Source organism: Mixophyes fleayi, chromosome 2, assembly GCF_038048845.1.
Source record: "Mixophyes fleayi isolate aMixFle1 chromosome 2, aMixFle1.hap1, whole genome shotgun sequence".
NCBI lineage: Eukaryota > Metazoa > Chordata > Amphibia > Anura > Limnodynastidae > Mixophyes > Mixophyes fleayi.
This window is the reverse complement of record NC_134403.1, coordinates 337,173,805-337,462,162: the sequence shown is the minus strand read 5'-3', so window position 1 is coordinate 337,462,162 and position 288,358 is coordinate 337,173,805. Positions and strand designations below refer to the sequence as shown.

Here is a 288,358-nt window from a genome sequence, read left to right as displayed (position 1 = left end):
CTTTTGGTCAGATATTGCAAGAGTGTGTATGCTCCCACGATCATGTTTTATTGTACCAAATCACATCGCATCTCTTGACTTGGTTTTCTAAATTCCCTAAAAATCACAATCAACGATGGAACGATATCGGGCAAATGTGGAAGTGTGTATGCACTCACAGCCGTCTGTCCAAGACTTCTGTCGATCGTTCATCCAACATATTGCAGTCGTGTAGACAGATATCTGTAGAGTATGTAAGGAGCCACGATCTTTTCAGCTGATGGGCATGAGAGATAAAGAGCACAGATCTAAAGGTAAATTGTGTAGGTGTGTACGCATGAATCAGCATGCTCATCAGGACTTTAAGTCGTTGGTGAAATTGTTAGAGAAATTGCATAGGTGTGTACCCAGCTTTACGATCATGACATATACAGATTGTCAGGAGAAGATTAAGGCTGGGTACACACTAAGGTTTTTCAGCCAATTATCAGGCCAAACACCCGATAAATGACCGTTTAGCCCGATATCGCATGTGTGTGTTTTCGTACAGGATAAACGAGAGTTGTTCCAAAATACCGATAGTCGTTTTATTTAATTGCTCCTTCTATTTAAAGATCTCGTTCCAACTGCCTTCCGATCCTGCACTGTGTATGCACTTACATGACTGTCTGCCCAGAGAGAGAGAGCAGGAATCTGTCACTGTGTCTGTGTTGTTAAATGTAGACAGTGCTGTAGGTGGATTCATTCGTCCATTCATTGTGAGACTGAATATTTATTTTCAGAGTCACAGAACCTAACAAAATTTATAATGACATAGTAGAAGTCAAGGTTTACTTCATGTGTTATAATCAGTGTGACATGAATGACCGATGAAGAACACAGATCAGAAGGTAAATCGTGTACAGTGTGTACATATGAATTGGTAAACTGATTGTAACTTCAGTCGTTTGTAAGATCGTTATTGATAACAAATTGGTGAAACGTTTTTGCAGTGTGTACCCAGCTTCACAAATCATATCAGTAACATACTGGCAACTAAGAAATACACTCTTTATTCATTCAGTGAAATTGAAAATTACTCTGAAAATTATTGAAAATAAATAACTAATAAATGAGCGAAAGAATCAATAAATAATATTGCTTTATTAACTGTAATATTGGAGTAATAAACATAAATGTTTGGTATGTCTTGTGATTATACTGTCTAATCCGTATTTTAATGTAACCTTTTTTTCACTTCACTTTCACAAATTTATTATTTTTAATAAAATAAATAGAACTTATATTTAGGGATGGGTTCTGCTGGTGAAAAAATAATTTCCACTGATCATAAAGATTTGATAATTGTCTTGTGATTTAGTGGGTTGGAATTCTCTATATTTTGAACATTCTGATCTTCAAGTTATTTGTAAAATCTGCTAACCCAGAAGTCACATTGAATTATCAGTTGTTTGTTATAGCTTGTTATACTAATATGCTAATACTGACAAAACCTCTGCTGATATGTTATTGCAGAGTGGTTTCTCTTTTTTTGATTTTTTTAATTTTGATTTTTTTGTTTTTATCGATTATGTAGAATGTGCGGCCCTTTTGAAGCTTAGGGTAGAATTCAACTAACTGTGAAGTGTTTTCGGAACGTTCGTGAGACACTTCGTGGCAGAGATTTGACTGCTCATTTTTCCTCGCACCCTGTAGAGGTGTGAGGGAAAATGAGCAGAAAATTTCTACGGAAATTGCCCCCTTAGAGGACAGCACTTGGAAGTGTGTAAGTTCGCCCATCACTAGCCATGTGATTGTGCAACATTAATAAACATTATGCGTAAAACAAATAAATGATGCCTGTAATGTTCATCATTTCTATTGCACGGCACATTGGCATTTCTTCAGAAAGAATTCCCCCTACAATAACTCTATTTAGGGAATGAATGGCTTAAGGAATGTGTCACAATTACTTGAGACACTGGGAAAGCAAACAGTTCTTCCCTTACTTCTATTGACAAGTGTAAATCACTGCAGAGTTACTGTTATAATTACAAATGGCTTTGGAACTATTTTAGATGTGTGAATCTATGAGGTTCAAATTTCAAGCTTTGTACCGCTGAGCTGACATTTGGAGCAATAGTCCATCTCTCCGGTCATTTATTGTTCCTTTAAAACTCTGCAAATTCAGTATTTGCGGTGTCACAGAATCTTCAAATTAAAGAACAGAAATGATGTGTTTTTATAGTGACTCCCACAAAGCGATTTGTATCTGAAACTAACAACGTTTCTTGTGCTTTCCAGATAGGTCGACTCACGTCATACACTTGAAAAAAAAAGTAAAATGTCAATTTGTATTTCTGGTTCATTAGCAGTGTCCTATTGCACGGTGGCTTAGGGGTTAGCACTTCTGCCTCACAGCATGGCCTTATCTGTGTGGAGTTTGTATGTTCTCCCCGTGTTTGCGTGGGTTTCCTCCGGGTACTCCGGTTTCCTCCCACACTCCAAAAACATACTAGTAGGTTAATTGGCTGCTATCAAAATTGACCCTAGTCTCTGTCTGTCTGTGTATATGTATGTTAGGGAATTTAGACTGTAAGCTCCAATAGGCAGGGACTGATGTGAATCAGTTCTCTGTACAGCGCTGCGGAATCAGTGGCGCTATATAAATATATGATGATGATTGCACTAATATGCTGCTGTTCTTGTATCAATAATCTGCTCCCTCGCCACCAGCCAGCAGGGTGGATCAATTAGCTCAATAGTCGCTTGCCACAGTATATGTGCCCAAAACAATGTTGATCTGGACTGCCTTAGAATCTAATTGTCAGTGTTTTCAGTCAGCAATGAATTTATAAACTGTTCTTATCACACCCATATGTAGCTATATTAGACAGGTTATTCAGGTTGGTCAAGTTTGGCAACTTAACTTTCATTGGTTTTGGTTGGTTAAATAGTTGGGTGAAAGTTTTACCTTTAGCTCAATGTGGTCGTACACATCACAATCCCATCATTCAATATGATGATTTTTTAGCTAATTGTGTATGGTTCAATGTGTATGTGTGTGGAAATAGATCAAATGCAACAAATATAGACGGCCACATGAAATGACAATCCAATTTTATTATGTGGAAATTAATCCGAAAAGATGAGACTGAAGCCGTTTAGAGTGTGAACATTGTAAAGGTGTTATGCAATGTTTCTACAAATGTCCTATATTGTGCATGCACAGAAAATGTCTTTCTGCTCTGTTAGATCAAAATTGTAGCCTGTATGAAGCAATCGTTTGTGACGAGTGGAGCAGGGACTGATGCGAGTGCGTTCTCTGTACAGCGCTGCGGAATTAGTGGCGCTATATAAATAGCTGCTGATGATGATGATGACGAGTGAATAGACTAAAAGTGATTGGTGTCTCAGTTGTACACTGCTGTCATTGCTTAGGAATGCAATCATGTGTGGGGTAACAAAAAGGAATTGATATGTGTGTGGCCAGTTTACCTAGCCTCAGCCATTGTATGTGTATTAATGACGTTAAAAAAAGTTGTTAAGCTTTGGTTTTGTATTATTTTTTCTGTAAATCCTATTTAAAGCAATCAACGTTAGGAAGGTGTTTTTCTTTTCTTTATTTTGATAATAAGGAAGGTGTTTGTTTTTAAATACTTCATTACACGTTTTGATGACCAATATCCCTATATACTTCTCACTAGATTTTTGGAAGTTTGTACCACATATAAGTGTGCCACTTAAAAGTATGATATTAGCAGAGTTTACACGAAGTGAACCACCAGAAAATCTTCCAGACCAACAGCAACATTCAGCTGAAGAGGATTGTTCCATATACTACTTGTTATGGATCTCACCAGGGGGTAAATGTATGAACGTGCGGGTTCTTCACACCCGCGTGTTCGGCGATTAAATTTCAAGCGGCGCTGCATTGTAAAGGGAAACTTCCCTTTACAATGCAGCTCCGCTTGAAATTTAATCGCCGAACACGCTGAACACGCGGGTGTTGAAGAATCCGCACGTTCATACATTTACCCCCAGGAATCCATTCATTTCTGGACCGTCGTGGGTTTCTGGCTATCCTTTCTCGCAATTTGCCAATAATTGTCTCATGTTACTTTACCCCAATGCTTTAGAGCATCTTTTCCTTCTAACTCTGGGCAACGATCTGCTTGATGTATACTTTCCTTTACTCCTGATCTGTTCATCTCACCATCTCCCCACACTCCATGGGCCGGATCCATCAAGGAACGCATACTGCGCACAATATGTGTTTGTTTTAAAATGCACGTAAATCGGGTATACTTACACCCGAATTCAGCAAGGAATGGATGTGAAGATCCGTGCGGTGATGGAGACGGGTGTAGGTCTGATCAGCTCTACTAGACACTGCAGGAAACATCCAATATATATGTAGAATACAAAATCATAAAATACATTTATTAGTGTGTTATGAAGGTCTACTGTACATTAAATTAATTTTTATAGTTGCTCCTGATTGCAAACACATCTTGTAGCATGTATAAACAGCCGCCATCACTAGTAATCGGTACTTAGACTAGACCTGTAACTGGAGCAAGAGATACGGCTGAAAAACAAAATACCTGAGAGATGACCGGACTCTGCTGTGTGCACTCAAGATTGGCACATCCTTACTGTATAATGACTACGGGCATACCCACCATCCCCGTCACGTTCCCTCCCTGAAATCTAAGGCTGTAGTAAGTGTCCTTTGTACCCAAAGCTGAATTGAACGTGGCTGCGTTCTATGGCATATGGTCCGGTTCTGGGATGTGCAGAGTGATTCTGCAGATTGTAGGCACAAATGGACCTTTTACGTCCCTTGATGAATCAGGCCCCGTATGTGTAAGCTCTTGGGACCGCCGTGCCTCTTGTATCAGTGTTTCCTGTTTCTACTGCAATTTTCACATTCTGGAAACTCTGCGTAATATGTTGGCACATTATAAAATACTAGGTCTTGATAATAGGTCTAGACATGTCACCAAGTGATACCTGGCTGTTCTGCAATGTAGAGATATAGGTCCTGAGTCATTAAGGAAAGTAAGTTAAAAAAAAAAGTAGTAAATGTTCTCCGGGACAAACCATGTTACAATGAAAGGGGTGCAAATTAGTTTATTATTTTGCACATAAGTTAAATACTGGCTGTACTTTCATCTAGCACACAAATACTTAATAGGTTTATTTTTACACTGAAATTTAAAGTTGATCTAGGACATGCACTATCCCAACTATAAATCTATCCCCACATTTTAAATTTACCTCGCCATCCAAAGCAACATGGTTTTACCTAGGTGCAAAATTACTCAGTTTTTTATGCTTTACTCTCCTTAATGACTCAGGTCCATAGTGAAGTTGCACACTTAAGCTGGGTACACACTACACTGTTTTCGTCCAATAATTGGCTCAAACAGCCGACATACGACCGCTCGTTCAAAAGTCGGGTCAGTGTGTGCAGTGACACGAAGGTCGAAAGTCTGCCCAAATGGACGATTGTCGCCTCATTTGGTTGGTCGTACCGTTTAATATTTTCGTTTCAATCTTGTTTCCGCTGTGTAGTGTGTATAAACTTCCGACCGATCCACAACAGTGAGTATGAAATTACAGCCATTGCTCACGACAACATGGCTGTAAAAAGTCGCTAAAGGGACGTCTGCTCCTCCCTTTAGCGTCCTAAACAAGGCTAGTGTGTATGCAGTCCATGGACCGAGCGATCGGGCCATCGATCGCATGTAAAATCGCTCGGCATAAAAAGTTGGTCGGAATTTCTGTAGTGTGTACCCAGCTTTAGCAATACCAAATTAATAAAACAGAGGTAAATGTGAAATGACTTTAAATTCAGTACACTATTATTTATTTATTATATTCCCTTTTGGAATACTGGCCTATGAAATCCTTTCAGCTAATTTTACGGGGTATTTTTACAAACACAACACACAGTAACATGCTTGTTTAACTACAATTGTATAATTCACAATCTTTATACAGTAATCCCTAGAGAAAAGTAAGTTTACCAGGCACTACAGTTATTGCAAGGAATGTAACACAAATAAGTAAATAGTAGCACAAAGCAGACTAATTAGTCACAGTCGTAAATTGTAGCACAATAATGAATGACATTGGAGCACACATTATACCTGTTTGTGTATTTTTACCCATTATTAGTGTTTGAATAAGGGCAAAGGGTTATACCATTACTGGCTCATTACTGACATTACCGAAGGTCATTCAAATGTTATGATTTTCTCATGCCTCTATTATCCATGAGAACATATATAACAGACTTGGTTCTTTACTACATTTAAGCAATGAAACCATCCAATGCTGTAAATATTGTTTTTGTTTGCTTGCTGTTTTGTTTGCTTATTTAAACATACTTGTTAACATCGAGGTATTTTTTAGAAGTGGCAGAAGTCTCATGTTACTTAGACTTTAGACTTACTGTGGAATTAAGATCATCTTTCATTTTACCAGCTTCTCAGAAATCTCCTGGCATGTTTTAAGATGACCTCATTTTTAGCCAGGTCACAGATTCTACAAATAAATGAAATCAGTGTACAGCCACTTAGACAGCCTCAATTCCGAGCAGTGCAGCAGTTCCTGAAATCCCTACACTGTTAGATGTCTTTCCCGCGGCAATGTCATAGGCTATGAGAAAAAATGTTATGCTGAAGCCTGCACATTAGAGTGATAGCTTGAAGCGTATATTTATTTATTTAAAAACCTCCTTTAATGCAAAGAGGAATACACAGATTTTCGCCTTGGGTAAAGTGGTGATTAGGGACTTGAGGAAATAGCAATAATTCTGCTACATATTCTTTTTCATCAGCTAACAGTCTTCACCTTTATTCATAAGGACAATGTAAAGATTGTTTTCAGTACAATAAGCCTTTTATTTCACAGAATACAAAGTGGCATATACTTTGCCCTTAGTGTAACTTCCATAATGGGGAATTGATAGCAAAAAACATTTATATAGTGTTGTATATAATTAGAACCATAATTAAACCTTGCAATTTCACTGGGAATTTTTTCAAAGCTTTGATTTTATACCAGTGCCACATAGTTCTATGGTCCAACCTCTCTCCTGTCCACAGATCCATGTAAAAGTATGCAGTTATTTATACAGATAAAAGGGGAAAAGATAAGAAAAAGTTAAATTAAATCAGCTGCAGAAACTTAAAGTGGTGAAGCCCACTGCCATCTGTAAATGCAATCCATATGTTTGACAGAATTTTGAAAAGAGGAGGGGCCACAGTGAACAGTGAACCACACACAATCATATGCTTCAGGAATGAAGCATCTTCCACTTAGGAGCTGTCACTTCTGATAATATCATTTACATGGCAGTTCTTTAAGTTAATGTTTTACCCATTTGACAGGGGCAGAACAATACCCATCACAGGGGGTATGACAGCTATGAGGTCTGGAGGAGAGGGGTCTGGCCTAAAGGGGGCCTGTAGAATGGATGGACATGTATCGCTGGGTGCCCTCCCGGGCTTGATAACATGTATCCATCCTCTTGTAGGCCACAGAGGGAAGCTCTACCCACTCCAATATTTTTGCTATGGGGCAAACTGATTTCATGTTACATTGCTGCTATTTGGCATTAGAGATGCACGGGCTCAGTTTTCTGAAAACTGAACCCACCCGAACCTAGGTGATCCAAATAGTTTCGCAAGCCGGCTCGGTACTTTCACACGTCCTCGGACCGGAATCAATGCAAAACATCATTGTTGCATTGTCGGATCTTGCGTGTTTTGGATTCCTCCCTCCCCAGGAGATCCTGCTCCATTGCTCACACAGAAACAGTGGTAGCAGTGTTCTTGTCACTCTCCAGTCTACAGTGCCATTGCTCACACAGAAACAGGAGGGGTAGCAGTGTTCTTGTCAGTCTCCATTCTCCAGTGACATTGCTCAGTGCCATTGCTCACACAGAAACATGAGCAGCAGTGTTTTTGTCACTCTCCAGTATCCAGTGTCATTACTCAGTGCCTTTGCTCATACAGAAACAGGAGGGGTAGCAGTGTTCTCGTCACTTGAGAAAAATTAGACTGGAAATAACTGGAAATCAATGTTATTGAGGTTAATAATAATGTAGGAACAAAAAAAGGCCAAATTATTTGATTTTAGCAAAAAATAAATAAGGGATTTTAGAAAAAAATAGGGATCCAAAACCAAAACACAAAGTTAATCCAGATTCAAAACCAAAACCAACATTTCTATTTGGTACTCCGATTGCTGTGTTTGGGCTCATCAGGGTGTGATAGGTGTCATCTGAGACATCCTCACTATGAAAGCTAGAGGAATCAGTGAGACTTTCACACAGGTGCTTAGAGGTTGTGCTAGCAACCTGTACTATACCAAAGTCTAGACAATGTCTTATACCTTGTTCAGTTATACTGTGCTGTAATACCATACACCGCCCTATTTGTACACATATACCGTATTTCCCCATGTATAAGACGCACCTTTTTCCCAAAAATTTTGGGTCCAAAACCTGGGTGCGTCTTATACAGGGATAGCGATACAGGGGTAGCGTTACAGGGGCAGCGGAGGGGGGGGGTTGTGATCCAGTAGGGGGGGACAGGCAGCGTGTCAGCGCGATCCAGCAGGCGGGGTCAGGCAGCGGGGATGCAGAAGGCAGAGTGTCAGCGTGATCCAGCAGGCGGGGACAGGCAGCGGGAATGCAGAAGGCAGAGTGTCAGCGTGATCCAGCAGGCGGGGACAGGCAGCGGGGATGCAGAAGGCAGAGTGTCAGTGCGATCCAGCAGGCGGGGACAGGCAGCGGGGATGCAGAAGGCAGAGTGTCAGCGTGATCCAGCAGGCGGGGACAGGCAGCGGGGATGCAGAAGGCAGAGTGCCAGCGTGATCCAGCAGGCGGGGTCAGGCAGCGGGGATGCAGAAGGCAGAGTGTCAGCGCGATCCAGCAGGCGGGGACAGGCAGCGGGGATGCAGAAGGCAGAGTGTCAGCGTGATCCAGCAGGCGGGGACAGGCAGCGGGGATGCAGAAGGCAGAGTGTCAGCACGATCCAGCAGGTGGGGACAGTCAATGGGGATGCAGAAGGCAGAGTATCAGCGCGATCCAGCAGGCGGGGGACAGGCAGCGGGGATGCAGAAGGCAGAGTGTCAGCGCGATCCAGCAGGCGGGGACAGGCAGCGTGTCAGTGGGGATGCAGAAGGCAGAGTGTCAGCGGGGATCCAGCAGGCAAGGACAGGCAGAGAGTGTCAGCGGGGATCCAGGAGGAGGGGGACAGAGGCACAGTGGCAGCGATTGCAGGGAGAGTGTGCTGCCCGGCTGCTCTGATCACTATCAGAGTAGCCGGCCATTACACTCTCCCTGCCTTTTTTGACAGCTACCGTAATATTTTTTTTCAAAATTTCGGGGCCAAAAGTAAGGTGCGTCTTATACATGGGAGCGCCTTATACATGGGGACATACGGTAACTCTGTGTAAAACAGGAACTGAGGTGGCCTCAATTCACTCTGTGGCATGCAAGACTATAGCTATACTACAGACTGAGAAATCTTATCTGGAATCTTATCATTCCAGTATTCACCCACAAATGAAAATGAACATGGTTCTAGCAATGATACATTTAGTTATTTGAGCTTTCAAGCACATGCCTTACAAAATTGCAAATACAAAAAATAGGGATAGATTAAAGCCAGGAAACTATAAACTTCATGAAAAGCATAAGAATGCTGCAGGACTATAGCACCTTAGTCTCGTAGAGGACCGTATAATATATCATATAATATTACAGAACTTTAATAATTACAAAGCCAGCATGTTTCACTTACCAAGTACATTCTTATGTATATATATATAAGTGTTTATCAAATATGTTCTTGCTTGTTGTCAATATTATCCAAGTAACCCTGAGTTTATTGTAAATGTTTACTAAGAATAATGTGATGTCTCTCAATGTTAAGTAAACAATCACTGATTTTAACATATATATATTATTTTTACTGGTATAGTAAACTGTTATTTGGAGTAAAATGGAACGGAATATTGTATCCCGTGGATCTATTAGAGGTTCAGCTGGTAGGCCATGGACAGCTTGTTGGGAAAAACCTGTGAAGTAGGGACAGGTCCACGGAGATACAATTCACTAAGAGCAAAGTATATGAGCTACAAAATGGCAGTAAAAGAAACAGAAAATGTGTATAGTGTCACGAGCCGCGGCTCCACTGCTGGCCGCCGCGGCTCGCTCCTGTCTGCCTCGGCATCCCGGTCGTCTAGGTGACGGCTGGGACGCATTTTTCTTTTTCTGGGGGGAAATTAATTAACAGCCTTATGGGCTGATCACTGCAGTTGTAGTCCCACTATTCTGATTGGCCCATATGTGTATAAAAGGCAGGGAGGGCTTAGCCTCCCTGCCGATTATAGTTCTTAGTCTCTGTTTGCTGACCTGCTCTTGATCCCTGTATCTGCTTTTGGATTGGATTGCTACTGTATGACCCTTGACCTTGTTTACTGGACTTTGAATCTTTGCCTGTTGCCCTGACCATTGCTTCGTTTATGGACCCTCCTTGTTTTGCTGCCAGCCCTGACATCTTGCCTGTTCCTTGACCACGCTTTATTTTCTATCTTACGCTACTCAGCGCTATGGTATGTTCATAAACTTGTATTACTCTGAGTGTAAGACCTGGGGACATCCGAGTACCTGTGAGCATAGCGAGCTCTACAGGAAAGGCGGCTGCTATAGGTGAAGACCTCTCCATCTTGTTCTACAAGTTTATGATAGGACTGATAGCCGTAACATATAATCAGGGCATTCATGACGAGATTTTTTTTTCGTTTATGAATTGTAAAATATGCATTTCTGCTTTATTGATATACCTTAAAATTGTAGATTTCCCAAACTATTACTCCACTAGCTAAACATTTAAAATGGGAAATTTGAAAACACTAAACATTGCATTAAGGAACCACTGTTAAAATGGAAGACTGTTACTGGCAAGCCACGTCACTACTCTCGTTGAAATATATCATAATTATTATTTTTTCACATTAATATGGGTTGTGGAATATGATACAATAAAGTTATTTTCAATCTTTTGTGTTTTTGTGATCTAAGACCCAGAGATTTCATCGGGAAGATATGTTTACATATTTCTTATATGCAATAACATCCACACAATTTGTTACTCAAGAGAGCCTTAATAAAATTATCCTTAGTGCTGACACTATTTTTTATATATTGTCAGAGGACAATGCTTCTCCAGCAATATTAGCATGTGTCCACAAAGGTGCAATTAACCCACCTAAACTAGAGATGCTCAAGCTCTGTTCCCCGAGAACTGAACACACCCGAACTTAGCAGATCCGAGTCGGCTCTGTACTTTTGCGCACCCTTGGAATTGAAAACGAGGCAAAATATCATTGTTACGTCGTCGGATCTCGCGAGTTTTGAATTCTATAAGTAGCGCTCTCCATGGCGATCCAACGCCATTTCACAAAGGGACACAGAAGGGGTAGCACAGTTCTTGGCAGTCTCTAGTGCAGTTTGACAGCGTCATAGGTAGAAAAGAAAGAGGAGGGGTAGCACTGTTTTTCAAAGTCTCCAGTGACATTCAGGAGAGCTCCATTGCTCTGTTGCTAATTGTCATAGCTGAAATAGAAATAATAGGTCCGGCAGGCTTGGTCTTCTAAATCTGCAGTCACATTGTACTGTGTTATATAGGTAACATACAAAGAGGAGAGCTCCATTGCTCCATTGCTAATTGTCATTGCTGAAATAGAAATAATAGATCTGGCAGGCTTGGTCTTCTAAATCTGCAGTCACATTGTACTGTGTTATCAAAATGGATTCCCAGCAGTACACAGAAGACCAGGAGCACCAAGCAGCTGCTGGCACCAGTCATGATGATAGTAATCCCTCTACGTCATCTGTTAAAGCCTATGTTAAAGTGCCTAGTATTTTTAAGTCAGGGAAACAAAAATGTAAAAAAACACCTTTCACCTTGGGTCAAGAAAAAAAGACCTGTAACTATCAACATCCAAAAAATGGTGGAGGATTATTTTTAATTTTTTTGTTTTTTGCTTGCAGAAATATTGTAAACCTGGATGTCTATATCTATTACCTTCCACTTTGCTGCTGTTTCATCAGTATTACACAAAGTGTTTGCAATCTGCACTTTACATCAAAGGTACCTAACTATATTATAATTTTTGGGGAATTGGGGCTAATTCGAAGCTCACTAATGAACTTGCTTTTGCTGTGAATTACAATGGCTCTTTTTAGTGAATTGTCTGGCACCCTGGATTGGTCTGGGTCTGATAGAAGCATGCATCCCGGGGGGGGGGGGGGGGTCAGCGCTCGTTGCCATGTATTGGCTGTAGAATTACCACAGTTATCCAAGGAACGGGAGTAGTGATCAAATGAATCATAACTGATTTCCTGATCCAAGGATATTTCCATCTTGCACCATTTCTTTTCTGCCACTGCTGTGTGGAAATGTTTCCTAGATGTGCTATGAACTGCTGTGTGTTTGTGTCATTGCTCTGTCGCTTAGCATCCAGCCAGGTCGCTGCAGTATTTGTTTGGAAGTGTATGAAAATAATATTGTGATCTGTGAGGTGGTCAAAATTGACTGCAAATTACTTGAAATTAGTGTTATTGAGGTTAATAATAATGTAGGTGAGAAAAAAAGCAAAAATATGTGATTTTAGCAAAAAATAGGGATTTTAGAAAAAAAAATCGGGATCCAAAAACAAGACACGCAAGGGCGGTTTTGACCAACTGATGGTTAGATCTGACAAGCCATTTATAGTGCCAAACCATACCCATTTAATTCGATATTCAATCTTCCTTGGAAACGCTTGTTAGCAACTGACTCTCTATTGGTTCTTTCAGTGTGGGCTGATATTCGCTCATTCATTGGAGTATTAGTTTGAAAGACTGCAATTCCAGCCTATAGCATTGATTGTCCTGACTGAAAGCCTCCTCTATTAATTCACGCTTGTGTTTACATTTAAGGTTACATATATTGGAACTAATACTAATTGGTTATAACTCCGATCAAGTTATATTAACCTTCCATAGACTCCATTTATAAATATGAATATCAATAAAACAGAAATGTATATTTTATAATTCATAAACTGAAAAAAAGCTAATCATGAGTGCCCTCACTATACACATTTTCTGTTTCTTCTACCATTTTTGTTAATTTTATTAATATGTGGGTGCACCTCCCCTCCCCCCTCACTACTAGGAGTTATACCTAACAATTACATACAGATTAGAGGGGGTTTATGACTTTTCTCAGTGCCTGTAAGTATGATTTATTTGTAATAATGTGAACCTATGATACTGAGATTTAGGAGAGCGATACAATCCGCCATATAAATTATAGTACAACTGTTCAGTAACCAATAGCATTTAGCTTTCAACTATTAATGCTAGTTGTACAGCAACATCCGTACATGTCTGGTTGCTCTTGGTTACTGTATATTCACTTGGCCTATGTTATTACATGACTCCTGGGGGTAAATTTATCAAGCTGAGAGATTCTGGCTGGTGTGGAAAGTGGAGACAATAATACTTTCCTCTATACATATGATAGGTAGGAACAATTATAATCGGTATATATAGGATCACTATAATACGATCCTCCAGAACCAATGGTGTACCTACAGATGACACGCTGATAAGCTATTGATTGTCTTCTACGATACCTATCTTTACAATAACAATAGATATATTAATTCAGTGCGTATGTGCTAGAGACCTTAGGGGATAAAACCAATCTACTCTCCCAGGTTCTTACAGTAGGCCCCTGATATCCTTACACCTTACCCCTATGTTTAGAAAAGCCTTCTCTTTACAGAGTCAGACCTAACTTTGAGACCTAAGTGGGAATTAAACCCTTCAGGATGGATACTCTCCCTTGTGTGTGTATCATTATTATATGATACTTCTTTTGCCATCTGTCGGATATGTGTGATTTTAATACACAACACTTTTCATTTTTATATTTCGCTGCTTTTTAATAAGACATTAATAAAAGTTTAAGTATTAATAATTGCTATTTTTGCAAACCTTATAACTACAATAATTTTTAGGGAACTAGACTGCCTCTTGTGTTCTCTCTCTCTTTGTCCCTATTTAATCAAGAAACACAAGAAGAAATCCGCATACACGTAGTTAAGAATTGTTTTTACTACTTCTGTTGATTTAACTAGACAACTTGACTCCTAATAATCATTCCAAAATATCATGAACATAACAAAAGGGAACATAACCATTATTTTAAGATTTATCTGCTGTGGTTTGATATAGCACCATTTGCAAGCACATTACACTAAAAGCGGAGATTTGCACTTCGACTGGCTTTAGATAATATTATGAATCCCAGATGCAGGCTGTCATTTAGCCATTCGTTTTCTGTTCAACTTCTGACCTGGTGAATTGTGCTTTGGATCCTTCTTCCAGACTTCTAGATTCCGACAGGTATTTGGAGCGTGTACAGCACCAGAACAAACACGGCTGTTCCAACAATACAAAACTGTGCAAACCTGAGACCAGGGACTTTCTTCATGGACGTCTTCCACTCTTACCACATCATTATGAAGCTAAAATAAACAATATTATTAGACACAAAACTTCTATGAATTGTTCTGAAAACAAAAGGCACATTACACCTCTGACATCTCCTAATTCAGGCACTCTGGGCAACCTTGGTGGAACAACACAGCTCCAGCAGTAATCTAGAATACTTAGTTGGTGCTGTAATCACTGATGATGCCTCTTATATGAGTGCCACATGCAATAATAAATATACCCATTGGAACATGTTGCATATTTGGTGTAAGCTTAATCTTTTAATTCAACTATAAATTGTATATCATTCAGATCCTATATTCCTTAAATACGATGCATAGTGGAAGCAGATATTTCCTGGTCTTAACCGATATGCATTAGACTACAGCCTATCATTCCACTATTGACAGACTGCATCGCGCCTCAGTGACATCACTGATTCCTAGTGAACTGATAGGCTGCAATATCCAGAAGAATGGGGCACACGTTTTCGGCGCGGAATATTCTGACACCGAGAAGTCCTCCAAATAAAAGTCGAATCTGTAAAAAAAAGGATGTCAAGAAAAGCAGACTTACCTGTATACCGAAGTTGCAGCTGTCCAATTGGCGCAGGATGCAACAGATTCGTCTTTTAATTGTAGGAGTTCTCTGTGTGGTTATGGTGTTGCCTATAGCAACCAATCAGATTCTAGCTGTCATTTTGTAGAAAAACGATTACCACCGGTCCAGAATACATGGTCGTATGCACTGGAGGTCATGTACACTCACTGCAGAGTAGAATACACCATGGTTTGTACCGGTGCGCCTAGATGTTCCGCCCAGCACTCATCAAGGAGTATGCCTAATCTCTGCTATAAAGAGACGCCTCCACAGACTGTTACTGCACTATATAGAGGGATGGCAATATCTGAAGATGAGCACTGTGCAAAAGTCTAAACTTTACATCAAAGTTTCAGTCTCCTGGTGCTTTAGAACCACCCCATTCATTAAGTAAAATTTTACAGTTTTTCTGCTAAATTACTGCTCCATTTAGCCTCTAAAATAATAATGAGAGTGAAGGGACATCACGGCTGTCTTTATTACGAGTGCTACTTTTGTGTGATTGAAGCTTAGCTTTACATTGGGCAAAGTGTTCCTAGAGATCTGCTTCTGTGACAAAGTGCAAGATTCAATCCATGAAAAGCAGAGGTCCAGACCCAATCTTCACCAGCTCAGAGCTTGATAAGTAGGCATCAAGTAGAAGGAGGTGTTTTACTGTACATTAATGTTCTCTCTTTGACATTGAGGGGTGCGGACTTGACAGTCTCCTATGATTTTGTGTTGAAAATCTCTGTGTATAAGGAAACAAGGGGTTAATATATTCTGATGTATGCTTTAGAGGCCTGCTTTATGTCACCGGGCTTTGACTATTCATTCTGAGATGCCGGATGTCACAGACACAACCATTTGTTTATTTCCCAGTCCACAGTCTCACCAGCTGCCTCACGAACAGACAGAGCATCTGCACTAACAGCGAAGGCTACCAATCTGTCAGGCAATCCCATAGGTGAGTCTGCCATAGCCAGACCATAGCCTGTAGAGGGTCCTGTGCAAGATGCTAGAAAAGGTAGAGAGAGCCTAGGTCCTGCCCAGGAAGAGAGAAGGAGAGCCAGATACCAACCCAGAGGAACTCAACCCCCAATGTATATTTAACTGCGTATCCATTAGTGCTGATCACTGAATGTCCCTCTGCAGTAGTACAATAGTATACAGCATTCTAGAACAGACAGTAAGTGTCAGTCAGTGATCTGTCCAGGTGGATATGCAGTCAAAGTGCCTATGGAGTCATGACGTAATCTGCACCCCCTCCACTCTTCTTTTCAGCCCATCCTAGGCATGGGGCCATAATATGGTGGCATGATCAGATGGAGATTTATGGTGACATGATGCAATAATGCTGCTATATATTGTACCACTGGGCTATGTATGCTGGCATAGGGATGTCTTTCTGGCATTGTAACTCTATGCGATGGACATTGGAACACTAAGGGCCTGAGTCATTAAGGCATACTGAGCGCAGCGTGCGCTTGTTTTAAACCACACGTAACTCGGTTCTGCATACTCTGGAAGTCAACAAGGAAAGGATCTAAAGATACGTGTGGTGATAACTACAGATGTAGGTTTACTCTGCTCTACTAGACCAGACCCTGCAGATACGTACAATACCTATGTGGAATATAAAATCTCAAAGAAACACACAAAGAAAAAAAATAGCAATTAATGTTACCTGCCAATAATATAGTTATTTATACCTTTGCATGGAAATCTTTAAAAAAATGTTTTCTTTTTGTTTGTTTTTTTCTTTGGAAAAACTTTTATTAGGGTGTCCTTAATGTCTCCTGTATATAAAATACATTTTTACAGTTGCTTCTGATTGCAAACCCATGTTCTAGCATGTATACTCGTCAGAATTAGTATTCCGAACTTTAACTAGCCCCAAGTTGGAGCAAGAGATACGGAAGAAAACCAGCATACTTCTGTGAGTTTGACTAGGACGTGGCTGCACAGGAACGCCCTTACTGCACATTGCCTACGTGAATCCACCCATTACCCACCCTGTTCACTCCCCTAAATCATGGGCTGTAGTGAGTGTCTGAGCTTGTTGGTGACTTGGACATGGCTGTGTTCTATTTCGTGCCACTAGTTCTGTGCATGAGCAGTGTATTTTGCGCTGACACACATTCGCCAGATACGCTCCTTAATGACTAAGGCCCTGTGTGTACACTCTTACCAGAAACCATATTGCTATGATCGCATTGTCGCTACCAATAAATATTGTCCGATGCGATTAATGTGGTTCCAACCCACAAAGAGATTTAATAGCAAAAGATATTAGAGTTACAGCAAACCATGATGATGCATAAGAAGGTGTAACAATATACAGGAAAGTATATCCGGATACATTACGCATGCGGCAGATGGCACCAACGCAAGCTTCAATCAGAACGCTATGAGAACCAAAGCCAGAGATCAACAATTTATACACTGTACAGTCCTAACAGTAGTGTCATCACAGAGATACAGTTACAGTTGTAAGGTCTTCATTCAAAGGTTCTTGCATTCTCAGGTACTCGATGTGTCATTGGTGGATTCCTCTGGTCATTGTTCTTCAATCTGCCAGGTGTCCTTTCCTCAGACTCGTGCCTCTAATCTTGTATAAATTGTTTTTTATTACCCCTGTCTACTGGTTATTTGGTGTATGAAAAACTGATATTATTTATAACTAGCATTTGCAGTGTGCAATCGCTTAGCCCCTGATACTGGATTTCTTCTGGTGAAATGAGGAATAATATAAGACCAAACACCAGACATTTCTCAGGACCTTAACCATAAACACCTGTAATGTAAATTTATCTTTGTATAAATAACCTTTAAGTTTTACTAATAAACTGATGGGAGTTGGACCTTCATTAAATGTGCACTATTTACAATAGTGTTGTATTCCCTTGTGATTGCGTCATTAACCGTAGCATACTAATGGCAATCGCACGGTAAACCAATATTAATTAATTTAGCTGACTTCATCCAATTATTTGACTTCCACAGTATGCATGGAAAAAATAAATATATGGTACATACCGTATGTGCTGGACAACTGGGCCTGATGTGCACATTACCCATTGCCAAGCTGCAAGCATTATTAAGTACAATAAGTAAGCGTAGTGTCATTCTAACATTGGCCAAAGAATCACACTGAAAACATCAGGCTGGCAGGTAGGTGGCGACTTGTGACGACCAGACAGCATTACTGCAAAATAATTATTCCCTTTCCATAACACAATCCTCTCTGTGACTCCTGGAATGGGCTAGTTAGACCCAGAAAACACAACATATGAAACCTTGGGGTAGCTGTGATCTGTGAAGAGAACGGTATAACTTGCTCATTTTGATTATGGTTCTCTTTAAACTGAGTAAAAGAGACATTATTGTATTGTTCCCGAGGCTTTGATAAATTTTAATGCATATTCCACATCATGACGCAACGTAAATAGAGTCACGGTAGTGAAATTCTGTGAATTATTTCAGACACATATGACATCTTAAAAGTCTACATTCATCTAATGATCCTATAAACATCCTTTTCCATTCAAGTGAAAATTCTTGGAATTGAATATAGTCACATGAATAAATGTTGCTTATGCGTTATATTATTATGCAGACTGCTCACCTGACTCATTAGCAAAAATTGTCGTTCAGCAAAGTGAATTTGGACGGAACACACTGTGACCTTCATTATGTTGCACAGACTTTCAGGACTGGGTTGGTTGATGTTTTCTCAAGAATATCACATTTCTGACAAACTGGGGAGTACAAAAAGGTGATGGATAGTGAATAGGGAAAGGTGACCTTTACCGACCAATCAGAAATGTGCACTAGAAAAATGAAAGAATATGATTGGTTGCTATGGGTTACAAGACATTTTCCTGTGTACCAGTTTTCAGACATGTATCTCTATAAGTGCCGTAAAATCTTTGAACTCAGTTAATATAGAAACAAGAATAATTATGCACAGCACAATTAGAGGACTATTACTTAACAAAAAAAACAAATGTGCAAGCAACCACTGCAATCAGAAATGTGTTTCCACTGTCTAAACTGCACTAGATTGATAAAAGCTCATTGCTGATTGGTTGGTATGGGTTGCTGCATATTTGGGGGCCTATCCGTGTGCCAGGGGTGTAATACATGATCATAGCGCAAAACTTTGGGGTGAACGCGAATTGTGTTCATCTGTTACGACTCTTGTCTGCTGTTCTGAGCATGTGAGGGGGCAGCAGTGAAGCAACACTTGGGGGTAAATGTATCAAGCTGAGAGTTTTCCGGTGGGTTTGAAAAACCAATCAGATTCTAGCTGTCATTCATTTATTTAGTACATTCTACAAAATGATAGCTAGAATCTGATGGTTGCTATAGGCAACATCTCCACTTTTCAAACCCGCCGGAAAAATCTCAGCTTGCTACATCTACCCCTTGGACTTTAGGTTCCTTTATCTAATAAAAAAAAAACAAGTTTAACAGTGCGTATTAAGCTGTATGCTAGGAACATGCATAATGTACATTTACTAATACTCAGTTCAGTTTATTGCTCCAACAGTTCAAATTTTCAAGTCTTTTCAGAAATCTTTTCTTAATGGTTCAAAAACAGCAATTTAAAAGACAATTTTTAGTCAAACTTTGAAATATTTTTCACATACATGCCAACTCTCCCGGAACGTCCGGGAGACTCCCGCATTTTGCGTGAGTCTCCTGGACTCCTAAGAGAGTGTGGCAATCTCCCTGATCTGCCCAGAAGTGGGCAGAATACGGTTCAAACACCGCGATTCACCGGGACTAAAATGACGCGATTTTTGGGGCCCCGCCCCCTACACGCCTACCTCCTACTAGCAGCTCCCGGAAAAAAATGAAATGTTGGCAAGTATGATTTTTCATAGTATTCAAAGAAATTACAATTTTCTCTTGCTTATCTATTAAATGTCTATTTACCGGTACTTTGATTATGAAAATGGACTTATTATGAAACAGCTATTTTATATAACCAATATTTCCATTTATTTATTAGCAGGGTAGGCCATTTTGCAGCCATATAAGTATAGAAATAAAATCGCCATGTTTGGATGTACACAAATACATTTTTAAATATCGCTTTAAGCTTTTGTTCATATTATCTGCACCCTATGTATTGAGGATATACTGGTCTGTATATAACTCTGATTACCCTGCACATTAAGCAAAACTTCAACCTAAAATCTCTAAGTGGAAAATGATTTTTGCACAGCGGGTAATGGTTACCACTGGTGGCTTATAGAGGTTTATCAAATTAACTCTGGTTACTGTAATAAAATATTTTTGTAATGTCATATATAAATATTTAAAGAAGTGTATGCTACCATACAAACCACACCAAATGTTTGGAAAAAATGCATATATACTTATATACAAACCTGTTATTCATTCTCCACAACCAAAATATACTCATTGTACCATAGCGTTTTGTATTTAGTCTCAAATTAGGCCTGTAGCATGCCATGTGTAGCCAGCAGTGCAGTCTAATCCAGCCATAACTTACGCACTTATGTTTTGAGTTAACTTGCTATTCTGCTCTGATTTTCCCATTGAATGCAGTGTGATATTTCATGTATACACAATTGCAGCAAAGCACCACAATCATATAACAAGACAAACAAACTATATAAACTCCTAAGCACGTTGTGTCAAACATTACATACCAGTAGTTCCAACATTTAGCTAGCTTTACTCAAGGTTGGTTTCTATATGTGAAACATCTGTTGTTTTCATAGATTTAGTTGTTAGGATTTGATATGTTTTTAATGTGTTGGATGGGACAGCACACAGGTGACTACTAGTTTGGCAACCTTATTCAGTCACATCCTGGCACAATTTCCCAGTTACTAAACCAAACAACAGAACTGGCCTCGTTAAAGAAGAGATCCACCCCCCGACATCCTGACACAGAGCATCATTTACCAAGCGCACTAGGGGGCTGATGTCTAGTGAGCGCTACACCAGTTTGCGTAGAGAATCTTGTGTGAAAACGCTGGGTGTATGCCCAGAAAAGTGACCATACGCATAAGTAATTCTGGAACATATTTCCACTTGTATCTGGAGAGGTGGACAGGGAGGGAAGCGGAGTTAAGTAAGGTCGTGTTTGCTCAATTGCGAACAGATGCAGACCAGGACCCAGAGTCATATATGTCTCTCCAAGTCGTATGACTTGTGGGCGGTCTAAGGCAAGATGCTACTAGCGGATGATAATGACACCAGCAATAGCGAAACCTACTTAGGAGAACTACAACTACAATTGGTAGTGTAGTCGTCAAGCGATCTACTATCTGTGCCATGAAGGTGAAGGAGAGAGGAGGCAGCTAATGGGGAGGTGGGAAGCATGGAGGAGGCAGTCATCAGGGGGGTGGGGGCCAACAAGACCCGAAGACCAAAAGCTTAGAGGAGGTGCAGAATTCAAGCAGAGTTGTAGAGCGAACCATGCCATATGTCCTCTCCACCTCTTTGGTCCCTTCACTGTTAAGGGTGAGTAAGACTTGCCCTCTAGACTGTGATTGGTCCAACTCTTCCACAACAGTATACAGGGGTCCTGGGGAAAAGGAAGAACTCAGTGATCCCGAAGCACCAACCAGTGAGTATTTCCTTTCTCCACACCAGATGAAGGATGGGAGCCAGTGACATAACTGAAATTGCAGGGGCCTCCTCTGAACATTCTTTATTTTGAGTATGCACCAGACTGGCACAAGCTCAGAAGAGGCCCCGCTTTGTACTTCACAGAGAATAGTGAAGACATTGGCAGGGAGCGCTGGCTTTGCTGGGCCCCCATTCCCTTCAGACCACATAAAGGATGCACCCCCTGCAGTGACGGTAGCTCCAACACTGCTCACTTCAAAGAGCAGTGTTCTCTTTGTTAAACAAGTGTACTCTTACCCGTTGTCCTTTATCATTTGTGAGTTACAGACAATAAACCCCTGTACTACAGTAAATAAGAGCCCACACATTATAGAGCAACTGGCTTGGGAGTACCCTTGTCTGAATGTGGGTAGTCACCTGTCTTAAACAGTGGTGTCTTTTAATAGACCCTGTCTGGTGTTTTCTTTTAATCACTAGACAATATACCCCACTACACTGCAAATAATAAAAAGCTAATATACAGTACATGCAAATTTCCATACAAAAATAAGGAGATGAAAAGTGTGGCAACATTTTTGACTGTGCATTCCAGTCTCGGGTTATAACTAAACCAATGATACTTTTAGAAAACACAAAAGACTTCTGATAAAGAAAGACATGTCCGTCCCCCCAACGTTATCGGTAACCAGCCCAGGCTATGAGCGCGTGGATCACGTTTGGGTGGGGGCATGCTGCTTTTAATTATTTATTTGATTTTGATTTTTACACATTAAAACATCATTTGTCATCATCATCAAGTTGATGATGATGAATCACATCTCCAGAAAGCTGCTGCTTCATGATATGCTTAAAGCATAACTTGATGCGCCTTAAACGTATCTTCAAGTGAAGGCTCCTTTCCTACGTGTATTATGTGTTGCACGTATCTTAAGGTGCAATTCAAAATAAACAAGTAAATGTACCAATTTTGTGGCTCTAAATGACCCCCTATGAGTTTAAGAATTATCTTGTTTTCCTATTAATTGATGCATTACCTTGAATAGACTGGGATTTTATCAGCTAATTCATGCCTAGCTCATTGAAACATTGTGGCCTTTAAAATATGTAAATGTAAATAGTGTAGGTAATAATATAAATAGAGTGCGATGTCTTATACCAGGGACATTCACAGTGTCTGTGTAGGTTACTATCATTCACCCACCAGTCTGCATAACACAGTTAGTAATGTACAGGTTTGGGACTAGCAATGCAGTTTATAGAGTTGTCTATGCAGGTATAATGCTTTCCATTTATACTGCTGGATATTTCTGTTCTGTATGCTACCCTTGTCTCAGACACACTGTTTGCATGTTATGCTTAGAAACAAAAAAAAATACCTCAGACAGGCAGAGACGAGTTCTGCACTAAAACATTGACTCACGCCATGCTTGTACTAGGCACATAAAGAGAAACAATCCGTGTTTTATGGAACGTACATGCTTCGTTAGAAATAATTGCTTGAGAGAAAAATATATCCTTGTTTGATTTACAAAACGCTGGCATTTCTATGATGGAAAGGTGTGTTTTTTAGCCAGACATTGTGGAAAGGATTACCATACTGTATTACAAAGGGTCAGGGGTTACTGCCTAACAATGCCAAGGTCCTTCCACTTATAGGATTGTTGTAAGACATGCGCAGACCTCTGTCAGCTTCATATTTTCTAATTATACCACTTTCATACTGCCGCCCCGGCAATATCCCGGGTTGTTAACCCGGGATATTGCCGGGGCACAGTGCAGTATAGATAACAAGTTCCCTTCACTGTGATTGGTGGGCCCTGCCCCCTCTTCGCTCTTAGCAGGGGCTGGCTGCCTGCGGCCGCACACTTTGTACACTATGTAAATGTGTCTGGCGGGTGAGAGACAGGCAGAGGATAGCTGGCCACTCCTAATGTGTTTAATCAGTGGGCCTAATTCGTTAAGATACGTAAATCCCAATATGTGCCATATTTTGCGTAAAAAAATGCTCAGAAATGGACTATATGCCAGGGAACGCAAGTGCATCCAAACCTTCAAAAGCAAAGGAAGCTTTCAGCACTTGGCAATGTACAGTAATGGCGTGCCAAGGTAGAGTTCATACACAGCTGCTCTGGGCATCACTCAGGTATGTGATTATTAGCCGTGTCACTTGTACCAGCTACAGGGCAGGTGTAAGTGCTGATTGATCGTGATGACTGGCACATATTCATGCTAAAACATTAAGAGCAACTGTAAAAATGCTTTTACGTACAGTACGCATTAAGAACATCCTGATGTATGTATTTCTTTTAAAACAATTTTTTTAATAAAAAAAACATATTTCTTACTGTATTTTTATTAAAGATACTTTTAAGAAATGTTAATGTATTTTTTTTAATCTGTGCATTCTGAAGGGACTTTATATATACAAATGCATTGTCCGTATCCTACAGTGTGTTGTGTCTGTATTCAGCTAGAAACGTTTCTTTAGATCCGCTTGTACTTGAACATGTGCAATTTCCGTCCAAATTACACTGTGCTTTCCTTAATGAATCAGGTCCAGTGCGGTCACAAGCAGCCGGTCCCTCCACTGCGATTGTCCCCTATATATTTTCTAGAGATGCTCACTGACCCCCGTGTTTTGGTTTTGGATCTGGATTAGCTTTGTGTTTTGGTTTTGTATTTTTTAGAAAAATTGCTAAAATATGCTAAAATCACATCATTTTGCTCTTTTTTTTATCCTACATTATTAGTAACCTCAATAACACTAATTTCAAGTCATTTGCAGTCAATTTTGACTACCTCACAGGTCACAATATTATTTTCATACACTTTCGGACAAATAATGCAGATTTATAAGACCAAGCCTGCCAGACCTATTATGAGCAATGACACAAACACACGGCAGTTCCTAGCACATCTAGGACACATTGGCACACAGCAGTGGCAGAAAAGAAAGTCAGAAGAAAAGTCTGCAAGGCCTAGTATTTGTATTTCAGCAATGACAATTAGCAATGGAGCTCTTCTCTTTGGGTGTATATAACACACAATACACTTTTAGTGCAAATTTAGAAGAAAAGCCTGCAAGGACTAGTAATTGTATTTCTGCAATGAGAATTACCAATGGAGCTCTCCTTTCTGTGTGTTACCTATATAACACAGTAGAATTGGACTGCAGAATTACAACAACCCTGCAAGCACTATTATTTGTATTTTTCTGCAATGAGATTTAACACTGGAGCTATGGAGCTCTCCTGAATGTCACTGATTACTTCCTTTAACACTGCTGTCACCCTCCTCTTTCAATTCTATATATTTGTCTGCCCAACTGCTCTATACTCTATGCTACCCCTTCTGTGTGCCTCTGTGAAATAGCGCTAGATTGCCGTGGAGGACGGTATTTATAAATTCCAAAACTCCCGAGATCTGACGACGTCACGATAACGTTTTGCCTCGTTTTGGAATCCGAATAGGCGCAAAAGTACCGAGCCGACTCGGCTCGGATCCCCTAAGTTCGGGTGGGTTTGGTTTCCGGGAAAACCGTGCCTGAGCATCTCTAATATTTACCACTGTCATGCCCACGCTCTTCTTCTTAGACTTCTGGCTCCTTTACCTTATACCTTCCTCCTCCTGTTTTGCCAAAGTTTATGATAGAGACTTTGTGAATGGCAATCAGAAGTGATGTGGACGGATAGAGGCACAAGCATGACCAATGCCACATAACTGAACCTGAGGATGGCATGTAACTATCTTCTAAATTGAATAATTTTTGCTGAGTGTCTAAATGGTAAATGTTTGATAAATTATAGGTCCTATTCATCAAGCTGAAAACCCCACTAACACACACTATCAGTCAAAGATTCCTCAATTAACATTTTGCATACACTAAGAGGTAGATTTATCAAAGGTGGAAAAGCCCTATTACCAGTGAAAAGATGAGTTTTCACCAGTAACCTGGCTTTGTTCTGCCCTATACATCAAAGAGTTACGACCGGCAATGAAGCTGCGATCACTGCTAGTAAGTGTTACAACAATACTTGTACCAACGCAATATCTGTTCTGTTATGACCATCTCAGGATGACAATAGCAGAATAAATTTGAATAAAGAATTGTAATGTATAAATGTTTTAAAATATATTTTGCATTTAAAATGTGATAATCTATCATGATTTATGTGTTGAATGTAAAAAAAATAGATTGAAGCTTTTTTCTATGAAAATCCATATATTTATATTATTAATGATTATACTATTAATAGAGGTTCCTTTATTTTACATAATAATATTTTTCTCATGCGTTCTGATATGACCGTATATTGCTCGTTCGCTTGTGTGTATACTGCAGTCTGCCCTGTCTGTCTACGTAAGACATAGAGGTTTAGGCAGAGGGTACTTACACCCAGATTCAAATTGAAATGCATTTGAGATCCACTTCGTTTTGTATCTGATTGGAACTACGCTCAAGTTCCGTGGTCTTTTTTAAACTGTATCTTCCATCCGAACATGAATCAGGCCCAATGTGTGTCCAGTTTACATCCTGGTTTAAACTGTTTAACAAAAACAAAAACCCACTGTGGTCATCTGTAAATTGCATTGAGTTTGTTTTCTTTTCCCTTTCTGTGAAGTTTGGGGTGTTAGACTTCCCTCTCATGTTACACTTACTGGTTCAAACAAATTAATTTAAAAAAAACATTTTAGGGTATAAAATGCAATTCGGCAACTTATTTCAAGTGCTGACCTGTGTTGAGTTATGTCCCTGCCCTCCGCTGATGTCACTGCTACGGTAACAGATTATTCCCCTTAGCGCTTGATGCTTCCCCACACTTGTTATAGGAGCAACGCATCTGCTTATTGTTCCACCATACCTGCTGTGATATCATGTCTAGGGGGAATCCCAAGAAAAATCCAAGGGCTACCATCAATCATACTGACTGCCCCCCACAGCCCCACACACCAATAGCACTGCTGATAAAACACCAAGCAGAAGCCCTTGATAATGCACTCATGTTTGGAGCCCCAAAACAATGGCAAACTGACATTTGGGGCACACTGAGATTTGGAGCCCCAGAACGATGACACACTAATATTTGAGTCCCCAGAACAATGGCAAACTGATATATGGGGCCCCAGAACGACGACACACTGATATTTGGGGCCCCAGAACGATGGCACACTGATATTTGGGGCCCCAGAACGACCGCACACTGATATTTGAGGTCTCATCTGAAAAAAAAACATTTGAGCCCAACACGCAGACTATGTTTCTTCTCGTCTAAGTGCTCAGGGCCGTCCTTGCAACTGGGCACGATGGGCAGGTATCCGGGGGCCCAGGCCTAAATCCTGTAGAAAAAAAACCTTTTGCGGTCACCTGACCTGACCGTTCAGGTCAAGTGGCGATCCTGCTCCCTCCCTGGTCCCCTCTTGCTCGCAGTGAATGTCGGTCGTGATGACGTCATCATGCCTGACATTCACTGCAGAAAAAAGAAGAGAAGAGGATTGGACTTGAAAGGTAAGTTTATATATATATATATATATATATATATATTTATATATCTACTATATAAATGCCTAGTGGCGTGTGTGAAAAAAAAAAAAAGCTGCAGCGCCACCTGCTGGGCAGAGTTATACACTGACCTATATATTTCTTGAAGGAGAAGTGACAGTTGGGAGTGGTTGGTGGTTGCCGGGGGGTGACAGTGGGGAGTTTTTAACACCTTAAGTAGCTTGATGAAGGATGTGGCGATGAAGATGAAGGATGAGGTGATGGAGAAAAATGATGAGGTGGTAACATGTGGACAAAACCACGTTAAAAAAGGGCGCTTGCATCGGGAAGTAACGCTCTTCCTCTGAGGAGGCCTGGGCAAGGCCCAAATGCATGACAAGAACCTTTTTAACCATTTAAGTAGCTTGATTTGACTAAAATGCATGAGTATCATGCACGGGTTAACTTATATATATATATATATATATATATATATATATATATACAGGGTGAGTCAAAAGTCGCAGTACACCCTTTTATTTCAAAAACTCTACAGGAATTGGGAAACCTGAATACTCCAGTAAGGTATGGGTGACATGGTCTATCTTTTACGGTATGTACCAAACATGGGTGCCATCTTGAAATTGGCCATCTTGAATCTCAGTCAATTTTTTTAAATGGAAAGGGGGTCGTGTGATATATCAAATAACATCAGCATTTTCTGACAAGTTCATTTCTGTAACCAGATTTGTAATAACAGTGGTTCAAAAGTTACAACGCTTTTTTTGTCGCAGGTAACTGAAGATGGCTTTGACCAAGGAGGAGAGAATTGAGGTCATTTTGATATGTTGAGCACAATCGCGCTGCACATGTCCAGAAGCAGACCAGACGCCACAGAATACAACAGCTTCCAATCCCTCTTTCAGTGAAAAGAACCCATACGACAGCTTACGATTCCAAGAGTGTACCGGGGTGGGGTGAGTGGTGTATGCATGTAGTTAATGTACAGTAAGGGCATGCCAGGCTCGAGCACACACAGCAGCATCCCGTTCAAGCCTGAAGCAGCTGAAAGCTACGTGGTTTTCAGTCGTATCACTTGCACCAGTTACAGGTCTGGTGTAAGAGCTGAGTGATAGTGATGACGGCTGTGTCTGCACTCAGGAGCAACTGTAATAATGTATTTAATGAACATGTATTTTATGGGAGGGGGGAAATAATATTTATAGCTTTTTAATGTTTTGTGCGTTCTTTTGTGACTTGATGTTCCACATATGTATTGGACGTATCCTGCAGTGTATTGTGTGTTAGAGCACAGCGGACCGAGTCCCGTATTAATCAACAGATTACGTTCATTTTGCTATTGGGTTTTTTTTTGTTTGTTTTTAAATCAGAAAATTTGTATTTAAATTGTGCAAAGTTTTTCATCTTAACTAGAGATGCTCACTGACCCCCGTGAATTGATTTTGCTTTTGGATCTGGATTAGCTTCGTGTTTTGGTTTTGGCAAAACCGCCCTCGTGTGTTTTGGTTTTGGTTTTGGATTGTTTAGAAAAAATCCTAACATATGCTAAAATCACATAATTTTGAACCTTTTTTGTTCCTACATTATTATTAACCTCAATAACACTAATTACAAGTCATTTCCAGTCAATTTTCACCACCTCACAGGTCACAATATGATTTGCAGACATTTTCGGCCCAAATACTGCAGCGACCTGGCTGGATGCTAAGTGACAGGGCAATGACACAAACACACGGCAGTTCCTAGCACATCTAGGATACATTGACACACAGCAGTGGCAGAAAAGAAAAATGGGGGTCCGCCCTCCCTCCCACCCATTGTTATTTTGGATCTTAAAAAGGAATCCAAAACTCACAAGATCCGAGATCCGATGACGTAAGGATGACATTTTGCCTCGTTTTTAATTCCGAGTGTGCGTGACAGTACCGAGCGGTACTCGGATCCCCTAAGCTCAGGTGTGTTCGGTTCCCGAGGAACCAAGCCTGAACATCTCTGATGTTAACTGAACATTCTAATTAGCCCACGCAGGGGCTTCTACAGTGTCATGAAAACATATTACGTGATTCAAACAAAACAAAAAAACTGGTTAATGAATCAGGTCCCAGGTGAGTAATAATCTGAAAATATGTTTAACATTGGAAAAACTACCCAAGTATGAATAGCACATGTATATCACTGGCAAAAAAAAGCTCTCTTGTATTGAGCAGCTGGTGTGGCTTAAATGGAAGTCTTTTACACTTTAATGGAAATGTGTAAAGGTAACAAACATCTATAGTCAGCTTTTAAGATCTGTGTAGTCAAAGCGAATTAATGCAAGACACGAAACAGACACACTTCAAATCCTTGTAATCCTGCTATTTATTATCTCTTTAGAGGCAACACATTGTAACTGTGGCTACTGCACACCACATGTGTGAGTCCTCGTACCATACAGATGTCTCACATATAGCATAACACAAAAAACAAACTATTACCATCTGCTCAATTTGTTTGTGTACATTTTCCCTGCCCTGAGGGTGGCACTGTGTAAAAGTGCCAACGAATTTCCAGGTAAACCTCAGACACACACAACATGCTTGAATTCTTGGCTGAGACTGTAAATGATCTAAAGGGGAACTTCAGCCAGGATTTGGTATATGGAATCCCAAGAAGGCAAAGAGGCATGTACTTTAATTTAGCCGGTGGTCCACCTTCTGATCTGCATAGAGATATGCATGAATTGACTTTACTTGAAGCTTGGCTTCCTCTGTTTGGGCCATGCAGAGAGACCTTATTGAACATGATGCAAAAACTTGAAGCATGAGATGAATACCGATCAACCCTGTGGTTTTTTTTATGGAGCATGAGGTAGCAATAATGGAAGTCAGCGTCACGCTAATAAATAAATGGTTGGCCTGTTTATTTTTTCTCACTGGGAAAATGAGGCCTCACATTCGTCATTCGCCATGAGAATACTGATGAAAGAACTGTGGACGTTATTCTGTGGTAAAAACACAGTGGGTTTAAACATTCTGACAACATGAGTACAATAAGGAATGTAATATGGAAATATGTCAAAACAAGCAGTCAGATCCACAGTGATATTGGACATTCAGCTGCCCTCATGGAGTAGATGATAAACATGGTGCTTATCAAACGCGCTTGTTCTGTTTATTTCATATGTAATTGAGCTTTCAACATGGCATTGATATTTTACATCAAATATAACTAGGCCTTGGTAGGCCTGACAAATATGAGGTACCATTCATTGACTTAGCCAGAGAATTACATTACAATCCCATAGCCTAAATTCATACATAAAACAAGAAAAACAAGAAATGACATTATATATATCTATATCTATCTATCTATCTATCTATCTATCTATCTATCTATCTATCTATCTATATATTTTAGAGATGCTCAGGCTCGGTTCCCTGACAACCGAACACACCCGAACTTAGCAGATCCGAGTACCGAGCCGAGCCGGTACTTTCGGGCGCCCTCGGAATTGAAAACGTGGCAAAACGTCATTGTTACATCATCGGATCTCGTGAGCTTTGGATTCTATAAGTACCGCCCTCCACGGAGATCCAGCACCATTTCACAGAGGGACACAGAAGGGGTAGCACAGTTCTTGTCAGTCTCTAGTGCAGTTGGACAGCGTCATAGGTAGAAAAGAAAGAGGAGGGGTAGCAGTGTTCTTCAAAGTCTACAGTGACATTCAGTAGAGCTCCCGGAAAATCCGTGAGACTCCCGAAATTCGGGTCAGGCTCCCGGGCTCCCGCGAGATCTGTCATTTCTTCCGCATCCTGGAATTCACAGAGAATCGCGTAATTTGTCGCGATTCTCGGCGAATCGCGCCCTTTTGGAGGGTGGGAGGGTGCGGGCAATAGTGTCATTTTGGCCCCGCCCCCTCGACGTAAATTATGGTTTTGTGGGGGCGTGGCCAAAATGACACAATTGTCCACGCCCCGTCCCCTCCCTTCCTCCAGTCATGCCCCTCTCCTGAAAACAAGTTTTCGGCAGTAGGTAAGTATGATCTTAACTTGTAGAATATTCCTGGTTAGAAGAGTTACTGAGAACTGCATCCATGAAACAGAACATGGGAAGTAATACTGTGCAGATGGCTAGTGTGAGGGTTCATACAAACAGGTGTTTTCCATGGGGCTATAGTCATTTCTGAGTTCCATTCACCACATGGTGCAGATCATTGGTCCTCGTGGAGGACGCACTCACAAAAGACACAGGTCTAGTAATACAGGATGTCTAATTATCTTGAGACATCCCAGTCAGGTTTTGTCCAGATAACAGATGGGTAAATCAATTCAGATGATTAGGAAATGTCAGCGATTTGTCATCAGCAAACTAATTCACAAGCCAATAATATTTCACAGGCCTTCAAAAGTCTGCCAAAGAAAAACTGCCCAATGACAGAGCACGAACATAAAATATAACCCAGCAAACACTAACAAGTATCACATGTCTACAGCTGTTCTGTCCTCACTATAAGTTCCCTTTGGCCTGAGTATAATCAGACAGACAGCATAACCACTCCTACTTTAATAATCCAGTCTAGATGTGATAATCTGAAGAATGGTGTTTATCCAAGTAGTAAAGGACATGTGAGTGCAATCACAATATGTAAACACATAATGCAATGCAAACATAAAAACATGGCATAAATGCATAACTTGACAGAATATCTTACTAGAGTTGCTCAGGCTCAGGTCCCTGAGAACCAAACACACCCGAATTTAGGAGATCCGAGTACTTTCGCACACCCTCGGAATTGAAAACGAGGCAAAACGTCATTGTTACATCGTCAGATTTCGGATCTCGCAAACTTTGGATTCTATAAGTACTGCCCCCCACAGCGATCCAGCACCATTTCACTGAGGGACACAGAAGGGGTAGCACAGTTCTTGGCAGTCTGTAGAGCAGTTGGGCAGCGTCATAGGTAGAATAGAAAGAGGAGGGGTAGCAGTGTTCTTCAAAGCCTCCAGTGACATTCAGGAGAGCTCCATTGCTCCATTGCTAATTGTCATTGCTGAAAAAGAAATAATAGGTCTGGCAGGTTTGGTCTTCTAAATATGCAGTCACATTGTACTGCTATATATTGGTAACATACCAAGAGGAGAGCTCCATTGCTCCATTGCTAATTGTCATTGCTGAAATAGAAAGAATAGGTCTGGCAGGCTTGGTCTTCTAATTCTACAGTCTTTGTTTGAATGTGTATGAAAATAATATTGTTGAATTACCTCACTTATCCAAGAAACAGGTGGAACGATCGATCGTTGCCATGTATTACCTGTAGAATTACCTCACTTATCCAAGAAACACATGAAGCGCTCATTGCAATGTTTCTTAGATGTGCTAGGAACTGTCGTGTGTTTGAGTCATTGCTCTGTCGCTTACCATCCAGCCAGATCGCTGCAGTATTTGGCTGAAAGCATACTGTGACCTGTGAGATGGTCAAAATTGACTGCAAATGAATTGAAATCAGTGTTATTGAGGTTAATAATAATGTAGGGGGAAAAAAAGCAAAAATGTGTTGTTGTTTTTGTGTTTTTAGCAAAAAAAAAATAGGGATTTTAGAAAAAATTGGGTTACAGAACCAAAACCAAAAAACGCAAGGGCGGTTTTGCCAAAACCAAAACCAAAAGTTAATCCAGGTGAGAACTAACTACAGAGACCCTGATAGTTCAGTTAAGCTGACACTAGGCTGACCACTAGGTGGAGTTTACACAGCAATAAATGCATATGTATTGTAAAACAACAATGCTTAAGGCTTAACAATAGCCTCATGAAATAAACCTACAGATCATTCTTCCTGAATTAGGGGAAAACGTCTGTGAATGCTGTCTGTGACTTGTGACTTGAGCTGTGATTATAAATGGCCTAGATTTTTCTACACTTGTGTGCAAACTGCATTTAGTAGATAGCTGCCTGACTAGTACGGCAACAGTGCCGGATTGGATATTTTTTACTCACATTTTACACCATAGTAATTAGTTGTCACACTGATTTGCTATACATTTGTAGGTTTTCTGTCCATTGCACCAATAACCCTTATTTTCACAACAGCCTCCCTTTTTCATTAAGCACTTTAATAAGTGTAAAACCTAGTTGTTTCTGCTGTTTGTTTTTTTAACAGCACTGACTATTAGAGATTAGCGGGCTCGGATTATCGCAATCCGAGCCCACCCGAACAGTGCGGATCCGACGGTGATCCGAGCCCTGTTCGGGTATTTCCGGCGGGGAGAAACACTGAAAGCGAGGCTGAGCTCCAAATCCCGCCGTCGGATCTCGCGAGACTCAGATTCTATAAATTCCCCGCTTTCCGCCGCCATCTTCAGTCGGGCTCAGATCAGGGAAGAGGGAGGTTGTTTTTTTTAGTGCTGCTGTGTCCTGTCACTCTGTCCTGCTGAGTCCAGTGGTGCTTTGTCCTGTGCTCTGTCCTGCTGAGTCCAGTGGTGCTTTGTCCTGTGCTCTGTCCTGCTGAGTCCAGTGGTGCTGTGTCCTGTGATCTGTCCTGCTGAGTCCAGTGGTGCTGTGTCCTGTGCTTTGTCATGCTGAGTCCAGTGGTGCTGTGTCCTGTGCTCTGTCCTGCTGAGTCCAGTGGTGCTGTGTCCTGTGCTCTGTCCTGCTGAGTCCAGTGGTGCTGTGTCCTGTGCTCTGACCTGCTGAGTCCAGTGGTGCTTTGTCCTGTGCTTTGTCCTGCTAAGTCCATTGTTATTAAAAATTTATAAAAAAAAAAAAAAAATTATAAAAAAATTATACAAAAATAATAAAAAAAAAATATAAAAAAATTATAAAAAAAACTCTAAAAAAAATTCTACTGCAATATATAAATACGTTCACTGTTCCTGCAGTCCAGAAATATTAGTACTGCAATATTAAACTACGGTCACTGTTCCTGCAGTCCATAAATATTATTACTGCAATATTTAACTACGTTCACTGTTCCTGCAGTCCAGCAATATTAGTACCAGAGATTAAACTACGTTCACTGTTCCTGCAGTCCAGAAATATTAGTACCAGAGATTAAACTCCGTTCACTGTTCCTGCAGTCCAGAAATATTAGTACCAGAGATTAAACTACGTTCACTGTTCCTGCAGTCCAGAAATATTAGTACCAGAGATTAAACTACGTTCACTGTTCCTGCAGTCCAGAAATATTAGTACCAGAGATTAAACTACGTTCACTGTTCCTGCAGTGCAGAAATATTAGTACCAGAGATTAAACTACGTTCACTGTTCCTGATTGGTTTGTTAAAGTGCGAATGTCCTATTTCAACAACATCAGGCTGGGTGGGAGGGCCCAAGGACAATTCCATCTTGCACCTCTAGCAAACTCTTGCAAACTGCCATCGTGTCTTCCACTGCAGTGCCACTCCTAGATGGGCCACGTGTTTGTGCCGCCCACTTGTGTCGCTCAGCTTAGACATCCAGCTACCTCGGTGCAACCTTTTGGAATAAAAACAATATTGTGAGGTGTGAGGTGTTCAGAATAGACTGGAAATTAGTGGAAATGAATGTTATTGAGGTTAATAATAGTGTAGGAGTGACAAAAATAAAATAAAATATGGATTTTTGCACTTTTTATGTTTTTTTAAAAAAAAATCAGAACCCAAAACCCAAAATCAGAACCAAAACCTTTAGTGGGGTGTTTTGGCAAAACCAATCAGAACCCAAAACCTCAAGCTAATCAGAACCAAAAAACCCAAAACCCAAAAAGTGGCCGGTGCACACCCCTACTGACTATTGCCTTAATTATTATTATCATTGATTTCTAAGGCACCATATTAATCCACACAGTGTGGAAACCAGGACATACATAAAACAGAGACATACAAGGTGGATAAAATAAATGTAGACATGAAAACAAAGGGTGGTGAGGCTCCAGCTCATGAGAGGTTACATTATTATTGGAAGAGGGCACTGCTGAAACAACATTAATTTGTGTGACTGTTGAAATTCTGCTTTTGTGTCATGCAAGAACTACTGCTTAAGCTCGGATGTGTCTTCCAGGGGTTGGCCAATCACAGGAGGGTAAAGGGGACGGTCTTGGTCACCAAGAATTTATATAAACTAAAGGCCAAGTGGTCTCTTTCTCTTTTCACTGGGAATTGTTTGTGATCAGTCCTTCTGTGGTGTCAAACTAGTTGTGACAGTGAGTTTGATGTTGTTTATTTCATTGCTGTGTGAATTTCATTTGCTTGCCTTCCTCTCTTTCTTATCTCTTGTTTCCTGTACCTCTTTCTTTTACTTGCCCTTTGTTTTCCATTTTCCCGCCTTATTCTTTGTTCCCCATTACTATTTTCTCTTCTCATCATCCAGCTCCTATACTATTGTCAGGTTTGTACATGAAAAATGAGTGAGATCCTGCTGTCTCAACTGGTATTGGCTAGACTTCCCTAGAGGCGTGGAATCTAACAGAATGGAAGGTATTCACCAGGGAATTTGAGCTTCAGCAGCTTCCACTCTGCAGGTCGCGGCCCTCCAGGGAAGTTCCCAGTGAGACAGATTTGAGAAATAGTTTAGGCAGCATTAAGAGAAAAACAGGTCTAATAGTAGATGATGATCATAGCAATTACCACTAAAGAGTGGAACAGAAATGCAAAGTTCAATGGAACACAGGGTATACAGCAGACGAAGGACCACAGCTGTTACCACATGGCTGTAGAAGGAATTAACGGAGGTCAGTGATGTAGGCAGAGTAGATAGTGGGACATAATCACAGCAGTTACGAGTAAAGAGTGGACAAGGTGAGAAGAGATCAGCGATATCCAAGTATGTAGCAGCTGGTGAGCTACAGCTTACCACAGGGATGTTGAACGGATCAGCGGAGGTCAGCGGTGCATGCAGAGTAAGTAGCGGGCTTTGATCACAGCGATTACCACTAATGAGTGGAACAGGTGAGCAGAGATCAGCGATATCCAGGTATGCAGCAGACGGTGAGCCACTGCTGACCACAAGGATTTGGAACAGATCAGCAGTAGTCAACGGTGCATGCAGAGTAGGTAGCGGCATTGATCATAACAGACAGGGGAAGCTGAACCAGGCCAGGTGCAGACTCAGCAACCAGCAATGAAAAGGTGAAGGGAGGAGCCTTGTAAAGGAGGACTGACCAATGGCTAAACAGGCCAAACACAGGTGAAGCAAACACAGGTGCACACCGTTGCTGACAGCCTGCACAATGAAGAGAGTTAAAGTGAGAGTCAGTGTATTGAGGCTCGGGTGGAGGTTACCCGGAGAGCGGTGTGTGACAACTATGTTGTGCCAGAAGTGCTCACATGTTACCCTCCCCCATGCCTCAATGAGGCTTCCTCCATTCCATCTCCATTTTTGACCCACACTCCCCCATTGCAGCTGCAGCATGCCTGCTGTATTAAGTCACCGGTTCCCATTCCTGACACTCCAACCTGCGAGAGTTAGCGTAGCAGCCCACCCCTCCTCTTTCAAGGCCACCTGCTTTATCGGGCTCCCTTGACCTCTTTTCACCTGTGTCTCCCTCAGAACAACAGACAGGTTGGTTGCTCCACATCACATCTCCCCCTGCTCCCCACTGTGTTATCTGTGTCCCAGATACCGCTTCTCAGGGTACAGTACTGACTTCCATAAGCTCTACCAGTCCTGTTATTTCCTTACAACACCCCTGGATCCCTCCATGTTGTAGTTCATAAGTTCTCCTGCCCCTTTGGTGTCTGCTCCGCAATCCTTGGTCTCCACCATACTGTAACTTATATAAGTTTTCTTGCTCCTGTGGTGTCTGACTCTCAATCCCTGGTCCCCTCCATGCTGCAACCCACCAGCCCATCAGTGGCCATAGATGACGCATCGTGTAGCAATGGAAGGCTCATTGTAAGTAACACTACACTTCTGGGGGGTAATGGGGCACAGTCTGTGCGGGCATGCCCAGCCACTGAGCCAAAAGTGGGAGGTGGATCTTCATAGTCTTGAATCATCTGGGGTGTTCAGTTGCCCCTTTTTGGTGATAGTAATAGCCAGTAGCTGATTGGACTATGCTTTCTTCACCACCACTAAATTTAGTTACTTCAATAAACTTGTGACCTTTCTCCACCAAGCAAGTCTCCTGTGATTTTATTTTTCTTGGTTATGGTTTGGGGAACGGTTGTCAGGGTGTATAATGCAAAGGGGTCTTTGGATCAACCACTAGGCAGCTTAAAGAGTATAGAGCGTACATATGTAAAACCATTTAGTACTATATGTATTACACTTTTCTTCTCACAATGCTTTAATTTATTTGCTGCATTGGCTTGGCATAGCTTGGCAGGCTGAATATAAAGCAGGACTTCAACTCAGATCTAGCATCATAGCAATAGTACAGTGGCTGACATTCTCTTAATAAATGTTCTGCTTGTTAAATATCTGCAAATTGATCTTTCTGCAAGATTCTACTTCACTGGGGCTAGTACAAAGTACACCGAACATAAGCAGAAAAGCAGCTTTTTCCAAACGCAGCGTATGTTTTGAATAATAAGACACTGTTTCAGTGCGCATTTTGTGTCAGTCTTTCTTCTCCCATCGTCATTCATATGTCAATGGGCACAAACATTGTATACAGTGCTCTCTATGGGGTGTAGCAAGACATTTTGTAAGGGCCCCTATGTACCACCCAAAGGTGAAAAAATACATATATACATAGGGTTTTGACTAGGGATGTGCACCGGCGACTTTTGAGGTCTCGTGTTTTGTGTTTTGGATCCGGATTTTCGTTATTTTTGGGGTTCGGATTTGTCTCGCAAAACACTTGACGAAAGGTCTCGGTTCGGATTTAAGGTTTTGGATTCGGATTTTTTTTGAAAAAAACATAAAAAGTTTAAAAATCAAGTTTTTGGGCTTATTTTCACTCCTAGGCTATTATTAACCTCAATAACATTCAATAACAAGCATTTCCACTAATTTACAGTGTATTCTGAACACCTCACAATATAGTTATTAGTCCAAAACGTTGCAACAAGGTATCTTTCTGGACTGCGTAGAGGAGTGGGTCACCACAATATCTATTAAAAACCCTGAACTTTTATGAATCGCACCAATAAATGTACCTGGACTGCGTAGAGGAGTGGGTCACCACAATATATATTAAAAACCCTGAACTTTTATGAATCGCACCAATAAATGTACCTGGACTGCGTAGAGGAGTGGGTCACCACAATATCTATTAAAAACCCTGAACTTTTATGATTCGCACCAATAAATGTACCTGGACTGCGTAGAGGAGTGGGTCACCACAATATATCTTAAAAACCCTGAACTTTTATGAATCGCACCAATAAATGTACCTGGACTGCGTAGAGGAGTGGGCACTGGGCACCACAATAAAATATATAAAAAACCTTCAACAGGTCTGCATTACACTACACATACGGCTGCTCCTCCATCCTCTCCATCATATACATGTTGGAGTTTTAGCGTGTGACAACCTCTTGTTTTTGATAATGTCAGTGCATTTTGAATATTTTTCAATTTGCCCCACACCACTGAATGTACTTTATCAGTTTATCTATGATACGCATCTATCTATCTTGACTGCGTAGTGTGGTGGCCCCGGTACACAATTTTGTACCGAGGCCACAATATAATTAAAAAACCCTCCACGTGTCAGAATTCCACCAAACAAGTATCTGGACTGCATAGTGGGGTGGCCCCGGTACCCAATTTGATACCGGGGCCACAATACCTCCTCCAAACATGGTACAGACAATTCGTCATTGAGAGACCCCAGACAGACAGGGTCGAAGTGTTATTGTTTGACTTTGTAAACCCAAAAAAATGTCCCTGTTGCACATAGTCGTGCAATGAAGACTGACTTTTTCATTTAAAGGCACGATCTTTAAAGTGTAGTGTTTGTAAGTCTAAGTCATATTATACTTTTGGTAAAATTTGTTTATTTTGTTCCTCTTTATGGTAATTAGTAATAGAATTAAAGTATGAAATAGAATTAAAGTATGAAATAGAATTAAAGTATGAAATAGAATTAAAGTATGAAATAGAGTGGTATATAGAGTTGTAGTGTGGTATAGATAGAGTGGTCCACACAATATAATAATAATAAAACCCTCAACTGGTCTGAATTCCACCAAACAAGTATCTGGACTGCATAGTGGGGTGGCCCCGGTACCCAATTTGATACCGGGGCCACAATACCTCCTCCAAACATGGTACAGACAATTCGTCATTGAGAGACCCCAGACAGACAGGGTCGAAGTGTTATTGTTTGACTTTGTAAACCCAAAAAAATGTCCCTGTTGCACATAGTCGTGCAATGAAGACTGACTTTTTCATTTAAAGGCACGATCTTTAAAGTGTAGTGTTTGTAAGTCTAAGTCATATTATACTTTTGGTAAAATTTGTTTATTTTGTTCCTCTTTATGGTAATTAGTAATAGAATTAAAGTATGAAATAGAATTAAAGTATGAAATAGAATTAAAGTATGAAATAGAATTAAAGTATGAAATAGAGTGGTATATAGAGTTGTAGTGTGGTATAGATAGAGTGGTCCACACAATATAATAATAATAAAACCCTCAACTGGTCTGAATTCCACCAAACAAGTATCTGGACTGCATAGTGGGGTGGCCCCGGTACCCAATTTGATACCGGGGCCACAATACCTCCTCCAAACATGGTACAGACAATTCGTCATTGAGAGACCCCAGACAGACAGGGTCGAAGTGTTATTGTTTGACTTTGTAAACCCAAAAAAATGTCCCTGTTGCACATAGTCGTGCAATGAAGACTGACTTTTTCATTTAAAGGCATGATCTTTAAAGTGTAGTGTTTGTAAGTCTAAGTCATATTATACTTTTGGTAAAATTTGTTTATTTTGTTCCTCTTTATGGTAATTAGTAATAGAATTAAAGTATGAAATAGAATTAAAGTATGAAATAGAATTAAAGTATGAAATAGAATTAAAGTATGAAATAGAGTGGTATATAGAGTTGTAGTGTGGTATAGATAGAGTGGTCCACACAATATAATAATAATAAAACCCTCAACTGGTCTGAATTCCACCAAACAAGTATCTGGACTGCATAGTGGGGTGGCCCCGGTACCCAATTTGATACCGGGGCCACAATACCTCCTCCAAACATGGTACAGACAATTCGTCATTGAGAGACCCCAGACAGACAGGGTCGAAGTGTTATTGTTTGACTTTGTAAACCCAAAAAAATGTCCCTGTTGCACATAGTCGTGCAATGGACAGTTACTTTTTTATTGAAAGACTCAAGCTTTCAAGTGTAGTGTTTATAAAATATAAACAACAATACAGTAGTTTTAGAGCACGTCAATACCTCTTGTTTTAAATTATGACACGGCATTTTACTTTTGGTTTAATTTCTTGTATTTTTTTAAATTTGGTTTTACTTTTTGAACATGGCAAACGACTGTTGATTGGTCATATAATGCAAAAAAAAAAGGTCCAAGATGGAATTGTCCTTGGGCCCTCACACCCACCCTTATGTTGTTGAAATAGGACATGCACACTTTAACAAACCAATCATTTCAGCGACAGGGCCTACCAAACAACTTTGGCTGAAATGATTGGTTTGTTTGGGCCCCCACACCAAAAAAGCTATTCATCTCTCCCTGTACAGACTAAACAGGCTCTACTGAGGCAAGATGTCGTCCTCATCCTCAACCTCTGATTCCTCTCCCCCTACAGTGTGTACTTCCTCCTCATCACACATTATCAATTCGTCCCCGCTGGACTCCACAACCACAGGTCCCTCTGTACTATCTGGAGGGCAGTGCTGTACTTCATTGAGGAATTGATTATTCATTTTTATAAACATCATTTTTTCAACGTTATGAGGAAGCAACCTCCTTCGCCGCTCACTGACCAGGTTCCCCGCTGCACTAAAAACTCTTTCCGAGTACACACTGGAGGGGGGACAACTCAGGTAAAATAGAGCCAGTTTGTACAGGGGCTTCCAAACTGCCTTTTTTTCCTGCCAGTAACAATATGGACTGTCTGACATGTCTACTTGGATGGTGTCAGCAAAGTAATCATCCACAATTTTTTCTATTGTGACAGCATCCAATGCAGCGACAGTAGACATGTCTGCAATGGTTGGCAGGTCCTTCAGTCCGGACCAGATGTTATCAGCATCCCCGCCAGTGCCTCTTTTGGGAAAACTGAGCTTTTTCCTCGCAGCCATAGATGTGGAAGAAAATGAGGGTGGAGCTGTTGGCATGTCACGGTCCTCTTCAGAGGACAATCTCCTGACCAGCAGGTCTTTGCACCGCTGTAGACTTGTGTCCGCCGGAAACAGAGACACAACATACGCTTTAAACCGAGGATCGAGCACGGTGGCCAGAATGTATTCCTCTGACTTTAAAAGAGTGACCACCCTCGGATCCTGGCAAAGCGTACGAAGGGCTACATCCACAAGAGCTACATGCTTGGTGTAATCGCAATGGCTTACCAGCTCCTCCCTCACTTTCTCCAGCTGCTTCTGCAACAGCCTGATCAGGGGAATGACCTGACTCAAGCTGGCAGTGTCGGAACTGACTTCTCGTGTGGCAAGTTCAAATGGCTGCAGAACCTTGCACAACACGGAAATCAGTCTCCACTGCGCTTGACTGAGGCGCATCCCCACTCCTTTGCCTATGTCGTAGGTGGCTGTGTAGGCCTGAATGGCCTTTTGCTGCTCCTCCATCCTCTGCAGCATATAGAGGGTGGAGTTCCAGCGCGTCACAACCTCTTGTTTGAGGTGATGGCAGGGCAGGTTCATGCTTTTTTGATGTGCCTCTAGTCTGCGGTAGGCACTGGCTGAATGCCGAAAGTGTCCAGCAATTTTGCGCGCCACCGCAAGCATCTCCTGCACACCCCTGTCACTCTTGAGGTAATGCTGCACCACCAAATTAATGGTGTGGGCAAAACATGGGACGTGCTGGAAATTGCCCATATTTAATGCCCGCACAATGTTACTGGCATTGTCTGACACCACAAATCCCCATGAGAGTCTAAGTGGGGTAAGCCACTGGGAGATAATTTCCCTCATTTTCTCTAATATGTTGTCAGCGTTGTGCCTCTTATTAAAGCCTGTAATGCACAATGTTGCCTGCCTTTGCACGAGCCGCCATTTTGTAGTTGCTGCTACTGATGCAGCTGTTGCTGTTGCTGCGGAAGGGGATGCATCTACCCAGTGGGCTGTCACAGTCATATAGTCCTTCGTTTGCCCAGAACCACTTGTCCACATGTCCGTGGTTAAGTGGACAGTGGGTACAACCGCATTTTTTAGAGCACTGAGGACACTTGATCGTACTTCTCTGTACATTTTTGGTATCGCCTGCCTAGTGAAGTGGAATCTCGAGGGGATTTGGTACCGGGGACACAATACCTCCATCAACCCTCTAAATCCCACTCCACTGATGGCGGACACCGGGCGCACGTCTAACACCAACATTGCAGTTACAGCCGCAGTTATACGCTTTGCAATAGGGTGACTACTATCGTATTTTGTGGTCATGGCAAACGACTGTTGGACGGTCAATTGTTTTGTGAAAGACTTAGCGGTCTTACGACTTCCCCTCTGGGAAGATGACCGACTAACAGCAGCAACAGCAGCAGTGGCAGTAGTAGGCGTACCGCTGCAGGATTCCTCGGATGAATCCCGTATTGAGGAGGACTCAGTCTGGCTGCTGACTTGGGCTGCAGGACTGAATCTGATGGAGATTGTGGAGGAAGTTGACGAGGAGGGTGTTGCTGGTGTGTATCCAACTGGACCACGGGATTTAGGTGTCCCTGTACCGATGAGGGTCCTAGCCCCAGTTCCTGAACTAACCACTGAACTATGAAGGTTATTCAGGTGACGTATAAGGGAGGATGTTCCTAGGTGGGCAAGATCCTTACCCCTGCTTATTTGAGCTTTACATAAGCTACATATGGCCATACATTGGTTGTCTGGATTTGGATAAAAATAACTCCAGACCGAAGAGGTGCATTTTTTGGTCTTCTGACCAGGCATGACGATGGGCTTTTTCATCCCATGGACATCAGCTGTTTCCCCCCCTGGTGCCTCATTTACAATAACCACATCACCATCCTCATCATCAAGTTCCTCCACAGCGCCAGCTACATCATCAATAGCCTCCTCCCGAGCCACCTCTTCCCGTACAGTGATGGGAAGGTCAGGCTTGACAACCACCAACACCCTTGGACTCGCCTTGTGGATTTGTGATAATTTCTCTTTAGAAGGCAGAGTTGTTTGCTGTTTTGTTGCTGACAGCATAACTCTCTTCAATTTTTTGTAGGGGGGGGGAGGAGGAGGAGGGCTAAGATCCGTGGGTGAAGCTGAACCACTAGTCATGAACACGGGCCAGGGCCTAAGCCGTTCCTTGCCACTCCGTGTCGTAAATGGCATATTGGCAACTTTACGTTTCTCCTCAGATGATTTTAAGTTTCTCTTTTTGCTACTTTTTCTTAACTTGGGCTTTTTGGATTTTACATGCCCGGTACTACGAGATTGGGCATCGGGCTTGGAAGACGACGTTGATGGCATTTCATCGTCTATGTCATGACTAGTGGCAGCAGCTTCAGCATTAGGAGGAAGTGGGTCTTGATCTTTCCCTACTTTATCCTCCAAATTTTTGGTCTCCATTATATGTAGCACAAAATACTGCAGAATGTGTGAACTTGGTAATATTGCAGTACCAATGGACTTATACTGCTGTATTGGTTTTGCAAATTTGGTTATAATAATTATTATATATTTATTTATTTTTTAATTTTTTATTTTTTTTTACTTTTTTTTATTTTTTAAAAACTTGGGAATAATGGGGAAATAACTATGCCCTTAGAAGCACAGAGCACAGGACACAGCACCACTGGACTGAACAGGACACGGCACAGGACCCAGCAGCACTACGGAACTCAGCAGGACAGAGCACAGGACACAGCACCACTGGACTGATACTGCAGAATGTGTGAACTTTGTAATATTGCAGTACCAATGGACTTATACTGCTGGATTGGTTTTGCAAATTTGGTTATAATTATTATATTTATTTTTTTTTTAAATTTTTTATTTTTTTTTACTTTTTTTTTATTTTTTAAAAACTTGGGAATAATGGGGAAATAACTATGCCCTTAGAAGCACAGAGCACAGGACACAGCACCACTGGACTGAACAGGACACGGCACAGGACCCAGCAGCACTACGGAACTCAGCAGGACAGAGCACAGGACACAGCACCACTGGACTGATACTGCAGAATGTGTAAACTTTGTAATATTGCAGTACCACTGGACTTTTACTGCTGAATGTGTGAACTTGGTAATATTGCAGTACCAATGGGCTTATACTGCAGGATTGGTTGTGCAAATTTTGTGGTAATTAAAAAAAATTAAATTAGTTTTTGGTATTTTTTTAAATAACTTTTTTTTATTTTTTTAAACACAGGGGAATATTGGGGAAATAACTATGCCCTTAGAAGCACAGAGCACAGGACACAGCACCACTGGACTGAACAGGACACAGCACTGGACCCAGCAGCACCACTGACCTCAGAAGGACAGAGCACAGCACACAGCACCACTGGACTGATACTGCAGAACACAGCACAGCACAGAACTAAACAGCACAGCACAGAACTAAACAGCACAGCACGAGATCTACCAGGACAGAGGACCACCTAACACACCCTCCCTCTACCCTGATCAATGCCCGAGTGAAGATGGCGGCGACTAGCGGGGAATTTATAGGATCCGAGTATCGCGAGATCCGACAACGGGATTATGAGTCAGAGCCTCAGTTTCATATTTGAATTTGGCGCCAATACCCGGATCTGTCTCGGATCCGACTCGGATCGGCAATGTTCGGGTGGGCTCGGATTTCAGATATCCGAGCCCGCTCATCTCTAGTTTTGACAGGCCACCCCAACTGCAGGCACGATAGCAGCGGCACATTTGGATAAATGTGTTTTATCAGTCACCCCCATAATGTTCTCTACTTTGAATAACTACAGATACTACTTCTAGTAACATAGGAATCCAATTTATTTTTAAAATCGAGGGGCATATTCAATTAGCTTTCGGATTCGCGGTAACGCGCCGGAACAGCCGCAAAACGTAATACACGTTACCGCAATAACGTGGATTTTCGTTCGCAGCCCATAGGGTTTGCGAACGAAAATCCGCGTTAATGCGGTACCGTAATACCCGCAAGAACGCGCACTTTTTGCGGTAACGTGCGTTACCGCGAATCCGAAAGCTAATTGAATATGCCCCAGAGAATTTGCCACAACCACCTCACATGGTAAAGAATTATACTGCACAGCCAATTGACATATGTATGATTCTTGGTACAAAAATATCATTAGATACTTTTTTTAAATTGACCATTAATAGATTTATGCATATTAGTAAGGTCACTTTTAGGGCACACTTGTTCTGAAGTAAAAAAAAACCAATTTTTTAAAAATATACCATTTAAACCCTTAATTCCCTTTAGGTTTTTTTCTTTTACTTTCTCATAAAGAAATAATAATCATATTTATAAGACATGACAGGTCCTTCCTTGAACTATCTGGACACTGTGGTATCAAATTATTTTCTACAATATACTTTTGAACAGCATAGTACAGGCATCTCAAACTCAAAACCCCAATTGGGCCAAATAAGTCTAAGATGGTGGGGGCTAAAAGAAAAAGCGTGGGCCATCACTTGTCTCCCCTGTATCACACTGTGCCCTCATGCTGCTTTTGCTCCCATTCACCTGTCGCCCTTGTTTCACACTGTTGTGCCCTCCACGCTGCTTTTACTCCCGTTCACCTGTTTCCCCTGTTTCACACTGTGCCCTCCATGCTGCTTTTACTCCCGTTCACCTGTTTCCCCTGTTTCACACTGTGTCCTCCACGCTGCTTTTACTCCCGTTCACCTGTTTCACACTGTGTCCTCCATGCTGCTTTTGCTCCCCTTCACTTACCTTTCTTTTGCCTTCTTTCTTATCTTCTGTTTTCTTTTCTTCTGTTTTCTTTTCTTCTTCACATGGTACGCTCCTCACTGCAAATGTCAGGCATGGTGACGTCACACGCAACATTCAGTGTGAAGGGAGGAGGATGTCGGACGCTGCTGCATCAGATATCGGGCCTGGACGCGTCAGATAAGTATCATTTTATTTATTTTTTTGGGCCCTGGTGGGGCCGCTATAACTATTAGTTTGGACAGCATGCGGCCTATGGCCTGTGAATTTGATACCCCTGGCATAGTAGCAAGGCTGTTTAGGAGACCTACTGGAATACCATCTTAGTGCAGCTCCTGGACCCAGTGAATTTAATTGTTATTGCTGTTCCCATCTCTATTCCTCCTTTGGTGAGCTCCACGTCCTCAATGGAGTCAACAGGCATTGAACATGGTGAACATCTGTCCTGGCTCTTTTTACCAGCAGCGAGCATGGTGCTAACGAAAAACACCAAGCTATGCACAGATACTCCAAACTGGCAGACAACCACTAGAGAGCTGTGTAGCATGAAGACAAAAGCCTCTTCTATAACCAGCAGAGGAAGAATGCTAAGTTGTAATGGATGGTGGTGGACAGTTGCCGTACTGTATTGGGATTTCTGCATTGCCTGCTTCATGGTTTTCTTGTCTCTGCCATCCCTCTCCGTTCCACGCATGCTGCACCACCACTAGCTGTATAGAAATGCCATTTCCCAATTGTCTGATAACAATAGCCACCCGCACCATTTGTTATCCTGCTACCTTCTGTATCATGAGTTCCCCTACACTTCTAAGATTATAAGCTCATTTGGGCAGGCCCATCTTTTTCCTGTTATTGTATGTATCATGTGTTTCATGTTATTGTATGTATTTTGTGTCATAATTTGAGATGCTCAGGCTCGTACTCCGAGAACTGAACACACCTGAACTTAGCAGATCCGAGTACTGAGCAGAGCCGGCCCGGTACTTTCATGCGCCCTTGGAATTGAAAATGAGGCAAAACGTCATTGTTACGTCATCGGATCTCGTGAGTTTTGGATTCTATAAGTACCGCCCTCCACGGCGATCAAGCACCATTTCACAGAGGGACACAGAAGGGGTAGCACAGTTTTTGGCAGTCTGTAGAGCAGTTGGGCAGCGTCATAGGTAGAATAGAAAGAGGAGGGGTAGCAGTGTTCTTCAAAGTCTACTCTACAGTGAAATTCAGGAGAGCTCCATTGCTAATTGTCATTGCTGAAATAGAAATAATAGGGCTAGCAGGCTTGGTCTTCTAAATCTGCAGTCTTTGTTTGAAAGTGTATGAAAATAATATTGTGAACTGTGAGCTGGTCAAAATTGACTGCAAATGACTTGAAATTAGTGTTATTGAGGTTAATAATAATGTAGGGGGGGAAAAAACAAAAATATGTGATTTTAGCACAAAAAATTATAGGGATTTTAGAAAAAATCGGGATCCAAAACAAAAACACAAAGTTAATCGAGATCCAAAACCAGAACACGGGGGTCAGTGACCATCTTTAGTCATAATCCCCTCTATGTCAGTTGATAATAACAAGAATGTCATCAGAAATCTTACATTTGTGATTTAATTAATCATTACATTTCATTCATTTTATTAAACTGTCCAGCTCCTGAAATGTAAATAATTTAAAGAAGAACTCCAACCAAAATGAAAAATCACATTTCAGGTGGAGTTCAATGAGTTAAGATAAAAAGCAAAGTTCTACGCATCTTGGATGTGCCCGTCACCGGGTGCTTGCAGTGGAGGCAGCAAGGAGCTTGTGTCTTATCTAAAACGCTTATATTCCACCCAAAACAAAAATGTTCATTTCGGATGGCGTTATACATTTGCATAATGTTTATTTATTTTACTTTCAAGTTTACGGTCATGACATTGGAAAAATAACATTATGAAGTTCTGTGTAGCTACCATTTTTTATAACATAAGTTGTGTTTTTGTTTCCATTGTAACGTTCTTTTTTCTCTACTTTAAAAATTCATTCCAGATCAGAACCTGAATGTAAATCCCTTTCCACCAATGATCTACGTACAATATAGCACAACACTGGTATGTATCTTATTCTAATCTCACCTACAGTACCGTCGTTGTGTATGATAAGAAATGTGCAGCCCATCTGTCACATGTGTATTTGTTTTGTACCAATCCGTAAACCTATTTTTAACTACCCTCCTTAGCATTTACACACTGTGCTATGTTTGGAAGACACAGACCACCAACACTTTCCAAGAGACCACATACAAGTAACACTGATATATTTATTATATGTGGCAGAAAGAAATGTTCCACGCTCGTTCCTCTTTAGTCTTTATTCTACGTTCTGGGTTTGTTTTAGTGTTATGATTATGTCTGTTCCTTTATCGCATATATTTATCTATGTGCAAATAGATGTAGTCTTAGTTTTTATTTGCCGTGCCCAACTTTAGTCTGTTACTATAACACCTTTCCTAAAAACACACAGTAGTGAGCAACTAAAACACCACAATTATCTATGCAAACGTCAGGAACTATGCTAATTATTGTTGAATTATTTTTTTTTATCTATTTCTACGAAACAAAAAAAGTTAAAAGTGCTTTTACTGGTAATAGCGCTGAGAAGGATCCTTTGTCAGAGTATTGGATCAATGTTTCAGTCATTATTAGAACCACTTGGCTGATTATTTCAGAATATTTTAAGGCAAGTAAAAAGTAGAACTAGCCAGTAAGGAAAGGAAAGGTTCCAAAATACCCAGCTGCATATGGAGATGGATTGGCAGCGAGAGTTAGAGATTTTAACCTTGTGTTCAGGAGATCCCTCAAATGCTATTGTTCAAGTGGAGAAGATCCAGAGAAGGACTACAAAAATGGATCTTAAACACAAAGCTTATGCACACAGTCCAGGCGTGCGAGGCTAACTTGCGCCCACGCCGATACTGTACCGCACTTGTACGTGAACGCCCCTGCTAGACCTCTCAAAGCACAAGGGGTTAGAAATGTAAGATACATGCAGCTCAAAATAGTGAAGCAAGACGTGAGCGTGTGCACTGCTTCAAATTTTATGTTAAGCAAATTACAATGTGCACATGCACTTGTGTTCAACTCTAAAATGTATTGATTGAGTATAATGTATGCAACCTTCAAGAGACAGGGGAAACGTGTGACACTGTCCTATAAAGCACAGGAAAGAGCTTAGCTGTTGCAGGCAGCTTCCCAGTATGCAGGGATAAGTGCTGTAATATAAATAGTTGTCAGGGTGTAGAAGGGCTGTTAGGCAGCAGCATTGTAGTCCGATGCTAATTATATAGCCTCCCCCATTTGACAGATATTCACAAATTTTCCAACTCCATTTTTCTTAATACCAATTTTAAGGCAATCTCCGTATTTGACTGCAACTAATAAAAGCAAGTACATCCTAAAAGCAGTGGATGTTCCAGGCCAGGCATTTGATTGGTTAGAGTCACAAATAACCAATAAAATGTCTTGCTCTAACTGGAATCCCCCCACAGTGATTGGATGATTAGTTACATTACTGAACAGGGTTTTTAAAATATCAATTGGTGCGTATTCCTAAATAGCAACATTTTTCATTTAAAAGGGGTGGGTTCTTGCAATTTTGGAATGCAGCATCGCAATTTTGATGTGTGGTTTGGCTCTATTGGGAATGTGGCCATGAGGGTAAGGATATTATCTCAAACTACCTCAAAATGTAGGGGCAAGACTCAACTCAGCAGCCTATTAGGACCATTTTAAAGGGAAAAAAATGCAAGTGGGCCAGCGACCCAGCCCAAGGTAGTCCACTTTGGGACCGGCCCGGAGGGCAAATGCCCCCTTGCCCCTCAGTCTAGCTTGTCCCTGGTGGGAAACCAGATTACGTTAGTTAGATTCTCACTGGCCAGCTCATCTGTCCAATACCTGGAAATAGTGCTAGGAATCTTTGCTTGGAAATGAGAAGTCTACAGCTTATATTGCCCCCGAAGACAAAAAAATATATAACTATTGCCCACTTCTTCCACCAGCATTCATCACATGACATAGCATTATGCCCTCTACCAATTCTTTTCTTATGTCTCTTAATAGCGTATTCTTACTGTACCCTCTCTGATGTTCATGTGTTTCTGCTAATAAGGCTCATATGAAAGCTTTGTCTCACGCATGCTGCCAGTGAACCTTGATCCAATCTGGTGCAGGTAACAGACAACAGATCCAATTCTGAAATATTATTTGGCCCCTTTTGCAAATGACTGCTGAAACCTTGCCTAGAGTATAGTTTTTTTTGTGGCTTTAATTGAGTACAGAACAGTTTAAAATGTATTCCTGAAAGGAAGATTATGGTTTTCATAAAAGTTGGAAATAGCTAAAATGCCACAGAAAAAAGCTCCAGAAATTAGACCTAATATAGTTTTACTTAAACCTTGTACTAAGGAAAATGGATTAAAATATCATAACTTTTTCAGATAGATAACTTCCATTGTTTTTTTTGTACTCGTGGGAGATGTGAGCTCACTACACCCTGCTTATAATAAATGAAAATCATAATTTTATTATTTTTATTGCTAAATTAGATATGTAAATCTATAGGCAGAAACAGATATAGTGTCACAGTTCAGGTTTTCTCTCGGTTCCTTGGGATCTGCTTGGTTTAACGCTACCCTAATGGGAGGCGCAGAGTCGAACGAGGCAAAGGTGTTCGCCAGGGAACCCCGCAAGGAGGTTTGGCCTTAGCTGCTTCTAACTCGCAGGTCACGGTCCTCAGAGTGGGTAGCAAGTGAGACCAGTTGGAGATAGCGAAGGAATCTAGAATCAAGCAGGTACAGGAGGTAAAGTTATGCTGGTGACAGCAATAATCTGCGGCAGATGTTGTCCAGATATCCAGGTAAAGCTGGGAAGCTTGGAGCTGGATTGCAAGGTGGTAGTGATAGTCTGCAGGCTGGGATAGCACAGAGGTCAAGGTAAGCTGTAAAGATTGGAGATGGATACCAGATAGTAGTGATAGTCTGCAGGCACAGATAGCACGAGGTCCAGGTAAGCTGGGAAGCTTAGGGCTGGATGCCAGATGGAGCGATAGTCTGCAGGCACAGGATATAGGGAGCCACAAGGAACCATTTCTGATCAGGCAGAGGGACTTGAAGATCTGGCACCATTAGAGGGGCTCAAATGCCTTAAATAGTCTGGAAGGCTTAATTAATTAGCCAAGGGCTGGAAGGCAAAACTAATAAAAGACAGGTCCAATATGGCCACCACCATATGCAACATGTGGCACTCAACGCCGGAGAGAAGGAGGACGGCGGGGACACATAGGTAAGTGCACCGGGCCCCGACCAAGTGGTCCACTGAGTGACATATACTATCACCCATCTTGAATTTTTTTTTTTATTATATATGAAACAATATAGATGGATACATTGCTTTGTACAGACTATAAGAAATTGTTTCATCAATAATTTAATATGATTAAGAGCTATTGTAGATTACTAATTGCTCTGAAGACGTAAAATTAATAATGGTGCCAATCTCTCTAACCGTTATAATAAATAATTGATCAAATTCTACCCTAAGAAGCCATGATATATGCCTATTAAAATAGTGTACAATCTTTATCACTGCACTGGTGATGGGGCCCTTATCCTCAATGCCCACTGATGCCCTATTCCTCTTAAAGCACCCTGTTCTTCTCTTAAACTGATCCCATTAAAAACCCAGCAGTCACCTTTTCCAACGGTTGATTGCTTGGTACCTTGAAAGCCCCCAGCATTTGTTTGGCGGGGAATCAGCATTTGCCCAACATTAATGACAGCCGAAGATACATTTCATTGCAGCCCCATGACGTAGTGGGATGTACCGTCTTTCTCTGCTGGAATGCTATGTCATAATATCACCACCTAAACCCCCATATCCTCCGCATGCTTCTGAAATCCAGGGCTACCACCAGGAGCTGTGGGGCTGAGTACACAGAAATAGGCAGCACGCTCCCCATCAATCTCTCCCTCCACGGTCCGCTGGATGCAGAGGTGTAGCATGGAAGCCTGCTGCCTGGGCAAGCACATATATACATCAGCTAAAAGAAAATAACATTTTCACTTACATGAAGATTAATGGCTGGGCTCTGGTCATTGCGCCTCGAGCTGATTATCACAGTCCTGAAAGTCTGTGGAGAGAGAGTAAGACTGGAGAGGATGAGAAGGAGCTGGGCCGGGCTGGGCCGGGGGGCAGCGGGGCGCATGCCCCCAGGGCCGGACAAAAAAACATTATTTTGGGCCGCCAGGTCCTACTCCCTATAGTTTGTACTTGGTGGTTGGCCCCTCCCATGGGACAAGCCCCCTTCTTCAATTGGCCACGGATCCTAATGATCCGTCCCACCTCCCTCCCATGTTTGTGTCACATGGGATGCACAACACATGACAGGTGCTGTCCCATGTGTGAAGAAACTGACAGCGTGCGTGGATTGCGGATTGAGACAGGTAAGTGCTGGGGGGGGGGGGTAGTATATTAATATAGTGTGTGTGTGTGTGTGTCAGTATGCTAAATGAATGTCTGTGTGAGAGGGTTCCAGTATATGAATGTATTGGGAGGGGCAGTATATGAATGTATTGTGTGTGGGGGCCAGTGTATGAATGTATTGTGTGTGGGGGCCAGTATATGAATGTATTGTGTGTGGGGGCGAGTATATGAATGTATTGTGTGTGGGGGCCAGTATATGAATATATTGTGTGGGGGGGGGGCCAGTATATGAATGTATTGTGTGTGTGGGAGGCCGTATATGAATGTATTGTGTGTGTGGGGGGCCAGTATATAAATGTATTGTGTGTTTGTGGAGGGGGGGGCAGTATATGAATGTATTGTGTGTGTGTGTGTGTGTGAGAGGAGCCAGTATAGGAGTGTAGTGTGTGTGAGGGAGGGAGGTCTTAATATAATGTGGGAGGTAGGCTATTAATTTAATCGAGGAGTGCAGGTGGGGGCTAATTATCGGGTGCTATTTTATTTGTGGGGTGATGGTGGGGCAATTTAATTTAATAGTGGATCCTATGAATTTAAGATGGAGTAATTGGACCTTTAATTTAATGCTGGGGTGGTGAGCTATTAATTGATTGTGAATCTGTTTGGGGAGAATGAGGTCTATTTATTAAATGTGATTATGAATTATTCAATGTCTGGGATTGCTGTGGGAAATGGTTATATTTTTTAAACGTAAATACTATTTAGATTATTGCTGGGGCTGTTTGGAGGGAGGGAAATAGGTTTATATATTAAATGTGTTTGCTATCTAAAGTCTGGGTTTGTTGGAGGAAAAGATATCTATTTAGCAAATGTGAATATTATTATTTTAATGTTGTGACTGAATGGAGGCCTAATTATAAAACATGGGTGCTATTGATTTAACACTGGGACTGGTTGGAGTTTTCTAAATTTTATGTACCCCTTTTTATTCCAAATAGGGCCTTCAATATTCCAGGATCCAGACAACCAGCAAATGAGCTAAAGTAACCAGCAGCCACAAGTGGTGACAGTGACAAGAACAGGTAGAAGAGAGCAGGACAGTCTGCCAACTATCCTGAGTCTGGTGGGACAGTCCCGAATTTGGGTGACTGTTTCGCTTAGTACAGTTAGGAGGTATGTCCCGCTTCACTGTGTACTACCTAACAGTAGTGCACACAGTATTACCTGTGTATTTGTCTAAAATAACCATGCTACATCATAGGGGGTTACTCTGTCTAAAGTGCCCAGGCCCCCCAGAGCCTTAATCCAGCTATGAGCCTGGGCATAAAAATATATATATGGATTAAGCAACACTAAAATAGCCTCTTTTATATAGATAAATATATACTGTACCAAAAACCACCATTTAAGGATGGGCCGCTACTTATGTCCAGTGCGCTGTGCTTGCCCCCCCGGGCTAAAGTCTGCCAGCCCTCCCCTGAGGAGGAGTGAAGGTGACAGGGAGGGGGTGAGTAAGATGGAAGGTAGACACACAGCAGGTGGATGAACAGGACATTGAGGAAAGTGAGAAACAGAAGACAGCAAGTGATATGAGGAGTAGAACAGAGAGAGCAAGAGACAAAATTAGAAGAGTTAAAGGACGAGGATGACGGTCTACTGTGTTGTACTCTCCTACCTGTTACTGCAGCATTCACAATGCTGGTTTCTTGTCTGGATACTGGCGTGTTGGGGCCTATTTGGAAAATATATAGGTACATGAAATATGGAATGTTGAGTAATAAGTAAAGAGAGTACATAACAAAGTGTATGATACATACATCCAACCTTCTAAAGGGCTGAACGTTACCCTTAATTTTGAGACTAAAAAATATAACCTAAAAAATGACTACATCACTCATTCGAAAATGCCTACACATGTCAGCTAGACCCCCGCATGTTCCAAATTGCACTCAGACTCCCATAGGTACTATAAAACTGCTCCTCATGCCACTCAGATCTCTTAGATGCTCACCAGACCTCCCCACCTGATCATTCTTTTCCTCACTCACAAACCCCTCTCTCTGTCCCTCTTTATCATACATTACCCTACCTGTCCCTCTCTACCACAAAGCCCCATCCCATTTCCTCTTCATCACATATCCGCCTCTCTGTCCCTCTTTATCAAATATCCCCCTCCCTGTCACTCTTCATCACAAACTACTACCCCTGTCCCTCGCCACCACAACCCTCACTCCCTGTCCCTCTCCACCACAAACCCCCCTCCCTGTCCCTCGCCACCACAACTCTCACTCCCTGTCCCTCGCCACCACAACTCTCACTCCCTGTCCCTCGCCACCACAACTCTCACTCCCTGTCCCTCTCCACCACAAACCCCTCTCACTGTCCCTCGCCACCACAACCCTCACTCCCTGTCCCTCTCCACCACAAACCCCTCTCCCTGTCCCTCTCCACCACAACCCTCACTCCCTGTCCCTCACCACCACAAACCCCTCTCCCTGTCCCTCGCCACCACAACCCTCACTCCCTGTCCCTCTCCACCTTAACCCTCCCTCCCTGTCTCTCGCCACCACAAACCCCCCCTCCCTGTCCCTCGCCACCACAACCCTCACTCCCTGTCCCTCGCCACCACAACTCTCACTCCCTGTCCCTCGCCACCACAACCCTCACTCCCTGTCCCTCACCACCACAACCCTCACTCCCTGTCCCTCACCACCACAAACCCCTCTCCCTGTCCCTCGCCACCACAACCCTCACTCCCTTTAATTTAATGCTGGGGTGGTGAGCTATTAATTGATTGTGAATCTGTTTGGGGAGAATGAGGTCTATTTATTAAATGTGATTATGAATTATTCAATGTCTGGGATTGCTGTGGGAAATGGTTATATTTTTTAAACGTAAATACTATTTAGATTATTGCTGGGGCTGTTTGGAGGGAGGGAAATAGGTTTATATATTAAATGTGTTTGCTATCTAAAGTCTGGGTTTGTTGGAGGAAAAGATATCTATTTAGCAAATGTGAATATTATTATTTTAATGTTGTGACTGAATGGAGGCCTAATTATAAAACATGGGTGCTATTGATTTAACACTGGGACTGGTTGGAGTTTTCTAAATTTTATGTACCCCTTTTTATTCCAAATAGGGCCTTCAATATTCCAGGATCCAGACAACCAGCAAATGAGCTAAAGTAACCAGCAGCCACAAGTGGTGACAGTGACAAGAACAGGTAGAAGAGAGCAGGACAGTCTGCCAACTATCCTGAGTCTGGTGGGACAGTCCCGAATTTGGGTGACTGTTTCGCTTAGTACAGTTAGGAGGTATGTCCCGCTTCACTGTGTACTACCTAACAGTAGTGCACACAGTATTACCTGTGTATTTGTCTAAAATAACCATGCTACATCATAGGGGGTTACTCTGTCTAAAGTGCCCAGGCCCCCCAGAGCCTTAATCCAGCTATGAGCCTGGGCATAAAAATATATATATGGATTAAGCAACACTAAAATAGCCTCTTTTATATAGATAAATATATACTGTACCAAAAACCACCATTTAAGGATGGGCCGCTACTTATGTCCAGTGCGCTGTGCTTGCCCCCCCGGGCTAAAGTCTGCCAGCCCTCCCCTGAGGAGGAGTGAAGGTGACAGGGAGGGGGTGAGTAAGATGGAAGGTAGACACACAGCAGGTGGATGAACAGGACATTGAGGAAAGTGAGAAACAGAAGACAGCAAGTGATATGAGGAGTAGAACAGAGAGAGCAAGAGACAAAATTAGAAGAGTTAAAGGACGAGGATGACGGTCTACTGTGTTGTACTCTCCTACCTGTTACTGCAGCATTCACAATGCTGGTTTCTTGTCTGGATACTGGCGTGTTGGGGCCTATTTGGAAAATATATAGGTACATGAAATATGGAATGTTGAGTAATAAGTAAAGAGAGTACATAACAAAGTGTATGATACATACATCCAACCTTCTAAAGGGCTGAACGTTACCCTTAATTTTGAGACTGAAAAATATAACCTAAAAAATGACTACATCACTCATTCGAAAATGCCTACACATGTCAGCTAGACCCCCGCATGTTCCAAATTGCACTCAGACTCCCATAGGTACTATAAAACTGCTCCTCATGCCACTCAGATCTCTTAGATGCTCACCAGACCTCCCCACCTGATCATTCTTTTCCTCACTCACAAACCCCTCTCTCTGTCCCTCTTTATCATACATTACCCTACCTGTCCCTCTCTACCACAAAGCCCCATCCCATTTCCTCTTCATCACATATCCGCCTCTCTGTCCCTCTTTATCAAATATCCCCCTCCCTGTCACTCTTCATCACAAACTACTACCCCTGTCCCTCGCCACCACAACCCTCACTCCCTGTCCCTCTCCACCACAAACCCCCCTCCCTGTCCCTCGCCACCACAACTCTCACTCCCTGTCCCTCGCCACCACAACTCTCACTCCCTGTCCCTCGCCACCACAACTCTCACTCCCTGTCCCTCTCCACCACAAACCCCTCTCACTGTCCCTCGCCACCACAACCCTCACTCCCTGTCCCTCTCCACCACAAACCCCTCTCCCTGTCCCTCTCCACCACAACCCTCACTCCCTGTCCCTCACCACCACAAACCCCTCTCCCTGTCCCTCGCCACCACAACCCTCACTCCCTGTCCCTCTCCACCTTAACCCTCCCTCCCTGTCTCTCGCCACCACAAACCCCCCCTCCCTGTCCCTCGCCACCACAACCCTCACTCCCTGTCCCTCGCCACCACAACTCTCACTCCCTGTCCCTCGCCACCACAACCCTCACTCCCTGTCCCTCACCACCACAACCCTCACTCCCTGTCCCTCACCACCACAAACCCCTCTCCCTGTCCCTCGCCACCACAACCCTCACTCCCTGTCCCTCTCCACCTTAACCCTCCCTCCCTGTCTCTCGCCACCACAAACCCCCCCTCCCTGTCCCTCGCCACCACAACCCTCACTCCCTGTCCCTCGCCACCACAACTCTCACTCCCTGTCCCTCGCCACCACAACCCTCACTCCCTGTCCCTCACCACCACAACCCTCACTCCCTGTCCCTCGCCACCACAACCCTCACTCCCTGTCCCTCACCACCACAACCCTCACTCCATGTCCCTCGCCACCACAACCCTCACTCCCTGTCCCTCTCCACCACAACTCTCACTCCCTGTCCCTCTCCACCACAAACCCCCCCTCCCTGTCCCTCTCCACCACAACCCTCACTCCCTGTCCCTCTCCACCACAAACCCCCCCTCCCTGTCTCTCGCCACCACAAACCCCCCCTCCCTGTCTCTCGCCACCACAACCCTCACTCCCTGTCCCTCGCCACCACAACCCTCACTCCCTGTCCCTCGCCACCACAACCCTCACTCCCTGTCCCTCGCCACCACAACCCTCACTCCCTGTCCCTCGCCACCACAACCCTCACTCCCTGTCCCTCTCCACCACAACCCTCACTCCCTGTCCCTCTCCACCACAAACCCCCCCTCCCTGTCTCTCGCCACGACAACCTTTACTCCCTGTCCCTCGCCACCACAACCCCTCCTCCCCAATTCACTTACCTAGACGTTGTTGATCGGATGTGGCAGCTCCCAGACACTGATAAACTGGGAGCGCGACGCACAGTGCAAGGGACAAATTTTAAATAGTTTTCAAAAAGCACAAACCCCCCTCCCCGTGCCTCTATAAACTCCTCTCCCCAATTAACTCCCCTAGATGTCCTTGGTGTGATGCAGTGGCTCACAGATACTGATAGACTGGGAGCAGGCCACTCCTAGCCCAACAGCTAACTAGTTAATGAAATGGAAGACTGCATTGAATAATAAAAATAACTGATTTCCACATCCAGGAATCTATGTGTCCCCCACATGGATCATATTTCTGTATGTAAATGTCCATGTTTCAAACAAATATTATATATATTTTTTATATATATATATTTTTATATATTATATATATATAATTTACCTTTTAAAATGCTTTGCTGTATGAAACCAGGCCCATTAAAATGTTCTCTACGCCACCGCATGTTCCAAATTGCACTCAGACTCCCATAGGTACTATAAAACTGCTCCTCATGCCACTCAGATCTCTTAGATGCTCACCAGACCTCCCCACCTGATCATTCTTTTCCTCACTCACAAACCCCTCTCTCTGTCCCTCTTTATCATACATTACCCTACCTGTCCCTCTCTACCACAAAGCCCCATCCCATTTCCTCTTCATCACATATCCGCCTCTCTGTCCCTCTTTATCAAATATCCCCCTCCCTGTCACTCTTCATCACAAACTACTACCCCTGTCCCTCGCCACCACAACCCTCACTCCCTGTCCCTCTCCACCACAAACCCCCCCTCCCTGTCCCTCGCCACCACAACTCTCACTCCCTGTCCCTCACCACCACAACTCTCACTCCCTGTCCCTCTCCACCACAAACCCCCCTCCCTGTCCCTCGCCACCACAACTCTCACTCCCTGTCCCTCGCCACCACAACTCTCACTCCCTGTCCCTCTCCACCACAAACCCCTCTCACTGTCCCTCGCCACCACAACCCTCACTCCCTGTCCCTCTCCACCACAAACCCCTCTCCCTGTCCCTCTCCACCACAACCCTCCCTCCCTGTCTCTCTCCACCACAAACCCCCCCTCCCTGTCCCTCGCCACCACAACCCTCACTCCCTGTCCCTCGCCACCACAACTCTCACTCCCTGTCCCTCGCCACCACAACCCTCACTCCCTGTCCCTCTCCACCACAAACCCCTCTCCCTGTCCCTCTCCACCACAACCCTCCCTCCCTGTCTCTCACCACCACAAACCCCCCCTCCCTGTCCCTCGCCACCACAACCCTCACTCCCTGTCCCTCGCCACCACAACTCTCACTCCCTGTCCCTCTCCACCACAAACCCCCCTCCCTGTCCCTCGCCACCACAACTCTCACTCCCTGTCCCTCGCCACCACAACTCTCACTCCCTGTCCCTCTCCACCACAAACCCCTCTCACTGTCCCTCGCCACCACAACCCTCACTCCCTGTCCCTCTCCACCACAAACCCCTCTCCCTGTCCCTCTCCACCTTAACCCTCCCTCCCTGTCTCTCACCACCACAAACCCCCCCTCCCTGTCCCTCGCCACCACAACCCTCACTCCCTGTCCCTCGCCACCACAACTCTCACTCCCTGTCCCTCGCCACCACAACCCTCACTCCCTGTCCCTCGCCACCACAACCCTCACTCCCTGTCCCTCACCACCACAACCCTCACTCCCTGTCCCTCACCACCACAACCCTCACTCCCTGTCCCTCGCCACCACAACCCTCACTCCCTGTCCCTCGCCACCACAACCCTCACTCCCTGTCCCTCACCACCACAACCCTCACTCCCTGTCCCTCTCCACCACAACCCTCACTCCCTGTCCCTCTCCACCACAAACCCCCCCTCCCTGTCCCTCTCCACCACAACCCTCACTCCCTGTCCCTCTCCACCACAAACCCACCCTCCCTGTCTCTCGCCACCACAAACCCCCCCTCCCTGTCTCTCGCCACCACAACCCTCACTCCCTGTCCCTCGCCACCACAACCCTCACTCCCTGTCCCTCGCCACCACAACCCTCACTCCCTGTCCCTCGCCACCACAACCCTCACTCCCTGTCCCTCGCCACCACAACCCTCACTCCCTGTCCCTCTCCACCACAACCCTCACTCCCTGTCCCTCTCCACCACAAACCCCCCCTCCCTGTCTCTCGCCACCACAACCTTTACTCCCTGTCCCTCGCCACCACAACCCCTCCTCCCCAATTAACTTACCTAGACGTTGTTGATCGGATGTGGCAGCTCCCAGACACTGATAAACTGGGAGCGCGACGCACAGTGCAAGGGACAAATTTTAAATAGTTTTCAAAAAGCACAAACCCCCCTCCCCGTGCCTCTATAAACTCCTCTCCCCAATTAACTCCCCTAGATGTCCTTGGTGTGATGCAGTGGCTCACAGATACTGATAGACTGGGAGCAGGCCACTCCTAGCCCAACAGCTAACTAGTTAATGAAATGGAAGACTGCATTGAATAATAAAAATAACTGATTTCCACATCCAGGAATCTATGTGTCCCCCACATGGATCATATTTCTGTATGTAAATGTCCATGTTTCAAACAAATATTATATATATTTTTTATATATATATATTTTTATATATTATATATATATAATTTACCTTTTAAAATGCTTTGCTGTATGAAACCAGGCCCATTAAAATGTTCTCTACGCCGTACACTGAAAGGCGTTATACAATTAACAGAGATAAACAGGTCATTATGAACGTGCAGGTTTAAGGATTTACTGCTGACAGTACATTCTGCCAGGAAATAACCTTTAAACTGAGAGTGTCAACAAATAGCTTGGTCTCTAACAGGATGTTCCCCTGTCATTTTTAGGTCACAGTTTTTTCGTATCTGGTCTCCAGCTACATCATTAATTAGCCTTTGTTAGCCTTGTTGGTGTTTACATCACTGCAAAAAAACATACTTCAAAGACACAAAACGTTACAACTTTGCTTACAGAAAACGACAGTCTCCTAAGGTCATCTGAGATCCTACACTACAACATTCTCATAGGACGTGGCTTCCCTCTGCAACGCCAGAGAAAATTCTTGGAGGCTGTGAACCTTTCTTTTTTCTGTAAAGGGATGTTAAGATGCTGCTTAATGCCAAAGCAGCCGCCTTGGATAGACTAAAAGAAAATATCAGTTGGTTTACATAGAAGATACCATAGCGTTTAATTCCAGCCAGATGACTTATTAGAATCCGAGGACTAGAACCCAGGTAAGTGACTAATAAGAGACAATCCCTATAATCTGGAAATGATACATTGTCTTTATACCTAATATATTATCTACTTTGAGGTTCCATATCTGTAAGATTTTTTTGTTCTCTACGCATTTTTCCCATTCCTGCACACAAGCAGATATATGCATGGTAATGTTTTCCATCCAGCCTACTAAAATTGTACTGTGACAATTACAGCACCTGCTGATTCATCAAAGTTGGGTTCGAGGGAAAATGGAAAAACTTATACTGGTGAGTTGATGATGAGGAGAGGAGCCCAAATTTCATGTAAAACAAGCACAAAATAACAAATGCTAGAGCTGGATAAAAAAATCTGCTGGATTACATGATGTGTCGCAAACATAGAATAATGCCTGTATAAAGCATGATAAGAGGCGCATCTGTTGCGTCTATAGAAGGCCAGATGTACAGATATGTGCTATGGCCTAGATTGGTTACCACTAAAGTAGGGAGACCACAAGCATGGGGTGCTTCTGCAAAACTGGCACCCGGCACAGGGCTGTGACATGCTGGTTGGTCACTCAACGAGGGGTCCCCCTGTCGATGTGAAGCCAGCTCCAGCCTGCTGCTCATGGGGGCCTCGTTCCCCAGTGGAAGCGACCCCACAGAAACTTGCAGAACTCCCTTAGGGAAACCCACTGAATACCACTGAGGTCAACCCTGACACCCTTGGCACAGTGTGTGCAAGGGTAATAGGGACAAGTCAGAAAATCATTTAGTACATTTGTGGAACTACAAGTCTGAGCAAGTCCTGGCAGCCATTGATTGACTTGTCATGCTGGTGCTTGTAGAACTATAGGCATCAGCATTCCCATGCCTGTCAGGGCATGTTAGAGCTTATAGAACAACAAGCACCAGCATGCTCTGGTAGTCAGGGTCCACTGAAACATATAGCTCCACTAAATTACCTAATAGCAAAAAGAAAGCACACAGAATGTTGTGTGCTTTTCCCCCTAAATCTATATCATGTGATGCCACCAGATGAGAGATTATATGAGTTCACGAACCGCTACTTTGTCTTATTCCACCTTAACAGAAGACATTGGATATTTGAACTATAATGATTTTAACAAGAGCAATACATATTTTATCCATGTTTAAGGAGCTTGAAATGTATAAAGTCCAGATAGCGGCTCCAAAGAAAACTTGTAAATTTTGTTAATATCTGTCATGGACTCTTTCAAATATTGACATTCGTCTGGCAGATCAAGATCCCTGCTGTTTACATTTTTCACAGATGTATTAAACTGTCTGTCTGCCAAGTGGAATGACTTCTCACAGTTTGAAGATCACGATGGAATTTTACTGAACTTTTTTTTTTTTTGGTATTTCTTAACCCCTTAACACAGCTTGACGTCATGTTTGCAAGTATCGCATTGCAACTTGATGTTTATAAATATCACTTAGATGGCTGTCACAAAAAATGTGACATTGCTAGGGATAGCGTTTTTCCTGTTTCAGCATGCCAATGCCCTCGTGCACAAAGTTTGGTGTAGAACTTGACTGGCCTGCACAGATCCCTGACCTCAACCTCATTGCCCAACATCAGAGCCCGACCTCACTAATGCTTCTGTGGCTTATCAGATACCAATCCCCACAGCCACGTTCCACAATCTAGTGGAAACCCCAGAAGAGATGAAGCTGTAATATCTAGCAGCAAAGTGGGACCAACTCCATATTTATGCCCGAGGTTTTTGATTGAGACGTTCAGCAAGCACATATGGATTTGATAATCGGATGTCCGCACATTTTTGGCAATGTGTGTATATATTTTGTTTTAATATATTGCCTTATCTTAACAACTGTTTATCAGGCAAATTTAAGGCCTTGTTGAGTGTGGTTCAAAAGCCAGCACTTACTAGATGTAAGCCTTTATATCTGGGAGGTGAGTGCATCTGATATGAACTGCATTTTAATGGTCTGAAGCATAGTCAGTGTAGGACCTGTATACAATGACGCTGGGATGCAGGCATAAATATTTTGATAAAAATATGAACCAATACCTCATACTTTGCTAGATACACACAAATATGCATAGTTAAGGTTAACTATATTTTTTGTTTTGTATACATAGAGAGCATTTATATTGCCAAACAGCTGGTGACATGTACAATATGGTATTAACTAAGCACTGGCTTATTTCTTCTCTGATTGAGATATATATATTTATGCTCATGGGGAGCGCAGACTTGCCTGGCTGGTCCAATCCCACAGAAGAGCTACTCTAGCATAAGTTGCTGATAAAGGTAATGCTGGCTATGATAGAGAGGTATCAGAACACACAGTGCATCGCAGCTTGCTGCATACGGGGCTGCATAGCCACAGACAGGTCAGAGTGCCCATACTGACCTTTGTCCACCGGCCAATAGCACTTACAATGGGTACGTGAGCACCAGAACAGGACCATGGAGCAATGGAAGAATGTGGCCTGGTCTGATGAATCCCGTTTTCCTTTACATCATACGGACGGCTGTGTGCGTCGTTTACCTGGGGAAGAGATGGCACCAGGATGCACTATGAGAAGAAGGCAAGCCGGCAGAGGCAGTGTGATGCTCTGGGCAATGATCTGCTGGGAGAAATGGTTCCAGGCATTCATGTGGATGTTACTTTGACACATACCACCTACCTAAACATTGTTGCAGACCAAGTATACCCCTTAATGGCAACAGTATTCTCTGATGGCAGTGGCTTCTTTCAGCAGGATAATGCGCCCTGCCACACTGCAAAACATTGTTCAGGAATGGTTTCAGGAACATGGGAAAGAGTTCAAGGTGTTGACTGGACCTCCAAATTCCCCATATCTCAATCCGATCGAGCATCTGTGGGATGTGCTGGAAAAACAAGTCTGAGTCATTGAGGTCCCACCTTGCAACTTACAGGACTTAAAAGATCTGCTGCCAACGTCTTAGTGCCAGATGCCACAGGACCCCTTTAGATTAGAGGTCTTGTGGAGTCCATGCCTCCATGGGTCAAAATATTAGGCAGGTGGATTTAATGTTGTGGCTGATCGGTATATATATATAAAAACACATGCAATGATCTCACAAGATTGAAAGTCACACAGCTATTTAACTTTACAAACTATAATGCAGATCAGCAATAAAATGCTTAGTAATGATCTACCAATCTTGCAAATTATTTATTTTTGTCTAAGCAGACACCATTAATGCTCCATGAACTTTAGAAAGTTTCTTCGTTCTTCGGCCGGAAGACTTGTTTATTTTCCACTTCAGCTTGGTTATGGAAAGAAAACACTGAATCCTTAGAATAAGCTTCTTTTTTTTTCTAACATGACTCTATCCATGGTCTGAGGTCCTCATGGGTTAAGAATGGGTATATGCAGTATATACAGTATATATTTATCACATGATTACACATCGCAGTCCAGACAGCCTGGCATTATTGAGTATATGGAAACATGAACCTTTCAACATTTCACACAAAGACTGTCAGTTTCATCTATACCTTATTTTGTTGGTCCTACAAGAAGTTGAGACAAGCGGGAGGTGATGTCATATTCCCGTCTGGATGTCTAGCGCACCCAGTAGCTTGGGGGAATTTCATAATATTGGCCTATTGAAGCAAAAATGCCTGAGAGATGTAGTCACTGGTCAAGAAAATAACCTACAAAACGGGAACAGATATGATTCTTATTCTTAGCAAAGGAAATATGTCTCGTAGGTGGTTTAACCCACATGGGAAATGTGACAAGGACAACACAAGCTGATTAATTATTATCAGCAAACTGACATGTAAGAATGTTATAATTGTATTAGACGAGAGTGCTGTATACCAGTTACTGGACATATATTGCTGACTAATTCTCGCTGTTCCCAGGGAGCACTGAACCAGCTGAAGACACAATACATATGTTCTAGTGACACAAAAATTTTAAATTAGATAAAATGTATAATAGTGACAATCATAAATAAAGGAAAAATGGCAACCTGCATTCCGTTCTGTTATGTGCCAATCTGCCGACCTTCCAGGTGTATAAATAGGTTCACAACCCAAAGGCGCAATCTTCCGGTTCACCAGTGCATACACTTAGTGAGGGCAATGCGCATTTTTTTTACTGCAATCCAAATGCCCACGGTTCCTAACAAGGAAGAATTTAAGTCAAAGCGCCACCTCCTATCACATGTCATAAACGTTTCTTTTATTACATAATTATGTACTGGTTCCTTGGCACCTATTGGCAGCCATTGTATACAGTAACAGGCACTAGGGGGTAAATGTATTAAACTGCGGGTTTGAAAAAGTGGAGATGTTGCCTATAGCAACCAATCAGATTCTAGCTGTCAATTTGTGGAATGTGCTAAATAAATGATAACTAGAATCTGATTGGTTGCTATAGGCAACATCTTCACTTTTTCATACCCGCAGCTTGATACATTTTCCCCCCCAGGACTGCCTATCATACATTTACATTTATAATTGAATTCCGTGCACCGCATTATTCTCATGCCTTATATAATGTGCTAGACATAGCTGAAATTAGTGCATAAGTAATGAATAACACAACCTCCCAATATCATGTTATATAAAATAAGCTTTTACTTACCTACATATAATTTAAAGAATTTAAAGTATGTGTTGGGTTCACATGAAATGTCAATTTACAGGCTATCTAATGGTTTACTATGATATGTGGAGGATACTATGATTACAGGGCAGTTTATTGCATATTATGATATATTTTTTAAATATTTAGATTTAGGACCTTTACATCTAATTGATTGAAGAATATATATTAAACAGAATTTATGTTTAATCATAGGTATTGTATGCATATATATATATATATATATATATATATATATATATATATATATATATATACATAAATATAATGTACAATATGTCATCAAAGTAATCACAGCATTTCTTAAGTATGTTTAAGTTATGTGTGTCTGTCTGTCTGTGTGTGTCTGTGTGTCTGTATGTTAGGGAATTTAGACTGTAAGCTCCAATGGGGCAGGGACTGATGTGAATGAGTTGTCTGTACAGCGCTGCGGAATTAGTGGCGCTATATAAATAAATGATGATGATGATGATGATGTGTCCCTTGTGATAAATTTTGTTTTACTGTATGTTGAATTGAGATGTTGAAGAGTCAAGACTAATCTTTCCTAAAATAGTAATCATTTTTCCATTATCTATTAGCTTGTGACATGAATAAAGCAGACATAATGGGCCTGATTCATATTCGGATGTAAGTCGGTTTGTGTGCAGTATCTTGCATGAAAACGATCCCGTGCTCATGTCTGATCGACTGACTGCAAATGACCTGACTGCCTACGACTTGAAGGTGGAACGGTGGTGAGAATAGGCGGACGTAGTAAGCAATGTATAGTATAGTGCCCACCCAGTTGTGGTCGATTCAAGTACTGGGTTTCTGTTGAGTACGCTTGTTTCAGCCGTATCATTTGTACCAACTGCTGGGCAGGTGTAAGTAACGACTGATAGTGAAGACTGGCACCGTATAATCTTTTTTCGAAAAAGTACATATATGCCCATGGCAAACGAACATCATATAAGCTTTGAATTGTTTAATGCAAGTTAGACTAATAAAAGTACATTTATGATTGGTTGCTAGAGATTAACGCACATTTGCAATCTTGCAATTTCTCAGGAAATTTTTCAGGAAATAACTCCCAAGCTGAGAGTTTTCCGGCGGGGTTTGAAAAGTGGAGATGTTGCCTACAGCAACCAATCAGATTCTAGCTGTCATTTTGTAGAATGTGCTAAATAAATGATAACTAGAATCTGATTGGTTCTTCAAACCAGCCGGAAAACTCTCAGCTTGATACATTTACCTCCTGGGGTTTGTTGTCTTTTTCCCCATCAAAATTCAGTAGACGACTAACAAGTCAACAGATGGTAGCACAACACTTGATCCTACATATTGCTACACTCTCTGTTATATTTGCTATCATCTGAAATTCTAGACACTGTATTCTACGTTAATATATACAGTATTTTGACTTGAGAATGTGGAAACACATATAGTGTTAAAAAAAAATGACCTCTTGAAATGTTGTTTTTAGAGTGATGAATGGAAATAATTTAAAGTCTGGACATTTATTGTAGCAATATCATTTCATCTCCTCATGCCTTGTTCTACTGAGAACATCTTACAGATGGAAATAAAAGTTTTATGTTGGCCAGATGGAAATTAATTTTATGCCTGGAAATAGTTTTCGTATAAACATCCAATGTTCTACTTGTTTCCTAAGATGTGTCTGGAATTTAATTGCACAAATGTTGTAGTTGTAGTGAAAATATGAGGAAGGAGCATGTTAGACTCTGGTATGGTAATTGTTCACATTAGCAATTATAAATATTTAAGCCCAGATTAAACTGAGGACATCTTAACAATGATGATTAGATTTTGACAAATAAATTAGATGATTTACTATGCAACAAAATAGATGGTGTTCTGCACAAAAACATTTCTGATAAACAATTGGCACCTTGTGAAATATGTAAGCAAGAGATCCTCACTATGGGCCTGATTCATTAAGGAAAGTTAGGTAAAAAAAATTGAGTAAGTAGTCTCCTGGACAACACCATGTCATCATGCAAGGGGTGCAAATTAGTTTTTTAGTTTTCTATTTTGCACATAAGTTAAATACTGACTTTTTTCATGTAGTACCTACTCAATTAGAAGAAACTAAGTATATCTACAACTTAAAGACTCTAGCACCTAACGGTCTAAATATTGACTTTGACCAAAATACATTCCTATGATCCACTTATCCATCTGATCTTTAAATCACTTTGCATCTGTCCTGTATACCTTTCATTAATTATGATTGTTACATGCCTTTGCACAAAGTCGTTTGTTTGCAAAGAATTATGTGGGCGTGGCTCACCCCTTCAATCAACATTTACCCTATCACTGAACAGATATGCTAATTGGAACACTATAACAAGGCCCTCTCTTTGACACATTACTCATTGCTGTTTATTTTTCCTTGAAGAAGCCCCCCTGTGGGGTGAAATGCGTAGGTTTACACCGCAAACAGTATTTGTATCGATATCTTCACCAGCATAACACTTTCTATACAGCGACGCTCGGTTACCGCTACCTAGCGCGCATGCGCCACCAGCCGGCTTGTTTCTCTCCCACAATCCAGTAAGCCCGTCTACTGCGAGACTTACAACAAGAGGAACCGGACGCCTGGAGGAAGCATCCTCGGTAAGGGTAAGTGCACTACCCCCATCGCGGACTGTATAGCCTCACATCAAGTGGAATACCGGTTTACGGGTTTGAGCTTTAATTGCCATTTGGTACACGGACGTTTGTCTGAAGATTAGCACTTATAGTATTCATTTACTAGTCCGGCTCACAGAGTTGTGATACAAAGGATTTACAGACTTTATTGGTTCATAACCTTAGAAGCGTATTTATGATCCCTTTTGTGCTCCAGCTGTTCAAGCTATAACGAGACTTTCTACATATATCTAAGGTACCGCTTGTTGGTATGATAAACTTGCTGCCGATTAGAAACACGAGCAGAAGCTGCATATATATATATCCAAGTTTTACTACAAAGTACCTATTGAATCGAGAAAGCCGTTCCCGATGGGCAAACTACAGTTTTGACTCCCTCTGTGATTACACTTACGTTAGTGGTTAAGTCGGCTGGCTTGAGCATCAGGAGTGAGTGACTGTTGTCATTACAATCTTGTACATATATCTTGTACATATACGTGTGATTCCTGTTATGTGTTCATATGTATCCACCGTAGCTGGAACTGATTTATCACTATCAGCCTTTCCACCTACAATAAACACAAGTACACCGGCTGGTTCACTTGTTTAACTATTCATTTGCTTTTTTCATCATTATTTTCCCTTTCCATATCCACTTTCCCTTATCTCCCCCCCCTCTATCCCCGTGCCGGGGAACCTGGCATATTCTACGTTAGGGGTTAGGACCAATCCCCTTCTAGCTATTCCCCTGGCTGCACCCATTCTCTTTTGGGAAGCGCAGATTATCCATTTCGGTCTACCTACTCAATTAGTATTATTATCATTATTTATAGTCACCTAACTGAAGGAGCACATACATATTGCTGTTTGGTAAAATGTGCACATTTTGTTTCATTATCTACTTATTCACCAACTATTCACCTGTAAAATACTCTCCTGCATTAGACAAAGCTACTTGTATCTTTCTTGTCACTGAGGTCTCTTAAACATTTACCGCAAAGGACACTTTACTATTTGGCCTGCAAGCCATAAACTGTTTTTTTAATTAGTATCTTTCCTCTTTCTAGGATCCTCAGAATAAAAGGAAACAATATGATGAGAGTGCACTGAGCGTGGGGTTTTGGTGGCCATAAAGAACTAAGTAGTGGTATTATGAGACTATAAGGCAGCATATCTGTAAATATTGTGATATGTGAGTGCCGTGAAGTAAGACACAGCCAGGAAAATCTAACACAAAATGTTTCATTGTTTCATGTCTACACAAAGGTAAATGTATACTCTTTTGACTGATGCACAATTATGGGATGTTCAAGCGGAAACTTATGGTCTGTATAAGAAGTTCTGGCTATTCCTGAATAGATTGTGATTCACAGGTCTCAATTTCCCACCAATTGCCATACACACTCCCTTTCTGAGTGACCTCACAGGGGATGAGTTGGAGTCAAAGGGGCATGCTTATAGCATCAAAAATTGTCATGTTCCAGGATGCCAACCATATTGTAGAAATGATCCATGTTTCTGCGTCCTGCTGCAACAGATGGGAAATTGCGTACATTTTCTTCTATATCTGGATTTTCTAATATTACTGGATGTCTGTATGTTTTCTTATTTTATATATATCTTAAGCACTGTGGCTATTCTGACATGTTAAATTCCACTTAATAACCTTCTTTCGCTGTGTTTTTAACAAGTTCATGTGCTCAATAAGCTTGGTCATTAATAACGCTACACATTTGAAATACAGGTTATTCTATGGTAAATGATAACTCTAATTAATTAAAGCTGTGATTGTAATTTGAGATAGGTCAGGGAGTAACCAAATGTTTCCTGTAAGAGGTTCGCTCTTGGACTTAAAAGTGAGTATGTGATATAAAAAGGGGGCTGTAATTATTGCTAGACAGACCAGGTGGGATTGCTGTGATTTGTTGCACACGTCACGCAGACTCAGGTGAGTGCGATTTGTGACAATGAAGTTAAATGGTAGTATTATGATGCTATACAGTGACATTATGTAACTATACAGTAGCATCTAAGGCTATATCATAACATACGAGTCTATATAGTGGCATTATGGGGGTGTATGGGGATATGATGGGGTTATATGAATAAGCATTGGGATTTCCTGTATGTGCTGGGCAGATGTGTGTACACCCAGAAACGGATTTTATGCCAATGAAATGCAACTGACACTTACAACTGTCTACGACTTGAGAGACAGGACGGGGGAGGGAAGGGGCAGACTAATATGTCCAAGTATAATAAGGACATTTTTACACAGATGCGGCCGATTCAAGTTCTGTGTTTGTCCTAAGTATGCTTGTTTTTTGTTCTTACCTGTATCTTTAGCACCCACTACAGGGCAAACATAAATGCTGGCAGATAGTGATGACTGACATGACATAACCTATGAATTAAAAAGTACATGTATGTGTGCCAGCAGCTATCACAGGATAACTGAATGCAACTAAGATATACCATTAAAATGCATAGTATAGTGCTCCAAATCTCAGAAAAAGCAGCTTTATCACACCAAGTAAGTGCCAACGCATTCAAATTATGACAATTGTAGAAATAAAACCAACAGATATATAGATGCAAAAACCTGAGTAACAAACAAAAGTGCAAGAAAGGGAAAACATGTTTGATAGGGGCACTCCGTGATTAATTAATTACTGTTAAAACATAAACTTTATCAATTTAAAATAATGACATAATATTGGGAATATTATTAGCACAAGCTTTTTGTTTATTTCACCAGGTCACTATATAGCAATAAATGGTACCTAGTGGACAGTGGTGAGCGGAGTTGGCGAACGTGCATTATACAGAAAGCAGAACAAAGCAATGAATGGCGATGATGGTATTTCCTGTTCCTGGATGTATAATTGTGGGTGTTGTGTGTGCTGAGATTCAGCCCTTTATTTAAATTATGTTTGTATATTGATGCAGGCACGGTAGATATCTGTACAGTGTGTACGAAGTCACGATCGTTGGAGCAAATGGTTATGACAGACAAAAATCACAGATCTGATAGTAAAACGTATGTACGATCGAATCGGAACTTTCAGTCGTTGGTAAAATTGTTACAGATATCATCATATCGGGAGAAACTTTTTGCAGTATGCACCCAACTTAACCCTGAAGAACTGCCTATATGGGAGTTAGGGGAACATTGCTTATATTGACGTATAACCTCTTCGTGTTAAGGAGACCTTAAAGATATTATCATCCTGTTAATGTCTCCTTAAATTCAATTAAAGAGTTTATAGCATCTGGACCTTTGGTAAAATTGTAGTAAACCTGCATGTGGAAGTCTTGCACAAGTTATACGTAACTTGCAAAGTTTCACCACTAGAGGGGAGTGTTGCACAAATCATGTAGTTATCCACTGCTCTGAAAACCACGTTACTACTGAGACCCATCTTTAGGTATGTGGTGTCCATGGCATCTCACAAAGCTCGCTCTTTTCCAAAGACAGTCCTGACTTTAACAAATCATTCTTCTTTTCTTAGATGTCATTGCTGAGGTATTTGAATGATCAAGTTAGTTATATGTATGGAACGAGGTCCTGATCTGCAGCAATGCAGGGGTGTGGAAAAAAATTATGTTTTTTTGTGAGGTAAAAATGGCCGCCCTCCTGGAAAAGAGGGGGATTGCCCCTACATGAAGACCGTCATTCCAACAAGATAAGGAGCGACACAAAAATTGCGAATACTTTAATCTTGACATGGAGAAACTAGTGACTTGAGAAAATGTGACAAGCAACAATTCCGCCATAAGAGCACAACGTAACTTCAAATGGCGACAGGTACATGCCTGCTATTAAGGGGGCAATTTGAGGACCCGCCGGTTGTGTAGTATTTTGGAGAACAGTTGCCCATTACAGAGGCGCCGAGTCCTCGCATTGCCCCCTTAATAGCAGGCATGTGCCTGTCACCATTTGAAGTGGCGTCAATCTCAGCGGCTGTGTGTTGTTTTGCTGGAATTGTTGTCTGTCAGTTTTTCCCCAAGTCACTATTTCCTTGTCAGCCCGTTGTCTGCCTATTTACTACAAGTTACAAAGCGAGCTGGGGAGCTCTAAATATCAAGAGATTAGGGGGTATATTTCCTAAACTGCGGGTTTGAAAAAAATCGAGATGTTGCCTATAGCAACCAATTAGATTCTAGCTGTCATTTTGTAGAATGTACTAAATAAATGACAGCTAGAATCTGATTGGTTTCTATAGGCAACATCTCCACTTTTTCAAACCCGCAGTTTAGTAAATATACCCCTAGGTCATTTCGCAGGACTAAAGCATACTTGCCAACTTTTAAAACCTGCCCTCCAGGAGATCCCAGAGGACAGGCCATGTACCAAGTGTAGGGGGGAGGGGCTTAATGGTGCGATCGCGTCATTAAGACCCTCCTCCAAAGTCTCCAACTTTAAAATCAAATGCACCATAGCACTCACATGTATGTGAGACATCCATATAAAAAGATTGAACACTCGTACCAGAAGGTCCATATGTTAGAGCCCCAAAGAAATGTCTGATGGTCTGCCCGGGATTCCTGTCAAGCAGCAATGACACGTCCTCCGGTGAATGAACAATATCAGCCTTTATCATGGCTTGTTTACATGGATGTCTCACATACATGCTTTTAGAATGTGAACGCTATGGTGCATTTGATTTTAAAGTTGTAATAATAAAGGGTAATACACAATACGCTCCCAATTTTTTAAAATGTATTCATGGTTCATGTACCTTATGCAAAATGGTATTGCGAAGAGATCCTGCGAGATATCCAAATGTTCATGACACAAGGCCCAGAGCAAGAACATTTCTTATAAACAGAATCATGTGTGGAGGAGACCTTCTGTTTACTTTCTGAGAGAAGAAACATTTCTGGTGGTGAGTTTATACCTCTTGTAGCGATATTATATCTCAAATCTAATTTATTTTTTGTTGTAATTCCATCTCATATAGGGCAGTAGCACTATTTAGTATAGGGTTTCATTGTGTTAAAAAATCCCCTCTCATTTAAAAAACTCCCTATATGATAAGTAATAAATCTGTGTTCACAATTTTGTCAGTACACTTAGATTGCAATATTATTTATTAAAACTGTTCCCTTCTAGCACCTCATCCTTTGTATACACATACAAATGTGTCCAGTGGTTCTCTCTTCCTCCGATTCATTCGGAGAATAAAGATTGTTACCTTGAGCACAGTGGTTACTTCTGCCACTTTGCATTGATCATTTGTAAACATGAATAAACCCTGTTTTGTAATCACTGCTGATATTATGGTCCTGGTTCATTAGGACACATAAGTGCGACCCGCGCTCTGTTGGTGTTTTCTGTTAAATAAACATAAGCATTATTCATTTAGACATTTGCCTGGGGATGATACTAAGTTCCTATGTCCACATTACTAGCAGTGATTGATATGCTGCAGGGTAGCTGTGTACTATTTCCCCCTGAAACAACTTTTGCTAACGTTTATAATGATTTTCTTTCTACAAAGTCTAAGGGTCATTATTGTCAATTCTTCTGGTTTTGCTGCTGCCTTCAATACTGTAGACCATTTCCTACTCATACCCCTAGAGTATTTGGCATAAAGGAACAGTGTGCTATCTCGATTCTCATACTATCTCTCTGACTGTTTATTTAAATTTCTCTTTTCAGCTTCTCCTTTGCAGATTCAATCCCCTCCTCACCTCATCTATCAGTTGGAATATTCCAGGGTTCTGTTCTGTCATTATACTTCTTCATCAACACAATCAGGAGGATTTGTTCTTTAGTAGGATCCCTATGTCTATATAGACGACAGTCATCAGCTCTTCCGTGAAATTTCTCATGCAACGGTCTCACAGCTGTCTCCTCCATCATTGTCTCTCTCTACTTGAAACATCATCTGTCCTAGACCATTCTTCTTTTGTTTCTCCTACACATGAAATCTCATTGAATGCGGAATGCTGCCATCACTTCCATACCACAAGCCCTTTGTCTTGGAGTTACATTTAATTGCTGTCCTTCACTCCCCACATTCAATCCCTTGAAAAAATCTTGTAAAAAAATATCTCCTGTATTTGCCTTACCTCACTAATGACTCTAACAAAACATTGACATTTACTGTTATCATTTCCTGTTCAGGCTGTTATAACGCCCCTATGAATTGGCCTTCTATTAACCAAACTGGTAACGCTTTAATCCAACTTGAATGTGGGTGCTGATTTTTCAGGATACAATTTAAAATTCTGGTTCACATTTAGAAATCCCTCTACAATGTTGTACGCTCCGACCTCTCTTCTCTTATCCCTGTTTATCACCCTTTTTATTTTCTCCAGTCCATTAATGACCTATGCCTATCATCCTCCCTTATCACTACTTCCTACTCCCATTTCCAAGACTTCATCTGTGGAAAACCTGTACTCTGAAATGCTTTAAAACACATCTTATAATGGAGACTTATAACATTTTCCAAATACCATGATTCTACATCCCTTAGTTTAGTAGATAATCTCTTCCCCTATCACATACATATACAATGTATTTAGTCTTCATCTCCTACAGTCACACTATATCTTCCTACATATTTTATTTTCTTTATTTATCACCATCTCACAATATTTTCATGCTGGACAGTTTATAGACAATTGTTTAATACAAAGTTCAGCTTTTCAATCAGATTTGTCTAATCCACTGAACAAAACAAACGTGACTAGACGTACAGTATTTTCTTATTGCCCTCCTCTATCTTACATTGAAAACTCTAGCAAGCAAGGCCAATAGTAGAACTAGTGCTTAAGGGGGACCTTATAATCTAAGTAAGAGGTATTGAAAAACATAGGTAATTAGCTATGCTCTATGCCAGGGTTGGCCATCCAGTCATAGAATAAGAGTCAAAAAATATCTTTAGATACCGCAAAGAGACAACTTTACCCTTTATATGTGTGTAAATACTGTGACACGAACACACTTTCAATGACGCACACACGAAATGTTCTCGCATTTACTTTGCACTTTCATTGTCAGAATGGCAAAGTACTGTAGTTCATAACACAATAATCCACACCACTTTCTTGGAACCCTGATGCTAAGTTTAACAGAGATCAACTCCCTAGTTACCATCCAACTTGTTCAGCATCAGTCTCCCTGCATAATGGACAACTCAGGCTTAAGAACGTAAGTTTGATGGACAGGTGACACTCCCACCTGGTCTTTATAGAGGAGGTCTCTTCAGGTGCTCTGTTTCATCAGTCTCACTGCAGACACACCCTGTCAGCTGTGGAAAAAATACCACAAAATATGTAAGTTAAATCCCACTCTGTTGTACAAATGTGTAATCCTGTCTACAGCCTTGCCCTGCAGACTGTCAGCTGAATACCTAACTTTTCTCTTAGAGGCCTGTGGAAATCCACCCTCTTTGTCACAATACATATACACAGTATAAACACACACATACATACCATACACATACACATACATTGAAAACGTAACATAATTTACAATATCTTGCTAAGCAAAAAAGAAATACGCAATATTCCCACATAATTATCAAATCAATGGGACTTTGATTAAACTGTAGTGAACCAGCAGGGGGAAGTGTTGCACAAGTTATAAAGTTATACATCAGTTGCAAGGTTTAACCACTAGAGGGAAGTGTTACATAAATCATGTAGTTATCCATTGCTCTGCAAATCTACTAAAGGACTAAGATACATTTTTGGTTATATGATGTCAATGACATAGCACATAGCTCGGTATTTTCCTCTGGACATACGGGTGTGCTTATTTTTATGTTGGTGTAACAAGACAGAATGTTATAAATACAAGATTTTCTGTGATAAGGCTCATTTTCTGCCTAATTGTCTGTCAAGCACATTTCAAGCTGCACCCCCACTTCTCTGTCCTTGGGACTGCTCCCATAAAAGGGTTTTTGGGTCCATCTGAAACTTCACATGGTTCTAAAAATAAAAATATCACTTCAAAGTCTAATTCACAAACACTTTATGATCTTCCCCTTCATTGTTTTCAATATTTATATTTTTCTCACACTGCTCAGTTAGCTTTATTTATGTCCAGGGCCATCTTTTCCATTGGGCACGATGGGCAGCTGCCCGGCGGCCCCACGGGCAAGTGGGCCCCATAGGCATGGCTCTTAATGAGAATAAATAATCCTGCAAAAGAAAAAAACCTGCATAAAAAACCTACAAGGGTCACTGAGCAAGAACATCTATCTATCTCTATCTCTATATATCTATATCTGTATCTGTATACATCTATATATCTATATCTATGGGCCCCGGTGCACTGCTTTGCCCGGGGGCCCATAATGTTGTTAAGATGGCCCTGTTTATGTCTTCAATTGCTGATGACAGTACAGGATATCAGGACTGTCTTTATCCCTTTAGGATGTAAGCTCTTATGAGCAGGGTCCTCTTCCCTCCTGTCTCTATACCTATTCTTCTGCTCTAACTCATACTTGCCAACATTTTTTTTTCTTTTTCCGGGAGATGCCGGCTGGGACGTGGGCGTGCAGGGGGCGGGGCTGCGAAATCGCGTCATTTTGGCCCCGCCCCCGTGACGGAATGACGCAAATCGCGTCATTTTACAGTGGGGGCGGGGCTAAACGCCGCGATTCCGGGTGAATCGCGGCGTTTAAACTAAATTTTTCCCCCTTCCTATCAGGGAGATTGCCACACTCGTCCGGGAGACTCTCGCAAAATGCGGGAGTCTCCCGGACAATCCGGGAGAGTTGGCAAGTATGCTCTAACTTCTATGTACTTAGCTATGCTTGGAGCTTTTGGAGTCTTGTGGGTATGTGAACTAAACTGCAGGTTTGAAAAAGTGGAGATGTTGCCTATAGCAACCAATCATATTCTAGTTATAAATTATTTAGTAAATTCTACAAAATGACAGCTAGAATCTGATTGGTTGCTATAGGCAACATATCCACTTTTTCAAACCTGCAGTTTAGTAAGTAATTATTTGTTTATTGTTCTGTACTGTTTTACCTTGTATGGTCTATTGTTTGTATGCTGTACGGCACTGTGGAAATCTTGTGGTGCCTTATAAATAAAGGATAATAATAATAATAATAATAATATATCACGTGGATAAATATCTGTCTTTTTATTTCATGTCTGTTTTTATTTCATGCCTGCGTTTATTTCATGTCTTGAAATGCGTGTGACAGTGCTCTTTCTGGTGTAAAGTTGTTCTGTACGGTGCATAATGCCATCCAGTATAAGTATGGAACGAGGTCCTGATCTGCAGCACCGCAGAGGATCTGAAATATCAAGTTCTTTTGTGGGGAATAAAAATGTTTCTACACCATTCCCATCCTTTTATTTCATATAAATCATCTTTTCCCACCAAATGAAATCTGGATTATAGACGTGAGCATCTGCACTCAGGAAGAAACAAGCAGACTCCTCACATAAGAAGATAGATAATGCTGCAGCTCCTCAGACACCATCATCTTAGCCTGCAAATCTCTGTGCTTTCCAGCAAAAACAAGGCAGCTTTGTAAGTCATCCTTATTGTCTGAAAAATGTATTGATCTTTAATGTAAACTACAATTTGTTCAGCTAACACATCCAATGTTTATTTATTACCTCAATAATTACTCGGTCCATTTATGTTGATTAAAGTTTTATACATACTTATACTCTTCCAGACTATCTGTGAGACTCTCGAGTTGTGGGGAGTTCTCCTGGACCAATGGGAGAGAAGGTCACCCTCCTGGATCCTACCCAATCGTCTTGCAAAGAGGGTGGGGCTGTGATGACGCCATTCGCTGTGAATTGCTCCATCATGGCCCCTCCCCTGCTGTACGATGATGCTGTACAGCGGGGAGCGGGGCCATGATGTGTGAATTTCATTGTAACGCCCCCTGCACTTGCTCTTTGTACCTCCCCTCCAGGCAAATATGGATTTATAGCCAAATACCTTTTACAGTATCTTCCGCATTTAATTTGTTAAATAGTCTCTTGTGAGTGACAGAGGAAGAGGAGACTGAGAACTGGACTTTCCTGTAAATAAAGCTTTAAATAAAACTGTAAACTCGCTCTAGTTTTTTTGCAGTGAATCAAATACATTATCTTGTATTTTTCTACAAACCATTTCTACTTACTCAGTTACACCTCATTCATCTCCCGCTGTTTACATCTCCCACTATGAAGTGTGTCTTAGTCATTTCCACTGAGTGGGATGGTATATCAGGGTGAGAAAAGGCCCCTTTGCCCATGGAATAAAACTAATAGTTTTCTGTGAATCATCATTTAAATGTGTTGTATGTGTTGTCTGACAGATCTACACCCGGGACAATATTCACAAGTTGTTCATCTAAAAATACACAGATTTAAACAGAGGTGTATGCACTGTAATCATAGAGATGCTGATCTCTCGGTATATCCGGCAGAGTACCATCTACCTTCAGTAATGTTATCATAAGCTTCTGCTCAACAATATTTTTATTTTTATTTGCCACACACACATTAATCTCAGTTGTCCTTGGCTGCCGTCTCCAATGTTGTCTTTTCACTTGGACACATTTCATTCATTTAAAGAAGCGCGCCTCCTTCTCTTTCACTAGTAGATAGTATATAACTTTATAATATTGAATCAATAATTGAATAAAGTTTTATTTTTTTCTTTTGTACTTTCATCATACGTTTGTCCCTGTAGCTCGCAAGTGCTGTGCTGCTACTTACACGTGAGCTGCTGCTTAGAAACCTTCCACGTGTGGGCTCATTCGCTGACTTTGGGCAGACAGAAAGCTGAGCAGCACAGAGGTGCTACAGTGGTGTCCGTATAATTAACCTGTACCAAAAGGAAGAAAGAAAATTGGTTGACCTGGACCCCTCTGGTGCCTGGTCACACCCCTGTGGGGGTGATCCCCCACAGGCGCACATGCAGGGGGGGTTTCCTAGTCTCTGGAAACCCCTGTCTGCCTGAGGTGCCTGACGGGTTTTTTTGTGGGGTTTTTTCCACCCAGAGCGGGTGGAGGAATGGGGGGGGGAAACTACGAGCGGGTGGGGTGCGGGGGTGGGGGTAACTATCAATGCATTGGTGGTCAGTGGCAGCAACAGGCAACCAATCACGAGGCTGCCTGTTGCTGATTGGCCTCAGACAGGAAGTGCTCACTTCACTTCTTGTCTAAATAGTGAGGAGCGACATGCTGCAGAAGAGCACTAAAGGTAAGTAAATAGGTTTATTTAATAAATGTGATTACCATTAATTTACTGTTGGGTTTGTTTGGGGGAAATAGGTCTTTTTATTAAAGGTGAGGTATATCCCGCTTCACACTGCTCTGCTCATGAAGGGGTAACTGCATGCACCTAACAGTAGTGCACACAGCATTGCTCATGTATTTAAAGGGGATTGGAAGAATTGGAAAGCTACCTAGCACTGTCTAAAATTATAGCGATGGCGCCATGCATGCTGGTCACTCCCACTGGTGGTGTGCCGTGGACCCCCCCCCCCCCCCTCAAATCCTGCATTTGCTCCTGCCCCACTTTGAGGGTGGCACACAGACAATATTTTATGGAGCCCTACCATTCCATTCCCCCTGTAGGCCCTTCATGCCACAGTCCAAACCTGCCAGCGCCACACTCTGTCTGAGTAGATGTTGCCCCTTACCTCACACCTTTGCTACCTGTGGTCCAAGTACTCAAGGTAAAAATATATAGGACTAAAGTAATAACTTTCCCTGAACACTGGGGACGCTTGGCTGCTGTGACAAATGGGACTTCGGTGCTAAAAGTTTTTAGAAAATAATAAATGGTAAAAAAAAATTAATTTCTAGTTTACAGCTAAAACTTATGAGCATTTTGGAAAAACAGATTTTGGTCTCTCAGTCCTGCCTGACACCCCTGGTGAATAAACCGTGTGGTGCAGGTTTAGGTTGTGAACATCGCCACCTACAGTTCAGTTTAGAATTTTTGTATTTACTTTTCATTAGGTTACAGGGGTCCAATAACATTTGCTTATTTTTATTTATAGCTTTTAAAAATTTAGCATCTGATGTTTTAATCAAATTGAACGCTCTTGTCCTCAAGTGTTTTCTGACTGTTTTCTAACAGGGACCATATTAATTATTTATTCATTAGTGTTTAGTAATTTACTTGTCAGTGTCTATTCATGTATTAATTAATGTTTTGGCAATGTTGTTTGTTATTGTTTTATCCTTTAAGAAAAATATGACATGCATTGGGGGTTAATAATTGGCCAGTCTCCAGAGAGTATCCTGTAAAAATGCAGAACTGTGAAAATGTTCTTTGAGTGATTTTCCCTTTAATTATCACAAGTAGAGTAAAACATGTTGTTTTTTCCTAAGAATTATTTTTGTTGTCTTGCTGTTTCCTGGTGCTCAGTCTTACAGAGCAAAGTACCTGCAGAAATCTCATTAATATGTAAATTGGACATCTGTGACCCAGCAAGAGTCTCAGGCAGAACTGTCTAGACTTGTACACATATACACTGAAACACTCAGCAGTGATGAGCAAGTCTAGTACCTATACTACGGTGACTGACATATTAACCTAACAAGGGGTCTTCTCCACAGATCTGCTAAAACTGACTGATAAAACCTCTCATTCCGTACAGAAAAAATGTATTGGGGATCCTATATCACAAAAAGTTAACTAATTATAGTGTACTCGTCACCTACACACAGTAGAGGCAGCCATTTTGAGAGCTGAACAAATATTCTTGTGCTTTAAGCTTCAGTGATGGCATTAGTCTCTGTATAATGGTACAGCCCAAAAAATGTCTGCCTTCAGATTTGTGGGTGCAGTAATCCATACTTGCCGACTTTTTCAAAATGGCATCCGGGAGCTGCCTGTGGGGAGGTGGGAGTTTTGTGGGCGGGGCTATGCAAATCACGCAATTTTGGCCCCGTCCCTCGACGTAATGACGCAATCGCATCATCGCAGGGCCAAATAGATCAAATTTTGACTTTGAAGTGGGCAGATACGGGAGTCCTACCTGGCATCTGGGAGTCTCCTGGATATTCCGGGAGAGTTGGCAAGTATGTAGTTATTACTGCTGATATGGCAGACATTTGCTGGGGTTAGGTGAAAGTCAATCAATTTACTAGGGACTGATGGTAACCATCACCCTGCCTCAGTAATGTCAATAGTTCCTAGTCAATAAATAAGCTGTACGTTCAAGAATGTTCGTTCAGCCCAGAAAAATGACTGCCTCCATTGTTTGTAGGAGATAGGTGTACTAAATAGCTAGTGCATAGTTGTCTACTCTCCCGGAATATCTGGGAGACTCCAGGATTTGTAGGAGTTCTCCCAGACTTCAGGGAGAACAGTGTTAATTCCTGCATCAGCTCAATTCTCCTGCGAAGTGGGTAGGGGCGGGACCTAATGACGCGATTCACAGCAAATCGCGGCACCCTTGCCCCACTCCCGGTTGTATTCTCCCACGAATCGTGGCATTTGTGCAGTGGAGGTGGGGCCTCCCGCACTTGGCAGCAGGATCTACCCTCTGAGATCTCCTGGAGGGGAGATCCTAAAGGTTGACCAGTATGAGCTAGTGCGCTTGTTACTTCTGATCTTACAGATGTTTGCTGTGGTGAGATAGAAGCCAAAGCTGTGGGAGAGTTGAGTTCTAGAACACTTGATCGTTTAAATATGTAGGAGTCTTAATGGTGGAATGTAGACCATAGACAAACACTGGCCTCCACTGCTCCAGGTATATTATGATGAAACAGTGCTCTTCAGAATGGACATATTTCAACCATCAAAACTCATGCTGAGACATCTAGATACACTTATAAACATCGTACTATTTTTCCCTTTTCTTCCTTTCTTATTTTTTGTTTCTTCAGTTTTTACCTCTTTAAGGCTAGTCACACATGCAGTTCTTGCATACATTTTGCTAAATTTGAATTTACAAACAAAGTGCACAATGGCATTCTGTAGAATGGCGAAGCAAAGGTGGAACAAGAAGATTGTATCACTGGAACTGTACACCCCTTCTCTGACAATCTAGTTGACATTTCACTGCAACTTTGTTGAACTCTACTCTCAAGGTGAGTGCACAACCAGATGCCAAGTTTAATATGTTGAGTGAAATCTGGTGTCAAGATAATGTACAGAGCCATATCTGGTGCAAGACAAGTATGCACGTCCATATCTTGTGCCGAACATGATGTGCAGAACCATTTCTGGTACAAAAACTGTACAGAGTCATACCTGGTACCAAGACTATTATGCAGAGTCATATCTACTACCAAATATATTTCCCTGCTACCCAGACCACACCCACTTTCTCCCTGTTTGCGCAGTGATTCCAATGGCTGCCAACTGGTCACAGTTCGAAAAACTTTAACATTCAATAGGCCAGTCTGACATCACCCTTACTTTGTTCATTGTAAAGTTGGAAAATTGATAAAAAAAATAATTTAAAATATATATATATAAACATGTGGTAAAAAAAAATGTTAACTATTTATTTGGCACTGAATGAAAGAAAGCAGGGCTGTTTTTATGGAAGGGCTGAAATGACATTTGATTTAAACCACCACCTTTACCTGTCTAGGCCACAAGGGGTGGAGAACTCCTTCATTGGGCAGCTTTGACAGACTCTTCTGCACATAGTTTTATACTAAAGCTGGATATTGTTGAAACACAGTTTGCAGAGCGCCAAAATGCTGAGGTAAAATTTCGAGACCTCACTTTTAAGAACGGCAGATGTTCAGGAAATATGGGGTCAAAATGGTCCTAGTTTGTAATACTTTTCTCCTTTCATCCTTTATTTATTGGCTTTCTTCTCACACATGTCCAGTCCCCAGGAACACGTCTTCCTTTCCATAATGCTTTCCTACATGTCCACAGTACACAATTTGCTATTAAATGTCAAGCTGGAAATTGGCAGCAACACAATGACATCATTATACCACATGACATCACAGCGCTAAGATGGATTAAAAGTCCAACGCATGACAAGGCAGCAAAGCTATAAATACTCTTTACCCTAAGTAAGAACAATATGTTATTGTTCCCCTATGTGTGCATTGCATAGCTGCCAACTGTCCCAATTTCCAGGAACAGTTCTTAAAGATGTCCTTGGAAATAACTGTGCAATAAACTGTCTTGTTAGTTACAATGTTTACCATCTGTTCTTAATTTTTGGCTTTTGGAAGTTGCTAATTATTGAAGAAGAGGAAGTGTGGAATGGTGAGGACTGCAAACCTCCCCCTGTCCCGATGTGCAGACCCCCACACAGACCGGGCATACGGAATATGAGTGGGTCTTTGATGGAAAGTGAGAGTGGTTGGGTGGATTAAAGCATGTTTGTGTGAAAGGGGCGTGCCGTTCACTGATCATCGGTGGGGTTTCTTTTGTCCCGATTTTGTATGTTGGGAAATATAGGATTAGATGGTCTCATTTTAGGGGTGCCCCTCGCTGTGCTTGAAAAGGACATGATTTTTGCACTAGCTCTGAGCTGGCAGACTTTGGGTCCCATTCTACACATGTAATAGGATGCATCTTGCACCTCCTTGTGTCGCTTTGTCAGTGAAGCGCACATAAAATGCCACAAGCAGCTCCGATGTCCTCTTACGTTAATGATTCATTCATACTTGTCTATTTGTATACATCCCCTCACAATGCTGCAATTCACATCACGACCAATGGGGTCAGCAAATCGTGTCATCAGGGCCCCACCCACCTTGCACCTTGCAAGAAGATCTGGGAGGCGGCCTACTCTTCCAGGTTGGCTCTCCAAAATTCACGAGTCTGCCAGACATTCCGGGAGAGTATGCGACTATGGATTGATTTAAATTATAGATGGGCCTAAACTGAACAATATTTTTTGGGAAACATTTTTACAATGTGGTGGGCAATACTAAAAGTGGATGGTGGTTGGACTTTTATGCAGGGAAGGGCTGGCAAATATAAGCCCGGGGGGGCGAGACTCTGCTCAGCAGCCTATTAAGAACATTTGAAAGGAAAAAAATGCAGACAGCCCAGCGACCGAGCCTAAGTTTGCCCACTACGGGACCAGCCCGGGGGTCAGATGCCCCCAGCCCAGCCAGCCCCTGCTTTTATGTGATGTTTACACTTTTGCGCAGTGCGCCTCTTCAGATATTTCTGCCTCTCTCCACAACTAGGAGCATTGCTAATTTGTGGAGGCATCTGAGAGCATAGAGTAGATGTGAGCAGGACAGACCATCTGGGCACACTGCTAGTGCACACCCGGGGCCTAACGTAAAGGATGTTCAGTATTTCATCACAGGTCAGTCAATAAACTGCAGGTTTTTTTTTATTTAACATACATTTAGGTGCATACAAGGGAATGCTTTAAAAAACACAAAAGTTTGAACAGTTCACAAACAATGCATAAAATGTGGGTTTTATTAGCTCTGGCCTTGTGACTCAATTGCATTTTATCATAAATGACCTCATCTCTATTGATTGGTGGAATCCGCTCACATGACAGGCACTGTATTCCTGGCGGTCAGCTGCGGGCTCTCAGAAGAGATTACCTCACCCGCAGCTGAGTATATGTGACCTTTGAACTGTTTCATAGGCAAAACCACAATAACAAGTTCAACTTTCCATGGTATGTAACACTGCTCGTTGTCTGCTCTTCAATATTGCAAAGAAATGCTCTTTTAAAAAAATAATTACAAAGTAAAACTGAAATACTCAGATCAGCAATAAGCATGTAACCAGGTGACATCACAATGTCCTGTTTATTCCAAAATTCAAATCATCATGTAAACACTGACAAAGTCCTGATTCTTAGTTATTATGATCATCTTTACTAATAGAGAACAAGGATTAATAGTTATTCAATAAAATAGGAAACATCCCCTATGTATAGATATGTGTGACTGGATCACTTATAAATAACTTATGGTATAAATTTATTTAAAGGAAATATCGTAGGACGCTTATTTATATAATTGCACATGCACTTATTTTTGACATTGTGTATATTTTGGTAAGGGAAATCTTTAATTTCTGAGACCAGGGGGAGAAAATTCTTTTTTTTCTGTTTTAACCTTTCTAGAGGAAATGCCTGATTTCTGATGTATATATCTGATACAATAAACCTTTGTTTTGAAACCCCTATTTAGACTTGCTGTCCACTGTAAGATGCAGGATATCACAGCAAGGATTTAAGATATCACAGATAAGCGTAAATATTGTTAGCTTTGCAATGCATGTAAATCCATGTTTGCGTAAACACATTGCATCCTGATTCTAAAAATAGCCTGTGTCCACTGAAATGTATCACTCTGATGTTCCATCTGACCTGACCACTGATGCCTTTAATCAGTGGAACTGTCCTTGTCAGGGCACCTGAGCGAAATAAAACATCACTCTTTGCTTCAAGACCCTGCTTGACAACTTCTTCAATATTGCTGTAATCCTGTGACCTGCAGATTAGACCCTAAATCTAATCCGTTCTCCGGCTGTTTCTGGGGTTGGACCCAGCTCTCCAGTACCACCGCTCTGCCGCTACCCAGCAGCTGGCCAGTGTGATAGGCCAGGGAATCCATCCACAGCACCCTGATCCATAGTAAGCGGTCAGGGGTACTAGCCCAAGTGTACCAGCACGGGAGTACACTAGCAGCGACAGTTACCCAGAAGGAATGTGGTTCTGGGCGCCATAAAGGAGCCCAGTGGTGGCAGCAGGCTCCTCCTACTGCGGCAGGAGGGGCGTATTCTGAATAACGAAAGGGGACGGTGGCAAAGTAGGTCCAACCGGTTTCCAGCAACAACAGACAGGGTGGCATAGGCGGTCCATTCTGTCACAATATGGAACTAGTTTCACTACATTTTTTATAATTCACTCAGTGTATGTTTATGTATTGTCAGCATAAAGGATAGTGGAAGGCAGGATTCTATATACCAGAGCATTTAATGTGTGGAAAATCACGTCATTGAGGCCCCACTAAGAAGTAGGCAGGAAACGGAGGGTGAGAGAACAACCTGACACAGGAGTCTCCCAGACTTTCCGGGAGAGTAGGCGAGTACGGTAGGGACTGTCTGGGGAGCATCTGCCCCTTGGGCCAGTACCATAGTGGGCTACCTTGGGCTGGGTCACTGGGCTACCTGCATCTGTTTTACTTTAAAATGTTCCTAATAGACTGCTGTGCCAAGTCTTGCCCCTCCCTCGCTGCCCCCCTTCCCCCGGGATAAAATTTGCCAGCCAGTCCCTGGGAGGAAGGAAGTGAATTTATAGCTGTAATAGCCTAATATGGGTCTATGTAAAAAGATTACATGCACCTAGCTTGTAGCTAAGCCAGCTTATTAGGTGAACAGTTTAGAGGATCATTACCAAGGGGTCTATGTATGACTAGGAAAGCCCTAGATCCAGTGACAAAGGTTGTTTTCACCGAATTTAGTTTTTTTTTATTTAGTTAAAAAACATCCTATCGGTGTGGGCTAAAGCCAGGAATCATCGCAAAACTTCCCCATGCAAAGCCTATTCATCATGAACCGATGTGGTACAAGTTCCTCTGTTGTCCTCGATTATTTAAATAAAGCATGTTTCCACTTTTTTTTTAATAACGTTATTTCTTCCTATTTGTTTTTAACTAAATTTATAATTCTATTGCATCTGGAACTGGAAGCCCAAGTCCATGCTTCCGGTTCCAGTGTGCATGTATGACAAAAGAAGGAGTAAAGGAAGCTTTAGGAAAAAACAGTGATAACAATATTCCTGCTATGTAAACAAATGCTCGTAATAACAACATTCCAGAAAGAAGGGAATGTCTAAATACTGGAGTCATGGTGCAATCAAAATCATGATAGGGGCTTAGTTGTACCAGGTTCTAATTTATTTAGAAAGGACTGAGTACAAAGGCAAGGTGGTGGCTCTCTACATAAAAATAACATCAGTGATAATGTAATACAAGGTATTGTAGATAAAACTGAGACACTTTTTGTAACCCTAGAAACAGAGGTAAATGTTGTCCTTCGTGTTGTGGGGATCTACAGACCTCCAGGACAGGCGGAGGAGCTGGACACTTCTAGTACGGGATATCAACAAGATGGCAACGAAAGGAGAGGTGACTATGAGAGATTTTAATCTGCCTGATGTGGCCTGAAGAAGGTCTGCTGCAGGTACAAGCAGAAGTAGGGCCATTCTGAGATCTTTCAAGAGGGCTTCTCTCAAGTAATTGGCAAGGAAACCCACAACATTTCATAACCACCATGTAATGCAAAACACAGTTTTAGAAATAGCAATATAGGGTTACTGTCAATAGGTGTGACCCCATAAATGAAAAGTTAATACTGTAGTAACATTTACAAAGCACAAACACTGGAAGTTTGATAAAGAAATTAAGTGATGCCAGAATAAAATAAATACTTTAATACTCCAGCTAAATAATAAACATATGGTTAGATGCACTGTGCCTGTTGTGGAAGGAATGAGTTAGAATTACTATTAGCACCGGCCTTCCCACACCATGAATATCAGTTCCAATGTACAGTAGCTCCTCATATGTCCACTGATATTGTATTCTATTAATTGTTCATATCTGGTGAATAACGTGCATATTCTCCAACATTACCGACATTGACATTGAGACTTTTTAGGCCACGCCTCCAATCTGCCCAAATTACACCCCAAAAACACGCTGTTCCTTCAGGAGGACCTTCTCTTTTCCAGCAGAGGGAACTGGAACTATGACACAAAATGCTCCCCTAAAATGGGACTTTGGGGGTATACATATTTATTGATTAGGATTGTAAGCTATTACCTATTAACTAATACCTCATGTTTTTTATTTTGCTAGACACACACAGATATGCAGTTTAAAGGATAAGCGCTGACAAATTTCTTTTAGTTTTGTATACATATATGGCCATTTATATTGCCATGCAGCTGGTACCACATACAATATGGGATATACCGAGCGCGGGCTTATTGCCAACCAGCTAGTACCATATATAATGTGGGGTATACTGAGCGCGGGCTTATTTTTCTCTGGTTTTGTTTCAAAATATTGCCTTTTTGTCATAGCAGCTGTCTATCAAGCCTATTTAAGGCACATTTGGGTGTGGCTCACAAGCCAGCCTTTGCTAGATGTAAACCCCTATACCTGGGATGTGAGTGCATATGATTTTAACTGCATTTTAATTGTGTTTAAAGCATATAGGTCAGTGTAGGACCTGCATATAATGAGGTACCCTTGACGTTGGGATGCAGGCTTAAGTCTTTTGATCAAAATATGAACTAATACCTCATGTTTTTTATTTTGCTAGACACACATAGATATTAAAGGATAAGCGCTGACAAATTTCTTTTTGTTTTGGACTTCACCCCGCTGTCTGCTGTTGCCCTCTGACCTCGGCCTGTTTACTGGACTCCGTTTCTAACTTCTATCTGGCCCTCGCCAGCGTGGCGGTGACATCATAAACTTGTACTACTCTGAGTGTAAGACCTGGGGGCATCTGAGTACCTGTGAGCACGTCCAGCTCTACGGGAAAGGCGGCTGCTATAGGTGAAGACCTCTCCTGCCTGTTCTACAAGTTCATGGTGTTCCCTGTCAGCCGTAACAGCAGTATCAGTTTATAATATCATAACTGTGAAATTCAGCTTTCTAAATTATCTTTTAGACCAAATATAGTGTATACTTTGTATGATTATATTATTGATTATTATATTTGGTTCTATAAATTTTGCACCATACTATTTATATGAATTTACTCCTAATAAGAGCCTTGTAAAGAGGATTACCTGAAATACATATATATATCTGTAGTTACTCATTTACACTACTACGTTTTAATATTTTGCTTTTAATATGTACAATTTCAACTTATACAAATTTTGTTTTTATGTGTGTTCTTTCATTCATCTCATGTCCATGAGCAATATACCTAACCTTGCTGTATTTCTAATAGTTATTTTTTTATGAAAATTAGCAATCAGCTCCTTAAGTGATAGTCAGCAAGATGACAAATGGGAGAAGAGTTATTAAACTTACCAAGACTTTTTTGAAGTGTCATTTATTAGATAGTCTCTCCCACAAGGTAATTAAAGACATTCCATAGTTTAAACATGCAGACCAAGGTCATTCTACTAACAGCAGGCAATGGAACCTAACTCGTTTCTGGAGATGATTCACAGTTACACCATAAGTTCAAGCAGTGCACACAGTATATAGTCAGCTTTAAAAGTAAATGTATTTAAAAGGTATTCACTGTGAAAAAAATAAATAGTTGAATAAAGAAGGAGATACTCATTAGTAGACAATTCAATGTAAAGTGATTATGAGCAGACTAATTAATCTGCAGATGTCACATCAATAAAAAAAAACATTGAGATCCCAGATATTTATGTCATGGTCTCACGTTTCAATAATTGTTCCTCCCCCTATATGTCATTAGCCTTTCTAGTGTACACTGGTGACAAGGAAGCATTTTGCTGCTGTTTTTGTTACAGCTCCTGGTATGGGACACTTACAGCCTTGAACATATACAATATATTATTAGATTAAGGGGATTATTTATTACGCTCCAATGAGGCAAAAATCCAGATGAAACAGCTTTTTTCTCCCGACGGTGGCCATTGTAGCTCTTCTTTCATTTTATCAAAGGGTTCTATCTTTTCAGTGGAGTCTATAGTTCTCCATCGTCACCAGAGAAACCAGTGTTGCTCCATCTCAGGGTGCCATCGCTGTGCGCATGCCCTACCCTTAGGTTTGCCGGTGAACTAGTTTTTAGTTAGTTTAGTAGGAAGGTTTCACCTATGAGCCATGGTGTGGTAAATAGCAGTGGCAGCACACAATGTCAAATAGACCTCTCTATGTTATTAGGCTCAATAAACTGCAGGGGCAGAGACAGAAACACACAGTATCTGCAAAGGGGATATATCAGGGGCAAACGCAGGATTTGCAGAGGGGGGTTTCCACACCACCAGTGGGCGTGACCAGCATGCATGGGGGTATGGCTATAATTTTAGAGAGTGCTTGGCTGCTCTCCAGCTCTCCCTATCCCCATAATATACATGGGCAATGCTGCCTGAACTCCTGTTAGGTGCATGTAGCACTGTCTTTTCAAGCAGAGCCGTGTGAAGCGGGGGCAGGGTCCAGCCACCTCAATTATACAGTGCCCCAGGCTTGGATGGGGGTTTCCAGGCACTAGTAACCCCCCCCCCCCCCCCGCTCGGTTTGCCTATGCATATAGGTCCATCTTTACCCAGACTGTCTGTGCTTGCAGCATATTTCAGTCCTAGAGGTACATATAGGCCTTTTTTACACAGAAACTTTTTTGGGGGGTTAATAAGATTATTATTTTATAAACTGCAGCTATGATATGCATGATAACTATGTAATACCTCCGGAGATGCTTCTGCCTCTGCTGCCACAATAAAGACCCCATTGCTTCAAAGTACAGATACAGATCCAGCTCCTTTTCTTGTCATGGGGTTACCATCTTCCTCCTGACATGTTGAAAAAGATGGGAAGGATAATCATGCTGGAAAAATAACTATATTTTGCACTCTTGTTATCACAGGTATTTGCAAAACCAATGCATCCACTTGTATCAAGCAGACAGTTGGGATGTGAAGAGGTGATTCTTGGTATTCACTCAACATGGTTCATAATACCTAGGAAATGTTAAGTACTTAGCTAAGTGGTTAGCACTTCTGCCTCACAGCGCTGGGGTCATGAGTTCAATTCCCGACCATGGTCTTATCTGTGAGGAATTTGTATGTTCTCCCCGTGTTTGCGTGGGTTTCCTCCGTCTGCTCCGGTTTCCTCCCACACCACAAAAACATACTGGTAGGTTAATTTGCTGCTAACAAATTGACTCTAGTCTGTGTGTGTATTTATGTGTGTGTGTGTGTGTATGTTAGGAAATTTAGACTGTAAGCCCCAATGGGGCAGGGACTTATGTGAGTGAGTTCTCTGTACAGCGCTGCGGAATCAGTGGCGCTATATAAATAAATGGTGATGATGAGTACAAGTGTGCTAGATAAACAAACAGACCAAATGAATTTTTAGCCATGTATGGCTCTCCTGGTGTGCCAAACACCCCACAGGGTGGTAGCGAACATTTAGATAACAAGTACACTACACCCCTAACGCTATAAAACATTTGTTATTTTGTAAGTTTGAGCAAGACAATAACCCAGCTTCTGGAATACACAACGTACATCTTAACTAGTCCTGACAGTGTCTCTCCTGTGCTACTAATTAAACAAACCCACCAAGTGAGACATGAGCAATTATTTCATCTGCATATAATCGACAGAATATTTTCTCTTAGGACAAAGATCATTACTGTAGACTGAAACAGCACGTCGCCAGCCAATTTCAACAGCATGTTGAAATTAGAGTGAAATGTTGCCAAAACAGCATTAAATGGGAATTTGTATGCAAACAGTTTCCCATTTCTGCAGAATATATATTTTAGAGAAGGTATAAAAAGTAATATAAGAGCCTCAAGAAAATAATATGCAATAAATGTCTTTCAAGACATAGCACATGTAAGGTTGTAAATGAGTTTATAATCTCTCTCTAGTGACTTTATTTTCATGATCATTTTCGAAGTATATATATTGCACCTGTCAAATCAGAAAATTAATCTACCGAGCTACCGAGGAAGCAAGATCATTAAAATCATATATATTTCATCATGCCTCTAAGAATGATGGATGGTTATTAGGCATTAATGCTGTCCTCTAATGCTGAGTTCTTACGATGTTTAGTTACATGACAAGTATAGAAGAAATATCATCAACAGAGTGTATAATCCTATTTATGTTTAAATACTATATTAAGTAAATATTTATCTCTCGTTATACAATGTTTTTGTAGACTTTTGACAAGTACACAATTTTTGTTGTTTTCACACAACTCCTCTGTGATTTCTAATATCTGAATAATTTACATTTGGCAATACACTCTCTGTATATGTCATGCAGAGTTGGATACGTTTGAGCCAGGAACGTTTTTAGGAAAAGACACACATAAAAAAGCATTTACATTAGGTTTACATCTGGAGCAACAAGTGTAATGTAGAGAAAGCATAGAGATGTGGCTTCATGTGTTCATAGTAAACGCATTATCCTACTTCTACACAATATAATAATGTAATTACATGTCATATACACAACAGAGCATAGCATCTGGACAGTGTCATTAATAAATGTGAAAGTTAAATGTACAATGTAAAATATAATTAAATACAAAATACTAATTAAATTAAGTGAAATTAAATATAAACATCTGTTTTTTCCCTTTAAAGATCCTTTCTTGCATCAGTCCAAATGGAAATGTCAATTAAGCAATTTGAATAGAAAACTGAGATCTGATATAATATAGCAGCCACATTAGTGAATCTGATGGTGAGGACAATCTGCAATCATCTAATCAAAAGAAGCTGCTTAGTGCTTCCAATTGTCATCATCATCATCAATGCTTTTATTTGTATCAGCCCTCTCGCACCCCCAAGAGATACTGCTGATGAGCATACGTGTCTGTGCCCGATATACTTCAGATGCAGCTTCCATTTATGTATATACGATTTTAATGTACTTGTTTGCCGAACCTTCCCTTCCTCGTTTCCTCTCTCCACTCATAAGGAGTCACACTAAATGGGCGTATGCGTATGCATTTAGGCTCTGTAGTGAAATGTGCATTCTATTCTAATAAAACAGACGTACGTCCAACCTTGCATCAGGCCCACAGCGTGTAGTTTACATCACTGTTTCTCTGCACAAAGGGGTAGATTTATTAGTGCAAAAAGCTCTATTGCCAGCAAAAATGTAAAGGGCTAACGCCGGCATTAATATCACTAGCTATTGCAGCTGAAGTCTTCCTGAAATTGTACTGTGTTATATACACTATTTGGTGCCACATGAATGAATAAATCAATAGAACCTTCAGTCAACTGCTAGATGCAAAAGTATGGATGGGCCCTGTGATTGGCGAACACGTACCTGCTCGTACTGAACTCAGGCCAACTCTTTGGCTCTATGTGAAATATTGACTCATGTGGCTGCAAAATTTGACACATTTCAACATCAGAATTTGGGAATAAGTGTTCCCACATCTACCTCAACCACATCCCACAGATGGATCAATTGACTGTCATCATCCCAGCTCTATCCATTGACTATAAGCACTGTTATTATTATTATTATCTGTTAGATAAGGCGCCCCAAGGCTTCCACAGAGCCCTACATAAAAGGTTACAGAGAGGACAGCATAGAGAGTACAGACATGAGACATAAGGTAGAGGAGCCTGCCTCTGAGAGCTTACATTCTAAAGGGAAGGGGAGAGAGACAACAGGAGGAAATGGGACAATAGATATAGTGGAGTTCACTATTGTGCAGAGGTCTGCCAGATACTGAGGCCATGGCATAGAAAGACCTAGATGGGGCCTAGGTCGTACAGATTCCTGGAGGGTCCAGATGGTGCAGGGCCTAGGTGGTACAGAGTCCTGCAGAGTCCAGATGGTGCAGGGCCTAGGTGGTACAGAGTCCTGGAGGGTCCAGATGGTGCAGGGCCTAGGAGCTACAGAGTGCTGGAGGGTCCAGATGGTGCAGGGCGTAGGTGGTACAGAGTCCTGGAGGGTCCAGATGGTGCAGGGCCTAGGTGGTACACAGTCCTGGAGGGTCCAGATGGTGCAGGGCCTAGGTGGTACAGAGTCCTGGAGGGTCCAGATGGTGCAGAGGCCTATTTGGGCAATGTCCAGGGTAGTTCAGGGGCCTAGAAGGTGTCTGGGCCTAGGTAGTGTAGAAGTCTGGGTGGTGACCAGGGAGGTATGGCAGTAACAATGCAATCAGCAATTCAATAAGTGGTAAAATAACAGCAAGGCAACGCTTTAGCAAAGCAATGCTATGGTAGAGGAGTACAAAGGCAAAGGTAATGCAGTACTATAATGATAGAGTTACGAACGAGAATAAAGGAGGGAAATAAAAGAAAACAGATATAATTTCCAAGTAGCTATGTCAAGAACAGTGAAATAAGATGTGGAGTGACAGCTGCAACAGGTATCAGAGGATGTTCCCTGTATGTTCAAATGTGTTGTTTAATTGTGCATTTCCTACCACTTGGTGAGAGATACCCCAACATGTCCACACCCCCAACACGTCCCCTCTTAGAGTGAATGCTAAGATATTGTAAGAATACAAACTGGCTACATCTGTACTAATTGGTCAGCTGAACAAAAAAACTTCTATTGGTCTTGGGCTAGATTAAAGCAATGCCAGAATGGTGTTAAATGCAAATTAACAATTTCAGTGCAGAATGGGAAGGCAAAATAGGAACTCAAAGATTGTATCACACTCCTCTCCAAAACGGATGCTTCCTAGTCTCTTCACTGGGAAATCAGCTGGGTTCTGTCTTTGGTCCACATTGACTTAAATATACATAAACACAGTCCCATGCCTGCCTGCAGCAGAGGTAACTGCACAGAAGGCTGGAGTGAAGGTGGTAAGATGTGGGAGGGGCTTCTGTCTTGGCGTGGGAGGTAACATTCTATTAAAATTTTACTATCTAACACTGCTGCAGTGGAATACCCGAGGTGGGAGCTGTAGTCTCATATGCCCAAAGTCTGTCCCTGGTATCAGATGATCCAGCAATATTTTAATAATGAATTTCGGTGATAACAGATTTGCTATTGCTGCGATAAGCAACCATAGACAATTTGTTTAATCGCTACAGATCAATGAATAGGAGAAACAGACTCTCTCCTTGTCTGATTTCTTCTCAGTGATGGATGCCACAACGCATGCAGGTGATCCAATGCCTTCCTAAATGGACTGGTCACATGATCTGGTTCATTCCTTTAATGGCTGGGAGAAAGGAAGATTTTTGTACTTACGTTAAATCTCTTTCTTTGATTCCATCTGGGGGACACTGCTACCATGGGGTTGTATGAGGGCGCATGAAGTTGGCACTTAAATAGTTAACAACTCAGTTTGCTGCTGACTCCTCCCCTCTGCAACCCCACAGACCTCAGTAATACTAAAGTCCATGAAAAGGGCTCAACAACACAACTAACCGTAGAAAAGCAAAAGGGAGGGAACGCAGTGTCCCCCAGATGGAATCGAAAAGGTAAAGGTATAAACTGAGGACCAGGTCGCCGCCCTACCCAGCTGGTCTGCAGATGCTCCATGGCGAGCATCCCAGGAAGCTCCCACCACACAGGTAGAGTGCACCATGAGAACCTGAGGCACAGGAAAAATTTCTACACACATAAGCAAGCTTAATCATAGATCTGATCTGACGAGCAATTTTCTGCTTGGTGGACGGCCAACCTCTACTATGAAATTCGTCAAGAACAAAAAGAAAGTCAGTCCTGCAACCAGCAGAAGTCCTGTCCACATAAACCCGTAAAGCCCAAACCACGTCCAGACTAACAGAGGAAGAAGGCGCAATACCTTCTCTAAAGGCCGGAACCACTATCTCATGATTTAAATAAAAAACATGAACCACTCTAGGCAAGAAAGTAGGTATGGTCCTATGAACCGTCCTATTCTCATGGAACAACAGATAATGAACCTTACGGGACAAGGCTCCAAGCTCCGACACACGTTGAGTAGATCCAGGTTCGAATGAAGGCCGCTGAAGAACCTCAATAATGAGGTTCAAATCCCACGGGGCCAACGGAGGAAAGTTGGGAGGCTGAACATGAATAACCCCCGAAGGAAAGTACAAATGTCAGGGAGGAAAGCCAACTGGCGCTGAAAGAAAATAGAAAGCGCAGAGACCTGAACCTTCAAATAACTCAGTCTTAGTCCCATCTCTAACCCATCCTGAAGAAAGGCCAGAAAACGGCTACTCTGAAAAAAGGTAGGGTTTTGACACTTCTTCTCTACAGTACATAGATCCTCCACGCCTTGTTATAGATCTTAGCTGATACTGGCTTCCGAGCCTTTATGAGAGTCTCCACTACCCTGGAAGAGAACCTCCTCAACCGCCAGAGGTTGGCTTCGACAGCCATGCCATTAAAGCCAGCTGAGGTAAGTCCGGATGGTGTAAATGGTTCTTGACTGAAAAGATCGGGCCTGAGAAGAAAAGCCCAGCCTGATCCTTCCACCAGAAGCAAGATGTTGGCGAATCAGAGCCAATCGAGCCAATTTGGTGCCACCAGAATGATCAGAAAACCTTCCAATAGTACTCGCCTTAGAACCCGCGGAATCATCAGAATTGGTGAAAAGTGATACGCTAAACAGGAGTCCCACCTCATGCACATTACCTCCACCACAGCCAGAGAAACTCTGGTTCTTGCGCAGAACCTTGGTACCTAGTGATTCTGTCTTAATAAACACTACCAAAATCGCTGGAACAAATTTATCCACCCAGAAGAAGACCTGTTCCACTACCTGCATAGCTCCTGCGGTTCTTGTACCTCCTTGGCGATTTACATATGCCACTGCAGGGACATTGAACGATTGGAGGTGGACTGGTATTACTCGAAGGAGAAACTGAGCTCCCTGGAGGGCTAACAGCATGGCTCTTAGTTCGAGAACATCTATGAGCTGAAGCGCCTCCCTGTCTGTCCAAAGACCCTGGAAACGAAGCTGGAGAACAACAGTCCACCTGCCCTTCATACTGGCATCTCTGGTCACCAGAATCCAAGACCGCAGGACAAAAGATCGGCCCATCATCAGAAGCTCTTGAACTAGCCACCATTTCAGAGGTTGACGAGTCTCCCTGGAGAGTCGGATTCGTTGGGTCTCCAGATGAAAAAGGGGAAAACGACCATTGTCTTAGTAGATTCCACGGGAACGTACGAGAGTGTAAAACACTGTATAGGAGGGTTTCGAACATCGATACCATCAACCTTAGAATCCCCGTGCCCAAGCGCATGGAAGGACCAGGGTGACTCAGGATTAACCGTACAGAAAGTTGTGGGGATCTGTAGAGAAGGTTCTGGAAAAAGATCTTCTGAAAAGTGGTGTCCATTATTAATCCCAGAAACCTCATCCTCTGTAAGGGCATCAATTGGGATCTGGAATAATTGATTATCCAACCGTGTTGCGCCAGAATTCAAATAGACAGGGTCAGATGCTAATATAGAAAAAGACATGATAAGTCTTTGAGGAGAAAATAGTCCAAATGCAGAATAATGTTCTCTCCCAAGCCACGTAAACGTTCTACCATTACGGCCATAAACTTTGTTAAAAAAATCTCTGGGCTGTGGAAAGCCAAAGGGGAAAACCCTGAATTGATAATGGGAGCTTCCAACTGTAAAAATAAAGGACTGATTCCATCCGAAACTTGTCTACTCGTAGATGTTGGTTTAGCCCCCTTGGGGTTTAGAATTGATCGAAATGAACCTGCCCCTGGTGTTTCTGCCATCCTGGACATGATCCCCAAGATCCAAATATCTTAGGTGGATGCTGCCCACAGATAATTGAATAATTGTAGGTCACCCCCTACCTCCGCAGTCGTGAGAAGAGGAAGGTTCCGTCATGCGGATTAGTATATTTTTTTAGATCTTGGGATTTGGATGCCTTCTGGAGTAAGCATCTCTACCCGTTTGCGACTGTCCTCGAGTTGCAAGGAGTCTACCTCTATTGGCAAGCTGAACTTAACTTGTGTTCACAAGAAAGGATTTCCAAAAAGATCCAAAACATGGAGTTCGTGATTTAGGGACATTCACCGACAGGTATGTACTTTTACCTCCGGTTGCTCGGCTAATCATACTGTCCAGTTCCGGATCAAACAGATAAAAAGTTTCAGTTAAGCGTGTATACATAGCATTTTGTGTTTATATAAATACACAAACATATCTTCTAACTCTACAGGGATAAACCCAGTGTTGTACCCAACGCAATTTTGTGTTAATATATATAACAGAATAATCCTCACAATAGAAGAATCTCAACAATAAGTTGATAACTATGTGAAGGAATTAGTAAATATTCTATTTGTACAGATATGTGTAAGCCAAAACTAATATTAGGTACTCATGCCTCCAGAACCATGTCTAGGGCAGAGTACCTGCAGATATAAAGCAACCTGTCAGGCAGACACAGTCTACTGCTGATAGAGAGCAGCCTGTCAGTTACACACAGTATATACTGCTGATCAGTGTCATGGGGTAAAACTGCTTCAGCTGTCTACTGTCCACTTTGGTGAATTGGCTTCAAGGAACAGACCAATTTGTGAAGGGGGAGCAGTCCTATAGGAAAATGACATGCACACACAACAGAGATAATAGATAGTATAATCACTTTTGTTTTGACCCTGGCTAATGCCTCAAAACAGTATGGAAATTAATCTCTGAATAATAAATTTAATATCTCAATCATTGAACACTCATGTAAAATACTGTCTCCATTAACTTTAGAGCCTTCTATAATAAAACTAAACAGTAGGTAGATATATATAAAGACAGTCTTCTCTAAATTACCACAAGGAGCCTCATTAACTAGTTATTCCCCAGTGGGGTACTTAGCTGCTGAGGACAGTGTCACACTGAGCACAAATGGCCCCTGGGGGTAAATGTATCAATGTCCGGATTCTTCAACTCCGGCGAGATCGGCGTCTCCAGTGCTTAAATTTAAAGCGGCGCTGCCTTGTAAAGGGAAACTTCCCTTTACAAGGCAGCGCCGCTTTAAATTTAAGCGCTGAAGACGCCGATCTCGCCGGAGTTGAAGAATCCGGACATTGATACATTTACCCCCTGGTCTCTTTACCCCACAGATAATTTGACAGAACATTCTGAACAGGTATAAAATTCGGCACAAGAATTCTTGTTTTTATCAGACATTATATTTCTTTTTTTACTTTCTTTTTACTTTTTTTTTTTTAAAGAAATACAGATTCGGTAACTTTCACATAGAAAAATACAGTAAAATAATTACTAGTTCTGGCTCTGGCTAATAGCCTCAAAACAGTAATATAATTATCTGTGGTAATAATAATGTAAAAGTGGAAGATATTGTGAAAATTCAACTAAGTGCAGTTAGAGTCTAGTTATAACCCTATATGCCTTTTGTAAACACATATATACATATATATACATAAACAAACATTTACATATATATATATAACTCTGCTGACTTATATCCAGGGCCGGATTAAGGGAATGGAGGCCCCTGGGCTAAGGGGGCCTCCATTCCCCCGTGAGGGCCCCCCCCCTGTGATCCAAGCCGCTCCCCCCCCCCCCCTTCCCCGGCACTTACCTCCTTCTCCTCCTTCCCCGGCGCGCTGTACACTCTTTACTGAGGAGATCTCATGAGAGTGAGACTCACGAGATCTCCTCAGTAAGGAGACTACAGCGCACCGGGGAAGTACTGCAGTGATAGTGCTCAGCAGCACTGATCGGGCCGCAGGCGCCCCCGCCCCCGACCGATCAATAATGCTGCTGAGCACTTTCAAGGGTCCCCTGGATGCCCGAGGCCCCTGGGCTGTAGCCCAGTTAGCCCTATGGTTAATCCGGCCCTGCTTATATCATAAACAACTGGGGTACTTAGTGCAATTGTCAAGGAAGAGAAGCCAGCAGCAGATGGATTCTCCATTATTTCAGTCAGGAGTCCTCTGAGGTAAACTCTAGGTGAATTTTCCCGCCTTTTGAGCGCACCAATCAGCAGAGGGCGGGGGGGTCTCCTTTACACTCCCAGCACTGGTGGGGTTTTTTTTTTTTAATATATATCCCCTATGGGGTACTTAGTTGACACAAGGAGGAATTGTGAGGAGAAGCCAGCAGCAGCAGAACTCTCTGAGGTGCCTCTGAAGTCCGATGACAGGAAAAGGTGCAAACATCTCCCGCCTCGGAGCATACCACTGACAGCCGGAGAATCTCTCACTCACTCCCCGCTGTCTGATGGTTCAAACGCCCATAGGAAGCCTCTATCAGCCCAGGGTGCCACACTGCGTTGTGCTCCTGTATCAATGCCCATTCGGAATCCTTCCTAGGGCTCTATAAGATCCAAATCCCCCCTCCGCCTCAGCGGGGGACTTGGCATACCCTTACATGGCGGATCCTCAACCGAGTGCAGCGCTCTCTGCCCGTGGCAGCGCCGAACCCGTTGGGACAGTGCAGTGACAGACGCATAGCGCTGTCACTGCCCGCAGTCTAAAGATTCTTCTGTTGGTCTTCTTTTTATTTGTTTTTAAATAAAAACGGAACATAGTTCCATTAGAAACCTAAGAGGAAAAAAATGTTAATCAACACTTATCCTCATCTAACATTACTAGAATAGAACAAGAAAAATAATAAAACCTAAAATAAACAGCAAGTACTACCAAGCAGTACTAAACACAGCCCAACTCCTTGGGCACTTAAACAAAACTGTGGTCTGTGGGGTTGCAGAGGGGAGGAGTCAGCAGCAAACTTAGTTGTTAACTATTTAAGTGCCAACTTCATGCGCCCTCATACAACCCCATGGTAGCCGTGTCCCCCAGAGTGGATGAAGGCAAAATGATTCTGCTTTCCCAGAAGTGAAAGTGATTTCAGATCAGATCACATGACTCATCAGATAGCCTGTGGATGGATATCACCCCCCCCCCATTCTCCCCCCCCTTCCCCGTCTGCCCAAAATCCCCCCTTCCTGTCCTATTAGCAGAGTTCACTTACTAGAATGATGGTGTAGCTAAGTTCAGGGAGCAGTGCTGGGGATGTGATTGCCCCCCACCACCACCTCCCCTGGATCTGTCACTGTGTCAGGGTAACACAGAACTATGTATCCTTATAAATTAAAGATAATAATAAAAGCTTCCTAGTTCATATAATAAAAAATACTTTGGGGATCTATTGGGGTGTATTTTCTATAAAAAAAAAACAATGTAACACGAGAAGTTGGATGAGGTAAACTAAAATGTCTTTAGTGTGAAGAAACGTGTACAGTAAGTATATGTCTCTCTATAGTAAAAAAGATCTGTTAAGCCTTGTTCTGTTTAAAATTTACACCAAAATGACTCACCAACCCAGTCACCCCTGACAATTAATGTAATGCATGACTGCACTATGTATGGTTAAAGTCAATCATTAGACATCAGAGTCATGACTTAGCAAGGGATAAATATAGATAACTAAATGAAAGGTGAATTACAGCCACATTGGAGATAACCGCTGAACGGCAATAGACTGAACAAGACAAAATCTTGTTAATCAGAAGCAGACAAATCTGTTCTTGTTATACATCTGTTGTTTCTTTCTCATGAAATGCAAGTCGAAGCCTTTGTCTGCCGGGTAATTTGAATTCTAGGCAATAAAGAAGACAGAATCTTTACAAACGCTTACTAGGAGTACATGATATATATATATATATATATATATATATATATATATATATATATCAGAGAGATCAGAGAGGACACTGCTAAGAGAAGCTTACAATCTAAAGGGAGCGGCAGACAAACCGAAGACACGAGGAAAGTGAAATGGGGACAAGGTCAAACGGACCAAGAAGGGGGAAGAAAGGGAGAGAGGGAGAGGTAGCCGACAGGTGGGTAGTTAGGCAGATGACTGGAAGGCTTTTAAGAAGAGGTGGGTTTTTAATGCCCGTTTAAATTGTTAATATTGGCAAGGTTCTGATAGAAAGAGTGATTTATTATTCGTGATTTACTACTGATTGACTGCCACAGATGCTAAGGCATACAATACTTGAAAACTATCTAGAAGCTCAACTTCTTCACAACCAGTTATCTGTACAGTTGTTGTAGTATTTTCTCAGCCATTTCATTAGCAACCAGAAGTGCCCCAAAAACCAGTTACTGTATACAGTGTTACATAAGTCATTATTTTAAGCTGTTTAAGAAGCTAGCTATATATCATCAGGCTTCCCGCCCTGTCCCTTATTTATCCTTCCCGTTAATGCTTTGTATTTTAATAAATAGCTGGTTTGTTTTGTAATACTACTAGAGATGCTCAGGCTCGGTTCCCCAAGAACCGAACACACCCGAACTTAGCAGATCCGAGTACTGAGCCGGCCCTCGGAATTGAAAACGAGGCAAAGCGTCATTGTTACGTCGTCGGATCTCGCAAGCTTTGGATTCTATAAGTACCGCCCTCCACGGCGATCCAGCGACACTTCACAGAGGGACACAGAAGGGGTAGCACAGTTCTTGGCAGTTTCTAGTGCAGTTAGGAAACGTCATAGGCAGAAAAGAAAGAGAGGGGTAGCAGTGTTATGCATTCTCATCAGAGATTTATTCAGATGCACAGGGTCAATGCTGATACGTACTGAACCATCCTTTTTAACTGCATCAACCATGGCAGACACCCACAGGGTGGCTTCTACCACCGGAGCAATGCACCCAATGAAGTCATACGAATTATTTCCGCTATCACCTTATCTTTCATGGCCAAAGACACCTATCTGGGTACACACACTGTAGGAGGAACAGTCTCATCAAGACGCATGTGACATGTGACAGGGAGTTTTCCAATGGTCTCGCAATCGAATATATCAGCAAAGTCTCTAAATTTTGGAATATCCTGTTGCAGCACGTGCACGTCAGCACTTAACGTTATTAATCCCAGTTTTATACTCTCCGCCAGACCTAGTAAAGGTTTGACATTACTATCCACAATATGAAACTGCAGTGGCACACCTGTGGACTGAAACGTGGCCATACCCACAGTCTTGATTATCTGACCACCGTAAACAATTAGATTTACTGTGTGAGAACAGTCAATAGGTGTCTTGAGGTTTGTGCGCTGGAGGAGATCACGTGACATGACATTGCATTTGGCGCCAGTGTCAATTTTCATTTTGATGACGTTATTTGTGTCCTTATATTTACCATTATGGTGGTAGATATTTCACCCTTTTCAGCCCTGAGGTCAACACTCTTACAGTGAAGACTGGTGTCAGGATTGTTTTCTGGCGGTGTATCTACCGTATGGACTCGGTGCGGCGGGCTGCTGGAACATGCACTGTGTTGTTGTCTGTCATCAGCTTTGGGCTTGGACCTGCATCAGCAAGTGAAGTCATTTGTTTACCAGAGGCGTTGCAGCGTTTACTGAAAGCAGAACATTTGTGATGTTCATAGGAATGGCGACCGTCGCAATTCACACAGTGTGTTTGTTGCTGCTCATCTTGCCGGAGGTCACATATATCAGACTCTTTTTTCAACTCGATTGCACTTTTGTAGGACTGCTCATGTAACCTGCATATGTGTATAGCAGTGTCCAGTGTCAGTGTCTTCTCCTGCAGGAGATGTGTATGAATGACATCATCATAAGTCCCACACACAATTCTGTGCCTGTTAAGCTCACTTGATAAGTCACCATATTCACATTTCTTTGCTAATAGTTTTAATCTGGCAGCATATGACTGGATGCTTTCAGAGGGGCTCTGCACAGCAGTGTTAAATGCAAGTCTGCCCATTATGACATTTTACACTGGTAAGCATATCTCATCCAATTCTTTTATTATTGTGTCTGGATCCTCCTGATCCTAATCCTCTGAATAGACAAATGTGTCAGCTTTATCTACAGCTTCAACACCAGCTAAATTGAGCAGGGTGTATGCCTGTAACTTTTTTGATTTGTCTGAGAGTCCAGCTCAGCAGTATACACACCATTCTATCTTGAATTTGAGCCATGCGTTCGCGATGGCATCGCCAAACACAAGTGGATCTATGCGTTGGAAACCTTGTGCCATCACAGCCAACCTTCTGACACCATGTAGAACTGTCTGAGTTCAAATCAAAAGCAGAGGCTGGAGAAATGTGAGAACATGTATTTACTGTGTGGTATATACTGAGCTTCCTGAATGGCAAATGGATGGCAGTCATGTCACTTCCACCAAACACACATAGCTTACATCTACAATACTGTCCCCACCTAGGCTCGAAGCCTTGTAAATAATGGACAGATTTCTAAGCCTGAATTAACAGTGACACCGAGCTCCTGCACCTTTTCCTTCTATTATTCACGCTTCTGCGCCTTTCTCTCGTGCTCTTTGTTGTCTCTGTTGCCACTTTTAGGGGCAGGGCTTAGAGACGCATCGAGACTCAGTTGGCTCACTGTGGCGCCTAATTCAAGCTGCCGATGGGGAGCCATGATTGGCTGGATGTCCTGGCCATTGATTGGCTGACAGCACTCCGGTAGCACTTCACAACATGTGTATTAAAGCTAGTATTGACCACAGCAAGAGCAAAATGAGAGCTAAAATCTTATTTATCTCTATGGGCATCCCTACTTTCTCTGCTAAGCTACTTGTAGTACAGTATTCATAAATGTTCCCCAGAGAGATAATGCAACAATCACTGTACATATAAACCAACTATCTGAAAACAATAATTTCATATAAAATTAACCACAACTAAAAAGTAATTGGCTAAAGTAGGTTATTATATCTTTTTCCCTAATTATAGAAACTAGATTTAGGCAAATGAATTAACCCAACAGATGCTTCTGTATAAAAAAAACTGCGCAGCCATTGTCAAGCGCCATGTGGCTGTCAATTATAGTCTGTCAGCTCTGCAAATCATAAGCTGAAATCAAATTATTCTCATATGCACATGTGTCTCTGTTTACAGAAAGTGGTGTATTTGAATGTGTGAGGCAATTAGCTAAATAAATGTCTATAAAAGTAAAGCCCATTATAGCTGCAATTTTTGTTATTTCATTTAAAAATATATATTGTAATAAGTTTATTTTCACCCACTCTTCACACATACAGAGAGGCATTGTTTTATTATCTATACTTAGTTTGGTGGCAAGCGCTAGACAAGCACTGAACCCACAGCAGTGGATTTTAAACACAGGGCCTAATTCATTAGGAACGTAAATGCCAATATGTGGCATATTTTGCTTGAAATCACACTGTGCATACCCAGAAAGGGACTATACGTCAATGTAATGGGGAGGGGAACGGGTGTATGCAGGTAGTCAATGCTCAGTAAGGGCAAGCCAAGCTTGAGCGCACACAACAGTGTCTGAATCAAGCTTCAGCCATTCTGCTGTTGGATCACTTGCATGACGAACAGGGTAAGTGTAAGTGCTGATTGAAAGTGATGATGGTGGGAACTCTAAAACATGTGTTTGCAATCAGGAACAACTGTAAAAATGCATTTTATATACAGTAGACATCAATAAAATCTTGATAGGTGTATTTCATTGAAGAAAATGGAAAAGAAAAACTTTTTTCTTATAATTTGTTCAATAATGACTATGGACCTGATTCATTAAGGAAAGTTAAGTAAAAAAATTGAGTAAGTAGTCTCCTGGACAAAACCATGTTACAATGCAAGGGGTGCAAATTAGTTTTCTATTTTGCACATAAGTTAAATACTGTCAGTTTTTTCATGCAGCATGCAAATACTTGATAGCTTATTTGTACACTGAAATTTAAAGTTGATATTTGTGTGCTACATGAAAAAAACAGACAGTATTTGAGGCTGGGCAATGAACCCAATTCCTTCCAAGATTATTTCCTGACTATTAGCTAAAGTCATTTTTTCAGTCTTACTTTGCTCAATGTGAGAGAGGAAGCTTCTATCTTTAGTTATAAGATTCCTGAGTAATACATCAGACATGATTTTATGATGTACCTACACTTGTTTTAAAGGCAGCCCCAATACATGTAGTGCTGTTATCCTCTTTTATAGCATTTCTGAATTTCTATTGGCTATTTTGCTTCTTTAGTTGATTCAATCTAGTTTTGCAAACTCTGCAGTTGACCTATAGGTGACCAGGTTTCTTGCATACAAAATAATCACATTTCGCTTGGTTGATTATTGTTCTCACCCCAATCTTGTGTCTCTTCAATGCGGATTCTGTCTAGGCACATCGTCAATGCTCGTGCTCCCTGTTTTCCACTTGTATTCCTCTACAAGTTTGTTATTAACATATTCTAAACTGGTTGAGTATCAAGTGGAATCACAAGCATTTCATAGCTGTCTGGGAGACCACCGAGTATCCATGGCGATACATGTAAATCTTTTACATCTTCTCCAATACAACACAGACCTGCATATGTTGGTCCTTAACAGGGGTTGGCTGGCAACTTTTAGCCCGGGGTATAGTCCAATAGAGAGGCCTAATGTATCCCCCAACAAGTGGGTGAATGACTAAGCTTCATAGGAGGTTTGCCTTGCACTAGAAAGCCCTCCACCCCTCCTTCTCCATTCATGCACCAGGAAAAATAATCTGCGCCCAACCGGAAACCAGGCCCCATGAGCCACACTCTACGTCTGTTAAATATTTAAAATAATTTTTTATATATCTGCATATACTGTCATTTTCATGTGCAAGCTTCATGCATGTCAAGCAAAATCAAGTACATTTTGTTTTTTTAGAAAAAGGATTCATAACAACACTAAACATACTTTGCACTTTAGGCCGGCTTTCAGAAATTATCATGAATACTCCTGTATCTGGGTGCTGGTCTATGACCACCATACAAATGAGACTAGTTGAGTGGTGAAGGGAGGGAGGAAAAATAAAATATATTTTTTATTATTCATATAATCATCATCACCACTTAGTGCCACTGATTCCGCAGCGCTGAACAGAGAACTCACTCACATCAGTCCCTGTCCCATTGGAGCTTACAGTCCCTAACACACACACACAGACACACACAGACACAGACAGAGAGAGAGACACTAGGGTCAATTTATTAGCAGCCAATTAACCTACCAGTGTGTTTTTGGAGTGTGGGAGGAAACCTGGAGCACCCGGAGGAAACCCACGCAAACACGGGGAGAACATACAAACTCCACACAGATAAGACCATGGTCGGGACGGGAATTGAACTCATGACCCCAGTGCTGTAAGGCAGAAGTGCTAACCACTGAGCTGCCGTGTTGCCCATAATATATTATAATTTATATAATCCAAAGATGATGGATGTCCCTTAGAGATACCAATGTCTTGAATGACACAAATGAATCTAAATAGTCCAAAAATGCCCACTTCGTATCCTAAAGTTTCAACAGTTTTCAACAATTTTATCAGTTTGCTATATTAAATAAATCATCCAGACTATAATTTATGTTGATATTTTGCAGCCTGAGGACTTTATTCAGCAGTATATTACCTCAAAGTAAGCCACAAAAAAATGAGGATAAATGTCTAACCAAATGTGTGTTGACTGTTAGCTGGAGGAAAATGGTAATATTCACGCTGAAATCGTAGTTCTGGACAACTTCTTCCCCACTGCAGAGTCTTCTGTATACTCGTGTGTGCAGGTGAGTGTGGAGTAATTGGGGAAAATCAATCTATTTATTATCTGGTGTTGGCAAACACACACAATTTAAAATAAAGCAAATTAAAATTGTCAAAAAGCAAGTTCATCTTCAGAGTGAACGCTCACACAGCAAAGCACTCATTAGTATAAATCTGTCTACGCGTTCCATTGTGGAACGCACAATGTCCGTAGAGCAACCGGGGTGTCTGTGTGTTGAATGGATCCAATGCAGTTGGGATTATCTATTGGGAATGTCTATCAGAATCAGGACTGTCTATCAGAACCGACATAGTTTTCAGTTACTGCTGCTCTCCACTACCTTGCCGTTTTCAATACCTGCTGCTCCTAGTCCTGGAAAGGAGATTCTTGGGGAGAAAAGAAAGGAGCAGAAACACACTGTGAGAGGCTAAGGGATGGTTGCTGGTTGCTGTGAGGTGTGCTGTGATTGCTTCCTGAGATAATAAAGACTCTTCCCACAAGGAGCCATTGAATGCTGTTGCTGGACCGTTGCCCTGAGGGATGTCTGTAGCTAAAGTTCCAGGTTGTATTTAAAGTTTATATTTAAAGTGCTAGGGACAAAGTCAGAAATAATTTATCACAAGAGTTTGTCTATATTGCAATCCATAACTGTCTAAAATGGTTGCTGACCAGAGAATTGCAAGTTGTTTAACACTACAGTTGCTTGGAGAGATCTGACTATTCCATAAGACGGATTACTAAGTGAAGATTGTGTTCCGTACACTGGAAAGCGTGCATTGTGCAAAATTACTGTTTCTCACACCGAGCTCAGGAGTCATTTATGCGTCAAGTTAAAAAGCTTCTTGTGTCCAGCTGAAACTTTGCTTTAACCTGCGGGTTATCCCTGGGGCTTCTGTGTATTGTAAAGTGACCATGGTCTACAGTCATTTCTGCTAAAGGATCAAACCTGATCAAGTTGGATTAATCCTTATTGCATCTCTACTGATTTCTGTGTGATAAGTGTAATATGTATAATTGCACTAAAAGTCTATTGTGATTGATTTGTCTAGATAGTCTGCTGCAGCAGCACTCAGTGTAATTGTCTAATTAACCTGTTAGCAACTGGTTGTCTCTCAAAAGTAACTATCCAGTGAAATGCATTTTACTGAAACACTGGTCCCTAATTTCAAAATCAGGTATATTTATTCAGAGACCTATGTGTTGTAGTGATTTATATTTGCATATTGCTGATATTGTTGAAACAAGATTCCTAACTTGTTATTTATTTTGTGACATGTTGAATCACATTGCACATTGAAGGTCTTGTGGCATTACTTCCCTACACTACTGCTGCTTATCTGCCACTGTGATAAAACCTTATACCACAAGCAGAGCGAATAAACCTACGAGTTTATGCAGTTTTAGCCCTGTGTCCATTATTTCATTCTAACACTTTTGGGAAGACCTTTGCCTCTCTATCATACTTTTGTCTCTCTATCTGGGGTGCCAAACATCCGCCTGTTACACCATCCTAACCCAGCCCACCCCTGGTCCTTAATCAGTTTAATTGTATATAGCTCTCTGGTCTAATATAATTTTTTTACTAAGATTTGCTCTTTTTGTAACACCTCACAGTTTATCTTCAATGACTGATAGCTCTGGTTTGTCAGATTGATCACTGTGCACTTTGTTGATTTGCTATTAACAGGTATTTTGCTTAAGCTTTTGATTTTCACTTTTGTCCTGGGTCTATAACATATTGCAGCAGGTAATGCAGGGCATTGTCCAGGCATGTTGAAGGTAAATAAGATGTTTTTATTATGTAGCACATCTTACAAGCTGCTTCTTAAACTGCAATAACACACACACACCAACCAACTGTCACTATCTAGTTTCCTGTATTTTTCTTTCTCAACAACTTAACAAAACTATTTAGAATGCAGTTGCTGCAATAAGTGTATGAAAAAAACATTATTCTAACATACTGGCTTGATAAATGGATGGCTGTCATCATGACTGCTGTAATATTTTAGCTGGCTCAGAACAAAAATGACATTAGTGCATACTTGCCAACTCTCAACTCTCCCGGAATGTCCGGGAGTCTCCCGAAATTCAGGTCGGTCTCACGGACTCCCGGGAGAGCAGGCAAGTCTCCCGCATCCCGAAGCTGCCTAGCCTAAATGACGCGATGCGCGTCATTTTGCCCCTGCCCCCCTCGCGACAAACCGACACTTTTGTTGCGGGGGCAGGACCAAAATTACGCCCCGCCCCCTCCCGCCCTCTTGTCACTCCCCTCTCCTGGAATGAACTTGCCGAAAGTTGGCAAGTATGCATTAGTGAGCCCCCCACACTCTTTGCAATACACAAGGGCACACTGCAATTGTATCACAGACAGAAGAATGCATAAAGTTTTCTTAAGAGAGCAGTACAAATCAACAAAAATATAATATTTTACATTTTAACTGGTACAAGTGATGAAGTTGGAGGTATATTACATTGTTTTGAATTTGACCAGGCTCTCTCAGAGCTCTATTAGGACTTGAATTTGAGCTCTTTTACATGTCCATCAAAAACACATATTTGGGCCAAATTCGGATTTAAAAACACAAATATTTAAAACTATATGCATATCTTTAAAAGTCCGGGATGATAAATGTCAAAATTTAACTTTTACAAGGACACGTGTTAACAAACATGCTTTCTGCATTGTATGGCATTGTCAGACGTGCATTAACCAAAACATGGGAATGTTTACTGGTTACAGCAAATGCAAAAATTATAGATGTGTTTAGCTTAGCTTTAAGGTTTGAGCCTATGTTAGGACTATATAAGGGATATGTTTAAGACTAAGATAATCTTGGACTAGAAAATGACTGAAAATAGAACATTCTACAGGTTATAACAATGGGTCTTTTGTATTCCTCGTTCTCCTGGGGGCTGAGGTAGACGTTAATTTCGATCCCATTATAACCAGGCTCCATAACTAGGAATATTATGGTGGGCCCCCTGTGCTGCTGGTCCCAGGGCAAATTTACCATTTTGCCCCTTTACGGAAGGTATTGTATAAATGTACCATGTCTTCAGAATGCATTATATTCTCAGCAGATAAAAGCCAGAAGACAGGGCCAAGAGGCTGTTGTGTGACGTCAGAAATGATATTCCCAGAACTGCTCTGCTGGCAGTATGTAATCACTGTGTCCTAATGGTGACTCCTGCAGCCCAATGTGGGAGGAAGAGAAATGCAGGGAACAGACTCGGCATCTTATTTTAAAAAAAGAATTCTAAACTAAAAGCCAAACATTTCTGAAGATATCAGACTTTGATTCACCAATTCCAACAAGATCAGTCATTGCTCATGTAATGACTGTGTTGTATTGTCCACAGTGTTCCTGGATGTGGTACCCCACAAAGTGACACATCATTGAGCAGATGGGATGATGCAATTGTCCTGATCTTTTAGCAAACAATAAGTTGCAGTACATAAAGTATATGCATTTTGCATATTTCTGCAGTTTATAAAAGACGTTCTTGAATGTTTAAGTTTGTGACAGTTTTTCATTTTATGTTGCTCTTCATACAGAATTTGACTTTCAGTATTCATTCTTATTTTGTGTCATGTTATATTTGTTTAGTATTTCTTCATTTTGTGCCATTTACTCCACTTTGGATTTGATTCATTTTTAGCTTTGGTCAATTACTTTTCGAAATAGACATTGTTTTCTAAAATTAAAGTATAATTCTTTTCACTGACCGTTTAATTTTTGGTAAATTTAGTGTTCTATAGGATCTCTTGATTATTGGTGATAGTGCTGATTTTCTATCGCCGCTTATTGCTAATAATTTACCAATAAAATGTTGCAGAGGCATCTGAGTGATACTGAGCAATACTGGCCTAGAGAAGTAAGGGTTAATGTACTGCTTTCACAGGCCAATCTGAAGAGATTTGTGTGCGTGACCTGGCTTTCTGGATACATTTGCAGTGTAGCTGAAAGCCTGTGCTTGGACTTTTAGTCCCGCTATTTTAAAAGAAATAAATAGTTTAATATAAATAAAAATATGTAAAAATAAAACTTTTAAAATATTTTAAAGCTATTGCCAAGTGAAAAAATACTTTATTCAAATAATAAAACATTTTTTCATTCATTTCACTCTGTCATTCTGAGATGGCGATAACAGAAATAGGATTGTGGCAGTACTTATATCAGTACTTATGGCAGTACTCAGGGCCGTAACTAGGGCTGTGCGACAGGGGCGACCGCCCAGGGCGCAACCCTGAAGGGGGGCGCAATTTAGGAATATTTTAGGTTAATTTGGTTAAAATTGAGGGCTAGGGGGGCGGCATTTGTCTTTCTCGCCCAGGGCGCTAGAATTCCAAGTTACGGCTCTGGCAGTACTTATATCAGTACGTATATCAGTACTTATGGCACCACTGTGATCCTTGTTAAATAGGCTTCCCCATGTTTTGTTGGCGGGACCCTTTGAGGTATAGGGTGTTTTAGAGTGTGCCAGAGATAGGGTTTTTTACCCTTTGGTAAATAGATCCATATTTCATGATAAAGTGTAATAGAATTGTATTATAATCTTATACAGTGGTCAGGTCATGTTGCGAGATGTAGTGTATTATGTCTCTATACAGTCTAATAAGATTGTATTAAGATCATGTTCAGTGGCCAGTTTATGCTGGGAGGTGTAGTGTCTTATATCTGTATACAGTGTAATAGAATTGTATTATAATTAGAGATGGGCGGGTCCGGTTCTCCGAGAACCGAACCCACCCGAACTTTGGGTATCCGAGTACCGAGCTGAGCAGCTCGGTACTCTCCCGCCCATTCCGAATCCAAATCGAGGCCGAACGTCATTGTGACGTCGTCGGATCTCGGGACTCGGTTCTCGCGATACTTCAACTTTATAAATACACGCCTCCACAGCAATCCATCGCCATTTGACAGAGGGAGAGAGCAGGGTGTAGTCATAGGCTAATTAGAGCAGGGACAGAGAATACCATATTGTTCTTGCAATTGCTCTAACCAAAATCGCTAGTGCAGAGAGGAGGATAGAGGTTTATTATTTTTTCTTCATATTTGGCACTCCCCAGCGCTTTTGGGGTGTCCCCCATAATTGTGCATTAATATTTCTGGCTGTCAAAAGTCATATCTGTCAGCAGTATCTACTAAATAATTTGTAGCACACCTCAGTGTTTTTGGGGTGTCCTCCCTAATTGTGCATTAATATTTCTGGCTGTCAAAAGTCATATCTGTCAGCAGTATCTACTCAATAATTTTTAGCACTCCTCAGTGTTTTTGGGGTGTCCTCCCTAATTGTGCATTAATATTTCTGGCTGTCAAAAGTCATATCTGTCAGCAGTATCTACTCAATAATTTTTAGCACTCCTCAGTGTTTTTGGGGTGTCCTCCCTAATTGTGCATTAATATTTCTGGCTGTCAAAAGTCATATCTGTCAGCAGTATCTACTCAATAATTTGTAGCACTCCTCAGTGTTTTTGGGGTGTCCTCCCTAATTGTGCATTAATATTTCTGGCTGTCAAAAGTCATATCTGTCAGCAGTATCTACTCAATAATTTTTAGCACTCCTCAGTGTTTTTGGGGTGTCCTCCCTAATTGTGCATTAATATTTCTGGCTGTCAAAAGTCATATCTGTCAGCAGTATCTACTCAATAATTTGTAGCACTCCTCAGTGTTTTTGGGGTGTCCTCCCTAATTGTGCATTAATATTTCTGGCTGTCAAAAGTCATATCTGTCAGCAGTATCTACTCAATAATTTTTAGCACTCCTCAGTGTTTTTGGGGTGTCCTCCCTAATTGTGCATTAATATTTCTGGCTGTCAAAAGTCATATCTGTCAGCAGTATCTACTCAATACTTTTTAGCACTCCTCAGTGTTTTTGGGGTGTCCTCCCTAATTGTGCATTAATATTTCTGGCTGTCAAAAGTCATATCTGTCAGCAGTATCTACTCAATAATTTTTAGCACTCCTCAGTGTTTTTGGGGTGTCCTCCCTAATTGTGCATTAATATTTCTGGCTGTCAAAAGTCATATCTGTCAGCAGTATCTACTCAATAATTTTTAGCACTCCTCAGTGTTTTTGGGGTGTCCTCCCTAATTGTGCATTAATATTTCTGGCTGTCAAAAGTCATATCTGTCAGCAGTATCTACTCAATAATTTTTAGCACTCCTCAGTGTTTTTGGGGTGTCCTCCCTAATTGTGCATTAATATTTCTGGCTGTCAAAAGTCATATCTGTCAGCAGTATCTACTCAATAATTTGTAGCACTCCTCAGTGTTTTTGGGGTGTCCTCCCTAATTGTGCATTAATATTTCTGGCTGTCAAAAGTCATATCTGTCAGCAGTATCTACTCAATAATTTTTAGCACTCCTCAGTGTTTTTGGGGTGTCCTCCCTAATTGTGCATTAATATTTCTGGCTGTCAAAAGTCATATCTGTCAGCAGTATCTACTCAATAATTTTTAGCACTCCTCAGTGTTTTTGGGGTGTCCTCCCTAATTGTGCATTAATATTTCTGGCTGTCAAAAGTCATATCTGTCAGCAGTATCTACTCAATAATTTTTAGCACTCCTCAGTGGTTTGCGCTCAGAATGGATTCAAAGCAGTCCACATATGATCTAAATGAGCAACCAGGTTCTGTCACCAGTCCTGATGTTAGTGTTCCCAGTACGTCATCTGGCCAAGGCGATGTCAAACAACAGAGTGTTTTCAAATTAGTGCAAAAAACAAAAACCAAAAAAAAATTTACTGTATTGAAGCGAAAAAGAAGTGTAACTGAGCAAAAGTTAAGTGACGATAAAAAAAAAATTGCAAGCATGCCATTCTACACACGCAGTGGCAAAGAGAGAATGAGGCCTTCACCTTTGGCTATTAGTGGCAGATCCCAAAAAGTTACCCAGGCTACAATTGGTGCACAACTACTGTTACGCGTCAAAGCTGAGCTGCAAGATACCAGTGAGGCATTACAGGAGAATATTTGCTCTGATTCACAAATGACAACAATCCCTGTGGAGAGTCCATCCAACAGTGGGATGTCTAATCGTGAGCATTCTGCTGATGTGTGCCTTAATAGCCCGAGTGTAGCCGGTGATACCCAAATTGAGGATGCCACTTTGGAATTAGAAGAGGATGAGGGGGAGATTTGTGTAGGCGACGAGGGCGCTAATGAGGATGTTGATGAGGATGAGGTTGTTTGTGTAAGTCCTGCACCAGTGGCAGCAGTTCTGGCACGTGACAAGAAAAAGGCCATTGTCATGCCTGGGCATAAAACAAAAAAATCCACTTCTTATGTGTGGAATTATTTCTACCCAAATCCAGACAACAATTGTATAGCCATTTGTAGTGTATGTGAAGCCACAGTCAGTCGAGGGAGGGACCTTAACCATCTTGGAACCTCGTCTATGTTACGCCATTTAACGAGAGTTCATGGCAAAGTGTTGGGAAAAGCTGAAAGTTCTTCCCAAAAGAATACAAGCACTCCCTCATCAGCTAAGACCCTCCGCTCACCGACATACCGACGGCTACAAAATACACCCACCACACCATCCTCATCAATATCCTCAGTAGCGCTCGGAGTTAGCCCGGCATCCCACTTAAGGCTGGATGACTCCGGCACTATTATTGATTCCTCTGAAGAAAGCGTTAGTCCTGCTGCTGCTGTTGCTGCTGCTGGGGGTGAATCGTCATCCCAGAGGCAGGTGAATAAAATGAGCAGTCCTACATTTCAGCAATTAACTGTGAAACAATCATTTGCGAGGGGAAGCAAATATGACAGCAGTCACCCAGTCGCCAAGCGAATCACAGACGCCATGGCTGCAATGTTAGTGTTAGATCTGCGTCCAATCTCCACAATAAACGCAGCTGGTTTTTCACAGTTAATTGAGGTTTTGTGTCCGCGTTACAGAATTCCATCGCGACACCATTTCTCCCGTAAAGCTATTCCACAACTATACCAAAAAGTGTGTAAAAATGTAGAGATTGCGCTGAAAAATGCCATTCTGCCCACTGTTCACTTAACCACAGATATGTGGACAAGTGGAAGTGGCCAAACCAAAGACTATATGACTGTGACAGCCCACTGGGTTGGTCATTCACCTTCACCAGCAGGAACAGCAGCAGCATGTACACCACTACGTAACATTTGTCACAGGCAGGCCACTCTTTGTATCACCGGCTTCACTAACAGGCATACGGCTGACAATTTGTTACGCAAACTGAGAGATGTGATTGATGCATGGCTTATACCACTCGGACTCTCCCCAGGGTATGTCATTTCAGATAACGCCAACAATATAGTGCGAGCATTACAGCTGGGTGATTTCCAACATATTCCCTGTTTTGCTCACACCATCAACTTGGTGGTGCAGAGCTTCCTACGAAATAACCGTGAGGTGCAGGAGATGCTTTCGGTGGCCCGTAAAATTTCAGGCCATTTCAGGCATTCAGCCACAGCATGTAGGAGATTACAGCAGCTCCAAGAGCAGTTTAACTTGCCCTGCCACCAACTTAAGCAAGAGGTGGTAACTCGGTGGAATTCCACCCTGTACATGCTTCAGAGGATGGAGGAACAGCGCAAAGCCATCCAAGCATATTGCACAAGTCATGACATTGGGAAAGGAGGGGGGATGTATTTCACTCTTGCACAGTGGGGAATCCTTTCAGTGCTGTGCAAGGTGCTGAAACCATTTGAAGTTGTGACATGTGAGGTCAGTGCAGACTCTGCTAGTTTGAGCCAAGTCATTCCTTTAATTAGACTATTGGAAAAGCAGCTTGAGAAAATGAAGGAGGAGCTGAAAGCAAGCAATTCAGCAAAGTATGTTGGCCTTGTCGATCAAGTACTTAATTCGCTTCACAATGATCCTCGAGTTATTAAGATCTTGAACTCGGATCAGTACGTTTTGGCCACTGTGCTTGATCCAAGGTTTAAAACCTACATTGAGTCTTTACTTGTAAATGAGCGAGATGTGAACTTTTGCAAGGAGCTATTGCTCAGCAAGTTGGCCGCTGAACTGGGCCTCGGCTTGACGACGTGTCCTCCTTCACTTTCTCAAGCTGTTGCTCGTAAAAAATTAAATTTCCAAAAAAGAAGCAGGGAAGACACAGGGGGCAGACGAGAACAATTTAACATCTGGGCTGGTTTGAAGGATTTTTCAAAAAAAAGTGTCACTTTGCCCATAAGTCCATCCAATATGAGTATAAACATGCAAAGGATGGTGGAGGATTACTTTCAAGAGGTAGTTGATATGGAAATGTCAGACAGTCCCTTTCCTTACTGGGAAGAAAAGCAAGCCATTTGGAAACCCATGTACAAACTTGCTTTGCAATACCTAAGCTGCCCACCCTCCAGTGTGTACTCTGAACGAGTGTTCAGCACAGCAGGGAACTTAGTCAGTGATCGCCGTAGAAGGTTACTTCCCAAAAATGTGGAGAAAATGATGTTTATAAAAATGAACTACATCTTCCACGAGGAAGGCCTTCACCATCCAAGACATCCAAGCACTGACTGTTCTCTAATGGCGGATTCAAGCGGCGATGAATTGATAGTCTGTGATGATGACGTACACACTGATGAGGGTGAGGATGAAGCTGAAGATGATGCCGATAACATCTTTTTAAAACTTTCTATGTAAGTGTAGGGTGCAATCTACCCCCAAAGAGGAAAGGGACTTGTGGCATTTCCATATCACATACCATCTTGAAAGGCTGCTGTTAGGGCAATTTATCCTTAAGGGTAGGGTGTCATAGACAGAGTGACCCTAAACTGGCTTTGTCCATTTTTCATAATATTGTACAGTCTATAATGGCTGAATTTTTTAGTATTTTATACAAGTGGAGGGGGGCCTAGAGAGACAGAAACCAAACTGGCTTTCTCCATGTCAATTAATATTGTACAGTCTATAATGGCTGAATTTTTTGGTATTTTATACAAGTGGAGGGGGGCCTAGAGAGACAGAGTGACCCCAAACTGTCTTTCTCCATGTCAATTAATATTGTACAGTCTATAATGGCTGAATTTTTTAGTATTTTATACAAGTGGAGGGGGGCCTAGAGAGACAGAAACCAAACTGGCTTTCTCCATGTCAATTAATATTGTACAGTCTATAATGGCTGAATTTTTTGGTATTTTATACAAGTGGAGGGGGGCCTAGAGAGACAGAGTGACCCCAAACTGTCTTTCTCCATGTCAATTAATATTGTACAGTCTATAATGGCTGAATTTTTTAGTATTTTATACAAGTGGAGGGGGGCCTAGAGAGACAGAAACCAAACTGGCTTTCTCCATGTCAATTAATATTGTACAGTCTATAATGGCTGAATTTTTTGGTATTTTATACAAGTGGAGGGGGGCCTAGAGAGACAGAGTGACCCCAAACTGTCTTTCTCCATGTCAATTAATATTGTACAGTCTATAATGGCTGAATTTTTTAGTATTTTATACAAGTGGAGGGGGGCCTAGAGAGACAGAGTGACCCCAAACTGTCTTTCTCCATGTCAATTAATATTGTACAGTCTATAATGGCTGAATTTTTTAGTATTTTATACAAGTGGAGGGGGGCCTAGAGAGACAGAAACCAAACTGGCTTTCTCCATGTCAATTAATATTGTACAGTCTATAATGGCTGAATTTTTTGGTATTTTATACAAGTGGAGGGGGGCCTAGAGAGACAGAGTGACCCCAAACTGTCTTTCTCCATGTCAATTAATATTGTACAGTCTATAATGGCTGAATTTTTTAGTATTTTATACAAGTGGAGGGGGGGCTAGAGAGACAGAAACCAAACTGGCTTTCTCCATGTCAATTAATATTGTACAGTCTATAATGGCTGAATTTTTTGGTATTTTATACAAGTGGAGGGGGGCCTAGAGAGACAGAGTGACCCCAAACTGTCTTTCTCCATGTCAATTAATATTGTACAGTCTATAATGGCTGAATTTTTTAGTATTTTATACAAGTGGAGGGGGGCCTAGAGAGACAGAAACCAAACTGGCTTTCTCCATGTCAATTAATATTGTACAGTCTATAATGGCTGAATTTTTTGCTATTTTATACAAGTGGAGGGGGGCCTTGAGAGACAGAAAGCAAACTGGCTTTTTCCATTTCTTTACATATTTAACTATAAGTGTAGGGTGTAATATACATTCAAAGACGATGGCTGCATTGCCAATATGCATAGATGGAGAGGAAGACAATCTGTTTTGTGTGTAGAATAGGCCTACCAACGAAGAATTAAACTGTTTTTTTGGATGATTTATTACCTCAACAATTAGATTACTTGTCTCTAAAACAGTTGGAGCACTAAATTGGGTTAATTTAGGCCCAAAAACATGGATTTTCCCAAAAAATAGCAAAACAAAACCAAACAAAACCAAAACCAAAACCAAAACACGCAATGGCGGTTTTGCAAAACCAAAACCAAAACCAAAACACGACGGTAATCCAGATCCAAAACCGAATCCAAAACCAAAACACGGGGGTCAGTGACCATCTCTAATTATAATCATATACAGTGATCAGGTCATGTTCCGAGGTGTAGTGTATTATATCTCTGTAAGGACCCTGCGGGGAGAAGTGCCACACAGGCGACAAACTCCTAGTGCTTCAGAAACTTACCACAATTCGCGTGGATGACCGTGAAATGCCCCCCGCCCCTGTCCCAAAGGGGAAATCTCTGTTAACTCACTGGTCTTGCCCCTGGGGAAAAAACAGAGAATTAAACCTTTGCCTATCAGGAATGGGATGTTCGAGAACACGGCAAGGAGCAGAGACACACAAGTCAATCCCCTTGCCGCCACCTCGTTTTGTTCTTGCGAAGGGCGCGGGACTTCAGGAGTATTCAGGAGCAGGAACAGTCCCGCCCCAAATACTCCACTCACCTTACAGTGAGGGCCTAACCAAAAGTTGGAATAGCGATCTATACTCACCTGGGGCACTTCGACTTCCGGTCTCTGCTCTCCTGCTCCTCTCCATCCCCTGTGGAAGACAGAGAACACACAGCCTCCCTCTACTCTACCAGTGAGGCTAGTATGTACAACCCACACAACTGACACTAACTAACAACAGGCGGCCCGACCCTAACAACTAACTAATGGTCAGCAACTTGGCTATAAACTGGGTGCCTAAACCTCCTCCCCCTACTTTACGGGGAACACCAGCCGGAGAGCTGATCCTAAACCCTCACCCAGGTCGTACTGAGAAGACTATCTTCTCCTATGGGGTCACTCATGGAATCCTAAGGACCAGTCGCACGTGGCATGAATGAGGCTCACTGGAGCAGCGCACCAGCGGAGTGTCAACTGCCGCACGGAGCCGCCAGTCGTCACTACCGGAACTCGAAACGACTGCCTTTACTCAAGCAGAACACCGTCCCAGTCCAGACTCGCCAGAGAGCCTGCCGGAACTAAGGACTGGAACACTCAAATAGAACCACAGGACGCCCCTGGAACTCTAATGGGCTGTGCTGCACTGCCAGTGAGGTGCCCAATCACTTCCTCTGGAAACCAGCGTAACCCCAGGGACCTATGGGATGGGAAGACTACTGTGTGTTCTTCCCTAGCTATGTGTATGCTCTTAACTACACCTTGTCCCCACAGTACAGATTATACCAGAAAAGCAGCCAGGAAACTAGAGCCTACCTTTAATGGGGGCCTGACGTATTGCACCTGTAAAGAAACACACACAGCACAACCAAAATACCATGCCCAATACAGTATTCGCCGCACAGACGGAATAAGACCCTGCTTCTGTATCTGGAAGGCTGACACGTAATATACAACTTCGCTATCTAACCAGACGGTTTAGTATAGCACTAACACAACACTGGGACTGTACCCTACTCTAGCTCCGGGCTCTCGCACCCGCTACCTACAGGGCCTGGTGCCCTCTTTACCAAGGGCCTTATGCCCTACACCATGGGCTCTCTGCCCAGCTAACTACAGGGCCTTTTGCCCCCTCTGCCTTGGGCTCTGAGCCCACTAATTAGGGCCTTGTGCCCCTCACTATGGGCTTTATGCCCCTTCCTAGGACCTTGTGCCCATGTACATTATGGGCTCTATGCCCCTGACTAGGCCTTGTAGCCTTACCTGGCTATGGGCTCTAGGCCAGCTAATTAGGTCCTTGTGCCCTTTACTGTTAATGGGCTTAAAGCCCCTAACTACCTAGATGGGCCTTGTGCCCAATTACACTGGGCCTTGTGCCCCTAACTGTTGCCACGGGCCTAGTGCCTGACAGTGCCCGGGGCCTTGTGCCTTAGTGGAGACAGTGTGGTGCGGGCAGTGCCCGGTAGAGGTGGTGCCCAGAAGGTCTTTACCTGCTTCCCTGGTCTTCGGGGATCTTCACCTGCCCTTTTCCCCACTGCCGCTGCTTCCAGGCTCAGCCGCAGTCTTCTTTTCTTGATCCCGGCGATGTTTCGGTGGCAGAGGCGCTCTTAGCCCTGACAAGGGCTCTCTGCCGCCACTGGTGCTCTCCACTGCCTTCTTTTCTTCTAATGTTGATCACGACGAGCTGCAAATTAGTATTCTGTTTTGCACATAAGTTAAATACTGACTGTTTTTTCATGTAGCACACAAATATCAACTTTAAATTTAAGTGTACAAATAAACTATCAAGTATGTGTGTGCTACATGAAAAAACAGTCAGTATTTAACTTATGTGCAAAACAGAATACTAATTTGCACCCCTTGCATTGTAACATGGTTTTGTCCAGGAGACTGAAATAAGTAGTTTCTCAAGTTAAGATCCTTAATGAATCAGTCCCATAGTCATTAATGACATAACAATTAAAACATTATTTTTTTTTATTTATTTTCCCTCCATAAAATACATTTATTAAGGGGTTATTAATGTCTACTGTACATAAAATACATTCTTAGGGGCCAATTAAATTCGGCCGCGTTCGTCTAAGAATAACGCTGCCTGCGCACTATTACCATTAGTACGGTAAAACTGCACAGTGTTACCGTTAGTACTGTAATTTTAACGCTGATTTTTGCACGCACCCCTCGGGCCGTGAGTAAAAATCCGGGTTAAAATGACTGTATTAAAGGTAATACTACTAACACCGCGTTAATCCTAGACTAATCGCTGAATTGAATCTGCCCCTTACAGTTTGCTCCTGATTGCAAACACGTTTGCATACACAGCCGTCATCATTAGTAATCGGCACTTACACCTGACCTATGGCTGGAGCAAGTGATATGACTGAAAATCACGTACATTTGAGATATCCAAAGCTTGAATCACGCGCTGCTGTGTGCGCTGCGGCTTGGCATGCCCCCTGACTGTACATTGACTACATGCATACACCCATTGCACTTGAAGATTCATTGGAAGTTGCTGCGCTCTCTGACATATGGTTAGTTTCTGGGCAATTGCTGAGCGATTTTACGCAAAATACGTCACGTATCAGCATTTACATGCCTTAATGAATCACTCCCGAAATCGCTAATGGGAGGTCAAATGAACAGTAAACTTTACTTTTCCAGGCCATGTGCACTTGACTTAAATTGCAATAAACATGCAAATCATATACGGAGATTGGCCATGACATTGTTCTTTGGGGTCTAAACCGATTTATATTTATATGCTGTGTGCACAAAGTAGGTGCAACAACACATAGAGCTCAGAACACCGAAGCAGCCCATTTTTACCGTTACAACAGTGAATTCTTTGCTTTTATCTCGCACCTCTATGGGGCGCACAGAAAAATCAGTGGAGATTTCTTGTAAAAATCCCGCAGCCGCGATGTTCCTCAGAATTGTAATTGTTCCTCTAATTGAATCTCCCCATACATTCTATTTATTTTCCTTGCAAATGACCGCAAGTGGTTTCTATTCTTGATACAAGTATACAGTATGTACTCACCTATTATGTATCATCTGTGGCAACAAGTATTTACAGGAGAAATACAGTGACTGACAGAGCGCCACGCCTGGCCCATCACTATAGTCTATACAGATATATACAGTCTAATTCAGTTAATTAAAAATACACAAAGGAAGTTCCCTGAAGAATCTGTAGCAGCCCTTGGGGAGCTATTCAACAGCCCCGGTGAAGATAGTCTCACTTGACATTAAATAAGTATTAAAAGATACTATCACCTTTTATAATGATTTAGCCAGTATTAAAAAGAACGTATTTGATCAAATCCCCTGACCCCCTTTTTTTAAACAGTTTTGGGGACCCTATCTAATCCAGTAAACACAACTGCTAACACAAGGCAGGTCTCACCCATTGTAATTTTGCAGTCAGTAGCAATTACAGAATGGCAATTTCAGGGGTCTGCATATGGTAAACCAAGTATTACACAAGAGAGATCGCGCTGTTCTGCTAGTTGGTGGGGGAGTATGATAATATTAACAAAAGAAAGAATACGTTACTGAAATTACCATGTAACATTATATAATGCTATTAAAAATGTAGCTCAGGGTCTTCCCTTTGCTTGTAGCCAAATACACTCCCCAGAGAATTTGGCATTTTCTGTGAATATTTTTCTAATGACTCTATCTATTTATGCCTGCAGGTAAAGATTACAATAACAAGAATTTCAATCCTGTTATTAAATTACTAAACTGGAATCCGCAACAAGTCTACCCGTGAAATTGTAAGCTGTCATAAGTGTCCTTTGCACTCGAAAATAAATTGGAAGTTGCTGCGTTCTGCAGCGTATGGTCTAGTTCTGGGCCTGCGCAGAGTAATTGTGCGTATTATACCCAACGTATCGCCGTTTACGCTTCTTAATGAATCAGGCCCCACTTCTGCATATCTGATATAGAGCACCAAAGAATTTAATTCAGATTTCATAATTTTCTTATATTCCTATTATATTTACTTTGTGATGATATAAAAGTTGTATTTGCTTCATTTTGGGCTGTGAACATTGTGCAAAGTTTATGTCTCATCAGTTCTTTGCATTCCATTAGATACTTCACATGGTTGATTCATCATCCGTGATAATTAATGTGTCAATGTAAACTTTTCCATGCGTGATTAGTAAAGTCTTAAACTGCCGAAAACTGTTATCTGGCAGATGGTGAAATGTTGGAGGTCAGTATATAGTCATAGAAGTAGCATGCTGAAATATTTATGCAGAGAAACAATTATATTCAGTGCACTGTGTAAAATCATCTTTAATGGACACACCCTTATGAATAATAAAATAATTTTTTCCAGCCCTCTCCAATTCAGTTCACTGACTCAGGAGGACACTTGCAAAAAGAAAAAGGGGGTGTTGCCAAAAGCAACCAATCAGATTCTGTCATTTTACAAGTGAAGTATTTAAAATAAAAGGTAACCTCTGATTTATTGCTACGGGTAACCAGCTTTTTCATCTGCTTTTCATAAATGTTCCTGTCAGTATATATTCTATAGAGAACATACATAAAATCTAGTTATAAGCAGAAATTAACACTGTCGTGAACAGTTATAAGGATTAACCCATCACATAATTGTGGGAAATAAGGCCTAAATCATAACTGCACTGGATATATGGTATATCAAATGAATCCATTGATAAATTGAGCTACTAAATTGTAAAATGTGAAGTCAGAGAGTCTGTGTGTATTCGGTGGCTCTGCACATCCCGGTGTTAGAAGATAGCAGTGTCCCCTGTGTCAGCTTCAAAGACCTCATGGGGTGAGCTATATCCAGGCCTAGGATGGAGTTTTGACACCTGAATAGACTTTTAGGAACCGCTCAGCATGGTGTCTGGCACAAGGAGACCATGTGATGACTGGCTGTATTTTATTTAGATAAAAATAATTCAGTTTTAAAATATGGCACTTAAAATCAATAAAAGTAGTGATCAACCACATATTCATCAATAGCATGATGAAGGCCAGCTCAAATGTCAAGTTAAAAATTCTACCACACAGAGAAGTTAAGGAAATGAGTATAAGCTCAACTGATACCGTGTACTTAGGCCTGTTTGGTATCAATAGATGGATAAATTCATAGGGGATCTATTAATAATAAAATTGGGTCTATGCCACAAAAAAGTTAGGTACATAGTAGAATTGGGTAGTAAATCAGGCAACATGCAAATGGTGATTGTAAAAAGTGTCACAGACCACAAACCCCCCTGGAGGTGGGGAAAGGTATAAAGGTGTCTTTAAAAAGATGAGACAAGTTACAACAAATTGTCAGTTTCTTGGGGATTAATCTAATTGAAAGACTGTCCATCTTTTCTGCCTACCCCCAGGCATACAGATTATATACGTAAATTATGCTCTATACTTTCATCTCATTTGTTTTTAGAACTGTTTGCAATTTTTTATTTTTATGTCAAATCTTTATCTAATTGTTTTTTATTATCTGTAAGCATTGTACCTTTTCTATATTAAATCTAACAATTTAATAGTTCTGTCCTTATTGCTCAAAACAAATCCATTGCCTGTTTAGAAGAGATATTGCTTGGCTGGGTTAACTCTTTAGAAACCAGAGTGTGAAGGGTTAACTGTTTAGCTACCAGAGCACCAAGGGTGCTCAATTGGATAATTAAATCATAGGTTTGCTGCAGGTTTTATACGTAGTGGGTGGCAGTTGGCGGAGAGGTGTGGAAGCGGGTGTCTGTGTTGGGAAAGGGACCAGTAAATCTGTAGCCTTAGAGAAAGAGGTGAGTGTGAGATGTGGGCTGGAATCCTGTGTGTTCCCTTACAGTAAGCTTCCAAGTAACGAGTGCGCAGAGGGCGGTTTGTGACAAATAAAGGGGTTCAGGAGCAGTTTCCTGACAAAATAGAGGTGATATATTGTATGACTGTTGGAATATATGATAAGATATCTAATCAGGGAGTAGCTAGAGGGGCTTATTCCTGACAATTGTTGGCAACTTGTGAGATTTTTCAAATTTTTTGAGAATTAAGTGCTGGGTTTAAGTAATTATTCCCTGCACTTAAGAACTGGTAGTATCCTTGCGAGGAATACAGTTGTGTTCATAGGGACAAAACTCAATGCTTATTATTTTTTAAGACATACGTGCAAATCAGTTCCCTTCCCTTCTCTCTTTTTTTTCTATCCTATCTTTTATTTTGCAACGTAACTGAGTAGATGGCTACGTCATATAAACGCATGACAAAGGAGGCGCTGATTTCAGACTGTGAGGATGGAGGAATTCCCACTAGTGGCAAAAGCAAGGAGCAATTGATTGAAGTCCTCATGTAGAGAGATGAGCGCCAAGTTGGAGATGTGTCACAGCCAGGATTCAGAAGAGGACCTGACTGTGGATTTCTCTCAAAACTGGAGACTGTTAATTTCTGATGATTCTAATAGTTCATGTGTGGACACTGTTATGGACGTTAATTTGCAAACTGCCCTAAACTTTTTGGGCCCAGCGGACATTACAACCAAAATGCATCTTATACAGCAGAACCAGCAGAAGGAAGCTGCTGACTGTCCGAGAGGCGTGCTGCCATGGAGGCCGCGGAGCACCAGGTGGAGCGCCAGGCAGAAAGGGATCTGCCGAGCGAGAGGCAGAGAGGCGATATCAGCTGGAGTTCCAACGCCAGCAGAAGCCAAAGAGGCTGGTATAAGCAGACCCCAACCAGAAAATTTCTTTTTTGCGAGGATTTGAAAAAGTTGCCGACAATATGGATTACCCAGAGATCAGTGGGCACAGTATTGAACCCCTGGTTTGCGATGGAAAGCATTAGAGACCTTTGCAGATATTCCACCTGAGAAGGACGGAGATTATGAGGCAATTAAAAGTGCCCTGTTGCAGCATTTTAATATCACGCCGGAGGCCAACAAACAAAGGTTCTGTGAATTAAAACGCAGTGCCTCTGACACTTATTCAGGACTTGTGGCCTAACTGTCTACTTCTTTCAGACAGTGGATTGGAGGGTTAAAGATCACCACCTTTCATGCTGTGAAAGATTTAATGATCCAGGAGCAGTTTTTCACTTTTTGCCCAGCTGATGTGAAGGAATGGGTAGTGGATCGGTACACTGAATCATCTGTGGAAGCACCTAGACTGGCTGACAAGTATACTGTCTCCGGGCACCTGCAGCTAAAAGAGGGACTTTTGCACCAGGGCAGTCTGCCTGGAAAGGGGGGCAGCCAGGAGGTTCAATGCCACACCCCTCAATGCCATCACCCACTATTTTTTCATCTTTTGGGAGGGTTGGGCAAATCCTGTTTTGGGAGACACCCGCCGATGTTTTGTGTGCAACCAGGTGGGGCACATCAGTACCACCTGTCCAGAAAAAAAGAACACTTCACCCTCCTCTGGGGGGGGGTACCTTCCCTGCAATCTTCGCCGGCTGTCCTGTGTGTTGTCCTTAGTCTCTCGGTATGTGTATGTTTGGGGATTTAGATTATAAGCGCCAATGGGGCAGGGACTGATGTAAATGAGTTCTCTCTACAGTGCTGCAGAATTAGTGGCGCTATATAAATAAGTAGATGATAATGATGTTGGTGATATTTCATGTTATGACTGAAAAGAGAAAGATTCTATCGCACTAGTTGTCATCTGAAAAAATATCCCCAATAAATGTATAATCTTATTTGTATATCAACTTGGGGGTGCCACCTAAACTTGAATACTGGTATTGTAGAAGAAGAAAAAGAAAGTTATATTATAGGTGCACTAATATTTGCAGATGATTATGTTTAATTTTAAGATATAACTTTTATTCAGTGTTAGTTAAAATTTAGCGAAATATAGGTTAAAAAGAATAAAAATACTCGCTATCTGGTTGAGTATTCTCTATTAATAATAGGACTTATGCTGATAAAGGTAGTGATCGTAGCAGTGTTTATTACAGCAAATGTGCTTATTATTTGTAGCCACCTGGTATGTAGTGAATTGCTAGCTACCTACAGATACCACAATACCGATATTTCATGTTATATCTGCTGTGACCCTTTAAATGACTGAATACATTTTTTAGCAACACAAAACACTGACTAATAGACAAAATAGATAACATTATCTCAGGGTCAGATGCATTACATTTGTTCCCAGTTTAGTAGAATTATCTGTTCCATTTCCTTGCAGCCTCTCTTTTTCCAGTACTGGTTGTGCCAAAAAGCTGTGGGACTGTTGCCAGTTTCAATTCACAGTATCGGTGCTTTGCTGGGCTGAACAAGTGTGTTGAAAGGAAAAGAGGACTGTGACATCTGTACAAGGTAAACAAGACAAGGAATTTCAGCGGTTAAAATGAATCACAATGACTACATAGTTATAACAGGATATCCATATAACATGGTATGTCCACATTCTGACAGCTAAACAAAATTCATATCTCCGGGGATCTGTGCTAGAGGAAGGTCCTAGAGAACAATGCAGACTGAGAACATGAAACGGCAAAGACAGATTGTAGCTTCTATTGAACAGCTAAAATTTAACATTTTTGTTACAGTATAAATACCATGGTCCGCCTTTCAGTAGCAATGTAATCAGATATGGCATGTGAATTCTTGTCCTGATACATACTGGTAAGCAGTGGTGGAAGTGAGCTGGTATACAGTGGTGTACTCTACCGCCTCTTCTCCTGCTTGTACTGCTCTGATTTTAAAACTATCAAATTCCATGCACTTACATTTTCCATGCCACCGCTAATTTCCGCTTCAACCACTGCTTGTAAGGGTAAATCCTGAAAGGCAATGTGTGTTTTTCACACATGGAATATCTAATTGACTTTTAAGGCCAATATATCCATAAGAAGTTGGATTTATGAACTTCATTTTATATAGAGGTGAGTTTGACACCACAGTTTTCCTGTACTTTCACATCATTACTATGTGCTGTAGGGAGACCCTGCTCTTTCCACTATCTACATTCTCATTCTATAACTTCCTACTTCCCGCCATTTTTCTCCTCACTTCATGACACCATGAAGTCCCAATTGGAGGGCTCTGTTCTGCCATCCCGATTGGAACAGCTTTGTCACGCAGGTGGGATAGTTGGGAAGTACACGGCAGTGAAGGTGTTTGGAGGGGAGGAGAGAAGGGGACAGCCTAGAGATTCAAAAGCGATAGCCATGCCCCCGGATGTGACCATTCCACCATTGCGATGTGGTCACCCCTGTTTTTCCATAGTCACGATCCCGGTCCCGAGACCACCTATCCAAATGTGATACTGCCCATGTCACAAGCAACCCTGTCATCACTAACATAACCACAAAAGTGGACAGAGTCACTGCTTCTCACAACGTCAGAACACCTTTTTCCTGCTGATCTGATAGGCTATAGGTTGTTCTACCTAGAAGGGGTGAAACAAAGGCGCAGTGACTGAGAGAAAACAGAGGAGCATACTAAGGTGTGGTATCTTACATTTAATACATCAAAACGTAAAATAATACATGTGGGACATAAAAATCCAATTGTAGAATACAGAATGAATGGTGAAGTGATGTCAATAACAACAAAGGAAAGGGACCTTGGACTTGTAGGGACATATTCATCAATAAGTCCCCGATCGCAGTGATAAGAAGCATATTTTATCACTGCCTTCATGGTGTTAAAAGTCTCGTATCCACGACATTAATCATAAAACTATTTCCAGGGCATCATTGGGACACGCAGCTGCCCCTTTTGATACTGGCTCCAAGCGGTAAGAGTTAACTTGTTTTCCTGCGTTGTAAGATTACATATGCGTTGAAAATGAACAGCCAGGTTTGAAAAAATACAATCTAGAATAGATTTAATTTAAGGTACATAGTCATTAATAGTAGATAGTATATAATATATATTGCATTAGTACACAATTTTGATGATAGAATATAATCATGACACACACACTTTTGTGCAGATATTCACTTGCCATTAGGATGGGGTCAAAACCTGTAGTGGATGCTCTTGTGGCGCTTTAAGTGCAAGTATACAATGACACATGTGCATGCTGGCACTTGTAGTGCCACAAAGGTGTACACTATATTTTGAGGATATTACCCCAGGTCCCATGAGTCAGTGATATTAGGAGGGCTCAGTGTTAATCAGCATTGATCTGGTACTCTCTAAGTGCAGGGCCTGATCACCATAGAGAACCGAGCCCGATGCTGAATAGGCCGTGCTTTGGTTCACATCAGGGCCGGATTAATCATAGGGCTAACTGGGCTACAGCCCAGGGGCCTATGGCATCCAGGGGGCCCTTGAAAGTGCTCAGCAGCAGTATTGATCGGTCGGGGGCTGGGGCACCCCCTGGCGCGATCACTTTCCCTGCGGTCCTTCTCCGGCGCGCTGTAGTCTCCTTACTGAGGAGATCTTGTGAGTCTCCCTCTCACGAGATCTCCTCAGTAAAGAGAGCACAGCGCGCCGGAGAAGGAGGCAAGTGCCGGGGGGGGGGGGGGGGGGCGCGTGGGCAGCTCGGGCAGCTCCGATCACGGGGGGGCCCTCACGGGGGAATGGAGGCTTCCTTAGCCCAGGGGCCTCCATTCCCTTAATCCGGCCCTGGTTCACATACAGTTTTACAATGCAGTTTGGCCTGAACCACATTAGACGCAGTTGGAGTTTTCAGTCTCCAAACCGTAACAGAATAAATCCTATGGTTTGGGTCTGAGAGCTGCATGTGATATGTGGTGGTTTACAAACTGCATGCAAAACTGCACTGTAGAAAATCAACCCGTGTTATATTTGTCCACCACCATTAAATGTGTTAATATAAATAGAGCCACTGGGAATTTAGCCCTGTAAATTTGCATTTCAGGGGGTAAATGTATGAAAGTCCGATTTCTGCAAGTCGCCGGAAATCGGCGACTTTGCAGTGAAAATTTAAAGGGGCGATGGCTTGTAAAGGTAAGTTTGCCTTTCCGGCGACTTGCAGAAATCGGACTTTCATACATTTACCCCCAGATCTGTTAATATATAATATCATCACAGAAATAACTGAAAACAATCATTTTAATCTTATATATAAAAATCATTGGTCTGTTTGTCTGTCCGGTTATGCATTCGGATACCCCTGCACCAACTAGAATGAAACCACCCCAAGCTGGTGAAACATTTTAGAGTGGTTAGGGTCCCAGTCTGACCTCCCGTTGGTGTATGCTGGGCAGAACTTTGACCGGGGGAGCCTGTTGTGAGTTGCATTTGGACACCCCTGCAACGATTAGGATGAAACCAATGCAAAGTGGTCCAGTTTGATCCTGGCCAGGTTTTCAGGGAATCCCATGCTCACTGGCGGAGGGCTGGTTGGCACACCATGCTATGGGTTTCTCAGCTATAGTGCCAGCAGCCCTGGCTGGCATAGCCTAGTGCTGATCTTAGCATTTTCAGCGGGCCCCACACTTTTTGTCACCCCGATGTTGCTGATACCAGCCTAAACTAGCAGCCCTAATGTGGCTTCACTTTGGGAGGTGAGCAAGTTTAAAAAAAAAATATATATATATATATATTTATGCAGGTGCAAGGTCAGTGCTGACGATCATCGGCTGTATCTTAGACCACAAGGAAGTGCAACAAATATGCCTCCTAAAGGCAAATATGACGGCTCTCAGCCCTACATTGTACGAAAATTGTGTGGCACTAAACTACTGTACTCAGGATAAACTAGTCCACCCTTTTCCTGCCCCATTCTGCCTCTCTTAAAGAGGCACAATGGACAGATACATCTAATTCGGCATACAGACTTAGGTACATGCACCTTACTGTGTATGCTCCGTACAGAAAAGTGCATTTCAAGCTTAAGAGTATATAAGTCCCTATGTGCAGAATGTGAAAGCGATAACATCTGCATTTAGTGGTTGGCATTGCTAGGAAACCTGGTGTTCATGATTTGTTCACCTGGGATTTTTGGAGTTGTGGGGACAGCATAGAGAAGTGGTTGGGGTGGTCCTGCATGCGTTGCCTCTGTCACTATTTCTGTTAGATGAAGAGTTTCCTGGATTCAATAGTACATATACAGTATTGTGAAAAAGTTTAAGGCAGGTGTGGAAAAAATGCTGCAAAGTAAGAATGCTTTCAAAAATAGAGATGTTAATAGTTTATTTTTATCAATTAACAAAATGCAAAGTGAATGAACAGATGAGAAATCTAAATCAAATGAATATTTGGTCTGACCAAAACAGCATCAATGCATCAATTCTTCTAGGTACACTTGCAAACAGTATTTGATGAAACTCGGCAGGGAGTTTGTTCCAAACATCTTAGAGAACTAACCACAGATCTTCTGTGGATGTAGGCTTGCTCAAATCCTTCTGTCTCTTCATGTAATCCCAGACAGTCTCAATTAAGTTGAGATCAGAACTCTGTGGGAGCCATATAATCACTTCCAGGACTCCTTGTTCTTCTTTACGATGAAGATAGTTCTGAATGACATTGGCTGTATGTTTGGGGTCTTTGTCCTGCTGCAGAATAAATTTGGAGCCAATCAGACGCCTCCCTGGTGGTATTACATGATGGATAAGTACCTGCCTGTATTTCTCAGCACTGAGGACACCATTAATCCTGACCAAATCCCAACTCCATTTGCTGAAATGCAGGCCCAAACTTGCAAGGAACCCCCACCGTGCTTCACTGTTGCCTGAAGACACTCAATATTGTACTGGTCTCCAGCCTCGGAACAGGGATGCATTCACGGCCTTATCTGCATGTTCTGGGCATGTGTAGAGTGATTTTGCGGACAATACCCTAAAAATCAACAGAGAAGTGTCTTGATGAATCAGGCCCTTATATGTTCATGGACGATTTGGTTTTGTCCTCTGTAGATAAATTTCCATATGGTATGGCTGGTTAGACTTCAAAGATACTTCATTGTTTCCCTGTTGGAATGCTGAGGTTCCTGTCAACCAAATCTCACCTGACCCCCTTCTGATCAGGATGGCACATGTCACAACCCTTCAAGATAGTGACCCCGGTCCCCTCCCTCACTCCCCTGTCTATCCCTTCTCTCTTCCCCTTATCCTTCGATGCTATCCCACTACTCAGCCTAACAGTGGTACTGATCCAGGTCTTCTGCTATCTCCAGATAACAACCCCATGATTTGTGTATACAACTGAACTTCTTTCACTTTCACTATCTTGAAGTTGTTGTTATGGTAATAATTTATTGCAGGTGGAAATCAACCAGGAGCATTTGTACCTTTATTTCTGTAACTTGCCTAGGCTGTACCACTTTCAATAAAAACAGAATGTATAACAAAAAACACACAATAATAGCAAACAAGTTACCAGGAAGTTTACCTCACTACAAACTACACTATACCTCACCAGCATCTTTGTGTCAGTTCCCTGCTGCTGAGTCACTCACTTCACTCCTCTGCTCATGAGGACTAGGCTCAATGCCTTCCTGCTTTTTCAGGTACACAACACAAACACAATGCACAGAGACTGTGATGTCCACCAAGCATGATCCTGGACCAGTCCAACTGAAATTTAGCTATGCTCTGAGGCAGATCACCCTGCAACCTGTGTCTCACTTTAAAAGCCTCTCATGCTCGCTCTTACCTGCCCTGCCTGAGCCTCCCTCAGTTCTCAGCCCATTGCAGGAGCCCTCTTATAAAATGCCAATACCTCAATATAATTACTGCATTATAATGCACTAATAATAAGGATAATGTTATAGTTATGGATCCACCTAGTACTATTTAAGACTATCTAACAGTCATAAAAATCATATATACATGGTTAACACACTATAATCCAAGTAACATTAAGCACAGTTTGGATGAGAAGGGGGAGGGGTCCATCAGGCTAAACCCCTGATTTTCACGATCCTGACACTCCTATTTCATCACTATTTAATCACATACCCAAAAATAATACATCAGAAAAACATGAAATTTACTTAACCCATGAAGTTATCAGACCTCCAGTCTGGAAAACACAAACTGCAATATGCCATAGCACTGCTGCATGCTCTTATTATATTCTGTTATGTTCAGAATGAAATGTGCTTATTCATGTTGACTTCAAGTCTAATTCTCACCTACAACACTTTCCTCAGCTCATTTTAAAAGAAGATTTTTTTTTTCATGTTTGAATATGAATTGAAAATTGTAATGGTATAAAAATAGGAGCAGTGTTAGGAATTCAATTTATTTCAGCTTATCAAGATTGCTTACTGTAATAGAAGGTTAAGGATAGATCAAGGTCTCATCTACCATCTATTATTTGAGCTGTGTGTCTGTATTTATAAAAGACAGAGGAACTGTGGGTGATTTATGTTTGTCTTTTGTTTGTTTTTATAAATAATATGGATGCTATCCTATTTACCATGGGACCAGAGGAAGCATTCAAATTCCCTGTGTCCAGGAGAGTTTAGCAGTATATTATATGTAATGGGTTACATATATATTATTTTTAATAACTTTATTTATAAAGTACCAACACATAATGTATACATACAACCTAGAAAGCCAAAGTAGGTCAAAATAGGTGACATCGGGGGGAGGGGGGGGTTGGGGGGGTTGTTTGACAGCCCCGGTCCTTACACAAAAGAACATACAAAAAATGTAACAAGGTAGGCAGATAAGATATATGTTCCATTATATGGTCTGAACTGTATTAAAATATTAAATACCAAACCATTCAGTGGTATATCAGAGTGTAATGGGTTATATTTATTAGATTACATGATACTTAATCTACAACTCCCAGCTACTACTAAATACTGCCTGATCCATTTCTCATCTTCATTAAAACTACTCTTTACAGCCTATAAATACTTTGTTCTGCACAGTTCTAACTGCCTTTTTCTGCAACAAAACACTCACTTCAGACATAGGCAAAGGAACTCCAGCCACCACATACAGCATCTATCCATCCAAACAAACAAGATACCCGCTAAAGTGCTCTCACACTGCTGAGCGATACTGGAGGAAATCTTGCTCCAATGCTGACTTCCCTCACTATAAATTCATCTTCATCTTACAACACTGCCCTTGCCAAGCAAACCTACTTCATTTTTCTTTTTTGAGTCATCTAATTCTTAATGCCTCTTTGCCACCTTCAACTTGCTTCTCTGCCCAACTGCACTCCTCCCTTCCTCCATCATTCCCTATGATTTTGTCTACTACTTTAAAGACAAAATTGACAACATTCAACAGTATATCTCCACAGGCTTGGCCCCACACGCCCCACCCCCTTCTCCTGCACGTCCCAATTCACCCTCAGGTCATTCTCCCCTATAACCGAGGACAAAATCTCTGCACTTTAACCTTCTCACCCTACTATCTGCTTCCTTGATTATATTCCCTCTAAACTTCTCTGGTGCCTCTCACTCATTGCATACCCCCATCTAGCTCACCTCTGCAACCTGTCTCTGCTCCGGTACATTCCCAATCTCCTATAAACCTGTCCTCCTTTCACCATTTTTAAAGAGACCATCTCTTGACCCAGCATCTCACACCAACTAACAACCAATCTCTCTCCTCACCTTTGCCTCCGAACTACTTGAACAGCTTGTGTATAACCACCTTTCTTGCTTCCTCTACGTTCACTCCCTTATGGACTCTCACAGTGGTGAATACTTTTCTACGATTCTCTAGTTCATTGTTTTATAATGTTATGTCTAAACGTCATGCAATGTCTAAAACTCATCTCATGTCTAAAAGATTAACCGCTTTTCACTACACTGTAGACTTTGGATAGTTTACTGATAATCTTCATTCTCCGGATCTCTCACCTTTTCTTTCAATATCTATTTGTGTACTGTTATAGCATGTTTGTGACTAGGTCCCTCCTCCCCAAGCTCCACATGATAGGAAACTCGGTTGAGTAAGGCTGCTGCTCCTCTGGTCCAGAGCCCAAAGACTGAAGAGAAGCAGCGCCATGTGTCCACTGAGCCACTTCTGAAGGATTGAAATTAAGCTGGAAGGAGTGTTGACTTCTGGGAGTCTCAGGAGGCTAAGCGCTATAGCAGAGCTCAGAGAGCTTCAACTACCAAAGTTGCCCAACTGTGTCCTTAGGATCCTGCTCCCCACCTTCTACAGCCAAATTCATCTTGCAGGTACGTAGACACTGTCAACAAAGGAAGTAAGTTTGGGCGGGAGAGGTAGACTGGATATCGCAGCTAGACTATGCTGTTTTTATATTAAAGCAGAGGTGGGCAAACCTGTCCTCAAGGGCCATATCCAGTTCATGTTTTTAGGATTTCTGTCTGTAGAAACAGGTGGGATAATTACTGACCCAGCCAAATAGATTAACTCAGCTGTACATGATTAAAGAAATCCTAAAAACATGAACTGGATATGGCCCTTGAGGACAGGTTTGCCCACCCCTGTATTAAAGAGATATCTGCCCACAACCATACACTTCCAGACATGTAATCATGCCCACAATTCTGTTCTTCATATTGAACGTGCATGTTTGTCCTATGTCAATGCACAGAGCAAGTAAATCCCTTATAATACACATTGATGAATTCCATGCATTTAAATGGCCAATTCTGGTGTAACCAAATGCAGTTACCTGCATATCACTGGAGGGGCAACAAGCTCCTCCATCCCTCAACCCCCTTTTCCCTTAAACCAGCAGAATATGTCTGCCAAACAGGTGTGTGATCAATATCAAGCTGCAAGCTCTTTGTTTTTGGCTTCCTATTGGTCTGCGCAGTCACACTGCTATAGCTCAGCGAATAATGCTAGACCTCCGCTACAAACTGTTTCTGCATATAGTTCTCAGGATCCTGAGTAAATAAGTTAAGCTTTAATGTTTTAAAAAAATTGTTCTGGAAAATGCCATTAAGAGTGGTGTCTGCTTAATCGCGGGGCCCTCTGCAGTGGCACCCCTGAAAAGGTGGCCCTATAAATAGTGCATTCTGACATCATATGTGCTGATTATACAGTAAATATGCTTCTTTTACCTTTTCCCAACATTACTAGAAGTATTACCTCTGCTCTGTCATGCCGCAGAACCTCCTAGGATGTGACCTGTGTTGTAAAAACAAACAAAACATCCCTGTGACTACCTGTATGGCCACACTTATTGCTGCAGTTTAACAGGAATGTTATTGATGGCGGCTTCAGTTTGTTCCCAATCATAGCAGCAAGTTAGGTAAGAGGAGGTGGTGGGGAGGACGGTCAGTGTCGGTCTGTCGTTCTCAATTTGTGTGTCAGTCATTGTCATTGTAAATGTGACTTTGTATCTCATTGTCATTGTGAATCCATGAGTCTGTGTCAGTAATTGTCATTGGGAATCTGTGTGTCAGTCATTGTCAGTCTGTGTAAATTTGAATTTGTGTGTCAGCACTGTCATTGTCAATCGGTGTGTCTATGTGTCAGCACTGTCATTGTCAATCGGTGTGTCTATGTGTCAGTCACTGTCATTGTCAATCGGTGGGTCTATGTGTCTGTGTGTCAGTCATTGTCAGTCTATGTAAATGTGACTCTGTCAGTCTATGACTGCATTATCTGTTTGTCAAGAGATATATTTTTACCCTACTTTAAATTACTATGTTAATAAGTTACATCAAAGTTACACAACTACAAAAGTCATATTTCTTTTTTTGCGTCATGTACAAAAATGGCTTAGTAATGTTTCTACACCCCAGTTATAAACAAGCTCAATGTTATTGAGTGCGTGCAGTGTACTATATCTCTAATTCATTTGATTTTCCTTTGTAGCTTACATGAACAGATGTTGTGCAGTGAATAATGTATGGTCATTTTATTTCTGTTTTCAAAGTAAGATTCTAAAGTGTGTCAAGTGCCTAAGTAATATCATAGAGCAAACAGAGGAGCTCAAAGGAGGAAAAATGCAGTAAACGTTTCTTGAAAACCAAACAATGAATTCTTAAGTCTGTTTATTCAAAGACAACAACAACCTATCAAACCAAGTTGATCTATTTTATATACCCATAGTTAACAGTTCCCACACAAACTAATACATTATTGTAAAAATATGTTCTGGTGAATTCAATTGTGCCCTTCAAATTTAATACATTTAGCTTTCCTAGTTAGATTTCCCTTTGCTAGGTGGATAACTAGATATTGTAGGTGTAGCATACCTACCAATAGTCTCATTTTCCAGCACTGTACCAAGTACCAAATGTGGGAGTGGTTGGTCTGAAAGGGAACATTTTGGATGAATTGGTCAGTGGTTTGGTAAAATAAAGAGTCATTCAGGGTCTTACGCAAGGGCACAGAGATGAGGGAAGAGCAGGTACAAAGTACCAGGGCCGGGGCCTACATCCTGGCTTCAGGGGACGGCTGGCAAATTTTAGCCCGGGGGGCAAGACTTGATTCAGCAACCTATTACGAACATTTTAAAGGGACAAAAATACAGGTGGCCCAGGGACCCAGCCCAAGGTTACCCACTATGGGACTGGCCTGGGGGGCAAAGGCCCCCTGCCCCCCAGCCCAGCCTGCTCCTGCCTGTGTAGCATGAAGAGCCACCAACCTGGTGTGGACACACCCCCTTCAGCGGCTGTGGAATGGGCCTCAAGAAGTTGCTGCATTGGGGCCCGAAAAATCTCTTGGAGGCCCTGGTATTAGGTACTGCCAAAAAAAGGCTAACTGGCAAGTGTATAGTGCAAATATTTCTATTAACAGTTAATGGGGGGGAATTAAATTGGCCGCATTACTGTAAAAAGTAATGCGGCCTGCGCACTATTACCATTATTACGGTAATAGTGCGCTTAAATACCGTTATTACGGTAGATTCAACGCCAGCTTTTTTACATTTACAGTAATAAGTTTAACGCTGCGCTACTTCGGGGGGAATTGAATTCTCCCCTTTGGCTACACTTTTAATATTTAAAAAAAAAAGCTCTAAAAGGGAGATTTTGCTAAAAACACATAAATGAATTAAGGAAAGATAAATAACATATAATACACAATGTATGAGGTTTATATGTGTGTTCCCATTATTTTCAGATATTGAAACAAAGACAGTGAAATTTGAAAGATGGCATGAAAAGATCATTGAAATGACTCCCCCGTGTCCTCCATGAATTTATCTCTGCATGGATAATATTCCTTTGCAAGCTTTGCACCTGCCACTAACCTCAGATGTATTTGCTGACCATGGAGGAAATCAGAGCTTTGTTGGCTGTTATTGAAATGCATATTGCTTTTCAGATGACTGAAGCAGGTAATTTACATTTTAGAATCTTCTAGACCAGCGACTCCGCAGGGACAAAGAACCACTTCAATGTGCCCTGCTTGTAATAAACTAGAATTTTTGACACCTGAGGCCAACTAGACGAGACGTATTAAGGCTATATCCATCCAAAAAATAAGAAGCTCAAGTTCTTGGTTAATCATGTGAGATGTCTGTGGAGGATTGAGGAATAGTATTATATCCACCGTCTCCAAATGTGATAGCTTTACCTTCAGAACACAGCATATTGTGACTCGGATCAATTATTGTTGGTACCACAGACGACGGGGGATTTACATTTTTGTCCCCAGGCTGCTTTTGCTGTAACCCCCCCTCTCTGTCTCTGCACAGTTCCATAGCCCCCACCTCTACCGCACCACAACTGTATAAAAGAAATAAATGTATTTTATAATAATTCAAAACAAAACAATGTTATACCAAGACACTATAGAATTACTTTTATAACATTGAAAAAACACTTTCCGTTAAAATGCTCATACTCAAAACATTGATAGGGCTGTAAACATATTGAGAATTTCCAGGTACTATCAAGATATTAACACTTCATAGTCCTAAAAAAGCAATGTGATGCATATGATCAAATAACCAACAATGCTTGAAAACAAGACAAAATATAAATATGTTTCATTATTGAGATAAGACAAATATATGCTGAAATAATCCCCTATAGTCCAAAATGTTTAGAATTCACTGTATCATGCACAATTTTTTATTATCATGCAAAAGAGGAAGGGATTGTACCAAGGGCTGTCTGAGCCGTGGGGCAGGGGAGAATCTGCCCCCTGGGCCTATCCCATAGTGGGCTACCTTGGCAGGGCATTTTTTTTCCTTTAAAATGTTCCTAATAGGCTGATAAGCCGAGTCTAGCCCCCCCGGGCTAAAATGTGCCAGCCAGCCTCTGGAAAGTGCAATGAAACAGGTGTGTAACCGAAATTAGAATGATCACAGGTTGTTTTTTTATACTTACAGTCACATTTGCCCCATCACATCATATGCTCTGCTCCAAACAAAATGTCACACATTATGCTAAAGCACATCTCAACTCTAAATACAGATGTAACTGAAGTTAGCACTTTATCATCATCATCATCATCAACATTTATTTATATTGCACCAGCAAATTCCGTAGCGCTACAATTGGGAAGAAACAGTAATAAAACAATACTGGGTAAGTGCTACATATTGCATATTGGAGAGCATGGTAAGCATACAACTTGCACCTAACTTTGTGCACATAACATACATGTCAAGCGCAACTTTGACCCAAGTTATCTATGCTGTTCGGGGCGGGAGGTCCTGGTTAATTGGCATCTCCGCCCCCTTATTGCACTACACTTACACATGAACACCCTTGATCTGTCTCTTGAAGCACAAGGGGCTGCAACTGTTAGACACATGCAGCTGAAAACAATGGCGCACGTTATGCACATTCACAATGCAACAACTGGTATGTAGAATGCAAAATTACGCAACACAAATGCACTGGCGTTCAACTCTTATTGTTCTGTATATGTAAAGCTTTTCCAGGATATTATTTTTGCTACTTGGCATCTTTAACCCCTCTAACAGCTACACAACTAAATCTATGTTCTTTTGTGATATGTATCAGAGGAGCAGGACATAGATCTAAATTCTATATTGTTGACAGACGGGCACATTCCTCCTCCGCTGCCAGGCTGGACCTGGCCCCGGGCTGTCACTGATTTGGTTTCATGTGCAAATTTATCAAAATATAGAGTTCAATATAATCACTGCTTCATTAATAATATTTAAATATATATTTAAAAAATGTCATGTCTCTACTCACCTCACACCCCAGCACCATAACATATATATCACCTGCTCTGAGTGACACTGGTGCATTTTGTATGGGTGTCACATAGAAATTTGCTCCAATCGATAAAAATAAACCAACTCCCCACAAATTGTATCCAACCATCATTATCACTCATTAATCTCACCATAAAGACATTGGCACACTGCCACATCACAGCTAAGCACAAATCTTACATTAAAGAAAAAAAATCTTTGGAAATGAAACTATATTGGCTCAACGCCTTGTGTGGTTGGCAGAGATAGAGTATAGTAGCCTACATAGATTCTGCACCACCATACTTAGGAAAACAATTTGGGGGTATGTGTATTTGTTTTTCTAATCGTGTGAATGTAACTATTGGAATACTCAGAGAAAAGTGTGTTTGTTTTACCATTTTAGCTGGTTTTCCTTACACCATACTAATAACATATAAAGATATTTACATGACTATGCTACAAAAAGAATACAATATACAATTCTCCATATGAAATAAACAGTTATATCCATTGAAACTGTCTTATCTTCTAAATGTGATATTTAGTCTGGTCATTAAAGATAGAATACCCCTTTAAGGGGTTAAATGACACTGTTTATTTTTCCATGTGTCATATTGTTATTTTCACAGGACATTATGGAATGTTTTTTGCATACACTTTATGAACGATTTATGACTACACTATTGCGATACTAAATTATGGACTAAAACATAATTTACATAAAAATTTGAGCAGCACACGGATATCCTGGATGCTTTCAGATCTATTAAAGTCTAGAAAAAATAGAACATTGCTCTAAATGTAATTTAAACACCATTATGACACCATGGGATGTGTTTATTGGCAAACAGTGTATTTGGCTTATTGCCCAGTTAATTAGAGACATTTGGAAGGAATGGGCTGCATACATTTATTAACAGAGTTAGACCAGAAGGAGACGGTTTCTGTTATGAGCTTGCTCCTCGCTGATATCATGTGTCCCATTAATTGCAGCAAGAATTCTACAAATGTATTTTGATAGATGCCAGTGGATTTTTATGTTCACAGCTCTCGACTAAACCACATCATGTCATAGATCAAATATTTCTGTCAGCCTGCTCACACTACAGTTGTTTGCTCTAAGTAGATTACAAAAACTTATTTACTAACATTGCTTGAGGATGAAAATGTGCACTATAACATAGCAATCAGACACTCGCTTTCAAAAAAGCTCATTTACAAACATACAGAAGTGAAGAGGTGTAGTGCAAACCCTCTTTTGTGGATCCACGCATTTGCTTTTGTGCAAATGAACTTGTTTTACACTTGTGCATATACTTTCAGGCTTAGGGGGTATATTTACCAAACAGCGGGTTTGAAAAAGTGGAGATGTTGCCTATAGCAACCAATCAGATTCTAGCTGTCATATTTTAGAATGCACTAATGAACGCTTGAATCTGTTTGGTTGCTATAGGCAACATCTCCCCTTTTTCATACCCCCAAGTGTCTCCTGCAGATGTGCAAAGCTGTGCACCATCAGATACACAAGAAGTCAACGCTAGTGCAATATCTAGACCAAATGGCTAACAGGGCAGAAGACAGTATTCAGGAAAAACTTTCCAAAAATATAGACAAGTGAAGATAATAAATATAAATATAAATATAAAAATAAACTTTCGTAAATCTGTAAAAAAACTAAAATTTATTACAACAGCTCAAAAAAAATATTGCTTATTATAGAAACATAATTCAAAACATAATGACATAACAGAGAATTAATAAATAACAAATGCTTATAAACAAGATTCCATGACAATAATGTCTTAATTAAAGGAATATAATAAATGGAAGCTTAAACAGAAATGTGAGTCAGTGCAGAGACCATGGGCCTTATTCATCAAGGAATGCAAAACGAACGTAATGTGCGTTTTTTAAAAAACACACGTACAATGGGCATACGCACGTCCGTATTCGAGCATACTGAGACAATACATTCCTTGATGAATACGGGAGGACTCACTTATGTGACATAAAAAAAACAGCGCATGTATAGGTGTGTTTTTATTTGTCCCTTTAATTCTGCTTATTCACCCTTTGTATGATGCTGTATATATAATGTCTGTATGATAGTGAAAAACCATATACAACATGCCTCAAATCTGCTAATGTAATTTCGTAAACCAATAACTTTTTGATAAACAATATTTTAAAATTATTTTAAATAACAAACAATCCATCAACTCTTTTAAGTAAGTTGTCTTCTTCATATGCCAGTGGTGCTTCCTCAGCAAATGTAAGAAAAAAAATAATAAATTCTAAAAACGCAATCTTATGACATTTTGAACACATATTTTAGCTGTATGGGTGTACTTTGTTCACAGGTTTTTCAAGCTCAGCAGAGTTCAGAGGTGATACATTAAGTGAAACTGCAAAGATTCATGTTATGCTGAACACAGTAATAGCCACAGGACTGCATTTCGGAGGCACACGGAGATATATTGGGGGGATTGCTTGGCAACAAACACTTATTAGGCCCTTGATGTCGGACACCTGTGGAATAGCAAAGTTTGCCTAGGCCTAGGGAAAGTCACATTTAGGAAAGAAAAGCTTTCTGAAGACTACACTTTTATGCTGCAAAACAAAATAAATAGATTATAAAATCCAGATAATGACATTCTTCAGCACAGGCCTGAGCATTTGGCCCTGAACTCTTCCTGTATAGAAAATGGGTAAAGGGATTGGTTGGTGGTTGTTGAAAGTGTTGTCTCCTGGGCCTCCTCCCTCACCCACTGAGGTTGGTGGCATAGCGGTAGCATTGTAGCGTTCTGTTGGAAGATTTAAGATCCATTAGTTTTTGAATAAATGCTATCTCTGTCTCACACATACATAGATACATACAGATAATGTTAGGTTGCAATGTGAAATATCCCATACCACATATGGACCATCATTGGTCGAATAAACACACCTCACATCGACTTGACCTGGGAGTTTTATATGAATCACATACTGATTCTGAAACATCACTATTGCATTGCAGGCCTTGTACTTGGTCCAATGAAGATTATTACAAGCCACATTGCTTTGTAATGGGCCAGATATAACAGTAATCTTATCTGAAAATAAAAAAATGTAACAAGGAGAAGGACGCAGTATTCAGTCCATAGTGCAAGTCAGGCCACGGAGTTCAACCCTCATGAAGCTGCTCACCCTTATGCGTGCATGTGAATGAGACTTTTCAACATTCTCCTCACTGATTGGCTATCAGACCATGTGTGGGCGTAGGCACGTCACCTGTCATTGGAGGATTGGGTGAGACATATATAATTTAATTACACTAGTGGTCTGCAACCAACAAAATAAAAAAATGCAACTATAATCAAACTGCAAAACATAGGCAGCAGTTCAAACAATGTAAAACATAAACCCGTATTGCACAGTTTATGCAACTATGTCTAAAAATGTGAAACAATGCAAGATGGGAATTCATTAGGTGTATTCTGTATTTGTGCCATACTGAACATTTTACAATAACGGGAGGACAATTTAAAGTATTTGCACATACATATGTGATATATAGAGCCATAACTTAAAAATGTAGTGTCTGGGGTGAGAAGGAAAACTGCTGCCTCCCTAACCCTCAATTTTAATCAAATTAACTTAATATATTCCTAAACTGTGCCCCTCTTTTAGTGTTGAGCCCTGGGCGGTCGTCCCTCTCACACAGCCTTAGTTACAGGCCCCGGTGACATATGTTCAGATATAACACGTGACATGCTTTGTTCATACTGAGAAGCTCATGTGAAAGTTTCACCTACCTCTTCTCAGTAAGCAGTCAGCAGTGTATTTTCCTGAGCTTTCTGTTTAGAATCTAAATTATACAATAGCCCGGCCATGATATTATCATGTTATTAGATGAGATGAGTGGTGTCAGGTGTGTAGGTAACACTCATCTCATCTGTTACGGATGATAATGATGATTAAGCACGACATACGCACACACACAGATTTTTGGCATGATTGTCAGGTGTGTAGGTAACTTGACAATCATGCCAAAAATCTGTGTGTGCGCGTATGTCGCGCTTAATCATCATTAACATCCGTCACTTACACTTGACCTGTAGCAGGTGCAAACTTTATGCCTGGAATAGAGCGTACTTCTTCGTTTGCACACTCGAGCCTCGTAAGGATTCCAGTCTCAGCATATCGTATGATCTCCACCGCTAGCCTACAGTTTGATTACAAGTTACGCTATTCTCTGGATCCCATCAGTTCCATTCAGGTATCACAGGTTCATCACTGTGTCCGGGACTAACGTAAATTACCAGCTATCTGTTTTTTTTCCTATATTCACTTCCCTCGTGAAGTACATTCCTGTGTACTTCTGGACTGTAGCTACACAGTTTTTAATCCATATGTGATCTATGCCTGCTTTTATAGGATGTAATTTAATTTTATATTATGTTTTTATTCAGACATTTGTTTACTTATTCTTATTGTCATTTTTATGATATCAATTGTCCAATTTATCTGCTTGTGTGACTATTTATATTTATTAAATCTTTGATATTTCATCGGTTTCCCTCTATGCTATATTACACTCTTATTGATATTTCCATTGGTTTCATAATAAGTGGTAATTGAGCGCAATACATTTTTTCATATAATTGTTGTCTATGGGAAGGGATTCCCAAGTATTGCTGCTCTTGCCATTTTGGGGTTGAGCGCAGTTCCTATCTATTTATTGAATTATTCTTTTTTTTTTAACAGAAATTGTGTGATAAAAAATAAAAATGAATTGAGCTTTGCTAGCTGTATGTCTATTATGTATAATGTGAAATGAGACCCAAAACTCTATATTGCATAAGGTAATATTAGTTTTACCTCCATCTTTCTCACATAAAGACAATAATTGCTGAAGCAGGGAATCTGGAGGACGACATAGGTCTTCCTTTCTGAAATCAGCAACTGGTACACCATCGCCAGCCCAGGAAGCGTGTTTTCAGGCCACATGGGATGTCAGATGCTTAAGTGGCCCATCACTATTGGCTTTGTGTCATCATGGACACCCTGCCCATTATGCAGCGTGAACATGAGCCTTTGCGCAACATACTGACAGCACTAACACTGCTTACTCTTGGCGGCTGGATATTTCCAGAACACAGTGGGTGTCGCGGTAGGATTGCCCCAGGCCACCTTCAGTCATGTTCTGAAGGTTGTGCTTTGAGCTTTCCTGTCATGCATCAGGCACTTTATCCATCTGCCATTCGACGAAGGGTCCCTTGTGCCCATAAAACATCAGTTTTCCACCATAGCAGGCTTTCCACACATTATAGGGCAGTAGATATTACATATATAGCCCGGTCCTGTCAGGTGGGATTGCTTCTATGTTTTCAAATAGAAAGCACTTCCACTTGATCAATGTTCAGATACTATGCCTAGTTGCTAAATGGCCAGGGAGCACCCATGACTCCTTCAGGCAATCAGGCATGTGGAGCAGAATGCAACAGAGGCAAGGAGGTGCCAGGCCACATGGAGACACATGGCTATTAGGTACTATTCCAATCACATTATTATTTAGAATTAGGCCTTTGTTGTCATAAATATATTGGTATACATTGCACTAATAAATGGTAGGTTTAGCACCTTTGCAAAACATTAACATTATGCATTATGCATTACTTATATAATCGAATATTGTAGCATTGTTTGTATGATTGTGTTGACGATAAAACGATACTCTTTTTTTTTAAGTCTCTTTAAAGGAGACAACGCTTACCCTTTCTGCCCTTGGCTCCTCACTCCCAGTTTAAATCCACACACAGAACAAGAGATCGCATACAATTCCGAGCATACGTCCACCAGATCGGTTATATCACCATAAAGGTGCTTGTGTCACAATACATACATAAAGATATAAATGTATTGAGCCTAAAGGTCACAAAATAATCACAGCTAAAGTCTTTTTTTTACACTAAAAAAACAGGTCAAGCTGTTAACATTTAAATAGCTCTTGATTTTGGTATTCCCATGCCTTGCACAACATTTATGTGTTTGACAATATTGAAAGAAGGTGGACATTTTAGTAATGTATACAGGGCACAATATAATTTAAAATAAATATATATATATATATATATATATATATATATATATATATATTTTATCCATGCATCTGCTATCCATATTGCTTGGGAGACATGTCTTCTGACATGTCTCCCAAGTAACATCAGTTATAGGCTGTAACATCAGTTGCAGCCTGGATCACAGAATGGCAAGGCACTATGATTGCCTCTCCAGCATTATATAGTGTCTGCAGAGGTATCTTCTCCTGTTATTGATTGTGTGTACATTTGAGCTACAACAGTCTCCCTCCCAACTCTAAAAACTGTCAGTAGATTTTAATTCAACACCCCCCCCCCCATACATACACACACACAGTGTGGAACAAGTGCAAAATGTGCTCTTTTGTTTGCGTTGTTCCTAACTCTTAATGATGCCCCCAATGTACATCATAAATTGGGTCCACTGAATCCCCAATTAGTTTGCCAGTGTTGCCATCCCTGTAATGCAGATAACTTAATGTGAAGAAGTGTGTGATGTACAATTCATAAACTCTCTGCATAAATGGAAAAGATAATCTGTCTTTTATGTGCCTAAGTAGCTGCTATTATGACACATCAGTGCAATGTAATCCCTCATCAGTTATGAATGATGTATATTTTATTTCTAAAAGATAGCTTAACATTGCTGACACAGCTATGGAGAAAAATGCTTAGGACATTAATGTGAGCACGTTTTTCATTAGCAATTTCAGAAAGTAAAAAAAGCAGTTATCTTTCGCATAGAAAACATGTATCTCATGAAATATTTACAGTGCTTATAATATGATTATTCATTCCCACAGGGATGTTGATTGCAGATGACTGATTGTGTGTGGTGCAGCCGAAAAGGCAGAGTGCATGATGTAAGACCCCTAGACATATCAGGAGATTGGAAAGTGCATTAACCATCAAGACTCTTTAGTGGTGTAGCGGCGAGTTAGAGGAGACAAGAAGGCGTCTCTGGGACACAATTTATCACACTTACAAATGAGATAATACAGATAGAATGCTTTTCATTTAGTCTTTGTGGCTAACAGGGATTTGTGAACATCTTCATAGAAGTCTCACTACTTTGTTTCTGCTCTTTTTTCTATTCAATACTTGTTGACCCAATATGATGTGCGGGAAGGAACCAATTTATTTTCAGGCAATATCCAAAAAATAAAACACTTTATTCTGATATATATTACACATATTTTGTGCATGGTACAGAGAAGACTAGAAAAATTGTCCAAAACTATTTAACCTGTAGGGAGATCTCATAACAGGCACATTCTAAGGATGAATTGTATATTTAAATATCTGCCGTAGATTTCTAATTTGGTATATGATGTATGTTTCATCTCTTGGGGGAAATTTAATTGTTAGCAAAGCGTTGCCGGATATCACCGCGATGCGTAGCTGCTCACTCTACCGGTTCCTGCGTTAAAGGAATCTCCACTCATTTTTGCTTGCACCTCTATGAGTAGTAGGGTTCCCAATTCTTTAGCAATTCACTTAAAAATGGTACTTGCAATAATTTCAGCATATTTAGTTTTCACAAGCGTGGAAAGAGCAGCAACGTGGCAAACGCAGGAATTGCAGAGGGGGGTTTTCACACCACGCAACCAGTGGGCATGACCAGCATGCATGGCTGCGTGGCTATAATTTTAGAGAGTGCTTGGCTGCTCTCCAACTCTCCCTATACCCATAATATACATGGGCAATGCTGTGTGCACTACTGTTAGGTACATGCAGCTCTCTCTTTTCGAGCAGAGCCTTATGAAGCGGGAGCAGGGTCCAGCCACTTCAATTACACAGTGCCCCAGGCTTGGAGGGGGGTTTCCAGGCACTAGCCAGGCCTATGCAAACTGTACATCCGACTCAGCTTTAACTCAAGCTGTAATATAATGGTTACAGACACTTTAAGCCTTAATTGAATAGCAATTAATGCCTTTTTTCTTCCTGACAATACTTTAAAAGCATGAGTTTAAAGATGACATGTAAATAAAATAAATTTTCTGAGCTGTTAGCTCCTTTAATTGACAGTCAGCACAGTTGAACAGATTACAAATGAGCACTTTATACATTTTCCCAAAAAATGGTTGACAGCTTAGATCTGAATATTGTAATAATGAAAATGTTGCAAAGTTTGAATGAAATTAGCTGTCACTTCATTTGTCAGAGTTATTAGAATAACTTCAAATATACCTTAAATTATTCACTCCGCTCTGGCATGATTTGTCAGTACTGAAGGTGTAAGGCTGTGGTCGTATTCATCACTTTCTGATCCCTAGTCAGAAGCATTAGGTCTCATGTAGTGTTAGGAGTAAATCCAGCTAGAAGATGCAATTGTGCACCTTAGCAAAAACATGAAAGAAAGAAAATGTAAAATGTGCAGGCAAATTTAGGGTTGGGTGTTTGGTGCATTGTAGCTCAACTCTTAGGGGTATATTTACTAAACTGCATGTTTAAAAAGTGGAGATGTTGCCTATAGCAACCAATCAGATTTAGTTATCATTTATTTAGTACATTCTACACAATTACAGCTAGAATTTTATTGATTGCTTTAGGTAACATCTCCACTTTTTCAAACCTGCAGTCTAGTAAATATACCTCCAAGAGGGGGATTTAATTGCTGGCGATGTGGCGCGCAGACATAGCTCTGAGCACATTATGGTAAGAATATCCGCTCACCTCTGTGGGGTGCGAGTAATAATAAGCGGAGATTCCAGCCGGAATATTGGCGCAAGGTATATCCGCGTACATTCCAGAGACACCTCGGGCACCCCTTGCATTGTAACATGGTTTTGTCCAGGAGACTTAAATAAGAAACTTCTTAATTTAAGTTCCTTAATGAATCAGGCCACTCGTGCCAAACTGAATCTCCCCATAAATCAGTGAATAAAGCTGCCCAGAATTTGCATGCAGTATTTTCCCTGCCCATATCTTGACATGTTTCTCATAGCCATAAAACACATAGCTACCAGCAATACAATTAGGCAGATGTCCCTTTAGCTAGATTGCCTGGTTCCCCTCTTGCTGGCCGCCCTCTTCAGCTCTGGGTTATTTACTGTTATGTTAAATTAAATCTAGTCCTTATTTACCAAGAAGTTGTAACTGATTAAAGAAATACATTTCTGCCTATCTGAAAGGAAGAAAGACTGGTCTGGCCCTGTGACTAGTAGGTAGCTGGCCAGGACTGATATTGTAGTACAGATTCCTGTGAAAGGTTTATTTGCTTCTAAAGAAAATAAGGCTTATTTCCCCACTACAAAGATGCAGACCCGCACTACTTCTTTATTTGAGCAAGTGCATATATTTGTCCATTAAGTACATTTTAAAGTACGCTCCCACTTCATGGTCTGATTTGAAAAGAACCTTCACCTAAACCCCCACCTTTATCCATTTAAACTTTCAGTTTTCTCCTTCTATATTTTAGCTTCAGTTAGGTCTTAAATTAATCATAGGAATGAGGGACATTGTGACTGTCTTTATTACGTGTCCCTTTTATGTGTTTGAAGGTATGTACTATGTACTACATTTGTTGATGTGCACCTAGAATTGCGCTTTTCTGCAAAAGAGCAACTGCAATGTGCAAAATGCATCTTAAAATATAGGACACAACCTCTTCACCAAACAAATCAAGTCCTTTTGCTGGGAGGAAAAGGCTGTGTACCCTCTCACATGGCAGGAAATTCCCTCCAAAATGTGCCCCCCCTTATCTCTTTGAAATATCTTGGAAAGAAAAAAGATAAAAGCTGACTAGGCTGGATGAAAAAGGACCCAACCTCATAATAGTAGAGAGAATGGTATGTGTCCCGGGCGCAAGTGAATAATATATATGTAAACAAGTTTACTAATAGTACAAATCAACAAATATATTGCAGCAAAAACAATCGCAGCTTGATTCTAATCAAACACATATAGCATTGCGTCTGATTGCGCGTAAATAGAAACAATGCTGGTATCCTGCACCTGGAAATATACGTCCATATATACCATAATAAGACCAAAGAAAAAGGATCTTGGTCCAAACAAGTCCAAATGCCAGTTAAACAATGAGAACCAGGGGTAACAAAGCGAGATTATACTTCCTAATTCGGTGGAGGAGTTTAAGAAATAAGCATTGCAGTCCCAATCAGTGATACAGAGCAGTCCGGGAAGTGGGTAAAGTGGCGTCTATTGGAGTCCCCCAAGACTGTAGCCTTGGCCCTCTGCTCTTCTCTCTACACCACCTCTCTCAGTGAACTTATTCAATCATTTGGCCTCCAATTTATCTTTCCTCCCCTGACCTCTCCCCTGTCTTCCTAACCCAGGTATCTAGCTGTCACTCTGCTGTAACTACCTGGATGTCACTGTGCTTCCTGAAACTCAACATCTCCAAATCCGAGCTCATCATCTTTCCTCCTGCCAATGTTGCTATCTCTCCCAATATTTCCCTTTTGGCTGACAACATCACTCTTTCTCCTGTCACCCATACCCACTGCCTTGTAGTCACCCTTCATTCAGCCCTCAGCTTTACCTCTCATATCCAGTCCCTCACCAAATCCTGCCACTTCCTCCCCATAACGTCACAAAAATCCATCCATTCTCTCAGGAAGCAACCAAAATCCTGGTCCATTCACTCACCATTTCTCGACTCGAATATTGCACCCTCCTTCCCACTGGCCTTCCTGACTCTCACTTATCTGATCTTCAATCCATACAGAATGCTGTGGCTAGGCTCATCTTCCTCTCCCACCACTACTCTTTCCCTACTGCGTAATTCCCTTCATTGGCTCCCTATCTGTTTCAGAATTCAGTTCAGGCTTCTTACCATCACTTACAAAGCCCTTAACAACACTTCTCCCCCTTACATCTTTGACCTTGTCTCGAGGTAAATACCTACCCGGCCACTCTGCTCTGCCTCTGACCTCCGCCTCAATTCACCTCTCATTACCTCCTCCCATGCCCATCACAAAGACTTCAACCTTACTGCCTATGTTCTTTGGAACTACCTATTCCGTGTTACTCAACACTCCCCCAACCTTCAGTCTTTCAAACGCTCGGTCAAAACTCATCTTTTCAAACTCGCCCCTCCTACCGACTCCTAAACATTCTATCCATTACCTCCTCCTCCTCACCTGCCATCTCCATTTTTTCCCAGTTGGTCCTACTCTCTCCCACCACCCCTCCCTCTAGAAAGTAAGCTCTCACGGCCAGGGTACTCTCTACCTATTGTCCCATATCTGTCTACTGTCTGACTCTCACGTACGTACTGTCCCGTATTTTGCTGCACTCTGTGTGAGTCCCCATAGCATTACTCACACTCATCTGTGCTACTTATATAAATTACCTCATCTGTTTGTTACCTGCTTCTGTGCGCTTAAATACCATTATTACGGTAGTTTCAACGCCAGCTTTTTGCTCGCAGCTCACCTTCTCCACCTATATCGAATGTGTATCCAAAAGATGCTTCTTTAAAAAGGCAGGTTGTCCATCCAAACCTATGTTGGTTGCAGGGTCCTACTTTTAATCAATGAGAGTAGCAGCGTTAGTTTATATATACATACAATTAAGAAGGTTCTCAATTTCTTAATATATATCTTAGTAGTTTTGATTTCAAATTTATTCTTAGTATTATTATTATTATTCTGAAATTTTTTTTTATTTTAAAAGAAAATTTGCTTTAATTATTTTCTAAAATGCAGGTTTAAAATGAGGTCTTATTAGATATCTGCCAAGTGAGCGCACGGGAAATGTGTGCTTTATGCACTAATATAGTCTAGAAATTGATTGGAGTGCATCAGATCTCTTATCATTTCTTTGTAAAGCCAATACTGTTTTAGTAGCAAAATGCTATTGATCGGTAACAAATGTCTTATTCTGTATACTCTATCAGTCAAATCACCAGCACAGTTTAATTAAGATATTCCTCCTCCATTTAGTGAAATTCAATGTTTATAGACAATCTCCATCTCCTGTTTGCTATATACTGCACTTATAATTAGCAGATGAGCAGGTAGCCCTTTAATGGTGCTTTAATGGCTCCTTTTTTGTACTATAATTACAGTGATCTCCATATATGTATTGATACTTTTAGGACTTAGGTCTATTGAAAATACTAATCTCTCCTACTGTCTGCATTTACAGCATTAGAAAAGTACTTTGCATGTCATCATTTTTGGATTCTAATTTACATAGGATTCAATCTTTGCTAACTAAGAATAAATTGAACTAATGATGGAAGATCACTTTCTGCTGACAGGATAAATGCTGCTTAGGAGTAAATTCAGACAGAAGGTAAAATCCATGTAGAGTTGAAGGGGGAGGGGAATTTAAAATCTGAAAACTGACTTAGGGGCTTGAGTTAAGTTGAACGCAAATTGCGTATTTGGCTTATAATACATTAATTTACATCTAAGCATGCACACAAACTACTAGTTTTGGAACTAGTGCTTTGTGTACAGAAGCAAAAAAGTGTATTATACACCAAAAATCCAATTTTCATTCAACTTAACATGAGCCCCTTAGAGATGGTAGTGTGTTCTGCCTTTCTTCAGCTCAGTAGAAAACAAAAAGTACCCATGATTAAACAGACTGTATTTTCCCTGCACACAAAAATGTGCATTTGCAAACCATCCATCACATCATGGTGTGTCCTGGTGCAGAATTGGATTTGCTCCATACTGTACATTAGGGTCTAAGAGGAGAATTCAATTCCACGCAAAGACCTGTCGGAGCCTCACATGATGCATCTTTAAAAGACCAAGGGCTAGATTTACTAAGCTGCGGGTTTGAAAAAGTGGGGATGTTGCCTATAGCAACCAATCAGATTCTAGCTTTTATTTAGTACCTTCTACAAAATGAAAGCTAGAATCTGATTGGTTGCTATAGGCAATATCCCCACTTTTCAAACCCGCAGCTTAGTAAATCTAGCCCCAAATCTATGATGAATACACCATTTTTAAGAAGATTAGCAAAAAATAACCATTTGTTGAACAGAGAAAGAAATAAGAGAGATATGTGATGCTAACGATATGCAGAACTACAGAATGTATAGTGCTTAAAATAATATGCAGAGCTAAATATGGAGTCATAAACTGATGTACAGAATTAAACCCGATTCCAAGGGTAACACACAGAACTATATCTGTTGATAAAACTAATTTGAAAAGCCATGCCTAGTGCCCAAACTAATGTGAAATCATATCTGGTGTGAAGACTAATATGCAGAGATATATACCGTATTTCCCCATGTATAAGACGCACCTTTTTTCCCTAAATTTTGGGTCTAAAAACTGGGTGCGTCTTATACAGTGATATTGCTAATTCTGCCTTACCCCATCAGATGCTTCCTCTGTCCGGTCTTCTTTCTTCTGTCCGTTCTGATCCTGATGCTGGAAAGTCACTTACCGTCCACTTCCCGATCACCGGATGTGGTGCCTGAACCGCAGTTGGAACGCACACTTCCGATTTCTGCATTTGGCGTTTTGTCCAATCAGGACTTTGACATCCGGTCATCGGGAAGAGGACGGTAAGCGACTTTCCAGGATCAGGATCAGAACGGACATAAGAAAGAAGACCTTACCGGACAGAGGAAGCATCTGACAGGGTAAGGCAGAATTAGCAATAGGGTTAGAACTCTGTCTCTCCTCTCTGTAGTACCCGCTGCACAATTACTCTGCGAAAAACATTATCCTCAATTTTTTCACATGATTTATACAGGTGCGTCTTATACTTGGGAGCGTCTTATACATGGGGAAATACGGTATATGCTGTCTATAATAATGTACACAGTCATATCTGGTGCCAAATACACTAACCCACTGCTCAGACTACTCCAGATTTCTCTCTGTTCATTGGCTGATCACATTGTTTCTAGCCTACATTGAGTTCTGTGGAGGACAAGACTGCGAACAGCTATAAAGTAATACAGCCCCCAGCACACTACCTACAGCTTCTACATTAGTATGGTATCTTAGGAGCATATTATTTAGCTGTGAGGTGCTGCCGGATATCGCCTCGATGTCATACTTTCCAGCTAATACGGTACAGAAATCTCTGCTCATTTTCCTTCTACTCTCTATGGGACGAGTGAAAATTAGCAAAGATTTTAGTAAAATCTCCGCTGTGATTTGTCTCCACAGACTGTTCAGGAGACACATCTCAGCACATTGCATCTAATTGAAATCCCCCCTAATGTTTAGTACACAGAGCAACAGGCAGTGCGAAACCAATTTATCCTAGATCGGATTGTACGCTATTAACCCTGTACTGCCTTCCAGGCTGCTGAAAGGTACATTGGGCCACAATGCGGCTGCACACTCAAGATACACAGGGTAGGAAATTATTGGTCTGCGCAAAAACCCAACTTGCAAAAGATGGGTTCGTGGATCGTGCCACAACCAGGCCAAGTGAGTCCCAGGTACTTTGTATCTGCCCCCCCCCCTTCCACTCTTTCAATGCTCCATCTCCCCTCTACCCCCCCCCCCCCCCCACAAAAAAAAAACTCTCATTGCCTTCATTGCCAATACCAGCTGGCTCTTCCAATTTTGACTGCCCAATATCCTACATACATTTCCCACAACCAGTGAACCCAACAGTAATCTGCATCCCGGCTTTTAAATGGCTTTATAAACATAAAATGAATGTCCACCTAAATGTTTGTGCACAGCTCTATCTCCTATGCTGAATACCTACTCAAGTACTTACCTAACTGACCTCCCACATCAAAATCTGCACCAGGGCTGTCAAACTGGCGCACTGTTAGGGTTATCTGTGCCAACTACACCCAATGTGTTCTCTAGGAAGCAGGACTTTAATGAAAACCAAGAGGCCAAACACCCCAAAATCCTGCCCCATCACCTTTCTCTCCTGGTGTGCTCCTCTAGGTTGTCTTGGCAAACGAGAAGGGATATTTATCCAAACAACGATTCTAAAATTAAAATATGTTGCAAAAAGCCGGATAAAAATAAGCATTAACCTTACCTGTATGATTGTTTACAGCCGTAAGAGTCCATTTCTTATTGTGAACCCCAAAAACTCCTGCCAACTGGAACTCACTATAGCCCTGTTACAGGTAACTTAAAACACTACAGGGGCCGCATGGGACGGCCCTCTAACGTTTAAAGGGCCACATATCACCCTTAATCTCAGTGATAAGTTAAAACAATACATTTAATCAAATAGACATCTATCTGTAACAACATATCAGCAGGTATTTTATTGCAAGATAAAGAAGTGTTATAAACTATCACAAACAAATCTGACTGTTAGGAACCCCTCCAGCCGGCACAACACAGCCCGGAGTCTACTCTGCCAGTCAGGTGTTCACTGGAGCCCCTGATGGTGGGGACAGACTGGGCTGCAGACTGACAAGAGGGTCGTGAAGTGTGCACCGGCTGGGGAGAACCCAGGCAAGCGGAGTGGAATCCAATCAGAGGTCAGGGGCTGGCAGCAGACAACAATACCAGTATACAAGCTGAGGTCAGGGGTCACGAGCAGACAGGGAGGTCGGTATTCAAGCCAGAGGTCAGGGTCACGAGATTCACAAGCAAAGTCCAAATCCAAGCCAAGGGTCATACACGGGTAACAGTCCAACAGGTTTTCACCAATTTCAGGCAGAAGCAGGAACAGGAGCAGATTAAACAGACAGGAACTGGACATTATAACCGGCAGGGAGGCTAAGCCCTCCCTGCCTTATATACAGAGTTTGGCCAATCAGGGCTTAGCCCTGAAATACATCCCAGGTGCGCTACCCAGCTAAATTAGCCCGCAGGCTACACTAGCGCATGCGCCCGGCTGTCTCACTTGCCGGGGCGCATCGCTTGTTATACTCGGCGTCCGGCCGTTGCCTTGGCAACGGTCGGGCCCGAGAAACCGGAAGTGACGCCCCGGTCGTCATGGAGACGGCCGGGACGTTCACTGACACCGGAAGTGAGTCGCGGCGGTGCCCGAGGCCGCCGCGGCTCCTGACACTGACATCAGGCCCTATAATCAGTGTATTTGTATATCATGGTATGTTTAGTGGTGACATATTATTTTAATGTAGGTTGCTTTTTATATTAATTATTAAAAGATATCAAGTTATTTTTATCTTGATGTATAATAGCATTTAAGATTAGCTATATTTTATATTGATGTATGATCACATTTATGATTATTTAATTTTTATATCGATTTATAATCGCATTTATGATTAGTGGAATAGGAAGGAAAGTTGCCTCAGCACAATAGTTCACTGCATTATCTTCACATTTTTTAAAGATCACACCACTCTTTTCTAAGGCTGCAGAGGGCCTTGTTCTCCAATCAATTTAATGAATTAAATAATACTCTTGGACTGCACATACCCAGCGCCCAAGAATTTATAAAATGCAGTGTGGAAATGCTTAGTGTTTACCATAATACCATAAGGAAAACCAATAAAGACACGGACACCAGATAAACGTTGGAATGAAATGTATTTATTAAATGACTAATATTAAAACTAAAGGGGCTGAAAGGTGGACGAGAGCAGGGCAGTCAGCAAACACAAAACCAATAACGGTGGAAAGGTAAGACCATTGTACCACCAACCCAGGATCATACCTTATCTATTGGCCGATGCGAAATATCTGTCCAACGGCAAGACTACACCCCCCTTATAACCGCCAGTAAAATATTCAACATACTAGCCCAAAGTCCCATTCACTGGACCCAACACACGTGATGACAACACAATCCAAAAGGGGGAGTAGTGACCTATGACGAGATAACCCAAGCACCATATGCAAACTTACCGACTGCACTGCTCTCCCACTTAAGAGAAGAAACCAAATATACACAAACGTAATAACTGCCGGGTGGGCGGGAGGAATCCGGAAGCAGAGAGGGGGAAGTGAAGGAGAACCTTCACCTATATAAAACCAAACCACCCCCCTCCTCTGCCTTATTGGTTAACAGATTGAAACAGCCCATAGGCTAAACACTTAATCACTCACCTACGTGATTTTAACTGCGTTTAGGCTGATGGCCACACTTCCCTTAGGAGAGTCATTATTGGACAAAATGTGGTGGGCATGGAAGACCAGTGAGATTGACAAGAACAGTATTTACTTTTTGGCCAGGCATGCTAAATATTTATAATTGCTGTAGCCAAAGAATATCTTTTTTACTGTACCACGCAAGCTAAGGTTGCCATACCCTCTTTAACATGCCATGAGTATTGTTATTATTATCCTTTCTATATATTATGCCGTACTGTACAGAGAATGTATTCAGTTGTATCAGTACATTCCCCAGTGAGGTATTAGCATTTCCTGTTGCAGCTAGCTTTGTAGCTCTTCATCCTTTGCGGGGGGCTTGTCGTGGGCATTGTGGGAGGCTGTGTGGACGTAATAGAAAAGCCAATGCGGGGGTGGGGGGGAGCTTGTGTGTGCATCTGATAACAGAGGGGCTATGTCTGTGCAGGTGTTTTAGGACAAGGCTGTACTAATCCCAAAAGCCAGTTATCCAATGCGCCTAAAAACAGAGACTGCTGGCGCGTAGCTTTTGGGAGCCATTTCCAGGGCCGTAACTAGGGCTGTGCGATAAGAGGGACTGATCAGGACGCAACGCTGAAGGGGGGCACAGATTATGAATATTTTAGGGTCATTTGATTAAAATTGAGGGCAAGGGTGGCTGCATTTTCCTTCTCACCTCAGGCACTAAAAGTTTAAGTTACAGTTCTGTTTTTTCTAATGAGGTCTTTGGATGCCCATCTTCCCTGACTCATTAAAAAGGTAGAAAACCCTTGTCTACATGACAATATTTATCATGATGTGACCAAGGGACACAGCATGGTAGAATGTAATCCGAGCGCCACACTGATACAAAGCTGCAATAAATATTGTAAGGCGATCATGGGTCTCCTACAACTGTAAACGAGCCTGTTGGTTCCTAGAGTTGAGAATGGCTCCTGAATTTTACAACTCATTAGGGGGTTTGCATGTGTGATTGGGAGTGATTTGTGTGCACAGGCTCTTTGTGTACAATTGTACAAATGTTGTATTGTGCAGTGCTCTGTATATGCACTTTCGGAAAAAATGCTCTATGTGCTAACTCTAGCTTTTTTTACACTATGTAAAAGAATGTGGGCTCCGGTTTCAGTGCTGTGACCCCGTCTTAGAACCTCATGGTGTGCCCAGTGGGAGTGGGCTGTGCTGGATTGCAATGTGCACGGATTGCCCGGCGTTAATGCTTGACCACTGACCGTCATGATATTTTGGGGGTAATTACACGGAAAAAGTTAGGAGAAAGTGGATACTAATCAAATGCCACTCATACAGTGTGTCCACGCGTGTACTGTGGAGAGTAAACATTACTCCCATGCTTGTGTACGTGACATGTGGTGCCCTGAGCCCACGAGAGGTAGGTGGGTGGGTGAAGCTCCTCACATTGCATGCAGTGGGGGTCTCCTCTGTATACCCCTGGGGGGGCTTTGCATCATGGCTCGCTGTAATGGGGGGAGGGAGTAGTGTGAGCCCACGCACAGCTCCCCGCCCCCTGGACCTCCTTTAACCCCACGCAAGCCGCCCGGGTGTAGTTGGAAGAACTCGTGGACAGTGTTTGCTCTCCGTCCCGGGCAGAACGGGTTAACGGGAGTCCTCCAGTGATCCGCAGCCCGGCGCCGGAAGTCTTTCTGCTGCTGCCTGCGCGCGCACGGGATCCTGTGGGATCCACTCTGTGATGTGATCTCCAGTCCCGGGCTCTGTACCATGGATCAGCGCTGAGACTTTCCCTGTGGATGGGCAGGGGGGAGCCCCAGTATGCATTCAGATTGCCGGCTGCTGGGATGGAGAGCTGGGGGATGGTGAGCAGGCAGCTTGCCCTTCTTATATCAGGCTGGATCCTCTCGCTGCTGCTCCGGACTGCGGAGGCACAGAACGGTGAGTGGGAGATTCCGGGGGAGGTGGGTGATTCCGGGGGAGGTGGGCTTCTGTTGTCTGTACTACTCAGTCTGTGTGTCCTATTACTTTTATATCTGTCACTCTACATTGCATCTTTAGAGTATTTGTCTATTGTCTTTCCTTATGTAACTATCTCTTATACCTGGATCAGTCTACTTTGTAGCCTTTCAATATATCAAGCTACATTTATACCCCAAGCTCCCTGTTTACTGTAACATGTTATACATTTGTCAGCCTTTATTATATCCTTACCATATCTCTGACTACCTTGTACACATTGTCCCCATGTTAATGCCATACATATGTTTACATTGAATTTATCAATGTCATCCTACTTTATTTGTACATAGTATAATGAGCAGCTTTTCCTAGTATGCTTTGGTCAAAATATAGTGCCAATATCTCTTTACTTTTGTATTTGATTGTATGAAGATGAGCATATATCATCTTTATTCCTTATTGATCTCTTTCTTTAACTGCCATATTTGTTATCTAGCTACAGGTGACTGTCACCCTGTCATATTTCTTATCTGTGCAGCTGAATACTTTCTGATTAAAAGGGGCAATCTGTCTTATTGACATAGATAAAGGGGTGTTATTAGCTCTGTACTGTTAGTAGAAGAAATTAAACATTTACCAGGATGGGCTTGTGGACTTAAGATACTTAGATTTTCAAGCAACAGCTATCGCATTATTGTTGTGATGATATTTATGTCAATGCATATCTCTGCTCTTCCAGATTGCTGTTCTTCATTACATATATTGTGGTGTGTTTCAGTTGTCATTGACTGTCACTTGCATAGTTGAATAGAATCCAAGAGCTTCTGCAGCAGTCATGTTTTCTAGTGCAGAGGTTATCATTGTAAGACTTAAGTGGCAGTTTGAAATGGACCAAATCACACTCTCAGCCTCTGACCCCAGCATCCTCTTTAAAGTGAACATTTAGCTACTTGTAAAGCAGCCTTCCTCTATTTATAGATTGTTTTATCACTATTACAGTGTACGAGATTTTTTACAAGGTACAATAAAGCTGGGCACACACTACAGAAAATTACCACAGATGAGATTTCTGTAACGATTTTAGAAACGACTGAAGGTCCCGATGAGCATGCCGATTAATGTGAGCACAACTACATGATTTACCTTCAGATCTGTGCTCCTCATCTGTCATAACCATCGGCTGAAAAGATTGTGACTTTGCACACCCCATTGCTAGTCCTGAGTGCGTACACACTTCCACATGTGCCCGACATCGTTCCATCGTAATAGTGATTTTTAGTCAGTTTATAATATCACATCAAACTATACGATGTGCTTTGGTACGATAAAACATGATCGTGGGAGCGTACACACTAATGCGATATCGAACCTAACAGTCGTTTATCATGTGATTGACACAATAACTGGTTGAAAAACCTGTAGTGTATACCCAGCTTAAATGAAGAATACGAGGCAACAATCTTGGTACCACTAGAGGTCAAGGGAATATTCTTTCCCAAAGTGCTTACAATCTAAATGGCAACTCTTATTTTGTACAATTTGAAACTGCAAGCCATGCTACAAGATGCTATTAGATCATTGTTCTATGCAATAATATCATTTTACAAATTGCACAACTGTTTCTGTGAAAGCTTTGTCTATTTAACAAATGTGTGTAAAATAATAATAAAGCAATTGGCGAAAGAATAAGCACCTAGATACAAAGACCACCTCAAACGATTATTGCTTCTGTGCTGTCTGTGAGTAACAGAGTCCCAGTGTCTATGCAGCATGCATACAGTATATATCATGGGTATCTTGCTCAATGGAGTTTTGTCACTGTATATATTTGAACACGTCATTGACTTCCAGTAAATGTGTTGATCCTCCACCGTTTGCCACCAGTCAAGTTAGTAAAGTAGAATTAATGTGTTTTCTGGACTTGGACTATATTGATTTCTCAACTCCAGACAGTGACCAGATTGTCAGACACTTATCAATTCTCAGACTCCTTACTTTTTGTCTCTTGGGGGAGGGAGTATGAAATAGAGATGGTATGTCTCCTTCTGTTACACACAATAGTCTTTTCTACAGTGGATATTGTTTGTCTTGATTGTTATACCTTTCATTTTAATTTTGGAACCACAATGTCTGCAAGACGATAAGTGAGTAATACGAGTGAGTAATATCACCAATAACAATAGAAGTAAATACACAATTTTGCTTACAGTCTAAATTACAAACAATATTCTGAAATCAAACCATTGTTTTGTGCTGCAATACAGTTATTAAAAAATCTACAAATGATTAGATAAGTTTTACATTTTTGACCAGTGTTCTTTACATATACCTCTGAATTAAATAGTTTATAACCCCATAGAGTAATATTATTTGTATTAAAAACCCTAGTTTTTAATACAAGTGTTTATATTCAAATGGTGCAAATGTAATGTTATTATTCAGTGTAAGGCTTACTTAGCTGCGCGTTTGCATCTCATAATCAAAGTAATTGTTTTTGTTGGAGAATTTGACGCTGTATCTTTAATACATGTTTAATAGCAGAACCTGAAAAGTCTGCAAATTGTAGGCTATCACTGTTTCTTAAATTAAAAGTAGCTTTTGTGTGTTTATCTGTTTCTCCAGAGTAACATATAGCTGTCTCAGTTTGAAGTGGCAATTATTTGTTTCTTAGTACATCAAAACAATAAATGGGGGAGGGGTAATCAAGGCCACTACAAGTGATGTAGGCAGGGGAGGGCTGGCGATTCTTAGCCTGGGCAGGGGGCAAGACTCAACCCAGCAGCCTATTAGGAACATTTTAAAGGCAAAAATGCAGGTGATGCAGCCCAAGATAGCCCACTATGGTGCCCGCCTGGGGTCAGGTGCCCCCCAGTCCAGCCTGCCCCTGGATGTAGGAATAATTGGCATAGGGGGTGCTAAATTTCCCTCTAAATAGAACCAGTCTAAAGGAGATGTCACATTGCTGATTAAAACTCTGGCTTTTACATGTCTCTCAGCAGTGCTATGTAGAAATAAAGAGTTTTCAAACTAGTGATTGTAGAAAGTCTATACACTAATTCTAAGGCTCCGTTCATTTCTGAGCCATTGCTGAAATAATTAAACCGTTGGCTTTTAAGGGCACCCTTTAATGTCTTCTGTGACATTACCTAAACGGTAGTGTAGATGTGTTTACAGTGAAGTCAGAGCAATGCACCATGGGTGGATGTATCATTGCCAAATACACATCTAAACCATGATTATTTAAAGGAATTTTGTCATACAGAAAAATAAGTCCGATATTAAGTTGGGGCCAAGTGATTGATTTAATATGCCTTTTTGATTCCATGGAAACTGGTGAGTATATAATGCATGTCACCTATGCATGTTTTTTTTTTTTTGCCATGAGCCCAACCCCCGATCTGTCCAAGTCGTGTCCGCATCGTGCATACTACACACCCTAATCCATCCCACCATGTCCACTTGTTTTGTAGTCCTCAAACTGGGACTGTTCCACTGTATTCCTAAAGCCTGTTAAATGAACTCTGAGCTAATTGTCCAAAAAATAACGTACGTGAACAAACCTGTAGTAATATAGATAATGTACACACAGGATTCCATGGTGAGTAAAAGAATCATTAAAATGCAATCGTTTGGCTCATATATTACAATAGTTCACTGAATTAATTGTTTATTCACATAACCCTTTTATTTACCAGAACTATTACTAAAGGCATTCTGATGTGTATGTTGGTTCAAAAACAGGCTCTACGCTCTTGTGACAGCTTTCATTTTGATAATGTTCATGTTGGGATAATGTATACAAAAATATTACAAACCTGCTTAGTCCGAGTAACAATTATGTATCGCTATACATTCAGTATTTAAATGACTTTTGACAGGTTTGTAGCACAATACAAGAAGGACTATTTTACACATATACCTGTCCTATATACAGTCATTTTCTGGATGCACCTTTAATAGAAGTGATCTGGAATTTGCCTTTATGACAGCATCTTCATCTTGAAGGACAAGTAGACAGTATTGTGTCTACAACCAGCCTCCACAGCTAATGCGGCTAATAGGTAGCATGGAAGACATTTCCCGCACTTCTGTTCAAACCTAATGATGCCAGGTTTGTGATGTGATGGTGTTGGCTGGTCATAGATGGACGACTACATTTGCCCAGTTCTCCCAAGATAAATATGTGCAAGATTCAGAGAATGTATCCAGCAAACAATTTTACAGCAGGGTACGCTTACCTCTATACCTGTATTACGCAGTATTGTTTTTTTTTTTACTGTGTTTGCTCCCAACTGTAAAGTGTTACGGAATTTGCTGGCGGTATGTAAATGATGATTAATGCATCTCTGCTCCTCTGCAGCATAGCGTACTATGTAGCGAATGCGTTTTCCCATTGAACTCATTAAGTGACCAATGATCTACTTACTGCAAAATCTAATGGTAATTTCTCCATACTCGTTCTCCTGGACCTCTCTGCTGCTTTTGACACTGTTGATCACCCTCTTCTCCTACACACCCTTCACTCTATTGGCCTTAGAGACACTGTCCTTTCCTGGTTCACTTCCTACCTATCGAACCACTCCTTTTTAGTGTTTCTACCTCAGACATACCCTCCCCTGCACTCCCACTATCTGTTGGGGTCCCACAAGGTTCTTTTCTTGGCCCCTTCCTTTTGTCATTGTACACCTCTTCTCTTGGGGCACTTTTTCGCTCATTCGGCCTCCAATACCACCTCTATACTGATGACACCCAAATCTGTATATCTTCTCTTGACCTCTCTCCTTCTATACTATCTCGTGTAACCAACTGTCTTTCTGCTATCTTCACATGGATGTCCCAATGCTACCTAAAGCTCAACATGTCCAAAACAGAACTTATCTTCTCTCCTACCAGAATTGCCACCTGCCCTCAAATAATCTCCCTCATTGTCAATAACACCACAATTTCCTCAATCTCCCAAACCCGCTGCCTTGGTGTCGCACTTGACTCCGCCCTCTGCTTTATTCCTTACATCCAGACTCTGTCCCAGTCCTGTCGACTTCCCCTTAAAAACATTGCCAGAATACACCCTTTTCTTACTCAACAAGTTACCAAAACTTTATCCATTCTCTCATCATCTCCCATCTTGACTATTGCAACCTCCTGCTATCTGGCATTCCTGACACCCATATATCCACACTTCAATCCATTCTAAATGCTGCTGCAAGACAGATCTTCCTCTCTCACCGCTCCACATCTGCTGCACCACTTTGCAAATCCCTACACTGGCTCCCTGTGTCCTCCAGAATCAAATTTAAATTACTCACCCTTACCTACAAAGCCCTCAACTACACCACCTCTTCATATAGCTCAAATCTCATATCAAAATACTCTCCCTCGCGCCCTCTTAGATCTATCTCTGACCTTCACCTTTTCTCATCTCTGGTGACCACATCTCACTCCCGCCTACAAGACTTCTCCCGTGCTGCTCCCCACTTATGGATTTACAAACAATAAATCAATAAATGATGCATTTAGTTAGTTACTAACATTTCTACCACCAGGATTAAAAGTATTTGGTGCAGTTAATGTTTTTTAATTCCGCTTCCAAAACGTTTGAAACTTGATGAAAGAGAATAGAAGTAGGATAACCACATTTATGTTGCGGTTCATCGTTTTATACAGTGGTTTCTCATTGGTAAACGTGGGTGTTCTCAGGTTATCATAGATTAGGAATCGGTGTAACTGGACAATGCTATATTATCTGCAGGTGTGAAAAACCCCATAGACGTATGAAGAAACCTGTAAAGTTCCTACATTAAACCATTGTGTATTGGTACATTGATCCTACCTCCTAGTGAGGGAGTCTTGCTTAGCTGGGAGACAACCATTGGATAGTTGATGAGTAGATGGCTCACACTTCTTACCCTGTCTGCTCCATAGACGACTGTCAGGTGTCTGCGTTCATTTCATACTTCTGCCAGCCTGGAAGAAGTTGCTCTTACCGGCACAGGTCAGGATGAGTATTCACGCATGTCTTTGTGTATGTGGGGGAATGGGGAGAGATTGGACACCTTTTGGGATAATATTGCTTGTTTTGTTATTCACTATACAATGATGAATGGATAGTTGGGCTCTATGCTACGGATGAAGTCAGTGTTTTAATAATATTTATAATTGTTGTTTTATTCCTTCTCTTTTTACCAGTATGACGTTTTAAGAGGTGGGGAAAATGTGCATCCTTTTGACCTCAATAGAGATGGCTTTCAATAGTTAGGCCCCAGCAATATTTTTTATTTAGTAAGTATTCCCATATCTGGCTCCTTGGAGTTATGCAATAATGTGTGATATGGTAGTCACAGTACGTAGTGTATATTTTGTCTGATACCTGGTATTCCACTGGAGTATACCTCCGTTCTGCACAAGATCTGCGTCTCTCTTCCACTCTTATCACATCCTCCCATTCTCGGTTACAGGACTTTTTTCAGGCTGCACCCACTTTGTGGAATTCCCTCCCACGCACAGTAAGACTTTTCTCTAGTCTCCAAAGCTTCAAACATTCTCTGAAAACCCACCTCTTCACACAAGCTTATGATATTCCTCAACCACCATCTTAATCTCCCCTATTACCACCCTCTACACAGCTAACAAAAGACAACAACCCTCTGACCAACATTGCTACACACACAGCCCACTCAGTACTTTTACCTTTGCAGTCTGGCTGGTCCAGTGTGCAATATGATGTAGCACATGCCCTTGTGTTACAAACTCCCATTGTCCCATAGATTGTAAGCTTGCGAGCAGGGTTCTCTTACCTCTCTGTCTGTATGTATTACCCAGTATTGTCTTATTAATGTTTGTTCTCAATTGTAAAGCGCTACGGAATTTGCTGGCGCTATATAAGTTGATGATGATGATGAAAGACCATTTTTACTGGGATTCTGTTTCAGGAAAAAAAAATCTGATCGGAATGTGTATGTGATCATTGTTTTTTGTTTATTTGTTTATTTTTATAGTGTCGCCCTATCGTGCAGAGCTTTCCAGAGACTATTGAATCATTCCCGTCAGTTTCGGTCCCATTAGAGCTCATAGTCTAAATTTTCTACCGCATGTGCACACATCCATTTTGTCAGAAGCCAACTAACTTACCAGTATGTTTGTAGACTGTGGGAGGGAGCCCACGCAAACACAGGAAGAACATACAATCTCCACGTAGATAGTGCCCTGGTCAGAATCAAACCCATGGCCCTGTGCAATGCTAACCATTGTGCTGCCATAATTCACCAGAACTTGCTACTTTAGGCTCTCTGTGATCTCCCACCATTTAAGCAACCAAATTAACGAGTCAGTTATGAAATTATTTGACATGCCCATGTATGCCAGGGTAAGTCTCACCCATGCTTAATGTAGCAAAGTATTCATTAATAGAATGACCAAAACCTATATATTGGTAATTTGTGGGATTTTTAGAGAAAAGGCAGGTAGAATTGGTAAGTGAAAGCTTTCCACTCATCAGACATTGCTCTTGTTTGAGCAAACTGTTCTACCAATCTTGTCTGCACAATATATCTCATGTCCCCAATTGTAAAGCGCTACGGAATATGTTGGCGCTATATAAATAAATGATGGTGATGTACATGGGACTGATGTCATGGTGAAGTTCAGAGAAGGTTAATCCTTGTAGGGCATCCGTTTCTGTAGCACGTTTCCAGTAAAGTTAATCTGTAAATTTCATGTAACTCCTGAGATTCAGAGTGCTTTATACTTAGCAAATTAATGTAGATAAAGGGGAAAGGACTATAAATTACACATAATTCTGTTAACCGAAGTGAATTTATAACATTGCATCCAGTAATTGCAGTGTTTACTATAAAATAGTGGTTGAATGATTGTTCAACTGGAAGAAAAAGGATTCTTCTTCCAAAAAGGTTAAAGATTTTAATATACATATCGTTTGTTTATAGCATCTGCTGCAGTGGTTTGCTAAACTATAACTCCCCTGTTTTTTTAATAGCCGTTACAGACTTCCTATTTGTCACTTGTTTGAGCCACAAGGAAAACTTCAGAAGACAAAAGTATAGAAGCCTTAAACCCACCGATGGGTCTAAAGGTCGCACTCTGCACTTCCCTCTCGGCTTGAAACAGGCCGAGCTGCCGTTGATGTCCCTCACCCGTAAACTAGCAGTGTTCATGAATGTAATTATCCTCATCTATTTATATAGCGCCACTAATTCCGCAGCGCTGTACAGAGAACTCGCTGGCATCAGTCCCTGCCCCATTGGAGCTTACAGTCTAAATTCCCTAATATACAGAGAGAGAGAGAGACTAGGGTCAATTTTAATAGCAGCCAGTTAACCTACCAGTATGTTTTTAGAGTGTGGGAGGAAACTGGAGCACCCAGAGGAAACCCACGCAAACACGGGGAGAACATACAAACTCCTCACAGGATAAGGCCATGGTCGGGAATCGAACTCATGACCCCAGTGCTGTGAATGTAATGTTTACATGAGAAGGACATAGTCGCCTTCTTTGCCTGTTTGATAGAGGTGAGCATTAAGCTTAAGGTCCCCATACATAAAGCAGCACTGCAGCTGATAATGGGCAGTTAGCCTGATATTGCAGTATATATGGGTGTAAAAACTACGTCTGTGCTAATAATGATCCTTTCAAAATTGAGATAATTATCGGGCAAGTCAGATAATGCGGTTGGAATGAGAGAGCCCCTTTTAGACGTCTTTCATAAGTCTTTAATGAAGCTGAAAGTGATTAGCTGCAGGTCCGTCTGCTGGAGAGAAATACTGGCTCTAAGGTGATCCACATTAAATAAGCAAAAAAATAAAAAAAAAGCTTTTTATTATGACCCACTGAGGGACAGCCTCAAAGGCTAGTCGTCTGCGGGAATATAGGTAGCAAATTGTAATTGTAAATGAGATCTCCTTATTCGTGTGCTCCTCGATCTTGTCTATGGAAGGTGTCTGTCCTCTCGCCTCCTGCCAAAAGTTGTTCTCAGTCACATCACTAATGGGACATCACCAACCTGACCATTTTGCCCACTGGGGCTTCCTTATGGGGCTAAAAGGGTGAATCTGTTGTCAGCCCTCAAAAAGGAGATCAATTGATAAATATCTGTTCTACAGCTAAGCTGCCTCACTCATAATAGTGGATGGTTATAATATAATGGCAGATCAGTGAGTAGAATGATGGGGATTATCCATTAAGTTAATTAAATACAATGATTCTAGTGGTTAAATGATGCACCTGCTTCGTCTATCATGCACATAATCACATTTGTAGTAGACACATGTTCAGTAGTTCCCCATTTGAAGTAGTTTTCCTTAAGTTTCAGGGCAAAGTAATGATATTGTTACTACTAAGGTGACCTAAGACTTTTTATTGATAGTGTCCATTTGATTACAGTGTGTTCTTGGTCTAGATATCTGGTGTTCTGTGTATAAAAGTTTTTCCTAGATTTGTAATTGGCCCAGAAATGCCAACGTGCCACATTAGTGTCCTTACGAGCTAGTTATTTGTTACATACGGAGCATACGATGTGGCAGGTGTAGTATTTACCAGGATTATAGAATCATCCCCTGATCGTAGGTAGGTAGGTAAGGTATGTCTGGTCAGCCCAGTACCGATGCATAAGCTCAGTTACAAGGGAATTAATGCATCCTTCATCAGTGTTTTCATTTGGGACAAACCTGCTGCGGTTACCAGAGGTGCCCCTGGATTCATTTAGAGTAATGCAGAATAATCTGGGGTAAAGTCCCTTTTTATCCTGGATCTGTGCATGGAAGACTACACGGGAAGTTATGAAATGCTCATGTATTTTTAATTGAGTTTCAATTTTAAAATAGGTCAAAGGGAAAGTGGGAAACACACACTTTAGAACCAAAGGACAGTTCTGTATGAGCTTGGGTTGTGTGGGGCTTCTATTCCTATCTTTTGTCCACTATGGATTGATGTATGGGGATTCTTAAAAAACAAAAACAAAAAAAAACCACTGACACTTTTACAGGGATTGCTACTCAAGTAACCATCAATATCGCTCTTTATTCGTCACTTCTCTCATTGGCGCTGAGAATCCGGCAGAATCATCATTAACCCTGAATGGCATGCTACATACTGCTACTAGAATCTAGTCTTTGGATGGGCACATAGACAACTGACAGTGATATGCAGATGGCATTTTATTGTAAAAGTACAGGCATGCATCTTCATAGATAATTTCATCCCTGACATTTATTACTGAATAGACATTAACATTGAATTTTAAGTATCTCTAGTGAACTAGAAGAAAGTTTCTACCAGATTGAATCCAGGACAAAAAGATTTCAGGGGTGAATAATTATTTACCTCCTCCTCCTATGTCTTATCCAATTTAAAATGAACATACTGGTCCTTTCTGACTTTGTTAGGGAGGCAACAAGAGCATTTAAGGTATGGTTTGGTGAACACAAATCAAAGATTTCCTATACCACTAAACAGGTTGAAAACAAAAAGAAAAATATGGGAGATCTTATTCCAGCTGCTTTACACTTTTTACACGATCATGCTGCTAATCAGTTGAGGGGTTTGGTAATTGAACGTATTCTAAACTTACCTTGAGGTAGAGATGGGGTTAAGCGTCTTGAATCCTGTTGGACTTTCACTCTGCAGACCCAGGGGAATGAATGATAAATTCTCACTCAAATGATGCTTAGATGAGCATTCATTTCTACTGATTTTTTTTTTACAATTGAGCATTTATTTTATTTATTGGTGCCTGATTCAAAAAATAGACTAGACATGCCTGATTGTAGCATATACTATATGTGTAAGTATAAATCGCTTATGACAATGCTGCAATTAGATGTATTGTTTTAATTATTATTGGAAATGCATTTGATACTAAATGTATATTATATAGTAACTTTGACAAGTTTAGGATGTAGCTGTTATACCTTTGGAGACATTAAGTTTAGGTACCAATAGCATTAAAAAAAATCATACTTTTAACAGAGCTTTCCAACACTAGTAAAAGCCAGTGAGTGAGTATGGCTTCCATGTCCTCATACACATTACACAATGTGACGGGCTCTTTTTAAAAGTACGTTGTTTAATTGCACTGTAGCTACTTGTCTCCTTGTGCTTAACCCGCCTTGGTAAAGTAAAACTTCATTCCATCCCCCTCTTTTGTTCAGTGTCATTTACTACCAATTCTATTCTCTTAACTAATGGATTTTGAAACCTATGCCTATTCAATTCTGTGTCTCCATCTGTGTATGACCACACTGGCAATGAAAAGAGGGACCACACTGTGCTTTCTAATTTGTACATAGATCCCTGAGGGACAATTAATGTGTCTTTACATGTATTTAATGTTGTCTATGAATGTCTGCTGTAATGCAGGGTTGTCACAGTGCTGTATGGCTCCTCTATTTTTATGGCACCATTTCCTCTGAAATTAAATGTCATTGCTGATTTTACTGTCTGTATGTGTGCTGATTTATGTGTGTTGTTGTTTATAGTGAAGAATAATCTGCACGCTAATTCTGCAGTTCTTAATTCTAGCTGCAGAAGGAAATGTGAAATTAACAACCAGACAGGTGCAATCCTTTGTTATAAACGGCACACAACAAGACACAATAGAGTTAATCAACTAAAAACTACCAGGTCTGTATAAAACTGACTAAAAACCCCCCAAATATCTAACACTCTCTATTAAACACAGTCCTGCCACCACTAAGAGTTAGTTAATCTGACACTTTTAGGAAGTGTTCTGATTTATCCCAAAAATGTAAAATACTGTTAAGCAAACAACTTCCTCTTAAACATACTATTATAAAACCAAGCCTATATGACACATGAATTCTTTAAGAATGCAAAGACAGAATGTTGTTAAATAGGATTTAGTATGATTAAAATCACAATGCTTCTTGAATACAAATCGTGATAGAAAATTGATCTCTTTTGTTTGTTGACAAATATCTTCCACAGCTCTCAAGGTAAAACAGCCAAATCATAGTTATTTAGTATCGAAAAAGTAACCTAGTAGACCACATGGCGTCAATGCGACAGATATGGAAAACCATAATTTTTTGATTGTAAACAATTGTTTGACTGCTGGAAGGAAACCTAACGACAACACAACAAAAGTAACAAATCTTATTATCTAAATAGCATTTTTGGTCAATTTACCAAACAATTGGCTAATATATAAAAACTGTTTCACACTAGAAAGCGGACCCGCGCAAAGCCGGGTGACCCTGCTTGTGGAAATATAAATGCAAAACCGTTTCCTAAAATAATACAGAAATAAAACCTTGAAATGGAAGAATTGCACCCACATACTTGTTCACGTAATCAACAAATCGGTCCCTTACTTTTAAACATTTGGCCATCTTGCCCAACCCCCCTGACTTCACTGATTTTTACAAATATACGTATCACAATTGTCTTCTGGAACATAGCAAAGAGATGGCATTACTTCTACTAAACATTGTATAATATTTTTGCACATACATAGGAAACATGATTTGGTTATATTGATTGTTACAGGAGATGTATCACTTCTATAGGATCATTATGGGGGCCTATATATGTCACTGGCAGAACATCTGAGTACTTTCAGAGGTTGATTATTTGATATAGTGGTCTTCAGAAATATGTATTCGTGCCATTCCACTTTGAAAGGGACACAATTCCTATTATCGAATATAAATAAAATATAAGTATTCTACATTTTTGAAAAGGGAATTTTCTCTAGTTTCTTAAAGGTAGTTTATTTTTGGCCTCTCTGATAAATGTAAAACATTACATCTATTTTAATTCACCTCTAATTTTGAGATGTGTAAATGTGATATAACACATCTTCTTTCTAATTACCTGTAACACTGGATTCCCACAGCCTTTAGTGCACAAAGACTTATGTCAGTTTTGTTTCATTATTCAGTATGATATTTTCCGTTTAGTCTGTGACCAACTAAAGCATTTTTTCCAATTTATAAAATGGTTAAGATGAACAGTAAGTTGAAACTTGGTATTTTCTTACTGATATTATAAACTTACATATGTAAAGAGAGGTAAAAACAAAGAATGCAAGGTTATTAAAATTGAAGATCACGGACTAACATAGACATTTCAGTGTTCATAGACAATATTGGTTTACAATTCAGGTAGACCTCTATTTACGGTAAGTTATTGCACAGAGTACATGTAAACTGCACTGAATCTCAAACATGGGTTGTATAACTGAAAAAGAACTATGTAATGGGAAATTAAGCTTTATTATTATTATTATCTTTTATTATCTTTTATTTTTAAGATGTCACAAGACTTCCGCAGCGCTGTACTGAATACAAACAGTGGACCATACAGGGTAAAACAGTACAGAACAATAAACAAGTAATACCAAGACTCCAAAAGCTCCAAACATAGCTAGTACAGTGAAGTGTAGCAGAAGAATAGGCTATATAAGCTATAATACTGTGATGCAATTATACCAATTACTGAGATATTGACCCTGTCAGGAACCCCTTCAAACCATTCTTCCCCCAACTATCCACAATTGAAGATAATTGAGTATCTGATGTGCCAGAAGAGTGACTTGAAGGACTTGCACTACAGAAATATGACCACTGCAAAGACAAAGGGGCTGAGTTTTTAACGAATGCTGAAGAGGAAGTGGTTTCATGTGAAGGACGGACCGTGTGTGTTCAGGTAGAAGGAACTGTTACTGATGGAGTCATGATGCTAAAGGAGCAGCTTCCACAAGTTTCATGAAGAAGCAGGCAGCTTGTTTCCATACATTACTAAACGCAGAGGAGGATGGGGCTGTGCTGCTGCAAGTGGACTTCAGTCATTCACCAACACGAGGTACAAAGCACACACTGGAACCATGAACAGGCTACTCTATATACTGTACATGCTTTTCGGTTGGTGGTGAAGGAAAGGATTGTTTTGCCTGATACCCTATCTCATGATAAGTATGCCACAGAAGTTTGTTCTATACATATCCTAGAAGACCTGAGGAAACACTCAACAAGGCTTGGGCTTCCAAAGATTAAGATTATTACACTTTCTCAAATGGGCAGCACGGTGGCTTAGTGGTTAGCACTTCTGCCTTACAGCACTGGGGTTATGAGTTCAATTCCCGACCATGGCCTTATCTGTGTGGAGTTTGTATGTTCTCCCCGTGTTTGCGTGGGTTTCCTCTGGGTGCTCCAGTTTCCTCCCACACTCCAAAAACATACTGGTAGGTTAATTGGCTGCTAACAAAATTGACCCCCTAGTCTTGGTGTGTGTGTGTCTGTCTCTGTGTGTGTGTTAGGGAATTTAGACTGTGAGCCCAATGGGGCAGGGACTGATGTGAGGGAGTTCTCTGTGAGTTCAGCGCTGCGGAGTTAGTGGCGCTATATAAATGATGATGATGCTGAGCAACCTTTCAAGCGCTTGAAATACTAATATAGTGATGGGATTTAAAAAATACTTTAAATGCCATCACTTCCCTCTTTAAATACTGTCTGTACTATTTAAATACTATCGCTTCCCTTGATCTCCCTGTTGAATTTAATTTCTGTGCCGCTCCACATGGTAAAGGGCGGTTGGTGGCATAGGGCAGTGTTGGATAACCTGTGACACTCCAGGTGTTGTGAAACTACAAGTCCCAGCATACCCTTCCAGCAATAAGCTGCTATATATTGGCAAAGTATGCTGGGACTTGTAGTTTCACAACACCTGGAGTGTCACAGGTTAGCCAACACTAGCATAGGGGGTAGCTTGAAGGGAATGAGTCACTGCAAGGTCCACATGTTAACAGGAATTGGAAGGGAGCTGGAAATCTGTTATTGAAAGTGTGTGTTAGTCAAGTGTTTAAATATTATATTAATATTTAATATGCATTAAATTGTTTTTTCTTTTCTTTCTAACACTGTGAAAACAATATTGTTTCAATAAATGAATTTAAGCTTGAAAAGAGAGAATTGGTAGTGCAGTTATAAACAACTTACGAACTGATTTTCTCATAATGTCAGTCCATTCCCACGTTAGTCAGTGACCACTTATTGTCACTACCTCCTGAAAGGGGCAATAATTATTTTACCATAACATGTTTTCATCATTTAACATCTAATACGTGCTATGGAACTCCTCTTATTTTGAAAGCGTCTCAATTCACAGAATTTTAACAATTTCTTTTCCAAATAATACCAGAGAAAAATTAAGCCCATCCTTGGTATATCCCATATTGTATATGGTACCAGCTACATGGCAATATAAATGCCCATATATGTATACAAAACAGAAACAGTTGTTGTCAGCGCAGTGAAAACATGAAGTATTGGTACATATTTTGATGAAAACATTGGGCCTAGGAATAACTGTTTCCTTCATCATCAAAATAGTAATACATTACCGCCTTGGTTACTTACACACCGTGACTTGCCGAAAGACATTTTGACTAAGTCAATTAAGATCTTTTGCTAGTACACAACAACATTAACATGTTCTTTCCATAATTATCCTGATTGGGCTATAATCATGACTTGTACTTATATATAGATCATGGATTATGAACAATCAATTTCTATGTACCTTATGAACTTTTGGTCATGGGGGGATTCAATTAACCATGACGTATCTTTGGAACGGCAGAGATTTGACAGAAATCTTTACTCATTTTTGCTCACACGCCATAAAGACTTCTACCGTAATTGTTGGCATGTTCGCGCATCACTTCGTCAGCAATTGAATCTCCCCCATCGTGTGTGCATTCTCATTTAAACCTTGCAATTCAGACACCTGAAAAGTGGCAGTATGTACAATGTGCTTGTTTACTCTCCAAATATTGGGGTCCTTGAATCTCTTTTTTGAATGTACTCACTACGCAAAGGCCCAATGAGTGCTAGACTGTGGTCCGTGGATTACAGGAGGCAATGCTTGGGTATTCACATGTGTTTAAAAATATATTCACCATAATGCCAGAGGAACTTCCGTATGTAGGAGGCTCAAAAGTGTTTAAGCTCACAAAATGGCTGCTCCCACAGTGTGTAGGTTGCAGGTATATTTCAATCAATAATGCTTTCAGTGCAGCTGTTCGTTTAAATATTGAGCATGCAAAAAGTTTTCATTTTATTGCAAGTCATTTTAAATAAAATAAGAGTAAATGTGCATGAAACTCAGTATAGGGTCTAATCTGTGGGTCACAGGAAATACAGCAGGAAAGAACTTGTCAAAGCAGGATCTTGAAGCAAGTGATATTTATTAAATTAATACATTTATTGTGGGCCGGACCTTGAAATGTTGAAAACCCTTACCCTGGGCTTGTTCATGGCTTGAAATTTAAATGCTTTGAGGAATGGTTTTAGGGCTACTGGTGCCTATTGACTACAGTCATGGCCAAAAGTTTTGAGAATGACACAAGTATTTTGCCTAAGAACACGGCCATAAATAAACAATGGTACCAAAACATCCTCCAAGAGCAACTTCTCCCAACCAATGCCTTTTCCAGCATGATGGAACACCTTGCCATAAGGCAAAAGTGATAACTAAGTGGCTCGGGGGATCAAAACATCAAAATTTTGAGTCCATGGTCCGGAAACTTTAATCCCATTGAGAACTTGTGGTCAATCCTAAAGCGGCGGGTGGACAAACAAAAACCCACAAATTCTGACAAACTCCAAGCATTGATTAGGCAAGAATTGGAAGCCATCAGTCAGTATGTGGCCCAGAAGTTGATTGACAGCATTCCAGGGCGAACTGCAGAGGTCTTCAAAAAAAAGCAGACCCAATACTGCAAATATTGACTCTTTGCATAAACTTAATGTAACTGTCAATAAAAGCCTTTGACACTTATTAAATGCTTGAATTTTTACTGCAGTATACCATAGCAACATCTGACAAAAAGGTCTAAAACACTGAAGCAGCAAACTTTATAAAAAACATTATTTGTGACCATTCTCAAAACTACATATATAATAAATTATCTTCTTATTTGTCCCTATGGCATCCTCTGTGCATATATAGCTTCCTCTATGCATATTACATTGTCCAACATGCAAAGGTTGCATGAAATGTACATGTGATCAAGCATTCTCTTGGGAAGTCCTTAATATAAATATATATATATATATATATATATATATATATATATATATATATATATATATATATATATATTTCTTCAAAGAATAACTGTTTATTTCATCCACACACTGTATGCAATCTGGCCTGCACTACTTACTCTCATTTTCCTCCCCCCTTTATTTTTTAAAAAAATATATATATATATATTTTTTTAAAAAGAACCAGTTGGCCTTGCCCAATGCTCTCCATGATTTATGCGGGTGGGTTGTATTTGACATAGACAAGGCAGCTATTTTGTGGACTGATTGTGGATTATTCATGAGTTTGCCGTTGACTACTTACTCACCACAATATCATTTAATGATCAAAGCTTCATTTGGCACGATTGCCTATTAAATATTAAACTGGACATTATAATTTTAGAACACAGTATTGGGGCTCGAGCCCATAAGAAATCATGTATCCTATTTTTAAAGCGGTTTTCAGGCATTTGCTACTGAAAATAGCGCTCAGAGGTGTGTGAATGAAACCTTGACGTTTTGGTGTAGATTATTGTTGCTGAAACACATTTCACATGTAGCAATTAGAGGGAAAATGATCTTCAGTCACACACACGCGCGCACACACACACACACACACACACACACACACACACTGCCTTTTGGGTCAAAAAGGCAAGTAGTTGGCATATATTTTACAACAACAAATTCATTGCTGTTAGCCAATATTCACCACTCATATCAAATAAAAACCCTATCGGCTCATAGAATACACACAGTCACTGCTGCAGCTGAGCACAGTTATTCTGTTCAGTATATGGACTTTGTTCTCTTTTAATCAATTTTTAGGGCACGGCCATTAACTCAAACTTCACATACCTACTGTACACTTGCTTTTGGATTTGTGTCATGGATTTATGTAATTTTTCTCTGGCTTGCCATAATTCTATGTTAGTGTTTGTATTGAAAGCCGGGAACTCAAAAAATGTTTTCTGCAATCTGACCTAACACTTAAGTGAACAGTTTCACAATGATCACAAGATACATTTAGTCTGTGTCGACCATAAAATAATTAAACCAGTCATTAAACAAGGAAATCCCTTACTGGGTGATCAAACCGCTAAATGCATTTTGAGGCGCATGGTCAATTTTTGTTGGGTAGACTGTACAAACGTATAATCTATATGCAAACGTATACACCAAGTAATGTACATCTCAACTGAAAGCTGTTTGTTCTAGATGAACCAATAATTGATAGTTTTTCTTTACCAGCAAATGCGTTCACTCTAAAGTACAGGATCCCTTTGCAGTGTCTCTTTTCCTCTCTCCCTTATTCCCAAGACTACCCGTCTGATGTCTCTGGCTTCCAGTTATGAGACCGTTTGAGAAACGTGCAGCATGTGCGAACAGGGGCTTAGTAAACAGTTAGCAGTCCAAGGTGTGTAGACCCAGGTGCTTGAAGGACAATGCTCGCAGAACCGTAGGTAATTTGATCTTGCTTCAGGGAGCCTTGAGACGCGTTTACATCTGGGTCTCAGAGCTGCGCTGCAGCATAGTGTACAAAGTACTTTCATAGCGCTTTGGCAGGTGTTCCCAGAGAACTCGTTATATTTTGCAGAGTGTCACCGTGTGAACCCAGCAGGCACCCTCGAAGTAGACTCTTGTCAGAAAATGTGTGCATGGGTCATTTTTTATTTAATAGGTTGCCCTCTCTTTGTACTATGCTCTCCCCCAGGCCGGATTTTTCCCATTTCATACAGCAGGAGGTCTGTGAGGTTTAGAGCAAGTAGGCCCATGATAGAGTTTCACATATGCCAACAACCTTGCTGTAGAGTCGAGCTAAAAACTTGTCTGTTACATTATGTGCTCTCTCCTGGGAGGCTGGCTGACTTGTGAGGGTCCAATGGATGGCATTACATTTTCTACCAGGGATGGCTGGCAGACGACTTTAAGTTGTCTGTTATTTTCTGAGCAGTAAACATGGACGTAAAGCCACAAAGGGTATAGGTAGAGGGGAAAGAGGCAAGGGGGTGGCTGAGATTACCAAGGGGTGGGTAGTAAGTAAGGCAAGGTCCTCCAAAATTGGGGTCATAAGGCTTTGGGGCAGAAATAGTTGTAAACTATTCATATGAAGTTTCCACACTGAAGAGTTTATTATGGATCTCTCAAGAAGTCGGTCAACGTCTCGTTTACCATGCATCCATCGAGTATATCTGCCGTTTGCATAGTAGGTTGACTAATAAAAGCTATTAATTTTGTTTGGATCCATGTACTGCACCCAACAGTCTGTTGCGAAGAAAATTTTAGTGTATGTTTCTATATTTTTGTTCTCCGTATCAAGCGTCACTAATTGTCTGCTCACACAGACTAAAATGTTGTTTTGCATTTTTTGCGCATTTTTTTTACCCTCTTTCTATGCTTAAAACAGTACAAAAAGTAGCAGAAGTGTTTGTGTGCCCAGGCTCTTAAGCTGGGTACACACTACACGGTTTTCGTCCAATAATCGGTTCAATCAGCCAACATACGACCGCTTGTTCAAAAGTCGGGTCAGTGTGTGCAGTGACACGATGGTCCCAAAAGGACGATTGTTGCCTCATTTGGTTGGTCGTACCGTTTAATATTTTCGTTCCAATCTCGTTTCCGTTGTGTAGTGTGTATAAACTTCCGACCGATCTACAACAGTGAGTACGAAATTACAGTCATTGCTCACGACAATATGGCTGTAAAAAGTCGCTAAAGGGACGTCCGCTCTTCCCTTTATCGTCCTAAACAAGGCTAGTGTGTATGCAGTCCATGGACCAAGCGATCGGAACATCGATCGCATGTAAAATCGCTCGCAATAAAAAGTTGGTTGAAATTTCTGTAGTGTGTACCCAACTTTAGTCTTAGTAGAGTTTGTTTGTAATCTGTGTGAAGGTCAGAACTTCATGCACAGTGTGGGCTTGCTGGTCCTTCAGCCGGTTATCATTTAGGAAGTATAACTTGAGCTATATATTTGTTTTTACATGAGCGTGCTCTTGGGATTACCATTGTTGACATCCTGAGCTGCAGTTATCCTGAGTTATCTGCATGTGCTCAGATCTATATGGATCCCTGATAATCTCTCAGGATTGCAGAGCACATTTTCTCTCCTCTCCTGAATTATCCTCGGCAGGCCATTTATATTTAGGATTTACAAGTGTGAGAGCTTTTGGCTAATTACTGCCCCAGCATATTAGATTAATGTGCATGGTCGTGATTAACCCCTTCATGTCCAGTTTGTTTTGTTTTTTTGTACCTGAATGATTCAGTCTTGAATACTTGATTTATTTTATTTCTTTGGCTATGCTAGTATATTTTACTCCCAAGTTTCTGGGGAGGGGCAATTTAGGAAAATATTAGGTGGTCGTGTCCATTCTGCAATTTTTCATACAATGGCCCATGCAGCTTGGTGGGGAAGTGGGGATAACACAATTGGACCATTCACAAACCACATATATCTACTTTTATTCTGGAGCATTATGGGGTACAGGAATAAATGTAAAAAATGGCTCCAGTAGACTATTAAAAAGACTACAAAAAATGACAAAATACTACTGATGATTAGCTCTGGTAACACACTAAACTAATATAACCATCTAACATGCATGCAGTCTACCTAGCTGCTATTTATAGCCCCACACTAAAAAAAGAAAAATACTTTTTGGAATCTTAAAGCAGCAATCCCATGAAAAATAAGGCAGTTTATTTAATGTAAATAATTATAGCAGGTTCTAAGAAGCCTGGATTGTTTCTTCAGGCTGAATTAGTGACTTATCATTGTGCACAGTGGCAAGGACTACCATGGCAACCACAGTCACATGCCATATTGATGTAGTGAGCAGAGAGGCTTTGGAATGCCCCTCTGAGTTCTGTCTGCTTTGTGTACTATAAATTCCTCTTCCCTCCTTCTCCCCACTCTTTCTTCAAATGACATGCTGAGAGCTGTGAGCCCCTGTGTGGCTGGCGGCCATATTTTGAACTCTCCTGAGAGATTTTGAAAAGGAGATAATGATTTATAGGAGCACTGCAAGGAATAATGATCGGATGCAGGTTTGAAAGATGCTCAACTTGCAGTTTGAAGAGAAAAAAAATAACAATCTCCTAAGTGGGATTTTTGTTTTAACATTGACTGCATGTGATGGGTGAAAGTTTAGAAAATGACCTGGTAAGCAGATGGTGGCGATTATAGGAATTGAGATGTAATGGCTGACAGTATGTTTAAAGGCCAGCGTCTCCAACACTTGGAAGTGCCTGGGCAGCTGGCTTATGATGTCATCTGAAGAAGGGACAGAGTTTTGGTAACTGGACAAACGTCAGCATGATTCTTCTCAGGTCAATTCTTAATAGTACAAGCATTGACAGGCATGGTAAAGCCATTAGTTTTACTCCCCCCTGGGGGGAGGTTATACCATAAGGGGGCAGAGGAAGTAGATCAGGAGGTGGAAGGGAAACAGTTGTATAAATTGCAACTTTAAAGGGAACGCGTCACCTGGTAAATGAGGGACAAACAGTGCTCTCCACAAGTGTGACATATGGAGGATGCAAGGGGGGATTTTCTTAAAGCACTGGTTCTATGAATCTACATTAAAAAAAACATATTCAGACAACTACAGTATGAGGTTAAATTTCATGCACATTTAAGCGCCTGTGCCGCCTACATTAAATTCCAGGAAATTATTATTGGAGCTTCAGTGATAAGAGATTTCTCAATGTCTTCATGCCAGAGTTTTGTCCGTGTCTTCTTGTGAACTCCTGATCCCGTGAAAGTGAAAATAGGCCCCTGACAGAGCCCAGTGTCTGGGAACATTCCCTGAATACAACTGTCTGTGCTGTGACCTTTTAAACAGATCTGTTAAAGTGTATCCATTAAACAGTAAAGCCATGCCGAGATCTGCCAGCCTCTGTGTTTATACAGCGTTACTCATTGCTTCATGCACTGTCCTGTGAGCTGAGCTGCAGCCATCCTTGGTTTTGCAATAAAAACTGCTACAAGGACAGCTGCTGTGATTTATGCTGATTTGGAGTAAGCAAGAGAGGGATGTTACTGAAGCTTCAATAACGCTTAGATTCCCTTATGCAATATTAATGTTTAAACAGTCTAAGTGCAGTTTAAACTTTTCACCTTGTTTTTCAAATGTCCCTCTCTAATACATATTAGCTGTCGCTATCAATGGTTTTGGTTGATTGAGCAGCTTCCACTTCTGTATTATTTGTTTCAGAGGCATCAGTAGCTGATGGGGGGAGTGCTGGTGCTGTATTGTCATTTGGAGGAGTTTGGGGCACCTTTTGGTGAGTTATAGCTCTCGGTTTAATAATGCATATGCATGGCCTAATAATATAGGGATTCTCACTGTTTACAATTAGGACCACCCTATTAGCAGAAGCTCCCGAAGTGGCGGGTGGTTTACCATCCATTTGCACATGTGTGCAACTGAGGTTTCTGCATTTTTATATAGAAATAGCCACTCCTTTGCTGGTTATAGCTGTGTGCTGGGGGATTTTCCTCCTGTATTTGTTCCTTGCTAGATAAACCCTTTCAAGCGCCTGCTATGAACCTATAAATTGATTTGAGCAACTTCCACTTCTGTATTGTATCATCATCATCAACATTTATTTATATAGCACCAGCAAATTTGGTAGTGTTTTTACAATTGAGAACAAACAGTAATAAAACAATACTGGGTAATACATACAGACAGAGAGGTAAGAGGGACCTGCTCGCAAGCTTACAATCTTTGGGACAATGGGAGTTTTAAACACAAGGGCATGTGCTACATCATATCGCACATTGGACCAGCTAGAATGCAAAGGTTGCAAAGTATTTAGTGGGCTGTATGATCAGTCACACAGCTATGTTGGTCATAGAGTTGTTGTCTTATGTTAGCTGTGTAGATGGTGGTAATTAGAGATGGTCACTGACCCCCGTGTTTTGGTTTTGGATTCGGTTTTGGATCTGGATTACCGTCGTGTTTTGGTTTTGGTTTTGGTTTTGCAAAACTGCCATTGCGTGTTTTGGTTTTGGTTTTGTTTGGTTTTGTTTTGCTATTTTTTTTGAAAATCCATGTTTTTGGGCCTAAATTAACCCAATTTAGTGCTCCAACTGTTTTAGAGACAAGTAATCTAATTGTTGAGGTAATAAATCATCCAAAAAAACAGTTTAATTCTTCGTTGGTAGGCCTATTCTACACACAAAACAGATTGTCTTCCTCTCCATCTATGCATATTGGCAATGCAGCCATCGTCTTTGAATGTATATTACACCCTACACTTATAGTTAAATATGTAAAGAAACGGAAAAAGCCAGTTTGGTTTCTGTCTCTCAAGGCCCCCCTCCACTTGTATAAAATACCAAAAAATTCAGCCATTATAGACTGTACAATATTAATTGACATGGAGAAAGACAGTTTGGTTTCTGTCTCTCTAGGCCCCCCTCCACTTGTATAAAATACAAAAAAATCCAGCCATTATAGACTGTACAATATTAATTGACATGGAGAAAGACAGTTTGGTTTCTGTCTCTCTAGGCCCCCCTCCACTTGTATAAAATACAAAAAAATCCAGCCGTTATAGACTGTACAATATTAATTGACATGGAGAAAGCCAGTTTGGTTTCTGTCTCTCTAGGCCCCCCTCCACTTGTATAAAATACTAATAAATTCAGCCGTTATATACTGTACAATATAAATTGAAAAGGACAAAGGCAGTTTGGTATCTGTCTGCATCAGATCCTCTCTCCACTAGGAGTAAAATAGAAAACTATTCAGCCGTTATATAATCTAGAATATAAATAGAAATTGAGAAAGGCAATTTGGTATCTGTCTGCATCATAATCATCAACATCATCATTAGCGCCCTCGTCGCCTACACAAATCTCCCCCTCATCCTCTTCTAATTCCAAAGTGGCATCCTCAATTTGGGTATCACCGGCTACACTCGGGCTATTAAGGCACACATCAGCAGAATGCTCACGATTAGACATCCCACTGTTGGATGGACTCTCCACAGGGATTGTTGTCATTTGTGAATCAGAGCAAATATTCTCCTGCAATGCCTCACTGTTATCTTGCAGCTCGGCTTTGACGCGTAACAGTAGTTGTGCACCAATTGTAGGCTGGGTAACTTTTTGGGATCTGCCACTAATAGCCAAAGGTGAAGGCCTCATTCTCTCTTTGCCACTGCGTGTGTAGAATGGCATGCTTGCAATTTTTTTTTTATCGTCACTTAACTTTTGCTCAGTTACACTTCTTTTTCGCTTCAATACAGTAAATTTTTTTTTGGTTTTTGTTTTTTGCACTAATTTGAAAACACTCTGTTGTTTGACATCGCCTTGGCCAGATGACGTACTGGGAACACTAACATCAGGACTGGTGACAGAACGTGGTTGCTCATTCAGATCATATGTGGACTGCTTTGAATCCATTCTGAGCGCAAACCACTGGGGAGTGCTAAAAATTATTTAGTAGATACTGCTGACAGATATGACTTTTGACAGCCAGAAATATTAATGCACAATTAGGGAGGACACCCCAAAAGCACTGAGGAGTGCTAAAAATTATTTAGTAGATACTGCTGACAGATATGACTTTTGACAGCCAGAAATATTAATGCACAATTAGGGAGGACACCCCAAAAGCACTGAGGAGTGCTAAAAATTATTTAGTAGATACTGCTGACAGATATGACTTTTGACAGCCAGAAATATTAATGCACAATTAAGGAGGACACCCCAAAAGCACTAAGGAGTGCTAAAAATTATTTAGTAGATACTGCTGACAGATATGACTTTTGACAGCCAGAAATATTAATGCACAATTAGAGAGGACACCCCAAAAACACTGAGGAGTGCTTAAAATTATTGAGTAGATACTGCTGACAGATATGACTTTTGACAGCCAGAAATATTAATGCACAATTAGAGAGGACACCCCAAAAACACTGAGGAGTGCTTAAAATTATTGAGTAGATACTGCTGACAGATATGACTTTTGACAGCCAGAAATATTAATGCACAATTAGAGAGGACACCCCAAAAACACTGAGGAGTGCTAACATTTATTGAGTAGATACTGCTGACAGATATGACTTTTGACAGCCAGAAATATTAATGCACAATTAGGGAGGACACCCCAAAAACACTGAGGAGTGCTAAAATTTATTGAGTAGATACTGCTGACAGATATGACTTTTGACAGCCAGAAATATTAATGCACAATTAGAGAGGACACCCCAAAAACACTGAGGAGTGCTTAAAATTATTGAGTAGATACTGCTGACAGATATGACTTTTGACAGCCAGAAATATTAATGCACAATTAGAGAGGACACCCCAAAAACACTGAGGAGTGCTTAAAATTATTGAGTAGATACTGCTGACAGATATGACTTTTGACAGCCAGAAATATTAATGCACAATTAGAGAGGACACCCCAAAAACACTGAGGAGTGCTTAAAATTATTGAGTAGATACTGCTGACAGATATGACTTTTGACAGCCAGAAATATTAATGCACAATTAGAGAGGACACCCCAAAAACACTGAGGAGTGCTAACATTTATTGAGTAGATACTGCTGACAGATATGACTTTTGACAGCCAGAAATATTAATGCACAATTAGGGAGGACACCCCAAAAACACTGAGGAGTGCTAAAATTTATTGAGTAGATACTGCTGACAGATATGACTTTTGACAGCCAGAAATATTAATGCACAATTAGAGAGGACACCCCAAAAACACTGAGGAGTGCTAACATTTATTGAGTAGATACTGCTGACAGATATGACTTTTGACAGCCAGAAATATTAATGCACAATTAGAGAGGACACCCCAAAAACACTGAGGAGTGCTAACATTTATTGAGTAGATACTGCTGACAGATATGACTTTTGACAGCCAGAAATATTAATGCACAATTAGGGAGGACACCCCAAAAACACTGAGGAGTGCTAAAATTTATTGAGTAGATACTGCTGACAGATATGACTTTTGACAGCCAGAAATATTAATGCACAATTAGAGAGGACACCCCAAAAACACTGAGGAGTGCTTAAAATTATTGAGTAGATACTGCTGACAGATATGACTTTTGACAGCCAGAAATATTAATGCACAATTAGAGAGGACACCCCAAAAACACTGAGGAGTGCTTAAAATTATTGAGTAGATACTGCTGACAGATATGACTTTTGACAGCCAGAAATATTAATGCACAATTAGAGAGGACACCCCAAAAACACTGAGGAGTGCTAACATTTATTGAGTAGATACTGCTGACAGATATGACTTTTGACAGCCAGAAATATTAATGCACAATTATGGGGGACAACCCAAAAGCGCTGGGGAGTGCCAAATATGAAGAAAAAATAATAAACCTCTATCCTCCTCTCTGCACTAGCGATTTTGGTTAGAGCAATTGCAAGAACAATATTGTATTCTTTCTCTGTCCCTGCTCTAATTAGCCTATGACTACACCCTGCTCTCTCCCTCTGTCAAATGGCGATGGATTGCTGTGGAGGCGTGTATTTATAAAGTTGAAGTATCGCGAGAACCGAGTCCCGAGATCCGACGACGTCACAATGACGTTCGGCCTCGATTTGGATTCGGAATTGGCGGGAGAGTACCGAGCTGCTCAGCTCGGTACTCGGATACCCAAAGTTCGGGTGGGTTCGGTTCTCGGAGAACCGGACCCGCCCATCTCTAGTGGTAATAGAGTAACCTAGGGAGATTAAGAGGGTGGTAGAGGAATATTATAAGCTTGTCTGAAGAGGTGGGTTTTCAGAGAATGCTTGAAGACTAGAGGAAAGTCTTGCTGTGCGAGGGAGTGAATTTCACAAAGTGGGTGCAGCCCGAAGAAGTCCTGTAACCGAGAATGGAAGGATGTGATGAGAGTGGAAGAGAGACGCAGATCTTGTGCAGTACGGAAGTGTCGAGTTGGGAGATATTTTGAGACAAGTAAGGCGATGTATATTGTTTCAATGTTTTACCTTGTCTAGATATGTGTTTGTATCTCACAGCATAATATGGCATTATATAGAGGATATGTAGTCATTCACATCCGTCCCTGCCTCATTGGAGCTTACAATCTACATTCCCTAACACCGAAATACAGGATAATGTCAGAAGCCACTTACCCTACCGTGTTTTTGGTCTGAGAGGAAACCGGAGCACCCACGCCAACATGTGGAGAACACATAAACTCCACATAGATTGGGCCCTGGTCAGAATTGCACTCATGACACCAGCGCCGCGTGAGGCAGCAATGCTAGCCACTGTGCCAAGTTCAGCAGCAAACAAAGTTATAATTACTTGCATACATTTATATAAACAAGTGTTAAGTGAAAAAATAGAACACAATTTCTTGTCATTTTAAATGCTCTTTATGAGATCTATTTAGAGAAAATCGTAAGACAAGTCTTAGGGGCATATTCAGTTAGCCACAGAGTGCTTCCAGAACGGTCGCAAAGGCACTCTCCTGTGATGTAACATCTCTGATCTCCCCCCATAGAGGTGCAAGGAGAGATCTGCAATATTGAGGGACTCTCCCCCCTGTGACACTTTTGGGTACTGGAAGAACCTCTGTAGCTGTGGCTTCCTATTGCAGCTTAGCAGAAAACCACTATACAAACTGATTTTTTTGAGGCCTGCAATACTTTTGTATGCTGTGTAAATCTCGCATGTATGTCTTAGATGCCTGTCATGTGGTCATTTAAACACGTTCTAGGGGATGGAATATAAAATGCGGTCTGTAAATCTGGTGCAAATGTTCATAGGTACCATAGTCTTATTACACATGGGTCGTTATCTGTCCTTTTGTTCATCAAAATTCATGAACAAACCTTAAAGATAATTATCAATGTGTTGCACGGATAATCTGTACAGAGAATGTAGTTATTTTTTTTTTTTTTTATTGTTTTGTTTTTTTTTGTCCATCCTTTTCCAGGTAAGTCTGATATTAGATATTTGTACAAGCAGACTTTTAGTGGTGGTTGTGCCTTTAAGGAAGTCTACAAACTAGAACAGTTCCTCTCAGACACTTTTTATGTGCCAAGTGCGCTAACATTGATTTCTTCTCACACACATGTTACATTGACGGTTTTGTTTCCTCTGGATTCGCAAAGCTAGAATTTTATTTTAGAAGGTTGAACACAATAGACTGTCGTTTATTAATCTGTACGTATTTTGCATCTGTGTAGATCTGGGTACAGGTGAAGCAGAGCTTATTGCCCTATACATTGCACCATGGCTAAAGATTAAGTGGAGAATCAAATCTCTATCATTCAATGCAATAAATTCTACTCCATCTATAGCAAGAGTTTATCTACCTGTATCTAACATACAACCCCCATTAGTGTATAAAGGCTTTTCTCATTTTTGCACATACTGTCTACTGATACAGAAACTGTTATGACACCATAAATTCACCAGGCTGAAATAGTCATCGACTCTGTCTGAAGTATCTCTGGGGTACACCTACCACAGGGCCAGAAACCATAATCTAGTAGTATATAGCACACTATGGGGTATAGTTGCGAAACTGCGGGTTTGAAAAAGTGCAGATGTTGCTTATAGCAACCAATCGGACTCTAGCTGTCATTTTCTAGAATGTACTAAATAAATGATAACTAGAATCTGATTGGTTGCTCTAAACAACATGTCCACTTTTTCAAACTCAGTTTAGTAAATATTAGAGATGGGCGGGTCCGGTTCTCCGAGAACCGAACCCACCCGAACTTTGGGTATCCGAGTACCGAGCTGAGCAGCTCGGTACTCTCCCGCCAATTCCGAATCCAAATCGAGGCCGAACGTCATTGTGACGTCGTCGGATCTCGGGACTCGGTTCTCGCGATACTTCAACTTTATAAATACACGCCTCCACAGCAATCCATCGCCATTTGACAGAGGGAGAGAGCAGGGTGTAGTCATAGGCTAATTAGAGCAGGGACAGAGAAAGAATACAATATTGTTCTTGCAATTGCTCTAACCAAAATCGCTAGTGCAGAGAGGAGGATAGAGGTTTATTATTTTTTCTTCATATTTGGCACTCCCCAGCGCTTTTGGGTTGTCCCCCATAATTGTGCATTAATATTTCTGGCTGTCAAAAGTCATATCTGTCAGCAGTATCTACTCAATAAATGTTAGCACTCCTCAGTGTTTTTGGGGTGTCCTCTCTAATTGTGCATTAATATTTCTGGCTGTCAAAAGTCATATCTGTCAGCAGTATCTACTCAATAATTTTAAGCACTCCTCAGTGTTTTTGGGGTGTCCTCTCTAATTGTGCATTAATATTTCTGGCTGTCAAAAGTCATATCTGTCAGCAGTATCTACTCAATAATTTTAAGCACTCCTCAGTGTTTTTGGGGTGTCCTCTCTAATTGTGCATTAATATTTCTGGCTGTCAAAAGTCATATCTGTCAGCAGTATCTACTCAATAAATTTTAGCACTCCTCAGTGTTTTTGGGGTGTCCTCCCTAATTGTGCATTAATATTTCTGGCTGTCAAAAGTCATATCTGTCAGCAGTATCTACTCAATAAATGTTAGCACTCCTCAGTGTTTTTGGGGTGTCCTCTCTAATTGTGCATTAATATTTCTGGCTGTCAAAAGTCATATCTGTCAGCAGTATCTACGCAATGGATTCAAAGCAGTCCACATATGATCTAAATGAGCAACCAGGTTCTGTCACCAGTCCTGATGTTAGTGTTCCCAGTACGTCATCTGGCCAAGGCGATGTCAAACAACAGAGTGTTTTCAAATTAGTGCAAAAAACAAAAACCAAAAAAAAATTTACTGTATTGAAGCGAAAAAGAAGTGTAACTGAGCAAAAGTTAAGTGACGATAAAAAAAAAATTGCAAGCATGCCATTCTACACACGCAGTGGCAAAGAGAGAATGAGGCCTTCACCTTTGGCTATTAGTGGCAGATCCCAAAAAGTTACCCAGCCTACAATTGGTGCACAACTACTGTTACGCGTCAAAGCCGAGCTGCAAGATAACAGTGAGGCATTACAGGAGAATATTTGCTCTGATTCACAAATGACAACAATCCCTGTGGAGAGTCCATCCAACAGTGGGATGTCTAATCGTGAGCATTCTGCTGATGTGTGCCTTAATAGCCCGAGTGTAGCCGGTGATACCCAAATTGAGGATGCCACTTTGGAATTAGAAGAGGATGAGGGGGAGATTTGTGTAGGCGACGAGGGCGCTAATGATGATGTTGATGATTATGATGCAGACAGATACCAAATTGCCTTTCTCAATTTCTATTTATATTCTAGATTATATAACGGCTGAATAGTTTTCTATTTTACTCCTAGTGGAGAGAGGATCTGATGCAGACAGATACCAAACTGCCTTTGTCCATTTCAATTTATATTGTACAGTATATAACGGCTGAATTTATTAGTATTTTATACAAGTGGAGGGGGGCCCAGAGAGACAGAAACCAAACTGGCTTTCTCCATGTCAATTAATATTGTACAGTCTATAACGGCTGGATTTTTTGGTATTTTATACAAGTGGAGGGGGGCCTAGAGAGACAGAAACCAAACTGGCTTTCTCCATGTCAATTAATATTGTACAGTCTATAATGGCTGAATTTTTTTTTTTTAAAAAAAAGTGGAGGGGGCCTATAGAGACAGAAAGCAAACTGTCTTTTTCCATTTCTTTACATATTTAACTATAAGTGTAGGGTGTAATATAGATTCAAAGACAATGGCTGCATTGCCAATATGCATAGATGGAGAGGAAGACAATCTGTTTTGTGTGTAGAATAAATGAAGGCCTACCACTGAAGAATTAAACAGTTTTTTTGGATGATTTATTACCTCAACAATTAGATTACTTATCTCTAAAACAGTTGGAGCACTAAATTGGGTTATTTTAGGCACAAAAACATGTATTTTCCAACAAAATAGCAAAACAAAACCAAACAAAACCAAAACCAAAACCAAAACACGCAATGGCGGTTTTGCAAAACCAAAACCAAAACCAAAACACGACGGTAATCCAGATCCAAAACCGAATCCAAAACCAAAACACGGGGGTCAGTGACCATCTCTAGTAAATATACTCCTGTGTCACTTTATACTTGCCAACAAACCTGCAGAAAAACATTGATAAGACATTTCCCTTTGTTGCCAGGAAGCATATGGGAGTCCCAAATACAAGTAGAGGAAGAGTCTATGGTCTGATGAGCCTGAATCGAACATTTGTCATAAGTCTAAGTGGTATATTTACTAAACTGTGGGTTTGAAAAAGTGGAGATGCTGCCTATAGCAACCAATCAGATTCTAGCTTTCATTTATTTAGTGCATTCTACAAAATGACAGCTAGAATCTGATTGGTTGCTATAGGCAACATCTCCACTTTTTCAAACCTGCAGTTTAGTAAATGTACCCCTAAGACTACACATCATCCCTCCCAAATGAACAAAGTGCTATGTGGATGGGTCCCTGCTTAAGGGACTGGAAAACTAAAAATAGGCAAAATGGATGGAACAAGATATAGACATATCTAGGAAGGAAAACTGCTGACATAGGATTTGGGAGAACATTTATATTCCTGCAGGACAATGACCCAACGTTTGCAGGAAAAAGGTCATATTGGAGTAGCTTAAATAATTTTAAAAAATGTCTTCAAGTGGGCCAGTCACAGCCTTGTCCTCAATCCCATTAAGAATTTGAAAATTGCTGTTAAATAGTGGTCCTTATCCAACCTGATGAAATGTACGCTGTATGGGGGGGGGGGGGGCTATAGTTTCTTGTTAATAACACTGTGTAGCATCTGCAGTCTGAGCAGAGGGAACTATTAATCACTTGTGGTTGTCCGCTACTCAGTTGCGTGTTCTTTTTCTGCAAGTGACTGATGGGTACCTCTGTTCAAAACACAGATGTTGCTGATTCATCAGTTTAATTTGGGGCGCAAAGATAAAAAAGTTATTCACAAATCACAGTGCGCATGGTCTGCGTGCATTTCATCCAGCTGACATGCATAGTTCGGATCTGGCGGCAGAAAAAACTATTACAGGGAATTGCAATATTCTATTATGGGAAAACGCACTTGTTATGCTATCCCGCTTTAAAGAGTCAGTGGGGCCAACAGTGTTACCCTGTGATGTTTTGGTAATGATTTTTTTGCTCATCATAGAGATGCGACCAAAAAAGAGTGAGGCTTTAATTTCTATAATTGGCGGTAACCCATGCATAAACATAGCTGCCAGGGAACTGCAGAAACTCACGGCTAATTGAATTGGCCCAAATGTGCCAGTATATGATGATCTGATATTATGTATCCTGGCAATGTTTTGGGCCACTGTTTCATGTTCTTTTAATATTCTGCAATACATGTTGCTGTGTAATTCTGTCATACCAAGCTGCTTCATGATACGATACTACATCGCTCTCTTCTGGGAATCCCAGTAAGTTCTGATTACTCCCTGGATATGTCACTTGCTGTGTCCATTAGTTCTTATGGCAGTAACAGCCCAATTGATGATGATGACTTCAGCAGTTCCAGTCCAGAAGGATCTATATATACTTATCTTTGCCCCGCTGCTCTCTGAGAAGTGAGTGTGCCAATAGGCATAGTGCCCAACATGGACCAGTGAAAGCACTACTGAGTATACTGGAGGGGGTGGCAGTGTTAGGGAGGCGCACCTGCGCTCAACAGACACTGAAAAGTGCATATATGTATAGTTTTGTTTATAGGATACCACACAGTATGCACAGCACCTTTCAGTGTCATCGGATACTATACAAAATGTGAACAGGGAAATAATAGGGCTGAGGTTCCTGTCCGAAGAGCTTACAATCTAAAGTGATAAAAGTGTGAGAGTTGACAAACGCACCAGGAGAACGTGCATGAAGTGGAACGTGCATGAAGTGAGGCAAAGTATTGGCCAATTTTTACAATTGTTTAATTTAATGTAAATATTTAGGGACATTTAAATTCTAAAAATCCCTGCCACGCTTGGAACAGGTCTTCTGAGACGAGCGCGCATGCTCTATCAAATAGTACATGCCACCTAGCTGTTTGTAACCGTATAAGCTAGCACTAGCTAAAGAGGTTTTCTTATTCATTATCTTCCGGCGTGTTGGAGGCTGCGAGCTTGTGGTGTCTGTGCTGGCACCTGTAACAAAGTGTGAAGGAGCCCTTTGTGTCCTGCTGTGTAACCGGGGACACTGCTGCAGAGTAACACTTTAACCCCCCACCAAAGGACAGGAAGGTAAATATGTACTGGGAAGCGGAAGGCAGCCAAACATTGGTTCACAGGTACAAAAGTAAATATTGCATTTAATGATAATATGGGTAGCTAATTTTATGGACTATATGTAACCTATAAAACAGGAGCATTACCCTAGAAGACACTTCTGCAAACTGTGGGTCTGGTAAATGTGTAAAAAGTACTTTAACACACTTTAATGTAACAGTCACTTTAGAATGTCTAAGTAGCTCCTGAGTTCTATTAAGTGGCTGAAAACCTCTACAAATGTTGTTTCTGAATATACATATCTATATCTTGACCGTTATGCTTGGCTTAAAATAGCAAGTAATTATGATGCTCCTTTTACCACTGATTATGGGTTTAATATACTAATGTGCTTTCCCATAGAGTGTACTAAAGGGACCTGTAAAGCCAGACTTACTATAACCCGTGTGCAGTTTCCTGGTCTGCAGCCTCACTAAGCCCATTTTTTCCAGATCGATTGGCAGTGGGCAGAAATACAATGGAAGTGTGCGCTGCTTGTCAGAGTGGTTTCGTTTATTTATAATACACCTAATGAAATACCCTAGGGACTCGTATTAATTTACTGGGCAAGTAATGATTTGCTTTCAGCGAGATACGACGGAAGGATTGTAGCTCTTAGCCAGTTGGTCGAGCTGTATTTGTCACGCTGGCTGGTTTGCTGGGCTTTTGTATCAGTGGGATGATGCTTTGTAAAACTGCATTCAGTTTCCTTTTGTTTATACAGGTATCTAAATCTGACGCATATTTTATAGATGTTGTCTTCATGTCTTTTCCAAAGGAAGCGTAAAACATTCACAAAAAGGTTTCCATAGATCAGGGAAAGACCCTGTCAGTAGGTAGGGGGTTAGTGGACTGTCCCTTTATCTGCCTGCACATGTGCAATGCCAAATTGGTCAGCGATCAGACTGAATGATCGCATAGCAAAATAAATGTTTCCTGGATTTTTTGGTGTATTCACCCGGAACAGATCACTTGGATAGTATCCCCAGAAAACATTATAATATATACATATTATATTATAGCTCTGATGCCCATTTAATACAGTTCATACACATGGCTTCTCACTTCTTTGTCTGTTTTACCCAGTTTGTTTATTCGTTTACTGTGTTTGTCCCAAATTGTAAAGCGCTACGGAATATGTTGGCGCTGTATAAATAAATGATGATGATGGATTGGCAAGGGGTTATCAGCCTGGATGGTTTCCCACATTTTAACATTGTTTTTAGTCATCCACCTGTCCTTGCACTGCCAGGGTGAGGGGAAGGGGGGGGTCTAGGAGGTTTGATCATTAAATACCCTGCCCAAAATACTGTAGAGACTCCAGAGGATGGGTGGCCAGATCCTAGGGCAACCTCAGCTGGAGCCCTCTGGGTGGCTCTGTGTTAGCTGGGACTCCCAGGAGACACTTTTGGATTCATTTGATTACAAGACGCCGCTGTAACAAGCCCCTCTGACATCACTGTACTGTGGCTACCGGCTTGGCAACATTGCAGTGATTACAGGCTTCCGCTTGGTTCAGGAGGGGCCCATCCACTGGACCAGCAGTAATGGGGGACTCCCAGGCTCCAGAGTAGTGGCCAAACATCACCGGGTCTCCACTGGATCATCAGAGCAGAGTAAAACATTTATATCTTAATATTTCATTATACGTTAATATTCAAAACCCCTGTTGCATTTTTACACTGGGCGTAAAGTAAAACATGACATATTTTAATTAGGGTTGATCATTTTTTATCTTCTATGTAAACAGTTTGATTACGCACTGTGCTGAGGGATATATTGATAATTCCAATTGTTATAAGTTCACATTTTGTAAAGTTTTTTTGTTAGGAACTCTTTAAGAAAATGTTTAATAGGCTGTCTGCGGGTTATCCCTCACTGTATCCCTCACTCATATGGTGTGATATTTACTTAGCAATGTGAAAATGAAGCTGTCCAGTCTTATGTGTTAGTTTAGAAAACAAAAGATACTTTGCGCACAAATGAATGTGCTTAGTGTGTACCCGCTTCAAAGGACCCCCCCCCCACCACAATTTTTTTATTTATTTTTAATTTACATTGCGTTTTATTCTGTTATCGTGCCTTGTCTGTAAACTATTCTGGATTCCAGGTTTGGGTTATGAAGTTGTGATCCAGCCAGCCACATTTGATGCAGGTGAGTTTCTTAAATAGTCCTCTTTTCAGCCTACGTCTTTTATTTGCCTCCTATGGAAAATAATTCAAAATTTGCCTCATTTTATGAGGAAAACTTGTATGTATAATCCTCGATTAGCTGTTTGTTTGTTTTTGTTTTTTGTTTTATAAAGTAGATTGATATCAAACCTGCAGCAACAAAGTTTTTTTTTTTTTATTTGTTTTGTTTTGTTTTGTTTTGTTTTTACTTTGGTGGATTTCATCAAGAAAAAAAACCCCGCACACAAAAGTTTACAAGTTCACTTTCTTACCGATTTTAATAGAAAATCACACCAGTTTGGGTAGATTGGGTTTGCTGTGTCATCGGTTATAAAAAAAAAAAAGCCAATGGGTTTTTTTTTTTGGGGTTTTTTTTTTGACAATGCAAAGACCCACAATAACCATCCCAAAAAGTGCCAATTTAGGATTATCATGGGTGAAAAATGACCTTGTCAGCGAAGGGGTCAGTACAGTGCAATAGACATATATTGTTGCCAAATACTTCATCTGTTAGTGGTCTGTCACTGCACAATGGGCTACTCTTTTAATATCCACTTGCAGTAACTTGGGAGATTTCAGTTTCAAACACCACAAAATATTAAACCACATAATAGTTATACATTTAGGAGGGGAAGGGACACTGTGAGCATATTGAGTGCATACAGGCTAATGTATGTATTATACCCAAGTACGTATAGGTCTATCGGAGTATTGTGTCTTGGATATCCTTACAGCAAATGGAAAACAAATGCCCATAGTCTGTGCTAATTACTTCTGCAGCTGTTTACTGGGAATGTATTTATGCCCTTAGCAGTGTGTGGGGTCTGCCATGTTGTGGTTTCTGATGGGGGTGGCACATTGTACTCTATTCCTAGACCAAAGAAAAGTAACTAATAATGAAAATATTCTGCATAGAGATAAGTCATGTGTAGTATCCAGTGCTTCAGTCTACTCACGCATCTGTGACTCACCCCATATTAGTGGCTATGTGCTATAGTGAGATATCTAATGTGCTTTAATAGAATAAGAACAACGCCCAGGAAGACATCTGAGGTATAATTCATAAAGGAAGCAAGATTTATATAGAGGGAAAAAAAAAAGTGTCAGATTCCAAACTTAATTTTAGTAAATAACTTTCCTAACCTATAGTATTCCTTACCTGGGAACCTCACCACTTGTGGCATATAGCCGGTAAGCTTTGGCCCTGCCCAGCTGTCCCTATAGCAGGGGAGATCCGACAGTGCAACTTTAAGGCTTTCAATTATTTTACAATTTATAATATGGGAAGTTGTTTACTAAAATTCATATTTTTTTTTTGTACTTCAATAGTATTTTATTAGTTTTCAAGAATTATGGGGTACAGAAATAAAAAAAGGGGGGGGGGAAGTAAAGGACAAAAAAAAGAGTGTACATAGTGGGGAGAAACACATTAAACAATATTGTATCCTTTACCCATTGTAGATATGAGAAGGAAATACAAAGTTAGTTCCCTCATATTTTGCAAGAGTTACCCAATTCCAGAGACCACAAGAATGCTTCTAAGGAGACTGTTGGGGAGATTCATTAAGTGAAAGTGGTACGGGAGGCAAATTAGAATCGAACTAAGGGCATTCCCTCTCCTTCCATAACATATACGTGCCAATCTAACCATTTCAATAACTGGGATGAGGGGGCCGTGGAATAAGGCATCCCCACTGACTCCATATCGAAGCTGAATTGTACCTTGACCACTACTTTTTGTATAGGAGGTGGCTGTAAGGACTTCCAGCACTGAGCTATAGAGGCTCTTGCAGCAATCAAGATATGGCCAAATACATACTTAGCATGCTGTGGAAATTGGGGGGGGGGGATAATGATGCAATAACGCAACCTCTGGGGTAGGAGAAAGAGTCTGCGCAGTCACCTTATTGGCTAATTGGAAGACTTGTACCCAAAACGGCTGTATGAGGGGACAATTCCAAAATACATGTATCAAGTCGTCCAAGATATTACATTGCCTCCAACAGAGTTTCGAATGGGTGGGCCACATTTTGTGGAGTCTAGTTGGAGTAAGATATAATCTGTTGATTAATTTTATAATTTCTGTATGGTTTATACATTTCCCATTGTTCCCTGTCCAGTTCAAGATGGAGGTCAGATTCCCACTGCAATTGTTATCTAGTTTTATTTACTGGTGAGAGGGGGGGGGTGGGGGACTAAAATTCATTTTTAATATTGGGGGGGGGGGGGGGGGGTCATTTTAAGCCTGTGTATATAGAAGAAACATTCTATGTCCTATTTTCCTTGCGTTTAGTTCAACTGTAGATGCAGAAGTAATTAGGACAGACCTTGGGAGTTTGCCGTTGTCCTTTTGCTATAATGATATCCAGGGCTGCTGCACGATACAGTGATGGGCCTATTGACACTGTTCTTTCCACCTCCTGGACATGAGGAAAAAATGACTTCCTGTCAAGTGGATGCCAAGAGTACGCCTGAAGAATGTGTAGATAACTCTATAATTAGGCAAAGCAAAAAAACAATGAGTATAAATAGGTGCACAAAAAGCGAGTTGACTTTCATTCAGGAGAAGAAAAACATTGATCCAAAAATATAGCGTTATGTAATTTCCTGAGAGAAGCCCATGGACTTGGCACCAAGCCAACATTCCACTACAGACCTATTGAAGTCCGCACCATGTTCACTTGCTACAATGATTCTCCATTCCTAAAGTGCGTGTTTGCAAAATGTAACTTATTCACAAACATCAATGCTTAACCGTTTCAGCGTCCTAGTCGGACGTTGCTCCATGTTGGACATGTCACAAGCACAGTCAATGTGCAATACCTAAATTCAGTCTAGGGATTAACTTGGAGTGGCAACATTTTCACTGTTTAGACTGACTACTGTTGTCAGTGAAACACAAATGCCTTTAATCCCTCCCGGTCCTCTCTCGTCTTGTTGCTTCTTACAGCAGTCTGAATATACTAAGGGTAGCACGTTGATGTTGGTGCATCTTTCCAATGTGTTTGGCTGCAGTTTCTTAACCACGTGTTTAAGCGAGGTGTACGCGTGTATCATTGTAATGAATGGACACACAAATGGTGGAGGTCTTCACCTTTTTGTAACTGTTTGCTAGAGGCAAATTATTATTTGCAAGTAAAGAAATCATTTTGGGGGGGGGGGGGTGGGAGTTGGGATACTATCAACATCCTTAAGTTTCTTACTAACCAAAGCTTTGGAGACCACCACAGCTTGGCATTTTCCAACCAACCAGACTGTTTCAGTTGACGCAAGATTGTCAGCAGTACAGAGATGCAGAATGATGCTTAATGTCAGATAGAGAATAGATCATTTATGTGGTGGAACAAGGGCTCAGATATAGGACCCCCACAGTTCTGGTAGTTTTGAGGCGCATGTATTACTATGGAAAGTGAAGGTGGGGTGCGTTTTGTGCTGTAGTCCTATTATAAGAGAAGTTGGGATATAATGCATGTTGTAGAGTAACTGGTTATTTTGCCCTGGGTCTACCAAAGTCTCAAAGCCACTCTGGAATTATGTGCACTCTGCAGTGGAATTGACTTTTTTTTTTTTTTTAAATCCAGTATTTTTATTGAAATTTTTTAAGATATAAACATACTAAACAACAAAAAGAAAAAAAAACAATCGCATACATATCGGAATTAAATGACAGAATTTACAAGATTACATTAAAGCATAATAATAATAAATGTGCTATATTCATTCAGGATCATACATCGTAAATGCTTATACATAAGTATGTTACACATGCAGGGTTTATTACATGGACTCAGATACTTATTATAAGAACTGCGGTAGCCATACATTTAAGTAGATAGAGCATCTGTACTAGATGACATAGGATAGAATGGAGACTCTAACCATCTGTACCATATATTCTCAAATTCCTTCAGAGCCTGTCTGCTAGTATAAACAAATCTCTCATGCCTTATGGTGGTATTGACCAGTGCCTTCCAATTTTTAACCGTGGGACTCGTCTGGGCCAACCACAGCCTCGCTATACAGACCTTAGCCAACATCAATAACTGTGAAATGTACATTTTTGTCAGTTTATTAACTTTCCCCTTCAATCGGAGCCCAAAGGGACAAGTGGCCGGTGAACTAAGAGACACTTCAATTCCAGTAACCTGAATACATCAGTGGAATTGACTTTTACCATTTTCTTTAATACAGTTATAGCTGTGATCCTTCTCTATACATTATGCTACTCCGTACCTAGCTGTAATATGATGCTATTTTGAAAATACACTGAGTATATTGGTTCCACTCTCTGTACATTCCTCTCCAGGGCCCATGAAATGTAATGTCATCCATGTTTCCTGCAGAAGTAGCAGCAGAGGCAGTGGTATATTTGGGAGCAGACACCCCATAAATCAGTTTACACCCAGGTGCTGTTAGACTAGAGCTAAATAGAATCTACACGTAAAGATCACCTGTCACTGAATCCACAATGGTTGTTTCTTGTCCCTGGAATCGGCACCATCATAACTTGTAATAAGTTTTCCTTGTGTAGAAAGTTGCATAGTATGTGTCTTTTATATAGTGACTTAACATCATAGTTGTGCCTTTGCTATATATAGTATGGGTATGTACACAGCTGTTGTTTTTTTGTTTTTTTATATGGTATATTAGACAACTTGTGTTTTTTTTGTTTTTTACACAAACTTTCTGACAAGAGTTTGGTTTGCATTGCAACAGTTTCTACATTACACAGCATTAATGCTTTTCAAATCTGCTGGCAACATTAGTTCTATAAGAATGGCTTCAGAAAAGGAAGATCAAAGTCTTGGAAAGGCCCATACCCTTGAAAATCTGTGGAATGACCTAGAGGGTTCCCCTCACAATTTGATGGACCTTGAGCTTTTTTGTAGGGAAAAGTGAGATGGATTTGCGAAGTTGATATAGCAGTGAGTCTTTTTGACCAAGTCTAACATTGGCAAAAGGTGCCCTCACGTATTCGTGTAAGGGTGAGCACGCTTAGGCAACACAAATTTTGTTGACTGTAAGGTAACAGTAAAGGTGGGAAAAAGTTTGCGATGTAAAGTCTGAAATCAAGATAAATCCTGTTAAACACCTGACATTTCTATAAGGGTGTGTAGACTTCTTATAGTCACTGTACATAGGATGCTTTATGGCTGGGAAGCTTTGATAACCTGCTCCTAATGCTCTGGTGAAATTAATAAGGTGATCATAGTGTAGCATACAGGGTCTTTTTGCTTTGAATTGAATTATGACATGTACCCTATTTGCACAAACTATTACAAAAAAGCAGTGCCTTGTATTTATTTTATTATATTCTGTAAAGAGGATTGCTCCAGTATGTAAAATGATGCTTTTTCCATGTTTTTTTTTTCATTTTATTTTAATTATCTTGTCTTTGTCTGTATATTATATGTACAAAACTTGTTTTGCATTATAAAATCATGAATTGTTACAGCAACAAAACTGTGCTATAAATACTGTATCTGGGTAATATATGTGGTGAAAAATAAAATAAATGGCCAATTCAAATGCATCAGTAAGGACCACCCTACTTCACTTTTAGTTGATGTGACTGGGTCATGGTTATTGATAGCATCTGCCCAGTGGTGTTCCGTCTCATGTCACATGACATCACATGACGTGTGCCCTACAGGCTTCTGATTGGCTGCCCAGGGTGACAAGTTATAAGTCAGCAACTGTACTTGTATATATCACTGGGCGTTATCTTTACCATTATAGTATTTAGCGCTGACATTATTATCCCTGGAATTTTACCACTGTTCATTAGCAATACCATAATCCATCCTCCTGGGCATTGGCATATTAGTGCTAGTATTTAATACATATTTTTGGACATTGTTATTGACTTGCTTTCTCTGTGTTATTACTTGGTATAATACAACTTGCTGCGTATATTAATGCGCTGTACACATCTATACTTGGCCAGCAGCAAAGTGTTCCTAGATATGGTTGTGACATGCTAAGGGTTGTGGAGATGTAATGCAATTTGTTATAGTTCATAACAATATTACCATGACAGCCAATCCGTCACTCTGTGTATATATCACTTTACAGCGCATTAACCAAAAATTGTTGTAAAAACAAACTGTTAAATTTGGAATGGTGCCATTCAGAATGCTTAAGTTCTAATTTCTAGATTTGAAAGCCTCAATGATTTTTCTGGACATTTCAGCCAATGCTCTCTTCTAGGCTGGAGAATAGGACTGTAGAGCCGTTACATATAAATTCTACTATTATACGGCAGGAGAAGACACTGGGAACAAATAACACTAGAGGCCCAGTTGACAGGTGGTGTTTAATAAGTTAAAATGATACTCTACAGCAAGGGTCAGGGAACTTTTGTACCCTTTTTCCCAAAATATATTTAGATACGCAGACGTTACCCCCTTGATTTGAAAGGAAGGAAATTTATATATTATTGGATTTAAAAATTTTATTGAATCTATTCAAAATTTCTTTGAAAGCTTCAACTTCAAAACTTTAGGTTTTGGAGAAATGATGTTGCTTCATTTTTTTATATGAGAGCATCAATATTGGGGCACTTTGATGTCGGAGCAATTTGGATACAGTCTTCAGCGTCCAATCGATTTCTCTGCTTTGTTTTTATATTCATTAGAGTGGAAAATCCTTGTTCGCAAAGGTAGGTTGTTGCAAAAGGCAGCAACTTTTTGACTGCCTCCTCGTGCAATTTTGAATGCCTTTGCAGCTGTTGACATCCAAATATATGACAGATCTGCTTGGTTTTCAAATGCAATACAAGATTCATTATTGCATCGAAGCTCAAGAAGTGTCTCTGCCAACCCTTGAGGCTCTTCTGGTACAACAGCAATTTCACATTTAAAGTGGTCTACAATCCAACTGATGTGAATCGGCAGCATTACCCCCAGGAATTTCATTTACACCCCCATTTGGGGTGGTTTACCCCTGTTCCCTGACCACTGCTCTACAGAGTGTTTTGACCAAAATTTACACTGTCATTAAAATATCGGAGTTCTGTTCAACAAGAAAAGCTCAGTATTTACAATTGTTACTGTTTCAGAATAAAATCTGTGATGAGCGAATGCTGTTAATAGTGCATGTGAAATATGTGATTTTACGGTATTAACACTGCATTGACTCTCCTCACGCACTTGGTTATATAATGTATGTTGCACAGTTATATACACCTGGCCATCCAGCTGTCTGCTCCCTTATTCATTATGCAAGGGACCATAAATCTTTATTGCTTTGCGCACAAAAATTTGTAATTAATAAGCAATTTTATATTTACCATATATTTAGCATTTTTTTTAATTTACCTTCATTTTATGTAGAAAGCAAAACAAAGTAGCAAATTTGTTCCTGGACAAACAATGTTGCGATGCAAGTGGTGTAAATTCCTTTATTTTATAATTTTGCATGGAAGGAAAATCCTTCTTTTGCATGTAGGACACACGTACTGGACAGCTTTATTTTCACACCACAATTTAGAGTGGAGCTAGGACATGCGCTCTCCCAACTCTAAATCTGTCAGCACATTTCACATTTGCCCATCCTTCATCTTCATCGCCACATCCTTCATCAAGCTACTTAAGGTGTTCAAAACTCCCCACTGTCACCCCCGGCAACCACCAACCACTCCCCACCGTCACCCTCGGCAACCACCAACCACTCCCAACTGTCACTTCTCCTTCAAGAAATGTATAGGTCAGTGTATAACTCTGCCCAGCAGGTGGCGCTGCAGCTTTTTATGTTTTTTTTCACACACGCCACTAGGCATTTATATAGTAGATAAATTTTATATATATATATATATATATATATATATATATATATATATATATATATATATATATATATATATATATATATATATATATATATATATATATATATATATATATATATATATATATATATATATATATTTTTTTTTTTTACTTTGCTCCCTATGGGCGCACCCCTCAGCTGATACAAGTGTTACACTTTTAATGTAGCTGAAAGCTGATCAAGTGCCATCAGGAGGAATGTGCTCTATGTGATGTAAGTTCTGGGGAGCTGCTGTTGGAACTTGACCACCCATAAATCTCCAGTACATTTAAGCAATTAGATTTATGTTGGTAATCATATGCTATAAACCTATCAAATTGACAGATTAACAAAAAGATTTATACGCCATTTACTCTCACCAGAAAGGAATAACTCCAGTGCTGTCCAAAAAATGCTTATTGACCATGATGTGTTCCTCATAATCTGCATATTAACAAGTGTATGTTTACTCTTAAACACAGACATGTTACATCACTGAGCACGTGCTGGGATATTATTCTGGAGGAGGAGGCACAGCTTGGATGGGAAAGTCATTTAAATAGCTGTGAACATAAATGTTGCTGTGGAATAGTCACTTAAACTTGGCACCAGTTTTACTTGGTGTAAGTTGCTCATACAATAACGTTATCTGTGGTCTATGGTTAGTTTTCAGTTTCACAGTGGTCATATAAGTGACTGCTTACTAAAGGACACGTTCTGAGGTGGAATAGCGCCTACCATTCTGTAGTGTAGCGCCAGAAAGAGTTTATCGATAACTTTTTTAAAATGGCAACTAAAATGTGTGCGCAAGAGGACCAATAGGAAGATACAAGTACCGTGCCTGTGGCTTCTTATTGGTCCGCAGGGTCACACCCCCATAAGTAGTATGTGAAAAAGTTGGTGGTGTACAACAGAAATGGGGGAGTCCTGGGAAAATCTGTTCCATTATGCTGTTCCTGCACTAAAGTGATGATCAGGTGCAGCCCCCTTCCCCCCCGCTTTTCATTTATTTATTTTTTATTGTTTTTTTGATCGATAGCAGAATGCACATCTTTTGCTGTTCTTGATCAGTCGTGCGTTTTGTTAAAAACCGTGTGCACTGACCATCTGCTTGTATACAGGCATCATTGATTGCTGTCTTGCTGTGGGTTAGTGCTGCACTCACACATGGGTGAACATTGTGAAAGGTAACTAAATAGTGACTGAGATGAGAACTGGCCTCTGTTTTAGTATTGATTTCATTTTGTCATGAGCTGCATACAAACAGTGCTTTAAACAGCTGATAACTAGAAAACAATATATAACCATATTGCCTCCACACTATGACATTGTCACCACCCAAAACTAAAAATGTTTCTTTTTAACACTCAACATTCTCAAATGTGCTTCTGGCCCTAATGTTTTGGGATCATTTACATCTAATAAAAGACCAAGAGCAGATTTGTATCACATTATCGCCCTTGATTTAACCATTTGTATGTTCAGCGTAGAGTCTCTGAATACGAAAAAGGATAAGATTGTGGTGGCAGGTGGTTGTTGCTTTATGACAATGGCAGCTTAATAATGTTTGACACATGGGTTTATTTACCGAAGGAAACATATTAACTTATTGCCCCATGTGTTGGCGTTACTGCCACCTAGAAGGTGGTACATACTATTCTGCACAGTCAGTGGGAGTACTCCTGCAATGACTGAATGTGACTGGCATTAAATACAAATGCTCATTTAGACATATGTATGATTTGGTATGATAATGTCACTTGCCAAACCAAATACAGAGGACAAGAGTTACCTAAGACTACAGAAGGCTGATTTTTTTTTTTTTTTTTTAATATAAATATGGGGGTACTAAAAGCATAACTGCTGCTACAAACTTATGAATGATCTCCTTAATGAGTTCCACAATAATTGCAAGAGACGACATTGTATTTTTTTAAGATAGACATTTTTTTTTAATGGCTTAGATCTGATTTAGATCTGAAGCCCTTTGTTGGTACTTTATAAAATAATTATATGAGCAGGTTATTCTGTGTTCACCCATTCAGGTCACCACCTTTTTACTTCATCTTTAAAAATAAATTGGAGAGGTACTTCCTAGGCCTACTTCCCAAGCCGGTATTAAACCAGACAGACATGGCAGGCGGTGCCCTGAGGCCTGTCTGTATAATTCAACTTAATTATCATTTTGTTTCGGCAAGGTTTTGTTTTGTATTTTTACTCCACTTTACTGTCTTAATTTTTCTCCTGAATGTTGTCTTTAAATATTCAAATTTAAGTCTTAAACAGTAGTATTATCAGATCTGTTTTTAGCCTTTATTCAAACAGTTGCGTTGTTCACACAACTGTGAAATACCTCTCCTGCTGGTGACAGTCCGGACTCATTGTTCTTCAGCATTGTGCTGTTTCAGAAGTCTTGTTTATTACTTTTGTTTCTGTATTATAGGTGATGGATGCGGCTACACGTTTTTTGGCCCAGAAAGTGGAACTTTTACATCCAAAAGTTATCCAAACACGTACCCAAACAGCACCGTGTGTGAATGGAAAATCCAAGTTAAACCTGGTGAAAGGATTCAGCTGAAGTTTGGAGACTTTGATATTGAAGATGTGGATTCTTGTCATTCCAGTTACTTGAGGATCTATGATGGCTTTGGAGCCTCCAGAACTGAACTAGGTATGAGGTGGTCCCCCATCACCCCCCTCCCTTTAAGCTTCCATCTACCTTTATTACATATAATAAATGACATAGTTTGGAATTTCCCAATATGTCATCTGCTGTATTTAGAATAACTTATTATAAAAATAAATATTTTATGATGCAAATAGCACAAACATAGTATCTTTATACATTTGCTTTCATTAGTCTGATGTTCTTGAAATAGACTAATCAAAACTAATATCTGCTTGAGTGCCATTGCTAATATTATTAGTTTGTACTGTGCTGTATAATCAGAATTTGCTTTTGTCACCCCCAGTGGAGCTTTCAATGTTCTTTCTCTACCACAGTCACACAAACGCATCCCAATTTATTTATTAGGCTAATTTAGTCAGAAGCCAAAGTTCATACAAACGTCATACCGCACCCTGGTGGAATTCAATTCCAAGCATTACATTAAAGCACATTTTGTGACATAAAAACAGATGTTGGAAGGGATTGGGAATAAATGCAGAAAATATACAGGTTTTAATTACTTGGTTGAATTTAAATAACATTGTAAGGAAAAAAATATATAATTTCTTTTGGGTCATAGTTGTTAAATGTGTATTTTCATCTTCAGTAAGTTTCAGAGTTTGACTAATATGTACCTACCACCTCCACACGGTGCAGGCAGTCATTTGTGGCTTCAAGTAATGTTCAAGAGAATGCAGCCTATTGTAGCACTAGGAGGCAGAAGGCACCACATGATGTCACTAGTTCCTATTATTGCAATGTACTATACCGGGGCTGCTCTGGGAGTCCCGGCGAAGTCCCCACTCCTCCATGTTTTTGGTGAATGAATGGAGGAAGTGCTATGCGCATGTGGTAACACTTACACAGGTGAGGGATCCCTCAGCCGGAGAGGTTTCAGCTGGATACCGGTGAAGATGACCGGTAACGCCATTCTGAAATGGCGCTACCTTGCTGCGAACAGCAACATTTTTCACAGCTTAATAAATGTGAGACGTTCGCAGACCCCATATTAATATATGGGTATTTGCGTTAAGAAATGTTAGCTGGGTTGTGACAGGAAAAATCAGATTTTTCCTACATTAAACCCTTCCTAAATTATGTGATGCCTGTTTTATAAAGAAAACTGCTTTTTTTTCTCTATTTTATGGCTGATCGCATCCTCATAAAAAGACCCCACATGTATTCTTAACTGGTGTTCAGACTCTCCAAAGTGACACCTTTCACTCGCTTTATAGCCACTGCTCCTGAATTTCCTGCTTAATTTACACTTGCCCAGTACCTCTGCTGAAAGTGGTACTTGTTAATTACATGGAGCCCCTATGACATCTGCCCCCCTGGCATTACAGGGATTTGGTTACCTGCATCATGCATCATGAGCAACCAGTGAGACACTATGGGGCAAATGTATCCAGCTGCGGGTTTGAAAAGTGGAGATGTTGCCTATAGCAACCAATCAGATTCTAGCTTTTATTTTGTAGAATGTACTAAATGGCAACTAGAATCTCGTTGCTATAGACATCATCTTTACTTTTCAAACCCGGCAGAATCTCGCAGCTTGATACATTTACCCCTATGTGTCTATGGGGAAAAGAAATATCAGAGGGCAGCAGAGGACACAGTTCGTGTCAAGTACAGCCTATATATATGTACCCTGAAATTAAAAAAACACCCTTCTTATCAATAGATTCTGCACTGCAGCAGTATTTTAAGTGGGAAGTTTAAGAGCAAAGCATTTTGTACTGGGTGGGTCATGTTAGAGGGTCTTTGGTGTCCCATGTACCAGTTAGGGTGTAATGCTATTGTACTGGTACAATGTTATTAAATTATTATCATCATCATCATAGATTTGTAAGATGTCACAGTGCTCTGCAGCGCCGTACAGTAGGGAAAACAGGACATACATAAAACAAGGACAAAAGGCAAACAAAATAAAGGGTATGAAGGACCCTGGTTGTTAAAGAGCTTACATTCTAAGTGGAAGAGGGCACAGCTGAAACAAGAGGAGCGAGTGTGGTTTAAAGCTTCTGGATTAAACACGGCTTTTTTACTGGGAAAACCTTTGACTCATGCACTGGTAGAGTCCTTTCATAAGCTTTGCCGCACCATTTTTACACACAACCTCTCACTGATCTAACCATGTTTTAATCCACAAAAGAGCTAAATAAAGCATTTACTAAATATAAAATAATGTTCCAGTATAATGTCCCTTTAAATCTGTGTCGCTGTTGATCAAGGACAGTGGAAGCATATGAAAACCACACATCAATTTTGCAGTTGGATTAATTTGCATCTCTCTGGTTCAGAAGTATAAATAGTCTGTTTATATGACAATATGCTGATAAATCTCAGTCTCTGTAGTCCCATTGTTGTGACCCATTACCCCCCCCCCCCAGTTTGCTTCTGTTAACTCTTCCTTCTCTGGCACAAAGAAGCTTGCATCCAGCTGATCACAAGAGGTCCAGTTTGACCAAAAATAACCTTTTCCCTTAGGGTTTCTGGAAGTTTTCCTGGAAGCGTTGTTTTGCTCGGATACCCTCTAAATGCGTGTGCTTTGAACTGTAGGTTATTCTACAGGAAATCAAAGGTTATTGCATTACATGGATTTTGTGTTTGGACTTGAACACATCTATCAAGTCTGCAATGAAATGTGTGAGAGGTGTGAATGGAAGCTGCTAGGATTTAGTTTTATTCTGACCAGCAAAAAACTTCCTACAGGCTTGTTATTCAGCCTGTGCTATAAAGTGATAAACACACAGGACCTTAAATGGCAAGGATCTCTGCACAAATGTGCGTATGCATTGCAGTGTGTGATGTTCTCCAGCTCTGTCTCTCATCTGCTTTGGTCTTTGCATGAGACGAGGTTTATGTACTCTGTGGAATAGCATAGCTATTGTTAGCAACGTTATGAGGTAAATTGCTGTAACTACTTAGAAAATGGCAACTGTGGGAGGTTTTTTTTCTCTCTCTCAAACTTATTACTTTAAATTGTTTACACAGAATAAATGTGGCAGAGGTAAACCATATCTTAGTTGTTAGTTTTACATGTAGACGCCATGTACCGTAGCAGCGGTTTTTTGTTTTTTTACTATTCTTCCCAATAGAATACAAGTAAGGGGAAGAGCATCTGTTTTGAGGCAAATGTGACAAAGTAAATATTGTCCCCTATTGAAAGTAACCATGTTATCAGAAAATATTTAGTTCCTTTCATTTATGAAATGGTAACATGTGCCCCCTGTGTAGTTGTTTCCTGGGCCTTGTGTTTTTTTGGTGGTTTTTTTGTGGGTTTTTTTTGTGTCCAATTGGGAAGGTGTCAAAAATACTCTATAAAGTGATTTAGTGCAGAGGCAGCTGCAAGCTCAGTGGTCGTAGTTGTTGCCGGGCAGATTTAGCCTTCGTGTAACCTGTGCCACAGCTTATTCGTGTGTAATCTGTATTTGTCATCATAGTTAGGTATTTTATTTATTTTATCGTTTGTGGTGTTTGTGAGGCAGACACATTGCCCAGTTAATGAATGACTACCCAATCACTAGGGATGGTAGACTGTGAGAAATATATGGCCTTCCACTGCAGGCATGAAGGTCGTTTTTTTTAGTCCAGAGTCCACCCTTGTTAAGTCCACTAGCTCCACTGCCGAGGTCAAGGAGTTGGGCCGGGTATCCGTGGCCCTGGCGTTATGTATGTTCGCTAAGACCCATCACTTACTTCATCATTTGTCGTTGTTTGTTTAAAAGGCCATATTTTATCCACAAAGTCTATTTCATTATTGTTATACCTGGATCTTAAGAACATGTGTGAATTCTTAATTTACGTATTACTATTATTTGTATTATAATGTGGTAAGGTGACCCACGTTCCACATCAGGAGTTCATGTTGTGCTCTGAGTTTGTTTTTGAGCAGCATATGTATACAGATAAAGTACAGGTATAAAAATGTGAGCTGCAACATACATTTCTACTAATGGTTTGTGACTAGTAGAATTATGCCTTGATTCATCCTTCTCAGTGATGAATCAAATAAAGCTGTTTTGACATAAGGGGAAGGACAAACACTGCATTATATAAAGGTGGCTATTGGGGGGTTCTGATCCGCTGTTTGCACTTCACACATCACGTTAGATTAGAATATTTCAAGCTAAACATTTTAAAAGGACCATATCTGTGAGCCCAGTAGGAAAGATGTGACACATTCCAATGTGTCAGTGAGTTTCATTTCAGGTAACTCCTACATCCTAGGGTCTGAGGAGTCACATGGTAAAGGGGAACTGTAATCCTAAATCTCCCATCGTATAAGAGAGAACCTTTTATACCACTGTTTAGTATACTATTTTATTGTTGTATCTACCGTTTATATCTCTGATATTCTTTACATATCTTAATGTATGGATTTGTTGTATCATTTAGATGGAGGCTCCTTTTCATGATGTTTGTTTTCTGATGTGTTTTAGATTAAGAGAAATTCCATGATTACATTATTGGAATGTTGACAGACTGCCTTGTGTGTACTTAATTCATATTTGCTCTTTGATGCGAAGCACAGCTCCATACTAATGATTATACTAATGTCCCTTTTATCAATGAGGCTGAGAGAGATGATCCTCTCGGGCTCAATGCCTTGTTATTTCTCACTATGTTAAATAGATTTATTATTGCTATAGCAGCGTTATATTAGCATTAGTACTTTGCTGAGTGTATCTTGAGTTTTACAGGGCAGTCTTTGAGTTTTGTAGCCAGGAATGGGTGGGGATTACCCAATTGGGGCATGACCGTATTGTTTCAGTCCGTTTAACCTCCTAATGACTAAAAGGACGTCAAGACTGTTTATTACATCTGTTGTTTTTTGTGTGTTTTGTGTAGTTTTGTTTTACATTAGTCTGTGTATACTGATATCTAACAAATCTCTAAAGGCGCAAGAAAGATTCCAATAATAGTATAGTATGAGACCCAGTGCGCCTACTCTGTGCCTCACAAGGAAGGCCCTTCTCGGATGCAAATGATGGTGTCTTGCTTAATAAACCTATTTATTGTGGGAGATACCCAGGCAGATAGCATAGCACAGCTAGAGAGTATTTTGCCCTGTACCTTAGCTATTTTACTTTTGTAAATGGGAACCACTGTATGTAGGTGAAGATTTATTTTATATCAGAGTGGATAGCCTTACAACCTGTATATTCAGGGCCCTCTTAAGAACATCTTGGGCCCCCGGGCACTGAAGTGCACCGGGGCCCCTATATAGCCCCCCAAAAAAATGATTATATATATATATATATATATATATATATATATATATATATATATATATATATATATATATATATATATACTGTATATACGGTATATATATATTTATATTATATATTTATGTGTGTGTGTGAGTATATATTTAATATATATAATTTTCTAATGGATTAATGTGCGGGTGGGAAATCCTATATAAAGCTGCAAAATGCAGAAAAATCAATGATGTACTTTGTGGAAGATAATTTAGCCCTGACGTTTGTGTGCACGCCATATCAGGTCTTAATGTCTTCTAGAACAGAAAGTGCTGCACACATTTGGCCTTGGAGAAGAGTAAAATGCTGAAGTGGTCAGAAAATAACGATTAAACCTGTATGCTGTATCTCATAGGAAATGCTGGAAACAAGCTGAAAGTCACTGGTTTCCCTGTATTAAAGATCTCCTGTTTTTTTGCTTTTTTTCCTGTCTCTGCCCAGGGGCTAAGTATTGTGGCTTGGCATTAAAACCAGAAGCAATTATTGAGTCTAAGAGCCACGAGGTAACAGTGCTGTTCATGAGTGGGATCCACATCTCTGGACGCGGTTTCCTGGCTTCATATTCCACCACAAATAAAACAGGTATTGGTAGAGTATGTTGGGGGCTATCCTTCTAATCAGAGTGACTTTCCTCCCCAGAACCACTGCAAGACACTGCCATCTTCAGAGCTACATTGTTATTTACATGGAAGGGCCAAAATGAAATCTATGAAAATGTAAACCCAGTTTAATCCTAAATTCACAGAGCAATTTTTGTTACGTACATCACTGCAGTCTGTTTTGCATTGAAAGCAAATATTCAAAATATTCTTACTGCAATTGAATGTGAATTTTTTTTTTTTTTTTTTTGCACATTTTGCTGGTGGAATTAGGACTAGGAACACTTTAGGTCAATCACCACCACACAGCAGAATGAATTATTCACCGTCCCAGCTGTATTCATGCAAAATGCAAGTTTGCAAACACACAAAATAAATAACCTGTTTACATCAGAGACTGTGTCTCTGGCTTGTCACACATTCAGGGTCCTTTCCTCATCTCTAACCAAAATGTGTTTCTGTTGTGCTTCTCACCATCGTTGCTGAGGTAAAGTCTGTATATAGGGGCAATAAAGCTTCTGCTCATGATTAATACAGTTAATACAAAAAGAGGTAGACTGGGTCCAGTCATTCAGCTGGTGCAGAAACGCCCAAATTACACGGAGTTCAATCATTGTTCGGCTGTCATTGGCTAGTCCTTTTTTTTTTTTTTTTCTTTTTTTTTTTTTTTTTTTTTTTTAAGGCAGAACATTGAAAATCTAATACGATTCCTGTCTGATTGTCGGGGATCTTTGAAAGCCCACACACCACACAGTTGCATTGCAATTTCAGGGCAGTTTGTTTTAGAGTATATAAAATAAATCTTCCCCAACTATATGTGCTTGCTCTACACTTCATATAAGCCCCAATACATTTTACACCTATATTTTTAGTGGCTCTATGATGTATTGTGGTTTTGCTGTACATTTATGATGTGAGAAGGTAGATGGCTCTCGCTTTAACCTTTAGTATATATGTGGGGATCCTGTGGCACTTCAGATGTTGAACTACAAAGGCTGACCAGGCATGCTGGGTCTTGTAGTTCCACAGCAGCTGAGGAGCCACACATCACCCAGGTGCATCCCTCCTCTCAGATCAGTGTACATTCCCATCTTCAATGTGCTGTTTTTCCCCCATTCCCTTCTGTTAGGTTTCCAGCTATCTCTCCTTCCCATTGTAATTTCTGCTGGGGTGGGGGTGGGTTTATTGCTCTGGGAGTACTATGGAAATGTCAGCTTTTATTTTTGTGCCAAGAAACCCAGAGCTGTTTATTTCCTCTGGTTGGAGGAGCTTGCATAATGCCCATGGGATCGCACTTTCCGAAGAACTGAAGTAGAACATTGATTTAGGCGCTGTCCTGACCCCTGTCCTGTGTAGGGGTCTTCCACTCTAAGGGCTAGATTTACTAAACTGCGGGTTTGGTTGCTATAGGCAACACCTCCACTTTTTCAATCAATTCTAGCTATCATTTATCTATTACTTTCTACAAAATGACAGCTAGAATCTGATTGGTTGCTATAGGCAACATCTACACTTTTTCAAACCCGCAGCTTAGTAAATATACCCCTAAGCCTCACCCCCTGTTCTGATCAGAGTTCTGGTAATGGGCGCACATCTTCATAGTGTTATTTGGGGAACTTTTTCATTTTATATTAACTAGAACCTCTTTGGGTCGATTTCCCTAGCCAATGATATAACTGATTATATTCTGCTAGAGAGTCGTGTGGGGGAGTTTCAGTAGGAAAACAAACATTACGGCCTATTTAAGGTAAATGTGAAATGTCCGCAAAGGTAGTCTCAACCTGGGGAAGGGCCTGCTATGATACGCTTCACCCATTACTATTTATTGATGATCCCCCCCTGGCTAGCAGTATGCCTACCTTCTGCTAGGAGTCTGAGTCGGTCCAGATCCCCACCACCTCCATGGTCCAGGCAGCACTGACTGGAGAATATTGCCTATTACATAGCGGCAGCAGACAGTACATTAAATACTAAACTGCGAAATTCAAGATCTCTTCATAAATATTGTTTCTCCTTTATGGAAAAAAATGGCATATTTTCACTATATTGGTTTTTTTTTGTTTTTTTTTAAATACTTGCGACAGATTCACAATCAAACTAGATGGTGGTATTACTACTGTGCGTTTCTGTGTCAGTAAAATATTTTGTTTTCACCATTTGTAGGCTAGGATTTTATGTTAGTGATGACATTCGATGTGCGAATACTCCATGCCTCAAAAAAAAGTATGTGCAATTTTTATGTGCTTTCTGAAGCCTTTAACTTCTTCTCTAAAAATGTTTTCATTTTTTTTTCTTTGATGTACTAGATCTCATCACCTGCCTGGAGAGAGCAAGTCGGTTTTCTGAACCTGAGTACAGGTAAATGTCCAAACACAGCCAAGGTATCTTTAAAAAAGAATCCCTGTTTCCATTCCTAATATTATAAATATAAAATGAGGCGGATTACTTGTCTCTTCCTACATTACAAGAGAGAATTGCTGATCTCCACCCTGCACCATCTGGACCCTCTAGGTCTCTGTACCATCTAGGCCTTGCACCATCTTGGCCCTAGTCTCTCAATATCATGGCCTCAGTGTCTGACAGACCTCTGCACCATAGTAAACACCACTATGCCTATTGTTTCCACTTGCTGCTTTTGTCGTCGTCCCCTCCATCCCCTTTAGAATGTAAGCTGTCACGGACAGGGTCCTCTCTACCCTATGTCTCATGTCTGTACTCTCTCTCATGTCTACACTCTCTCCATCTTCCTCTCTGTCCCTGTTTTGACTTATACTACAGGGTGATTCAAAAGTCGCAGTACACCCTTTTATTTCAAAAACTCTACAGGAAATTGGGAAACCTGAATACTCCAGTAAGGTATGGGTGACGTGGTCTATCTTTTACGGTATGTACCAAACATGGGCGCCATCTTGAAATCGGCCAATCGGCCCAATTCCTGTAGGGTTTTTGAAATAAAAGGGTGTACTGCGACTTTTGAATCACCCTGTACATTGTTTTTATGTGCCATGCAGTGTGTTGTGTTAATTACCGGTACATGTATTATTCTGCTTATCTGTCCCCATTATTCTTATCTGCATGTCCTTGCCATTCTGTAGTTTTGTTGTATGTTCTAACCCCCTATGTATAGTGCTGTGGAAGCCTTGTAGCTCCTATATAAATTAAAGATGATTATACAAGAACTGTACATACGGCAAGGATAGATTGCGCAGATAACGTTAATATTTTCCTGGAAATGAACAGTGTCATCGAAGCTGAGTAATTGCTCTATTATATGTTGATTTATTTTTCTTGTAGGAAATACTGCCCAGCTGGGTGTCTGACACCTTTCGGGGAGATCTCGGGAACTATTCCTCTTGGTTATAGAGATGTATGTATCACAGTGTTCCTGGCTTTCCACAGGGTTCTCATACTAAATCATATCTTCATTTTGAACTGTAATATTTGTACTTTGTACTTGCACAAGGGGAAGATTGTGGGATCCAGTTTCTGAAGGTGCAACTCTGCCTTGTTACAGTAGCCACATTTATTTTATGGCCCATAATGAGTAAGTAGTAATACTATGTAAGGTATGCCAAGCAGACGGCAGAGCTGGACAAACCCCTGGGGTCCTAAGTACCCACTGCTCCTAAATAAGGGCCGCTGACTTATAACTGTTGGGTATCCTTTATATGGATGTGAATGGATGCCCATCTTCATGCTTGCTGTCTGTTCAGTTTTCTGCCTCTAACCTGTTATACAACCTCCGTAGCGCATGACTAGATCTTTCAAAGTCAGAGACTTTAAATGAAAAGTTATAATCAAAACAATTTGTCTCTGGTTTGGGAGCTGTCAAGTATTATAAGCTTTTTATAGTTGCATGATTAAACCATGTCAGATCTGAGTGCTGCACAGTCAGATCCCTCTATACCGGCACTTTACAGTGATTAACCTGATGGAATTACACATTGTTCTTTTTTTAATGCTAAGCTGAAAACATCAGAGTTTAAAAGTTCATGACTGTTATACATGTGATATGTATAATACATCCTTTAGTACTTAGTATATTCGACTGGGGTACAGCAACTGATTATTTAGATGAACATGTTTCCTTAAAGGAACATTTAACTCCTTGGATATTTACCATTGTATTGTGCAGTGCTTATCTTAAAAATGTAGAATGAGGGGAACCTGTCCAGTGACAGTGATTGTGACCACTGGGGACCATGTTGAAGTGATTCTGAACAAGATCCACGTGAGTGCAGTCTACATTGTATGGAAATGTTGCCTAGTAAGTTATACTAGTAGGAAGCCTTTAAAACAACACACTCTAATCAAACATTTCCTTGGCTATAGTTTTCTGATATTTTTCCTGCACAGTGTTTGCCAAATGTGTAAGAACTGAAGATGTTGTTTGACGTATTCTGTGAGTATAATCACACAAGTAAGGAGGAGGATAGGGATTAAGAAGGTGTTAGTAGCTGATAAGGGGATAATGTGGCAGACAAAACAATGCCTTTAATAAGTATAAGGCAGTGTGAATACATGGGAGGTGTTTGCTTGGTACTGATACATTGTATGAGATGGTAAGACCACAACGTGTTTGTCGTTTCAGTCCTCGTTGCTGTGCATGGCTGGGGTGCATGCAGGAGTAGTGTCTAATGCACTGGGTGGACCCATCAGTGTTGTAATAAGTAACGGCATTCCATATTACGAAAGCGCTCTGGCGAACAACATCACATCTGTACCGTAAGTATTGGTCCTTGGACCCTTGGTGTTCTTGGACACCCTATGAGGGTCTTTAACAAATGGGATCATGTCAACGTCTGTAATGCCCCTGCATGTTAGGAATTGATAGGTAAAGTCTGGTACACCAAAAAAAAAAGGGTGGTATATTCGTACCTTGGCCGATGGGTAGTGTTGGTGTGAAGCAGCTCAGTCTTCCTTTCACTAGAATAAATACTTATTTCTCTTTACTTCTAAGCTGCCTATCGCCAGTTGGACACTCCGCCTATATGTTGATTTTCTGATTAAAATCTATTATTATTTAAGCCCCCCCCCCCCCCCTTACCTGCGACACCTACTGTTCATTTGCTCTATTTAGTTATTGGCAGAAGACCCAGCTAGATAGGAGTTCCTACTGCTGAGATAGTTTAATGTCACAAACGGATGCCATCTTCTCTGTGGTATGGTTTTTCTCGTGTGTCCTCAACCCATCCATCATTTTATGCTCCATTAACATCTCACCCTGTGGAATAGCTGCCTTTAACAGAGCGTAAGTGAGAGGTCTGAAAATAGGGATTCATACATGTAACTTTTTAATGAGAACATAAACAATTTTGTCTTGTACACAAGGGAGCTGGAAAAAAGCGTAGACAAAACATTTTACTTTGTCCTTGATTTCACAGAACCTTTAGAATAGTGCTTATTAACGGACTCAAAGCTTCCCTAAAGCATACTGTGTGATTTAATGAGTATTCTGTGAGCTTCCATTGTGTTTCACTGGGCATTAACGCTTCGGGACCTTGCAGTCAATTTTGAAATTGATGCAGGGCAAACACTTGTGAGAAAGTCTTTTTAAGAACACTTAATGTTTAAAAATCACTCCAGTTAAGAACAAGGCCTTAGTGTTTTATTTTCACCCAAAGGCCAACAACCTCCCCACAATGACAGATGTTTATATTATTTGCCTTATTAAACAGACACAACTATCTCCAAGGTTTTTTTTGGGGGGTTTTTTTTTTAGCCCAGTTTTCTTGAGATGTAGTTTCTTTTGGATCATAGCTTGATTTCACTAGGACATAAGCGTGCATTTGTACGATCAACATTTATTTATATAGAACTAGCAAATTCTGTAGCACTTTACAATTGGAAACAAACACCGTAATTAAACAATACTGGATTATACAGACAGAGATAAGAGAGCCCAACTCACAAGCTTGCAATCTACTATCTTTCCGACAGGTATGACTACCTCAGTTGGACACTGCAACGTATAGATCTATTTTTGCAAAACCTTAATTTTAGTTTAAATTTACCCTGAAACTTTCCCTATAATGTTACTGGGTTTTTTTTCAGTTCATTACATAATGTTTCCCTTTGCTTCTTACAGGGGCTCCTTGTCTACAACTCTCTTCACATTCAAGACTAGTGGTATGTTAATTTTTTTTGTTACCATTTGGTTATGGTAAAGTCAATAGAGAGTTGAAATTTTTAGTAAGATGAAATGTATTATTTTTCCTTTTAAACTTTCCAATATGAAGTCTCTTTGTCCGGGCTACCCCGGTTTGCCGCCGTATCGGACGTGTACACTCCACAGGTGGAGAATTCGCTGGTTAGTAACCTCGAGAACACCACTGAAATTGAAAAGACAATGAATAACACTGCCAATATAACTGTGCATATAATGTGTGAAATGCACATACGTACACGTCACAGGCACCGTATAGAAACATTTGGGCTACATGCCTATGTCATTGCAGAAATTAAACCGTAAACACTTTTGAAAAAGTCCCTAATATACCTGCTTTGCCAATATAATAAAAGCAAATTACCTGGCGTCCCATAACTTTGTGTTTTACATAACACAAAATTACCAGCCATTTAATTCTAAAATGTTATAAATCTGTCAAACGACACTTAACACTTTGTAGTGAATAAATAATGACAAAATGTAAGACCGTATGAAGAAGCCATGCGTGAAATAGTAAAACGTACACCCCATGATTCAGTAGTATAAGCTCCTTTAGTAGCAATAACTTGAAGTAATCATTTTCTGTATGAGTGTCTTGCATGGCATTTGAGAGACTTTGACACACTCCCTGCTCATGTTCATTAGGGGGAATTCAGTTCCGGCAGCGTGTTGCGGAATCCCTCCAGAACGGTCATGAAGGCACTCCGCAGCAATGTACCATCACAGATTTGTCCTCGCACCCTCCAGAAGTGCACAGGAACATCTGTGATGTTCAAGTACTGTAGTGTACAGAAGGGAGCACAGCCAGATATCACCGTGATGTCTGGCAGCTAATCGCGTGGAAGTGAATTCCCCCCATTTGTGTTTGTGGGCATTTATTTATGCACAGCTCCTGCATGGTCCCGCCACAGCATCTCAGTAGGGTTGAGGTCTGGTCTATGATTGGCAGAAGTCTGATTCTTTTCTTTTTCAACCAGTCATCTGTAGTTTTCTGGTGTGATTAGATCATTATTTTATTGCACGTTCCAATTTCAGCAGAGCATCAGTTGTCTTTATAGGTGGCCTCATGTTTTCCTCTAGAATACTCTGGTATGAGAGGATTTCATGGGTGTACTTTGGTGATTTTGAGGTGTGTACTGGGCCTGTGACTGCAAAACAAACCCAAATCACCACGCATCCACCACAGTGCTTACATGTCGGTGTGATGTTCTTGTGGTGATACGATGTGGTTTGGTTTTTGCCAAACATAACTTTAGGCATAAACACCAGACAACTCAATTTTGGTCTTGTCTGTCCAGAGGACATTGTTCTAGAAGACTTGTATATCTTTCAGATGCAACTTTGCAAACCTAAATTGTCTGTAATGTTATGGTTTTTCCTGGCTACCCTTACATGCCATACTTGCTCAGTTTTATCTCCACTGGTAGTGTTGAGAACTTTACCTATACCATGTTAGCTGTGACCTGTATTCTCCTGGATGTAGCTTTTGGGGTCTTTGCAATTTCATGGAGCACCAATCTGATTTCTGGGTGAATTTGCTGGGACACCCACTACTGGAGACATTGCCAACTGCCTAAAACGTTCTCTGCTTTTAATGAATCTTTTCATGATTGAAATGGCCATATAACCCCATCCTGATGGACTGAGGAGCAGCAACAATTGCTTCTTTGAGGTCACTGTGGACGTCTTTTCTCCTTGGCAAAGTGTTAACATGAACCTGAATGCTCCATATGGAAGAGACAACAGTTCTACTTTCATGTAGACATAGCAGTACTTTATGATGAAGTGCACTTGGTTCAAATTACATTCTTTATTGATTTGGAAGTTGTAAGATTGTAATTACTTTTCATACATGGCTTCTTCATAATGGCTTATATTTTAGTTGAGTAACTAAAGACAGAGTAAAATTGATTATGGGTTATTTGTCATAGGACATTAGAATTATCAAATTTCCGCACATTGCAATAAATTATGATGTCCTGATATGTAAAGCCCAGATCTCAGTGCGGGTGTACTTTCTGTTGTACAGAACTGTATGTGTGTGTATGTGGCCAAAACATTTCTCAGTAATGCAGCATTGGGACATCTGTGCTCCTTGGCCCAGGGTGTGGTGTGAGTGATTTCATTGATTCCTATGGCTATTGCAGCAAAATGAAACTGGCTATTTATGCTAGTAGTTGGTAAAAGCCACATGCACCGTCATTGCATATATGTTGTAGTTCAATACACAAGAGTTGTTTTTTAAGTTTATGCATATGTATCCATGCAAGGAACATTCATATTGTGAAGTAAGCATATGAAAAATGCACACACTTTTTTTTTTTTTTTCCCCATTTTTTGTTATGCTTAGGATGCTACGGAACTCTGGGAATGGAAAATGGTGCTCTTCTAGAATCCCAAATCACCTCCTCTTCCGTTCTGGAATGGACAGACCAGACAGGGCAGAGTAATGTTTGGAAGTCTGATAGAGCCAGATTGAAAAAGGAGGGACCGGCGTGGGCTTCGTCATTCAATGATGAACAGCAGTGGCTGCAGATTGATCTGAACAAGATAACAAAAGTCACCGGTTAGTATGGAGATTTAAGGCTTGTGGCTTTTCCAAAAATCTTGGTGAATATGTCCATTTTTGAGCCTAAATAAAATGTTGTTGCAACTTAAATTGCAGTGCCGATAGATAGATATTATTTTTTATATATATATATATATATATATATATATATATATATATATATATATATATATATATATATATATATATATATATATATATATATTGTCTATACAATGTGGGCAACCCCCTCTTGCACCCTAGTCTGTACATGGTGAGTGCAGAGGACCTATGTATGTATGTATGTGTATATATATATATATATATATATATATATATATATATATATATATATATATATATATATATATATATATATATAATGTATGTATGTGTGTGTATATGGTAGAGTAGAATATTTCTCTATTCTCTGGTGCTCTTTGCCCTTCCAGTTGTAATCACAGTGCTAGAGTTAATAACATGTTTTATGATAGATTTAAAGTCAGCGTTTTCTCTTGATAGGTATCATAACCACTGGATCCACAATATCTACTTACAACTACTATGTTTCCTCCTATAAAACGGAGTATAGTGACGATGGCCTCAAGTGGACAGTATACAGAGAGTCTAATATGGATAAAGACAAGGTAATATTCTGCATATATCCTGGGGGAGACATGGAGTGGGAATGAAACAATAATATAATGGATGAACGTCTAAGGGCTTAACTGCAGGTCTGAAATGTCAAGGAATGGTTTTTCAATCAACATATAGGATAAGTTGGTCCATTCTGAAACTATAACTTGTAACAGTCACAAGCTACATGTGTAGGTGCCCATACCTTGTCAGAAATTAAATCTATTTAACGTAACGTATATATTTATACCGCTTGCTGTATAGCTACTCACCTGCATTTGCTCCATGTTACTTTGATGGCTCGTTGTAGTCTCCAAGGAAAAGGCACTTTAATGTATGAGACATTATGTCTGAGTGATGAACGACCTTCTCATATCACTTGTTCATCCCACAAGACTGCAGCTTCCTCTCTCTGTGTAAATTGGGGTACTGTATGTCCTAAAATGTTTACAGAACAATGGCAGCATTTGTTGATGCTGTATTATTACACTTCAGCGGTGCTTATTCATGAAAGATAAAGTGAATTCACTCACCTGAGCTGTCCAGTATAGTGTAGAACAAGGGTGACGTAGTGAGGAGCTGCTGCTTTGAGTCTGCAATTGCTTGACATGCAATAGCATCTGAATAAAGGCTTTTTATACAGCAGGAGAAAAGCTCTTCAATATTTAACAGACATGGAGAATGCGCATTGAAAGCCTGATTTCAACTCCCGAGTGTACAAGCCCTTAGTCATAATTCCCCTGTAAATTTAAGGGACGACTGTAACATTGTACTTGGCTCCTCATAACTCCGGAGTGTTGTGCCAGTTAGATTTGAGAACGGGAAGAGTGAGTGGAGGCAGGGCCGGATTTCCCACTAGGCAATTGCCTAGGGCCCAGCGGTCCCCAGAGGGCCCTCCCAGGGCCGGCGGTGAAACTACCCTTTTAAAATGGACCGCTACTTATGGGCCAGTGCTATGTGCTTGCCCCCCCAGGCTAAAGTCTGCCAGCCCTGAATAGTGGTATATGTTATGCTAAAAAACTATAGTGCTATGGATTTTTTCAGGGTAGGGGCCCCAAACCAGTATCTTGCCTAGGGCCCCATGAGGTCTAAATCCGGCTCTGAGTGGAGGGCACTTTGTTTTGTCAGTGACTCATTTTTCGCATTGTACAATTTCCTGTTGTGTGACATTTTCCAGATATTCCAAGGCAACTCTGACTATTACCATGAGGTCCGCAACAACGTCATTCCTCCAATAGTGGCGAGGTTTGTGAAGATCAGACCAACAAGTTGGAACCAAAAAATCGCCATGAAGGTAGAACTGCTTGGATGCCAATTTGTTCCTGGTGAGAACCAAATTCTTGTTCTATTCAGGGGGTCATAACATGTATGGTTATGTCAATTCAGATTTTCTCCTGCAAAACTTTGTAGAACAGTATGTAACTGCACAGCATGAGCCTCTGCTTCGGAGAATTACAGTTCAGACATTTGTAAATAAGCATGTGTTCAGCAGCTCTTGTTTTATATAGTACAAGTACAAAATATAGTGGTATTTATATATCTCCTTATATTTTTTTATTTTTTTTTAAGCTCTCATTCCAAAATTAACAGCCCCTCCTGCTTTTGCTGTGCCACGTTCCAATTCTAATCCAGTTCCAGTAGAGAAGACTACCTCCCCGTCTGAGATTAAGAACATGACGATGACTCCAGAGATTACCAAAGGTAAACCTCTCCAGGCGATTGTTAGTACATAACCGTTGTTTGAGATGTGTTTAAGGGTTACAACACTGCTCACAGATTGAGCTTTTCTAGTTGACCAACACTGACTAGTATTACATAATACACATTAGTTTGACCGACAAGCTGCTCCACGGCTCATTGTAAGTGTTTATAAACATCTACAGTACTCCTGAACTTAGTACAAAGGTTGGGATTACAGTGGAAAAAGCGTGACACACCTGAAAACCATGAAAGGGTTAGAGAGCGCGATGCTTGGACAGAAATGCTTAGCTCTGCCTTATGTCAGCTGTGAGCTGCCTGATTCCACTCCTGGAATGTTGGGGATGACATCAGAGTGCTGTGAACTCTGCAAGTATTACTCTGACTCATCCAGTAAGGAGGGAAAGTCAGAGTATCATCGTTAACTCTCTGCCTCCCACTGGGGCCTGCATCCTGCCTTTTCACTTTCTGATCCCTGTGTTAGGAAAATGTTATGTACAGGCTACAGTCTTAAAACTAGGCCATCCTGGGCCCTCAGCATTGTGTCTGTGTGCACAGCTGTTGAAGTGCACATTTAGAAGTGGTGTTATGGACAATGTAATGGGACTATAATGGAAGGGAATGTGATGGCTTTACAATGAAGTGGTGATATGGCATATCTCCGTATCCGCCCCCACTTCCACCGTTGAGTATATGTACACATAAGGGCGTATTTTAAAGAATAAATCTATTTGCATGTGGGAGTAGTGATTTTTTTTTTTACATTGGATTCATCCATCTATACATTTTGTTTTTGTTTTTTTTGTAAACAAGTATCAATAATATGAATGTATTTATGTTGACATCAGAAAATAGTCACTTGCATTAAAGAAAAGAAACGCACGTTGCATTTGCATGATCAGTGTTTCACAATATATTGTGGAGACCTAATATTTCATTAACATATTTTTGCAGTGTTTCTATACTGATGGAGCGGGGTTTATTGAACATGTATGTTCTGGCAAACCGCTCCAACTTGCTTAAATGCAGTAGTAAGGTACATCTGCAGATCCAATCATTCTGATGGGCTCTGTACTCTTCAGTTGTGCTGTGGTGATGTACTAAGCAGAGATACCCCACCACAGTATAACATGTAATAAGTCCTGCTCCATCTGTAAGCATCTGTTGTACTCACGCTGTTCAGTCTTCCTAGGTGAGTGTACCCAGCCTAAGTAAACCTATGGCAACAATCACATGTAAAATGCATTAGCCACTGAGTAAGACCAAAACACACTTACAACTTATTTTCCTTGTACACATAAATTCCTGTGTTTAGTACAGTATTTACAGTCTGTATTTATAATTAGATCAGGGATTAACCATCTGTAAAAGTCATGTTTGCTGTAACTACAACTTGTCTGGCTGAGAGGAGGCTGCAGACGTTTGCCAAGTGTACTGTGAAATTGTTGCTCTTGTTATATTGGTGACCCAGAAGAGGTTACTCCTCCCAACACCTACACAAGAATGTGGTCTCTAATTGGCGTGTAAACTGCTCTTCTTGTTTTTAACGGATTACAGATGTACCCTGGGCAACCATCCTGGTCCCGGCGTTGGTCATGGTCTGCACGAGCGTCATACTGCTGCTGGTCTGCGCCTGGCACTGGAGAAATAGGTGGGTCAGACTGTGTCCTGCGTAATTATGTGCTGTTTATCTCTGTTTAATGAACAAACGTCTGTTACCAGTGAAGGAGTGTAATGATACATTGAAAGGCCTGCGCAATTGTACGATGAAGATTTCATGTTAAATAAGTGTTGATCTGATAATTCTCCTGCTTCATTCTCATGTGTTTTATATATAACCCTTTTGAAGTGATTCCTGCGTCTATTCTGTAACTTTTTTTTTACGGGACCCCAAGTGTCAATGTCCAGGGACCCAATACAGGTGGTTTTCAGTAGAATATACAGTATATCAGAAGAACCCCAAACTGTTATATGACCCAACTGGAGTCTCCATAGACAGGTTGCACAACGTTGCTTTAGTTTAATTGTGAGTAGATCGTACTTGTTAATTGAAAACACGTCAACCACCTTTTAACCATGTTAGATTTACAATATATATAGGTAGTGGACAAAATCTAAAAATACTTGAAAAATAAATAGGGGAGCATGTAAACAGCCAGGGCCCCAACTCTGGGGATACTTACACAAATGACATCTCAGCATGGTCAAGATCATGTATAGAAATGCTGGACTGTCCTGGTTGCCTCTAACTATGCTTAGCATGACTGCAGGGAAGACCTCAGTGACTTTGTTTGTTCACCTGTGGAAGGAGCGCTGGTGTCGGTTAGTGTTATGGAACTCCAGGAAAAATAAACATAATCCACAGAGGGCAGCGGTGTCCGGAAGCATGTGCTCCGGAATTGTGATAACTGTGCATTCATTCAGAGTGCAAGGCAAGGTGTTTTGACAAGTCACTGCAGATCAGTTTGACTTTTAATTTCAACCTGTGGCATGAAGAGACATTTTCATAAAAATGGTTTGACGAGAGCTTCAAGGAGCGGGGTATCCAAGTCTGGTTGCAATGTATAAACCACTCCTCACTCCGGGCAATGCAATGTGCTGCAAAGAGTATAGGAGATGGACTAATGGGGGATGAATGGGCAATCTGACCATATCAAGTTCAACATATGGACGAGTGCACTTGTGGCACCGACCTTTACACCTTCAGCGCGTTATTTCCAACAGTGATGGGTTCTGTTGTTTCCATAAGGCTTCCAGGTATATTTTCATGACATGGTTTGGGTGCAGTCATTCCCTTAGAAGTCCAAAGCTCACCCATGTTGCAGCAGTTCTTACCTTACAGGCAGAGATGATGGACAAGGGCCCCTGAGGTTTAATGCACATTGATGTTGTCCATATGTAATGGCTTTCTTGGCCCCCAGCTGTGAACCTAATCCAGCAGTTATAGGATATAGTGTGTTTTCCTCCACAATCAGCCACCATCAGGCATCCGTTGGACGACTTCCTTGCCGTGCCACAGCTCATAAAGGCCATATTAGCCACATGTGGTAGCCTAGCGTCCTATTAACAGACTTTTATTCTCGTGTTTCTACTATTTTGTCCACTAACTGTATGCAAACACCTGCAAATTATGATTGGTTGATTTAGGTTTTTAATTTTTTTGTTTTTCTTCTTACCAAACTCTACTATGCACATTTATGTGCAATTTTTTTAATTTTGATAACAAATTGCACAAATGTTAACTTACACATTGCTTGATTACCTACCACCTCAAATTGGGGTAACTTTCACCTGAGAATGATACATTCTATTGAAGAGAACCGAGGTTGTTTTTAAACCTATGAGTATTTTATAAAATACTTTTGTACTTATTGACCATGAAGAGGTATACCATTACTAAGTATAAACAGAGGGAATGTAGGCATGATCGACTGAATAAATGTCTGTAGAAATCACTTAATATATTTTCACTGGTTTGAGACTCCTGAAATTGCTTCAGTAATAGTGAAATGAGCAATTTGAAAATTGATAACTTTTTTTTTTTTAAATTTATATTTCAATGGTCAATCCATTTCAGTGGAGCTTGCAGTGTGCACGCAACCTATAGAAACCCCATTGATACAGATGGGAACAGCGTTGGTAACAAACAAATAAAATGAGCATCCCAATGATTCCCAAATCCCTTTTCGATTACACCAAAATGGTAATAAAAGAAGCAAACCCAGATCACTTTAAAATAAAATACAATTAAATAAAAAAAAAACCAAATCCTTGTTCACTACTTTGTTAAATATAAAATAAAATCTTTGTTCTTTATCTGCTGTTTTTAATTTAGTTAAAAAGGTGGACTAAGCAACTTTTATTAGTTTATACCAATCTTTCTTCACTTGATGTACTTGTACCCTTATTAATAATTTTTTTTAAAAAAATGTCGTCTATCCAAAAATCAAAGTTGTTTGTTACTAAACACTTAGACATTCTGGGTACTGTGTAAATATTTACATACAAAAGGGGGTTGTAAGAATGTACAAAGAAATGCTGACCCAACCAATAGATCACTGCTACACCACTGCCATCTGCAGGCACACGATGATATAACATTCCAACCAATCTTAGGAGACGTGATACAGTAACAATCAGAAGTTGTATGTTTTTGGGGACATTTTGTTTTGTTAACTTTGCACAAATTGCCTGTGTCTTCATTACATCTGTGTTTGTTGCTGCAGCACCATAGTGCTATAGTAAGAAGGTTTCAGATAGAATCCTGCTATAAACTGTTTGTACCGATAATTTCTCTGGTATAAGATTACCAATCCCTCTAAATTGGAGGTCAGAAAGATCCATGTAGCCATCAAAAAAGAGAGCAAAACAAAACGGGTATCTGTTGATAAAAATCTAATGTAATAACCTGGTGCAATCCTGGAAGTGATATCGGAAAATGTACTAGATGTATTGTCCTGAAACTTCCCGGGAGTGATCAGTGACCCATGATCCTTTACTATAACAAAGTTTTATATTTTTAGCCATTTTCAGAGAAGTGTTGTGTTAGTGTGTACATTGCTCCTTAACTAATACTTTCACTGAAGAAAAATATCTCTTGTCCATATATCCACGTTTCATGTCCAACGCTGTCTGTAACTGCGTCACGGATTGGCACTATATGAAGCAACCATCTAATTCATGCATTCTGTATTCATTTTGCTTAATACTGACACTTTTTTTTTTTTTTTTTTTTTTTTATTTAATATATTTATTCTATTACCCAATGTTGCTTTATTTCAAATCACATTTCTATTCGTATCTGCTTTTTTTTTTTTTTTACTTTTTATTTCCTTGTCTGTATGCATAACTAAGAAATGTGTGTTGACATCCCTGTCTGCATAATACTGCTACATTGTTTGTATCCTTAAAAGCAAAATCGATTTAACTTAATCTTCATATTCTCAGAAAGAAGAAGGCTGAAGGGACGTATGACTTGCCGTCCTGGGATCGTGCAGGTAAAAACAATGTTATTTCAATCAGTGTGCGGATTTTGTATTTTTTTTAATGGTTATGATTTTGTTCGTCATTTGGCCACAGTCAGTGGAATTCCTAAGTCTCTAGAGGTGCCCATATAAGCTGCAATGTCAAGGATCATCATTGTATATTGTGGAGAATACGGTAGGAAGATGACCGCTGATGGGTCGTGTATAGTTGTGTTCACACGGTCATTGTTTGACCACACTAACAGAGGCTGTAGGTCCACGTGCTTGGTCCTACAATGGCCACACTGAGATATAGATGGAGGGGGGGAGGGTACATCAATATGTACAGAGTGTACAGTCCTGACCAAAAGTTTTGAGAATAACACAAGTATTGCTGCTTCAGTGTTACAGACCTTTTGGGCAGATGTTACTATGGTATTCTGAAGTAAAATTCAAAGCATTTAATAAGTGTCAAATGCTTTTATTGACAATTATATTACGTTTATGCAAAGAGTCAATATTTGCAGTGTTGACCCTTCTTTTTGAAGACCCGAGCCACTTATCACTTCTGGTTTATGGCAAGGTGCTCCATCATGCTGGAAAAGGCATTTTTCATCACCAAACTGTTCTTGGATGGTTGGGAGAAGTTGCTCTTGGAGGATGTTTTGGTACCATTCTTTATTCATCGCTGTGTTCTTAGGCAAAATTGTGAGTGAGCCCACTCCCTTGGTTGCGAAGCAACCCCACACATGAATGGTCTCAGGATGCTTTACTGTTGGCATGACACAGTACTGATGGTAGCGCTCACCTTTCCTTCTCCGGACAAGCGTTTTTCCAGATGCCCCAAACAATCGGAAAGGGGATTCATCAGAGAAAATGACTTTACCCTAATCCAGTCCAATCCCTGTTCCTTTTTCATAATATAATTCTGTCCCTGATGTTTTTCCTGGAGAGAAGTGGCTTCTTTGCTGGCCTTCTTGACACCAGGCCATCCTCCGAAAGTCTTCGCCTCACTGTGCATACAGATGCACTCACACCTGCCTGCTACCATTTCTGAGCAAGCTCTGCACTGGTGGTGCCCCGATCCTGCAGTTCAATCAACTTTAGGAGACGGTCCTGGTGCTTGCTGGACGTTCTTGGGTGACCTAAAGCCTTCTTCACAACTATTGAACCTCTTGCCTTGAAATTCTTGATGATCTGATAAATGATTGATTTAGGTGCAATCTTACTAGCAGTGATATCTTTGCCTATGAAGCCCTTTTTGTTCAAAGCAATGATGACTGCACGGGTTTCCTTGCAGATAACCATGGTTAACAGAGGAAGAACAATGATTTCAAGCACCACCCTCCTTTTCCAGTCCAGTCTGTTATTCCAACTCAGTCAGCATGACCGTGATCTCCAGCCCTGTCCTCTTCAACACTCTCACCTGTGTTAATGAGAGAATCACTGACCTGATGCCAGCTGGTCCTTTTGTGGCAGGGCTGAAATGCAGTGGAAATGTTGTTTTTGAGATAAAGTTAATTGTCATGGCAAAGAGGGACTTTGAAATTAATTGCAATTCATCTGATCACTCTTCATGACATTCTGGAGTACATGCAAATTGCCACCATAAAAACTGAGGCAGCAGACTTTGTGGAAAATAATTTGTCATTCTCAAAACTTTTGGCCATGACTGTAACATCTAGAGTGTTGACACAGCCGCAAGCTTTAGTTCACCATGAACACCATTAAAATGTATATATATTAGCGTTTAATTCCTTCCCTCCGTTATTTGCAGGCTGGTGGAAAGGAATGAAACAATTCCTTCCCGCCAAATCGGCAGAACACGAGGAGACTCCGGTGAGGTACAGTAGCTGTGAAGTCAGCCGTCTGAGGTCAAGAGAAGTGGCGGCCATGTCAGCAGGTAGCGGCCTTTACTGGACCTTCCTTTGTTTCGACACAACTTTAATAAACGTTCTATTATATATTCACACTAAGCATATTAATAAAACAGAGACATGCAAAATAGAAAATTAGCCATGAGAGAGGTATTGGGGTCCCCCTAAAAGGCAGGGGTGTCCAAATTCTGTTGCCTTACAAATAGCATTTTTTTAATGGAAATTTTAACATGATGCACAAGTACTTCACAGATAAGATGGCTCAAAGTAGTGACTGACCTTCCAAATGTGGTCATGTACCTGGTCCCTGGATTACTAAGTAGAAATGTTTTTATTTTTACAGAATACGCCCAGCCCTTAGTTGGGGGAGCAGTCGGCACCTTGCATCAAAGATCAACCTTCAAACCAGAGGAAGGAAAAGAACCGGGATATGCCGATCTGGATTCCTACAACTCCCCAGACCAGGATATTTATCATGCCTACGCAGAACCACTGCCAACCAGCGGGCCAGAATATGCCACTCCAATAATAATGGATATGTCCGGGCATCCTACCGGAACAATGTGCCTGCCGTCAACATCCACGTTTAAATCTACCGGGAGCCAAGCGCCTACACTAGTGGGGACATACAACAAACTATTATCTAGGACAGACAGTTCCGCTTCCACACAGGTACTATACGACACTCCGAAGGTGACACCGGGATCGTGTGCGGTGGAGGAGATGGTCTACCAGGTGCCACAACCAGCAGCAAGCAAGGATGTACCTCCATAAGGGGAAATCCAGGGGCACAGACTTTTCAGTGTATTTTATTTGAACAAAATGGCTTTATTTTCTACGAGCACATCGCGTATTGTGTGTCCATAAAAAAAGAGTAGATTTTAGTCACATTCTTAAAATTATTTGAAACAAAGATTTCAACCACTGTTCACAAGCTTTATACAGAAACACTAAATTACTTAACAAAAACACCTATGGAATTGTGCGCGGATCAGCAGGAAGAAGATACGCTCTGGAGAAGTGATTGATCTGTAATGCTGGCTCCTGATTGGTTACTTCTCATTGTCCACAGAATGTTGACGTGTCAGGCACTGTTTCTTATACGTTGTTCTGCTTTACAAACATGTTTCTGGTGCTGATCTCCACATTATGTTACGTTATTGTAGTTTATGGCATCACTATCAATATCGGCCTCGGAAATTGAAGCTTTGGGAGTTATACAATTAACATGCCAATATTTATTTACTGTCTGTTTATCCTACTGAGCTCTGCTTAGGGCAGCATGATAGAAGCAATTGTACTGGCCCTCTGTGTGCGCACCTAGCCCAAAAAACACAGAAATGCTGTGATATTTTTATTTTGTGTCATTACTGGCTCTGTTTTGCTTCTCTGGTTTCAATATGTTGACAGCGACCAGCGCTTTGCCTATGGTGACCATTCATCCTGTTACTGGAGTGAGCGTTCTGGCCCCCCAGATCCTTTCATGTAACACATTCTTTTGTGTGTAATAATATCTTTGTTTTTCTGACACCGTGAGAGATGTATAAAAACTACAAAAGATTATGTTGCCCATAGAAACCATTGAGATGTCATTTTAGAAAGCAGTTAGAATGTAAAGTGTTTAGTTGTTATGGGCAATACCCCCTTTCCTACGCAGATACCTTAAATACAGTTTTCAAATGTTCCCTTATATTTTTGGCCTTCACGTGAATTTTGGGTCAATTAATTGGCCTTGATAAAACAGGATACATAAGAGTATGCAAACAGTTTCGGTATCCCTGCATTCCTCTTATCTGTGCCAGTTAGAGGCAACCAGCCTGCAAGTATTTACTAAACACAGATGAGTTACTCCAGATATGATGGAAACTGTGACCTAAATACACTGTTTACGGAGAGTATCTTTAGTTTCTTTTACTTGTCATCTAAAATGGGGAATGCGTTTTTATGTTTTAAAGGCAGAAGAATCTGTCTACAAAGTGTTTGTACCTTATCGAAATAGAAATAATCATTTTATAATTTTAATTTTTCAATCTACTGATCATTGTAAATGCCCTCAGACCCTTATACTGCAAATGGCTGTCCGATCAATATGCTCTCGCTGCAGTGATGGATGTTCTGTGTTCAGTTATGTCAGGTCTTCTTGTCCTTCAGCTTACTCTGGTATTTTAATAACCAGAACACAGAAATGCGCCACCAGTGAGCCGTCTGAAAGTGATTCCTATGTATGGAAAGGTGAGATGAGCATTGTGGAGAATTACTTGAATGGAATTTTTAGCAGTATTTTTTTTTCCAAATGGTTCTTTACAGCTGTTCCTGTCATGTGCCAGTTGTGCCAACCAAGAGACATTACCTCAGGGATGATCTCATTTAGTAAAATCTATTTCTTAAATATTGCCTTTTATTGTCCCAGCCTAGGCCCATGGCCAGAAAACAACAGTCTGTCACAAATGACCACCGGTATGGAAATAAGGATATTCAAATAAGGATACCCTGAGAAGAAAGTGATTTCCCAGTGCAGCCCTGGAATATGGGTCCCTCAGAAGTATATTATTCCCAGAGTGCATTGGTTGGAGGGAAACCCCTATGACATAGATATACGTCTAATAGCCCGATTCTTAGGCTGAGAAAGAGGCGTGGCTTTATTATAATGTGGGCGTGGATTGGGTGAATCTATGTGAATCCCTATGTCCCCCCGCCTGGGAGAGAGCATATTATATTGGTGACTTCTTCCTTCCGTACTTGGTGACAGAAGCTGCGATGTAGGGGAGAGCCAACACCAGTAAGCGTGACTCCCAACATCTAAGCTAGCACATTATATTTGTGTATAGCACGTGACCAGTTATTATGCTCTCTACGTGGTGGAGGAAGCAGAGGGCACATACACAGTGCACAAGGCATTATGTAAACAGGACTTTCTTCACAAACCTAACAGATCTTCTTTAATACATGATGGGATAGAAAGGAGGATTACTTTTTAATGAACTTTTTTTATTTTTGTTGATTTACAATAGTTCTGTAATGGAATGTTATTTTGTTAAACACAAACTAAACTTTTTTTAGTTGCTGGAACCAAATGTTACAATACCAAATAAGCATTAATAAAATAAAAGTGTAGATAAATCATAAGCGGGGTAGTAGTCATATACAGCATTAAGATATTTACATATTTAGACGCAGAGATTGTATCAGCGACCTATGGCACGGCTTGAGAACTGGGTGTATCTTTGGGAGTAAAGCTGTGCTCTCATGTAGGTTATCATTTTTCTTTTTAATAAATAATATGGAATGTGACTGATTTCAGGTTGTAGGAAGTGTAAGGTGGACAAGGCATTTGTTTATCAGATCTAGAAAGGACAGAAACGAAGGGGTATATTTACTAAACTGCAGGTTTGAAAAAGTGGAGCTGTTGCCTATAGCAACCAATTAGATTCTAGCTGTCATTAATTTAGTACATTCTACAAAATGACAGCTAGAATCTGATTGGTTGCTATAGGCAACATCTCCACTTTTTCACACCCACTGTTTAGTAAATATACCCCTTAGTCTCTAGATATGGTAATTAACCCAATGGGTATTCATCTTTTGGGGGGTTCTAAGTGAATATGTCATGCTTGATAAATGACCTGGTGCACATACCAGTGTCCACAATATTAAAATGCACCTGTCGCTTACAAGCAGTGGCGGCAGCCATATTCACCCTATCACTATCTAACTAGTGACAAAGTGCCTTGCTGATGTCACTGGTTCGTAAGGCGTTCTTATAAATATTGGTTCAGTATACACAATGGCTGATTCCGCTGTGTGGAGGTGATAATTACACTTTAGTGAGTATTCACTAGTTCCATCTCCAGCATATCGGCAAACAAAATTGTCCAGCAACTAACAAAAGCCTTTTATTGTCATAGGCTCAGAACGGTGTGATACAAAACCTATTGCAGTGGTTTAGGTGTTACATGTCTATTGTGCAGCCTAACTAACATTGTCATAGAATAATACACTTTAAATGCTAGTGCTAATAGCACTGCCCGATGATAGTATACATGGCTAAAAAGCACAGGGGGACATTACAAAGATCTATTTAGTAAACTTTACAGAACCGGCATGTACAAGGCACAGAATTTGTCATTTAATGGTAGATGAACCCTGTCACGCTGAGATTTATCCTCCAGTTGTACCATTAGTAATGCTTGAATAACCCTGTCAATGTGACTGGATATTATTGATAGGACTTTAAAATGTCAAATCATGACAGGTAGACAAAGTCATAGCTGTGTGTCTTGCTTTAATGTTCTAGGCTTTGACAGTATAGCCATTTACAACTGGTTACATGACACACAAAGCCTTGTTCATTGTAATTTGTAACAATAGCAGATATGCAGCATGCATCAGAATAGACCACACTACCGTATGTATATCGTATGTGGCTCGTTGTGACTGGCTGACCTGACTTACCCTAGTTATACCACTCAGCTGCTGGACTTTGTTGTGTTACTTCTACAGTATTTCTGTAATGTGATCAACAGTTTATACGGCTTGTATTAAAAATACTAAAGCTTTGTTCACACCGGCACTTTGCAGAGTTTTCATACCAAATGTAACGGAACACAAGGGAACTGCCCGATCATACTGCAGGCACTGAGATTCTGGAGTCTGCTAGTGGGATCAGTAATCTCTGAATCAGTGCTTGTACGTTGCATTCTATGCAGAGCGCGGTATGAGAACATTCTCTGCCAGTGCTGGACTAAGCCTAATAGTTTGTTAGGAATTTCCAAAAACACCCGTGCAAAAATGTTTACCTGAGCTACTACTAAAGGTGAATGTAAAGCTGTAGTTCTGTTTTTTGATGGGATAGTAAGATGTACAGTTGTGCTTGGCTTCAATTTCAAGAAATCTTTATTTCCTTTTGGATTTCTTAATTGTCAGCCATTTGAAAAGCTAAAGCCGTAGTTACTCAGTCAGTTTCCACTGGCCAAGTCCTTTCCGTACTGAAGTCCATGGTGAAACCGTTATTCCTGGGGCTCCTCCATTTTGAGTACTATATATAGTGCCTGCAAATCATTTTTGGGTTAACACTTTAGATTGGCTGCAGGGGGGTGGTGTGATTGGGAAGACCAATAAGAAGCTGGAATTTCAGATCGCAGCTTCTTATTGGTCCACGCAGCCCATAGCATTTGACCAAGTCTGTGAGACGAAAGATGGAGACCTAACACCCTGGGGAAAAAAGTTGCATGGACCAAGCCCTGGGTCTCTGGTGAGGGGTAGTGTGACTTATTGTCACCTTACCCTGGTACCGCTGCTTTAAGTTGGGCACAGAATAAAATAGGGATATGTGTAACTGAAAATATTGGGGTTTTCTAAATATCTTTGTGTATAATACACTCTGCAATCAGATCTAATACGTATAGCAATGGGCTTTTCTTTTTATCCCCCTTATGTATCAATTTTTTTCTGGATCGGAGCTTTGCGATTATAAGACAATGCAGGTTATTTACCCACAATCCAAATGTGCAGTTACCCAATAACCAATGTAAGCAAAAACCAAATGTCTCATTGCTGTGGATATTTATACTTTGTTAGTAAATAGCCGTCAATATAGCGTTAAACTCTCTTACACAGATCTTTATCTGAAACTGCTGGCGTTGAATGTGAACAGACTGTTTACTTATTCAGGTACTGAAACAAAATCATTCACTGTAGTAATCCTTATAACGGCGACAAAATCTTAGATTATTTTTTTTTTTGTATCATTCATCTGCTTAGAAGCTGCAGATAAAATGGACACAACTTGTTTCAGGTTTTTTTGTCCTATGTAAATGTGCGTTTTCCATCCGCAGTGCTCTCTGAATGTAATTTGTTTGAAATTGGCATGTACTGTAGGCACATTGTATCTGTATATGTTGTTAGACTGTAGATTGTATAAAGGAAGAAAGTTCTATGTGTTTTGAAAAAAAAAAAAAAATTGTACATAAAATAAAAAATTTTGTGAGAAATTTGATAATTTTTTTTTATTATTATCTGTAATCTTAATAGGGTTATACATACTTGACCAGTCGTAGATTGCATTTATGTTTGTAAATGGGTTCCAGTTAAATGCACAACAGTAATGCAGCCTCCTGTGTGAAATTAGACCGGTAGTGTGTCAATGGAATCGTACAGTGTGTTTGTTTGCTGCATCTGAGACAAAAACACCTGATTGCACTTGGCCATTGTGTTATTTCCACTTTACTTTTCATCCAGGACAGTATTTCCTAAACCCCTAACAGTGCATATTTTCCATATCTCTCTGCTGGAGCACAGGTGTAATCATACTTGCCAACTCTCCCGGAATGTCCGGGAGACTCCCAAAATTCGGGACAGACTCCCGGGACAGCAGGTAAGTCTCCTGCATCCCGAACCTGCCTAGCCTAAATTTGCGTCATTTTGGCCCAACCCCCTGCAACAAAACGACATTCCCGTCGAGTTGGCGGGGCCAAAATGACGCACCCACCCCCTCCCGCCCTCTAGTCACGCCTCTCTCCCGGAATACACTTGCCGTAAGTTGGCAAGTATGGGTGTAATCATTACAGGCTGATACATTCTGAAAGATCCACAGGTGATATTATTTCACTTGTCACCCTGAGAACATACACTGTTAGGGGTCCTTGAGGACTGGGTTTGGGAAACACCAATCTAGGAGTTAATCTGAATAGAAATTATTTTTATTTTGTATTTTATAATGTCCTCGTCACTGAGACTTTTCATGAGATTGCACCTTCCCAGATTCAGGCAGCATAGTTTGCACTCCCCCCCCTGACTGATTTCAGGTGTTTACTGAATATCAGTCAAGATCAGACACTGTACCAGCAGCTACACTCTTCTGTCTCTCCAGCAGTAGGTATTTACTGCTAGCTCGAGTGGGATTGCATAGGTTTTGTCTATTGATACCTGTTTCAGTTTTTAATATTGTGTACACTGTATCTGCTGGTTTTTCTTGCTCTTTCTCATCAGGTTGGATAAAGAGGTTTCTGACTACATGACCTTCGGGGAGGTGCAGGTACATGTAGCATAATTTGCACTCACCCCCTGTCAGGTTTCAGGTGTGTACTGAATATCAATATATAGTCATGGCCAAAAGTTTTGAAAATGACACAAATATTATTTTTCACAAAGTCTGCTGCCTCAGTTTTTATGATGGCTATTTGCATATACTCCAGAATGTCTTGAAGAGTCATCAGATGGATTGCAATTAATGGCAAAGTCCCTTTTTGCCATGACAATGAACTTTACTCCAAAAGCAACATTTCCACTGCATTTCAGTCCTGCCACAAAAGGACCAGCTGACATCAGGTCAGTGATTCTCTCATTAACACAGGTGAGAGTGTTGACGAGGACAAGGCAGGAGATCACGGTCATGCTGATTGAGTTAGAGTAACAGACTGGAAGCTTTAAAAGATGGGTGATGCTTGAAATCACTGTTCTTCCCCTGCTAACCATGGTTAGCTGCAAAGAAACACGTGTAATCATTGCTTTGCACAAAAAGGGCTTCACAGGAAAGGATATTGCTGCTAGTAAGATTACACCTAAATCAACCATTTATCGGATCATCAAGAACTTCAAGGAGAGAGGTTCCATAGTTGTAAATAAGGCTTCAGGGCGCCCAAGAATGTCCAGTAAGCGCCAGGACTGTCTCCTAAATTTGATTTAGATGCGGGATCAGGGCACAGCCAGTGCAGAGCTTGCTTAGGAATGGCAGCAGGCAGGTGTGAGTGCATCTGCACGCACACTGAGGTGAAGACTTTTGGGGGATGATTGCAGCCAAGATCTTAACCTTTCCCTCCTGTGAATGCACTCCATTTACTATAACTGTCTGAATGGATATCAGTGGATTACCCCAAGGATCTCTACTTGGACCAGGTCATTTTAATATCTTTATTTATAACATTGCAAATGGTATTTTGTTGGGTTTTTTTTGCAGATGAGACAAAGCTATGCAACAGGGTATACAGATCAGGAGTAAAACAAACAAATGATTGATGATCTAGGTAGATTAGAGGAATGGTAAAGAGAGTTGCAACTACAGATTAATGCCAAGAAATGCAAAATCATGCACTTGGGTCTCAAAAACCCAAAAGCTAAATATAGTATTAATAGCACTATAATGGAAACTACTGAGGAAATGGATCGAGGAGTCACTATTTCAGGTGACTTAAAGGCAGGTAAGTAATGTAACAAAGCAATGAGGAAGGCAAGTCAGATGCTTGGTTGCATAGGGAGAGGAATCAGTAGCAGAAAGAAGTAATAATGCTACTGTATAGATCATTGGTACGGCCTCATCTAGAATACTGTGTTCAGTTCTGGAGGCTGTATCTCTAGAAGGATATAAATACATTGGAGATTGTACAAAGAAGGGCAACTAAAATGGTGCATGGCCTACAGCACAAAAGTTACCCAGAAAAACTAAAAGATCTTAATATGTAGTTTGGTGCAGAGAAGGGAAAGGGGGAACATGATAGAAACTTTAATATATCAAGGGTTTTAACAAGGTACAGGAGAGAAGTATTAGAACACAGGGACATGCATTGAAACTGGAGGGAGTAGGTTTAGAGGAAATCACCATTTATTTATATAGCGCCACTAATTCCGCAACACTGTAGAGAATTCCCTGCCCCATTGGAGCTTACAGTCTAAATTCCCTAACACACACACACACACACACACACACGTCAATTTGTTGACAGCCAATTAACCTACCAATATGTTTTGGGAGTGGGAGGAAACCCATGCAACACGTGAAAACATACAAACTCCTCTCAGCTAAGGCCATGTTCAAGACTCCCGTGCTGAGGCAGAAGTGCTAACCACCGCTCTGCCCACAGTGGCAAAGTGATGAAAAACTACTTCACAAAGGGTAGTGGATAAGTGGAATAGCCTCCCATCAGAGGTAATAGAGGCTAATACAGTAAAGCAATTTAAACATGCTTGGGATAGATATAAGGATATCCTTATTAGGCATAAAGGATCAAATAGGTTGGAGGTTACCATAGGTTAAAAATTGGGCTAACTAGATGAGCCAAGCGGATCTAATCTGCTGTCACATTCTGAGTTTCTATCAGTGGCTCTTTCTAGGACTGACTGACACTATAAATTATGAAACTCATCCATAGTACATCTGATAGTTGTTTGACAGTACAGGCAGGAAATATATGGCTTTCCAGCTGCTTTAGTACTGTAAGTACCAGCAATCCATGCCAAGGCATGTAGTTTTACAGCACAAAACACTCAGCATGCCCATCTCTCTATTACCAGTTTTCTAACTGGGCTGTAGGACATGTCACTCTCATATGGACCATGGGAAGAATCTGCCCTACAGCACCAAACCGCATATCAGTCCAGTCTTTAAAACTTCTAAAGCTATCCCTTTATTTGTCAAGCATTGAACTCATCCACCATTTAGTATTGTATTCATACGGTATTTAGTGATCATTATTGGAACTTCTGAAACAATTGACTACTGTAAACTACATGTAGATGTCAATTAATAATACTGTGAAATTCATCTTACTTGAGAGCAACATTGCCACATTAAAGGTTAAAATAACTACAGTACAGTTTAAAATGAACAATTCTGGGGGGATGCATATTTATTTGAACAACTTAACAGGAGATGCACTGGAATTAGTCATTTATAGATTGGTTGTATAGATCCATGCACAAAGTTCTTTCCCCACAAGGATCAATACAGTAACTATACAAATAATTTATATATAATTGTTCAAAGGGCCTTTGCAATAACACATGAAAAAACCATATTGTTACAAGACTTTTACTAGATAGACAATCATTTCAGGTCTTGTTTCAACTTCTGTAGGATCCTCTCTCGTTCTAGATAAATATCTTTTCTATGGAGAATCCTCTGCAGTCTGCGGTTCATTTTCTCCTTTTCCGTTTCACTCGCAACCAGATTTTGTCTTGAGTGCGTAATGCAATGGCTGATTTGTTGTCGCCTCTGTTGTACGCTTGCCTGTACGATTCAAAGACAAAAATAAGTTTATTATTTACTCCAGTGCCCAAAATACTAAACTGTTACAGAATACGTAGGAGAAATTTGATAGATCAGTATATAGACTTACTGAGCATTACAAGTTACTGTTGCTCATCTTAATTATTAGTCATACACTAACATAGTACAATGCACAAGGGGCCTGATTCATTAGGCCATGAAAAAACAGTCAGTATTTAACTTATGTGCAAAACAGGTAACTAATTTGCACCCCTTGCATTGTAACATGGTTTTGTCCATGAGACTTAAATAAGAAACTTCTTAATTTAAGATCCTTAATGAATCAGGCCCAAAGTGTGGAATGTCACAAGACTCCAGCTGTAGATTACACCATGCAAATACTACCGTTACCAGAGCGCAGCGGGGGAAGAGCAGAGAACTGCCCCCCTTCCAGGTAAGAACATGCAGTTAGTGCTTGATTAATGGGATATTGTACAGCAGACACCATATAAGAGTGAAGCCGCAGGTACAGTACTTTCATACAGAGAAGGTCTAATAGCCGCTGTATACAGTAGGGGTATGTTATTCCTTCTAATACAGAAGCTTTCCTTCCTAATGACCACTGACGTGGTGAGATCAGAAGACACTGCAAGAGTATTTCCATCACTTGTGTATTATATCCAACTATCTAGCTCTCAATTCTGTAATATCATCCTTTTATAGCCTAAGTACCAACGGAAGAGTGAGCAAGACCGGCTTGAGGAGCGGGTGATACTGGGAAGTACAATGCTTGGTTCTAGTCTTTGATATAACGGACATGAAGTAGCACGTCACTAGTGACCACGACCTGATGATAAAAGTAACAGATGATTGGACACTTACCTCCAGCTCCGATTTATCTTTCTCGGTTTCATCAATTTGGGTTTTGAGCGTGGCCACATCTCTCTATATAGAACAATAACAATGTTACCACTTACATGCCACAGTAACGGATAATAAAATAAAGATTTCAGGGAAGGAACATAAGAGATGTAATATTCTCATCACAAAGCCCATCGACGTGGGAAATAAGATTCCACTGTGTGCATCATTAGATAAACGTTAACAAGGACAGTTCCACTTGAGATAAAGACTTTAGCTGATCACACCCCTCAGAGTAGTGAGGATAACTCCTCTGGGATCCATGATGAAAATACGTCGAGATGGAATGTTAATATGTTGGGGGACTGAAGCTGCAGCATGACCCAACATACCCTATGCTATGTATAAATCTTACACAACAAGTCTACCTTAGCTGAGATCATCCTGAGGCAGAGGAAGGGCATCCTGTTCTGGTACAGGGGGGAACAATTTGTTGTCTACTGACTTTATATTGTAATTTTCCTTTAACAACATTTAAAAGAGAGCCATGAAAAGGAGAACTTTTTAATCCCCATATTCCACAGACTCCCATTGTCTTGTTCCCCATGGCTGGGATCAGGGACTGAGTGTAGCCGGATGCCACCACTGTATGAGGATATATAAAATTACAGTCAGAATAGATCTTACATTCAACTGCTGGACTCTACTCTCTGCCACCTTGATGTGTTGCTCATAGGATTCCATCTTAGCAGCCAGTGACCTACAAGCAAAATAACAATAGAGCCAAACAAGGTACAACACTCAAACACAACAACAAAAATCTTCTTTCCAAACCTATCTGCAAATTATCCAGTCATGTTCACCAGAATAGGTCTAGGTGAGAGGGTCTAGAATATAGATCCAAGCAATCTCATCTCTTCATTTAGAGCTTGTAGGACCCCCCCCCCCCCCCCCCCATATTGCAGTAGTAGGTGGACTAGCAGTGGTTGTGATCAGTTTACAGCCCATTATGTGCTACCTTTTCCAGATCTCAGATGTTTCCAAATAGCTGTGAAAAGCAGCATCTACAAGGGAGACTCTACAAGCTGGATGATGGTGGACTCCAGGTTCTTTATAAAAAAAAAAAAAATATGAACCTAACAATCTCCTCTTCACAAAACCAATGGGTTCAATCTAAATATGCAGAGAATCACAACGACTTCCTTATTGTATGGGTATAAATAATTGATAGTAATTCTGTATAAACTGAATAATGATGTCATTGTGTTAGTGTCTATTAAGGAACCACATGTATTACATTGTAAATGCTAGATATTAAGTCACCTTGGACTTCTAACATGCATGGGGAGTACATTACCCTATTTCCTATACTATCATCTTGTGTGTGTTTTCCCTTTTTAATGTCACTGTCCTCATGCACATTATGTTCAGTAAACTCACATTAAGGTGAACCTACCTAAATAAGTATTAAAGCACATAAGCTTCCTAATTATATTTCTTATCTTCTATTGAAAAGCAGTGGGCAAGAATTATTTTTTTTTAACTCTACTAGGATAGTTCTAAGTCTGTCTCCACCCCTCTCATTTACATACTGTAGCCACTGACATTAGGGGTGGGGTACGAATTTACGGAGGTGATAAAAACAACAGGCAGTTGGACGGAAAAAAATAAACAAAACTCACTTGCCTGACTCGTAATGATTGCTGACTGAGCTTAAGAACCAGTCCCCGACAGTGTGCTAAGACATCACCACGATCAGCAGTAATAACCGGAGCCTGTTGACGTCAATTGAAATTGCGACCTCTATATGAGTATTTTTAAAGCGGCAATGCTGGGTCCCTTCCCCTATTCCGAACGCTAAGCCCAAGTGTAAGTCTTAGCTCCGATGAGAAGCGGCATTGGGGCTTTAAATAGTGATATAGAGGTCGCAATTTAAAAGGACGTCAAAACAGGCTGCTGTTATTACTGCTGATCGTGGTTTCTTAGCACACTGTTGGGGACTTGTTTTGTCATTCTTGAAGGTCAGTCATCATTTATTAGGGGTCGGGCAAGTGAGTTTCTTGTTTTTTTTTTTGTTCGTGGTAGTCACTTACGTGTTATCAGCACCGTTAAAGTGACTATCACCAGGCATTAGATCTCTATCTACATGTCCATGTATATGTAAATGTTACCCAATAGTTCTTTTCTATAAGACAAATTGCATTTCTGCCCTAGTGGCCAATTAACGTCTTATAACAAAAGCAGACAATGTATATGGATAGTTTATTCCATAAACTGTTAAACCATAGAATATTAGTTGACAATGACAGGAGGACTTTAATTTACCTGTTTGTATCTTCTAGATGGTTTGTTTTACTGGCAGCTTTGTGCCGTCTCCTGGCTGCTTCCTTCTGAGCTGCCACAAGTCGAACGCTCGCCTCCTGCTGCTCCTTTTGAATGGTCATCGGGTTTAACTGCTTAAGCACGTCCTCGGGTCTCAGACCCCCCACACTACTGGGGTCCTGTGTCCTGCTCAGGAATGCTCTTCCCAGCTGGACGGTTCTTTCAAAGGATCGTTTCTACAAAACCAGAAGGACAAGAGTCAGCACACTGGATTCACAAACGCATCATGTTTTTATGATTTTTCCTTTATAAAGAATTCACAAATAAGGTATTTTCCAACTAGAGGCGGTTTAGAAATGTGCTTGTGAAGAGGACGTAGCTAAACAGCCATCCTATTTCACTAGTGTTTTTGTGAATATTTTCTGACAATCTTTCACATGGGAGTTTTTACTTTAACGGTTTCTTAAAAATGTAGTTTTAAACTTAACATCATCATCAGCTATTTATATAGCGCCACTAATTTCGCAGCGCTGTACAGAGAACTCACTCACATCAGTCCCTGCCCCATTGGAGCTTACAGTCTAAATTCCTAAACACAGACAGGCTAATTGGCTGCTATTAAATTAATCCTAGGATCTCTCTCTCTATCAGTATGTTTTTGGAGTGTGGAAACTCACACAAACACAGGGAGAACATACAAACTCCACACAGATAAGGCCATGGCCGGGAATTGAACTCATGACCGCAGTGCTGTGAGGCAGAAGTGCTAACCACTAAGTCACTGTGCTGCCCAATTAATTCAATAAAGTGACTGATAAAAAAAGAAAAAAAAATGTTTAGCATCTCTGTCTAACAAATAATTCACAAAGCAGCATATATAAATGAATTTAGAAGAGAAAGGTTTGTGGGTTCCACTCATTGTACATAGTTTCTAATGACAAGTAAAACAAGGTGCATAACAGAGACTCATTTTGAACACTGCAGTAATAGTTACTGGAAAATGCAGATTCTAACACAGACTAGTGGCTATTAATAAACAGCAGCTGCTGTGCCATCTATGACACCCGCCCCAAGCATTCAATGCCAACCTTCCACCTAATACACCACCCCCAAGGACCCAATTCCACTTTCTCACCTATCAGCCAGTGATAAACTCCAAGCATTAGACCACATTTTACGTGTAAATGCCTTTTTCAGCACAATCAATATTGTGGCTCATTCAGGTGGATGTGAACACTGCTCAGTACAATCAGTGGTTTTATATTTCATGAGGTTTCTGCTTGTATATATGACTTATCTGAGATAATCAGCAAACAATGTAGAATATTAGTATAGAGTTTGCCCCAATGTAGTTTTAACTGGAAAAAACCTTAAAACCAGCTTTAAAGTTTATAAAGAGTATGGGAGAAATATGGAAGGGGAGCAGAAGTTTTGGTACCACAATCATTCCTCTTTCTCCCAGGACAGATTCAAAGATCGTCTGGTTAAATGAAAGGTGAACAACCCCTTTACCCACCTCCATAAATACCAGACGAGATAACTATACACATTACCATTTTCTGAATATCATCTTCAATCTTATCCTTCTTGGCGATGATCAATTCTTTATCCTGGTTTGTTGCTGCAAGACCCTTTCTTAGACATAGTAATTCTGCCTACAGAAAAAAACCGAATTGTATTAATCTATGCATATTTAGGAGGAACCAGTTTATTAAATCTTTTTAAAAGGTGCAAGTTCCTAGGGCCAGACCACCTTTATCTTACCATTCTTCAGAACAACTTCTAACCAATCAGATCACCCTAATGGTTACAGCTGCTGGTTATTGCAGGAGATTAGTGTTCTACCCTTGTGGGAGACACTTGTGTAGTGAGGGCTGAACTGCATGTGACAGGGGAAGTGTTATGCTGTAAGGAGAGGTAAGCAGGAGACCCCAGACAGGGAGATAGAGATCCAGAACAATGAGTAACCAATGAAGCAGATTATGTTGTCAAGGTCAAACGTAGCTCCTTATGAACCTTCATATAACCATCCTCGTACCATTGTGAATGATAACTAGATGTAACATTGAAACGTTGGTACAAATCCAATTTCAGACTTGCTACTGAAGCAATATCATCATCAAAATCACCATCACCAATTCTGCAGCGCTGTACAGAGAACTCATTCACATCAGTCCCTGCCCCGTTGGAGCTTACAGTCTAAATTCCCTAACATACACACACACACACACTAGGGTCAATTTGTTATCAGCCAATTAACCTACCAGTATGTTTTTGGAGTGTGGGAGGAAAACGGAGCACCCGGAGGAAACCCACGCAAACACGGGGAGAACATACAATACAGTAGCAATCTGCAGCAGCACAATGCAGCCTCACACAAGGTGATCCTAAAGCTTAGGCCCAAGTGCCAGGATCGGTTTCCACACTAGCCACATACATTCCTGCTCTTTTGGCTCTCGGACCACGTGGGTCCCTGTTATAGTGGTCACATGCACGGATCCTGACATTTCAGCACCCAGCAATAGGATGACTAAAATCTGTCCATAATGTGGGACTAAGCACTCACACACACACACAATGTAACATGCCCCATAATGATCAGACTAATAATTAGCGGGCATCGCAGCTGGTTTAGGCCCACACAGGCTGTGATATGTGCCCAAATGCTCCATACTGCAGCATATTACCAGTTCTAGTGTGGGCCGCAGAGAACAAGTCATTGTATTATTGTGCTCAGCATGTAAACATACACACAGGTATTAATATATCACATCTGCGCAGTAAAACAGTCCTATATATGGTACGGACGGTATATTGGAACAGTCACTAAAACATGAATTCCTGTACTACTGCAAATGAATATTAATATAAATATTTGCAGTAGTACAAGAAAAAAAAGCACTAGAACAGCTTTGATATTTTGTGTGTAACATTAGGAAAAATATTATGTAAACACCAGAGACATGTGACAATTGAAATGCATTAGAGAACTGCGAATGTAAATTCTGAGGACGTGTGACATCAGGGAATGCAAAACGGGGCATTCACTGTATACAAACATGGGAAAACATGAATATAGCCCTCATAACCTGTAGCCTTCCAGCTGTTGTAGAAATACAAGCCCCAGTATTCCCTTTCAACATTCTCTACAGAAGAAGCTGTCAAGGCATGCTGGGAGCTGTAGTTCCACACGTCACACACCCTTTCTTATAGTGTTGGGTTAGGTGAATCCTCCCTGTAACCCCCCAGCAGAGAAGCTACCGCACGGTGGTTACTGCAGCTGTCATACAACAAGAAGGACAAGACAGTGATCAAATAATAACAATACAATTTCTAACAGTTAACCATCATGGTGTAGGATTATTGTACCTTCAAGACCTTTACTTTCTCCTGCTGTTCCATGTGCTTCAGAAACTCTATGTCTTCATTACGACACTTATACCCAGGCATCTTTTTCAATACACCCGAAATACGCATCCGATTTAATCCTGCATCACAATACACAAATCCCTGATTTAATATAAGAGACAGCCAATATATACAACATGTTTTTTTTTTATATACATTAAACATTTAGAATTTGACATAATTTATATGTAAAAGTTAATATTTTTATTTTATATATCTTTTTAATATTGTTTTGCTCTACATTGTAAACTCTTGTTTGAATCAATGGTGCTTTTGAAACATTTGAAATATGTCACCTCCAGAAAACACGTAGACTTGTAGAATGACGGCCATCTTTGTCACAGCAAAGCATTAAGTTATCATAACTGTTAGACGAGATAATCTCACAACAGACAGTGTGATCTCCACTCTAAGGGCCTGAGTCATTAAGGACAGTAAAGCCCAAAAAAAAAAAAAAAAAAAAAAAAAAAAAGAGTAAATGTTCTCCGGGTCAAACCATGTTACAATGCAAGGGGTGCAAATTAGTTTATTATTTTGCACATAAGTTAAATACTGGCTGTTTTTTCACGCAGCACACAAATACTTTATAGATTTATTTTTACACTGAAATTTAAAGTTGATCTAGGACATATCCTACCCCAACTATATATCTGTCCCAACATTTTAAATTTACCTCCTCCTCCAATGCAACATGGTTTTGCCAAGGTGCAAAGTTACTCCTTTTTTATGGTTTGCTCTCCTTAATGACTCAGGCCCTAAGTGTTCTGTGAAAGCCTCTGTTTTGTGCCAAACAGAGGCTCCTCCTGCTTTACAAACAAAGGTGTTGTGCATTCAGGGAATACACTCCCGATTGTGCAATACCTCACCAGGCCTGGAATGAGGGGAAGGCTTTAAACAGCTGCCTTGGCTGCAACAAGCAATGCATGTTATGGTCCCACTTTGCATTAGGTGTAGGACAACAATGTCATCAATGTGAAGTCAGCATCCGGTCACCATCAGCAAAGAGGAATCCTGACTTCTCTAGCGCTTGTTACATTCATACAAGGCAGTGGTCAGCTACAAGTCTGCACAGTGCAGGGAGGTCACATGGCATACCCAAAGATGGAGGGAGTGTACTGTACAACCCTTCTGAAGACACCTTCGGCCCTTCAGCTACTTCATGTTGCTCCTCACTGATTTAAGGTCACCGGAACGAGGGCATGAAGCCGGCATGAGCTGGAGGCCACATATGAGGGCTCGGAGGACCACCTGTTCCCCGTCACGGACCTAGAGTCATAGGCTCAGGTTGGCATCTCTGATACCAAAACCTCTTGTTTCACCACCGACTCAAAAATATCCAAAGAACACCTACTGCATTTGCATGCAGCTTCTGGTACACCACAACACTGGGCTAGGAAGAAAGGTGCGAGTTGGGGCGATTATAGTGGATACCTCACAAACTATTATGTTCTTTGGAATAGGGAGAAGTATGGAGGATTCTGGGAAGGTAAATTACATCATTGAACCATTCAACAATTGGAAACCACAAACATGTTTTATAAACTCGGGTAAAGTGTGTGAATTAAACTATGTAGTCATTGAAGGGGAAAAAAAAAAAAAGGAAAGACTTGCCCTGAACAGGTAGTTCACTTATTCTCCGGCTGTGAGTCTGTCTGCTACAAACATTTGCCTCCTGAGGTACGGATTCCTGCAAAATATAAATATTAGTACATATGCTCCTGTATTTTGGAAAACACAAATTTTTGTTCATCTCTATATAAATTGTATTTTATGTTTCAGACACTAATCAACAAATTATGTGATTTCTTTAATATTATAAGATCTCTCTCCCATTTTTTTCTTCATATTTCTTTAATTTAAATATTAAACGGGTTATCTGATTTTAATCCCAGCCACCCCCATATGTATCTGAAGCCAAGATCCAGAGTGTGTTTTAGATCAGCCGGTTTGGTTGCAGCAGATCAAAGCTGTAGAGGATATTCTGTCTCCTCTGTATAGTTCTATGTAAACCTAGTTAGCTCTGTCGTTACGGTCACTATTCCAACATGGGGGAAGGAGGTTATTTATCTTTATAGAACTACCCAATCCTTATAATTGGGTAGAAAATGTCAGCAGGGAAAGGAAGGTTAAGAAAAGTGGAGATGTTGCCCATAGCAATCAATCAGATTCTAGCTCTTATCTGGTGCATTCTAGAAAATGATAGGTAGAATCTGATTGGCTGGTATTGGCAACATCTTCACTTTTTCTTTTTAGAAGGATTGATAAATCTATAAAAAAAAATAAAATAAATGGTAATAAATTGCTTAGATACCTCAGAGCCTGAAGCATATTCACAGTGAGCCTCTGTATCAGGCTTGTCGAGCAGCTGAGACCCCCATACACTTACCCCTATCTGTCTGATCTAAAACGTACATATTCTCCAGATTTGGAGCACACGCCCAGCAGAGTGGGTGGTGTATGGGACCAAATGGAGAGAGCACCTCATGATTCAACTAATTTGGGGTGTTGGGTGTATTGTTATTGGACACTGGAGTTAATTTCTACCCAAGATATATATGTTACCTAAAATACAACCACCCCCCTCCCAAACTAGCAGAACTGTGGTGGTCCAATCACAGAGACCTTGGAATTTGAGAGCTCTCACCTCCACCAGGGCACCTTGTCGGACAAGTAACAGGAGAAGGGGAGGGTTTAAGCAGCAACATTTTCTGACTGGATGGAGCTGCAGCTCCGTCCAATCAGCACTGATGTTAGAAACTGGTACAAAGTACTTTGAGTTGGAACTGTTCCTGGATCTCAATGCAGCAATGAGTAGGTGTAGGAGCTCTGGCAAGTTCTTCTAAACTGCATGGGCATAGGACCAGAATAGTTCTGCTGGATGCGGGGAGGGAAGGTTTACTTAAAAAAAAAAACAACAACCTTTTAGCATCCGCATATTTAAATTACACAATGAAAAAAAGGTCCAGAAAAGTACAATACAGTAGAAGGTACTCACATGGTGTCCACTCTGCTCACCACCAGGGGGCACATTCTCCAGGCCTTGCATTGTGTAAGACTCTCTAAACACTAGACTTTTTTTCACGGCTTGTTTATTACTTTTTATTTCACTTTTAGACGCATCACAGGTTGAGTTGTTCACAGTACGTTCTACTTTCTGTGCGCTTCCGACAGCTCCACCTTCCCGACTTTCTTTCGGCACATTACATTGTTCCCGTTTTGCAGATAGAGGGGTGCGTGGTAGCTGCCTGCCAGAAGGCACAACATTGTCTGTGCCTTTAAATGAGAACAACCCTTCAAATGATTCATTTCCATCTACCCTTGGCTCAAATTTCTGAGAGGGCAGCAGGGGCAAAATCCCAGGGCCTGGAGAGCGTGGAAGTTGTCGCCCAGTATGAAGAATATTAGCAGGAGATGGGTAAACTGAGGGCCTTAATTTATATCTGCTCCTCAAGCGCTGCACCTTTGGGTCATTATTCCTTTCTTTCCGCTTTAGTTCTGCAAATTCCTTTAGAAGGTTTTCTGCATCCTGGTCACTTAGTGCAGTTTTGGAGCAAGTCCAGCCAGGTAAGTGGCTCTCTTCATCCTGAAGAGACATGGCCTGCATGGAAATGAATGCAAGATTACACACAGAAAATCTGCAGGACTTCATATCATAACAGGAAATAACTGCATTATATTTGTATGGAAAGTACAGGCACTATTAAGAGTTGTTTTGTTTATAAATATACTGTGAAATCACACTGAGCTATAATGGGCTCCTAAATACCTATCTACAATAATAATTTGGCTAGATCAGTGGTGGACAGCAGAAGACTAATCTAACTATGGGGACCGCTGGACAGGTATCAGGGAGGTGTGTTACATTAGTCACACTTGGTTTTGATCTCTATCTGGTAGAGCTGTTGAGATACCACGAGGAGTCACTTCTTCTACCCCTAAATTTCTGGCCTTCCTTCCCCCCCATCTCCTTTCCTCTTTCCCCTTGTTTGTTGTCTATTGTTAGTCTTTTACTGTATGCGTTACTCACTATTGGTTGATGGACTGTAATGACCTCAAATAGCTTTATTTTTGTCTTGAATCCCATCTGCTGTACAACCTCTTTTTCAATAAAAAAAATTAAACAAAAAAAAAAAAAAAAAAACACAGATGAGAAATGCATTCAGTGTGTGCGATTATAATACATATCAGTGTTCTCCCCCCAGAAAATTTTGCCAGCCGGGTGGGGACAGTGTAATACTTTTGAATAATAATGGACAATGTTGGAGGTTATTGCCCACACCTGCCAGGACTGGTCAGACTGGTGGTCAGTGGTCTAACACACACTGCTGGCTGTAGTGATCACACAGTGCTTGTTCTATAGGAGAAACAGTAATCTATTATAATAGGACTCTGTCGGGCTCCAACAGCTGGATGGGGCACCAAGGACATAGCTGCTGGTAAGAACTCGGTATATCTACATTGAAGGATTGTTGTGGAGCTGATCAAGTTTGAAGAGGAGAACAACCTGCCAGGATAAGATCTTTTAAAACTGGAATTTAGAAACAGTTGACAGAACTGTGCCCATAGGGCAGGGTTAGATAAGGTGCAGCCTCAGTTCATGTGGAACTACAAGTCACAGCATGCTGTGCCGCCAGACAAGAATCATTAAAACAATAAAACATTTAGCAAAACAAATCTCCGTAGACAGATCAGTATTAGCCCCCGTCCCCGAGTTATTACCGTGCGATCTATGGCGGTGCCGCCCCCGGTCCCGAGTTATTACCGTGCAATCTGTGGCGGTGCCGCCCCCGGTCCCCAGTTATTACCGTGCAATATGTGCCAGCCCCCAGCCATTACCGTGCGATCTGTGGCGGTGCCGCCCCCGGTCCCCAGTTATTACCGTGCGATATGTGCCGGTGCAGCCCTCAGCCCCCAGCCAATACCGTGCGATCTGTGGCGGTGCCGCCCCCGGTCCCCGTTCTTCTCTGTGTACTTTTAAATGTCGCGCGGCTTCCGTCCATAACCGAACAATCCTATTGGTTCGCAGGTCAGAGCACAGTCATATGATATGCTGTCCGAACAACCAATGAGCGCACCTGTCTCCGTGTTTCGTCATTTCTCGCAAGATCACTGTCCGTTTTGGTGCCATCTGCTGGACAGAGAGCGGAACAGCTGGTTATATGAACGTGTAATGTGGCCGGTCTTAGTTCGGGTTTAGTTGGGTGTAGTGATAGGTTAGAGTAGGAGACCACATCCAGTGCAGCCGCAGGAGGCCACGGCGTCATATGTGTGGCATTTTTTTCCCTTTTGAACCCATGGGAGACCACGATGGGAGTTTGAATGCCCGGGGCAGGGAAATTGTCTTATACTTTTTTTTTTTGTAATTGTGTTTATGAGTTGTGTTAGGAGAGAGCAATTTAAATATTAGATTTTGTTTGCAATTAACATCTTCGTGGAATCTATAATATCTGTGTATTTAAAGATAAAGCCATACGGTGATTATATTACATAAATAATCACTATATAGATAGATAGCTTCGTATTCTCTTATTTGTTCTCTAAGTTTCCTATCCAACCATTATTTTTTAAATAATTAGGTGCAGTGACTATTGGTTCAGGCCAGTAGGTTTTATGTAAAGTGCTCCTTTCTTTGAATCTCCGCATTGAAATTAGTGATTCATCTTGATTTAATCATTGAAAAATAAATGTTTTTTTAATAGGAAGTTGGAGCAGGAATAAGAATCTAACTTCAGATTCACTGTCTGCCAATCAATGGTCAGGATGGTAAGCCAATCCCCAGTGGTGCACGCAGGGGGTTTTTGTGTCTCCAGAAACCCCCCCCCCCCCTCCGCTAAAAAAGTGCCCTACATATCGGCACTGTACTATACAGCAGCCGCGGCGCTGTCTAAAAAGCGTCCGCGGCTCTCTAGGGTTTTTTTTTTTGCGCGGGTGGAGGAAACCTCCCCTGAAAAATCCTCTGTGCACCCCTGATCCCACCACTATTGGCCATTTGAATTTCTTGTACAAAGGTTGCCCTCTATCTGCTGGCTTTCCCTCTATAAATATATAGAAATGTCATCCCAGGAGCAAAGAGTATACGAGATTATATATGATACTACTACTGTTAATCCAGTGTATAACCGACATCTATTGTCCTTTTAGCTGTAAGTGTGGAACAATTGGGTATTAGGTGGCAATATGATCAACTGATGTGGGAAATCGTTAGTGAAAGTAGTTTTACTTTTTTAATATATACCAACACAATTACACAAAACTCAACATCATTAAGCATAAAATAAAGCAAGGATTCCAATTTCAAATATGCTGTACAACAGGTAAAGCCACCTGTTCAGAGATCAGATCAAAATTCAAAGAAAGAAGTGATCTACATTTATGCATTCAAGTATAATTCATACATAACGATCCTTCCTTCTCAAAAAGTAACATTTAAACCAAGTTTGTTACGTTTTACAAGGATAGATGGGGGAGAAGAACAGAGACACACTGGAGCGTGAAGAGGAAGCACCCTCTTCAAGCAACAGGAGGAGTTTGCCGATGCAGACTGAAGAGGACAGAGCCTCTTCAATCAACTACAGCGCCAAACAGAACAAGAGGTGCCATCAGCTGGAAGGTCTAGCAGAAGAGGTGGAGGCAGGGAGAAGATACGGGTCTTGCGCGGAGCTCTCAGATGCTCATGAAATTTCTGCATGAGGAAAGGCCTCTGAGTCAGGTAGTGTAAAGGTGTGTTACCCTTTCAAGCTGTATCACAATCTTGGCATTTGTCAGGCCTTCAATAAAATCTGGCCAACCTCCTACCCCAGCACCTAGACTGAACAATGTTGAGAATCTCCAAAACCTAGACCACCAGTTGGCCAATATGAATGGAGCTGGGAAGATTGTGGTTATATATTTAAAAGCTCAAAATTTTAAGTAGAAGTTACATTTATCTTGATTTCCTGGCCCAGCTGTGAACTTTGTGAGTAGAAAGGAAGCACAGAACGACCTCCAAGGTTCGGTGAGGAGACGTTTGCTCAGTCAGTAGTGAGATTACGGTGTTGGCACCTATGGCTCTAACAAGGCCAGTCATCTCTGGAGTTATTCTGGTCTGTTAGTGCAGTCAGAAGCCATATGCACACACAAGCCTATAGCAATCATCCTCCGACCAGGTTTACCAACATGCCATATAATGAACCAATCTGTTTCCCAGTCAACTGCACATTTGGGAATTGTTGGTAAGCCACCACCAGCTGATGGGTCTCAGCTGGTGGTGAAGGAATGGAGATTATGTAATCAAGGAGGGCTCTACCCAACCCCTATCTTTGTTTAAATAAAGCTTAGTAATAAATTAAACTAATAAATTAATCCACAATTTTCTGCCATCCAATGCATGTCTTTCAGAAAAAAAATCGGATAGGGCATCTACAGCTTAAGATATCAGATTGGGATCAATTATGAAAACAAAAACTCATTTTTATATGTGTATTTAAATCCAGTAACATATTTAAGTTGTAATGTATTTTTTATGAATGGAAAGCTCAGATATACTTATCCTTCTGATATCACAAAGCAGAAATAATCATCCACTTACCAACTTTATACATATGAGATTTGCCAGTCAAATAGACCTTGTAGATCTCTCTTTACTGGGGGGAGATGGGGGGGCTACTCAACAAGTGCAAAATATAAGCCATCTAGTACTCCATTGCACCCAGGAATTTGCTTTCATTGTATAACTTCCACAAGATTAATCAGAGCCCATTGCTACATTATTGCATGTTATAGCTTTGTTAATAGATAGCCCCTACTATCTCTGCTCCCCCTTCCCATGTGCCCTCTTTATAAAAGAGGGCTGCAGCAATCTTACTCAACAAACACATCTTCCCAAATGCCAGGTTACTGCAACTATAGCAAAGTACAAGAGTTCACCCCTGATTGTTGGACAAGCTTTCCACGCTGTTGCTGTTGGTTTGGTTGTGGCGGTCTGGTCTCAATCATTAAATCCTCACTGACTTCAAGCTTTTACCTAGATGGGTAGGGACAGGGTTCACTGTCCCACTACGGCGAAGACAGGCTCACAACGTAAGCCAAGTCCACGGGGGCTTCCACATTGCTGACCCAGTGACAGTTTTTCACTGTAAATTAGGTCCTTAGCAGATTAGCAGCACTACAGGGATTCTGTCAGCGGATAGAGTTTAACGGGGTTGTAACCCCTAGTAATACCCCATTCATACTGCACCAAAAACCCGGGTTTTTGCAGAGGCACGCTGAAAAACCCGGGTCTTGGTGCAGTATGAATAGTCCAACCACAAAATCCCGGGTCTAAAATCCCGGGACTTAGACCCGAGATTTTGCGAGGGGTAATTCCCGTGTTGGACCCCGCTCGCCTGCAGTATGAATGGTGCAACCCGTGTAATTCCCGGGTCTCACCAATCATACTGTAAAAAAAAAAAATTGGGAAGTAAAAAAAAAATATATATTTTAATAAAAAAAAAAAAAAAAAATACATGACAAATGTTTACTTAACTTATTTTCAGCCAGCGGTGTCTCCGGTGCGTTGCCGGCTGTCAGGGGGACCTCTGGGTACTAAAATGACGTAATTTCTAATGGACTAGAAATGACATCATTTTAGTACCCAGAGGTCCCCTTGACAGCCGGCAACGCACCGGAGACACCGCTGGCTGAAAATAAGTTAAGTAAACATTTGTCATGTATTTTTTTTTTTTAATTAAAATATTTTTTTACACTTTTTTTTTTCTAAAACTCGGGTCGGGCAGGTGCAGTATGAACCCGCCCGACCCGGGAATCTTCTTATCTATACTGCCCTGTGCCCCGGCAATATCCCGGGATATTGCCGGGGCGGCAGTATGAAAGTGGTATTAGTCCAATAATAGCACACCCAGGCTCATATGCTAAGGATTTAGTGTGTGGGAATAGGAGGATCTGGGAGAAACAGTCTTTTTATGAGACAAATGCAACCTTTTATTGACATTTCTACACTCACATGGCATAGAAAACAGCTGTCATTCCATAATAATTATCTGTGTAAAAAAATCACCAAAGTATCTTGCAACAAGTGTGTGGAAGATAGGCTTATATACAAATATCAGATTTTTAAAAATCTACATAAAGTTTAATTTGTCATCATTGTAGTCAGTGGGCATTCCTTTTATCAGACTGGCTCAGTCATTCCTTTTAGTACCTCCTTCATTCAGAAACAGTTCCAGGTACTTGTAACCACTGTTTAGGGTCATCTGCATCTAGTAATGCAAGTCGGGAGATTATTTCAGCAGTACAAGTATAGCATCAGCTCTAGAGATCTGCATGAGGGGACATCTGACCTGGAATGTTGCCTGCCTCCTTCCTTAAAAGCCCTTGTCCTCTGCCTGACACTGTTCATCCCCCCCTTCCAAGGTCTGAAAGATGATGGGTTTACTTGCCCATCCCCCCTTTCCTTCCTGCCATAGACCTTCAGGCCGCCCAGCGGCCACTCCAGTGCCTTTCCCACCAACTAATTCAAGTAAAAGTCAACTGGAAGATTATTTTAACAGTACAAATATATCATAGGTCTAGATATATCTATATGAGAGAATATCTGCTCAGGGCTGAATGCAGAAGCTATGTCTGAGCCGCTCCGATCACCTCTACCTAGATCTAATGGAGAACCGTCATACGCTAGTGGCTTCAATGGTGTCGTAGCCAAGACCTGCACCTTAGAGGGCCAATTCACTAAATCATGGGCTGTTCAGTCAGGGCAGCCAAACGGAACTCTACCACCAGTACAGCAACTTCTTGGGCCCACTTCCAATGTTGCACAAAGAGCCCACCAGTTTAGTGGCTCCTCCCACTACACAGCAAGCCAGGTTCCCGGTACTAACTTCTCTAAAAACCCCTGTGTTCCGTACCCCAACTGTACTCTAACCATCTTCACTCCAAATAGAGCAGAGAGACTATACACTAGCCAAGGTGAATGTGTTGTGGCCCAAAGTGACACACTAATACTTTTAGCCAAGACCAGATTAGTACAGGTTACAAGAAAAAATATAAAACACACACATAAGGAAAGCCTGATGAGTTGTATAGAATATAATAAATACATATTTAATGTTATGTTGTACATGTTTAACTGTCCACATTGGGCGTCTTAGATCGTCTCTTAATAACATAAATCACTATTAATATTGCTGAAAGAATGCTGACCACAATAACTATCCTGACCCACTCCTTGTCTAGTGCTTCGTTGAGGATAGGAGTACCTGTAGGAGAGAGTGTGGTTAGAGAAACAAATCAAAGAGGTAACTCATACCATGTGTGTCAGCAAATACATTAGAAGCCAACTAAAGGCATCCACACAGTAATGTGAAGTTGCATTTTTGTATTTGATGTAGTTTCTGGCTAGCACCTAGAACTCCCAAGGGGTAGGTTTACCAAGCTGCGAGTTTTTGGCAGGTTTGAAAGGTGGAGATGTTGCCTATGGCAACCAATCAGATTCTAGTTATCATTTATTTAGTACATTCTACAACATTATAGCTGGAATCTGATTGGTTGCTACAGGCAATATCTCCACTTTTCAAACCTGCTGGAAGCTCGCAGCTTGATACATTTACCCCCATGTGTTTGAAAAATTTTTTTTTTAGAAAAATAAAAAATTTGTACATGATAATATAATGCACACCTTTTCCAGGGATATTAGATTCCTGTGCAGGTGATAAGTACACCGGCCCCTTAGAGGACACCAAGATGGTCATGTTTGTAGTGGGTTCACTTACTGATCTCCGATCTGTAAGAAGGCAATATATATTAGATATACAAGCATGAACTTGTGGATCTTTTATTGTGGAACTAGATCACAAAGCTCCAACCAGCATGAAGATGCATGGCCACACATTTACACATGCTTTCATGGGTATCTCAGTTATTCTATGTACTTTCCACCTGGCAGAGAGCATGGACCCCAGTACATACTATGTACAAATGCCCTAAAATCAGTATACAATACAATCCTCTCCTCCCAGGTATCATCCTCACAGCTCCCCGGATTCATGAGCACTCCTAAGGCTAGAACTACGTGAAAATAGCCAGAAGAGAGTACAATAGTGATTGACAAGCCATAGAAAAAAAAAAAAAATACCAACTAAAATGTATTTTTAAAAATATATACAGGCTCATTTATACAGTGTTAATTGGTACTTAAGTAGAATTTGTTCTTCTGTATAGGGGTTGGGAGCTATTTTACAGGCCGTCTTCCAGGGGAGAGCGAGACAATGTAATAAAATTATAGAATAAAATGTTTATTTAAACAGTAACTTGTATCTACTTACTTCTTTCCTGGCACAGTGGCATACAGGGGTCAAGTACATGATGAAAACACTCAGAAGCACGACAGTGGAAATATACCTGTTGGAACAAAAGTGTGTAATAAAAAAAATTATAAATGCAAATTTAAGAGCAAATTATAACTTTCAGAGGAATTGGACAAGGGTTTTAAAAGTGTAGTTGCAAGATAGAGGGGACTCGCGGTATTCATTCCCTGTTCCAGAGCTTGATGGCAGTGCTGTTAGTTCAGTCTATAGAGAGAAATCTGGAGGCTTACACAACTGTTGTAGGACTTCATTCCAGCAAGCCCTACCAGCCTTGGCATGCTGGGACTTTTAGTTCCACAACCACGGGCTGCCTAAGCCTCTAAACTGGCCACGCTGAGGATTTTCTTAAAATAGCTACATATGAAATAATCACAAACAGATGAATTAAAGTTTTGCAGATTATCTTATTAAATGGAGAAATAATTTATTTTTCTGCTGACTTTGCTTCAGAAAACATTTAAATGCTGCCGTTTGGTAGTTGTAGTGACGAAATCAAGTTTGAAAAGAGCTATTTCATTATTTCAAGTTGAGCTACATTTGTAAGTCAGTCAAGCAGCATTGTGAACTGTACCTCCTATTGTGAACTGTACCTCCTATTGTGAACTGTACCTCTCATTGTGAACTGTACCTCTCATTGTGATAATTGTTCTTCAGATCTACAGGAACCTAGTTTCACTTTAGTAATAAATAAAGCTCAACATTCAAATTGTTTGACAACTTTGGTATCATTAGAATAGGCCAATGCTTACCAGCCCACCTAAAGCCATTTTTAAAGAGGGTTCCACAGAATTAATATTAATGATAAAACGCTGGTATCGTGATGGAAGGTTCAGTCTTTTGTATCTTGCAGGAGACACGTGCTGCGGTTCATTGTTATCACCAGTAAATAGGCACCTAACAGAAGTCACAAATGAATAGTTACCATATTGTTTTCTCAAATGATATCCAGTGTAGCCATTTAGAATTTAAAATAAAAAAAAAGGAAGAAAAAATAAAAAGCCAAGAGCTTACCATTGAGGAAGGAGGGACAGATCATTAGGAGAAAGGGAGTTCTATATATTATAGTAGATCTATAGGGAAGTACCGCAGGGGCCTCGAGGGATGTGCTCCTACACGCACTTCCAGTTACTATGGTACTGCGATAGCACTTCGCTTTGTTCCCCACCCCCCGAGTGTAATGTATCCCATAAAACCAGGACCACATGAAGACAAGAGGCCACATGCAGACCATACTTTTTACACTGGTCCTGATAATTCAAGGAGACTTGATGTCTGTAATAAATGGCAAGTGTGAGGGGATGTATTCTTTATAATGTGCAATCCAAAGACTTTTCCCGTGCTGTTCCCCACTTATGGAATTCCCTACCACACTGAGACTTTCCCACAGCCTTCAAATCATTAGACGCTCTTTGAAAACCCATCTCTTTTTTTAGAGGTGACCTTATCCTCAATAGCAGTATTCACACCAATACACCCTCACAACAATCCCAAACTCCACTTTGAGCCACACTCGCTCCTCTTGTTTCATCTGTGCTCTCTTCCCCTTAGAATGTAAGCTCTCTAATGAGCAGGGTCCTTCATACCCTTTGTTTTCACGTCTGCATTTATTTAGCCTACCTTGTATGTCCCTGGTTTATGTATGTACTATTTTCCCTACTGTACGTCGCTGTAGAGCACTGTGGCGCCTTACAAATCTACGATAATAATCCACATAGATATTGATAATTTACTGGTTGTTTTAGTCATCTCCAATACACCATTGTACAATTATTTTTTTCTGATGTTTTTACAAGAGTCATGTTATCGTTAATGCTTTAATACAATTTCATGACGTTTACATTTTACATGTCCTGTACGCCAGTGGCGGATCCAGGGGGGGGCGAGCCCCCCCCCCCCTAGCAGGAGCTTGCTGCCGGCGGCTGCACACTGTGCAGGTCCGTTCAGCAGTGACAGTGTGCTGCCCGGCTGCTCTGATTGTGTTTTAAACACAATCAGAGCAGCCGGGCAGCACACCGTCACTGCCGAGCAGACCTGCACATACTGTGCAGCCGCCGGCAGCCTTAGAAATTAAAAAGGGGGCTGGGCCTAAATCGCCCCCCCTAAAATCGCCCAGGGTATAGCAAAAGTCTGGATCCGCCCCTGCTGTACGCTCACAGAGGGGTGGTCCCATTCCTCCTCTCATTTCCTATGCCTTCTGTACTTAAACTGGAGTAACATACTGGTTGGCTGTTTATCAGTTGTGTTAGTCACTTATTTATTGTCAGAGCTTTAAATAATTGAACTTATAAAACTCAACATAATATATTGCAGCTTTTTCCACATCAGTAGGACAGAAGCCTTACACCGCTCCATTAGATTGTTAGCTGTCATGACCAGGCCCCTCTCTAGCCTTTGTTTCCATGTCTCCATTTGTTTTGTCTACCTTGTACATCCCTGTTATGTATACTCTGTATTCCCTACTGTTCCGCCTTGCATCATCACCATCAATTTATATAGCGCCACTGATTCCGCAGCGCTGTACAGAGAACTCACTCACATCAGTCCCTGCCCCATTGGAGCTTACAGTCTAAATTCCCTAACAGACACACACAGACAAAGAGAGAAAGAGAGAGACTAGGGTCAATTTTAATAGCAGCCAATTAACCTACCAGTATGTTTTTGTTTTTTTGGAGTGTGGGAGGAAACCGGAGCACCCGGAGGAAACCCACACAAACACGGGGAGAACATACAAACTCCACATAGATAAGGCCGTGGTCGGGAATTTAACTCATGACCCCAGTGCTGTGAGGTAGAAGTGCTAACCACTATGGCACCGTATTTGCCCTGCAAATAATCTCAGTCTTATGACCCCGCCCTGGTCACCTGCAGTCCTGCCCTCACAACCACACATGTGGGTGGGTCTCAAGCTCATCTCCCAAAATATTCTGTGCTGCCATGATGATTGGCATTGTCCATTTGGCTCCAGCTTATCCCATCTCTGCCAATTTGAAAATTGGGGCCACACAGATGGTCTGGAGATGAAGATAGCAAAAACTGCTCTAGCTCTAGTCAAACACACCTTTAAAAATATGAAAGCATTTCAAAACCCCAACTAGGACATGTATTTATATATTTATATTAAATAGTACTATATAAAACCCATTTCACAATTTCTGTATGCCTATATAACACAATGTGGAAAATTTAGCTGTAAAGCTCTATTTTTTCAAATGTAACTGAACTGGGCACACAAACTCCCCAATACAATGTGCATACAAGTCCAATAGCAGTCACACAAATCAGTTGGACCAGTAACTGTCCATTTATTCCTTTGCTCACCCATTAACCAGAAAAGGCCATTTAAGCTCATGTTCCGGGTCTTCAGTTGGGGTAGCCCAGCACTGATGAAAAATTACCATATAGTTCAGTTCTGTACTTTGCAATATTCCAACCTCAATAGGAATAGAGTCTTGAGGCATCTTTACCACAGGGTATTCTCCATCAGTATAGTATTTCAGATATAGTCCATCTGAGTATAAAAGAAGAGTTGTGTGAAAAAATTCAGTTCAGTAATGTTAAGGATAACAGATAAACTGTGTACTTATACAAAGCTACAGGTCTCACAACAGAAGAATTGGCAGATAGTATATCCAGAATAATAAACAAAACAAAAAACAAAAAAACACACATAATAAACAAATAAACATTGGGTTTAGCAATTAGAAAAATGTGTTTTATGTCCAGGACACTGGCATCAGTCCTTGGTGTGCTCTATGGCCAATTCCTGTACAAAAAATATTTATGCATATAGGTCAGTACTTATTTGGGGGTTGAGATGCAACAAAGTTTAAGATTTACAAAACATGGAGATCAATCAATAACAACCTTTAGCAAACCTCATCTGCAATGTGAGTGGTTTAGAACCAGCATCAGAAGGAGGGGATGATGGGATGAGTGTACCAGCATTCTCTGTAGATAGGACACTCGGATCTACACTACATTGGATGTGCAGCCTACACAGAGAGAACACAACAGTCAGTGGTCAGACATGTTTACACTTAATACTGTAATTGGATAATCTGGTGCCCATGCAGCATTAATCAGCCATACTTCTATTAATAGTCTGATTCAAGCTCCAGTCAGACAGATAGAGAGAATGCTACAAATATTACCTTAATAAGCTGCTGAGCTCTGTAGTGTTCTGGTTTCTCACATCATCGATATCCGCTACCATGACGTTCTCATAGTGCACTATACCGTCACTGTCCTGTGTGCCACATAGAAAACGTATTATTGAGACTGAAGTGATGGTAAAGAAGCAGAACAGAATCTGGCACATTAATGCAAGGCTCAAACTATGACCCGATACATCAAACTACACAACACGAAACTGCAGGACTGACGGGTTCAACCCATTTATCCAGGTATTTGTTTTAGTAGCGTTCTGAATATTTTTAGATTCTTAATATCTTTCCATATGGTAGTCTGTTATGCATTAACATTACACTGCTGCCCAACTAACGGGCTGCATGCAGCCTCCTGCACTACACTGCAGTCAGGGGAGTGAGAGAGGTATGAGAATTGCGCAGGTAAGTCGATTTTCCCCTCTTCCGCTCCACCCACCAAATACGGTATGTCAGGATGTCCAGATGCACCAATCAGATACCTCAATCTCTGTAGTGGGGCCTGGGAGCCTGTGGTAGCGCATTCCAAGCTGCGCTAAGTCACTTGGTAGTACTACTGCTGCTATTGGGCACTAGTTCCGCAGCCCTGCACATATTACTGGGTCACTAGTCCTTCTTTACAAAATACTGTAGGTCACTCCCAATGCTGCCCTCTCTGGTGCTTCCCAATCACCCTAGTGAAGATCTTCAGTACCGATGGCTCACAGTAACTGTATTATTCCATATTGCCTCCCATCGGAGATCCCAAAGAAATATAAAATCAAATATTGTTTGCCTTTACTTTTTTTGCTTAAAATAAATAACCTTGTGGAGGAATCAAGGGCCACATGTGACATCCCTGAGATCTAGAAAGCTTCTCACCCACTGGCCTAATACGCTCTGGTAAAAGTTCAGCCCATAACCTCAATGAATATGTCATCAATGATAGATCATTACTATAGGACAATCATGGTGGATCTCAGAATATACTCCATTTCTCTGGAAGGCTCAGACATTTTTTGCTCCTCACTTACTCTAGAGGTTGTACCACATGTTGATAAATTGAATTGGAATAGGACAAGTCCACTGGTCCTCATTATGGGGCTACACGCGGCTTCTTTTCCTTTCATAGTGTGGATGGACTCTAGCCTGAGTGGTGGCTGCGTTAGGTCTTTAGAGACAGCAATTGAGATCTCTTCCTGGGAACACTGGATGGTCACTGGTAGGAAGATTTTGTACAAAAGGCTTACATTAGTATACATTACATTCCAATCGGAGTAGAATTTTAGTCATGAATTCAATCAGAATACCTTTGTTTCCATAGTAACAAGGGTTAATTTGATCATCATCAAAGCAGCATTCTTGTTTATTGCACATATCACGAGTGATAGAGGAAGAGGCACAAGCAATTCTCTCCTTATGTGGGATGGCCGAGCAAAGTTCAGGAGTTGATCTATTTAGGGCTGAAAGACTGTTGTTATTCTGAGAGTAAGGATTATTTATGTATGTGAGGTGTAAAGCAAACAAGAGATGTATCCTTGGTGCTGACCTTTAGCAGTGTATTAAAAGCCACTAGGACATTTTAGAAGCTATATGGCCAATTTAAAATGTACTCTGTATTAGAGGCAAAGCGTGGTCCTCATATTTCAATGCATGTTAAGCTGGCCAACTAGCACCATAGTCTCCCCCATCTGCTCAGTCCCAACACTAAACTAAAATGAATTGAGCATTTCAACACAATAAGCCGTTCAGCCCACGTCACCACTCCAATTGACAATCGATGTTGTAAAAGAAATTTGGGGCAATATATGTGGCTTACCTCCCAGTATAGGGCATCTTAGCTCTTTAATTTGTGGGGGCATTCTCTTTCCAGAAACATATTCTCTTTCAATCGATATTGTCATTTTATTTTTGTTGTCCTAAAAAAAAAAAAATGTCAAAAGATATGTTTTCAAAAGAAGTGTTCAATATAGCTGAAGAAGTGGCTGTAAACAGTGGATGCAGCCATTATGTCAGCATGAGAAGCAGCCTATTAACCCAACAAGGACTAGGGACATCAGTGTAGGCTAACCTGTGACAATCCAGGTGCTGTGAAACTACAAGTCCCAGCATACCCTTCCAGCAATAAACTGCTATATATTGGCAAAGCATGCTGGGATTTGTAGTTTCTCAAACACCTGTAGTGTCACAGGTTAGCCAACACTGGGCTAGGTAGTCCACTGACATTGAACATGTGCAACCAACATCTGTCACTTTTAGTGTTGCTGTTAATGCTGAATGCTGATGGAAGAGTAGGCACCCCTCCTACCATGTGCCCCTCAGCCCCCCACCCCATTAATATAACTTAAGCAGACGTATGTTTTCGTCCTGCCATCATCATTGCAGGATTTCTGAATTGGTTATTTGTTAAATGAACTGCTAGAATACTCTTAACATTTGCAACACTGCAATCGTTGAGGCTAATTGACTCATAGAAGGATCTCAGGATTATATCACAGGGGCACCAATATAGAGATGACTAAACACCTATGTAACAGAGGTGTTTTTATATATATATATATATATATATATATATATATATATATATATATATATATATATATATATATATAATGTATAGAAGAAAAGCCTTAACACAAAGCTACAGCAACACCTGGACTAATCTATTTACATGGAACTTACCTGTTTATAGACATAACACCCATCATAGGAAGCATGTAAAGTCACAGACCCACTCAGACTTCTCATGATCCAAGTGCCACAATCACTGTTGTTGGATAGAACATGAGCGTTCCCCTTCTTGTCTGCAGTTGGAAAGTTTAAAAGTCAAGAAACATTGATACTAGGTATATATGATAACTGCCCATTACAATTTAACATGACCTTAGATTTAAAAGCTGTAATTATGTGCTTACCAAATGCACTAAATCTAACAGAAATTAACCTGTGCCGTTTTGAAGAGACAATATACTGAAGACCATGTGTGTTACAGTATAATCCTGGGCTGTTAGCTGGATTTATGTTCCATACACCTTCCTTGGCAGTGGGTAAGTGTGTGCAGTGGCACAGATACATTAATAAGCCTACTGCCCAGCAATATAAAGCAATCATTATAGAAGTGCTAGTAGGGCATAAACTATGGTTATACAGATTGTTAGGCTCAGGACATTTGGAAGTGCTCCCAGTCCCTTAGATTGCCATTTGTAGGTATGCAGAATCACAAATTAGTTAATTGATGTCACTTGTAGATTGCACAGCTATATTAATTAACTTGGTAAGGATTTAACACATTAGCACACAAATTATTTAGCATTACCTTCCTTAAACCAGGATCATAATCACCACAGAGCAGGAAATGACCTATGGTAATACTTTTGTTCTTGCAGTTTCAAATAGAAGTTTCAAATAGAAGATTATAGACAAGCAAAGACAATGTGGTGTTGTCCATGTATTTCTAATGTTTTCTGTCCCTCAAAAGCTAAAAAATTGACTAAAACATTACAATTGTTCAGATAGGCTGCAGAACAATGTTACTCTGTATGTGCCCTTACATTGTGTATCTGGTGCCATAGTGATCCATTGGCTACATATCATCATGCAGTTTGTCCTGCGTGTTTAGTCACACGAGCTGAAAAATCTAGGTCAGCCCTGGCATCACGAGGTTCCGTAGTACTGGAACCAGATGCAGAAGCTACCGGCTAGGAGCTGTCATGAAGATCCTGATTGTTTCTGTGAAACGCTTGCTGGTCTACTGCGGTCACTTACCTGGGGTGCCATGATGAGGTACCGCACCCGCTGTTTCCCTCCTCCTCTGCTCTGGCTATGGCGTGGGTGTGGCATCCTCAACCAGAGGGTCCCCTGAATACTCAGGTGTTTACCATAGGTGGGGTGTGGAGTGGACACTAATGGAGGTGCAGTGCTAACTTAAAGAAATATTGGGTGCCAGTTGAAAGGCAGAAAATACATTTTATTCAAAACGCCTTCTCATTCAGCGCAACGGTTGCAAGGAAGTTATGTTCCATAACACCAACTCCTCAGTCAGTTATTCATACATGCAGGCAGATAGCTGGACGTGCCAGAGGTTCTAACACTGTCCCTCTATCATCCCAATATCCAGCTACTCTCCTCCATCCGTGCACATTATCCCTTACACCAGGGACCCTCTTCCACAGCGTATAACCACACTGCCTTAATGTAGAGACCCCCCCCCCCCCTCTCATTGTATGGGGTACGATCCAAGGGGGCTCTCATCCTGCTGCTGTACCGACTGTAATCTCAAATATACAGGGACCTCCTTCATCACTCTGCTGAAGCTGGCAATTACTCCTCAATGAACACTTCCAGTCTGCTTCCAGATAACACATCCAGATAACCATAGATTCTCTCACTGCAACCTCACAGTCTCTCACTGCACTCGCCTAACTGCAGGGTCCAACCATGCTGCTGTCAATTGTATCATCTATTTACAGGCTCAATAATGCTTAGTCTCACAAGGCCATGAACCCTCTCCCAGGCCAGTGACATTCTAGTACTTTATCCAGACGCTGTGAACTGTTGGGACTTTCTTGCCCTGCCAGTAGCATTTACCCCAAGCTGCGTCCTGCAGTGACCCCCCCCCTTACTGGTGCCAAGAATAAGTGGACTCCCCTTGTCTCTTATGGGAGTTGTCTTCTCTTAATGTCTATTAACTCTCATGACTACTTGTCACCTGTCTGGTATCTCTTCTGGGGTACACCAGGTGCTGGGGATCCCCCATTCATTTACTCCTTCAGGATACACTCTAAATTTGCAGCCCTGCGGCATATACCGCACACTCCCCCTCACCAGGGACATGGGGCCTCTTTCTTCCTGGGTCCTGGCTACAAAGATGGCCACTAACAGACGCGGGAAATCCTAGTCTTGGGAACGCACGTGATGCAGCTATAGCCAGCGCTGGCGTTTTCACTCTGCACGACTAAGCTCTCCTCACCTGTCTCTCACAAGGCTGGCGCCTCATCTCTTAGTGTGTCTCCCGGTGACCCAGACTGCCATCACCGGTGGTGGGTGGGGCAGGGCCACAAAATAACGCCACCAGCATTACATTTTTCCTGTAAAGGGGAGCCTGGTTGAGGACTAGATTTGGGGAACCATACCTGCCAAACTGACAGTGTGATAATGCACTCTTTCTACTGGGTGGAACAGGTCAGGAGTTCCCAGAGTGTAGGGAAGGAGAGCAGTAGACGGAGCCAACCTGTCAGAGACCAAGAGCCAAAGAATATCTATAGGTACTTTTATATGTGTGTGCATATACATATACCCAGTATAAACATACACATACATACCTTACACACATACATTAAAAATATAACACCATTTACAATATCTTGCTAAGTGAAAACGAAAATATCCAACATTGCCAAAATGTTCAGAATAATCATCAAATCAGCACAAATCTGCACTGCACGCTCTTACCTCGCTGCTGTGTTTAGCGGAGGAGGGTTCAAAGGACGAATTGTATCTTCACAAAAGCTCACATCCACAATACCTCTGACCTCTTTACATGCCCATCAGATCTCCCTATATGCCCCTTACATTCACATCAGTCTCTACACATGCCATCAAATCTAACCACATGCCCCAGACATGCCCATCAGATGTCCCTTACATGTCCATCAGACCACCCCACATGCCGTCACACCTTCCCACATGCCCCTTACATGCCCATCAGATGTCCCCACATGCCCCTTAAATGCCATGAGACCTCCCCACAAACTCATCAGATGTCCCTTACATGCCTATTACACCTCCCCACATGCCCCATACATGCCCATCAGACCTCCCCACATGCCCCTTACATGCCCATCAGATGTCCCTTACATGCCCAATACACCTCCCCACATGCCATTAAATATCCCCACATGCCCCTTACATGCCCATCAGACGTCCCTTACATTTCATTATACCTCCCCACATACCCCTTAAATGCCATGAGACCTCCCCACATGCCCCTTAAATGCTATGAGACCTCCCCACAAACCATCAGATGCCGCTTACATGCCCATCAGACCTCCCCACATGTCCCTTACATGCCCATCAGTCGTCCCTTACATGCCTCTTACACCTCCCCACATGCCCCTAAATGCCATGAGACCTCCCCACAAACTCATCAGATGTCCCTTACATGCCTATTACACCTCCCCACATGCCCCTTACATGCCCATCAGACCTCCTTACATGCCCATCAGATGTCCCTTACATGCCCAATACGCCTCCCCACATGCCATTATATATCCCCACATGCCCCTTACATGCCCATCAGACGTCCCTTACATTTAATTATACCTCCCCACATACCCCTTAAATGCCATGAGACCTCCCCACATGCCCCTTAAATGCTATGAGACCTCCCCACAAACCATCAGATGTCCCTTACATGCCTATTACACCTCCCCACATGCCCCTTACATGCCCATCAGACCTCCCCACATGTCCCTTACATGCCCATCAGTCGTCCCTTACATGCCTATTACACCTCCCCACATGCCCCTTACATGCCCATCAGACCTTCCCACATGTCCCTTACATGCCCATCAGTTGTCCCTTACATGCCTATTACACCTCCCCACATGCCCCTTACATGCCCATCAGACCTCCCCACATGTCCCTTACATGCCCATCAGTCGTCCCTTACATGCCTATTACACCTCCCCACATGCCCCTTACATGCCCATTAGACCTCCCCACAGGCCCCTTAAATGCCATCAGACTTCCCACATCCATCAGGTGTCCCAACGTGCCCCTTACATGCCATGAGACCTCCCCACATGCATTCAGATCTACACAAATAGCATTACATCTCCTTACATGCCTATCAGCCTATTCACATGCTATTAGATCTCAGATGCCCCTTATTTACCTCCCCCTCCTCCCACCCTTAGCCGCTGAAGCCTGCACAGACGAAGGAGGATGAGCATATTATACATTCTACTCCTTCTTCCCTGACTTGTCCGTGACACTGTGGCTGCTTTCGGTCAGTTGAGCAGCAGAACTTTTGTACAATGTGCCCCTGCCAGTTCCTGGAACACTATACTTTGTTGATACTCCTGACCAGGAGCCACATTTCAAAGCTCAAAGTGCCGCATATGGCTCTAGAGCTGCACTGGTTGGCCACCGCTGGTTTAGCATGTAACCACCCAGACCTATGAGAGAGACTGGTGCTGACAGTATGAGTTCATGCTCTGAGAGAATTGTGTGAGATCTATATAGGAAGATTTTGCATCCTAGTCAATGGGATTCCCGACCAAGTTGAACAACATTGTACCAGAGCGTCACTATGTTCACCCATATATTGTGTTTAATTACCTTGTGAATAAATACCACATCATCTATTTACTCCAGAGGATGACCTGGTGCCCATTATTTTTGCACCACTTCACCTACATTCATTCCCCCATCTGTGTTGGTACTTCTGTTTTTTTACTCTTTTTATTATCATGATTATCTTTTATATATAAGGCACCACAAAAGGTCTGCAGCACGGTACATTTAGTTTACAAATACATAATACACAAAAATATGCAAAGCTCAGACATCTATTAACTAACAAATTATACATATATAACTTGGTAATGCAGATTAAGCATAGTTGCCTACTCTCCCAAAACATCCGGGAGACTCCCCAATTTCTAGGAGCTCTCCGGACTTCTGGAAGAACAGTGTAACCTACCGTGTCCTGCCCACTTCCCTAGTGAAGTGGGTGGGGACAGCACCTAATGACACAATTTGCGCAGATCAATCCCCCCGGACTCGGCAGCAGCACCTCCCCTCAAGGACCGCGTGACAGGGAGTAGAGTGTTGGTAAAGCCCAGTTAACTATATTGCTGTTTTAAATATGTGCCAGCCCTGATTCTTTTTTAAACCCATGGAAAATAAGTTCTTCACTGTTATTGTCAAATGTATATACAGTATATTACTGAATAAGGTTTTTTGATTTATTCTTAATTCAGAGCACCATGCCTAGGATATATTAAATCTCATTTAATAATGACCCATGGCATTTATCTCCACAGACAATTGTATAGCAGGGCTCCTCACAGTGACTTGGGGCCTGATTCATTAAGGATCTTAAATGAAGAGTATTCTTATTTCAGTCTCCTGGACAAAACCATGTTACAATGCAAGGGGTGCAAATGAGTGTTCTGTTTTGCACATAAGTTAAATACTGACAGTTTTCATGTAGCACACAAATACTTGATAGCTTATTTCATTTGTACACTGAAATTTAAAGTTGATATGTGTGTGCTACATGAAAAAAACAGGCAGTATTTAACTTATGTGCAAAACAGAACACTCACATTCTATTTCTGCTGATCAGACTAACAAAGCAAGCACAGCAATGTTAATGCAAACCTTCAAATAAATAAAATAATCTTGTCAGCTACAACCCTCTTCTACATCTGAGAGTCATGGACAAGAATCGGAAATGATGTTAGTGTGTATCCCTGTCTGAGGGTGAATTTGAATCTGAAGAATTGGTTAAGGAGACCAGGGAGTATAGTTACTAAACTGCGGGTTTGAGAAAGTGGAGATGTTGCCTATAGCAACCAATCATATTCTAGCTGTCATTTTGTAGAATTTTCAAACCCGCACTTTAGTAAATATACCCCTAGGAGAGCTAACATCTTCTACAGTGAAAATATTTCTAAATTTATCCAAGCTGTTGAAAGAATAATAGAAACTCCTGAAGAAGAGGATCAGAGGGATAAATTATTGTACAGTACTTTCCTTGTAAAGAAACCATCTCATCTAGTCTTGAAAACTATAATGGAATAAGAATGTCCAAGACAATAAAACTGACACAGGAAAGAAATGTAAGTTTTTTCATTTAAAAAAATGGGATTTTCTTCATTCAAAAGAAAAATGGGAACTACCTCCCTGAGTTGATGTAGCGGTTAACAAATTAGCAAGAAAATCTATGGTCCTTTCTGATGACAGCAGTAGAATCAGCAGTCCGTGAATAGGAGTCTGTTCACTGGGATACGTCAGCCTCTTACCTAAAGGTTTGCCACTGAGCCAGGGACTGGCTGGCAAATTTTAGCCTGGGGGGGTAGCCCAGTGACCCAGGGAATGGCCCAAGGGGCAGATGCCCTCCTTTTCCTGAGCTGAGCCCATTATTATTTGGTTTATTGAAACCTTTCTTTGCACTGGCTTGGAGTTGAGGTTAATGTTAGGTCTCCCCCTAACAGTAATCAGCTTGCAACGGGTACGGGAGCTTCCTATCTTGGCCAAGCTAACACTTAGGGGTATATTCGCTAAACTGCTGGTTTGAAAAAGTAGAGATGTTGCCTATAGCAACCAATCAGATTTTAGCTGTCATTGTGTAGAATGTACTAAATAAATGATAACTAGAATCTGATTGGTTGCTATAGGCAACATCTCTACTTTTTCAAACCCGCAGTTTAGTAAATATACCCCTTACAGTCTCTGCACACTGTTAGGTTAAAAGCGCAGTATATCTTTACTTTTATGTATTATAGTCAATAGTTGAAATACTTTCTTTGGGACTAATGATAGTTTACAGCCAACTGATATCAAGGGTAGCAAGATTACATTATTTACATTATTGCCAATATCAATTGAATGTAATTTAAGAAATCATCTATATCATGAAAACATTATGCCAATGAGACCGCGGAGGAGTTATGATTATCAGCAGTGTGGTCCTCATTTATTAGTTTTGTTAATTATTATAGGAACTTCTTCAACCCAAAATAGTTTTGGTCACAAAGTGTTGCAGGCAATTTGCCAATAAAATTTAATTGCATTTTTGTGTTTTCCTCCCATGTGTTAGTAGTGCTATGATAGATCCCATCGGTCTACTTTCCAGATATTCTAGTATACATATTCTTCCGCACAAAAAGTTGATACGCCTAAAAAGATTGGAGATATTACACAGCAGAGGCAAACGCAGGATTTTTAAGAGTGGTTATTGCGGAAGTGTGAAGTAGAATGGATTATAAAATTGAAAGCAACAGGTTGCTTAGTTTAGAATGATAATAATAAACTTTCTGTTACAGTCCTGAGTACATTTTAGCACAAGTAAGACCTGTGCTACAAAGATGATTTTGACACATGAATATTATGATGCCTCTCACTAAAACACCTTGGGCCTGAGTCACTAAGGAGAGCAAAGCAAAAAAGGAATACATTTGATCCTGAACAAACCACATTACAACGCAAGGGGTGCAAATTAGTTTATTATTTTGCACATAAGTTACATACTGGCTGTTTTTTCATGTAACACACAAATACTTGATAGCTTTATTTTTACACTGAAATTTAAAGTTGATCTAGGACATGTCCTACCCCAACTATAAATCTGTCCCCGCATTTTAAATTTACCTCCACGACCAATGCAACATGGTTTTGCCAAAGTGAAAAGTTACTCCTTTTATTTTCCTTACTTTCCTTAATGAATCAGGCCCCTTGTGTCCTGGTTTTCAGCTCCTTTCACCACCAACTGGCTTCAAATTTAAACAACTAGCGCTGCTGTACTTTCTCTGGTATCCATATTTGGGTCTCTTAGAGCCAGGGGGCCATGGTTGAACCTAATGACCTTGTATTCAAAAATTACTCATAACCTCTGGAAATATTGTATTATGAGATTAACATTGACTGTGTTCCACTCTGCTCTTATCCCAGTGTGGGACAAGCCAGATTTTCTCTCTGGTTCTTCTTTATCACACCCTCATCCTTGGAGAAACCTTGATCAGGGGGTAAATGTATCAAGCTGAGAATTTTCTGATGGATTTGAAAAGTGGAGATGTTGCCTATAGAAACCAATCAGATTCTAGCTATCATTTTGTAGAATGTACTAAATAAATGATAGCTAGAATCTGATTGGTTAGTCAAAACCGCCAGAAAACTCTCAGCTTGATATATTTACCTCCCCAGAGTTTAAACTGCTATAACCTCTCTCCCCCTTTGAGCAATTATGCACTAAAATCTTCTCAGAACCGTCATAATCTCTTGCTAATATAACCTCATACAGTACAAAAATATTCTAGTAGATTAATTGGCTTCTGACCAATTGGACCCTAGTATGTGCCGTAGGGAATTTAGATTGTAAGCTCTAATGGATCAGGAACTAATGTGAATGACTACATATCCTCTGTACAGTTTTGCGTAATCATCATTTATTTATATAGCACCACTAATTCCGCAGCGCTGTACAGAGAACTCACTCACATCAGTCCCTGCCCCATTGGAGCTTACAGTCTAAATTCCCTAACATACACATACACACAGACAGAGAGGCGCACACACAGACTAGGGTCAATTTGTTAGCAGCCAATTAACCTACCAGTATGTTTTTTGGAGTGTAGGAGGAAACCCACGCAAACACGGGGAGAACATACAAACTCCTCACAGATAAGGCCATGGTCAGAAATTGAACTCATGACCCCAGTGCTGTGAGGCAGAAGTGCTAACCACTACACCACCGTGATTGGCACTATAAATAAACAAGAACTAGCAACTGTTTCACGACTACATGCAAGTGTCCATCAGGCAGAACTGTGGACTCATTGAAAATTTTACTCAAAGTTTTTAAAGAGACAACCTCCACTCCCTTACCTGGAGAGCCACCTGCCTCCATTCAGCTGAACATCACTCTACACATTGTTTTCTAACAAAGATGCTTGGACACACACTGGAGGTTTTTCAGCCAATCATCAGGCCCGCAGTAGTGGACCCTGCTCCCCCTAGCAGGGGCTTGCTGCCAGCGGCTGCACAGTATGTGCAGGTCCGCTCGGCCGTGACAGGCAGGGACAGTATGCTGCCTGCCCGCTCTGATTGTGTTTAAAACACAATCAGAGCGGGCAGGCAGCACACTGTCCCTGCCTGTCACGGCCGAGCGGACCTGCACATACTGTGCAGCCGCCGGCAGCCTCAGAAGTCAGAAAGGGGGGGTGGGGCCTTCTCTCTCTCTCTCTCTCTCCCCCCCCCCCCCCCCCAATATAACAATTTCCTAGATCCGCCCCTGCAGGCCCGTAACCCGATGCTTTACCACATATCGCATTAGTGTGTAACAAAATATCTAAAGTTTCATGTGGTTGGTCGTACCGTTTAATAAACTCATTCCAATCACCTTTCGACCATGCAGTGTGTAACTCACGATCATGATCTCCATAGAGTTTACAGAGTCATGGTCTTTTCAGCCAATGCCAGCAATGAACATATCTTGGAGACTTAAATGTAGAGAGTGCTGTAGTTGGAATAGTTGTTTGTTCGTGCTGAGACTGAAAATTTCGTTTGAGTAACAGAAGTTAACAAAATTCGGAAATGTGGATAGCTATAACAAAGCAGTTTTAATCAGTGTGACATAAATGAATGCATATTGTACTGTCATTCTCTAAACAACTGGAAGACCAGATAAAGAGCTCAGATCTGAAGGTAAATCGTGCCAGTCTGTACACATAAATCGTCCTAGCGATCGGACCTTCAATTGTTAGTAAAATCGTTGTAAACACGTTGCTCGAAAAATTCTTCAGTGTGTACTGTGTACCTAGCTCAAGTGTCACTGACAGGGAGGGAACATTCCTGCATTTGACAACTTTGCTTTAATACAGTTTCAGGGACCTATTAAGCGCTAGAAAAAGAAAAGAAAAAAAAAAAAAAAAAAAAAAGCCATGCTTCCCCTTCGGACTGAGCTGCAATAATGGAGGATGTACGGTTTAGTAAAAATGGACAAGGAAAAAAAACAAAAAACAAAAGAAAAAAAAACACATCCAAAACTTTTTTTTTTCCTATTTAATCAAAAATAAAATGTGTCCAATTGCAATCCATACAGGCAGTGTGAGTAATGGTAGGGAAGAACAGGATGCAGCAATATGTTGCTCTACTAATTGTGCAGAACAACTTGCCACGTGCTGTGACATCACATTAAATATTGAGCAGTTAGCCAGATATGGCTGAAGATGACTGGTAAATATGGTCAGAGGACCACAAGACCCAGGCCCGCTGACCGAGGAAAGGATCTAGAGACTCAGCCAGAGGGCCTGCAGTAGTCCAACTGGGCCATACATGTAGGTTGCTAGTGAGCCGGTCACTGCTCTCAGGCCAGGCTTGCAATATATGACCAGCTTCAGAATAAGTCATGTTAATCTTGTAGGCAGAAGTGCTAGATGCCGGTGACGAACAGGAACAATATGTTCTGCGCACTTGTTATAAGGGTCAGGGTCTGTCAGTAGCTGCAGAGGGGAATATGTGATGGCCCCAAGATATCAGAGTGTACCACTACCAACACTACAGTAGAAAACACCTATATTAATGGAGACCTGTGACTCAGTAAGTCTTCAATATCACTGATAAAAAAACTTCATACGTAGTTCACACATATATAAGATGTCATAGTTCATCCTAAGTCCGCATGCATAAGCTGGAGTTCATGAAGTCAATGTACAGTGCATGTTAGCCACGCATATGGTGTGGAAGAGCTTAAAGCTAAGATTTGTGCATCTTCGTGTTGGGGGAAGAGGCACGTTGGTAATATAGGTTTAGATGTCACTACAGCAACATTTACCTTGGTGTATTTCTTTGAGCCCTCCCCTCAGCCAATGTTACCAGGGTCAACACATATTCAGCAGAGGTTCCAGCACAAGCAGAGACAGCGGGTCTGTTATGCATGTTGTGCCTTTGCCATGGAGCTGGGAACCCCAACAAACTACACAATCAACTCACTTCATTAAATATATATGTTCTTAATGGTGTATCCATTTCGTTTTTTAAGCGAGACAAAAAGTAAAACAACCCCGAAAATGCTTCCAGCGATAACTGCCCAGATCCACTCTGGTCTGGAAAGGTAACCATTGGTGCTGAGCTCTAGAAGTAAAGATAAACAAAATCAGATTACAGTACACTTCTTTTTTAAAGTATTTGGAATATGTATAGGGGATATGTTTATGTGTATAGAGACCAAGGGTATATTTACTGAACCGCGTGTTTGAAAATGTGGAGATGTTGCCTACAGCAACCAATCAGATCCTAGCTGTCATTTTGTAGAAATGACTAATAACTAGAACCTGATTGGAGATGCTGCTTATAGCAACCACTTTTTCAGTTTAGTCTAGTAAACCTAGCACCAAGAGTCTCTCAGGTAGATGTTCCCAGCCTTACAGTTTGTTTACATTTAAATCTTACTATTTTTCTAAAGATAGGAGACTATTGCTCATCTAGCCCACCCAAGGATTCTATCAAGACATTCCCCACTTATTCCTATTTCAAGTGGAGTCAGTCCCCCTGTTAAACCAGGACATCAATCCCTCCCCCTTCATATAAGAACACATCCCCTACCCAAACTACTCTGCCATCAGCATTGTGCAGCAGACGGGTTTCATCAGCAACCCAGAGTCATCAGCTTAGTAACACTTCCCAAGGATTTAATTGTTTGAATGTCATTGTGTTGGGATGAGGATACCCCATTACCTTTGGTTGTTTCTTTTTCATCCAGAATGAAATTAATTGCCCCATCTGCCGATACCAATGTCACCGACTCAAGGTTGTCAAGAGCTCTTCTTTCTGTCAAGAATAAACAGGCCTGCTTGTATATAAGCTTTTAACATATAATGTAGTAGGTGTGTGCGATTTTGTTATACACTAACAGTAAGTGATTCATGCAACCAAGGGCTGGTCACAAGCTTCCAATTTTCCTTGTCTTTTTTAGGATTTCAGATATAAAAGTTAATGTTTTTTTCTGTACCTCACAATTTTGTACTGCACCATAGACCAACGTGTGCTGGAGCATTGTGTTAGCCTCTGTATCAGGAACAGCCAGACTCCAATATAGCCAAATGTATATGCAAATATTTAGTATCCATGGCATGGCCAATAGTGTTCTTAATAGGCATTTATCTTAGTTGTAAAAAAACAAACACAAAGTCTTACTTCTGGAGGTGCACGTAGTCGCACATTGTTCTTGTGAAGACGGTACACAAGCAGATGCACTACAGTGCAAGTATACCTAGAAGACATTAATGCAATGGTATGAAAAGGCTTCTAGAGGACTAGAACTATGAATGGTTAAATTTGGAGTTAAAAGATACAAATTTGTACCTGCAATTTCACATTCCTCCCATTGCTTACATGGTGCCCAATGTACAGCAGGCTAGGGCAGAACATATAATATACATACACACATTTTGTCATTTATACATTTGAACTATACTTATGTGAAGTCATGTAGCTCTATTTCACCAGTATATGTGAAATCCAATGAAAGTCATTGCCTGTGGGGGTAGTCCAAGCCACCCATGTTTACATGCCCCTTTTATTGTCAATTCATAAGGCTTTCCAGTTCTGTCCAAACACATTTTATTGTAGGTTTATTTTTCATGCTATGAAATCCAGGACATTGCCATCAACTGCATGGAACAGGCACTATCAATAGACATTTGGAAACCAATTTCCTTGAATAAAATGCAACTTACCTGTCCTCCTAATGCCACCTGAGAGACTAGGTCAACAAACGTGAAAGTGTTCACAATGAAATGCTTATAATGGGAAGGAAATTCTACTGCACTTCCGACAGTCACCAGCTGGGTCTTATAGTTGTCTCCTGCAAATGGGCACCTAATAAGGGAGCAGTGTTAAACATTTGTAACTAAAAAAGTGAATGTTAAGCTATATTTAATATATCTATCTTGCTGGGGAAGCAGCTCATAGTGTACCAGAAGAACACGAATCTCAAGTGTGATGTTTGATATCAAATGCAGACTATGGATAAATCGATAGATGGGCAATGGTGTGATACAGTCACCATTTAAAATATTATGTTTAACTTTTTACCTCAGCATAGCTAAAACAGCTGCTGCCACTCAGATGGAACTAATGTAGATGTGTCATACCGATCCCTGGTCTCGCATAGAAATCAGGACCTATGTGCTTTACATTATTCATGTCAGACATTAAACTCCAGTGTTTAGGAGCAGTTAGACTATTGCCTCTGTTCAGACATCTCATCCCTAATAGAGCATTGCAAGTTTGATGTAAAGAGGACAAGTAGTTGGCCTTGTGTTAGAAGTTTACAGTCCTGGCCAAAAGTTTTGAGAATGACAAATATTTTTTACAAAGTCTGCTGCCTCAGTTTTTATGATGATAATTTACATATACTCCAGAATGTCACAAACAGTGATCAGATGAATTGCAATTAATTTCAAAGTCCCTCTCTGCCATGAGAATGAACTTTATCCCAAAAACATTTCCACTGTATTTCAGCCATGTCACAAAAGGACCAGCTGACATCAGATCAGTGATTCTCTCATTAACACAGGTGAGAGTGTTGAGGACAAGGCTGGAGATCACCATCATGCTGATTGAGTTAGAACAGAATAATATTTGTTCTTCCCCTGCTAACCTTGGTCATCTGCAAGGAAACACGTGCAGTCATCATTGCTTTGTACAAAAAAGGCTTCACAGGCAAGGATATTGCTGCTAGTAAGATTGCACCTAAATCAACCATTTATCAGATCAAGAACTTCAAGGAGAGAGGTTCAGTAGTTGTGAAGAAGGCTTCAGGGCGCCCAAGAACATCCAGCAAGCGCCAGGACCATCTCCTAAAGTTGATTCAGCTGCGGGATCGGGGCACCACGAGTGCAGAACTTGCTCAAGAGTGGCAGGAGGCAGGTGTGAGTGCATCTGAACGCACAGTAAAGTGGACACTTTTGGAGGATGGCCTGGTGTCAAGAAGGCCAGCAAACAAACCACTTCTCTACAGGAAAAACATCAGCGACAGACTGATTCTGAAAAAGGTACAAGGATTGGACTGCTGAGGACTGGGGTAAAGTCATGTTCTCTGATTGTTTGGGGCATCTGGAAGAAGTCTTGTCCGGAGAAGGTAGGGTAAGTGCTACCATCAGTCCTGTGTCATGCCAACAGTAAAGCATCCTGAGACCATTCATGTGTAGGGTTGCTTCTCCGCCAAGGGAGTGGGCTCACTCATCATCATTTTTTTATATAGCGCCACTGATTCCGCAGCGCCGTACAGAGAACTCACATCAGTTCCTGCCCCATTGGAGCTTACAATCTAAATCCCCAATACACACACACACACACAGACTAAAGGGCAATTTCATAGCAGCCAATTAACCTACCAGTATGTTTTTGGAATGTGGGAGGAAACCAGAGCACCCAGAGGAAACCCACGCAAATATGGGGAGAACATACAAACTGCACACAGATAAGGCCATGGTCGGGAATTGAACTCATGACCCCAGTGCTGTGAGGCACAGGTGATAACCACTAAGCCACCGTACTGCCTCACTCACAATGTTGCCTAAGAACACAGCCATGAATAAAGAATGGTACCAAAACATCCAAGAGCAACTTCTCCCAACCTTCCAAGTACAGTTTGGTGACGACAATGCCTTTTCCAGCATGATGAAGTACCTTGCCATAAGGCAAGATTGATAACGAAGAGGCTCAGGGAGAAAAACATCGAAATTTTGGGTCCATGGCCAGGAAGCTTCCCAGACCTTAATCCCATTGAGATCAATTCTCAAGAGACAGGTGGACAAATAAAATCCCACAAATTCTGGCAAACTCCAAGCATTGATTAGGAAAGAATGGGCGGCCATCAGTCAGTATGTGGCCCAGAAGTTGATTGACAGCATGCCAGGGCGAACTGCAGATGTCTTCAAAAAGAAGGGTAAACACTGCAAATATTGACTCCTTGCATAAACTTAATGTAATCAATAAAAGCCTTTGACACTTATGAAATGCTTGTAATTTTATTTCAGTATACCATAGCAACATCTGACAAAAAGGTCTAAAAACACTGAAGCAGCAAACCTGGTGAAAATCAATATGTGTCTCATTCTCAAACTTTTGGCCATGACTGTAGACCTCAGTTAAAGCCCAGAGATGAAGCATGTGATATCATATTCAGCTGGGGAGTTCTATGAGTGAAGGTTAACTCCATGTTATATAGACATTTGTTCTGAACTGAAGGAATACATGGTGTTTTTATAAAGTTATTGGCCATGATTTTAGACAAAGTACCATCATATTCTACTTTCTTCATTCCCCCACCCACAGCTTACATTTCATTAGCAAATTAATCGTATGGGTACAGATTCAAGCATAATCATCCCAAAAAAAAAAAAAAAAAAAAAAAAAAATATACATACAATTTTCAATATTGTAGTTAAAAATTACATTAATAATGAAGTATATACTTTGTATATAAACATACTAGGGTTCATCTCATATTTCAAATCCTTACAAGCTCCAACATGCTTAAGTGAAGTGGAGAAGGGCCAACACCAGATGGCAGACAGGCTGCTCCAACCAGAATAAGCCATAGAATAAAGAGAAATTACTTAAATGGGTATAAGATGGAGTGTAATCCTCACCCGTCTACAAGGATTGGCCACTGCGGTAGCTGTAGAGGGTTTTCAGAGGTGGTGGCCCAGCATTGCCCCAACATCAGCACCAAAGAAGGGTCATTTCTGTGTAGGATACGGACTTCAACAAAAACTGGATCCCTCAGGACTTTTAATATAGGGTAGTCTCTAGCAGCGTAGTATTGGCTGTACAGAGAGTCTACAGAGTAGGGATACAGGTTAATAAAAATGAATTGTGCCACATCACAGAACAATACTAACCAGTTAAAAGGCAGAGACAGCTCCCTGGAACTGTCACAGTATCCAACCATTTTACAGCGTTCAGGCAATATCTCCCCCCCCCCCCCCAATCTCACCCTGTGTAACCTTTGCGTTAGAAACACCATTTAGTGACACAAGTTCAATATAATATCTTGAAACACAGATTAGTTAGAAACTGTACCTTGGGCTATCCTCATTTCCAAAGTCAATGGGCCGGAGGTTAATTCTAGAGGTGGAGGTGGTGGTGGCAGCGTGAATACTTCTACATTCAAAGGGACCGAGTCACTGCCAATGAAACTACATCGAATGTGCAATCTAAAGAGAAAAAGGTTACAGGTTTTCACCCAACAGTGTTAATTGATGCATCAAATCATTATACTAAGTGAGATTATGTCAATTATACCATTTGCCAAACTGGATGGTGGGAGAAAGTATTCTGAAACCATGCTTCCAATCCAGGAATGTTTGGATGAAGGACACAACTGATAAAGGACAAGTGATGCGCTTTCAGGACATTGTCCTTTAATGAAATAGTTACCAACCTAGCTGTAGCTTACCTGAAGATGCTGTCTCTAGTTATCGATGATCCTTTCCAAGTTCTGACATCCTGCTCAGCCACCAGGTCATTCTCATAAACCACATTGGTATCCTCCTCCTTAAATAGAAGGACATGACAGGTCGATGAAGAAATTATGTTTTTATTTATTCCTTGAGCTACATTACCTGAAAGTAACACCAGGGTTTTAAAAAAAAAAAAAAAAAAAAAAAAAAAGGGGAGGTTGATGTATTATGAAGTGCTGGTCCAATGCACACCAGGTAAGCATTTCTCAATAGGTCAGTGCTCAAGACGGTAAAGGATTTCAAGGGAAAGTAGCAGCAGCAAATATATTAGAAGGTCTAAAGAGAAATTGAGCTGGTTTCCTTTTAGACACTGTTCTAAACTTTGCAGCAAGAAATATAACGGACTGGAAGAGTGGGATCCAAAGTAGAAATGACGGTAAGACAACCCAAAACAAGGTGTCTAATCAACCAAACAGGAGATTTTATACTTAACAGGATTGCAATTTTGTGGTCTTTGACAACCCTACAGCATTAAAAAAGCCACATGCTGGCCCAGAAGAATAGAAAGGATCTTCTCAATGGACACATTGAAGATATCCATTGTTGTATCTAACTAAGAGAGTCAGATACACAGCAACCCCATTACTAGTCAATTAATACATAGAAGCCAGTCTACTTTGTAAATGGACAGAACATAAGGATTTTAGAGATTCAGAATACTAAAATGCATACAAATAAACTGAAAGGACACATTTTAGAATATTTTACTCCTATCGAATAGTCACTTACAGTTTGTGTGGTACCACAGTCCGACAATGGAAAACTGAAGAGTAGAAATGCATCGTTTTGAGCTACAGGCCCACATCCTGGATCCCTTGCTCTGGGAAACTTGATTGATGTTAGTATTAGTGTGGGCAAAGTTACACCCTTGGAAATAGCAACTGTAAGCTTACCATCAGTGGTGCACTGGGCAGTGACTACAAGGAAATGAAAATACAAGTTAAAAAATATATAAAATTCTCAGAGATCACAAATGAAACCTATGAAATACATTGCTTACCTTTGTTGCCAAAGTAACAGGGAACTCTGGAATTAGTTTGGTCATAACAGCAGCCGTTCTGCAGGCAAAGGTCCTGGGTATCTGCAGAACTAGCACATGGAAGTCGGTTTTCAATAGAGACGTCTGAGCACTCACTTGGAGTTGGAGCATCCTTTACTAGAAGGCAAGTCAGGACCAACACGGTTGGTCATTTGCAGAAGTGAGATTTGCAGTTTTCAGTCTATGGAAGTCTAAAAGAAAAAATGTCCCAAGGGCCAAAGAACACATTCTACACAGATGAGCAATCCATTTACTCATCCTATAATAAGTTACCATAATAAAGACATATCTAGAATTCTAACCTTCAAATACTGGGCACATCATGTCTTCTTTCTGGTAGACCTCCCATTCGCCGGTGGTGTTGACCTCCAGGAAGATAGTCATTGTGTAGTAGTTATTCTACATATGTCAAATCCAAAATAACAGGTATCATAATAAAATAAAAAATGTGTACCCCTACTATTGTAATCGGTTTCGCTTTAATGGCACAGGTTTTTTTTGTTGTTTTTTTTTTTTAGTTTTTTTTTAAGACAATGCAGAACAGAGGTCTAGCCCACCAGTTTGTACTTCAATACACCAAATAACCAGAAAAGGATAATAGAATACAGGGTTGATTGAGATTACTACAACAACAGTTTAGGGGAGGAACTTCCATGTAGCTGGCATTCTGTGCTGCTTTTTTTATTTATTTCTATAAACAAGAACTGCTGAATAACCATTGCTGGATATTTAGTGTACATTCTTAGAAACATGTAAATTTTTCAGCTATGTTCCCTTAATAAGCTACATATTACTGATAGGAGTACTTCTACATCCCCTTGAACATTTTACTTTGGCTATTTAGGACAATAAAAACTTCTGCAGATCTAAAAGAGAAAAGGTTTCTATTAAGTAACCTTGCACCTTTCTTCCACAATACATGCAGCTTATTCCCCAGATCATCATAGATCCAGATCAGCTCTCAGCACAGGTTAAATCTGGTCAGCTATTGACCCCATGGTTGACTTTTAAAGAAGTTTGTCTCATTACTTTAACAGTAGCTACAAGTTATTTTATATTCAATTGTAACTGTTGAAGCTTCTAACTTGCACATTATTACTTTATTGTTAAACATTTCTGCATTGAAGAAATTGATAGAGGCATACCTCTTTGTGTTACAGCCCCCTAATCTATTCATAGATACCCCATACCAGTTATTAAGGGCTCAAATTATTTACCAACTAAACAATTACATAGACAAATCTTTACCATCTTCTTAATGTAACGGCTGTCATAGAACACATAGATCTGAATGGATCCAAACTCAGGGACAACCCAGATACCACTGGAGTCATCAGTAACAAGACGGGTCAGTTTTCCTTCAGCACCTAGACACAGAAATAAGTCCCTTCTGTAGCACATTTACTATTAATGTAAGAAATAGAAGAGACAACATACAATGTTACATATAAGAAAGTATAATTCCATTTTGCATTTTCTGGATAAAAATGTCTAGTACTCATGGATAGGACAGTTCTTAAAATTCAGCTACATTTAAAGCATGTTTGACCAGGATCATAGCACTACTCTATGCCAGAGATAGGTGGTCTGGGCTGACAGCCGGTATGATGTAGAACTGTATCAGCAGTACTGTATTTCAACACCTGCTTATCTATGGGTACACAAGTATGGGGGGGGTTCCAAGCCGACGTGTAGCAAACAAAGAATATATAGACTTGTATCAGATGCAGCTCTATATAAGACAGTGAATACATTCAGCTGGTCTTATGAATGTAATAGCATTGCCATCAGCGCCACATTAATTGGGCACCAAGGCAAGTAGCTTGTGAGCCCCCTCTGCCAGTTTATAAAGGGTGCTGTGCATGCAGCATTGCAAAAGTAGGTTTGACTGCAGACCAATATGAAACCTCATTACACCTGCAGTGATAGCACCACCTTGCAGGAATTATACATGGTTTACCTCCAGAAAGAACTTCACATAGGTTATTTATTTTATTACTTATCCAATTACAGAACACATGATCTTACCTTGAACTGCAAGTCTAACAGAACCATTTGTACTATTCATAGTTTGAATATTATACTCCAAGCCCTCATCCCCACAAACCAGAGAAGGCTCCTCATAAAAATAGCTACTTGTTGTTAAATTCTGTGCTACAGCAAGAAACCAAGCTCCTAACAAGGCTGGACCCCAGACCCCCAGCCATGTCCAACACCCAAACATTGTACTCACAAGCACAACAATGAGAAAGGGATATCCTGTATATAATGCCTGAGATAGACAACTCAGGTGTTCCTAATCAGAGATTAGGGCTGTGCACTCCTATCAGTTACCAGCTGTAAGATTAGTGTAGCAGTGTTCTCAAGTGACTATCACTTATCTCACACTGCATTGTAGTAGCAACATTTGGTGTTTGTTCTAAAATAAAAATAAAAAGTTGCCAATAGTGATCTACTTTAAACCTAATTAAATAGAGTTTGAAACACCTTGTAACATTACATATAAAACATCCTGCATTTTTAGAGGGTTTTTTTTTTTGTTTACTGAACACCCCATGGGGCTATTTGGCTGTGTACTCTCAGATTTGGCTGTATGGAGACATTTGAAGTCAATTTTTGCCATATATCATTTTTATTTCAACACACATCCTAAATATTTACTTTTAATATTTTATCATGCATGTCAGGTATATTTTTATTATATGTATAATATATTTATTATTCTTGCAACAGCATACTAATGTAAAAGATTGTTAATACGATTTCAGAGTAACAGATTTTCTACACGTGAAGTGCGCTACATATCCTGTACACAGAGGAGATGCTGTTAACTCCTCTGCATGGCTGACAATGTTGTGGGCAGATTATTTATTTTATTCTGTTCCACAATACAGTCATGTTTTACAAAACGGCTTCTCCTCCAGTAATAGTGCTACATAAGCATCAAATTAAATATAATTGAGCTTTCTAAATATTGTTATTGTTCCTGTTTTGAATTATTGTTAGGTCATTCCTTCTTTTTGCCCATAGATGTCAGTGTTGCTATATCTATTAATTTATTAATGATTTCACTTCTATGACGAAAACTGCTTTATAGAGTGCAACATTCTAATAAAGAGGATGTTACAAATCAACGTATACTCTGATGATTGTGCATTGTTCTAATGAAATATAGTGTCAAAATGATGAAAAATGCTCTTTTTTTAAGTGGTTGCTAACCAGGGCTTACATAGAGTATAATACACAGATGCCCAAATGTAAAAAGCAAAAAGACTTGTTTATATATTCCATTATATGTTTTTATTTTGATTTTCCATTACACTTTCCCTAACGAGCGCCAAACCTAGCCCTTTGGGGAGGTGTTGACAGATGCCCAAATGGCTCATTACTGAATTATACTTAATACATATGCATGGTGTGTATGCAGTTGTTGCAGTATTCAAATGGGAATGTATAAGGTACTGTAGTAGTTGACTATTGTGAATGGACCCATAGGATGCCAGGATTATTAATCTACCCATACTATTTCTTATCTCTAGCGATATATTTCCTAAACCGTTAAATAGGTCTCCAGCCTATGGCTGCATTGGTAAGAATGAAGGAAAAAATGTTTAATTATGAGTTGTATTTTTCTTTCTTTTCTACTTGTTATTTACCAACCATATATGTTTCCTGTAAAATAATGTGTTTATTTTTTTGGATAGAGGGGCATATGGCATAGAGAAGCCATTGTATAGGGAAGCACCTACTCTAAATAAGGCAATGTACTTCTCCTGTGTGAGTGCAGTCTTACCATCAGTGTACGTCATTTGCACCTTCAGAGTAGAATAGGTCTTTCACTTCATGGCAGCATGTTATAACATAGACCTGTGGAGCTTATAATTGATTGTGGTCTGAACTAAGAGGGTTTAATTGCAATAAATGTATTTATGGTGAAATTATGTTGACATCTCACAATGGGTCTTTCAACTTGGGAACATTTTATAGGTATTCAGAGCCTGAATGTGCCTGTAATGACTTGGATGAGGAGCTGTGTTAAGGTAGATTAATGTCTGCTTAGGAAGACACAGGCGTTATATTTTACTGTTATCTGTTACATAAGATAAATCGTTTCTTAGACCCAGTGTTTGTATCACATGACCACTTGGTATACAGTATTTAATAACAATAAGTATTCCTGAGTTAGAGGTAAACTCAGTCTTTATAAGGACAGCATTGTGTTTTGTATAATAATTTCAGTCTGTTTACTCCATATTTTAATTCAATAAAGCAGGTTTATGTTTCCACATTTTCTTAAATATTGATGTATATTGCAAAATATTGGATCTTCTATAGGATAGAGTTGTCACTATAAATGTTAGCAATGGCTGTGCCTTAGCTCCCATATAATCATCTCCCACAAATGTAGAGGGGTCATCACACAGAGAACGGGGTTTGAGCTATTGATCACCATCCTAGTCCAGCTGATGGGTGGGTTCAGTTGACATTACTGTTAGCTGTCATTGCTGCTGTCATATCAGCAGGTCTGATCAACCAAAAGGCTCATCAGGCTGCAGTCTGGGGCACTGGGACTTGGGGAGGGGGGGGGGGCGCAGCACTGGCAGCATTTAAGATTTTTTCTTACCTTTTTTTTTTTTACTATTGATTACTTGCACCCGGAGCCACCCCTCCCCCTCCACTATGCTGTCGCTCCCTCACCTTAGTTTTCATCTCCACCTCCTCCCTGGCTGTCAACATCATGTTCCGACAGCATCAGTGAGGAGCCCGGCAGAGAGAAGCAGCAGCCCGAAGACAATTGTTAAATAAGGAATGCATGGTGTACAGGAGAGAGGGACGGTGTGCTGCGGGGAAGGGGGGGGACATTGTGAATCATAGAAGGGCAGTGTAATGCAGAGAGGGCAATGATGTGATGCAGAGGAAGGGGGGCAGTGGTGTGATGCATAGGGGGGGGAGCAGTGGTGTGATGAAGGGACATATGTGTGATGAAGGGACATGCTAGGGCTGTCTATTCGGATTACCTGTCATTTCCATTTGGACCAATAAAGGAAGGAAGATGCCAATTGCTTTTAACAAGTGCATAATACATAGGCTTATTGTGTTTGTTGTTCCGAAATCTAACACCTGGATACCTCCCATTTAGAAATCCTGTGTTTGCCCCTGGGCAGCAACGAAGCCTGGACTGCGTTCTGCATCAATCATCGCTGCCTCTGGACCGCTGGAGGAGGTAAGGTTTATCTTTTTTTCTTTTTTCTTTTCTTTTTTTACGCAAGTCAAGTGTGTGAGTGCCTGGGAAGTGGGTATTTGGTGTGTGCGACATTCTCTAGGAAATTTTGCATAGTGTACCGAGAAACCTTGCACCAGCCAAGAGGGGCATAGCCACAGAGTTAAATAAGGGGGACAGCAGAGTGTGATAAAGGGGGTCAGTGTGTGCTGCAATGGGGATCAGTGTCAGTGTGTGCTGCAAGGGGCAGAGTGTGCTGCAAGGGGCAGAATATGCTGAGGGGCAGAGTGTGCTGCAACGGGGATTGTGCTCTGCAGGGGGGGGCAGTGTGTGCTGCAGGGGGACAGTGTGTCCTGAAGGAGGACAGCAGAGTGGGCTGTAAGGGGGAAAGTATGATGAAGTGGGGCAGTGTCCTGAGGGGCAGTGTGTGATGGAGGAGGGCAGAGTGTGATAAAGGGCACAGTGTACTGAGGGGGCCGTGTGATAAGGGGCACAGTGATTTGATGGCTGGGGGAAGAGGATCATGAATTGGCCACTGTGTTTTAAGAGACATTTATTTATATATCATTTTTACTAATGTTATAAATTAGCAAGTGGAAGTTATGTGGGGGAGTTAAGATGGATGATGAATTGACTGTGGGGTAGGTGATGAATTAACTTGGGAAGAGGGTGATGAAATTGCCAGGGGCATCATGAATTGGCCACTGGGGTGTGATGAAATGGCTGTTGGGGGGGGTGATCTCTGTATTTCTTGGTGTTCATGAGGATAAATCTAAATAACAACAAGTCTACAAGAACAAGCAAGAACAGGTAACATAATCTGTCTAAATTTGTATGCTGGATAATAATCCTATATGTTCCTTTAATGATTTGAGGGAGGGGGGCGCTAGGGGTGTATTAGCCTAGGGCGGCTAGAACCCTTAATCAGGCCCTGCATATCCGTTCCCACTTTGGTGACCGCCACCACAGCCTTGGCGGCGGCAGCTGCCGCAGAGTGATGAGAACAATTGTCCCGGCTTCAGCAGCCAGCATGATACTAATGAAAAACAGCAGCCTACACACCACTATTCCAGACTGGCGGATACCCACAAAGGTGCCCATACAGCGCGAAAGCAAACGCCATCTCCAGAACCAGATAAATGGTGAAGCACAGTCATGGCTGCCAGCAGATGACCGTTTTAAGATTTCTACAGTGACCGGTTCATGTTTTGTGACTCAAGTCTTCTGCTGTCTCCTTTATCCAAATGTGATGCCCCTCCGGCAGCTGCATAGAAATGCCGGTCGCCAATGACGGCTTTATTATTGACAGCTGATGATGCTACTACCTTACAATAGCGGCACACACTTTTCCTGACCAGCAGATACAATTGTTATACCGCTGCTTTATGTATCAAGTCTTCCCCACACTGTTTAGATTGTAAGCTCACTTGGGCAGGGCCGTCGTTACCTACTGTTTCATTTTATGTAATTTGCTTATGTCGTGATCAAAAATCATGCTGCATAATATGTCTGTGCTTTATACATGAAACATAATGATC

At 40.9% G+C, this 288,358-nt stretch overlaps 4 protein-coding genes across 4 annotated transcripts; 1 reads left to right on the top strand and 3 right to left on the bottom strand.

Moving 5' to 3' along the window:
* Positions 1-159,159: 159,159 nt before the first annotated feature.
* DCBLD2 (discoidin, CUB and LCCL domain containing 2) lies at positions 159,160-235,240 on the top strand. Its single transcript, XM_075197018.1, has 15 exons — positions 159,160-159,513; positions 205,265-205,492; positions 211,201-211,341; positions 213,665-213,716; positions 214,653-214,725; positions 215,950-216,083; positions 217,447-217,487; positions 219,878-220,093; positions 220,598-220,722; positions 221,889-222,036; positions 222,281-222,412; positions 223,967-224,060; positions 227,357-227,406; positions 229,151-229,276; positions 229,594-235,240. The coding sequence occupies exons 1-15, from the start codon at positions 159,372-159,374 to the stop codon at positions 230,022-230,024; spliced, it is 2,133 nt and encodes a 710-aa protein (XP_075053119.1). The 5' UTR covers positions 159,160-159,371; the 3' UTR covers positions 230,025-235,240.
* Positions 235,241-237,947: 2,707 nt separating this feature from the next.
* Positions 237,948-250,822, bottom strand: LOC142139425 (uncharacterized). The gene is made up of 9 exons (XM_075197017.1): positions 250,700-250,822; positions 248,816-249,418; positions 247,432-247,507; positions 245,782-245,900; positions 243,966-244,067; positions 242,416-242,648; positions 240,778-240,850; positions 240,112-240,174; positions 237,948-239,250 (listed from the first exon to the last, which is right to left on the bottom strand). Exons 2-9 carry the CDS (start codon positions 249,413-249,415, stop codon positions 239,068-239,070), a joined length of 1,449 nt encoding a protein of 482 aa, XP_075053118.1. The 5' UTR covers positions 249,416-249,418; positions 250,700-250,822; the 3' UTR covers positions 237,948-239,067.
* A 5,086-nt stretch (positions 250,823-255,908) lies between these two features.
* On the bottom strand, positions 255,909-264,459 carry LOC142140482 (zona pellucida sperm-binding protein 4-like). The gene is made up of 12 exons (XM_075198209.1): positions 264,217-264,459; positions 263,984-264,105; positions 263,121-263,220; positions 262,612-262,764; positions 262,336-262,520; positions 261,311-261,405; positions 261,024-261,151; positions 260,478-260,667; positions 257,909-258,053; positions 257,118-257,193; positions 256,472-256,576; positions 255,909-256,052 (listed from the first exon to the last, which is right to left on the bottom strand). The coding sequence occupies exons 1-12, from the start codon at positions 264,410-264,412 to the stop codon at positions 255,919-255,921; spliced, it is 1,629 nt and encodes a 542-aa protein (XP_075054310.1). The 5' UTR covers positions 264,413-264,459; the 3' UTR covers positions 255,909-255,918.
* Positions 264,460-274,216: 9,757 nt separating this feature from the next.
* LOC142140481 (zona pellucida sperm-binding protein 4-like) lies at positions 274,217-283,736 on the bottom strand. The gene is made up of 12 exons (XM_075198208.1): positions 283,628-283,736; positions 282,848-282,966; positions 281,902-281,998; positions 281,561-281,716; positions 281,290-281,477; positions 280,497-280,594; positions 280,121-280,254; positions 279,688-279,877; positions 276,766-276,907; positions 276,224-276,299; positions 275,765-275,857; positions 274,217-275,161 (listed from the first exon to the last, which is right to left on the bottom strand). The coding sequence occupies exons 1-12, from the start codon at positions 283,665-283,667 to the stop codon at positions 275,025-275,027; spliced, it is 1,470 nt and encodes a 489-aa protein (XP_075054309.1). The 5' UTR covers positions 283,668-283,736; the 3' UTR covers positions 274,217-275,024.
* Between the last annotated feature and the right edge of the window lie 4,622 nt (positions 283,737-288,358).

Coding starts and splice junctions, on each gene's coding strand:
- DCBLD2 (XM_075197018.1), top strand. CDS start 159,372: ATGGGCAGGGGGGAGCCCCAGTATGCATTCAGATTGCCGGCTGCTGGG. Junction 217,488..219,877: donor CTTCACATTCAAGACTAGTG/GTATGTTAATTT, acceptor TGTTATGCTTAG/GATGCTACGGAACTCTGGGA. Junction 220,094..220,597: donor CAAGATAACAAAAGTCACCG/GTTAGTATGGAG, acceptor TTCTCTTGATAG/GTATCATAACCACTGGATCC.
- LOC142139425 (XM_075197017.1), bottom strand. CDS start 249,415: ATGTCTCTTCAGGATGAAGAGAGCCACTTACCTGGCTGGACTTGCTCC. Junction 247,508..248,815: donor GTGAGCAGAGTGGACACCAT/GTGAGTACCTTC, acceptor TATATTTTGCAG/GAATCCGTACCTCAGGAGGC. Junction 240,851..242,415: donor CATCTAGAAGATACAAACAG/GTAAATTAAAGT, acceptor TTTTGCTTGTAG/GTCACTGGCTGCTAAGATGG.
- LOC142140482 (XM_075198209.1), bottom strand. CDS start 264,412: ATGATTGCTTTATATTGCTGGGCAGTAGGCTTATTAATGTATCTGTGC. Junction 261,406..262,335: donor CATGTGGTACAACCTCTAGA/GTAAGTGAGGAG, acceptor TGTGGCACACAG/GACAGTGACGGTATAGTGCA. Junction 256,053..256,471: donor ATCTAATATCCCTGGAAAAG/GTGTGCATTATA, acceptor TCTCTCCTACAG/GTACTCCTATCCTCAACGAA.
- LOC142140481 (XM_075198208.1), bottom strand. CDS start 283,667: ATGAATAGTACAAATGGTTCTGTTAGACTTGCAGTTCAAG. Junction 279,878..280,120: donor GGAAATGAGGATAGCCCAAG/GTACAGTTTCTA, acceptor CCTACTCTGTAG/ACTCTCTGTACAGCCAATAC. Junction 276,908..279,687: donor TGGCCAATCCTTGTAGACGG/GTGAGGATTACA, acceptor CTCCCTTATTAG/GTGCCCATTTGCAGGAGACA.